This window comes from Pongo pygmaeus, chromosome 18 (genome assembly GCF_028885625.2).
Source record: "Pongo pygmaeus isolate AG05252 chromosome 18, NHGRI_mPonPyg2-v2.0_pri, whole genome shotgun sequence".
NCBI classification, from domain to species: Eukaryota; Metazoa; Chordata; class Mammalia; order Primates; family Hominidae; genus Pongo; species Pongo pygmaeus.
This window is the reverse complement of record NC_072391.2, coordinates 86,550,811-86,795,309: the sequence shown is the minus strand read 5'-3', so window position 1 is coordinate 86,795,309 and position 244,499 is coordinate 86,550,811. Positions and strand designations below refer to the sequence as shown.

General features: G+C 50.9%; 2 protein-coding genes and 1 non-coding gene across 12 annotated transcripts; 1 reads left to right on the top strand and 2 right to left on the bottom strand.

Moving 5' to 3' along the window:
• Positions 1-2,952: 2,952 nt before the first annotated feature.
• On the top strand, positions 2,953-218,369 carry ANKRD11 (ankyrin repeat domain containing 11). Of its 10 annotated transcripts, none has more exons than XM_054455429.2 (14): positions 3,036-3,085; positions 69,680-69,764; positions 128,907-129,032; positions 168,956-169,098; positions 180,325-180,463; positions 194,290-194,460; positions 194,645-194,848; positions 196,826-196,968; positions 199,290-199,437; positions 199,827-206,410; positions 210,316-210,414; positions 210,551-210,694; positions 214,481-214,573; positions 217,338-218,369. In XM_054455429.2, the coding sequence occupies exons 4-14, from the start codon at positions 169,012-169,014 to the stop codon at positions 217,521-217,523; spliced, it is 7,998 nt and encodes a 2,665-aa protein (XP_054311404.1). In that variant the 5' UTR covers positions 3,036-3,085; positions 69,680-69,764; positions 128,907-129,032; positions 168,956-169,011; the 3' UTR covers positions 217,524-218,369. The 10 variants fall into 10 exon arrangements, with proteins under 10 accessions (XP_063510654.1, XP_054311406.1, XP_063510657.1 ...); XM_063654586.1 differs by lacking the exon at positions 3,036-3,085 and adding an exon at positions 45,522-45,557; XM_054455430.2 differs by lacking the exon at positions 3,036-3,085 and adding an exon at positions 130,363-130,712 and having other exon boundaries at positions 69,674-69,764.
• Positions 46,670-46,776, bottom strand: LOC129016468 (U6 spliceosomal RNA). Its single transcript, XR_008494855.1, has one exon. It is a non-coding gene; the product is annotated as a U6 spliceosomal RNA (small nuclear RNA).
• Positions 218,370-235,813: 17,444 nt separating the features above from the next.
• Positions 235,814-238,667, bottom strand: LOC134738538 (laforin). Its single transcript, XM_063654296.1, has 3 exons — positions 238,655-238,667; positions 238,185-238,467; positions 235,814-238,062 (listed from the first exon to the last, which is right to left on the bottom strand). The coding sequence occupies exons 1-3, from the start codon at positions 238,665-238,667 to the stop codon at positions 237,528-237,530; spliced, it is 831 nt and encodes a 276-aa protein (XP_063510366.1). The 3' UTR covers positions 235,814-237,527.
• Positions 238,668-244,499: the final 5,832 nt, after the last annotated feature.

Genomic DNA, 244,499 nt, shown 5'->3' with positions numbered 1-244,499 from the left:
AAGTGATTCTCCTGCCTCAGCCTCCCGGGTAGCTGGGATTATAGGTGCACACCACCACGCCCGGCTAATTTTTGTATTTTTAGTAGAGACGGGGTTTCACCACGTTGGCCAGGCTGGTCTCAAACTCCTGACCTCAAGTGATCTGCCCGCCTTGGCTTCCCAAAGTGCTGGGATTACAGGCGTGAGCCACTGTACCCCGCCTCAAAGATTTTCTCTTTTTCTTGAGACGAAGTCTCATTCTGTTGCCCAGGCTGGAGTGCAGTCACACGATCTCGGCTCACTGCAACCTCCGCCTCCCGAGTTCAAGAGATTCTCCTGCCTCAGCCTCCTGAGCAGCTGGGACTACAGGCACCTGCCACCACCACACCCAGCTAATTTTTGCGTATTTTTAGTAGAGACGGGGTTTCACCATATTGGCCAGACTGGTCTCGAACTCCTGACCTCATGATTCACCCGCCTCGGCCTCCCAAAGTGCTGAGATTACAGGCGTGAGCCACCGCGCCCGGCCAAGATTTTCTAATTAGTGCATTTCCTGGCTTCTTTCCCTTTACTCGGCATTTCTTTTCTCTACCGCACAGGTTCTACTTCTGTCGAAATTCAGTTTGCTTTTACCTTAGTGTATTTTCACATTCTGTTTCCAAGGCCAACTGCCTGCTTACTCATATTAATATTTCGCACTTTAAATTCCCCTGATAGATGAGCACGGTGGTGCAGGCCTGTAATCTCAGCTCCTCAGGCAGGAGGATCACTTGATCCCCGGGAGTTTGAAGCTGGACTGCGCTGACTGCACCTGTGAATACCACTGCTCATCAGCCTAGGGGAAACATTCTCGAGTGCGAGCTTGACGGCTTAGGTTGATGTTTTTCAAATTTTCCCAATGATGAGTATTGTAAGGGACCAAAATAAAAAAAAATGCCAATGCCTAGTCCCCTCTCATCTAGAATAATTCCACAGGTGATGATGGGGTCCAGGACCCTGAATTTCGTCAATTTTACCAAATACTTCTTCCAGTGAGGCAAATATGGAAACCCTTGGATCGCTTCTTCGTGAACGCAGATCAGCGCATACACCGGCTGTTTTTATCAGGCGCTCACCCCTCATCCAATGGCGTGACTAGTTGTGGGTGGAGCCCGAAATCTGGCTGCCTAGAGAAGGCTGAAGGTCCAGTTACAGCATAACTAATATTTCCACAGAGCTCCATACGTGCCAAGCACCGTGCTACAGCCTCCACAGCCCCTTCATTTAATCTTCCCGATGGGCCTATGAAATAGGTGCTCCTGGCCGGCACCGTGGCTCATGCCTCTAATCCCAGCACTTTGGGAAGCTGAGGAGGGAGGGTCGCTTGAGTCCAGGATTTCAAGACCAGCCTGGGAAACACAGAGAGAGCCTGTCTCTACGAAAATTTAAAAAATTAGCCGGGTGTGGTGATGCCTGACTGTGGTCCCACCTACTTAGTAGGCTGAGGTGGGAGGATCCTCTGAGCCCGGGAAGCTGAGGCTGCAGTTAGCACTGCACTCCAGCATGGGCGACAGAGGGAGACCCTGACTCAAAAAAAAAAAAAAAAAAAAAGAATAGGTGATACTTTTAGTTCCCATTTTACTCATCAAGAAACTGAAGATCTGAGAGACAAAGCCTACAAGGTGACCGCTAGTCACTGGTAGGGCTGGGATTTGAACAGGGGCGGTTTAACAACTGATCTCTCGACCATACTGCGTGTTGCCCAAGTAAAAAGGCCGTCGTCACGGTCCTATCCACTCCGGACTTTGCAATTCCGTTATTTCGTAAATTGAGGCCTGTAAATAGTTTGCTCACCCGTTGTCGTAGTCCCCAGTAACATACAGAATTAAAAAAGAAACTGAAGGAGCACCGATTTTGTTCACCTTGCTTTTTTGGTTTAGTTCTGGAGGAGAACACAGGTGCACTTAGAACAGGATCCACACTTACCCGAGGCTTGATTAATTTTAGCTGCAAAGAAAACCAGTCCTCATCTACCTTTTTCGCGTGTTGGAGAACTAACTAGCAAGGCAGGGGATGCGGCTCGTGGGCGCTTGGCCTCCTCACGCGGCTCAGGCTCTCAGAGCGCGAGGCCCAGGGGCTCGGGAGCCGCGGCCGCGACGCGCCCGAGGGCCGTTCTCTTCGACGGCAGAGCAAGAGTCACCGCGCGGGAGCCCCGAGCGACCGCCGCGATGCTCCGGTCCCCTCCCCTCGCAGCCGCCCAGGGCTCTTCATGCCCCGTGACGCCCGCTAGGGCAGCGCGGCCGGAGGGGGGCCGGACGTGGCCCGAGATGCCCGGGCGCAGGCAAAAGACCACAGGTACGCGACAGGCAACCGCCGCTCCCGCTCTCGAGGCGGACGTTTTGTCTCCCAGCGTTTCAATACCAGATTTTGTTTCCAGACCACATCCCTGTTGCTTCCGGCACTTGGAAAGACCAATCGTCAGGCCCGAGAATGCAAGACCCACCCTCCTTTGCGACGGAGGCAGCCAATCCAGTTGCTCGCTACTTCCAGAGTCGCGTGCGCCCTTACGCAGGACCCTGCCCAATCGTTATCGGGACGTCCTTCTAGTCCCGCCTCCGGGCCGCCACAGAGGCTGTCAATCCCGCCTCTCCCCTTCACTCCATTAGCGCACTAACTCCCGACGCTGTGACGTGCGCAGCCCCTGCGGCCGGCCGGGGCGGGCCAATGGCGGTGGCGGATACGGCGGGCCAATGGGCGGGAGCGTTTCATGCAGCCGGCGCCCGCCGCAGCCGCCGCTGGGTCCTGGAGCCAGAGGCCGCCCTGAGACGGTGCGCGATGGACCGAGGGCCCCAGCCGGGGAGGCGCCGCCGCCGAGCCCGCGGCCAGACGCCCCTTCAGTAGCGTCCGCACCGGGAGCCGCGGCGCTCGCCCGAGTCGTGGGCGCGCCCGAGGGGCGGGCTTGTCTCCCGCCGTCCCTCGCAGCTCTGCCGGGCCCGAGCCCGCGCCGCCGCCGCCGCCGCCTTGCCGCTCGGGCCGCGCGGCCCGGGAAACGCGGCCGCGGGCTGCATGGGCAGCGCCCGCGCTCCGCCGCCGAGCCGTCGCGGAGCCGCGCAGCCCTCGGAGCACGGTGAGAGGCGCCGCTGGCCTGGGGGCGGTGGTCGGAGCGGGCACGGGGTATTCGCGCGGCCTTGCGGCCTGCAGGCCTTACCCGGCGGCGGAGCTGCGCCGCGGGCCTCCGGGCGGGCCTGGGGGGCGGGGGTCGGGTGGGCAGGAGTCTTTAGGGGCCCGGGGCGGTCGTGAGGGGCCAATAATGGGTCCCGGAGTGGGCCTGCGGGTCCGGGTTCGGGGCAGCTGGGGGTCTTTGGGGGCCCGGGGTGGCCGTGAGGGGCCCATAGGGGGCTCCGGGGCGGGCCTGGGAGGTCGGGGGAGCTCAGGTCGGCCGTGAGGGGCGGACGGGGGCTCCAGGCGGGCCTGGGTGGCCGGGGGCCCGCGGCGGCTGTGAGGGGCCGATTGGGGGCTCCGGGTCAGGCCTGGGGGCCGTGGGGGCCCGGGGCGGCCGTGAGAGGCGGACAGGGTGCTCCGGGGCGGGTCTCTGGGGCTCGCAGCGGCCGTGAGGGGCGGACGGGGGTCTCCGGGGCGGACCTGGAGGTCTTGGGGACCTGAGGCTTCCAGGAGGGGCTGCCAGGGTGCGCCGGGTGCTGCGGAGCTGGGGCGCCGACCTCTGACCTGCGAGAGGGGCGCCTTCGCGGTGCTGGTCGTAGTTGTTATTCTCAGCGTCCCTATTATTATCGCTGTTTTGAAATGAGAGCAGGCGGCTCTCGGGCTCCGAGCCGGAGGGGGCGGGCGAACTGGGGACCTGGGGGCGTCGGGGTTGCAGGAGGCGCGCGTAGGCCGAGGAGGGGCAGGAATGCGGGCAGCCGTGTGGGGGGTGTTAGGGGGAGGGTAGGCGGGCGGGTGTGGGGGGTGGCTGGGAGGAAAGCGGTGGCGGTGGCGGCTGCAACAGCAGCCCTTGGCCTCAAGGAACAATGTGAGACGTTGCCTGAAATGTTAATTTCCGTTCCTCATTTCATCATCCCCTGGCAGGGCGGTAGCTGTGTGTGTGTGCTGTATGTGTGTGTGTGCGCGCGCGCGCGCGCGCGTGTGTGTGTGTGTGTAGGGTTGGCCCTGCCACATTGATTCAGTCCCCTCTCAAAGAGGGATTGTACTGTTAATTCTTGTATTTGTGTCATTTGGGAAGGTAGGTCGGGGGGAGTCTTGATTTTTCTCGAGGCTTGCTCTTTTCCTGATACCCCATTAAGATTTTCTGCTTCTGTTGTGTTTTTGGAAGGTTAGTGTTGTATACCAGCTTCCAAGAAGTTTTGGAGGAGGCTTGGGAAGATGAAGCTGGTCTAACAGCTCCCTATGCTTTAAAACTATTTTCCTTCTATGTAACATGCTTAGGATTCATGGTTTTTGTAGGTTATGAGTAGTTTTGTATCCTTTTGCAAGAACAGGGTTTTATGGTAGAGAAATTAGATTTCAGGCTTTCTTATATGAGAGAGTTTTATGCAGTCATTAGAGCAATATCCTTAACACTTGAAATGAGAAATAAAAGTGTGCACAGTTGTTGAACTGCAAAACTTAGAGAATCTTTTGATCCTTTTTGGGATATTGAGACTTAGCCAAACATATAAGATGATATTACTTGTGGAAAAAGTGCCATCGAGACAGTTACTGTTTTTGTTGTGTGCAGACCTAGTCTATGGCATAACGTTCAAAATCGGAGACCCTGAGGCTGTTTCTTTGGTTTCTCTGAGACCTTGATTTCTCTTAGTAAGTATTGGCTGCCCTGGAAGACTTCGAGTTCTGTTAGAGAATGATTACAGAAGTCCTCTGATTTTACTCTGCAACTGTAGTTAAACTAGAAAAAAAAAGGGGGGGGGGCGGATATCTTGCTCAGCCTTCATTGTGACCCTTGCATTGGATCTCGTATAGTTGGTGTGGCCTCCCCCACCCTCCATTCAGCTGTTGTTCTCCTCTTTCTGTAGTTTCTCCCCGAAGAGCAGGATCTCATTCGATAGGCTGGCCATCTGAATGGAACGGGATGGGAGGAAACAAAGACCAAGTTGCTGTGACGTTTTCTCTGTTCTTTGTGATGCCTCTTAAGTTTGTTGAAAAGTTCCCCACAAGATATTGCTAAATTTGACCCAAACTTGAAACTTTCAGCAGTTTTTTTCTTCTGTTCTATTTTTGCTGTGGTAAATTATACATAACACAATTTACCAGAATTTTGTTTTTAAAGGTGTCACCTTTAAAACCTGAGTTCCTCTTTTGCAGCTCTAATTTGTGTCAGCCTTCTAACTTGCATTGCCACCGCCAGATGCTTTTCTCTGGACTGGCCATGCTGGTCACCCCATACCAGCAGTGCCTTTCATCACACCCACCCAGATGGGCTGCTGCTGACGAGCGGCTGCCATGTTAGCTGTAATTACAGTGTTGATACGGTGACAAGTAGAACTCCCTACAAATAGAGTTAAGGAAACTATGCTATTTGTGTTGGAGAATATTTTTCCAAGAAGTTTTTGTGCCCCTTTTTATTTTATTTTATTTTATTTGTTTTGGAATCTCGCTCTGTCGCCCAGGCTGGAGTGCAGTGGCGCATCTTGGCTCATTGCAACCTCCGTCTCCCGGGGTTCAAGTAATTCCCTGCCTCAGCCTCCCGAGTAGCTGGGATTACAGGCGCCCGCCGCCACGCCTGGCTAATTTTTGTATTTTTAGTAGAGATGGGGTTTCACCATGTTGGCCACCCTGGTCTTGAACTCCTGACCTTGTGATCCGCCTGCCTTGGCCTCCCAAAGTGCTGGGATTACAGGCGTGAGCCACCGCGCCCGGCCTCTTTTTGTGCCTTTTTAAGTAGATTTGAGATAGAAAGGTTATGCTTCATCAAATGTAAGAGGAGACTTATTTTGCATATGGGCAGAGAGCCCATCATCAATTAAATAACGTAATTAGAGAGTATCAATAAATGCTGGCTCAGAAAATAATCTGCATTTTGTTGCCAAAATAAGTGTTTTGATCTGTCCATTACCCTGTGTAACTCCCTTCATCCTCAAATGGTAAGTGTAATGGGTGAGTGTCTCTTAATAGCAAGGTATTTGTAGTTAATCGGTGAAAATGATGGTGCATCCCTTGTCTGGTGGCTGCGTCAGTTTGTGACTGCTGTGTAGTCAGTGCTCTGTGGGAATTCAGTGTGGCCCGTTTGATAAACTTTATAGAAAAATGGAATGAATTCAAATAAAAGTTATTGTCTTGAAATTTTGAAATGTTTTCAGTATGTGTTCTCTTAATTTGAAATTGTTTTTTTCCTGAGATGGAGTCTCGCTTTGTTGCCCAGGCTGGAGTGCAGTGGCATGCTCTCGACTCACTGCAACCTCCACCTCCTGGGTTTAAGCAATTCTCCTGCCTCAGCCTCCCACGTAGCTGGGATTACAGGCACCTCCTACCAAACACAGCTAATTTTTTTGTATTGTTACTAGAGACTGGAGTTTCACCATGTTGGCCAGGCTGGTTTCAAACTCCTGACCTCAAGTGATCCACCTGCCTCGGCCTCCCAAAGTGCTTGGATTATAGGCGTGAGCCACCATGCCTGGCCTCAAATGTTATTTTTATGATAACGTCCCAAATGGTGATTGTGGCCTAACTCTGATACCATGCCCCATTGTTGACCCAGCCCGAAGCTTCCAGTCATTCTGGCTGCATTGGCCTTGCCTTTCCTCAGTTGGGCCATGTGCCATAGTTTGTGGCATGGCCTCGACATACCTCGCTGCCATCTCATGCAGATCCCCCCAAACTCCAAGATAACTCCTACTCAGCCTTTGCGTCTTAGTGTAATATCGTTTCCTTTAGTAAGTCTTCTTTTTTTTTTTTTTTTTTGAAGCAGGGTCTCGGTGTGTTGCTCAGGCTGGAGTGCAGCGGCCAGTTGCGTGAACATGGCTCCCTTCAGTCTCGACTCCCTGAGCTGAAGCGATCCTCCCACCTCAGACTCCTGAGTAGCTGGGACCACAGGCATGTGCCACTGTGCCCAGCTAGTTTATTTTACTTTTTGTAGAAACGGGGTCTTCCTGTGTTGTGTAGGCCTCAGCCTTCTGGGCTTGGCTTACTCAGCCTCCTAAAGTGTTGGGATTATAGGCATGAGCCACTGTGCTCGGCCCCCATTTGTTTTCATTACAAGTTTGCGTTTATAACTTAGATAAAGGTGGGAAGACAGTTTTCACAATTAAGGCAGAACAAGAGATAAAGAAACATAAAGGGAGAGTTGTCTTTGTGGGAAGAAAGTGCTTTCTTTGAAAGTGCATTTCTGTGAAAGCACTTTTAGCAGGACTGCTGTTTTCGGGCCAGAAGCAGTTTTTATTCAGATTTCCTCATCGTTTCCATCAAGGTTTCAGTGACTGTAAAGGATGGGTTGAAATCAGTCTGGACTGAGTGTAGTTTGCTGCTGCTGCTTATGAGAATTAAGTGTTTCATTTGTCCAGAGTCCTCTCTGGTCACATGTAGCTGAACAGGTGGAGTCATATGAAAGTTTTAGCATTTTAATGAAGAAAAAATAATCTCTTTGGAGGGAAATACAACGAAATGGAGGTGTGCCCTGTTGATTTTTTTCCGTATGTTTAGGTTTTCAAAGTTTTTTTTTAAATGAAACTGTTATGTAATTGCCAAAAGTTTGCTTTTTAAGGACTAATTATGGGTATATTTGGGAGATTGAGACTTGTTTTAGATTTTTGGGTTTACAGTAAGGGGCGAGGGTATTTGGTGGAGGGGAACTGGTTGGTTGTGGTTGAAAACATTCAGACACTATTCTAGCTCAAAGAAACCCCACAGTTTTGTTTTGTTTTGAGACAGAGTCTCTGTCACCTAGGCTGGAGTGCAGTGGCACGATCTTGGCTCACAGCAACCTCTGCCTCCTGGATTCAAGTAATTCTCCTGCCTCAGCCTCCCGAGTAGCTGGGACTACAGGCCCATACCACCACACCCGGTTAGTTTTTGTATTTTTTTTTTTTTTTTAAGTAGAGACGGGGTTTTGCCATGTTGGTCAGGCTGGTCTCGAACCCCTGACCTCAGGTGATCCGCCTGTCTTGGCCTCCCAAAGTGCTGGGATTACAGGTGTGAGCTACCGTGCCTAGCCAGAAAACCCACAGTTCTAAAGCTGGCTCTGTGAATAAAGGGTTAAGAGGTTTTTCAGTGTGAAGATAGAAGTAAGCCGTCCTGTCTGTATGGCTGAGATTTTTCAGGGGCCTAGAGGACTGAATCCTGTTGAGCGAAAATCCAGTCTTCTGGACTTTGCCACACCCGCTTTCTCTCTTCCTCTTGGAGGTCAAGGTTGAGGCAGCTGTCAGGGTGCTGCTGTCTCAGTTACAGCGTCCTTGTGGCTGGCGGAGGGTGAGACCTGTTTCCAGGCCTGTCCTTCGCATCTGTGCAGTGAATTATTTATTATCCTGGAAATCTGTAGGGCTCTTTTTCCCACGTGTAAAGCAACCAATGCGTACCTGTTCATTATTTGAAAATGTTGGCTTTTTCTCAACAAAACATTTTTATAACATATGAACATTTCTTTTGTCACGGTAAAATTCATAAAACTTTCCCCTTTCTTACTTAACTCTAAAAAATGTGACTTTTAAGAATGGCTGAAATTGAAATGTTATTTATGAATGCCTAATAACTTTATGATATCAGAGGTTTTTTTTTTATGTAAAATTAGCAAATAAACGTCTTTTCTTGGCGCATTGATAGGAAGTTGCCCTTCCTCGACTCCCTGTAGCTCTTTTCAGACTTGGGATGCTAATGTCTTAGAATGAGGAACGCAGTATTTCCAAGTAAAGGGAAGATTGCGTAGGCTGCTTGGTTCCTGAGGTTTTACTAGAGTTAGGATTAGCTTACCGCTGCATTCATATCTGGCACAATCAAAGAAGACTTTGGTTTAATTCTGGATGATGATGTAAACTTGAAATCATTATGGCTGTACTATTTAAACTTATCTAAAATAGAGAAGGTAAGACGCAGTGAAGGACCTTATTTTTCTCTTAAGAAATCGAGCTTTGTTAGTATCCACCATGTTTCTAGATGTGGTTTTACATCTTGCAAAACAGGAAATAAAAGTAAAAAACCAAAAAAACCCCAGAGCACCACTCTTGAAGGGATTAAGTTTTTAAAAATGATTTCGACTAAGATGTCTGGCTGATTAAAGGGTGTGCAGAGCACTAAATAACCTTTGCCTTTTCCAATGGTGACAAAGAAGAAATCCAGCTTTCAGGCGGCCGAAGAGCGTCTCGAGAGCTTGTAGTGTTAGTATTCCACAGCCCCACATTTGATTCGGATTTCAAGGAATTTTTAGACTTTGTGGATTTTTTCTTCACTAGAATTGTATGTTTGGCTCCTAATTTATTTAAATTACATACATAGATATTTTTGTTACTTTGAGAATAGTCTATCTGAAATTTGAAGTTCTTTAGAGCTTAATATATTAAATATGCTAACACTCAAAACATTTTCTTTTTCTTTTTCTTTTTTTTTTTTTGAGACGGAGTTTCCCTCTTCTTGCCCAGGCGTGATCTTGGCTCACCGCAACCTCTGCCTCCCGGGTTCAGGCGATTCTCCTACCTCATCTTCCCGAGTAGCTGGGATTACAGGCACGCGCCACCACTCCTAGCTAATTTTGTATTTTTAGTAGAGACGGGGTTTCTCCGTGTTGGTCAGGCTAGTCTCAAACTCCCGACCTCAGGTGATCTGCCTGCCTCGGCCTCCCAAAGTGCTGGGATTACAGGCGTCAGCCACCATGCCCAGCCTAAACATTTTCTCACAGGCATTTTTCCCCTGACACATGCCAGAGGTATCTTTGAATTGTATCCGTTATCTTTTAGTGTGAAACTCAGAAGAGTGATACACGCTTGCACTTACAGTTCAGGTAAAATGTTAAGCATATTCAATGAGATTTACATTCATACTTGATTTTTCTTTGGCAAGGTGATTAGATCTGATTCTGCTAAACTTGGGTTCTCACTGGATGACTGGCTTTTAAAAGAAGATGATGTTGAAACTGACTCTTGTAAAAAAGGACATTTAATAGAAGCTAATGGTACGGTGAAGTTTTAGAGAGTTGAGGAGAAAATCTGTCTTAGAACTTAATCTGTGCCTTTTCCTTAATAGCTTTCTTCTAAGCCCATAAATACATTGGTTCAGGGGGATGAGCGAAGGCAAATGGAGGGTGTGGAAGGGAGAAGGAGAACAGCTCTCGGGCGTTGGAGAAGTGCCGGGACTTGTGTCAGTGCTGCCCCTGTTGGTTTTCCAGCGCTGCCGTAACTAACCACCCTACCCTTAGATTTATTGTTTTATAGTTCTGTTGATTAGAAGCCTAACATGATCTGCCTGGGTTAAAATCTGGGTAGGTAGGGCTGGTTCCTTCTGGAGGCTCCAGGGGAGAATCTGTGTTCTTGTCTTTTCTGTGTTCCAGAAGCTGCCTGCATTCGGCATGTAGTGCTCTCCTCAGTCTTCAAAGCCAGCCTCATGGCATCTCTCTGACTCCTGCTGCCCACCCACTTTTTTGGAGAGTCTCGGCTCTGTTGCCCAGGCTGGAGTGCAGTGGCACAATCAAGGCTCACTGCAGCGTCGACCTCCTGGGCTCAATCAATCGTCCCGCCTCAGCCCCCCACAGTGCTGGAATTACAGGCATGGAGCCACTGTGCCTGGCCCCTCTTTCACTTCTGGATCCTTGTGGTTACATTGGGCCCACCCAAACACTGCAGGGTCATCTCCCTCTCTGCTGATTAGTAACCTCAATTCCCTTTTCCATGTAACCTAAGGCATTCATAGGTTCCAGGGGTGAGCAAGCTGGAGGTTTTTCCAATAATGTTCCCTTGCTGTCCCCAGATGCCATCCAGGATCCCACATTGCATTTAGTTGTCATGTCTCCCTAATCTCATCTGTAACCGTTTCTCAGCGTTTCCCTGTTTTTCGTGACCTTGGCAGTTTTGATGAGGGCAGTCTTAGTTTCTTTTTGTCTTTGTGACTGACCATTCACACATTTGGCATGTTTGTAAAGCACGGTGTGGCTGACATGTGGCTCACCTGACTGCTTTTCCTAATGGGGTGCGGTCTGCTCTACAGTGGGAGAACAGCTTTGTGTCTTCTTTTAGCTGGAAGGAGCTACATGTTTTATGGAAGGGACCTCTGAAACTAGACAAACTCTGCTTTTTCTGACGTTTCACTGATTTCCTCCACAGATGTTCATTGGCTGCTCACTGGGTGCAGTGCTGTGGCCTCCTGCTCTGAGATCTGGGAGAAAGATGCATTTAGTTGACTAAAGCTTGCATTAAATATTAGTTCTTATGAAAAGAGAGATCATAGATGAGAGGAGAGAAAGGCTCTGTGACCTGGGAGATTTAATAGAAGAAGTGCTATTTTTTTTTTAAACTGTAAGCTATGTTTCTGTCTTAAAAAAAGAAATCAGTGGAATGTCACTGCAGAAATCAGAGTAAGGGCATCTTCGACTGCGGGAAGGCTGTGGACAAAGGCTGCATGTCACGTGAGAATGTCAGGCAGACCTGTCTGAACACGAAAGCCCATCCAGGAAGATGGAAGACGGCAGCAGATTAACCTGGAAGCATGACTGGAGTTGGATTGTGTAGAGTTTGCAATGATAGACCTGAATTTCGTTTGCTGGCTTATTCTGAGGCAGAAGATGATGTGTCAGAGTTTGCAGGTGGTGGATGCCTAGATGAAAGCACTGGCTTTGCAGCACCATGATGCGTAAACGGTTCTTTTTTTGAGACAAGGTCTTGCTCTGTCACTCAGGGTGGAGTGCAGTGGCGTGACCATAGCTCACTGCAGCTTTGAGCTTCTGGGCTCAAGTGATCCTCCTGCCTCAGCTTCATGAGTGGCTAGAACTACAGGCATGCGCTAATTTTAAAAAATTCTTTGTAGAAATGGGGTTTCGCTATGTTTCTTAGGCTGATCTTGAACTCCTGGCCTCAAGTAGTCCTCCTGCCTCAGCCTCCCAAAGTGCTGGAATTACAGGCACAAGACATCACGTGCAGCCTTAAGAAGATCCTTAGAAGAGAACCTGGAGAAACTTGAAACAGGGAGGGGACTTGAAAGCACACTGTGTAGGCGAATTGTGAAGACTTCATGGTGTTTGTTAACTGATATTCATTAAAAAGACTTGGAAAAAGAGAAGATGAATTGATTCCCAGTGGAGGGAATGGGGCAAACATTAGTTAGGAGAGTGGCTTTGTGAAAGGAGAGAGCAAAGGAGACAGAAAAGAAAGCAGGAATGGGGAACGGGGTGGTGGGGCAGAAGCTGGGTGCTGTTTATTTTGTGCCTACTGTATGTCACTCTCCATTCTCTGCCCTGGGGACATTTGACAGATGTGGACGTCACTGGTGTCATTTGCCCACATTCTGGAGGGAGAAGTGGGCATCTCAGTTGAGGAAAGGAAATGGCTATCTGGGGAAGTCTTGAGGGGCAAAGCCCAGGATGGAGCCTTGTGTTAGATGGGTACCTGCTGGCTCTGCTCAGCTCAGCAGATGCGTTGCCTAAATAACTTTAATGTCCAAGACAGACTGGTATTTGTCCTCAGATATTTTGTCAGGACAGTGTAAAGTATGGGCCAAGATAGTAGTTTTGGGTCCAAACAGAAGGGGGTTAGAGATTTTGGAGGTTGAAGCCTGCTGCTAGAAGCAGTATAGAAAGAAGAACGGAGATTCTGTTTGCCCAGATACATGGTTAGGCTCATCTTGGACTTGTTTTATATCTTCTATTACTTCTACGCACATATTAATAGATACCTGATTAATATTTGGTTGGAAATCTTAAAAGTTAGGATTTTTTTTTTCTTTTTTTTTGAGATGGAGTCTTGCTCTGTCGCCCAGGCTCCAGTGCAGTGGCATGATCTCGGCTCACTGCAACCTCCGCCTCCTGGGTTCACGTGATTCTCCTGCCTCAGCCTCCCGAGTAGCTGGGACTACAGGCATCCACCACCATGCCCGGCTAATTTTTTTGTATTTTTAATAGAGTCAGGGTTTTGCCATGTTAGCCAGAATGGTCTCAATCTCCTGACCTTGTGATCCACCCGCCTTGGCCTCTCAAAGTGCTGGGATTACAGGCGTCAGCCATCACGCCTGGCCTAAAAGTTAGGATTTTTAAAAAGGCTTGTGGTCTGAGAAGGAAGGCAGTAATACCTGGCAGGAAAGACTTAATTTTTTTTTTTTTTTGAGACTGAGTCTTGCTCTGTTGCCCAGGCTAGAGTGCAATGACACGATCTCAGCTCACTGCAACCTCTGCCTCTCGGGTTCAAGCAATTCTCCTGCCTCAGCCTCCCGAGTAGCTGGAATTAGAGGTGTGTGCCACTACGCCCGGCTAATTTTTTGTATTTTTAGTAGAGACAGGGTTTTGCCGTGTTGGACAGGCTGGTGATCCGCCCACCTCAGCCTCCCAAAGTGCTGGGATTATGGGCGTGAGCCTGGCCTGCCACCTTACTTTTTTTTTTTTTTTTTTTGAGACGGAGTCTCGCTCTGTTGCCCAGGCTGGAGTGGAGTGGCGCCATCTCGGCTCACTGCAACCGCTGCCTTACCAGTTCAAGCCATTCTCCTGCCTCAGCCTCCTGAGTAGGTGGGACTACAGGTGCCTGGCACCACGCCCAGCTAATTTTTTTTTTTTTTTTTTTTTTGAGATGGAGTCTTGCTCTGTCACCCAGGCTGGAGTGCAGTGGCACAATCTCGGCTCACTGCAAGCTCCGCCTCCCGGGTTCATGCCATTCTCCTGCCTCAGCCTCCCGAGTAGCTGGGACTACAGGCACCCACCACCATGCCCGGCTAATTTTTTGTATTTTTAGTGGAGATGGGATTTCACCGTGTTAGCCAGGACGGTCTCAATCTCCTGAACTCGTGATCCGCCCCCTCGGCCTCCCAAAGTGCTGGGATTACAGGTGTGAGCCACCGCGTCTGGCCTTTTTTAATTTAATTTAATTTTTTTTTTTTGAGATGGAGTTTCGCTCTTGTTGTCCAGGCTGGAGTGCAGTGGCGTGATCTCAGCTCACTGCGACCTCCACCTCCTGGTTTCAAGTGATTCTCTTGCCTCAGCCTCCTGAATAGCTGGGATCACAGGCATGTGCCACCATGCCCAACTAATTTTTTTGTATTTTTAGTAGACATGGGGTTTCTCCGTGTTGGTCAGGCTGGTCTCAAACTCCCGACCTCAGATGATCCGCCTGCCTCGGCCTCCCAAAGTGCTGGGATTGCAGGTGTGAGCCACTGCACCAGGCCTAGATATTTTTTATATCAGGTCACATGTGTTTTATCTAGGAGGCAAACTTTCCTTGTAATTAGTGTTTTTTTTTCCTTTTTTTGTTTTTGTTTGAGAGGAGTCTCGCCACTGCGTCCGGCCGTCATTAATGTTTTTCTAGTGATGTTGCACTCTCTTGATGTCAGTTAACTGTCACCTGAATCTTCAGGGACTGGGTTGGGTTGTGGGGTAGGTGGTGGCGTGATTTGCTGTTGATGGGACTGCTGCCCATAGGAACAGGAGGACCCACTACTTACACAGCTGCCAAAGGTGTGGGTCTTGAGGCCCGAAGGTTGAGGTTGCAGTGAGCTGAGATCATGCCACTGCACTCTAGCCCTGGTGACAGAGTGAGAGCATCTCAAAAAAGAAAAGAAAAAGTGTTGGGTCATTATTTACACACCCAACAAGTGAAAGGTCTGGAGGGTCCAAGTGAGGACAGCTCAGTTCAGGCATGTTTAACCTCCAGATTACCTCGTCCTTGAGAAATTTAGGAATAATCCCAGTGTCAGTCTGTGGTTCTTTGATGTTAGTCATGGGAATAAGGAATTTGCATTAAGCCTCAAGAATTGTGGAAAGTCCTAATGAGAAATGTCATGGGCAGAAGCTGCCGCCCGCTTTAGTGGTGCAGGTGATGGCTGTGCCGGAGAGCTGCGCGTAGCCGGCTGCTGGAGGAGAGGACGTGGCCTCCACAGGCAGCTTCGCGCTGGGGGATGACTGTTGGGGGGCAGCGGGGACGAAAGGGACACTTTTGTATGATGCTCAGTTGTCAGCAGGATGTCCAGGTTGCTCTTTTGGAGAGCAGTGGGTCCTTGAGACCTTGAGACCCATTCTCTTTGGAAAGTAATGAGTTACCAGGTGGGCTGCAGGAGGATGTTCAGTTGTGGTGTGGAGGCGTCGGGTTGCTTAACCTCAGAGGGATCTTTTTTTCCTATGAGTTGTGTAGAAGAGGATGTCTTACATAGATTTGAAGGACATTAAAAAAAAACAACCAACCCCAATGTGGCTTTCCTTCTTTCTCACTAGGGTGATAGTCCTACGTGCATGTCTGTTTCCTGGACCCTGGATGTGAAAATGGGGGTCATTGAAGGCACTGGGAGTGTTTCTCTGCTGGCCCCAGAGGCCTGTGTGTGCTGCTGACGAGGCAGCTGGGCCACTGTCACTGTGCCCTGACAACAATCTTGGGAACTGTTCCTGAAAGTGTTCAACAAAATTTCAGTTTATAAAGCCCTCCTCTCATTAAGCCATTGTTTTATTTTTCTTTTTTGATTTTTTGGGCTTCTTTTGAAGCCATAATAAATTGGAATAGAAAGAATACATACCAAGAAACAAATATTAGGTCTGTTTTTTTTATTTTTTGTTATTATTTTTGAGATGGAGTCTTGCTCTGTCCCCAGGCTGGAGTGCAGTGGCGTGATCTTGGCTCACTGCAACCTTCACCTCCTGCATTCAAGCAGTTCTTCTGCCTGCCACCACACCTGGCTGATTTTTGTATTTTTAGTAGAGATGGGGTTTCACCATGTTGGCCAGGCTGGTCTTGAACTCCCGACCTCAGGTGATGTACCTGCTCAGCCTCCCAAAGTGCTGGGATTACAGGCATGAGCCACCACGCCCGGCCTCTCCAATATTTTTATTATTAAAATGTTAAATACTGCCAGGCGCAGTGGCTCACACCTGTAATCCCAGCACTTTGGGAGGCTGAAGCGGGTGGATCACCTGAGGTCAGGGGTTCGTGACCAGCCTGGGCCACATGATGAAACCCCATCTCTTCTAAAAATACAAAAAATTAGCTGGGCGTGGTGGCGGGCGCCTGTATAATATCAGCTACTCAGGAGGCTGAGGCAGGAGAATCGGTTGAACCCAGGAGGCAGAGGTTGCAGTGAGCCAAGATCGCGCCACTGCACTCCAGCCTGGGTGACAGAGTGAGACTCCATCTCAGAAAGGAAAAAGGAAATTAGGCGTGGTGGCCAATGCCTGTCATCCCAGCTACTGAGGAGGCTGAGGCAGGAGAATCGCTTGAACGTGGGAGGTGGAGGTTGCAGTGAGCCGAGATGGCACCACTGCACTCCAGCCTGGGCACCAGAGCGAGACTCTGTCTCCAAAAAAGAAAAAAAAAAAAAAAGGGAAATGACTTAAAGGTGATGCTTTTATACCTCTATTGTGCCTGTTTTCTGAGATATAAATTTAACTAGCTAATTCTCTCGTGTGTTAAATACCAGACAAAGAAAAGACCAAAGAAGAACCTTTTCCTCCGTGTTTCTTACTCTGTCTGCTGTTATTAATAGATGCTCATGGTGTGGTCTTCCACTCACTTCCCCTTTCATCTCTGAGCTTAACGAGCTCCTCGTATTATAGATTGTTACCATATCATGTGTTCCAGTCTGTGCCCGTGTATAAACGTGTGTTGTGTGTTACGCGATACTGTGAGATGAGTCTGCCCAGAGGGACTCTGAAGTCAGGACTGTGTCTTTTCGACACCTCTCCACCCCAGCTCTCATCATGCCTCTGAGAGAACCAGATTCAGAGTGTGGTGAGGGGAGGATGAGGTGGTTTGGGGTGGGCTGTGGGCCCCCATCTCTTTGCTGGAAGTGTAGTATACCTCTAGGGTATGTTTCCAAACTGTTGGTTGTGAGACCAAGGAGGAGAAGTCTTTTTTGGCAGGCTAGTCCCTTCGGCTTGAGGTCTCAGTGTCTGTAACTGCCAGGCTGCAGAGCCCCACCTGGCTGAGTCAGGAGTGTGTTGTAACCTGCCCACCTGCCCAGGCTGGTTAGAGGCAAGCGTAGGCGTTGGGTCTGCCTGTCCTGGTCCAGGCACCTCTCCTGGTTTGGCCAGGTTTTGGTTTGTATCTATTCCTGATGTTGACGTGTAAATGATACTGTTACAAAGCAGGTAGTTTGCTTTGCTATTCTACGAATAACCCAAGAACCTGAGGGTAATAGGACACGTTAACAGTCTCCTAGTTAAGAGTTCTGATTCTGTGACTTCAGGGGACATATGACCATCCTGATTGTGGTGGGTTATTAAGGCTGTGACAAGTCACAGGTAGCTTTAGGGATGTCAAAGATAGGTTCATTTGAATTTGATTTCATCTTTTGAGAATGGGTTGGTGTACCTGAAATTGGGTTTGTAGTTTTGGTATTTTGATTTGAGAAGGCATTGGCTGAAATTTTTTTGTTCTCGTAATTTGCATATTTTCTGTGTTTTCTCCATTGTTTGGCTCAGTTGTTTTTCTTTTTTTTGAGACAGAGTCTCGCTCTATCACTCAGGCTGGAGTGCAGTGGCGCAATCTCGGTTCCCTGCAACCTCCGCCTCCTGGTTTCAAGCGCTTCTCCTGCCTCAGCCTCCCGAGTAGCTGGGACTACGGGTGCCCACCACCACGCCTGGCTAATTTTAAAATTTTTTTAGTAGAGACAGGGTTTCATCTTGTTGGCCAGGCTGGTCTTGAACTCCTCACCTCAATTGATCCGCCCACCTCGGCCTCCCAAAGTGCTGGGATTACAGGTGTGAGCCACCGTGCCCGGCCTCCCAAAGTGCTGGGATTACAGGTGTGAGCTGCTGCACCTGGCTGGGGTCAGTTGTTTTCGTGTTCCTTATCCCTCTTTAAACTTGGGAGGGCATTTCGTGTTTCGTGGAGATATCACAGCAAAGAACAGAATTTTGATTGTAATTGTTTGTTGTTGACTTGCTGTAGCTACTGTTTTCAGACTTCCAGTGTGAACGATAAAAGATTGTCTTAAAATTTTAGGAAAAATTATCTTTTGTGTGGGTAGTGAATAAATAATTAGCATTAATGTTACTGATGTCTCCTACCTAGTTCTTTATCAAGATTCTTTTCCTGACTGCAGTATTTCATTTTAATAGAGAATAATTTTCATGTGAAACTGGTTGCTTTATATTTTCTTTCTGGTTGCTATAGAAACAGTGCAGCGTGGTGGGTTACGGGGCTTTTCTGAGGGAGCTCTCTGGGAGGCAGCAGCCGCCTGGTGATGAGGGAGGGGCACGGAATTGTCTTCTTTCACATCCCAGCTTGGCCACGGAGCCTCAGGAGCTGCATCATCAGAATGATTGGATTTTCTTGTCCCTCCAGCTTAAATGCTGTGGGCTTTGTTCTCCAGTGGAGTGGTCATTGCCTTTTTTCCTACCTGTGAGTTAGTCCATCTCTCCAACCCACTGACGACCCAAGAGCTCCCCAGCCTTTCTCTGCCCGTCACAGTCAAGAGGGTCTGTTGGAAAATTACTGACTGAACAACAAATGCCAGAGATTGCCCTGAATTGTGGAAGTCCCGGCTGCCACCCCCTTACTTGAGGTCCTCATCTCACTGCACCAGCAGGGGTGAGGAGAGGACAGGGGCGGCCCTGCACAATGCTGGGGAAGAAAGGAGGCAGCTCCCGGCCAGGCAGGGCCCAGCTTTCCTTGCTAGATCATCAGCACAAATTTGCGTTTGAAGATTTAACTTACATTTTATTTTTTTATTTGGATGATAAATCCGTAAGTTTTGGGTTGTTATGCAGTGTTCTGAGGATTGACGGTGGCATATGTTAACCTTGAAAACAGCATTTTGTTAATTATAAAAACTTGGAATATAGTAATTGAGTGTGAAATAATTGAAGCTGTGAGGTCAGTTATGAAGAACTTGGTCTCGGGGTCTCTCTGAGCTTGGGAGGCTGCCTTGGTCTCAGTGGGGTTGGCATCATGTGTGTTGGTGGTAGGTTGGAAAGAGCATTTGGAGTTCTGAAGAATGACCTGTGCTCCCTTTCTGGCAACCAGTCATTATTTGTGCATGGAAGGAAGTAGCATGGACGAAAGCTTTTCTTTCAAATAGGATGATGTGTGGGGGTGTATTTCTGGTCTTAATTTTTTTTTTTTTAAATAAGGTAGAGACAGGGTCTCACCATGTCGCCCGGGCTGGTCTCAAGCTCCTGGGCTCGGTCATTCCTTCACCTTGGCCTCCCATGGTGCTGGGATTACAGGCGTGAGGCGCCAGGCCAGGCCAGTGTATTTATTTTCTATTGTTACTACTGTTAACAAATTGACACACAACACATTTATTATCTCACAGTTTCTGTGGGTTGGAAGTCTGGGCACAGCTTAGTGGGATCCTCTGCTCAGGGTTTCATCTGGTTGCAATCTAGGCGTTGGGTGGGACTGTGATCTCATCAGAGGCTCGAGTGGGGGATGGTGTGCTTCTGAGCTCTTTCAGGTTGTGGCAGAAGTTATCGCTTTCTGATTGTGGGACGGAAGTCTTTGTTTTCTTGTTGACTGTCCCCTGAGGTCTCCTCTTGACTCTTAGAGGCCCCCTGTACTTGCTTGGCACATGGCCCCTTGCAGCATGGCAGCTCACTTCAAAACAGCAAAGAGTCTTCTGCTTCAGTAGGCTAAGTCTTACATGACATAATGTAGTCATAGGAGTGACAGCGCAGCAACTTTGCCACCTAATGCAACCCAGTCAAGGGAAAGCAATTCCATTGTTTTCACCACATTCTGTGGGTTAGAAGCACATCACAGGTCCCACCCGCCTTGCACTCCAGGCAAGGTGGCTACAAGGAGGCATGGACACTGGGTGGAGAGATTGCCAGGCTCACCTAGGGTCTGTCTGCTGGCCTGGGGTGTTCTTCAGAACCCTCATTCCCTGCATACTGGCATGTCAGTCTCTGGGAATTGGTTGCATCTCTCTCTCCTCCATGACGTATCAGTCTCTGGGAGAGCGGTGTGTCTCTTCTCTCTCCTCATTTGCATGCACTCCCCGACCCACTTGTAGAATGGAAGTAGGATCAGGACTCCTGGCCACAGTTTGGGTGGACGGGACACCTGGGCTTGCCCTGGTACCATCAGGCTGTTTGCCCTGTGCCTTGTATTTCCCGCTGTCCTGCCTGCCTCTCAGGCTTATGGTGAGGATGAGATGAGATGAGATGAGATGATGGATGTGGTCAGTGAAGCAGCTGGTCAGAGCCTGGTGGAATTCTACTCTAGTCCAGTCTGCCTTTCTCCACCTCTATTCTCTAGGCAGAGATTGGTTATTTTCAGGAGTAAGTATGGACTCATCAGAGTTCTTGAGGTCTTTGCTTTCTTCCTCAAATTCCCTTCTCTCCTTTCCCTGACTGATGCCTACTCATCCTTCAGGCCTCCACCTTCCCGGTTATCCTTTTTTTTTTTTTTTTTTTTTTTTCGAGGCAGGGTCTTGCTTTCTTGCCTCGGCTGGAGGGCAGTGGTGTGATCTTGACTTATTGCAGCCTTGACCTCCTGGGCTCAAGCCAAGCCATCATCCTGCCTCAGCCTCCTGGGTAGCTGGGACCACAGGTGTGCGCCGCCACACCTGGCTAATGTTTGTATTTTTTGTAGAGTCGGGGTCTCACTGTGTTAGCCAGATAGTATCTAGTTTGGAGGGTCAGTAGTGCTTTATTTTTATTTTTATTTTTTTAACTTTTAAAATAGAGGTGGGGTCTCACTCTGCTGTCAGGCTGATCTCCAGCTTCTGAGCTCAAATGATCCTCCTGCCTTGGCCTCCCAGAGTGCTGGGATTACAGGAGTGAGCCACTGCACCCAGCCGCAGTCATGCTTTTAAATTGAGAACGTAGGAAGGAAGGCTTTGGCTCCCATGCTTTCATGAGATTTCTTTTTTTTCTGAGACGGAGTCTCGCTCTGTCGCCCAGGCTGGAGTGCAGCGGCGCGATCTCAGCTCACTGCAAGCTCCGCCTCCCAGGTTCACGCCACTCTCCTGCCTCAGCCTCCCGAGTAGCTGCGACTACAAGCACCCGCCACCGTGCCTGGCTAATTTTTTTTTGTATTTTTTAGTAGAGACGGTGTTTCACCGTGTTAGCCAGGATAGTCTCGATCTCCTGACCTTGTCATCCACCTGCCTGGTACTACCAAAGTGCTGGGATTACAGGCGTGAGCCACGGCGCCTGGCCACGCCCAGCTAATTTTTTTCTGTACACAAAACACCCATGGCTGCCTCTCTTCAGACTGACCTGCGTTGACCTGGACTTGGATAAGCTCCTCACTGTTATCTGAGGGGTGTGTTTCCCCTTGTGTGCCTGTCATAATAGTGCATCCCATTTCAGCGCTTTTTCTACAGGGCAGGATTTGTAGAAAGGGTTTGAATCTTAGTGATAAGCTATGACCGTGAGTAAGTTACTTCACTTTTCCTCGCTTTTGGTTTTCTTGTAAGAATTGGGATTATAGGCCGGGCATGGTGACTCACGCCTGTAATCCCAGCACTTTGGGAGGCCGGGGCAGGCGGATCATGAGTTCAGGACACGGAGACCAACCTGGCTAACAGGGTGAAACCTCGTCTCTACTGAAAATACAAAAAAATTAGCCGGGCGTCGTGGCAGGTGCCTGTAGTCCCAGCTACTCGAGAGGCTGATGCAGGAGAGTGGGGTGAACCCGGGAGGCGGAGGTTGCAATGAGCCAAGATCGCACCACTGCTCTCCAGCCTGGGCGACAGAGCGAGACTCCATCAAAAAAAAAGAAAAGGAAAAAGTATAACTGACTTTTTTTTTCTGAGACGGAGTCTCACTCTGTCTCCAGACGCAATCTCGGCTCACTGCAAGCTCCGCCTCCCGGGTTCACGTCATTTTCCTGCCTCAGCCTCCCAAGTAGCTGGGACTACAGGCGCCCGCCACCACGCCCGGCTAATTTTTTTGTATTTTTAGTAAAGACGCGGTTTCACCATGTTAGCCAGGATGGTCTCCATCTCCTGACCTCGTGATCCGCCCGCCTCAGCCTCCCAAAGTGCTGGGATTACAGGCGTGAGCCAGCGCGCCTGGCCTACTTTTTCCTTTCTTACTTGCATACCTTTTATCTCCTTTCTCTTGGACTAGAATCTCCAGTACAGTGTTCAAAAGAAGTGATGAGTGAAGATCAACCAGGTGCGGTGGCTCACGCCTGTAATTCTAGCACTTCGGGAGGCCAAGGTGGGTGGATCACCTGAGGTTAGGAGTTTGAGATCATCCTGGGCAACACAGTGAAACCCTATCTTTACTGAAATGCAAAAAAATTAGCTGGATGTGGCAGTGTTTGCCTCTATTCCCAGCTGCTCAGGAGGCGGAGGCTGGAGAATTACTTGAACCTGGGAGGCAGAGGTTGCAGTGAGCCAAGATTGCGCTACAGCACTCTAGCCTGGGCGACAGAGTGAGACTCCATCTCAAAAGAAAAAAAAGAGTGGATATCACAGGCTTATTTCTTTTTTTTCCTTTTTTTTTTGAAACAGCCTTGCTCTGTGGCCCAAGCTGAAGTGCCGTGCAGTGTTGGCTCACTGCAAGCTCTGACACAGGCTTATTTGTGATGGTAATTGAAAAGAGTCCACTTTTTCACCATTAACCATGATGTTTGCTGTGAGGTTTCATAAAGGTACTTTATGAGGTTGAGGAAGTTCCCTTCTATTACGAGTTTGCTAAGTATCAGGAATGGACATTGAATTTTATAGTTTTCTTTTACATTTATTTATCATTTGGTTTTGTTTTTTGAACGTTTAACCAATCATGTATTCCTGGGTTAAATCCACTTGGTGACAGTGTATCATTCTTCCTGTAGGATACATTGGCTGGCAGGGTGTCAGCTGAGCCCTGTACGTTTCAACATCCAGCAGGCTGGCCATTGGGGCTGCCAAGAACAGTAGGGCAGCAGAAGCAGGGGCCAGATGGCTTCACTTTTGCTTCATCCTTCTTTTTTTTTGACATAGAGTCTCACTCTGTTGCCCAGGCTGGAGTGCAGTGGCGCGATCTTGGCTCACTGCAACCTCTGCCTCCCAGGTTCCCAAGCAATTCTCCAGCCTCAGCCTCCTGAGTAGCTAACATTACAGGCTTGTACCACCGTGCCCGGCTAATTTTTGCATTTTTAGTAGAGACAGGATTTCGACATGTTGGCCAGGCCAGTCTTAAACTTCTGGCCTCAAGTGATCCACCCGTCTCGGCCTCCCAAAGTCCTGGGATTACAAGTGTGAGCCATTGCACCTGGCCAACTTTTGCTTCATTCTGTTGGTAACAGCAAATCGGTGAGTGAGACCGGATTCAAGGGGTGCAAAATAGACTTTCCCCCCGACCTCATGATTGGAGGAGCTGCACTCACATTGCAGGTGTGGGTGAGAAGGTGAGAGAGTCTGTGCCATGTGGCATAGCCACTACAACAACTTAAACCCAAATCCTCTTAGTTTTGCTGTAGTCATCCTAATAATTGTTTAGATTTCTGCTTTGGTTTTCCTTTTCAAGTTAACACTAAGTTAATAGACCCTTCTTTCCAAGTTCATGATTACAGTGTCATAAAGTGATAAAGACTACAGTCTGGGCATGGTGGCTCACACCTGTAATCCTAGCACTTTGGGAGGCCAAGGTGGGCAGATCACTTGAGGCCAGGAGTTCAAGACCAGCCTGGCCAACATAACGAAACCTCATCTTTACTAAAAATCCAAAAAAGTTAGCTGGGTATGGTGGTGCGCATCTGTAGTCCTAGCTACTTGGGAGGCTGAGGCAAGAGAAACACTTGAACCTGGGAGGCAGAGGTTGCAGTGAGCCGAGATCACGCCACTGTACTTCAGCCCGGGCAACAGAGCGAGACATTGTCTCAAAAAACAAAACAAAACAAAACACTGTGGGTAGCAGGTCACCCAGTTGTCTTATCTGATTTTTAAAAACATATGCAGTATGTCTTATGGTATCTTGATTGGATTCACAACAGCATTTGGGATCAGCTGTGCAGCGCATCCTGAGTGTTGAAGAGTGATACAGGGCCAGATGCAATGCCTGTAGTCTCAGCACTTTGAGAGGCCAAGGCGGGGGATCACTTGAGACCAGGAGCTCAAGACTAGTCTGTGCAGCATAGCAAGACCCCGTCTCTACAAAAATAAAAATAAAACTTAGCTCGGTGTGATAGCGTGTGCCTGTAGTCCCAGCTACTTGGGAGGCTGAGGCTGGATGGCCACTTGAGCCCAGGGTTTCTTTTTAGAGACAAGGTCTTACTCTGTGGTCCAGGCTGGAGTGCAGTGTTGCCATCACAGCTCACTGCAGCCTCAACTTCCTGGGCTCAGGCAGTTTTCCCACCTCAGCCTCTCAAATAGCTGAGACTACAGGTGCGTGCCACCATACCCAGCTAGCTAATCTTTCTATTTTTTTTTTTTTTTTTTTTTTTTGTAGAGATGGGGTTTAGCCATGTTGCCCTGGCTCATCTCAAACTCCTGGGCTCAAGCGATCCACCTGCTGTGGCCTCCCCAGGTTCTGGGATTATAGACGTGAGCCACTGCTCCTGGCCTGATTGCAGCTTGTGGGTTTGGCAACTTTGGTCAATAAAAGTTTATGTGGTCATTTTCTCCCCGCGCCTTCTCCCTCCTGGCACAGAGTTCCTGCAACCATTGGAATTTCTTATGTGATAGGATGGCATTTGCTGTTCATAACTAGCTCCTTCCAGATCACATCAGAGTTGAAGCTGATGAGCTGACAGGGTAGGGCTGGCCACCAGGAAGGCCAGGTGATTATTAGAGGGTTAGAGCTTTCATCTGCAGCCACTGGCCTCCAGGGAGAGGAGCAGGCGCTGACCATGGTGCTCTAAAAACTCTCGAGCATGCCTGAGTTGTGGGAGGGCCCCTGCCGCCCACACTTTGCTCTTTGCGTCTTTTGTTTGCTGCTACCGAGTTGTCTTTTTTATGTTTTCTATGTCTAACATGTGGAATACAGTTCAACAGCTTTTAATGTCTTTGTCTACTAATTTTAACACCTGTTTCAGTTCTGTGTGGGTTTATTTCTTTTTCCCTCATTATGGTTTGTATTTGTGTTTTTTGAGCACTAATCATCGTTCTCTGAGGCTTGTATTTTTTTCCTTCTTTGCGTGCCTAGTGATTTTGTTGGATGCCAGGCATTAGGAATTTTACCCTGTTGGGTGATGACTTTCTTTTGAAAAATGAATGAGATGTAGTTCACAGAATAAAAAATCTACCATTTACAGCTCACAGTTCAGTGATTTTTAGCATATTCATTATATTGTGCACCCATCACCACTGTCATATTTCAGCAGGTTTCCATCCTCATGCGGTCCCCTGTGTCATCAGTCCCTGTCCCCATTCCCCCTTTCCCTGACAACTGGTACTCTACTTTCTGTCTCTCTGGATTTGCCTATTGTAAATGTTGCCCATAAATGGGAATTAAGTCTTTTGGGTTTTAGATAAATAAGATCATTATTTCCTCTTCAGAGAATTGAACTGTCAGCAGATGGGGGCTCGTTACTGAGGGGGCTGCATGCGCTCTGGTGTTTACCTGGTGTGCCTGAGCCCACGGCCAGTGCAGCAGGTTCTGCCAGCATCTTTTTCTGGGCAGCTTGTTGAGTTTATGACACAATCTCCTTTTACTGGTCCCTGTTGTGATTGGCACCCTGACCTTTTAGAAAGTGTGATGGTGGCCAGGTGCGGCGGCTCACGCCTGTAATTCCAGCACTTTGGGAGGCCAAGGCGAGCAGATCATGAGGTCAGGAGATCAAGACCATCTTGGCTAACACGGTGAAACCCCATCTCTACTAAAAATACCAAAAATTAGCCGGGCATGGTGGCGGGCGCCTGCAGTCCCAGCTACTCTGGAGGCTGAGGCAGGAGAATGGCGTGAACCTGGGAGGCAGAGCTTGCAGTTAGCTGAGATCGTTGTCACTGCACTCCATCCTGGGCGACAGAGCGAGACTTCGACTCCGTCTCAAAAAATAACAAAAAAAAACAAGAAAGTGTGATGGTGGCTGTGGAGCAGAGGAGTCTTCTTTCGCTAGTACACATGATGTGCCAGGAGTACATGGGAGTCGTGTGCCGGTGGACACACAGAAGCGACTTTTTCCTTTGTCTCATGGTGGAATGCTGGAGGAGCAAGTGTTCCCACCTGCTGAGCAGCTGAAAGCAGGCTTTCCGCAGATGTGTGCGGGTGGGCGGTGTGGCACAGAAAGGCCTCGACGGACTGTCTGCTCTTACGGCAAGAGTGTGCTGCCCCTTTTCTCTGTCGTGGCCTCTGCTGTAAAGATGAGAGAAGTCCGATGCCAGTCTAATTCATGATTCTTTCTTAGTTAAGCTTTTTAGGATTTTGTGGAAACTTGCAGGATTTTCTGTTGATATGTGGGAGTCTGACATTTTGCTATTTTTAGGGTTTAGATTGTGACTTTTTTATATTGGTTAGCATCTTGAAGCTCTTTTAATATGCAGACTTGTCTTTTTAACTCCATCTCAGTTTTTCTGTCAAGGGCCAGTTAGACCTTGTGGGCACATGTTCTCTGACAGCTCTTCAGCTCTGCTGTTGTATCATGGGAGGAACCGGGGCCACACTTAAAACGAGCCTGGCTGTTTTCCAATTAAAACTATTACTAACCCTGAAATTAGAATTTCATATAATTTTCACTTACCACAAAATGTTATTTTCTTTTTCAACCAGGTATAAATATAAACCTCATTCTTAGCCTGTGGACCGTCTAAAAAAGACATTGGGCCAGATTTGTCCCCTGACCCCCAGGTGGTTTCCCCATCATAGTAATCATAGTAGATGAACTTGGAACTGTGTAGCTTTATTGGTTTTCATCCTTGAAGCTTGCTTTTCCTCTGCAGCGGTCCTGACTTTCTGTAGAGTTTGATCTCTGCGGCTTCTTCCTTCTGTAGAGTTTGATCTCTGTTTTCTCTAGACTTAAGTTATTTGTCTGATCTCATTTACTTTCTGTTAATTTAGGTGCTTAATTCTGGTCAACTATTGACATATCATTCTTCTGTTTTCCAGCGCTGTTACAGATTTATTCTTTTCTTTTTTTCTTTTTCTTTTCTTTTCTTTTTTTTTTTTTAAGATGGAGTCTCACTCTGTCGCCCAGGCTGGAGTGCAGTGTTGTGATCTTGGCTCACTACAGCCTCCACCTCACAGGTTCAAGCAATTCTCGTGCCTCAGCCTCCTGAGTAGCTGGAATTACAGGTGCCTGACTGCACACCTGGCTAATTTTTTGTATTTTTAGTAGAGACGAGGTTTCACCATGTTGGCCAGGCTGGTCTTGAACTCCTGACCTCATGATCTGCCTGCCTCGGCCTCCCAAAGTGCTGGGATTACAGGCGTGAGCCACCACACTCTGCCAGATTTATTCTTTTCAAAATGTTTGTTACTTTAAGAAATTTTAGATGAGAGGATTAGATTCCACCATTGTGATCTTTTTTTTCTTTTGAGATGGAGTCTCGTTCTGTCACCCAGGCTGGAGTGCAGTGGTGCGATCTTCGCTCGCTACAGCCTCCACCTCCCAGGTTCAAGTGATTCTCGTGCCTCAGCCTCCCGAGTAGCTGGGACTACAGGCGCCCACCACCACGCCTGATTGATTTTTGTATTTTTAGTAGAGACAGGGTTTCACCATGTTGGCCAGGCTGGTCTTTAACTCCTGACCTCAAGTGATTCGCCCACCTCACCCTCCCAGAATGTTGGGATTACAGGTGTGAACCACTGGGCCTGGTGTTAGCGTTGTGATTTGATAGTACTACAGTGCTATTATATTTTGTAAATAGGATTGCAGTCTGAACAGGAGGAACTCCCACCATAGGTGTTTTGCATAAGTAGAAAGCCATGGGAGCACTAAACTTAATAACAGTCTATTGCTTGTGTGGTAACGTAGGGAATTAATTTTGAATTCAATGTGAACTAGACAATTTGCCGTGGAATACTACGTTGAAATTATTGAAAAACACTTATCCAATATGAGGCTTTTTTTAAATGAAGCTCGTGACAGACAGAAGTATACCAGTGATTAAGAAGATGCTGGGATGGGGCTTTTTCAATAGATGCTCTGCAGGTCTCCAAAATGAGTGCCAGAGGAGGGGAGAGGGCAGTGTCAGAGTCTTCTGAACATTCTGAGAGCTGAGCTGCTGGGAGACAGGCTTAAATGAGAACCCTAGTTTTCAAAACTTAATGTTTTAATGGAAATGACCATAGTTATTAGTGTTAAAAGATACATTTCTTCTTATTTATTTAGAAGATGAAGTTCAGAGAATTTAGGTAGCCTAAATAAGATAGCATAGTTAATAATTCTATGAACTTTCCCTTGTTTAGTAAATCGGTATTAAAATGGAATTATTAAGTGGGGTGTGGTGGCTCACGCCTGTAGTCTCAGCACTTTGGGAGGCCGAGGGAGGCAGATAATGTGAGCACAGGAGTTTGAGACCAGCCTGGGCAACATGATGATACCCTGTTTCTACAAAAAATACAAAAATTAGCCAGGTGTGGTGGCAGGTGCCTGTGGTCCCAGCTCCTCAGGAGGCTGAGGGGAAGGATTGCCTGAGCCCAGCAGTATAAAATTGACCATTTGTACCATTTTTGAGTGTGCAGTTCTCTGGTATTAGATTCACATGGTATGAAGTCATCACCACCATCCCTCTCCAGAACTTGGTCTTCCCGGACGACACCGGCTACCCATTAACACTAACTCTTCATCCCTCTCCCCATAACCTCGACTCTCCCCATAACTCCTGACCACCAATCTGCTTTCTGTTATGAATGTCACCACTCAAGGCACCTCTCCTATAAGGGGGGGGGCCATACGATATTTGTCCTTTCTTCTGAGTGTCACCACTCAAGGCACCTGTCCTATAAGGGGGGGGATCATACGATATTTGTCCTTTCTTCTCTTATGAGTGTCACCACTCAAGGCACCTCTCCTATAAGGGGGGGTCATACGATATTTGTCCTTTCTTCTCTTATGAGTGTCACTGCCCAAGGCACCTCTCCTGTAAGCGGGGTGGGGGGGGGTCATACAATATTTGTCCTTTCGTGACTGGCATATTTCCCTTTTGGATCAGTTTGTTCCTTTGGGTCAGAATCTTCAGTTGAACGATTTGCCCCACAGCTCAGATTCCTCACTTGTGACTACCCCCTGCAGGTCAAATTCAATTTTTGTTTACTTACTTATTTTTGAGACAGAGTCTTGCTGTCTTGCTTGGGCTGGAGGGCAGTGGTGTGATTGTGGATCACTATAGCCTCGACCTCCTGGGTTCAAACAACCCACCTGCTTCAGCCTCCCATAGTGCTGGGATTACATGCGTGAGCTGCTGTGCCCAGTGTCAAATTTAATTTTTGTTCTGTTTTGTTTTTGAGACAGAGTCTTGCTCTGTCACCCAGGCTGGAGTGCAATGGCACTATCTTGGCTCACTGCATCCCCCACCTCCCAAGTTCAAGTAATTTTCCTGCTTCAGCCTCCCGAGTAGCTGGGATTACAGGCACCTGCCACCACGCCCGGCTAATTTTTTGTATTTTTAGTAGAGACGGGGTTTTGCCATATTGGCCAGTCTGGTCTCGAACTCCTGACCTCAGGACATTTATAGGATACATTTATTATTTTTATGACCAAAGCATGTGATTTTTATTTTTTAATTTTAATTTTATTTTTAATGTTTATTTTTTTGTTTTGTTTTTGAGACGGAGTCTTACTCTGTTGCCCAGGCTGGAGTGCAGTGGCGCAATCTCAGCTCACTGCAATCTTGGCCTCCCAGGTTCAAATGATTCTCCTGTCTCAGCCTCCCGAGTAGCTGGGATTACAGCCGCACACCACCAAGCCCAGCTAATTCTTTTGTATTTTTAGTAGAGACAGAGTTTCACCATGTTGGGCAGGCTGATCTCAAACTCCTGACCTCAAATGATCCACCTACCTCAGCCTCTCAAAGTGCTGGGATTACAGGTGTGATCCAGCGCGCCTGGTGAGATTGCTTCTTTTAATTTATTCTAACTCTATATTTAATCTAGAAAACAAACCTTTGAGGGGTTACTACAAAGCTAACTGAACATCGTAATGTGTGTCTAGCACATGCATTTCAGGGCTCCACTGCAAGGAGCTGTGTTGAGATCACCTGAATCATGATTAATAATGGAGTATAAGGAACACAGGTCTCTAGATGTGACTCTTGCCATACCCTCAGATTACATCAGGGCAGAGCTGACAATCTGCCTGGCCCTGAACTCACGCTGCCCCAGCCACCCAACACCTTGGAGGCAAAGAATACTCCCTTTCGTACCATGCTGTACAAGGTGTAGTAAAACAAAACCTGTTTTTTTTTTTGAGACGGAGTCTCGCTCTGTTGCCCAGGCTGGAGTGCAGTGGCGCGATCTCGACTCACTGCAACCTCCGCCTCCCGGGTTCATGCCATTCTCCTGCCTCAACCACCCAAGTAGCTGGGACTACAGGCAACTGCCACCACGCCCAGCTAATTTTTTGTATTTTTAGTAGAGACAGGGTTTCACCGTGTTAGCCAGGATGGTCTCAATCTCCTGACCTCATGATCTGCCCGCCTCGGCCTCTCAAAATGCTGGGATTACAGGCGCGAGCCACCGCGCCTGGCCTTTTTTTTTTTTTTTTTTGGTTACAGGGTCTTGGTTGGTCGCCCAGGATGGAGTGCAGTGACATGAAATTGGCTCACTGCAATCTCGACTTCCTGGGCTCAAGCGATCCTCCAGGCTCAGCCTCCTGAGTAGCTGGGACTGCAGGCATGACCACCATGCCCAGCTACATTTTTATTGTTTGTAGATGTGGGGCCTTGCTGTGTTGCCCAAGCTGGTCTCAGACACCTCAAGAAATCCTCTTGCCTAGGCTTCCCAGTGTGCTGGGATTACAAGCATGAGCCACTGTTCCTGACTTTTATTATTTTAAACCTTTTTATAGAACATGATCAGTTGTTTGATAAATACTGAAACAGTACTAGGAATCAGTTTTTTAGTTGTTTACCAAACATATTATGCGGGAACTGAATTCACAAAAAGTTGTTTTGAAATTTGGTCCACAAATTCACTTAAGGTTGGAAATATAAAACTTGTAAGAGGCCGGGTGTCGTGGCTCAAAAAGAAAGGAAAAGATACTTTCAGGCTTAGAGTTAGTCTTTTTTGTTGGAAATTTTCACAACTTCAGAAAAACTTCATCAACAGGTTTAGAAGCATCTGCTTTATTGACTTTCCCGATTTCTTCGTATGAGTCAGTAATTGTTTTTGTTAACTTGAAGATGGGTCTGAATTCTCTTTCCCAAGCTCTCTCTGCTGGCTTCACTGTTACCACTGTTCCCTCCTCTCAAGACATCCTTTGATGCAGATCTCGTTATTATGGTCAGAAAACAGAACCAGATGCACATCTGCCTTTCCCATCCATGCTCTTGGCCCAATCTTGGAGGTTGTCTTGATTTCTTAGAAATTCATCAATTAAGAATTTATTCTTAGCATTGGCAGCCATTGTCTGATCCATTTCCCATGTGAATAAATGCATGTATGGTTATTTCATCTAGCACAGTCTTCCCTTGTTTAGTATAGTTTTCGAAGAGTTCACCACTGTGAATCTGGGTTCTTTCATCACAGAGAAGTTTTCCCGAAGACAGGTGTATGTGACCAGGGTCATGACGGTGTGGGTTTGCTGCATCCCCTTGCCAGTGCCAGGACCCCTGAGGAACCACAGGACCAGTGGGCAGCTTCATGAGGCTGGGGCCGCAGAGGAGATGCAGGCAGCCAGTCAGCAGCAGGAAGCTGAGGCCCAGGGCACGCAGTGGCCAGCAGCAGGCTGGCTCCCTCTTTGGGAGGTTAAATCAAGTTTTGGTTACCTAAGGCAAAGCAGGCTTGGATTTTGTTTAAGGAGATACTGTTGAATGAAACAGCTTCTTTGTAGCCAGCAGCCTTGGAGATGATTAATGGAACACGTCTGAACTTGCCAGAGTGATGTTCAGCCTTCCAATGGAACTGCAAAATCATGAGTGAAAGCGTGGCAAAGTATTTTCTTTAATGTAAAATGTTATTCCTAAGAAATGAAATTACGTGGCCGGGCGCGGTGGCTCACGCCTGTAATCCCAGCACTTTGGGAGGCTGAGACGGGCGGATCACGAGGTCAGGAGATCGAGACCATCTTGGCTAACACAGTGAAATCCTGTTTCTACTAAAAATACAAAAAATTAACAGGACTTGTTGGCAGGCGCCTGTAGTCCCAGCTACTCGGGAGGCTGAGGCAGGAGAATGGCGTGAACCCAGGAGGCGGAGCTTGCAGTGAGCTGAGATCGCGCCACTGCACTCCAACCTGGGCGACACAGCGAGACTCCGTCTCAAAAAAAAAAAAAAAAAAAAAAGAAATTACGTAAAGCAAGTGCTAAAGTACAACAAGAACAGGAGTTTATGTTTTGAAGAAAATTGGTTGAATTTTATTTTGATTAAACCTCTAAAACACCATTTCAGAAAGCTTTTTTTTTTTTTTCTTTTTGTATCACTGCTTTTCTGGGGCCACCCCACAGCAGTGGTGTCTGAGAACAGAGCTGCAGGTGGATGGCTGCGGTCTCCAGTCCTCAGGTGTGGGGTCTCCAGGGCTCTGGCCAGGACATCTTTCTTTGGGAGCAAGTCATTGCGAGGTGCCGTCTCAGCTGGGATCTGGGTCTGAATCTGACGATTGTGTATTGGTTCACGTGGCTCCATTCAGCTCCGCACTTGTGCGTTTCACATGTACCTGGATTTTTTCAGGGATGTTTATACCAGTGTACTTTATATAATAAAAGCAGCCATTTTAGAAGGTCCAGTAGGATGAGTTTGACAGTTTTGATACCCCAGGTATTAAGCACCAGCTTGACACAGACGTTTCCATCACCGCAGAAGGCCCATTTGTAACCAGGACCCTCCACTGCCCCAAGCACTGCCAGCCCACTTTCTGTTATTATGGATTCGTTTTGCTTATTTTAGAATTTCATATGAATGGAATTTGTAGTCTTTTTTTTTTTTTTGAGACGGAGCCTTGCTCTGTCACCCAGGCTGGAGTGCAGTGGCATGATCTCAGCTCACTGCAGCCTCCGCCTCCCGGGTTCAAGTGATTCTTCTGTCCCAGTCTCCCGAGTAGCTGGGATTACGGGTGCCCGCCACCACGCCTGGCTAATTTTTGTATTTTTAAGTAGAGACAGGGTTTTACCATATTGACTGGGCTGGTCTTGAACTCCTGACCTTGTGATGTGCCCACCTCATCCTCCCAAAGTGCTGAGATTACAGGCGTGAGCCACTGCGCCTGGCCTGGAATTTGTAGTCTTTTGAGTCTGACATACTACTTTAATTTTATTGAGGTAAGACTCACATAACGAACACCCCACCACTCTGACCGTTTGAATGTGTACAATTCCATGGCTTGTAGCACATTTACAACTTTGTGCAACTAGCACCATTATCTCTATTCCAGGATATTTCCGTTCCCCCTGAAGGAAGCGCTCCACTTCTCCGCAGGTCTTCAGCCACTGTTGACTCTGTGTCACTGTGGATCTGTCTGTTCTGGAGACTTCCTAGGAATGAGTTCATATAACATATGGCCTTTAGTGTCCGGCTTCTTTCACGTAACGTGTTTTTGGAGTCCATCTGTGTTGTATGTCTTGGAACTTTATTCCTGTTTACTTGTGAATAATGCTGCATTGTCTGGGTGGAGGCATGGTGTTTACCCATCACGTCTTGATTGACACTTGGCTTGTTTCCATCTTTTTTTTTTTTTGAGATGGAGTCTTGCTCTGTCACCCAGTCTGGAGTGGCGTGATCTCGGCTTGCTGCAACCTCTGCCTCCCGGGTTCAAGTGATTCTCCTGCCTCAGCCTCCCGAGTAGCTGGGATTACTGGCACACGCCACCACGCTCGGCTAATTTTGTATTTTTAGTAGAGACAGGGTTTCTCCATGTTGGTCAGGCTGGTCTCGAACTCCCGACCTCAGGTGATCTGCTTGTCTTGCCCTCCCAAAGTGCTGGAATTACAGGCGTGAACCAGTGAGCCACCTTGCCTGGCCCCCGTTTCCACCCCCCACTTTTTTTTTTTTTGAGACCGAGTCTTGTTCTGTTGCCCAGGCTGGAGTATAGTGGCGCAATCTCGGTTCACTGTAACATCCGCCTCCTGAGTTCAAATGATTCTCCTGCCTCAGCCTCCCGGGTAGCTGGGACTACAGGTGCACGCCACCACACCAGACTAATTTTTGTATTTTTCAGTAGAGACAGGATTTCAGCACGTTGGCCAGGCTGGTCTCGAACTCCTGACCTCAGGTGACTGGCCAGCCTCAGCCTCTCAAAAGTGCTGGGATTAGAGGTGTGAGCCACCACGCCTGACCTGTTTCCACCTTTCTGACTGTTTTCAATAGTGCTGTGAGCATGTGTGCACAGGTTACCATTTGAACACTTTTTGGGTGTATACCAAGGAATGGAATTGCTGTGTCATATCATAGTTCTGTGTTTACCTTTTGAGGAATTGCCAAAGTATTTCAACAACAGCTGCACCATTTTACATTCCTACCAGAGAGGTCAAAATGTACAGCCCCAATTCTTTGAGAATCGAGTCTGCGGCACTCTCTTTTGTACCAGCATTGGGGGCTGCTGTCTCCAAGGATGAGGTGTGTGAGCAGGTAAGTTCATCACCACAGCTCTCTCCTGCCCAAATCGAGCAGCTTTTTCATTAGGCATTCTCTGCTTGTTAGAAGTTTTTTATTAGACTCCACAGTTCTGAAGAGTTGATTCTGACAGTTTTTGCAGCTTACTCATGCAGTGTTGGAAGGAGTGAGTTTTGGGGCTGTTTTCAGTGACATCCGCACCTGGTGTGTTTTGAGGTTTGTCCATGATGGGGCGCCTGTAGCTCCTGTGTGGTTTTTCTTACTGAGTAGCTTATATAGCTATGTGGGCTCTGCACTGTTGCCACAGCACTTAAGGGGAGATAGCATGAGGAACCCTAACAGCACCCATGGGAGCAGCTTGCAGAACCCTAACAGCACCCAGGGGAGCAGCTTGCAGAACCCTAACAGCACCCGGGGAGCAGCTTGCAGAACCCTAACAGCACCCAGGGGAGCAGCTTGCAGAACCCTAACAGCACCCAAGGGAGCAGCTTGAGGAACCCTAACAGCACCCGGGGAGCAGCTTGAGGAACCCTAGAAACACCCAGGGAAGCAGCTTGAGGAACCCTAGAAGCACCCAGGGGAGCAGCTTGAGGAACCCTAGAAGCACCCAGGGGAGCAGCTTGCAGAACCCTAACAGCACCCAGGGGAGCAGCTTGCAGAACCCTAACAGCACCCAGGGGAGCAGCTTGAGGAACCCTAACAGCACCCAGGGGAGCAGCTTGAGGAACCCTAACAGCACCCAGGGGAGCAGCTTGAGGAACCCTAACAGCACCCAGGGGAGCAGCTTGAGGAACCCTAACAGCACCCAGGGGAGCAGCTTGAGGAACCCTAACAGCACCCAGGGGAGCAGCTTGAGGAACCCTAACAGCACCCAGGGGAGCAGCTTGAGGAACCCTAACAGCACCCAGGGGAGCAGCTTGCGGAACCCTAACAGCACCCAGGGAAGCAGCTTGAGGAACCGTAGCAGTGGCAGCTGCTGAGATTCTGGCCTAGAGCTGCTTTCATAGTGGCTTGGTTTAAGACAGATTTATAATTTGTGAAGGAGAAAATTAGCATTAATATATGAGCAGTGCTTATTAAAAATTAATTGCTTGTATGAGTGTAGTATGATTGTTTTAGAAACTTGCCTTTTCTTAGGAGTTTTTTACCCACTAGGTCAAGGATGTAAGATTTGCAACCTGCAGTAGAGGCCTTCTGTGCCCTTGTGGGTCGGATCCTTGCTGTGGGACTCAGCGTAGGCCTCAAGTGCTCTCCTTATCTGCCCCTGTGTCCCAGGCAAGTCTGCAGAAGTTGTGGTCTGTGGCCTTAGTCTGTAAGCTACAGCCGCCCACACTTGCTGGGCAGTGACTGAGAGCAGCTCTTCAGGCTCTCTTGCTTGTGGTGCGGCTGTCGTTGCTTTGGCTGTGGTTGTGTTGGCTGTGGTGTGCCAGGGGGTGTTGTGAAGCACTCCCCCATGATGAGTTTAGCGTGCGTGTCATTTGCATTGTGGAAGGATTGTTGTGAAACACGTACTACCTGCCAGGTGCTCTTCTGTGTGCTCCATGTAGATCCACTCAGACAGTCTTGGGAACTCCTGAGGTGCGGGTGCTCCTCTGCCCCTTGTGGCAGAGATAAGTCAGTTGAGGCACAGGGAAGTTGGGCAGCTTGCCCAGGGCCCCACAAGCTGGAGGTGGACGCCAGCACTGGACCCTGGGCAGGCTGGCCCCAGAGTCCTGCCTCGGATTCACAAGTTCTGTCTCCAGTCATGTTTTGTAATACTTCCTGTTCTCCTTCTTGTACAGGTCAATGGCATACGGTCTCTTTTGTTTGCCGCTGTGTCTTCAGCACATCACATTATCCTGAGTGTGCTGTGCTTGTATTTTCCCATATATTTTCTCGTGCTTGAACAGGTGCTTTGTGCTTTTATTTAAATAACATCTCTCTTGCCTCCTTCCTGTCCTTCCTGTTAGCCACATTTTTGAAGTGTGCAATACAAGTGATGGCCAGCTGGCAAGCGGCTTTGTCCTAGGGGACACCTTGGCAGGCAGGACATGTTCCTGTGAAAGGTGGTTTGGCTTGTAATAGTGTGTCTGTGAAAGGTGGTTTGGCTTGTAATAGTGTCTGGGAAGGAAGAGAATTCTGTCTTGTGCTACTTAAATTAGTACTTTAACTTAGTTGAAATTCCTATTAGAAATTTTGAGGAAACTTCCATAAGGAAATATGTGTTCTCCAAGGGATTCGTCTTCCATTTTGAGTTGGAAGTTGTTATAAACGTGGTTATTTACCTCGAGCAATAATTTTCTTAATTCTGGGTTTTGAAACATTGATGTAAGCAAGCTGAAACAAAATTTAATGTCAGAGAAATAGTTCTTGAGAGTATAAGAAATGCACTTAATCCCTGAAGGGCAGGGCAATAAAAACAAAAAGGAGCCAAGATATTTATCTTGTTAAATACTATTATTAAAACAACAACAACAACAACAAAAAAGAAATGTGCTTAAGATGTTATGTGCAGCCAGGCGTGGTGGCTTACATCTGTAATCCCAGCACTTTGGGAGGCCGAGTCAGGCGGATTGTTTGAGCCCAGGAGTTTGAGACCAGCCTGAGCAACATAAGGAGGCCCTGTCTCTATTTAGAAAATAAAATAAAAGATGATACGTGTTTATCCACGCATGTGTGATTGTGTGAAAAAGCAGGCGTGTGCAGTTTCTTTCAAGAAGACCATGTGAAAACAAGAATCTAAAAGTAGTGAGGGGAATAGGACCTCTTAATTTTCAAAGATACCATCAAAGTATTCCTTTTTTTTTTTTTTTTTTTTTTTTTTGAGATAGAGTCTCTCTCTCTGTTGCCCAGGCTGGAGTGCAGTGGCGTGATCTCTGCTCATTGCAACCTCTACCTCCCAGGTTCTGGAGATTTTCCTGCCTCCTGCCTCCTGCCTCAGCCTCCCGAGCTGAGATTACAGGCTCCTGCCACCACACTCAGCTAATTTTTGTATTTTTAGTAGAGATGAGGTTTCGCCATGTTGGCCAGGCTGGTCTCAATCTCTTGACCTCAGGTGATCCACCTGCCTCAGCCTCCCAGAGTGCTGAGATTAGCATTCTTGATTAAAAAAAAGTAAACGGCTGTGTCCTCACCCTCTGTGGGTTCTAACAGAAAGGTGTTACTAGTTTTAATCACACCCAGGGTGTGGGAGAGAACTTGGGGTTCCTGGAGCCATTGGTGGCAGGACACCAGGCATGGTTGGTCCTCCCTACCTTGCCCTCTCGGCTTGTGGCTCCAGGGGAGCGGGGTAATGGGTGCACTTGGCTGTAATTCCTGTCTCTAAATTGCAAATGAGTTTTTTTGTTTGTTTTGAGACAGAGTCTCACTCTGTTGCCCAGACTGGAGTGCAGTGGTGTGATCTCGGCTTACTGCAACCTCCACCTCCCAGGTTCAAGTGATTCTCCTGCCGCAGCCTCCCGAGTAGCTGGGATTATAGGTGTGCACCACCATGCTTGGTTAATTTTTGTATTTTAGTAGAGATGGGGTTTCACCGTGTTGTCCACGCTGGTCTTGAACTCCTGACGTCAGGTGATCCACCTACCTCGGCCTCCCAAAGTTCTGGGATTATAGACGTGAGACACTGCACCCAGCGCAAATGAGCTATTTGATACCAGAGGTTAAATTTTGAACGTCTGGACACATGTTCTAAAGATTTTTTAGGATTTTATTGCAGCTTGTACCCTAAACTTTAGGTCTTAGATTACAAAAGTACAATTATACAGATAGTTGACTTTTCTTTTTCAATTTTTAAGATTCACTGAAATACTTTTTCCGTCATAAATTGATGCATTTTAAGTATACTGTTCAGTGACTTTTAGTTAGGTTTGCTTACTAAAAGTAATTTGTGAAATGGGCCAGGTGCGGTGGCTCTAGCCTGTAATCCCAGCACTTTGGGAGGCCGAGGCATGCAGATCACCTGAGGTCAGGAGTTTGAGACCAGCCTGGTCAACACTGCGAAATTCTGTCTCTACTGAAAATACAAAAATTAACCAGTCTTGATGGCATGTGCCTTTAGTAATCTTAGCTACTTGGGAGGCTGAGGTGTGAGGATTGCTTGAAAACTCAGGAGGCGGAGTCTGCAGTGAGCTGAGATCACACAGCTGCACTCCTGCCTGGGCGTCAGAGTGAGGCTTCGTCTCAAAAAAAAAAAAAAGTAATTTGTGAAATCATCACCATAATCCAATTTTAGAAAATTTTTGTCACTTCAGTAAGATCGCTCCTGTCAATTTACAGTTAATCTGTTCACACCCCAGGCAACCACTAATCTACTATCTGTCTCCATTGATTTGTCTTTACAGATAATTAACTTTTAAAACAAAAACCCGAAACACCCTTAAAACTATTAGCACTTGACCCACTTGTTAGGCTAGTCTGTAGAGATGTAGTTAGGATTCTGACATAGGCCAGGCATTGGCAAACTTTTTCTACAGAGAACCAAGTGGTGAAGAACTTTGCCAGCCATAGGTCTCTCTGTTGAAACTACTTAACTTTGCCATTGAAGCATAAGCATGGCTGTGTGTGGTTGTGTTCCAATAAAACTAAAACTTTACAGAAGCAGTGCTTTGCTCACCTCTGATCACCCCAATCACCTCTGATTTAGGCCATAACTCTTAGCTGGGTGGTGAGCCAGCTGGTCTTCCCATGGAAACCAGAATTGGGCCACGTGGTCATTTACATTTTCATTAGTCATTTTTATGGCTCATGGAAGGCATATTTAGTTTCTGTGTGATATTAAATTGAACAAAATAGAATTTAGAATGTCTTGACAGGCCAGGCATGGTGGCTCACGCCTGTAATCCCGCCAGTTTTGGAGGCTGGGGTAGGAGGATTGCTTGAGGCCAGGAGTTAGAGACCAGGCTGGACACCATAGTGAGACCCTGTCTCTGTAAAATAGAATGTTTTGAGAATTTGGAGAAAGTAGGAGTTTAGGAATGTATGCATAGCGAAAGAGAGTTTGGGAATGATAATCACAAGAAAGGCTTAGAGCTGGGGATTGTCAGCCCTCGTCTGCAATCAGTACTAAAACAAAGCGGGTCTAGAAGTTAAAACGAACTTTATACTTGCAAGTATTTGTTGAGGGTCACAGGGAAGTCCTAACTCCTTGTACACATTCAGAGGGAGGCACAAGTTTGTCCTGAGGGCCCATTAGGGTGTTGCTGTCACTGTAAAAGCTGTTCTTCCAGCCAGGTATACTTCGTTGTATTCTTACATTCTGTCTCTGAGTCTTATGTTTTTGTTTGCTTTTTTACAAAATGGGGGTGAATGTCTTAGGTACTTGAATTTTAAGTGAGTAAAAGAATTGATGGCATATTTTCAGGCAGCAGCCGGCTCCCCGGTCTGAGCCAGCTCCATGCACAGGTCTTGTTTGGGTATGGAGGTTAAGAGGAAGTAAGGGTCAGAGTCAGAATCATGTACTCTCATCACTCAGGTTCTTCCCTGCAGCTGGAGCAGAGTGTGACACATTCAGTAACACAATTGTTTGCAAATCCTGAAGTCACTGGGTCTCTGAGAAACTGAGGGGAAAGAATGCCTTTTCCTGTTGTGAGATAAAGTACTCCCCAGTGCTTAGGCAGGGCTCCCCTTGCTTAGGAAGGGCTCCCTCAGGCTGCTCAGTGAAGCAGGAGGAGCTGGGACTTGTAGCCAGGACTGCATTCTTCAGTGTGGCTCTGCCTGTCTATGTGACTTTGATCATGTCACCTGCTTTCTGTTGCCAGTATGTGAGCACCTACCTAGCTCACCAGGTTGGTATGCACACTTTTCTTTTTTTTGAGACGGAGTTTCGCTTTTGTTGCCCAGGCTGGAGTGCAGTGACACGATCTCGGCTCACTGCAACCTCCGCCTCCCAGGTTCAAGTGATTCTCCTGCCTCAGCCTCCTGAGTAGCTGGGATTACAGGCACGCACCACTACACCCGGGTAATTTTGTATTTTTAGTAGAGACGGGGTTTCTCCATGTTAGTCAGGCTGGTCTCGAACTCTCGACCTCAGGTAATCTGCCTGCCTCGGCCTCCCAAAGTGCTTGGATTACAGGCATGAGCCACCATGCCTGGCCTGCACACTCCCTTTCTAAGTATAGAAGAATGTGGAAGGGGTGTGTAGGTATAATTTTTTAAAAAGATAACGTATTTTCAGAGATCCTTGTTTAAAATTGCCCCATTATAGCTGCCTTTTCTCTCCACGTCTGTGTTTCTTTTTTTCTGAGACAGGTTCTCATTCTGTCACCCAGGATGGAATGCAGTGGTGGGATCACGGCTCACTGTAGCCTCGACCACCCCACCTCGAGTGATCCTCCCACCTCAGCCTCCAAGTAGTTGGGACTACAGGCATGTACCACCATTCCTCATGCCTGCAAATTTTTTTTTTTTTGTAGAGACTGGGTTTCACTGTGTTGGTTAGGCAGGTCTTAAATTCCTGGGCTCAAGCAGTCCTCCAGCCTCAGCCTCCCAACATGCTGGGATTACAGGTGTGAGCCACCACACCTGTCCCATTTCTGTGTTTCTATTCTTGCATTTTCTTTTTCATTTGTGATCTGAAGTAGCAAAGAATAAAAGAAGCTGCTTTATGACGGTTGATAGCTGCTACCACAAGAACTAAATAGAATGGTGATATGGGCAAGTAAAACATGAACAGATGGCATGTTAGGTCTGGGGTGTGCCGTTTTGCTTGTACTCACAGAGTGAGCCAGAGGTGGGTGGGGATAGAAAGAGCTCCCCTGCCCTGCCCTCATGCTGGGACTCACGTGCGCTGTCGTTGACGGGGCGGTGCTGGTGAGGGTTTTTCTAGGACTGCTAGTCCAGCACAGTCTCGTCTTGGACTTTGAAAATGATTTTAGGGTACTGTAAGGCCTCAGAAGCAGTTTAACTTTACTTTTAAATGTTAAATTCATTAAATTTGTGCAATTAAATGCCTACTTTTAATTAGGCATATTTGAAGATTATTTGGAAGGTATTTTTGTGCTTATGTCATTTATAAAATACTTCAGTTTTTAGTTTCAACTTTTGGTTTGAGAGTTTTAATAATATAGTAGTAAGGCTAATTTAAGAAAAAAGAAAATGGAGATTTGTGTTTAGATGCTGTAGTAGGTTTGCTTTGGCCAAGACTTTGAGTACTTTGGTGTGATTTGGAACTCATGGTGTGAATTCTGACAGATCAGGGAGAAGTTTTTCTTGAGCACTAATATAACTTGTCCTTTCAATTCAGATTTTCAAGAAAAGTTTTCATCATTGGATTGTTTATGCTCATTTTACAGTTGAGACTTTTTTTTTTATATTACATGGGAATAATTTGCACATATATTTTCCCTAACTAAAAACATCACCTATCCGGCTTACTGAATTCCTGTGCCCAGTGTCTGCAAGGTGCCCAGTGTCTGCAAGGGCGCATGTGACAAAGTCATCCCTGCTTCAGTGAGCCCTAGGCTCAGTAAGAGAATAGATGGCCCAACTCTCCATGCCTGTAATCCCAGCACTTTGGGAGGCCAAGGTGGGCGGATCACCTGAGGTCAGGAGTTGGAGACCAGCCTGACCAATATGGTGAAACCCTGTCTCTACTAAAAATACAAAAATGAGCCAGGCGTGGTGGTGGGCTCCTGTAGTCCTAGCTACTTGGGAGGCTGAGACAGGAGAATTACTTGAACCTGGGAGGTGGAGGTTGCAGTGAGCTGAGATTGTGCCAGTGCACTCCAGCTTGGGTGACAGAGCGAGACTTTGTCTCCAAAAAAAAAAAAGAAAGAGAAAGTTATTGTATTTTAGAAAAATATTAGATAAATGCTGGTACATGTAATAAATACATAATGATGGGCCAGGCGCGGTGGCTCACGCCTATAATCCCAGCGCTTTGGGAAGCCGAGGGCCTGCGTGTCTGGATGCAGTGTTCTTAGGGCCAAAGGTGGCTGCGTAGGAGGAGTGAGAACAGGTGGAGTGTGGGCACTTAGGGAATGAGGCCAAGAGTGGAGCATTGTTGTGGGATTGTGGACCACAGCAGGGAGTGAGTGCACGGATGGGGATCACGAGGACCCTCTGATTCGTAGGATTGTGGACGACAGCCAGGTTGTGGGTGCATGGATGGGATCACGAGGACCCTCTGATTTGGGTGTTAGCTTTGTGGTTGTTACACTCTAGATCGTGCTATATGATGTTTCTTTGGCACCTCAGGCCCCCTTGTTTGAGGTTCAGTGATATCTGATGCAGAGAAAAGGGTGTGGGGGTGTTTGTGATAAGTCGCTGGATAGGGAAGAGAGGGAGGCATCTAGGGACCACTGTCTTTAGGAGTTTAATGAGGGCAAGGAATGGGGTAGTAGGAGACAGGGCAGCAATAGTGATTAAACTTTTGGCACTAATGGGTTGCCAATATGCATTGGAGGTGAGGAGGCCACTGGTGTTGGACGTGGAGCTTTGTGGTTGGAACAATGGATGTGCCCTTTGTGTGGGGGTCATGCAGGCAGGTGCTCGGTGGCTTTCATGCAGTGTCTTCGTAGGGTGGGGAGGGATGGCAGACATTCAGTTGGTGGCAGGTTGTGTTGGGTCCTTTCCAAGCTTTGCTTCATTCAGGCTTTAAGCAGGACCTGGCTCCTGAGGCACTTGGTGCAGAGTGAGAACACCTTGGCTGTCCCTGGAACTGCAGGGACAGAGAGTGTGTGGCAGGGTGACAAGCGGAGAAGCAGCTGTGGGGGGCTGGCGAGAGCCTCTGTGCCCCAGAGTGGAGGAGGAGAGAAGCGGATGCTCGAGGTGTGAGTGGGAGGCTGTGTGTGAGAAGGGCCTCTTGGTGCTCACTGGACAGGAAGCTGCTTGCTGGGCGTGGCTGTGGTCAGTGCCACTATCATTGTGTGTCCAGGGTCCTGCCACAAGCATCTCAGGGCTTCACCTCACAGCCCTTGATGGCCTGGCAGCCAGAATTGAGTCTGTGGGGTTTTTTTGGTTTTTGTTTTTGTTTGAGACAGGGGCTCGCTCTGTCACCCAGACTGGAGTGCAGTGGCATGATCACAGCTCACTGCAGCCTCTGCCTGTTGAGCTTAAGTGATCTTTCCTTCTTAGCCTCCCTATTAGCTGGGAGTACAGATGTGTGCCACCACACCCGGATAATTTTTGTATTTTTTGTAGAGATGGGGTTTTGCCATATTGCCCAGACTGGTCTCAACTCCAGGGCTCAAGCGATCTGCCTGTCTGGGCCTCCCAAAGTGCTGGGATTACAGGCGTGAGCCACTGCACCTAGCCACCTTAGTGTGAAACTGTTTAGATGCAGCTATCACAGAAGCTTTAGGAGAACCTCACCTGTTTTCATATTAGAAGCTTTTTTCTTGTTCTCGACACTCTGCATCCCAATAGCTCATTCATTGAAAACACACCTAATTAGGGACTGATCAAGGATTTTCTACCCACTGCCTTCATGAAATGCAATTAGAATTCCTTTTTAAACAGTTTTTTTTTTTAAAAGACGGTGGTTCTAAATGTGGATCCATCTGAAGAACAAAACAAAGCTTCATATTCTCTTAGGCAGGAACATATACTAGGCTGGTTTTTTTTTTTTTTTTTTTAAACAAAATCTGTTTTAAAAAAAATTTTTTTTTTTTGAGACGGAGTTTTGCTCTTGTTGCCCAGGCCAGAGTGCAATGGCACGATCTCCGCTCACCACAATGTCTGCCTCTTGGGTTCAGGCGATTCTCCTGCCTCAGCCTCCCGAGTAACTGGGATTACAGGCATGCACCACCACACCTGGCTAATTTTGTATTTTTAGTAGAGACGGGGTTTCTCCATGTGGGTCAGGCTGGTCTTGAATTTCTGACCTCAGGTGATCTGCCTGCCTCGGCCTCCCAAAGTACTGGGACTATAGGCGCGAGCCACAGTGCCTGGCCTCAAAATCATTTTTTTAAAAAAATACAGTTATTTCCTGACTTTATTGAAGAGGATGTTGAGATATCAGAGTAAGAATTCAGGTGTCAGGCAGGGCATTGTCCCTGTGCTTGTGATGATTGCTGTCTTTGTTTCCCGCTTCGGAGTAGCTTGGGATCATCCTCAGCCTCTGTGGCTCCTTGGGGCTGGGGCACTGGTCCTAGGTATGTTTGCAGGTTAGGGTGGAGCATGATAGTGACGTCTATGAGAGGTGTGATGTTGCTTCAGGGGTAGCATCTTACGCCCCAAGGACATGACCTCTTAGTTTACCTGAACCTCAGAGGCTGAATTTGCTCAGCCAGTGGTTCGAACCGGCTGAGCAGTGGTTGAACTAGGGTTGGACCTATATATATTAGTTAAAGAAAACAGCTTGCCTCCCTTCCCTTACTAATACATTGGTTAATGCCATGTCCAAACAGCCTGTTTTACTTTTGTAAACAAGCCACATGGATAAGGGCTTAGCTTTCTGGGAAGAAATCAGCCATTAACATTTGCCTCCTCTGAGCTGGGCCTGCCGTGGAGAGATGGGGAGTTCAGTTGGTGAGTGCCTGGGCACCCTCACCCAAGGGGCCAGCACACCTGGACGCTGAGCCTCCGGGTGGGTTGTGCAGGGCAGGTGCTGAATGGGTCTGTGTGGTAGATCTGCAAGGGTGGCAGTGTGCCACTGTCTGGGTGGCAGCGTGCCTGCTCCTGTGGTGATGTCCTCTGAGGTCTCTGCTTGTTTCTTTAGGTGGTGGTTCCCTGAGCTTAAGCCCCTCATGCATTTCTCACACTGTAGGGTTACTTGGTTGTTGCATCGTAGTTGATCTTTATTTGGTAGAATTTCTCTTTTTTTTACATTTTATTTATTGATTTATAACAGTTATCCAGCCTGGTCTCGAACTCATGGGCTCAAGCCATCCTCCTTCCTGTTTTCCAGGTGCTGGGACCACTAGCCGGAGCCAGCGCGCCTGGAGTAGAATTTCTGAAAGCCGGTTGACCCTGAAGGGCTCACGATGGCTTTTCTTTTCCTTGCTTTTGGAGAAGAAACAGTGGGCAAAGTTCGATGATTGGATTTCAGGTGAAATCGAAGTCCAGGGCTGGACTAGCTCCAGGGTAACGCCGATGGCAAACCCTACACGACCCCCCCACTCCACCCCCCCCCCCCCCCAGGCAAAAGTAGGCCGTTGGCACTTTCGGGAGCCCAAAGAAAATGTTTAATACTCACCTGCTCTTCCCAGCAAGTCTGTCATGCGCAAGGAGTTGCAGTGAGTGGCAGCCTGTTCAGAGTTGTAGTTCAGGGAGGACGCATTGCTAGAGCGGGCTTTGGGCAGGAGCATTTATCTCGCGGAGACAGTCTTCTGCTCACTGCATTTCCACCTGGAAGGACATACAGAGTGTTGTTTCTTCTGCTTGTGATTTTAAAACTTGCATATCAGTATCTACCTGTTTTGAGTCTTACTAGTATTTTATGCAGGAACACACACAAAAAACTTAACTACCTTTTTTGTAAAATACCGAAGTGAGTTGTTACTTATTTCAGATTTGAACTTTTCTTTAACCTTTGTCCCAGCCTTGGTGAGTTACAAGGTACTATGGAAACTATTCTTGGCCTGCGGAGTTTTTGCCTCCCTGTCCAGCCCGACAGGCCGCTTTGTCTCTGCACACCTCTCCTTCGGTGCTGACGCCGGCCCGGCACGGCAGCTGTAGTTGGCACAGGCTTTGTTGGCACTGTCCTCCAAGACAAGCCCCTGCCCTCCCAGCAGGCTTGCTCTGCACTCACGGGCCTTGCTCCACCTTCCTGTGCAGATCTGTTTCTTAATGCATCTTGGTCATAGGTCATCACTTTTCACCCCTATTCAATTCATCCAGCTTGTGTATCTTTACATGTAAAAAAGGGGTGTTCCCGCTCTTAAGAATTGCATTTCTCTTGCTTGCAAAAACTGGTTGAAAAGGCTTAACAGGTCTGGTAGCCTTCTGGGTGCGGAGGGTATTGCCTAAAGAATTTTCCATGCGTGGCAGGCAGCTAGTAGGTATGTGTCTGGCACCATTCCATGCGGGTGGTGCTAACACTAGGGGTGCAGGGTGGTGCTTGATGTGGGAATGGGAGCACCCCGTGTATCTCTTGTCTCTTACTCAATGGAAGGCATCTGATGCCTTGCAGTGCAGGTCCCAATTTGTGTGTATTTTTTTTAAAGTATGGAATGCTTCACAAATTTGCACGTCGTCATTGCACAGGGGCTATGCTAATCGTCTCTGTGTTGTTCGAATTTTTAGTACATGTGCTGGCCAAAGCGAGCATGCCATGCTTGCCTTGACTATGAACAAGTTCGATTTGAAATACTTCACATTTGAGGCCGGGTGCGGTGGCTCACACCTGTAATCCCAGCGCTTTGGAGGCCAGGGCGGGCAGATCACGTGAGGTCAGGGTGAAACCCTGTCTCTACTGAAAATATAAAAATTAGCTGGGCGTGATGACGCATGCCTGTAATCCGAGCTACGCGGGGGCTGAGGTAGGAGAATTACTTGGGCCTGGGAGGCAGAGGTCGCAGTGAGCCAAGATTGCACCATTGCACTCCAGTCTGGATGACAGAGCGAGATTCTGTTTCAAAAAAATAAGAAGAAAAATGAAATACTTCACATTTGAAAAACTTCCTGGCTAGAGGAAATATCCTTGCTTATGTCTAATGAAAGAGGCAGAGCCTGGGTGCTGTGGTGAGGTATTGAGTGACAGTGTCAGGGCCCGTGGGAAGTGGTGGCTGGCTTGTGCTGTAAGGGGCAGGAGCGCTGGAGGCTCGCCAGGCCGTGACGGGGTTGGAGTGAGAATGGGGCACACACCTTCCTGCCACTGGGGAGCAGGGTAAACAGCAGAACCTTGCTGTGAGTGTCTGGGTTCCAGCAACATTCCTGGTAGGTGGTGGGGAGGAAAGGACTAACCGTGTCAGCACCTGGGCTTTGTGGGTCACAGGCCTCCTCCCTGGAGCTTCAGCTTCATCTGGAAATGAGTCTTTGATGTGTAAAACCATTCCTGAATGATACTGTCCAGCTGGTGGAAACATAGGTTTGTTTTGACCTAAAGTCTAGGGGTATTGAGAGAGATAGAAACAGAGACAAACAGCGTGTGGGGGAAGCTGTGCATAAAGGGGCATTTGTGGGATTGTCTTTACTCAGGATCCAGCTTGAGCCAAAATGGAGGAAGAGCCTTGGTCTCTACAAAACAGGTGGTTTTCTGAGACAGATTCAAAAGCATTTTCTAGAGAAGCTCTACTGATCCCTCCATCGCATTCAAAACATTGTTTCTAATTATGTTTTGAGAGTGTGGAGTTAGAGTGTAGAATATTGAAATTAAATCCTTAGTGAGGAAAGCGTAGACATGACCCAGCATGTTTTCCAAAGCATTGGCACCAGTGGGTGTGTGTTGTCAGCTGGGGTGTCCTCCCTCTGCTGAGCCTCCTCCCCCTGCGGCCCTCGCCTTGGCGGTCAGTGCATCGGTGTGCCATGTGCTCACTGTGCACAGACCTTTTTCATACTGATGAATTCATGGTTATTACTTTCTAAAAAATTTATTTCTTGGATCTTAGTCACAGCTAACCTTGATTTTGCTTTCACTACAAGGATTTTTAATTTCTAGACCGGATTTGAGTTGTTTGAACGGAGGTCTGGTGACTTTGGGAAAGGTCTTTGCATGGATGATGGGGGAAGGTGCCTTTTTGGTGAGTGCCATAGTCGGCTGCCACCTTGCCATCCAGAGAGATTCCTGCTTGTGGACACTGTTCAGTTATGCAGGGTACGTTTAATTTTTTAAGAATCAGGTTTGCGTATTTTTTTTTTTTTGTAGGCAGAGTCTCGCTTTGTTGCCCAGGCTGGAATGCAGTGGCGCGATCTCGGCTCACTGCATACTCTGCCTCCCGGGTTCATGCCATTCTCCTGCCTCAGCCTCCCGAGTAGCTGGGACTACAGGTGCCCACCACCACGCCCGGCTAATTTTTTGTATTTTTAGTAGAGGTGGGGTTTTACCGTGTTAGCCAGGATGGTCTCGATCTCCTGACCTCGTGGTCCGCCTGCCTTGGCCTCCCAAAGTGCTGGGATTATAGGCATGAGCCACTGCGCCCGGCCAGGTTTGTGTATTTTTTAATAATTCTTTTTCTGAAGTTTTTTTCCTGACTGCTTTTGTTGCTGGGTGATGAAATATATTCTGACATTGGATGTGCAAGATCTTAAAAAAGTCTTGTGTTGAGAAGTTCTGTAGCCTCTTCAGAATGAAAATTCGTTTAAATATTTTAGGACTTTACTCCAGAGGGTTTTAGCACATGCATAGCGAGGAAACTTTTTTTTTTTTTTTGAGACAGAGTCTCGCTCTGTGGCCCAGGCTGGAATGCAGTGGCTCGATCCCGGCTCACTGCAATCTCTGCCTCCCAGGTTCACGCCATTTTCCTGCCTCAGCCTCCCGAGTAGCTGAGACTATAGGTGCCCACCACCATGCCCGGCTAATTTTTGTATTTTTAGTAGAGACAGGGTTTCACTGTGTTAGCCTGGATGGTCTTGATCTCCTGACCTCGTGATCTGCCCGCCTCGGCCTCCCAAAGTGCTGGGATTACAGGCGTGAGCCACCGTGTCTGGCCGCAAGGAAACTTTATTTTTTATAAATCACGATGCGCGCTCTCTTTCCATTTTGACTGTGACACACACAGTCACACCAGGATTCGTGCACACTCACATGCATTGCCACACAGCCACAGATGTGCCTGTTGATGCCACATGGATTTATTTTCTGTCCTGGCAGGCTTGGAGGCAGGCGGCCCCCTTTCTGTAGCCCCTTGCTGGGTGGTGCCTGGGTGTCCTCTGGCTTCTCCAGGGCTCTGCCCACATTGCTGTGAGTTGGATTTTTTGGGGCCCTTAGTTTGTGCTTGATATTTTCTTCTGCTTTCTTCCTTTCCCTCTTTCCTCCTCCTCCCCCTACTTTTGAGACAGAGTTTTGTCGTGTCATCCAGGTTGGAGTGCATTGGTACTCGCAGCTCACTGCAGTGTTGAACTCCTGGTCTCAAGCAATTCCCCCACCTCAGCCTCCTGAGTACCTGGGACTACAAGTGCATACCACCATGCCCAGCTAAGTTTTTATTCTGTTTTTATTGTTACAAAGTTGAGGTTTCAGTGTGTTGCTCAGGCTGGTCTGAACTTCTAGCCTCAAGTGATCCTCCTCCCTCAGCCTTCCAGAGTTCTGGGATTACAGGCCTGAGCCACCACGCTGGCCCTAGACATTTTCTGGTGGTCTGCTTTTCCCACTTCCACTGCTATTTATCCCTCCCCCCCAGGGAACATGTACATTTTACATGAATATATTGATAAAATGTTCATTTTTAATTACAGCACACTGAATTCTTTCGGAGGAAGCCTCCTGATGTGAACCCTGCCATTCTCCCCTTGAGGACTGGAGAAGTAGGAAGAGGCAGGGAGATGGTTGTGGGTGAGCACTGGGCTAGAGGTTCTGTGTTTTAGACCTCAGTCCTGAAAGGCTGTGATTTCCTCTGAGTCTCTGATTCTTTGTCAGATTCCTCATAAGAGCCAAGTCACAGATTACGGAGTTAAAGTAGTGGGCTGCGGCTCGGACCCCACACCTGTGAGAGACGCAGGCCTCCTGCTGTGGGTGTGTGCAGTACAGCTGGAGTCCTTGACTTCTCCGGAGGCCACCCATCAGTCTAGGTCAGCTGCACTGTGGGTAGTGTTAGAGTTGAGCTTACAGCTGGCTCTGTTGGTGATCATTGGGAATGAAAACGTTCCACAGAGTTCTGAGGTGGATGGAGTTGTGTTGAGAACACCTTTGGTGTTGTGTGTGAGTGGTGTAGATGAAGAATAGATCTGAGGTGGACGGAGTTGTGCTGAGAACACCTTTGGTGGTGTGTGTGTGGTGTAGATGAAGAATAGAACAAGCTTTTCTTTGCTGATTGTGTGGTTGTATTCACAACCTCAATTGCTGAGGCGCTGTGGTGTGTTTCAGCTTCATCCTAAATATCACGTTGCATTTAAATGGGTTTTCTCATCCATATCCCTGGATCACTGTTTTACATGGAGAACTTTGACACTTGTTTTTTCTTTGGTGTAGTTTTTAGCACTAAAAGTGTATACAGATAGTCCCTGACTTAATGATGGTTCGACTTAGGATTTTTGACTTTACACTGGGTTTACTGGGAGGTAACCCCGTTGCAAGTCAAGGAACATTTTATCTCCTTAAAAGTAAAATCATTAATTTAGTGTTGTCTGCTTTTAAATTTTTATATATTCAGAGGTCCCATATATTTGTGCTTAGGATTCAGTTGTCTATACTGGAAAGCAGCATTTTCCAAAAAAGTTTTCTGTTTACTGAAAACAGTGGGACTTCCTTGAACCTTCAGTGCTACGGGTAGGAAAGAAGACTCTGACTGGGACTGTGCATGCATGTGCGTTTGAACAACATGCCACACAGAGGGAGTTTCCCGTTGTGATGTTTATCTTCTATATGAATGGAAGAATACAGTTCTTTTTTTTTGGTTTTGTTTTTCTTAAGAGAAAGGTTAAAATTTTTGTTTGTTTTTGTTTCTGTTTTTGTTTGAGGCAGGGTCTTGCTCTGTCGTTCAGGCTGGAGTGCAGTGGTGTGATCACGAACTCATTGGCTCAAGCAGTCTCCCATCTCAGCCTCTCCAGTAGCTGGGATCACAGGCATGCACCCCCACACCTGGCTAGTTTATTTTAAAATTTTTTATAGAGATGCGGTCTCACATGTTGCCCAGGTTGGCCTTGAACTCCTGGGATCAAGCAGTCCTCCCACCTCGGCCTCCTAAATGCAGTAACATTTGATGACTTGAGATTTGAATACTTAAGCTTCGAAGGGACTGTGCTTGGTTCTTGGGGGCAATGCCTTCCAAACTGTCGATCATGACCCAGTATGTCTTTTTTTAGAAAATTTTCTTGGATGGGCACGTTGGCTCATGCCTGTAATCCCAGCACTTTGGGAGGCCTGAGTGGGTGGATCACCTGAAGTCATAAGTTCAAGACCAGCCCGGCCAACACAGTGAAACCATGTATCTACTAAAAATACACACACACACACACACACACACACACAAATTAGCTGGATGTGGTAGCACACGCCAAGCTCTCTCCGGAGAGAGCTACTCGGGAGTGTGAGGCAGGAGAATTGTTTGAACCCAGGAGGTGGAGGCTGCAGTGAGCCGAGATCGCACCACTGTACTCCAGCCTGGGCAACAGAGTGAGACTGTCTTGAAAAAAAAAAAAACGTTCCCTATCCCAAGGCCATAAAGATAGCTTCCTATGCCTTCTGCACATTTTGTACTTTTGCCCTTTGCATTTACACCTTTAATGTATCCTAAATTGATTTGCGTGTATGGTGTGAGATAAGAAGCCAGCTGTTCCTAGTCTTCATGCAGACACCAGTTGTGCCAGCCTCCTGGGCTGTTGTTCCAGCCTCCTAGGCTGCGCACGCAGTTTGTGGACCCATCTCCAGTGCCCCTGCTGTGTCCAAGCTTGCGGTGCCCTCCTGGCCAGCGGGCTCTCCTCGGGACACTGCCACCTGCCTCCATGGTGGACTCTGCCTGGGGTTGGTGTCTAGAAATATAATGGACTTGTGTATATTCATCTTATATTTTGTATCCAGGCATTTTTCTTTCTACAGATGAGGAAACTAAGAATGATTTTAACCATGGCTGCCCGACTCCACAGCCCCTGGGCCTCGTTTGCATCAGGCACTGCCCCGCACTGACCCATAGGAGATTGAACTGGGCACAGCGTCCAGGTGCCCTGGAGGGTGGGTTGCTGGAGCCGGGAGTGGCATTAGGAGCAGTGGAGAGGCGCGGCGGAGGAGCGGATGCGTGGGAGGTGCAGAGCCAGAGAGAAGTGAGAGTGGCGAGGGCCCCACAGCCTCCCTAGCAGAGAGGAAGAGCCAGAGAGAGCTGGTCTGAGGGACAGCGTCTCTAGCCTTGAGTCCACGGCTTTCATGAACCCCCTGGACATTTGGTGAGTGGGCTCTCGGGAGAGCTGTCAGGTTGGAGAGAGCTCTGGAGGACTGTTTCTGGGGGACTGTTTGCCCAGGGGAGATGGTGGCGTGCTGGAAAGTGAGGGGCTGCTCAGTGAGAGAGTGGGAGGCACAGAAGAGCAGAAGGAAGAAGAGGTGAATGAGGAGAGAGGAAATAGGGGTGTGGAGGAGTCAGTGGGAGGCGGGAGGAGCCAGCCCGTTTGCTGCACTGGTTTGGGAACATTAGAGTGAAGAAAACAGATGTTGGGGCAAACAATACAGTCTTTCACTTTTTGGTATTTTTTTGGTGGTTTTTTAAAAATTCTCTGTCATATTAGCATATTAGCATCATGCTTGGTTCATGGAGTGAGAGTCCACTGTTGTTGGCCTTCTTCATAAGTGGACATTCCTTCTCCGTTTCTAGGTTAGAAGGTGTGTGCTGCCCTTTCAGTGATGTATCTGTTCGCTTCGTTCCTTTCCGTGTTGTGAAAATGGTCGCACACAGGCTGATGCCGTTTGGGTGTGTGTCGTCATTTTCTTCTGTGACGTCTCCTTCCTCGTATGTCACTTTTTAGGAGATTGGGGACAAATGTTCTAAATTCATCAACTGTGACCATCTTTTGTTTAAAGGAAACTACTTTGAGTTTCCTCCTTTTCTCTCTTTTTAAAAGGTGTGGTTGATAAATGTATATTAAATTTTATTCATTTAGTTTAAGAAAGTAGATAAGTTGATTGAAGAGCAAAACACAAAGCTTCGGCAATACCATTGTCTAACCTTCAGGGGTCTCTGACAGTTCTCTAGTTATTAATTCCCTCACAGTTACCTCAGGGGATTAGAATAATTTTATTAAAACAAAAATATAGTAAAAGTTTTTTGGTTTTTCAAGTATCCTCCGTTGACTTGTCAGTGTTGAGAGTTACTTTTTATTTTGTATCTGAAGGAGCAGCTTAGAGGAATAGTTATTCCAAGAAGAAGAGCTCTGATGGCCGATGCCCCTGCATCTTCATTTCCTCCTGCTTCAGTCCTGCTCCTGCGGAACAGCCATCCTGTTTGCTATGTCCCGACACCCAAGGCAGACGTCGCTTGAGGCTCTTGTGTAATACTTGCTGTTAGAGACAGTGGTCTTTTCTGCTTGAATCTCTTGTTGATGAATGTCATCTGTCAGGAGAAATTTTGATTATCATTTTTTTTTTTTTTTGAGACCGAGTCTCACTCTATTGCCCAGGCTGGAGTGCAGTGGCACGATCTCGGCTCACTGTAACCTCCACCTCCTGAGTTCAAGCAATTCTCATGCCTCAGCCTCCCATGTAGCTGGGACTACAGGTTCTGAGCCGTCATGCCCAGCTCATTTTTGTATTGTTAGTACAGATAGGTTTCACCAAAGTTGGCCAGGCTGGTCTCGAACTCCTGACCTCAGGTGATCCACCCGCCTCGGCCTCCTAAAATGCTGGGATTACAGGCATGGGCCACTGTGCCCGGCCAAATTATCATGTTTTAATAGAAGAAAATTTTAGTCCACTTTCCCAAATGGGGAATCTTTCCTTTTGCTGGGGGGTCTGCAGTCATATTGTTGGAAGAATGTGTGACCCTGCAAAAGCCTCTGCTCTCAGCAGCACCTGCTGGGCTGGTGGGCGTGCTCGGCACAGCTCCAGGACACAACTGGCTGTCCTTGAAACTTGTGGTGATTTAGAGGTGATGGATGGCACCAGCACGTTGAACTGAATGCAGAAGTTGAAGTGAAAAAGGCTTCCTATTCCTTGAGCGGACAGACTGAAAGCGTGTGTGTGTGTGTGTGTGTGTGTGTGTGTGTGTGAAGAGCTGGTGGCTGTGGGTGCGTCGGTTGGTCTGTTCCTTGAGTGGACAGTCAGTTGGCCTTGGGCTCCCAGTAGGACAGAACGAAAGCACGTCTGTGTGTGAATGTGTCTGGAATTGGTTCCTTCCGGTGGGTTCTTGGTCTCGCTGACTTCAAGAATGAAGCCGTGGACCCTCGTGGTGAGTGTCACAGTTCTTAAAGATGGTGTGTCTGGAGTTTGTTCCTTCAGATGTTCAGATGTGTCTGGAGTGTTTTCCCTCTGGTGGGTTCGTGGTCTTGCTGACTTCAGGAGTGAAGCTGCAGACCTTTGCACTGAGGGTTACAGCTCATAAAGGTAGTACAGACCCAAAGAGTGAGCAGCAGCAAGATATATTGTGAAGAGCGAAGGAACAAAGCTTCCACAGCATGGAAGGGGACCTAAGTGGGTTGCTGCTGCTGGCTCATGTGGCCAGCTTTTATTCCCTTATTTGGCCCTGCCCACGTACTGCTCATTGGTCCATTTACAGAGCACTGATTGGTCCATTTTTACAGAATGCTGATTGGTGAGTTTATAAACCTTTAGCTAGACACAGAGTGCTGATTGGTGCGTTTACAAGCGTTTAGACAGAGCGCTGATTGGTGCATTTTTACAGGTGCTGATTGGTGAGTTTACAAACCTTTAGCTAGACAGAGAGCGCTGATTGGTGCATTTTCACAGAGTGCTGATTGGTGTGTTTACAAACCTTTAGCTAGACAGAAAAGGTTTCCAAGTCCCCACCTGATCCAGAAGCCCAGCCGGCTTCACCTCTCATGAAGAGCTGGTGGCTGTGGGTGTATCGGTTGGTCTTGGCCTCCCGGCAGGTGAGTGTTCACACCTGGGCCCGTGCCCTGCTTCACCCAGGTGTCTGCATGGACACTTCAGTTTGTCACGGGTTTTCTTATGCCTTGGTGCAGTCTCACCAGTTAGAGCATAACTTCCTCAGGGCGAGGCTGCCCCAGACACCGGGTGTGCTTGCCGTGTCTCCATCCAATGCTTTCCTGTCTTAGTTATTAGATGCTCATCAAACATGAGGCCACTAGAAAATAGAAGACCTTGGCTAGAGTCCTGAGACCTCGTGTGTGTGGTGTGGCTGTGTGAGTCTGTGCCCATCGCACACACCACTCTTTAATAAGAGCAGATTTTGGACCTCAGGAGACATCTGTTGTGGAATTTATAGGCACGGATTGTCGGGCTAGCTTTCCTTCTGCTGATTAGCCGCTGACCAGCCGCATGCTTCTGCAGCCTCACCGTGACAGGTGGGGCTCAGGTGGCCTGGGCAGGGGTGAGGTACAGGACTGAGCGGTGCTGCTCCTCCTGGCTGCAGTGACTTTGCTGGATTCTCTCATTTTTATGGCTTTCGTTCTCAAACTAGGTCTTTCCAACTTGCGTGGAGTAGAAGAGTGTGAGAATTCTCAAGTTAGAGAAGAATTGCTTTATGGTCGTTATTTCGACAACTGTATGATTGGGAGTTTGGGTGAGGAAGGGCTAGATCAGTGATTTTTTTTTTTTGTTAGATTTACTTGGAAAACATTTGAAAGATTGCAGCCTTCACCCCAAGACACACAGAATCCATAGTGTCTTGAGGAGGTGAGTGTGTGTAGGGCGCACCATGGGTGAGTGGCGTCTTGGAGGCACTGGGGTGCTGCTGCCGTGTGGCCCTTCTCTTGGTCCTGTTTGCATTTGGGGCCTGTTGTTTATTTCTAATGGGTGGTGCAGGCCAGGTAGGGTAGGTAGGCATCCTCCCTTCTCTGTAGGTGACACACTAGGGGCATCTTCTCAGAGTAACCAGCTGGGAGCTGGAGACTTCTGTATTTAGAGGCCAGTGTCCTGTCCATGTCCCCTTCCCTCTTATAGTGTGGTTAAACAATCAAATGTTACTAATACCAGATGTCGATGTAGCTGTTTTCTCAGGAGTTCTTGGATTCTGAGGCAGAGAGCAGCCCCTCTTCTCTCCACATTGGGGCTCTGGGGCTGGAGAAGGTGGTGTGCCCAGTCCCTGTGTCCAAGCCCGTTCCTTCTCTCTTACTCTCGTGAAGGTGGCGTGCCCAGCCCCCGCGTCCAAGCCCGTTCCTTCTCTGTTGCGCTCCTGCTGCTCCTTTAGGGAGGCCTTTTAGTGTTGCTGGAGCTGGGACTGGTGGCCAACGCTGTGTCTCTGTTCTGAATAGTATGTTTGAAAGCCTGTCGGTGGTAGTGAGGTGCAAAGAAAAAGGAGTCTGAACTTGGCATGCTGTTAGGTTCCTGTGCTGTCAGGAAGTGGAAAATCTGCAGAGGAGATAACGGACACTTTCTTCCTAGAAATCGACTAATTAACTTGTAGGTTAGCAGACTGAAAGAGCCTGGAGGGATCCATATGTTAGGGCCAAAGGATCCGGCCAGTCATGGCCACTCAGTTGGGCCTTGTCATGAAACCCTCTTGAAGAGGAGGCCTCCTTACTGTCTTCCTTTTTCATTTCTGAATTACTCTTGTCCATAAGCTGCATCTTATGGTGAACGTCCATCTGTTCCAAAGAAGCTGAATGAATCAAAAGGGTAAAATGCTCAGAGGCCAAGGGAGAGCTGTTTTTATTATGGCAATGCTTGTATATAATGTGGCCTGTGTCCATATATTTTGTGTGTGTGTGTGTGTGTGTGTGTGTGTGTGTGTGTGTGTGTGTGAGATAAGGTCTCTGTCACCCATGGCTGGAGTGTGGGGCCGTGATAAAGCCCCTTGCAGCCTCAACCTCACAGGCTCAAGTGATTCTCCTGAGTAGAGACTCAAGTGATACTCCTGAGTAGCTGGGACCACAGGCGTGTACGACCGTGCCTAATTTTTTTATTTTTTGTAGGGATGGGGTCCCATTATGTTGCCCAGGCTGGTCTTGAACTCCTGGGCTCAAGACCATACTGTGATACAGTATGAATGGGGGTGAGTGTGTGATTGGTAAGGCCTCGGGTATGGTGGTGACATAGTATAAAAATATAAAAGCAATACATGTCTCTCTAGAGAATTTGAAGAATATTGAGAAGTATGAGGAAGAAAGTCAAGACCTGAGCTTGACTTTGAAGAATGAATAGGAGTTTGCCAGGTGGACACAGTAGAAAAGGGCTTTCTAGGAAGATGGAGAGGGACCCCCCTAAACTGGAAGGTGTTTGCGGTTGCTCAGAGGCTGGGGAGGCAGCCAGACAGCAGCCCTCAACACAGTGCATGCCACGGGCTCTGGGAGGCGGCTGCCACGGTGATGGGTCCTGAGGTCACAAACAGCGGCTGCCAGCCTGGGGAAACACTGGAGTGTGTCCCATGTAGGAGTGGGAGCTTTTGTCCTGTGAAGCTTTTATTTTCCAGGTGTGTGTGTGTGTGTGTGTGTGTGTGCGTGCGTGTGTGTGTGTACTGCATCATGATGTACAACATGAATATATTCCTTGTTAGCCCAGTGACTTCTGCACACCAGACTGAGGTGTAAATAAGAAGTGAATCAGATGTGGCAAATTCTCCCCTTAGCACTGTGGGGAATAAGTTGATGGTGTGTGTGGCTGGAGGTGGAGATAATTAAGTTGTTACGATGATGTAGGTAAAGAAATACTGAGACACTCTTGAACTAGAAATCAGGGCGGTGGCAGTAGGGAGGAGTGACAGTGATGGGGAGAAGCTGGAAATGGACAGGATTTATAAGTGGGCTTTTGATAGGGAGGAGGAGGCAGCTGGTTTCTGGCTTGGAGGGTTAGACAGTGGTGCCCTGCAGCAGGGCAGGGGATACCGGAAGGAGTGGGGTGATGGCTCTGTATGTGCACAGCCTGTGTGAGGAGAGCTGAGCTCAGTGGGAACATTGTCTTTGATTGACAGTGTCTCTAGTTGGACATTGTTGCAGTGGGTTCAGTGGGTTCAGCTCTGATTGGCAGAGCTGGGATTCGGCAGCACGTCGTTAAAGCCAGAGGCAGGTGAGAGTGCTGGGGCAGTGGCTGAAGACAACATTGAGGGAGGAGGTGGAGGAAGGAGATGTAGCAAGTGAAACAAAATGGAAACAAAGTTCACAAGAGAAACCTGGACTGGTGGGGTGGAAGCCTGGGAAGAGAGAGTGGTTTGTAGGTTCAGTGCTACTGCCAGACCATGCTAGATGAGTGCCAGAGTGGTTTGTAGGTTCAATGCTACTGCCAGACCATGCTAGATGAGTGCCAGTTATGTTCCGTGTTTCTCACAAGAAACACGGAGGTGGCATCTGTTAAAGGCTGTCGTGGGGGTTGAATGAGGCGATGTGTGGAGAGCACAGAGTGGCGTGCCTGGGTGTGTGATCACCATGGTGTGGCCAGTGGTGGTGATGGGAGGGGCAGCCACTCACCAGCTTGCGCTCTCTCCAGCCCATGCAGCCTGCCAGGACTCTTCCGGACACGGGATGTGTCGCTGAACAACGCAGAGCTGATGCAGACATGTGGGTAAAGATGTTGTCCCTCCAGTCACACGCACCGGCCAGCTTGCTCGTATTTATCTTCTGTACTTTGCCTTTGCTGCTTGAGAGTTCTGTAAACAATTCTTAATAAACAAAGAGGCAGGTTTTATGTGGAAACTCCTGGGAGAGGAGAGGATTTCACTGAATGCAAACAGGAGGAAGGAGCAGATGTAAACCCTAGGCGCCCGGAAGCAGGGTTGAGTCAGCGGCGCCTTGGTCTTAGGAAGAGGCTGGGATGGATAGGTTGAGCCCAGAGTGGCCGTTTCTGTTTCTCCGCCTACGCACCCACTTCCAAGGCTCACAGGGGCTTCCTTTGTGATGCAGGAGGAAGCACAGTGGGAAGAGGAGAGCACAGGCAGCGCTGACAAACATGATGATTCTCAGACAGAAACTGCGTAAGGTCATATGTGAGGAGCAAACTCCCTTTTGTGTTAAGGAAGAAACGGAATTCATTTTGGTGATGTTTCTTTTGTTACAGTGGCCGGCCATCAGGTTGCATTAATGAAATGGAAAAGTAGTGTTTCAAGATAGGGGACAAGTCTGCTGGGCGGGGACAGAGCCTGCAGTGTGGAATGCTTGCCAATCAGCCATTCATCCAAGGGGCGTTTGTTGGCCTTTGTCCTTGTTAAAGGACAACGCACCTGCTGTGTACTAGAACGTCTGAGCATGAGAGTTGAGAATACCTGCTGTGTACTAGAACGTCTGAGCGTGAGAGTTGAGAATACCTGCTGTGTACTAGAACGTCTGAGCTTGAGAGTTGAGAATACCTGCTGTGTACTAGAACGTCTGAGCGTGAGAGTTGAGAATCCCACGCTGCAGGGACGTTGCTGTTCTCTCAGAAGCTGTGTAGTCCCTTCCCTCCCCCTAACCCCAATTTACATTCTGTTCATTGCATCTTAGATGTTGAGCTGTACAGATCATTGTGGGCTCACATTCTAAATTAAAAGAACAGTACACATTCAGGGACAGTGGTGTATTCTTATTTTTTTATTTTTATTTTTTGAGATGGAGTCTTGCTCTGTCGCCCAGGCTATAATGCATTGGCACAATCTTGGCTCACTGCAAGTTCTGCCTCCTGGGTTCAAGTGATTCTCCTGCCTTAGCCTCTGGAGTAGCTGGGACTACAGGCGCCTGCCACCATGCCTGGCCAATTTTTGTATTTTTAGTAGAGACGGGGTTTCAGTATGTTGGCCAGGCTGGTCTTGAACTCCTGACTTCGTGATCCATCCACCTCGGCCTCCCAAAGTGCTGGGATTACAGGCATGGGCCACCATGCCTGGCCTATGACAGTGATGTATTTTTAAAGGAAAGAATGTTATGTTGGTTATTGAAGAATTTTATTTATTCATTCATTCATCATTCATTCTTTCATTTTGAGATGGAGTCTCGCTCTGTCACCCAGGCTGGAGTGTAGGGCACAGTCTCGGCTCACTGCAAGCTCCGCCTCCCGGGTTCACAACATTTTCCTGCCTCAGCTTCCCCAGCAGCTGGGACTACAGGCGCCTGCCACCACGCCTGGCTAATTTTTTTGTATTTTTAGTAGAGACGGGGTTTCACCGTGTTAGCCAGGATGGTCTCGATCTCCTGACCTTCTGATCTGCCCACCTCGGCCTCTCAAAGTGCTGGGATTATAGGCGTGAACCACCGTGCCTGGCCAAAGAATTTTATTTTAATTAATTAATCTATTTTTTTGAGATGGAGTCTTGCTCTGCTGCCCAGGCTGTAGTGCAGTGGCACGATCTTGGCTCACTGCAACCTCTGCCTCCTGGGTTCAAGTGATTCTCCCACCTCAGCCTCCCGAGTAGCTGGGATTACAGGCGCACGCCACCATGCCTGGCTAATTTTTGTATTTTTATTAGAGATGGGGTTTCACCATGTTGGCCAGGCTGGTCTCAAACTGCTGACCTCAAGTGATCCATCTGCCTTGGCCTCCCAAAGTGCTGGGATTAGAGGCACTAGATTATTGAAGAATTTTAGATCTTTCAAACTAAAGAGTTTAAAAAAACTGTCAAAACAGTGCGCTTGTTTTATTTTGCCCCCTTAATAATTAAAAAATCATTTTAGAAAAACCTGGCATCATACGATTACTAGACTTTTTTTTTTTTTTTTTGAGGCATACTCTGTCTCCCAGGCTGGAATGCAGTGGCACGATCTCAGCTCACTGCAACCTCTGCCTCCTGGGTTCAGGCAATTCTCCTGCCTCAGCCTCCCAAGTAGCTGGGATTACAGGCATGTGCCACCACACCCAGCTAATTTTTTTGTATTTATTGTAGAGATGGGGTTTCGCCATGTTGGCCAGGCTGGTCTCAAACTCCTGACCTCAAGTGATCCTCCTGCCTCGTACTCCTAAAGTGCTGTGATTACAGGCGTGAGCCACCACCCCGGCCCCTAGACATTTTAATTATGTCTTTTCTACTCTCAAAAAAGTTTTAAGAAAAACTTGTATAGTTCTGTAAGTTGTAGTATGTGAGAGGTTTACAATTCCATGTAGATTTTTGGATCACTTTTGAAAAAAGGCTGTTGGAATTCTGATAGTTACTGCACTGAATCATCAGGTCACCTTGGGGGGTGTTGCTGTCGTAAAGACACTGTGTCTTTTGATCCATGAATATGGGATTTTTTCCCTCCATTTATTTAGGTCTTCGGTTTCTTTCAACAGTGTTTTGTGGTTACAGGGTACAAGTTTTACACTTCTTTGGTTAAATTTGTTGCTAAATATTCTTTTTGATGCTGTTTTAAATGGAAATGTTTCCTTAATCTTTTTCAGATGGTTCATTGCTTGTGTATGATGATGATATAGCTGACTTTTGTATATTGATCTTATATCGTGCAGCTCTGCTGAATTGATTGACTGACTGACTGAAGACCTTGTTGCATAGCAAGAGATGGTTCTTCATGGAGTTGTATCTCATTCTGAGGTTCCTACTTGGCAAAAGACAGGCTGGTAACAGGTGTCCTGATGTCTACCGCTGTTTGGATTGTTCATTTTGTAGGAACAGAACAGATGAGTGTTGTGAGAGGTCACAAATAACTAAGCGATTGTTGAGTAGGAGCTTCACACTGAAGTGAAACAGCCGCTTCCCAGATTTCTCCGTCTTCTCTGTTTCCCAGTGTCCATGACGCTGATCATGAAATGCTGAGGCCAACAGTGAGCTCCAGAGACAAGTAGATCACAATATATTCATGTTTCCTTTTGAGTTTTGCCATTAGAGTGTGATGCTGATTTGGATTTCTGTGGGTTTACTAAGAGTTAGAAATAAATTGGTCATCTATATGCCTGATTTAGGCTTTCTGAAAGGTTGGTCTTATGTCTTCATTGGTCAGGATTTCAGATTTGTGTGTGTGTGTGTGTGTGATGTTTAAGTGACCATCAGAGCCTCTTGTTCCCTGTCAAGGCTGTTTTAGTGAAGCCAAGCAGGGAGTTGGTGTTTGTTGCTCAGGGAGCTTGTGAACTCGGCCGGCGCTGGTTGGGGTCTTGTGGAGCCGGGCCTCCTGCGAGGGAGGCAGGTATTGCACAGTCCAGCACTGTCCTTCCTCCACCTTCTCCTGTGTGTTATTGAGGCTTTTCTCACTGTTGGCTTTTGCGTCACTTTCTCTAGTTTGATTTCATGCCTTTGTCCTCCTCTAATTTTCAGGTATTTCCCAGTTTCTGATCTACAGCTTCCTTTGTTTTTTCATTATAGCTGTGTATCTGTTTACTTTCAAACATGAATTGTTTTTGCCATTCCCCTGGATCCGGTGAGGAAGGGAAGGTTCTGGCAGGAGTCGGATGCCTTCTCTGAGGACTGAAGGTTCTCCTGCCTTCCATATTTGGCTTTTGTTCTTTAGCAAAGGAGTTTGATTCCTATCAGGGCAGGCATTATGGAAAGGGAAGAACGGTTGTGTGAAATCATTCCCTCTTGTTCTCATTCTGCATTCATCCACTTTGCACCTTCTTCTGCTAAATGGTATAAAGAGAATTGTTTAGGAACATTAACTTTGTTTCCTGTTTCATTTTTTCCTGTAGTAAAAAGAAACATTTGCACTGAAGAAGGAAGCCTGGTTTTCCTTCTAGCTCCTCCTCACGCTCACCTCAGTTCTGAAGTTTGCTTAGTTGCCTTTATTCCCTGGAGCCTTCTCTTTCACTTTAAATCAGAGAAAACGAAACAAATAGCACCCCACCCTTAAAAAAGAAACACCAAAAACAGGAAACAAATAACTGCACCTTGTCTGCCCCCAGCCCGAAAAAACAAAATAACTGCACGCCTTCTTCGCCCCCAGCCCGAAAAAAACGAAATAACCGTGCACCTTCTCCGCCCCAGCCCGAAAAAAACGAAATAACCGCGCACCTTCTCCGCCTCCAGCCCGAAAAAACGAAGGAGACCAAGGTCAGGAGAATGGCTTGATCAGAGCGGATAGGTGACCTGTCCGCACCAGCTGGCCTTGGGATTGTGGGGCTCCTGGCACCATTGTGGGAGTGGAATCCAATTGGCTGTGTCTTTTTTTGACCGAGAACTAAAATGAGATGAGGCTGGATCGTAGGTCTTTAGTGTTCCCTTTAAGTCCTCTAAAGTTACATTGTAAGATTTTTAAGCCATAGTAATAGCAGATGCATGTTCATGTTTTCCATTTCCAGTTTCGAGACTGATCGTGGTGAAGAGTGTAGGCTCTGGCGCCAGCCAGCCTGGTTTCAAGTCCTGGCCCCACCATTTAAAATGTGACCTTGACTAAATTTCTCACACTTCTAGGGCCTCAGTTTTCTCATCTGCAAAGGGGAGATAATAATGATACCTACTTTGTGGTATTATTGTGAGGATAAAGTGAGTTGATGCTAGATAAAACCATATGAAATTGTCAATATTGGACTCTTTCTTTTTTGGACTTTTTTTTTTTTTTTTTAAATAATTTGAGCTTGTGTTTTCACTTACAGTTGTAAGAGATCCTTGAGAGCCCCTTGTACACTTCAGCCAGTCTCCTTCTCTCTTCGAATGGTAACACATTGGAGAACTGTGGCCTTAATAGAACGTCACAGCCAGGATGTGGACACGGTATCGCTGACCAGTCTTACTCAGGTTGCCTGAGGTTTACTTGTACATGTGTGTTAGAGAGATTGAGTTCTGTGCGTGTTCACCACTAGGGGCTCCCGTCCCTGCCATGTTGTGGTACTGAATAGTTCCACAGTCGCAAGGATCTGCCCTTTGCCCTTTTCTAGCCACATTTGCCCCTTCCAGCCCATCTCCCCACCCTGGTCCCTAACCCTTGAGAACCACTAATTTGTCCTCCATTTGTGTCATAAGAGTGTCATATAAATGGAATCGTAGAAATGTAACCTTTTCGATTGGCCTTTTTGCTCAGCGTAATGTTTGCTCTGTTTTGTTGCTGAGTGGTCTCCATGGTGTGGGTGGACTCAGCTTATTTATCCATGGTGAGAAACACACATTCACCCATCCACACCCAAAGACTGGGCTTGGGGAGACACAGAACAGTGGAAACAAGACTTTTTTCTTTCTCTCTCTCTTTTTTTTTTTTGAGACAGTTTTGCTCTTGTCACCCAGCCTGGAGTGCAGAGGTGCGATCTTGGCTCGCTGCAACCTCCGCCTCCTGGGTTCAAGTGATTCTCCTGCTTCAGTCTCCTGAATAGCTGGGATTACAGGCGTGCGCCACCACGCTTGGCTAATTTTGTATTTTTAGTAGAGACGGGGTTTCTCCACGTTGGCCAGGCTGGTCTTGAACTCCCAACCTCAGGTGATCCGCCTGACTCAAAGTGCTGGGATTATAGGCGTGAGCCACTGTGCCCAGCCAGGAAGCAAGATTTTTAATGGCAGTCTTGCAAGATCAGGTGCCTGGTAGGCAGGCATACCCGGGGCAGTCACAGCAGGTAGTTTATCTCTTCGCACGCAAGTCCCTCTCCCAGTTCCTCGTTGGTCGAGTACTATGGGGTTACAATCTTCCCGGAGGTCGCCTGAGTTTCATTATCCCCCTTACAAGGTTGTACCCTGTCCCCTTACCCACTTAAGTTTTGATTTCCCAGTACCGAAACTTTCTTCCCATTTATGGGCTGACCCCTCCTCTACATTTTGTTGGTTTATTGTGACCTTCTAGGTGCATGAGCCATGCGGTTTGTTACATCCGCAGGCTGGCTGCCATTGCGTAGATTTATCATGCATGGAAAATGGACCATTTAAAACGTTTTCTTACACCATCGAAGCACATCTGGGCTGATTCCAGTTTCTGGTGCTTGTGAATAAAACAGCTATGAACAACTGAGTGGGGGTTATTGGATGGACCATTTTTGACCTCTAGTAATGGTGGGCTCACATGTTTGAGTCGAGTTGGGTCAGGTGCTGAGTGCCTGCTGCTGCAGGCACCACCTTGTGCTTTCAGGTTAACTCTGACCACACATCTCATTCCTTCTCTGTGCATGTATTTGAAGTTACTGAAAAAGTATTTATCAGGAAAGCCACAGCTCTGCACTACTCTCTTAAAACCCATCCGTATGGGTTTTCATACTCATGAAAGGAATGCACTGCGGGCCGTTCTGTGGGAAGTGGGGAAAAGACAGACCTGGCCCTGAGACAGGCTGGTGTGACTGCCTTTTGGAGCCCAGGGTTAATGGTGCTGGTTAGTCAGCCAGTGTCGGGGGCAGATGCCCATTGTCAGTGGCTCCCCTGTGGACCCTCCCACTCAGCCTAACACGAATGAAAATCATTGTTTGCATAAGGTCATGATTGAAAAAGTGCTCTGGCTAACAGCATTTTGAGACCAAGGCCAGTGTAGGGACCTGTCTTTGCTGACATGGACTCCTGGGCTCTGAGGGTGTTGGGAAGGTGGCTCACAGGAGGGAGCTGAGGGGCCTGAGCTCACAGCTGTGAAACCAGCGTGGCCCTTGGTTGTCTGAAGGAGCAGCGGTGTGGGGCAGCCACAGGCCTCGTGGTTTTTCTTTGCTGTCAGTTGGAGTTAGTCAGTGTGGATAGAAAGAATTGCTCATCTTAGCGGATTGAAGACTATGATTAGCAGTTGTAGATCTTCTGATTGAAAAAAGTGATTATTGATGTGCTTTGATATAAAGAAAGAAAAAAGAAAAAAGTGATTAAAGTGGGAGTGAATTAAACATTAATACAGTTGTGTCAGTCACAGTCTCCTAAAACTTGTGATTCTCTTAGGGGAGAAAAGATAGACTGTAATAAAAACATTAGCAATCTTGAACTTCCGTTCCTTTCCAAAAATAAGCATCAGGTCTGCCCAGCTTCCTTCCCAGGGAGGTTGTGATTCTGTTTCGGACGATGCTCGTGGCTGTGACTGTTTGTCGAGAGCAGTGAGTAAAGCAGCTCTCATGCAGCAAAGCGAGGAGAGAGCCCAGGACACTGGAAGAAGTGGGGTGCGATTGGGTCAGCGCGAATATCGTGTTATTACTTGACATTTTGAAAAGTGTGTTTATTACTGACCCATAGTTGCACCTGTTAGTGGAGTCCGGTAGGATGCCTCAGTCCATGGATGCCTTGTTTACCGACGAGACCAGGGTGATTACTGTGTCCATCGCCTCAAATACCACTTCTTTTTGGTGATAACATCCAAGATCCTTTTTTTTTTAATTGCTTTTTTTAAAAGAAAAATTCTGTAAAAAAATTATTTTAATGGTTTGGATATTCTTAGGTCTCAGTCGCTCGCCCAGGTGGAGTGCAGTGGTGCCACCCTAACTCACTGCAGCCTTGAGCTTCTGCGCTGAAGTGATCCTTCCACCTCAGCCTCTTAAAGTTCTGGGATTATAGGTTTGGCCTAGAGCTCTTTCTTCTTATGTAACTTTAACTTTTTACCCGTTGATTGTATTAAATAATTTTCTTTCCCTATCCCTAATGTGGCAGCTAACCCACTAAAGGGGTTGATGAGAGTAAGGGGTCCAGAGTAGTAAGAGAACTTTAAAACCTTGCATTGCTCCGCCATTCAGAGAGAACTGCCATTAGTATTGAAACTACCTCCTGGGTTTTCTAACACAGAATGCGTGTAGCTGACTCCTCAGCACCTGGATTATCATCTTGTCCTGTTGCTATTTCCATAGGTAGAAGCAACTCCCTGTTGTTTTAACTGGATTCTGGTTTTGGTTACCCCCACCCCTGCCCCAAGACATGGATGGGCAGTGGTCCCGTCATCACACACTGACCCTTCGTGTCTCACCCCCACCCCCAGACATGGCCAGGTGATGGTCCCATCCCTGACTCCCTGACTCTGTCATCACACACTGACCCTTCATGTCTCACCCCACCCCCAGACATGGACGGGTGATGGTCCCATCCCTGACTCCCTGACTCCGTCATCACACACTGACCCTTCGTGTCTCCGTGGTCTCGGCCTCCACAGACCTGTTGATTCCTGAGTTGCTGTAGGCAGGAGCTGACAGTAAGAAGTGTAGCCTGGTGCTTTTCTGTTTGACAACATAGCTTGTTTATAGTCGTGGTGGTGGTTTTGATGTGAACATGTATTCTAAATGAAGCTTTTTTTCATACCTTAGAAGATGTCTTTACTTGGGAGGCTGAGGTGGGAGGACCCCTTGGGCCCAGGAGGTTGAGGCCGCAGTGAGCTGTGTTTGCACCACTCCATTCCCAGCCTGGGCAACACAGTGAGACCCTGTCTCTTAAAAAAAAATCTGTAATGTTTATTCCAAATATTTTAGAGGCTCTGGATTGGTATTGTCTTCCAGAAATAATGGGATCAGTTACTGAGATTGTCTCTCATTCAGAAAGAAAAGACCTTCAGACCAGAATTTTCTCTTCCCAACTTGCTTTTCATACCCTGTGGGACCCTAAGACAACAGAAAACTGAGTTTTGTTTCACTTTTAACTGATTTTTTCACTTTCACCTGATTTGGGCCCAGTTTCTTCATACGTGGGAAACAGCAGCTGCATTAAAGCAGCAGTTCTCACCGGCGTGTTTTGCCCTTTAGCGGACATCGTCTGGAGACATTTTTGGTTGCCAGGATTTGCTGGGTGGCCTTACTGGCATCTAGAAGACCGACACTGCTCAACCCTGTTGCGCACTGAACCCAAATGCCATTGGCACTGAGCTTGCAAATTGTTGGACTCATGACGCTTTGAGTGCTCTCAGGACTCTGGAGGTCGATGCTGGGGTTCCTCGCTGGCTTCCTGCTGCTGATGCTCTTCCCCTCTCTGAGCTCTTTTATGGAAAGCTTCGTGGCACACTTGCTGCTTTTCACTGAAACCAGGCTGTGTGGTGACTAGAAGCTGCGTATTCACATTTATTTTTATTGATTGATGGATTGAGGCTGCTGTGCAGTGGTGTGAGTAGCTCTGGCTACAGGCACACACCACCATGCCCAGCTAATTTTTTTAAATTTTTTGTAGAGATGGGGACTCACTGTGTTGCCCAGGCTGGTCTCCAACTTCTGGGCTCAAGCATTCCGCCTGCCTCAGCCTCCTGAAGTGCTGGGATTACAGGCGTGAGCCAGCGCACCCATCACACACTTATTTTTAATGATCCTTGAGGTTAATGGCAGCTTTGAACGATCCCGTCCAGGAGTGTAAGGAGGAAAAACCTCACTCCATCTTTGCAAAATGCATGTGCCATGAGTGTTGCTCAGGAAACACGCGATTCTCTCGGATGCGAAGTGCGGAGCCGGGGAACCCTGCACCAGCAAGCCCTGTCCTGGGAGCTGCCTTCAATCCTGTCTGTGCTTCCCTCCCTGGTTCTGCACACGGAAGTGTTTGGAATTGGAGGAGAGCCTGATGTTTGGATGGGACTGAAGTAACATGGGTATAGATTTTTTTTCCCCCATTTAGACTGGTTTGTTTTATTCTTGGGGTCCCCAGAGCTCTTCAGGGAAATTATATAGGTTTATTCAGCTGCCTTTTTTTTTTTTTAAGACGAGTTTCGCTCTGTCACCCAGGCTGGAATGCAGTGGCACAGTCTCGGCTCACTGCAACCTTCGCCTCCCAGATTCAAGTGATTCACCTGCCCCAGCCTCCCAAGTAGTTGGGGTTACAGGCACAAGCCACCACACCTGGTTAATTTTTTGTATTTTCAGTAGAGATGGGGTTTTGCCCTGTTGGCCAGGCTGGTCTTGAACTCATGACCTCAAGTGATCTGCCCACCTCGGCCTCCCAAAGTGCTGGGATTACAGGCGTGAGCCACCGTGCATGGCCTTATTCAGCTTTTTAAAAAATGGTACTGCAGTATAATCTTTTCCTCTTAAAATACTCAGTGGAAATGAAAACCACCTTATCTTTTTTTGTACCTTTTATGTAGTTTAAAACTTAATATGCTTCTTAAACTTAAAATTAGCCTTTTAAGGCTGGGCATGGTGGCTCACGCCTGTAATCCCAACACTTTGGAAGGCCGAGGTGGGTGGAACACCTGAGGTCAGGAGTTCCAGACCAGCCGGGGTGGGTGGCGAGCGCCTGTAATCCCAGCTACTCGGGAGGCTGAGGTAGGAGAATCGCTTGAACCCAGGAGGGGTGGTGGAGGTTGCAGTGAGCTGAGATCACGCCACTGCACTCCAGCCTGGGGGACAAGAGTGAAACTCTGTCTCAAAAAAAAAAAAAAAAAAAAAAAAAAAAGCCTTTTAAAAGCTTAGCTTACTGGTAATGTTTTGTTTCTGTGGCGAGATTGCCCACTTGGGTTATTTGGTTTCTTACGTATAAAAAGCCCCAGAGCCTGTAAAATCTGGTTTTATGGTGATTTCACAAGATTGTATCAGTGTCATTTACTCTTTTTTGTGCTGGACTTTGGATTTACTTTTAAGTTGTTGCAATTGCTGCATTTTGACGTAAAAGTATGTGATGAATGAAGGAAGTTTTGGCCTTGGCACAGCGAACCAGGAGCTGAGCAGTGGGTCATAGGAGAGGAGGGGTGATGGACTAAACCGTGTGGACCAAATGGAGGGAGACGAGAGCTATGAAAGAACTGAGGTTGCATTTACTGTTGACATGAGCTCATCTCACTCTCTCGTTTCAGAATATATACAGCCCTGCTCTGGGACACACCTCCATTGGATTTAAAAGACAGTCCTCATCAGCACTGACTTTCAGCTATGGAATCGGTAAATATTCACTGCATTCTCTATCAATTTATGTTTTTGTCATTGATTTGTAAAAATAAGTTATCAAAATAATGCGTGAGCATCCAGGTTGATTTTCTTGGACTTGATAGAGTTTTGTCGAAATGTTTTGAATTTTGTTCTGGATTTCACTTAGAGTGTTTTCAGAGTGGTAACAGGTAAGCTTTTTTGGATTAATGAATGGGATCCTTGGTGTCACAGTGAGAAGAAATCTGCTGAAAAATTAAATAGGTTGTTAATAACCTATAAAAGAAGTTTATTTCCTCTCGTCCTCCTTTAATTTTCTTCATCCTCAGTCGGTCTGATGATGACTGAGATCCCCACCCCGTGCTGTGTGTTGTGTGCTCTGAGCATGTTGTGTTAACAGTTTGCATGAGGATTCTGTATCCTGGGAGCTGTTCTGCTCTTGTTAGGATCCTGGCGGTCTTGCTGGGTTGTCCTTGGATGAGGGTTCTGTATCCTGGGAGCTGTTCTGCTCTTGTTAGGTTCCTGGTGGTCTCACCGGGTTGTCCTGTGCTTCTGGGCATAGTGCTGCTGCTGAACCCTCTAGATGGCTATTCTGGCTTTTCTTAGGAGCTGGAGACCAGTGTGTATGGTTGGCAGATAAGGAGTGGGAGCCTGGTTCGCCAGCCCTGACTCCTTGCCTCCTCCTGGGAGTGACTGGCATGTTTTTGAGAGGAGCGGCAGCAGTCTCCATAAAGACTTTGGCCTTGGCTCTGACCAAGCACGTGTCGCTGTAGGGCAGAGTCCTCCCTCCTTCCAGAGACGCATGGTGACTGGCAGGTTATTTTCTCTGTTATGTGGATAGATAGCAGTTGAAGAGAAAACTTGGCTAATTTAAATTTTCATATTTTGGCCAGGTGTGAGTCATGGTTTTAAAGTGAACAGTCCAAAAATACATAATCTGTTTTGTGTTGTTACTCCTAGCAAACATGAAAGAACCTTTCCTGCAACTTCTTTCCGGAGCGTCTTAGTTTGGTGTATCTGTCCTTTACTCAGTCACCTGGAGTCAGGCCACTTTAAAATACACCTGACTGCTTTCTTTCATATGACTGAATTCTTTCCTTGGAAATAGAGGTGAGGTTTGAAGGAAAGGGAATCTGAGATATCCTTGAAAATAGGTCTAGAATTGTCTTCTCTTAATCTGCGGGATGGTTCGTCGTTAGAACGAAGCCAGCCTGGGTAGTGGGCATGTTTGTGATCAGGTGATATGTTTTTCAAGATCTGGAGGTAGACTGAGCCTAGTTGTGATAAAAGGGGTGCCATGGAGGGGCCAGGTACATGGGAAAAGGGGGGCAGCGATGAGGGAGCACCCCACACCCCAGGGTCTGAGCTGTGCCTCTTTGTGAAAAGGATACTGCTGACCTTAATGTATGAGAAGGAAAAGCAAAATGCTGCATTTTCTTTTCTTAAGTTTTTTTTTTTTTTTTTTTGTAGAAACAGAGTCTTGTTACGTACATTGTCCAGGCCTGTCTTGAACCCCTGCTCTCAAGCATTCCCCCTGCCTCAGCCTCCCAAAGTGCTGGGATTACAGGTGAGAGCCACCACACCTGGCCAAAATGCTGCTTACTAGTGTGAAAAATAAAATTATTAATCAGCAATTAGTGGCCAGGCACAGTGGCTCACACCTGTAATCCCAGCACTTTGAGATGTCAAGGTGGGTGGATCACTTGAGGCCAGGAGTTCCAGACCAGCCTGGCCAACATGGTGAAACCCCATCTCTATTAAAAATGTAAATATTAGCTGGACATGGTGGCAAATGCCTGTGATCCCAGCTAGTTGGGAGGCTGAGGCAGGAGCGTTGCTTGAACTGGGAGGCGGAGGTTTCAGGGAGCCAACATCACAGCACTGCACTCCAGCCTGGGCGACAGAGCAAGACTCTGTCTCCGGAAAAAAAAAATATATATTGATGGATTCAAAGTACAGGCTTCTCTGATTAAAGGGGAACAAGCTATCAACAACTCTGCTGATAGGACCCGGAATTGGCCTAAATGTCTAGCACTCTAGTGGATTGAGAACAATAGATGTACTGATACTTAGGTTTGATGACATAGGAAATGTTGGCATTTTTGACCATGCCACAGTAATAATCTAAGGTGTTTAATGCCATTTGTCACTTTTGTGAACTATAGATCCTCAGTATTGATTTTGTCTTTTGTTTGTTTGTGGTGGTTAGATTGAATACGAGGAAGGCCCTTAGTTAGCATAAGGTCTGTTGTGGCCTCCCACCAGGGATACTGCAGTGTTGCTACAGAGAGGCCCTCCTGAGCAGAGGTTGAGTGCAGTGACCCACATGGGCATGTGAGGGCCTCCTGAGGACATCGCTGAGGCTGGTTCTCCATTGCTTTTTTTTTGGAGACAGTCTAGCTCTGTTGTGCAGGGCCTGGAGTGTAGTGGTGCGATCTCAGCTCACTGCAACCTCCGCCTCCCAGATTCAAGAGATTCTCCTGCCTCAGCCTCCCGAGTAGCTGGGATTACAGGTACCCACCACCACGCCCAGCTGATTTTTGTGTTTTTAGTAGAGATAGGGTTTCACTGTGTTGGCCAGGCTGGTCTTGAATACCTGTTCTCCATTGTTTTATCTGGCATTAAAATGCAGGGTTTAAAAAGAGAATAGCTGGCCGGGTGCAGTGGCTCCCGCCTGTAATCCCAGCACTTTGGGAGGAAGGGAGGGGTAGATCACTTGAGCTCAGGAGTGCGAGACCAGCCTGAGTAACATGATGAGACCCCATCTCTACAAAAAATAAAAAAATTAGCCAGACATGGTGGCATGCGCCTGTGGTCTCAGCTACTTGGGAAGGCTGAGCGGGGAGGAAGGATCACTTGAGCCCAGGAGGTTGAGGCTGCAGTGAGCTATGATCACATCACTGCACTCCAGCCTGGGCCACAGGGTGAGACCCTGTCCCAAATAAAGAAGAAGAAGAATTTTACAGGTTCTCTAATATTTTTCATGTTGGTATTTGTGTCATTCCTGTGTTTCACTTTGATTCCTTGGGGTGGAATGTGAGCAGTTTAGATGAGATCCACAGTCGCTTCTTCAGTACACGCTGCTGCCCTCTTTTCTCCCATCTGGGCATGACTTAGGTGCCCAGCTTGGATGGATTCTAGGCTGGTCCTGCCCTGAGGTGGGGCCAGGTGTGGCCGCAGTGACACAGGGTCCCCGACAGCCTGTGTGTGATGGGCTCACTGGTGCTAGCTCTGTGGCCCTGGCCCCTCCCTTCCACTCTCCAAGCCTCAGCTGCACCCTAGGGCGTTGTGGGGGTGCAGAGTCTCCCTGGCACCCTCACCCCCTGGGGTGCTTGTCGGCTGTGAGATGCCGTTCCTGGTACACTCTTGGGGCTGTTTCTGTGTCTTGCCGTAGAATGCTCCAGGGGTTCCTGGGGGCTGCTGACAGCCACAGGACTAGATTGGTTTGCAGGCCTGTAAGGGATTTGTAGGTGCCAATGTGAGTTCACTTCCATTTTCTTTCTTTTTTTTTTTTTTTTTTTGAGACGGAGTCTGGCTGTCGCCCAGGCTGGAGTGCAGTAGCGTGACCTCGGCTCACTGCAAGCTCCGCCTTCCAGGTTCACGCCATTCTCCTGCCTCAGCCTCCCGAGTAGCTGGGACTAAGGCGCCCACCACCACGCCCGGATAATTTTTTGTATTTTTAGTAGAGACGGGGTTTCACCATGTTAGCCAGGATGGTCTCTATCTCCTGACCTCATGATCCGCCCGCCTCAGCCTCCCAAAGTGCTGGGATTACAGGCGTGAGCCACCGCGCCCGGCCCACTTCCATTTTCAACATAGATTTAGAAACAGGTAACACCATGCTTCCATTATTATCAAAGAAATATGCGTAGTAATTATGCTGAGATAAATAACTGCATTGTTTAGTAGAATCAGTTTTTATTTTAGAGTTCTGAGGAATTATCTGTGGCTAGGCCTCTTTAAACTGCAATAACTTATAGAAGATACTTTGTCATTTAAGTTAGACTTGTTCATGTGAAAATGGGCACTTGTGACTGAGCGGCGCCCCCTCCTACTCCCTCCCCCTCCAGGCTCTGGTTGATGGGCAGAGAGTCCCAGGGCCTGGGGGAGGGTTTGGAACATTGGAGCTCCCCATTGGGAGCTCTGGCTGTCAGCTGTTTTCCCGCATGTGTGCTTTTAGCCGGAATGCATCTCTGGGTGCTGGGACCTCTGCTGACCTGTGACCTCTGCTGTCCTCTGTCCTCTTGCTGACCTGGGAGGCATGGAGAGGTCTTGCTGGGGGACTGAGAATGGCTTTTTGTTTGTTGGTTATATTATTGCGGTTATTTTATTTCTTTTGTTAACTACAGTGATTCTCATGGGGCCAGTGTTTTTTTTTTTAATACCATTTTTTACAGCTGGCTTAAGGGAATTTTTTCCTCTATGTTTTTGTATCTGAGGGTGAAAAACATTTTGCCTGGATCTAGCATAAGAGTACTCAGTAAGTTATGTTTAAATTGAAGTGAACTTTATGGATGCAAAAACACCAGTGTACCTTTTTCCTGTCCCGCTTGTTTCTTCCCAGATGTAATTGGGTTCCTGTAGCAAATGGGGTAAGGGCTCTGCGTGTCTTAACACATCATTGCCACCAGAAGGCCCATTTACAACTTGCTTAGATTTTGGTGGGAAGAAGAGGAAGGTAGGAGGAAGGAGATGGAGGGTCCAGTGTGGCCTGAGCACCCCAGTGCCTGGCTGTGGGGAGGGATGGGGCACGGTCAGGAGACTCTGGGAGGAGTCTTCGTTACTGGCCATTGGATTCCTCAAGTTCTGCTGAGAATTCTAGTCTCTTTTTTCCCCACTCTAGAATAAGGATCTTAATTATTTATTTGTGTTGTCCATTGGGAAAAATGATTTGGGATGTGCTTACTGTCAACAAGGGGATAGTGGTGGGTTCCAAATGTAAACTGGCCGGGCACCATGAGATGGTGTCTGTAATCCCAGCACTCTGGGAGGCTGAGGTGGGAGGATTGCCTGAGGTCAGGAGTTCGAGACCAGCCTGGGCAACATGGCAAGACCCCATCTCTCCAAAAAATACAAAAATTAGCCAGGCGTGGTTGTGTGTGCCTGTCGTCATGGCTACTCAGGAGGTTGAGGTGGGAGGATCTCTTGAGCTCTGGAGGCAGAGATTGTAGTGAGCTATGATCACACCACTGCACTCCAGCTCTAGGTGACAGAAGGATTAGAAGAAAAAGAAAAAAGGAAGAAATGTAGACCATCTTGACAGCAAGACGTGTAGCATCTGGCCCAGCCAGGGCAGCTTGCTCCTCTTCCGGTGCAGTTGAGGTTTCCCACCGCTTGTGTGCAGGGATTCTGAAGGCAGTGCTGGCTGCTGGCACAGGGCTGCAAGTTTGAAAGAGAAGTAGAGCAAAAAGGTCCCTGGGCCCCCGTGATGGCACCAGCACACACGAGAGGGGATGTGGTGGAGGGCACCGTCATGGAGGCGTGGCCCTGGGTGTGGACGGCCAGTGTGGGCCCGAGCCCCTGTGCTGCTGCCTCCTGCCCTGGCCGCCCCTTCTCTGTAGGCAGCTTTCAGGAAAGTGCCTGTGGAGGCCGGGCAGCCTGAACATGTTGACTTTGGCAGCAGGAGCTGCCTGGCTCTGCTTACTCTGTGGCCCCGTACATAAGGCTCTGTGTAGAACACGTGCTCACGCACACGTGGTGTCTGTCTCGCCCTGGCCACGGTTGGCCACTCCCCACCCCCTTCTGTGAAGCTTCCCGTGGGCTCAGGGCTCTCTGCCTGGGCATGGGAAAATAAGGGAAATGAGAAGCGAGGGTTCTTTGTAAATCCGAGGATGCTTTTATAGCTTTTGGTATCGTTGATGTTTTGCTAAATGGGTGATTTGTTTATTAGGAAAAATAAAACTGGGATTCTTGTTCATATCTGATGGTGTCAGCACATCAGCAGGATAACAGCTGCTTTAGGGACCTGCATGTGTCTGGAGGGCAGAACCAGAGCAGTAAGCAGAGGGCAGAGGGCAGAGGGTGGCCTTTGTAGCCCGGGGGGCAGGTGTTTCCCTTCCGTAGCTCTGTGTGGTTCCTGACGGCCTCAGCTCTGCAGGGTGTCTTAGTCTGGTCTGAGGGTGGAGACCATCACTCCCAACACCAGTGTCCATGAGTCTTTTTCTGTTTTTCTCTCCATTTCCTGGGTACAGTCAGCCTTTGTTTAAAATTTATTCTTGCTTGTTTTTTGTTAGTGGGAAAAGTTTCTAAATATCAAATCCTGGTGGCTTACTAACTACAGCTTTTGGGGATGGGCTTGGTGATGATTTTATGAGGCTTTAGGTGACGCTCAAAGGGCCGTATCCACCGGGTTGGCGTCTGTGAGGCACCTGTTCCATGTAAAATTCTGCCCTGTAGCTGAACAGCAAACTGTGTTTTAAATTTAGATTGAGGCTGGACGTGGTGGCTCACGCCTGTAATCCCAGTACTTTGGGAGGCCGAGGTAGGCAGATCACGAGGTCAGGAGATCGAGACCATCCTGGCTAACATGGTGAAACCCCATCTCTACTAAAAATACAAAAAATTAGCTGGTCGTGGTGGCGGGCGCCTGTAGTCCCAGCTACTCGGGAAGCTGAGGCAGGAGAATGGCATCAACCCGGGAGGCAGAGCTTGCAGTGAGCTGAGATCGCGCCACTGCACTCCAGCCTGGGCGACAGAGTGAGACTCTGTCTCAAATAAATAAATAAATAAATTTATATTGAAATTGAGAAGTGAGCAGAAAGATGCCAGTTTAGATGTGATCAGATTTGGTTAAAGAAATCCTATAAAATGCCAGGTTATTTTGGTCTAGTAATACTGTATTCTAAACTTCAGTGTTATGATGGAAACTTCTAGTAACACAACAACCAGTTTTCGTGTGTGTGTGTGTGTGTTTTGGTACAGACAGGATCTTGCTATGTTGCTCAGACTGGCCTGGAACTCCTGGCCTTAAGCAGTCCTTCCTCCTCTGCCTCCCAAAGCTGTGTGATCATAGGCGTGAGCCATGGCGCCCAGCCTTTCCTGCTCTTGTGAAAAGCTGGCTGTCTTGCTCATCTCCCTCACCCCTGTATGTTTTTATGCTGTGGCAGGCCCGTGACGTGCGCAAGACGACCCACGGGAAACCCTGGCTGCAACCCACAGAGAGAGAATGGCCTAAGGATGGGGACCGCCTTCCCACCCCACCCCTGTTGATAGGTGGATCTCGAACAGAGTTGTGTTGGTGGCTAGGGGTGCTAGAACCTGTGGGGGTTTGAGCTTTTTTGTAGCCTAGTGATGTACTCTAACACCAGGACTTGGTCTGAGTCCTGTGGAGGCGGGTGGAATTGCTGAGGGAAGCTGTCGTCAGGTGTGTGAGCTCATCTCGTTTCCTCAGACCGTTGGCTTCACCTAAAAAATCTGTTTTCTGCTCTTTAAGGGGCTTGATACCTGGCCCCAGGGCTCACTGGCCTGGGCCCCCAGCTTCCCTTGGCTGCTCTGGCCTTTGTGCAGGTGGCTTTTCTGGATTCTCTGCCGTGGCTGTGGCTCTTTTTAGTTTTGCTCCCGGAGGCAGGGTTGGGGCCGCCTTCTCTGTATTCCTCCTGCTTTTAGAAACTGCACTCCACAGCGGCCTGTTCACTTGTATTTCCCAGTAACTCCTAAGGTCTATGAGAGGCACGTGCTCTGCTAGATATCTTCACTTATGTTCTTTTTTTTTCCTACAAAATCCCAGAAAATTGCATTTTCCTTATTTTTATTACAAGACGAATGTAGGCCTCAAAAGATGTTTAGGAAGTAGGGTTTGAATTCAGGATTCCACAGCTGATCAGTGAAGTGAGTGAGTGAGTCCCGGGGATGCTCAGGCCAGAGGCGGTTGTATTAGCGCTGGACTCTAGGGAGGGTGGTGGGGGGTGCCATGCTGAGGCCAGAGGCGGTTGCATTAGCACTGGACTCTAGGGAGGGTGGCGTGGGGGTGCCATGCTGAGGCCAGAGGCAGTTGCATTAGCACTGGACTCTAGGGAGGGTGGTGGGGGGTGCCATGCTGAGGCCAGAGGCCGTTGTATTAGCGCTGGACTCTAGGGAGGGTGGTGGGAGATGCCATACTGAGGCCAGAGGTGGTTGTATTGGCCCTGGACTCTAGGGAGGGTGCTGGGGGGTGCCATGCTGAGGCCAGAGGCAGTTATATTAGCACTGAACTCTAGGGAGGGTGGCAGGGGGTGCGAGGAGGGGTTGCTGTAGCTGTGGGCACGGCTGGGGCGTCTTTCATGCTCATCCCGAGGGTCTGAGTGTGCGTGGGGCAGTGCTCACGCTGGTCAGCCTGGGCACCGGCTGTTACACTCCTGCCAGATGCAGAGGGCCTATGGTGTGCGAGAGCGGGGTGAGGGAATCTGGGACGGCCACTTGGCACCACACTCAGGGTCAAGGTGAGGCCGTTTCTAACAGACTGTGTATGTGCCATCCTCTTCCTCCTCTGCCCAGGCAACTGGGTGCTGATGCTGGCCTTTCTGTGCATCAAACCTGGTGGTTTTGCCAGCTTCACGCCTCTTTGTCCTGGCCACCATGTCTGTGGTAGCCTAAGGCTAAAGTGAATGTGGAAGGGCTGCCACTTCTCTAGGGTGGAGAATTGGGCTTCGGAGGGAACAGCGCTGGTGTGAGCTCTCTCAGGGAGTTTCTTGGCCGAGTATCTATGTGCATCCAGTGCTTGCCACATAGTGCAGCCTTCTGGGGCCATGTGCAAGTCCTTCAAGCTGTCTTGGCCTCTCTTTCCCTGGCCAGTGGTCACACGTGTGCAGCGGCTTCCTGTTTGAGTCTGGGACCAGCTTGAGGGCAGGGGCAGTACCACTGCGTGGCAACTGTAGTTGGGGAGTGATCGCAGTGATTTTCCATGCTTTGCTATAGGTGTGTTTTTTCTTTACTTAAAAACTTACCAGTTTGGCTTTTTGAAGTTAATGGAAGACTGAGTTTTACTGTGTGGACAAAGGAGTTAATATTTCTTCTTCTTCTTCTTCTTTTTTTTTTTTTTTTTGGAGGGAGACAGGATCTGACTCTCACTCAGGTGGGAGTGCAGTGGCCCGATCATGGCTCATTGCAGCCTCTGCCTCCTGGGCTCAAGCGATCCTCCCGCTTCAGCCTCTCAGCCTCTCAAATAGCTGGGACTGCAGGGGCACACCACAACGCCTGGCTAATTCTGTGTGTGTCTATGTGTGTGTGTGTATGTGTGTTTGATAGAGACGGCGTCTCGCCGTGTTACTCAGGCTGGTCTTGAACTCCTGAACTCAAGCAATCCGCCTGCCTCGGCCTCCCAAAGTGCTTGGATTGCAGGTGTGAGCCATGTTGCCTGACCCAGAAGGAGTTTGTTTCTTAGGTGTGTGGGGCTGTCGTGCAACAGCCCTGACGAGGTGAACGTGGTTCCTTTTTGGCTTGGGGCAAGGGGCCCTGCTGGCAGGAAATGCTGGGAAGGGCCTGGGGAGGCAGCCCACTGTTGCTGGGGCTTCCTGCTTTCATCTCGTTGTCTTTCTTTAAATCTCTGGCCATATCATCTATTAATCTTTTACTTTTAATTATTTTTCTTTTTCCCCCGTGTTCCTTATATAAAAATATGAGTCTTTTTCTGTCAGTCCTTTTCAGTCCTTTCCTTAAGATTCTGATGTTCCTTGTGTGCCTTCTTAGGTCGTTCTTTTCTGTCTGTGTGTTCTTTTTTTTTTTTTTTTTTTTATCTTTTTGAGATGGGGTTTCACTCTTGTTGCCCAGGCTGGAGTGCAGTGGTGCATCTCAATTCACTGCATCCTCCGCCTCCTGGGTTCAAGGGATTCTCCAGCCTCAGCCTCCCGAGTACCTGGGATTATAGACGCCTGCCACCGTGTCCGGCTAATTTTTTGTGTTTTTAGTAGAGACAGGGTTTCACCATATTGTCCAGGCTGGTCTCTAACTCCTGACCTCAAGCGATCTGCTCCCCCTTCCCCTGGCCTCCCAAAGTGCTGGGATTATGGGCATGAGCCACCACATCCGTCCTGATGTTCTTAATGTTGCTGATTTGTCTCCTGTTCCCTTTTCCTTTTCCCCTTCCATATTCCACAGCTGGGATTATGGGTGTGAGCCACCATGCCCGGCCTGATGTTCTTAATGTTGCTGATTTGTCTCCTGTTCCCTTTTCCTTATCCCCTTCCATATTCCACAGCTGTCCTTTCTGCTGCCTCCGGGAGAGCACCCTGTCCTGGACACAAGGCTTTGTCCTGTGCTGTGGGTCATACTTGGTGGGATCGCTTATCAGCGTGAAGGAGGCACTGAGGTCCATCTTCTTCTTCAGAAGTCTGTCCTTCCTTCCTCCAGGCAGATGCCGGCATCAGAGTCCTGGTTAACTAAAACCCTGTGTCTGATCTCCTGCCCTGTGCCTTCCTTGTCTCTTTTCTGTCCCCACCCAGACCATAAGCACTGGGGAAGCACATCTGTCTTCCTCGCTGCAGCCTCTGGTGCCTGCGTGTCTGCGTGCTGACACCGGGCATGGCCGGCGAACATGTTGTCTTGTCACGGTGCATGGTGGCTCCTTTGCCCGTGCGGCCTTCTCAGCAGCTGCTGCTTCTCCTCTAGGACTGACCGCAAGTCTCAGAGCGCGCCGGTTGGTGTTTTGTTGCCCTCAGGAGTGTGGCCGAGGCCGTGGTGTGGGTTTCCCGTGCCCGTTGTGACTTGGCGGTGAGGGTCTGTGCTTCTTTCAGTGTCGTTGGCCTGAGACATGTCTGTCCTGGAGACCAGTGTGTGTGGGCACCAACTCTCAGAGAGCCCCTTGCTCACAGCACCAAACCCCTTGCTGTGTTTTTATCATTAAGAAATAGAAAACAAAGGGCATAACCAGACTTAGGACTTTGGTGATTTTCTGGCTGAAGGTTTTTTTTGTTTTGTTTTGTTTTTTGAGATGGAGTCTCCCTCTGTCACCCAGGCTGGAGTGCAGTTATGCGATCTTGGCTCACTGCAGCCTCTGCCTTTGGGGTTCAGGTGATTCTCCCGCCTCAGCCTCCCGAGTAGCCAAGATTACAGGCGCGTGTCACCATGCCCGGTAAGTTTTTGTCTTTTTAGTAGAGATGGGGCTTTACCATGTTGGCCAGACTGTTCTCGAACTCCTGTCCTCAGGTGATCTGCCGGCGTTGGCTCCCAAAGTGCTGGGATTATTCTTGCTGGAGCTAAGTTGGGATTGACTGCAGTGCATCCTTTGTGAGCAGTGCTGGGGGAAGTTGTGAGGGATTTGACCCCTAAGCACCAGGGTCTGGCTGGAAGGAGGAGCTTCGTGGACAGGCCTTGAGGAGACTTCGGTGCATTTCCTGAATTGTCCCTGTGAGGACATGCCTTACCTGCAGCAGTCAGGAAGGCTGATAGGAATGTTACCTGGAAAGCCGGGCATGGCGGCTCAGGCCTGTAATCCCAGCACTTTGGGAGGCTGAGGTGGGAGGATTGCTGCAACTCAGGAGTTCGAGACCAGCCTGGACAACATAGTGAGAACCCTGTCTCTACCAAAAAAAATAAATGAGCCAGGTGTGGTGGCAGGTGCCTGTAGTCACAGCTACTTGGGGAAGCCGAGGTGGGAGGATCACCTGAGCCCAGGAGGTCGAGGCTACAGTGAGCTAAGATCACACCACTGCACTCCAGCCTGCGTGACAGAGCCAGAACTTGTCTCAAAAACAGTTACCTGTGTGACTAGAGGAGCTGTTTTGCAAATGTGCCCTACAGAATACAGTCATGCCCCACGTAACGGCATTTTGTTCCACAACAGACCGCATACGTGGTACCTCCTTCCATAAGATTTTTTATTTATTTACTTTTTTGAGATGGAGTCTTGCTCTGTCGCCCAGGCTGGAGTGCAATGGCGCGATCTCCACTCACCGCAACCTTGGCTGCACCGTGACACCAGGTTAACTGGTGTGGGCAGTTGTCCTGTGAGAGCGTGTGACGGGGTGTCGGGCTGTGTTGTGGGCCATGGCCCTGGTGGGATGGGAGAGGAGAAGTTATTAGATGCTTCTTTTTGGAAGTCTGATTTCAGTTTTATTTAAAACAACAAACTACATTTATGGTGGTCTGTGGACACGATGTTTGTCCACAAATTCACTTGACTGTAAAGGAAAGAACAACCAAGAGTCAACAGTGTGATTTACAATGGTTCTTTTATTGTGTAGTACATTCAGCCTCAAGGTGGCATTTGGATCCATGATGCCTCTCATCCTCAGAATGACCTTGCCAGGTAGGCGTGGCTGAGCACATGGCCACTTGTGCCTGTCCCTGCCCGTTCTCCAGGCTTCACCTCTGTGTGCTTGTAGGAAGGTTGAACATGCCACTTCGTGGCGTCCAGAGTTTCTCTCCCTCAGGATCATAGTAGTGACTGCGTCTGTCTTCTCCTGACCCAGGCATTAGCCTGATAGAGTGCTGGTGACTTTGCCAGTCAACAGCGTTTTCAAAAGCAGCTTTTCCTTCTCTTCTCTTTACCCCATACCCTTCAAACTGTTGGCTCGTTTTCTGGAGGACACCAGAATAACAAAATAATATTTTGTGGCTATTAATCCTTTAAAAGCAGAGGAAAATTTTTCCTAGCAGGAGACATAATAGGGTTGCACCTTTTCAGTGTTTTCAGTGAAGGCAATTTTTTTCATGCCCTTTGATTACAAAAATGTGCTCCTTCCTGCACTTCCATTTCCTTAGTCACACAGATGTTGATGTTCTGAGTCTTTGCTGGTGGTTTCGTGCCTTGGTGAGGGTGGATAGGAGACTAGAACAGGGCCCAAACTGGGCTTCCCCTCTCAGCCCCATGCTGCCTGAGGCTGGTGGGTCGAGCCACCTGTGGGCTGTCCCCATGACTGTCTGTTGGTGCTGAGAGGACTCCTGGTTCTTCACAAAGATGTGCTGGGCTAGCGGCTTATGTGGTGCAGCGTTTGCTCTGAGAGTTTCTTGTAGTTTGGAATTTTAGTTATAAGTTTGCCATGTTCTGAGTCTCTTGCATTCTTTCACCCTATTTTAGTTTTATAATCTTGCTACTTTCTGTTCCCTGTAATATAAAGATGTGTTGTTTTGCTTTTTTAAGAGACAAGTCTTGCTCTGTTGACCAGGCTGGAGTGCAGTCATGGCTTACTGTAGCCTCAACTCTTGGACTGAAATGATGCCCCTTCCTCAGCCTTCCGAGTAACTGGGACTCCAGACACACGTCACCACACCCGCCTAATTTTTTTATTTTTATTTTTTTAGAGGTGGGCTTGCTCTGTTGCCCAGGTTGGCCTCAAACTTCTGGCCTCAAGTCATCTTCCTGCCTTAGCCTTTTGAGTAGCTGTGATTAAAGGCATGTGCTGTCGTGCTCACCTAAAGAAGTGTTTTGAAACCCCTTCCCTGGGAGGCAGCAGGGCTTTTATGTAAGTGGTCTCTGGTCTTTGTCAGTTTGGTGGTGTACCTTTTTTTTTTTAAGCCGCTGTCATTTCCCAGTCGTAGTTGAGCATGTGTCCAGTTGCTTTCCAGGTGCTTTATGTGTGGGCTTCCTGGGGGTGCCCTCCCAGAGCGCGGGGCCTCGCTTATTGAGAAACTTCCTTGGGACTTGGGTTCCCCATTCTGCCCTCACCTGCCTGTGCTCTGCTGCTCCCTATCCTCAGACGGATGAGCTTCTCCATGTTCTTCCACACAGTGCTGGGGCCAGTCAGGAGCGGGGAGCAGGCCACACAGAATTGCTCACAACATCTGCGTGGCTGGTGTGAGTGAGTGCGCATCAGATACTTCCTGTCAGTGCCCATAAAGCAGAAGAGAGGGAGCGGATCAGGCCCCAGGAAGTGCGGGGTCCACCTGCCAACAGGAAGTTTGTCTGTAGTGTTTTACCTGAAAGCACGAGGGCACGTCACGCTGAGTGGTTGATGATGTGTCCATGCGCAGTGATGACAGCAGCGTTCCAGGCCACCCACCACCACGCAGTTGAGTGACGTTGGTGGTGTTGGGCACCTCCTAGGGCAGTGCCTACGTGGAGCCTGGTGTTTGATGGTGGGGTTGAGGTGACTGGCCTTGCTCTAGAGCTGGAGCCCAGGCGGAAAGGAGGTCTCCACTGGAAGGCTGGGGTGCCTGCTTTGTCGGGAGCGGTGCAGTGCTGGCCCTGATTGGGCTCCTTCCCCCGGGACAGCCTGGAGGGTCTGCAGGCCCCACCCCGCCCACCTCCTCCCGCAGTGCCCCCCACCCCACCTCCTCCCACAGTGCCGCCCCCCAACCTCATTCCGCAGAACCCCCACCTCACCTCATCCCACAGAGCTGTCCCTTCACCTCACCCCGCAGAGACCCCCTATCTCACCCCGCAGAACCCCCTCCCCCTCTCCTAACCGCGCAGAGCCACCTCCTCACCTCCTCCCGCAGAACCACCCCCTTCACCTCACCCCGCAGTGCTGCCCTCCCACCCACAGCTCACTCAAGGCTTGAACTCCCAGGCTCAACCAATCCTCCCACCTCAGCCTCCCGAGTAGCTGGGACTCCACTGGTGTGCGCCACCATACCCAGCCAATTTTTGAATGTTTTTCTACAGGCGGAGTCTCCCTGTCATTCCCAGGATGCTCTTGAACTCTTGCAGTCAAGCGATCTTCCTGCCTTGGCTTCCTCATGTGTTAGGTACAGGCTGAGCTACTACCTAAATTTAAATTGATGTGCCTACCAATTTAAATAAGTGCTCAATCCCAGATACCTTATTGTGGCTTGCTAAGGTTAGGAGTTCATGTGAACTGTACATCAGTATCACTGAGACAAGCCTCATTCTTTCTACAAAGAACTGGCATAAGTCAAGTGTAGGCACCCAGATATAATTGGCTTCACATTTCGCCTGCCTTTGTTGGAAGGGCTGTGCTTTCATGCAGTGAACTGTAGGTCGTCATCCTTACTCTAAAAGTAACACAGATTCAGTGCCTTATGGAAAAATCAGGGTTTCCATTAAAGAGATCCATGGACAGAGAGTGAAACTTGGTGTGGGAGTCTCCTGGGGCTGCCATGAGAAATCACCACAGACCAGGAGCTTCCACAGCAAGGATTTGTTCTCCCACGGCGCTGAGACCACGCTGTCTGCAGTTCCTTCTGCAGTGCTGGAGGGGTGGGGGATGGGCGTCTGCTCCAGGCCTCTCTCCAGGTTCTGGGGGATGGGGGCAGTCTCTGGTGTGCCCGGGCTTGTGGGCGTATCACCACGATCTCTGCCTCCATCTTCACCCAGCGTTCTCCCTGCGTGCACATCTCAGTGTCCGCACCTGCCCTTTCTAGAAGGAAACTAGTTCTGTGGGGTGAGGGCCCACCCTAGCGATCTCACCTTGATCATCTGCAAAGACCCTGTTTCCCAGGAAGGCCATCGTCTGTGGTGTTGGGGGGCTAGGACTTCAACATACCATTCTTGGGGGACCCATTTCAACTCATAACACCAGTAAATAAAGCATAGAGAAGAAAGTAAAAATCGCCTGTAATCCTACCACCCAAGATAAAACATGTAAATCTAAAATGTTGAATATATCATGTACTTTTTACAAAATAAGGATTACTCTGGATATAAGGCTTCACATTCTGCATTTTAAAGCTTAGCATTAATTTCCCATTATCCCAGCATGATATTTAGTGGCTGCATAATCAAGAGAGAAATTTAATGCCAGACGCAGTGGCTCATGCTGTAATCCCAGCACTTTGGGAGGCCAAGGTGGGTGGATCACGAGGTCAGGAGTTCGAGACCAGCCTGGCTAACATGGTGAAACCCGGTCTCTACTAAAAATCCAAATGTTAGCCGGGCGTGGTGGCGGCCATCTTGGAAGGCTGAGGCAGGAGAATTGCTTGAACTTGGGAGGCGGAGGTTGCACTGAGTCGAGATCGCACCATTGCACTCCAGCTTGAGCAGCAGAACAAGACTCCCTCTGGGGAGGGGAAGGCCGGCGGGGCGGGGGAAGAGAGAAATATATAACATTACTGAGAAAACTTGAGGGCCAGTGTGTTGTGGATTTGTCCACCCATATGCGGGGCCTCCCTCTCCATCTTGGTCTTGGGTGCCATGCCAGGCAGCACTCGGGCAGACGGGGGATGTGTTTGTGAACCTGAGGAGGGCGGAGCCTGTGAGAGGGTGTCCGTAGAGGGTAGAGGGCGTCAGGCGTCAAAGGTGTGTGCAGCTGGTCCAGGTGGCTGCAGGGGTTCCCATCAGATGACCAGCCTCCAGCGCAGGGAAGCCTGGGGCAGCAGATGACCGGCCCCCAGCGCAGGGAAGCCTGGGGCAGCAGATGACCGGCCCCCAGCGCAGGGAAGCCTGGGGCAGCAGATGACCGGCCCCCAGCGCAGGGAAGCCTGGGGCAGCAGATGACCGGCCCCCCGCGCAGGGAAGCCTGGGGCAGCAGATGACCGGCCCCCAGCGCAGGGAAGCCTGGGGCAGCAGATGACCGGCCCCCAGCGCAGGGAAGCCTGGGGCAGCAGATGACCGGCCCCCAGCGCAGGGAAGTCTGGGGCAGCAGATGACCGTCCCCTAGCATAGGAAGCCTGGGGCAGCAGATGACCGGCCCCCAGCATAGGAAGCCTGGGGCAGCAGATGACCGGCCCCCAGCATAGGAAGCCTGGGGCAGCAGATGACCGGCCCCCAGCGCAGGGAAGCCTGGGGCAGCAGATGACCGGCCTCCAGCACAGGGAAGCCTGGGGCAGAGGCTGCCCTCTCTTGTGTCACTCGGCTTACTCTGCTTCTTGGTCCTGGTGCCCTGGACCTCCCTGTGCTCTGGGAGCCGACTCTGTGCTGTGTGAATCCAAGCCCTGTGCTCTGAGACCATTTTGTTTTTCTGACAGGATGGTCACTTTAAAAAAGTAGACTTTATTTTTTATATTAGCTTTAGGTTCACAGCAAAATAGAATATAAAGTACAGAGGGTTCCCCTGCACCCCCAGGCTCAGCATCCCCACAAGAGCGGCCGTTTGTTATAGTCGCGACCGCCCTAGACACAGCATCATCACCCACAGGCCACACGACCTCAGGGTCCACCGGGTGCTGTGCAGTCTATGGTTGGACGAACATATTCTGATGTGGACCCACCGTTGTGGTATCATATAGAGTAGTTTCACTGCCCCAGGTCCCCCGTGCTCCTGCTACACATCCCTCCGTCCTTCCCTCTCCCCAGCCCCTGGCATCGCTGATCTTTGTGCTGTCTGCACAGTTTTGCCCTTTCCTGGATGTCAGAGTCAGAACCCTACAGTGTGTAGTCCTTGGAGACGGGCTGCTTTCACTCAGCAGCATGCATTTATGGTCTTTTCAGGGCCTGGTAATATTCTTTTGTCTGGATGGATGCCGGGTGGTTGATCCACTCACTTATGAGAGTGTCTTGGGTCACTTGTAGTTGTCTCTCTGGGCTTCTCTTACGGAGAAATGAACAATAAACAAAGCCAGCCACTGGCCCCTGAACTCGGTTCTGCCTCTGACTTGTCTTGATGAGGAGGTGTCCCTGCGTGGACTTGTGCTGTGTCATCATGGTCCTGCTCCATGTTCGGAGCCACCTGGGCTGTGACAGGAGGACAGTGTTCAGGGATGATGCAGTTTCTGTTGAGGCAACGCTGAAAATGCCTTGCTTGGAAACTGCATCTCACAGAGCATGGAGCTTGTTAACAATTTTAAAACACTGATGATGCTGATGGGAGAGAGGGATGATGGGAGTCTCTCTGAGGTCTTTGAGGCCTTGTCCAGAGACTGCCCCAGGATCCTGGGTGGCGGTGCACTGCCAGCTGAGCCATGTGCCTGCCACTGCATCTGCACTCCTGGGCTAGAAAGCACCTTTGCTTAGCTCACCTGATTATTCTGTCAGAGACTAGACGAGTAATTTCTAACCTGGGCTTGAGACACTTAACAGTGTATTGGGATTTTTTTTTCTGGACACACAGTCTCTTTCTGTCACTCAGGCTAGAGTGCAGTGGCACAGTCATATAGCTCACTGCAGCCTCAACCTCCTGGGCTCAAACCTTCCTCCTGCCTCAGCCCCCTGAGTATCTGAAACCACAGGCACGTGCCAACACACCTGGCTATTTTTTTTTTTTATTGTTTTGTTATAAAAAAATTTTTTTTAAGAGATGGGGTCTCCCTGTGTTGCCCAAGCTGGTCTCACACTCCTGGGCTCAAGCAGTCCTCATGTCAGCCTCCCAGAGTGCTGAGGTCACAGGTAATCTTCATCTGTTTCACAGTGTCCCTCATGTCAGCCTCCCAGAGTGCTGAGGTCACAGGTAATCTTCATCTGTTTCACAGTGTCCCTCATGTCAGCCTCCCAGAGTGCTGAGGTCACAGGTAATCTTCATCTGTTTCACAGTGTCCCTCATGTCAGCCTCCCAGAGTGCTGAGGTCACAGGTAATCTTCATCTGTTTCACAGTGTCCCTCATGTCAGCCTCCCAGAGTGCTGAGGTCACAGGTAATCTTCATCTGTTTCACAGTGTCCCTCATGTCAGCCTCCCAGAGTGCTGAGGTCACAGGTAATCTTCATCTGTTTCACAGTGTCCCTCATGTCAGCCTCCCAGAGTGCTGAGGTCACAGGTAATCTTCATCTGTTTCACAGTGTCACTCATGTCAGCCTCCCGGAGTGCTGAGGTCACAGGTAATCTTCATCTGTTTCACAGTGTCCCTCATGTCAGCCTCCCGGAGTGCTGAGGTCACAGGTAATCTTCATCTGTTTCACAGTGTCCCTCATGTCAGCCTCCCAGAGTGCTGAGATCACAGGTAATCTTCAGCTGTTTCACAGTGTCCCTCATGTCAGCCTCCCAGAGTGCTGAGATCACAGGTAATCTTCAGCTGTTTCACAGTGTCCCTCATGTCAGCCTCCCAGAGTGCTGAGGTTACAGGTAATCTTCAGCTGTTTCACAGCGTCACCAGATTCTCCAAACACAATTTAATTTTATTCACATAGACAGTGCTTGGTGGCACTGTCACTGGTGACAGGCGCTTTGTGGTCGTTTTTGGTGGGTGAATGTTGCACCGATTCAACAACAGGTGATCAGTGTCTAAGGGTCCTGTGTTGCCACCCGAGGCACCTGCTTTGACCAGGGATGGAGAGTCCCATGCCCAGGACGAAGGCTTGTGTGCTGGTGCTGAGCTAGCTGGGAGACGTGGCATGGGCCGCTTGTCCCTGGCCACCGCCTGCTGCCAAGGGCTCCACTCCAGTCCCTTGCCTGTCAATCAGAAGATGCTCAGAGGAGAGCCTTCTGGATCATCTTCATCTTGACATTCCAAGAGCAATACTGGGTCAGCATCCACAAAAGCACACTGTAAAACTGGGAACTGTGTCTTACTCTTCCTGAGTGAAAAGGGAAAGTTTATGCCTCAGCCTGAGGCAGGTGGGCCCCTTGCCATCCACACCTTTGTCCTGCAGCCAGGGATCCACTCTGCTGGCCTCCACCCTTTCCCATCGGGGGCGACTGCACAGAAAGCAGCGTGGATAGCAGCAAGGCCTGCCACGGGGAAGGCCTGATTCCTGTGGGTCCCCCTGTGTGGCTGGCAGGGAGTGGTACAGCGCTGGGAATCCAGAATCACTCTGAGGACACAGAAAGCTTCAGCTTCTTTGAGAAAACTCAGATTTTGTAAATGCACATCCAGTTGACAGCGCTTACGGTGGAATACGTGGAGTTGGACTCGTGAGAGGCCTTGCTGTGAGGGGGTTCTTGGCTGGTGTCTATCCTGGAGGTGGATGCCTTGATGGCTGTCTCTCCTGTGCTCCCCTTGCCCAGGTCCTCATTCTCAGGACTATGAGACGCCCTTGGATGTGGAGGAACCTGAAGAGCTCTGGCTCTGTAGGTATATCTGCTGATATTTGCCAGTTGAAACCTGAAGGATTGTAAAATGTCTGTATACCAATTCCAATTAACAATGGGAATAATAAGCCCACTGCATGTAAGTAGCACATTCTTTAAAAAAAAAAAATCCTGTATTTTCCAGTATAAAAAATTAGTGATCTGGTCAAGTTCCCTGGCTCATGCCTATAATCCCACCAGTGCTCCGGGAGACCGAGGCAGCAGGATCACCTGAGGTCAGGAGTTCGAGACCAGCCTGACCAACATGGTGAAACCCCATCTTTACTAAAAATATAAAAATTAGCCGGGTGTGGTGGTGGACACCTGTAGTCCCAGCTACTCGGGAGGCTGAGGCAGGAGAATCGCGTGAACCTGGGAGGCGGAGGTTGCAGTGAGCCGAGATGGCGCCATTGCACTCCAGCCTGGGCGACAGAGCAATACTCCGTCCCAAAAACAACAGCAACAACAACAGATAGCGATTAGAGGAGCATTTCCTTAAAATTTTACAAACCCCATTTATGTGTGGCTTAATAGAAGACAGCAAGGTTTTCCTAGCTGTTTCTGCATCAGTCTGTTGTAAATATGTTGTTCTAGTTGAAGTATACCAAAAAAAAATCTAGTGGGAAAATGGAAGCATATTTTTAATAAATAGCTTTTTGATATAATTATGGAGATTTTCATTGATACGACACCAAAACCCAGCAGGTGTTCGTGTTGTGAGCGTTTGCAGCAGCGGGGGAGTCTCAGGGGCTTCCCTTTGGTTTCTCTTGCAGCGAGTGTGGCTCTGTCGCCTGTGTGTGGGAGTGCGCCTCTGTGTGTCCACATCTGGAGGTGACCCAGGTCAGCACACAGTGTGCACCCAAGGGCCGATTGGGTGCCCTGGACTTGTGTGCATCTCCCAATGTGGATCCACTACATCAGAAAGCACCACCTGTCTCATCAAGGGAGACTTTTAGTTCTTCAGAAGCTGTCTGCTCTTGGAGTTTTCCAAAATTCTTATCTTTGAAAGCTTGAATTTTCACATTGACAACAAGTTGTTGAGGTGTTCTAGCTGAACTTGCAGCCGTCTTTCGTTCATTTTTCAGAAATGATCTGCCAGTACTCATGTCTGAACAACCAGAGTTTGCATGTCGGTCGGTCATTCTTTGACTGAAGATTGGTGCTTCCTGTCCAGAGGCCGCTGTGTCTGGTGTGCGGCAGCAGTGCTTTGTGCATACTTGTTTTGTCATGAAGGATATGCACAAGATGAATGCTGCGGGCTCGGGACGTAGTGTGTTGAAACAGTCTTGCCGCACCACCCCAGCAGTCCTGGCTCATCAGTGCGGTGTCACCCAGCTGAGAAGGCATTGTTATTAAGCAGGTAGTTTTACACCTGGGAAGCAACTGTACCAAGCTATTCAGTCTGTGTGCTGGGTGAGAAAATGTTGTTGAATGAATCAGGTCAGCCTGTGTGCTTATTGACTTTTCAAACATTTTACACCCTTAGAAGAGTCTGTATCAGTTACCTCCCCTGATACCTATGCTTGCAAATGTGTGTGCAGTTTCAGAGGGTTCCAGTGTGATGGCCCATGGGTCCCCCCTGCTGGGATTCTCATGGACAAGTAAGATTTGGTTCCCCATTCAGGTGGGTCTGTGCGTCTGTTCCTGGGTGCATGCTCACAGATGCAGCACGTGTCCCAGCCGTGGGCTGGCATCACAGCGCTGTCTCCTTTCTTTGATCTTTGCATGCCAGTAGCAAGCAGACCATGTCCCCGCAGTGCAGGACTGGGCTCTTATGTAACAGCTTGCCGTCAGGGTTCCTTCCACACCGACGCTGCTCCCAGGATTACAGAGCTGGAAAGAGTCCAGCCCATTCCTCTGGCAGTACGCAGTCCTTCCCTGGGGCTCAGCCAGTTTACTTTGCTTGCATAATTCTTCCTGTTAAGACGCTGCCTTAAAATTGACCAAGCCTCTCACTTTTTAGACCAGGAGTCTCTTGGATCGTTTGAGTGGTGGTGTTGCCTGTTCTTGGCCCTCTTTAATCTTGTCCTGTGCTTCAGCCTGGTCACTTGGTTTAATAATTTGTCTTTGTTTTTCCATATCCTGCAGAACTTTTAAGATGATCTGGATTGCAGTGACTTAAAAATGTACCGTGATGTATTTGCTGGTTTGGAGATCTTTATAACAGTTAGGGAGTTCTCTCATCAGCTCTAAGTAGCCTTGGAAAAATTGTCGCCTCTGAATTGGCTGCAAACAAACCTTGAGGCTTTCCAGCAATGCTACAGCGGCCCTGCCTTAATTGGAAATGAGGACTCTGGACATTTGAAAAATAACTCAATAACCTCTTGTGTTTAACTCTTGAGGCCATTTATTATGGAAATGGCTATGTATAATTTTACAGCATCCCTAATGAAGCTCTTTATCATAAAATATGACTCCTGTATATGAAAGTAGTCTTTGCAGGTTTTATTGAGATGAGGAGTAGAAAATACACTCATTTTTCCACAAAAGGTTGTTTTTTTTTTGGAGACAGAGTTTTGCTTTTGTCGCCCAGGCTAGAGTGCAGTGGTGCGATACTGGCTCACTGCAACCTCCGCCTCCTGGGTTCAAGCAATTCTCCTGCCTCAGCCTCCCGAGTAGCTGGGATTACAGGTGCCCGCCACCATGCACAGCTAATTTTTGTATTTTTATAGAGACGAGGTTTCACCATGTTGGCCAGTCTGGTCTTGAACTCCTGACCTCAGGTGATCTGCCCGCCTTGGCTTCCCAAAGTGCTGGGATTACGGGCGGGAGCCACTGTGCCTGGCCCACGAGCTATTTTTCTGATGAGAAGTTTCCTGATGACTGAGAGCAGTGTGGCAGGTGTGGAGGAGAGGCGGACGTCTGCTTTCCAGGGACATGGAGACCACTGTGGAACTGCAGTCCCAGAATGTGCCCGTGTCGTGGAGGGAAGCCGGTCAGAGGCTCCTGCCACCTGCCCGTTGACCTCAGGAGGACATTGTGCTCGCAGCAGCCGAGTGGCCTGGGAAGCCTGCCTGGAACCTGGGACTGTGATGGGTGGAGTCTCCAGGAGGGTTAGGGAGGTGGGGAGGAGCACCCTGTGAGTTCCAGTCAGCAAACACTGGGGTCTAGGAACCCACTTTCATTTTTGGCACATAGTGGTTTGAGCTTCACTTATTCATAGCCCTCACAGGTAAATTAGTCTTTATTGCAAGCACTTTCTTCGTGACTTTTTGGCTTTTGTTTTTTGATACATTTTCCTCATGCAGATCAGCATGATTATTTCCACTGTCTGACATGTCTCCTCCTGTTCATTAAATATTTAGAGCCTGCTTCATGCGAGATGCCATGCAGAGCTCTGCCGGATTCCAGAATGAAGGGCAGTAGGCCCAGCTGGGATAGTTCCTGCATGTTTCCATCAGCCCGGCTGCTTCCCCTTTTAACCCTTACAGATCTTCTGAGGTGGACGTTATTACTCCACCTAAGAGGAAACTAGGCCGGGCGCGGTGGCTTCCTCCTGTAATGCCAGCACTTTGGGAGGCCGAGGCGGGCAGATCACTCTGAGGTCGGGAGTTCGAGACCAGCCTGGACAACGTGGTGAAACCCCGTCTCTATTAAAAATACAAAAAAAAAAAAAAGAAAAAAAAGCAGCTGGGTATGGTGGCGCACACCTGTAATCCCAGCTACTCGGGAGACTGAGGTGGGAGAATTGCTTGAACTCAGGAGGCGGAGGTTGCAGTGAGCCAATATTGCGCTGCTGTACTCTACCAGCCTGAGTGACAGAGCGAGACTCCGTCTCAAAAAATAAAAAAAATAAAAAAAGTAAAAAAAAGAGGAAACTAAAGTTTAATATGTACGGTGGACCTGTTCATCTGTGAGAACAGGTGAATGAGGCTGGCATTGTGCCCTCAAGGTATTTATGATGTAGCAAGAAGGTGCCAGGTCCTGAGGGAGACTTCCAGAGGCTTCTGTGAGAGAAGGTGTGCAGGTGAAGAAGAGGGAGGGAGACTGTGTTTCCCGGGGGCTGGGCTTGGTGGAGGCTCCACTGAGGGTTAGCATTTGCATAGGCTTTGAATAAGAAGTGGAATGTGAAGAAATGGGCTGGAGTTTAGAAAAGGAATTTTTGGGGAAACAAACAGAAAGGGCCTTGGTGACTGTAGATCACTCACTCATTTCAGATGCAGGCAGGTCCCAAGGTGGTGATTAGACACAAGTTCACTCTCAAAGATGCTTTCTTATGTAGTTGGAGTTGGTTAAATGTATTCCCAGTTTTCTTTTTTCCTAACCTAGTGTTTAAAGAAAAGCAGCCTTGGGGGACTTCCTATCCAGGAGTTTGGTTAAGTGCAGGTTCTGGGTGTGCCGGACATCCTAGACACCATTGTCTGTGAACTCAACCGTGTTGATTGGGTGTGCTCTTGGAGGCTGACATCCGAAGTACATTATAGATGCTGAGTTGAGCATTAACTTCTGTAGCTGGGCTCTGAGGGACAACCAAGACAGGTCTGCTTCAACACATCAGGACCATGTTCTTGAACTGGATGGACCCTGGAGCATCTCAGCGTGGCATCACAGTGCTGCTCATGGAAAACATGAACTGGCAGACCCACTGAGACATTTTCAGAACATAAACATTGTTTTTCTTATTTCCATTGTTTACCCATTGTAGAAAATGTAAGAAAACATGAAAAGGGTGAAAATCTAACTTAAACTCCCTTATACAGGTAATGAATTTTAGCTTCTTGTGATCCTTCAGGAATGGGCCATCAGTGTGTTTGAAATGCTTGTTACCTGGAGCCGTAAAGAAATAGCACTTGAATGTAAATGTGATTTCCTCAGCAAGGCCATTTTTATACTTTCTGCAGAAAGGGTACACTCACCAGCAGTTTTGCCATGAGAGTACACCAAACAAAGGAGACCAGGGTCATTTACAACCTGATGCTGTGTCCGGTTTTTTTTATACCTACTGCTGTGTCCGGTTTCCATTGGCTGGAACCGGACTTCACATTCTGTATTTGTCCCGATTGGCTAGCAACTTAGAACTTTTTCAAAGAGGCAAAGGCAGAGGAGAACAAAGGAAGGAGGAAGTAATTTGTAGAATGCTGAGAAAGGTAAAAACACCTTCAAATAAGGAAGAGGAACAGGCTGTGACCTAATGCTTGCTTGGACCAGTATAAGCATGCCAGGGCAGATATTTAGGCTAAATTGTGGGAGCTAAGAACATAAAGTACATTGATTTTTTTATTATGGCTAGCAGATATTTAAGAATGTTAGTACGAGTCTTTGAATAAATTTTGCTTTTAAGAGAAGTTACTATTTATTTTTAATTAGGTGGGGAGGAAAGTCTTTGAAGAGGAACCTCTACTTTACTTTTTACAAATGTCCTTACTGATTTTCTGTCAACTTGTCCTCTCAGTGATTGAGAACAGGTATTAAAATCATTACTAAGTTTGTGGTTTTGTGTATCTGTCTGTGTAGCTTTACTTCAGGTATTTCTAAGCTCAGTTAGTAGGGGTTCTGAGGGGGAAAACTCAGATTTTTCCTCTGCTCTCATGCCACAGCGACAGTCAACACAGAAAACACAAAAGACTTCTGTGACCAGTTGTGTGGGCTTTCTCCCCAACAGCAGGGAGGCAATCAGTTCTGTAGCGGACACCAGCTGGGTGTCCTCCAATCCGGTGCAGCCTGGACACTGTCTACCTGGAGACGGCACGGGATCCCCCAGGGAGAGGACTGAGTCCCACAAGACTGCCAGCACTTCCAGCACCCACCGCAAGCTGGAGTGCAGTGGCGTGATCTCGGCTTACTGCAAGCTCTGCCTCCCGGGTTCAAGCCATTCTCCTGCCTCAGCCTCCCGAGTAGCTGGGACTACAGGTGCCCACCACCACGCCTGGCTAATTTTTTGTATTTTTAGTAGAGACGGGGTTTCACTGTGTTAGCCAGGATGGTCTCCATCTCCTGTCCTCGTGATCCGCCCGCGTCGGCCTCCCAAAATGCTGGGATTACAGGCGTGAGCCACCGCGCCCGGCCAGGTTCAATAATTTCATGAGAGTGGCTCACACAAATCAGGGTGACACTTACATGGTCACCAGTGTCGTGGAAAGGATTTTGCAAAGGATATGCACAGTCAGATGCGGAGGGCAGGGCATGTGGGGAGCAGCGCAGAGCTCCAGGAACCTCCTTCCCAGAGTTAGACAACCATTACCAGCAGCATTGTTTTTGAAAGATTTTCACAGGTGTTTTTCTGCAGGACTTACGGGTGCTGGCCCCTGGCTGTGTGCTCACTCTTTCCCTGAGAACCTGTCGTCTGCTTTACCTGTTCTTCTTTACCTAATTTCTCACCTTTGACCGCCTTTAAGATTTTCTTTTCACCTCTGTGATGTGCCTTGGTCTGGTTCTCCATGTTTTGTGATTGAGATTTGTTGAGCTTCTTGGATCACTAGAGTTTACAGTTTTCATCAAAATGTGGAAATGTTCAGGCTTGCTTTATTCCTTCACGTATTTTTTTCTGCCCTCCACCTCCTTTGGGAGCACCCCTTACTGTAGGTTAGGCTCCTGCACCTCACCCGTGCCACACTCGGTGTTTGCCCCAGTGATCTTCTCTGTCTCAATGCTCCATGCCACACTCAGTGTTTGCCCTAGTGATCTTCTCTCTCAGTGCTCCATGCCACACTCGGTGTTTTTGCTCATGTTTGAGTTGTTGACATGCCGTTTCTCTGAGTTCACAGATCTTCTGAATGCCTGTTCTGTGAACCCCACCCAGTGTGATTTTCATCTCACACAGCGTCGTCTTCGTCTCTAGAGGTTCATTCCATGTTTTTCGTTTTTGACTGTGGGGAGGAACTGAGTTACACGGTTTCATGTCTGCATCTACTAATTTTGCCTTCTGTGTCAATTCTGGGTTGCTTTTGATTGACCTTTTTTTCTCCTATGTAATCGTATTTTCTTATTTACATGCCCAGGAATTTTTTTCAATATACTTTTTATTTTTGAAAAATTTTAGGTTTACAGCAAAGTTGTAGGTCGGGTGTGGTGGCTCACGCCTGTAATCCCAGCACTATAGGAAGCCAAGGTGGGAAGATTGCTTGAGCCCAGGAGTTTGAGACCAGACTGGGCAACGTAACAAGACCTCATCTCTACTAAAAATAAAAAAAAATTAGCCAGACGGAGTGGCGTGTTTCTGTCATCCCAGCCACTCAGAAGGCTGAGGTGGGAGGATCGCCTGAGCCCTGGAGGCTGTCGTACCACTGCACTCCAGCACTGTGATCCACTGCTGTCCTATTTATTTTTTGCTCAAATTGTTCCACCTTCCATGCCTGAGAATATTTGATTGGATGCTGGACATTGTGAATTTTACCTCATTATGTGCTGGATAATTGTGTATTCCTGTAAGTCATCTTGGGCTTTGTTCTGGGATCCAGATAATTCTTGGAACCTTTTTGCCCCTTTCAGCTGTTGCTTTTAGGATTTGTGAGACAGGCTGGAGCTTGGTTCAGTTTTGGGTTCATCATTCCCCGGGCTGTGGCAGGGCCTTCCAGAACGTTCTTCCCAGGGCTGTGGACGGGGATCTGGCTGGGCAGTGGCACCATTCCAGACCTGTGTGAGCCCAGGACCTGCTGGCTCTTCATTGTGTGGATGACGTCCTGTCCGCTAAACCTCCAAGGGGGTCCCCGGCTTATCGCAGGGCTCCTGCTCTGTGCAGCCTCCTAAAGCCCCATCTTCTCAGGTACAAATATTTTCCAGTGATCCTTATTCCCAGTCAGAGACACACATGCAGCATTCAGGCTTTTTCGTCATCTCGTGGGCTTTTTTGTGACCTGTGTGTGTTCGACAGCACCATAGGGAAACGCAGATCTGGCTTATTTTCTATTCCATGTCGATTTTCAAGACATTAAAAATCAACCGCATGGAGGCTGGGCGTGGTGGCTCACCCCTATAATCCCAGTACTTTGGGAGGCCGAGGCAGGTGGATCACGAGGTCAGGAATTCAAGACCAGCCTGACCAACAGAGCAAGACTCCGTCTCAAAAAAAAAAATCAACCTCATGGAGAGAAGAGAGCACCCAGCACCACCCGCGTGGGCCCTGGAGCAGGGTGACTGCATCGGAGTCAGGTCTTTGTGGTGGTGAATAGTCTGGTGTTAGTGCTGATTTTGGAATTAGGTAATTTTACTGTGGTTATGTATGATGTTAGCATTAGGGAAGCTGGGTAAGGCCGTACAGGGACTCTAAACTATTTTTGCAACTTTTTTGTAAGTCTGAAGTTTAAAAAAGGAACCTAACAGCCCTTTTTTTTTTTTGAGATGGAGTCTCGCTCTGTTGCCCAGGCTGGAGTGCGGTGGCACGGTCTCGGCTCACTGCAGCCTCCGCCTCCCGGATTCAAGAAGCGATTCTCCTGCCTCAGTCTCCCCAGTAGCTGGGATTACAGGCACCCACCACCACGCCTGGCTAATTTTTTTGAATTTTTAGTAGAGACGGGGTTTCACCATGTTGGCCAGGCTGGTCTTGAACCCCTGACCTCAAATGATTCACCTGCCTCAGCCTCCCAAAGTGTTGGGATTACAGGCGCGAGCTACCGTGCCCGGCCAAGCACAGTCTTTTTTTTTTTTTTTTTTCTTTTTTCTTTTTTTTTTGAGACTGAGTCTCGCTCTGTCACCCAGGCTGGAGTGCAGTGGCGTGATCTCGGCTCACTGCAAGCTCTGCCTCCCGGGTTCAAGCCATTCTCCTGCCTCAGCCTCCCGAGTAGCTGGGACTACAGGCGCCCGCCACCATGCCCGGCTAATTTTTTGTATTTTTAGTAGAGACGGGGTTTCACTGTGTTAGCCAGGTTGGTCTCCATCTCCTGACCTCGTGATCCGCCCGCCTCGGCCTCCCAAAGTGCTGGGATTACAGGTGTGAGCCACCGCGCCTGGCCCAAGCACAGTCTTAATAGAAACTTGACAGACCTGCGGTGCAGAATGGGAGGCCTGAGTATCCCTCTGCTGTCCCCTCGCCACAGACGCAGCCCCTTCCTTCTGTTGGAGGGGCGCTCCCACCATCCAGGCCTCTCTCTTGAGAGATGCTTTTTTTTTTTTTTTTTAAACTTGGCACTCCAGATCTTCCTGTGTGTTTCCTTGCTGAGCAGTGTCCTTAGTGGGCCTTCTTCACCATTGTTTGGTGGTGGCCGCGTGACCTACCTCTCCCACCCTCCCTGCTCTTGGCAGGGCAGACACCTCCTCCATGTCACTGGGGCCTTCTGTGGCTCCTGCACCTTCCAGGATGTCTGAAAGCAGCCCTGGCCTGTCACCACAGGCAGCCTCCAGAGCACCCAGTGGACACAGGGCTCCCAGGGTGGGGCCACCCTCTTGCCCTCACTGCCAAGCCCTTCATGCCCTTGACTCAGTGGTCGAGGCGCGGGGAGCTGGGGAGGGGTGTCTTGCTGGCACACTTCACAGGGCCTGTCCGTTCGCACGCAGCTCTGGCTGTGATAGGACGGAGTCTTCAGGCTTCTGCTTTATGGAGATGCTGTTGACAAGTCATTGTGCCGTCTGGAAGGATTCTACAGTGCTATTTTGGATTGATGGAATCCAACAGTCAATGGTTTTCTTTAATAAAAAACTTCGGTAGCTTATAAGCGTGTCTGCTTTTCCACCTAGCAGAAGGTAAAGGAGTCAGTTTCCTGGATGAGACGAGATTTGTGATTCTGTCTTGACTCGTGTCCTGTAGGCTGCTTTTGGAAACACTCCTCCCCGAGGGCATCTTTCAGGATGCAAGGTCATTGCAGGCCACTGCCATCCTTCCAGGGAAGAGCCCCCTGTCCCCCCACATCCTCATGCTGTGTGCCAGGCTCTCTATCCTCCGCTGTCCCTGGTGAGAAAAGAGGGCCCCTTGCTAGGGAGCAAGTGGCTGGGTTTCTAGCATCTCCTTGGGTAAAGGGTGGGGCAGCAGGGCAGTGTGGACGGTCCCTGGACACACGAGTAATGTTGGGAATTGGTCGTGCTGCCCTCAGAAGGGAGAATTAGTGCATTGTCTGTCTTAATAATCAAGCTTTAAAAAAAAAAGTGACTGATTTTTAACATGGAGTCATTTTTTATTCGGTCATTATGTTAATGGAAAACTTGCAGTGTGGATTTCCATTTTGTTTTAAACTTACATTAAAAGATAAATTGTTCATTGGAAGCCGGTATTGTATTTTCTTAATCTGTAATGACTTTACTTAAAAACAAAAATCTGAGGAATAGGAGAAACCCTGGCAACCCCTTTGCTTCTCTTGCATACAAATTTGACCCAGTTTGCGGGCATGGCGGTGCACACCTGTGGTCCCAGCTACCTGGGAGGCTGAGCGGGAGGCCGGCTTGAGCCAGGGAGTTCTGGACTGCTGTCCGCTGTGTGCTAAGTTTGGCATCCGTGTGGTGACCTCCTGGGAGTGGGACCACCGGGTTGCCTAAGGAGGGAATGGTCACAAATGGAGCTCTTGGCGAGCTGCTGGCGTCTGGCCTGATCCCTGGCCTCCCCGCCTCTGGCTGCGCAGCGGCAGGGGTGAGGCAGGCAGGCTCTGGCACGGTCTCACTGCCACTCACATTAGCTTTCTATCGTCAGACGTGAAAGTGGTGCTGAGTGGGGTTTTCTTTGCAAACTGTACATGATGGATTGTACCTAAAGTGAATTCGTAGTTTTGAAATCTTTAAAGCATTTGAGTGAAATGTGAAAGTGCAGCATTGGGAGTGTGTTGTGTTGGGAATATGGTGACTGTCTTCTTGGTCACTCAGTAGAGCTGGGGAATTGGTAGGGAGCAGCTTGAGGCTCTGACGCAGGGATACCCACCGGGTTTCGGTGTCTCTGGTGCCCTTCCCTCTGTCCGGTGCTGGCTTGTGGATGGGCTCAGTCTGCTCCGCAAGGTGGGGTGGAGGTGTGCTCCGTTAGCAGGTGGTCCTGGCAGGAGGTTCTGGTGGTGCTTCAGGCTCCCTTTGAGTTCTCTCTTCTCTCTTACATACTCTGCCATAGAAAACCATTTCTGTCTGCTGGGTCCGGTGGCTCACGCCTGTAATCCCAGCACTTTGGGAGGCTGAAGCGGGTGGATCACCTGAGGTCGGGAGTTCGAGACCAGCCCGGCCAACATGGCAAAACAGTGTCTCTACTAAAAACACACAAATTAGTTGGGCATGGTGGCAGACACCTGTGCAGTGAGCTGAGACGGGCCATTGCACTCCAGCCTGGGTGACAGAGCGAGACTCCATCTCAAACAAACAAACACACAAACAACCAAGAAAATACCATTTCTCAAGCGTGGGCGCAGTGGCTCCCACCTGTAATCCTAGAACTTTGGGAGGTGGAGGTGGGTGGATCACCTGAGGTCAAGAGTTCAAGACCAGCCTGGCCAACATGGTGAAATATCGTCTCTACTAAAAATATAAAAATTAGCCTGGCATGGTGGTGTGTGCCTGTAGTTCCAGCTACTTGGGAGGCTGAGGCAGGAGAATCACTTGAACCCAGGAGTCAGAGGTTGCAGTGAGCTGAGATTGTGCCACTGCACTCCAGCCTGGGCAACAGAAACTCAGTCTCTAAAAAAAAAAAAAAAAAAAAAAGAAAAAAACTATTTCTCATCGTGTGCTCCTACACACATGTTCTTACAACATGTATGTTCTCACCTTCAGCGGTTCTGTCGTTGGGCTGTCTAGTGGGCCTGCTTTTTCTGTAGGTGTTAAATATAGGTTGCCAAAAATGCAGTAAGACCAAAAGGCCACCTGATTGAGGTAAAAGGAGGGAAGAATTGAGTTCTGTTCTTGTAGTTTGTGTCTTCGCAGCTCCTTTGAAGCCGTCATTGCCACTGCCAGTGCAGAGGCTCCTTCCTGCAGAAGCTGCCCTGCCCCATCCTGCCCTGTCCTGCCCCATGCTGCCCTGTCCTGCCCCATCCTGCCCCGTCCCCATCCCGTCCGGTCCCTTCCCATCCCATCCTGTCTCATTCCCATCCCATCCCATCCCATCCCAGTCCCATTCCCATCCCATCCTGTTCCATGTCGTCCCATCCTGTCCCATTCCCATCCCGTCGCATTCCCATCTCGTCCTGTCCCATTTCATCCCATCCCGTTTTGGTCCGCCTCAGCCCCCCAAGTAGCTGGGATTACAGCCATGCACCACCACGCCCAGCTAATTTTTGTATTTTTCATAGAGATGGGGTTTTGCCATGTTGGCCAGGCTGGTCTTGAACTCCTGAGCTCAGGTGATCCACCCAACTCGGTCTCCCAAAGTGCTGGGATTACAGGCGTGAGTCACCGCGCCCGGTCTGTTTGTTTGTTTTTGAGCTGGAGTCTTGCTCTGTCACCCAGGCTGGAGTGCAGGAGCACATCTCAGCTCACTGCAACCTCCACCTTCTGGGTTCAAGCAACTCTCCCTGCCTCAGCCTCCCGAGTAGCTGGGATTACAAGTGCCTGCCACCACGCCTGGCTAATTTTTGTGTTTTTAATAGAGACGGGGTTTTGCCATGTTGGCCAGGCTGGTCTTGAACTCCTGAGCTCAGGTGACCTGCCTGCCTCAGTCTCCCAGTTTCAGATTATCTTGCTAGATGCTTTTGTGAAGTGCCTTCGTCAGTGGGAGCTGAGTTTGACAGGGCCCTAGCGGGTGTTTGTGAGACAGAGGTATGACTTGAGCTTGGAGGTGGTGTTCGGGAAAGGTGGGAGTGAGGGAGGAGTCTGCACCTTTGCCCTCTGGGTGCCATCATGATTGGGCTCTTGGCATTGGGCCTTCCTGGCTTTCCATCTGCTGCGTTGCTGGTCCGAGGGCAGGGGCTTTCCATCTGCTGCGTTGCTGGTCCGAGGGCAGGGGCTCGACGTCTGCTGCGTTGCTGGTCCGAGGGCAGGGGCTCGACGTCTCCTGCGTTGCTGGTCTGAGGGCAGGGGCTCGACGTCTGCTGCGTTGCTGGTCCGAGGGCAGGGGCTCGACGTCTCCTGCGTTGCTGGTCCGAGGGCAGGGGCTCGACGTCTGCTGCGTTGCTGGTCCGAGGGCAGGGGCTCGACGTCTCCTGTGTTGCTGGTCCGAGGGCAGGGGCTCGATGTCTGCTGTGTTGCTGGTCCGAGGGCAGGGGCTCGATGTCTGCTGCGTTGCTGGTCCGAGGGCAGGGGCTCGACGTCTGCTGCGTTGCTGGTCCAAGGGCAGGGGCTGGACGTGACACCATGGGAGGCTCTTGGGCTTTGGCCATTCCTGGCCGCGCTTTGTTCCGTGCGGACTTCATGGCTCTTCCTTCTTGCAGACACAGGAGGCAGCAGCGTCCACTGGACGTGGCCCCAAGGTTTTGAATGAGACAGAAATCAGCCCATCAGGGAGGGTTAGATACAGCACCTTTCTGAACTCACATTCTCCCAGAGTTGTGGGGACAGCCATGGCAGAGATCTCCTCGTCTTGTTCTCTCAGGAGGTCAGTGTTGGTATGGGGCTGCTGCCGCCCCTCCAGAGCGGCCAGGCAGGCATGGCTAGGAGGGGTTCCCTGGAAATCCTAATGGCAGTGCTTCTGGTGGAGCCTGTTATCTTGAGCTTTCACCCAGCTGAACACTTTGCTCTTGTGTCTCCTCCCTCTTCCTCCCTGAGGTGACCCCACACCTCTCCCTTTACTCAGCATCACAGGTGTCTGTTTGGCCTTAGGCTGTGGGTCCGCATGAGCCACCACACCCAGCTTTTAAAACCTGTATTACAGTGGTGTGAAAGTTGAATCCAGACTAGAGAGAGGTATATGACATGGCATAATTGAATAACTACCTTTATTAAAAGTTATGCTTTTTAGGCCGGGCGCGGTGGCTCAGGCCTGTAATCCCAGCTCCTCAGGAGGCTGAGGCAGGAGAATTGCTTGAACCTGGGAGGCGGAGGTTGCCGTGAGCCAAGATCATGCCACTGCACTCCAGCCTGGGCAACAAGAGTGAAACTGTCTCAAAAAACAAACAAACAAAACCTGTACTTTTGTTTCTTGGATACGATGTCAAGATGGTGGTTAAATGTTTATCTCCACTGAACACAGCGACTCAGCCTGTAATCTCAGCACTCTGGGAGGCCGAAGTGGATGGGTCAAGGTGGATCACTTGAGGTCAGGAGTTCGAGACCAGCCTGGCCAACATGGCGAAATCCTGTCTCTATTAAAAATACAAAAAGTTAGCCAGGCCTGGTGGCACGCACCTGTGATCCCAGCTATTCAGGAGGCTGAGGCGGGAGAATTGCTTGAACCTGGGAGGCGGAGGTTGCAGTGAGCCGAGATTGCACCATTGCCCTCCAGCCTGGGTGACAGAACGAGACTCTGTCTTTAAAAAAAAAAAAAAAAAAATATATATATATATATATATATATATATATATATATATCTCTAGACTTTGGGTGCCCGGCTCTCTAGTTTAAGATGCAGTTAGAGGCTCAAGGAATTTCTAGATACCTTTTAACTTTGCTTGGGTCACTCCCTGCCCTGGTCAGTGGCCTTAAACTTTGCTTGGGTCACTCCCTGCCCTGGTCAGTGGCCTTAAATACATTTGATGGGTTCAAGGGCTCCAGGGGAAAGAGGAGATGGGTGGGAGCAGACTGCCTGTTCCCTGGGTATGCCCTGCTGCTGGGAGGCCGCGTCCCCCTCACCCGTTCTGGTGGCGCCTGCCTGGGCCCCACTCACTGGCTCCTTCCCATCACCTTCCCTGGGCCTGGACAGTCGTGCTGGCTGGTTGCACGGTTTGTAAAGCACTTTTAATTAAACGATCTCAGACACACTATATTGAAGATAGAACTAGATACGGTCTGAGCCCCGTGAAGAGGTCACAGCCTGAGAGTGCAGTCGGCTGGACTGTGGTCACCACGTGAGTGGCCTGTGACAGAGACTGTTAAGTTATGCCCTCCTGGGTCTCATCTGACCTCTACCTCTTCCCCCCATTCGTGTAGGGTCAGAGTGCTCAGGGAACACTTGTTCACAAAGTGTATAAATTTGGTAAGGAGGGGTGTATATGCTGACAGGTATTCTCCATTCTGAATGTGAGTAGCAGAGGGCATCTGTTTCCTGATGAGAGTTCTGAAGGTGGGTTTCTGTGATGTGCATTGTCTGACAGGCATGTTGGGGGATGTTGACACCTTTCATCATTCTCCTCTTGTTGGAAAGCGTATCATCCCATGTAAGTTACTTGTTTGAATAATTAGGAAATCATAGCGCATGTTTTATAAACTAGAATGCTTACCCTCATTTGGCTTTTTATTGATGATTTAATGTTGGGGCTGTTACAGTGTGAAAAGCTCTTGCTCCTTATACAATAACCCTAAACTGGTAGGTGGTGGTGGTGTCTGGGAGTTTCTTGGTGTCTTGCTTCTAATAGTCTGAACTCTTGCTTGCCTTTCTCACCCTTTTTTGTTTTTTGTTTGTTTTTCTTTTGAGGCAGAGTCTCGCTCTGTTGCCCAGGCTGGAGTGCAGTGGCACATTCTCGCCTCACTGCAACTTCCGCCTCCCGGGTTCAAGCAGTTCTTCTGCCTCAGCCTCCCCAGTGGCTGGGATTACCGGTGCACACCACCATGCCCAGCTTATTATTATTATTTTTTAATTTTCAGTAGAAATAGGGTTTCGCCATGTTGGCCAGGCTGGTCTCAAACTCCTGATCTCAGATGATCTACCCGCGTCAGCCTCCCAAAGTGCTGGGATTACAGGCGTGAGCCACCTCGCCCAACCGCCCTTCTCACCCCTTTTTGGATCGATTGTTTACCGTGTGCTCAGGGGCTTCACTCGGAGCCCCTTAGAACCTTGCGCAGCAGAGGGGGCCCACACTGGGAAGCAGGGACGCATGCTCCATCTACCTGCCTCAGCTGGCCTGTGCCCACGACCTCTGAGATGCATTGCCCTGTGTAGGCCTGGTCACCTTTGGGGCCAGAACTGCACACGCTCCTTCCTCCCATAAGCCCCAGTGCTAGTGGTGGTTATGCGGCCCTGCTGCCCGTGCAGGAGACGCCCCACGAGGCCTCCACCTTCTCCTCTGCTTTTGCTCACTTCTCTTCCCTGGAAAGCAGGCAGGTACTCATCAGGCTTTCCTTCATTTATTTCTAGAGTTTCTGCAGATCTAGAAACCTGTCTCCTATTGGTTATTGTCTTTTAACAAAGACCTGTTTGGCATTACACAAAAAAATGCTTTCACAAGTCCCAAGGCAGCAGGCAGGATCCTGGGGCTGCTCTTTGTGCCCTGTGTCCTGTTTCTTATGCAGATGGAGACTGCTGGTCGTTCTCTGGAGTAGCCCCAAGGAAGCTATCTGAAGGCTCAGGGAGCTCTAATCCACTTAGGAGAAAAGGAGTTAAAATGGCATCATTGGGCTGGGCGCAGTGGCTCACGCCTGTAATCCCAGCACTTTGGGAGGCCGAGGTGGGCGGATCACCTGAGGTCAGGAGTTTGAGACCAGCCTGGCCAACACGGAGAAACCCCGTCTCTACTAAAAATAAAAAATTAGCCGGGCATCGTGGCACATGCCTGTAATCCCAACTACTCGGGAGGCTGAGACAGGAGAATTGCTTGAACCTGGGAGGTGGGCGTTGAAGTGAGCCGAGATCACGCCATCGCTCTCCAGCCTGGGCGACAGAATGAGACTCCGTCTCAGAAAGAAAAAAAAAGGCATCATTGTTTTGCAACTGCGGTACCAGAAATAACATTTTTCCATAGTGAATTTCTGGTTGCAGAGGAGCTTTATATATACCCATTGATACTTGGACCTGGATTGAAGCTTGAGGGGTTTGGAAATGCAGAAAATAGTGTTTGGTAAATAGAGATGAAAGTGTGTTTTGAGAAATGATGATTGGAAAACTGAAAAGGTCAGTGTCTGCAACCATGTATTTCTTTCTAAATTTTTTATTTTTCTGCATTTTCAAAAATCTTATATTTTTTTGGGAAATTATTATATATATTCTTCTTGCTGAACAGAATGTTAAAAATACAGCTGACATCTTCTTTGCCCGTTGTACTCAATCCAAGTTCTTTGTGAATCACAAGAACCAACACGTTCTTTGCAAATCCGTGCACTGCACGGAGCTGTTCCATGCTGCTTGGGGCGCTCACGTCCCAGTCACCTGGAGGTGGGAGGCAGAGAGCAGTGGTGGAGCAGAAAACTGTAAGCTCAAGTTGGAGCTGGGAGGCTGAGGCAGAAGTGTCACTTGAGCCCAGGAGGTTGAGGCTGCAGTGAGCCGTGATTGAGCTCTGTCTGGGCGACAGAGCAAGACTCTGTCTCTTAAAAAAATGTTCAAGTTGGACTCCTCGAAAGCAGAGTTACATGAGCTGGTTTTGGATGCCTTGACAGGGTGTGGAGCAGGAGGCCCCTGTGGGCCTGTTCCCCATGGTCAGCTTTCGATGTATAATGAAAGCCCCGTTCACTGGTAACACTTGATTCGAGCCATTTAAAATTATTTTATAAAATTGTTGTTCCACTTAGGAACTGGCACAAGGTCTTTGTCAGAAAGCCCTAGGTTTTCAAGACACGATTAAAAAAGCATGAGCCTGTGACGCACATACAGACGGTGTGCACCCCTTCTACAGCCTGCCGGCTGCCAGCAGCTCCCAGAATGGCCGTGTGCCGAGGCAGGCATAGGGGCCGGCCCCACCTTCTAGAAGCCAGTGAGAAAGGCCTTCCTGGGGCTGGTCCGCACGGCTGACGTTTTGGGCATGGACGACGCTAAGTTTTCAGTTCTAAGTGACAGTGAATGCCTCAGCCGGGCTTGTCTGCGACTGCAGGAGGCGTCTTGATGCTCCCCAGTGTGCCATCAGAACCTTGACCCAAAAAGGTCTTCAGCCTTGGAAAGCCCTTCCCCACCTTGCCCCACCCACCAACCCCTTAAAACATGGATAAAAGAGTTTTAAACAACAGTGCCTGAAGTTTGAGACCAGCCTGGCCAACATGATGAAACCCCATCTCTACTAAAAATACACAGACAAAAAATTAGCCAGGCATGGTGGCACACACCTGTAATCCCAGCTACCCGGGAGGCTGAGACAGGAGAATTGCTTGAACCTAGGAGGCAGAAATCTTTGTGTATACCAGTGTCTTCAAACAAGAGAAGCTACTTGAGCACTTGCTGGTCATGCTGGCCAGTTGTGTGTTCTCAGCCAGACTATTTCCAGCCTGCTGTATCTGTAGCGTTATAGCACATACATTTAGCTTAATATCCTTAAAGCTCTATGTTTTTGCTATTTTCTGAGGAGGTTTTTGTGGTTAGGTTTCAATGCCATGATTTGAAATTATTATCAAGAATTACAAATCAGTATTGACCTAATCAATATGGTTGACCTACATGTTGATGAAATCATTATATATGTTTGATCCTTGAACAACTTGGGGATTAGTGGCACTGACCCCGGTACAGTCAAGTCCACATATAACCTTTGATACCCCGAGTATTTAATTCTGTTGACCAGAGCCTTCCTGATCACATAAACAGTCAACACACATTTTAACCCAACACTGACATATACAAAGCACTTTTTTTCCCCGCTTCTTAAAGAGACACAGTCTCGCTTGCCGTGTTGCCCAGGCTGGTCTCAAACTGCTGGGCTCAAGTGATTCTTCCGCCTCGGCCTCCCAGTGCACTGGGATTATAAGTGTGAGTCACCGTGCCCTTCATATTTTATATGTCGTATGTATTGTGTACTGTATTCTTACAGTAAAGTAAGCTAGAGAAAAGAAGGTGTTGTTAAGAAAATCATAAAGAAGAGAAAATATGTTTACTATTCATTAAGTGGAAGTGGGTCATCATGAAGGTCTTCATCCTCATCATTTCATTGAGTAGAAGGAGGAGGGGTGGTCATGCTGTTTTCGTGGGGTGCGGGTGGAGGAGGTAGAAGGGGAGGCAGGAGAGGCAGGCGCATTTGGTGTAACTTAGAAGTGCTTCGTCATTTCTCTAGAAATGTTCCTGTATGGTCACAGTCCTCCCTCACTGTTGGCTTTAGTTTCAGTGCCCATGTCACAGACAGGTGTGTGTTGTACAAGAAGTTAAAAGCAGGTGGGAGTCGTGGGAACCCCTCCCCTCTGCAGGAGTGTCTGATGTCACTTTGTTTTCTGGCACTGCTGCTACCTCCTCCTCGTCACCTGGTGTGGGTCAGAAGCACTCATCACCACCAGGTTGTCTTCTAATTTCTCTGGTGTGGTATCTCTTAGCTCTTGAGTTTTGAAATGAAACCCTTCATCCCTACCCGCCCCCCTGTCCTGGCCCACATGTCCGCAGTCTCTTCATGATCTCCTTGATTGGCTGTTGTAAACCCTGTGGAATCAGACACAGCCTCCAGATACGGTTTTCTCCAGCAGGAGTTCATTGTTTTGGGTTTGACAGCTTTCATGGCTTTTTCTATAACAATAATGGCATCTTTCATGGTGTCATCTTCCAGACACTCATGATGCTCTCTCTTTCTCCCGTGTTGACAACCCTTTCCATAGCATGCTGTGTGTAATGAGCCTTACAGGTCCTTATGACCCCTGATCTAGAGGCTGAATTAGAGACGCTGTGTTTGGGGACAGGAAGACCACGTTGACGCCTCTGCTGTTGAACTCACGGGGTTCTGGGGACCAAGGGCATTGTTCATTGTCAAAAGAACATTAAAGGCAGTTCCTTACTGGCAAGGCAAAGTACTTCCTGACTTCATGGACAAAGCATCAATGGAAGCGGTCCAGAAAAAGGGGTTCTTTCCAGCCTTCTTGTTGCAAAACCAAATACCTGGCAGCTGGTGTTTATCTTCAAGGTTCTGGGGTAGGCAGCTTTATAGATAAGGGCAGTCCTGATCATAAACCCTACTGCATTTGCACAAAACAGTAGCATTAGCTTATCCCTTCTTGCCTTCTATCCCAGTGCTCGCTTCTCTTTCTTACTAACAGATGTTCTTACAGGATTTTTTCGCCAGAATAGGGGAGTTTCACCTGCGTTCAAAACCTGTTTAGGCCTGGCCGGGCGGTGGCGCACGCCTAGAATCCCAGCACTTAGGCCTGGCCGGGCGGTGGCGCACGCCTGCAATCCCAGCACTTAGGCCGGGCCGGGCGGTGGCGCACCTGCAATCCCAGCACTAGGCCGGGATGGGCGGTGGCGCACCTGCAATCCCAGCACTTAGGGAGGCTGAGGTGGGTGGATCGCTTGAGGCCAGAAGTTTGAGACCAGCCTGGCCAACATGGTGAAACCCCCATCTCTGCTAAACATAGAAAAATTAGCTGGGCATGGTGGTGGGCGCCTGTGGTCCCAGCTACTTGGGAGGCTGAGGCCGGAGAAATGTTTGAACCCAGGAGGTGGAAGTTGCAGTGAGCTGAGATCACGCCACTGCACTCCAGCCTGGGTGAGGGAGTGAGAGTCTGACTCAAAAAAACAAAAACAAAACCCTGTTCAGGCACATGTCCTTTTTCCTCGATGATATTCCTCATGGTGTCTGGGACTTCATCTGCTACCTCTTGGTTGGCAGAAGCTGCTTCTCCTGTTATCTTGACCATTGTTAAAGCCAAACCTTTTCTAAAACTATCAAACCATCCTTTGCTGGCATCCACTTCTCCAGCTCCTTCCCATTCCTTTTACTTTCAGTTGTTGTATAATGGCTTCACTTTTCTGGAATCAGACTAGAGTCTATTGATATTTGCCTTTCTTACAGCAATCCTGCACCCACACATTTTCATATATCCGTGCTGTTTGGGAATTAATTTTAAAGCTGTGTTTTCAGTGAGATAAAAAGGTATTTCACAAAAAAACTTTCATGCCTGTTGCTGTAGCTGTGGTGATGGCTTCAAGGATGTCCTGTTCTTTTTCTGTGTTGGCTTCTGCTGGGTTTATCCATTTTGAAAAGCATCCACAGCAGCAGAGCACAGGCTGCGGTGCGCCACGCAAGTTTAGCTTTTCCTAAAGTCACAACTCCTGGGAGCTCTGCTTCTTGGGAGCACTGCCAGCATCACTAGTGGCACTTTATGTGGGTCTGTGGTGTCATTTAGGGTTTATGGTATTGAGTAAACACAATGAAAAAGACTTGAGAGCTGCAAGAGGCTTTTTTTTTTTTTTTTTTTTAAAGAGACGGAGTCGGCTGGGTGCAGTGGCTCATGCCTGTAATCTCAGCACTTTGGGAGGCCGAGGCTGGGCGGATCACTTGAGGTCGGGAGTTTGAGACCAGCCTGGCCAACATGGTGAAACCCCTGTCTCTACTAAAAATTCAAAAATTAACTGAGCGTGGTGGCGGGCGCCTGTAATCCCAGCTACTCGGGAGGCTGAGACAGGAGAATTGCTTGGGCCTGGGAGGCAGAGGTTGCAGTGAGCCAAGATTGTGCCACTGCACTCCAGCCCGGGCGACAAGGGCGAAACTCCATCTCCAAAAAGAAAGAGATGGAGTCTTGCTGTGTTGCCTGGGCGGGAGTGCAGCAGCTTGTCACAGGCGTGACCATAGTGCCCTGCAGTCTTGGGCTCCCGGGCTCAAATGATCCATTTATCTCAGCCTTATGAGTAGCTGGGACTCCAGACCCATGCTACCGCAACTAGCTTAAGACTTGAGATAATTTGTTTACTGCGATACACAATTTCTGGAGAGACCAGCTGCTCACGCGGAGATGATTAGTGTCACACGGTGTTTTAAGCGGATACCGAAACACTTGAGCTCACCGCGGTAGCACAGGCTGTGGCTGTGAGATCATTACAGCGTGCAGTGTGGTATGTACCGCACTGAGTCGTATACAGTTCTGCTTGAGCAACTTTACGTTTGTTTACATTTCCCTCTACTGAATGATGCCATGTACAGTCTGTAAGTTTTTATAAATTTTTAATTTTTTATAATTTGTGTATAGTTTATGGTGGTAAATGTTAGACTAATATCTGCATATATTTTGTACATTCATGACATACTTTTTCTGACTTTTTTCTGTATTCCTGGGCTGTATGGTTTGTAATTCTTTCCAAATTGTCACAAATCTCTAATAAGTTTTTCAGTGTATTTGTTGAAAACAAATCGATGGGTGACTGGCCGTGTGCAGCCAAGCCGTGGTGTTCGGGGTTAGCTCTGTGCACACGTGTGTGTCCATGTTCATCATGGAATTCTTCAGCTGGCATGTGTTAGTTCCTGTTTTTTTCTGGTCCTTACCTGAGCAGAGTTGAAGTGCTTTTCCCGATGCTCTCTGGAGGAGCTTTTCTCCTCTGATCGTAGCACGCGGGAGATGGCCTGAGCAGCTGTTCCCACAGCTCTCCTGAGGTTGCTCTGTAGATGGCGCATCCTGAAAGCATAGGACAGAGTGTAGCTCACACACACAGTGGCCGGCAGAGGCCATCGGCTCTGAATTCTCTCACAGAGCAGGGCTTGACAGGCTTTTTCTGTACTGGGCCGATTAGTAATATTTTAGGCTTTTCTGGATGTACAGTTCCTGTTGTATTATTCAGCTCTGTCCATGTAGAACAAAAGTAGTCATAGATTATATGTAAACAAGTGAGTGTGATTATGTTTCAGTTTTTTTTTTTTTTTTAACAAAAACACATGGTGAGCCATATCTCGCTGACCTCGGCTCTCTAGGAATATTTTTTTAAGTGAAGAGAATTACTAGGTTCAATAAGCATAAAATCTCATTGATTTCTATGAAAATACTATAAATCTTTAAAGTCTGATATTAATGTTTTTAAAAAGAATTGCCATGAATAAAGGATCTCTTTAAGGGATGTCATGGGGAGAAGGGAAGGTGAAGAAAATCACCAGTAAAATTATTTATCATTTTTGTCTCGGGTAACACCCCCTCTCTGCGGGCCCTCACACTTGCGTGTCGTCTCCACTCTGGCTTTGCAGAAGTGTGGAGCTCCTGTCCTGCAGGTATTGTGGTCGTCAGACCCTTCTGGATATGTCGAGTGGTCCAGGGCCCCAGCCCGCTTGGTGGTCACTCCTGATGATCCTGTCCCGTGTGGGCTGCCTGCCAAGACTCAGGCCCCACTTCTGTGTCAAGTGCAATTAATAGCAGCTCTAACTAAAAGTAAGAATAAGGTTCTCCCAATCTCGTAACCATACACAGGCGTTTGTCAGGTGTCCCTGGGTGCTGGGTTCCTGGGGAGTCCCAGGTAGGTGTGGGAGGGGTGTCGTGTGCATGCCTCCCACGTGGGTTTGTGTCTGCACAGCATTCCTGCAGGTCTTCCTTATGCATCAGCGAGAGTTACATAATGTTTTGATTTTGTAAAGTAAAGCAGCTCGTGGGAATGTGAACTTCCGATGTCAGCCTCAGTCACATGCTGATGTTTTCTCTCGAATCGCTGGTGTCTGGTACTGCTATGAGCCATATTTAGTCTCCCCTTGCAGCCGTCCACTCAGCAGAACTGGGCTTTTCCTGTGACTCAGGCAGTGCACGGCTCGAAGGAGCAGCTGGGTGGACTGCGGTGCTGGCGTGGCTGGAGAGGGTGGCCTGGCTCACTGTTGGGGTTGCCCCCGGTTGAAGGCGTGTGTTTTGGAATTGAGCTTCCTGCGCATCCGTATCACTGTGTGGGTTATTCTAGCCCGGGGTCCAGTGTTGCTGTGTTGGACGCTGCCGCTTACCACAGCCTTACCACTTATTTGGGGATAATTTTGGAAATAGGTGTTTTTGTTGAAGTTCAGCTATTAAATTGCTTCACAATCTTGGGTAAATGTCTTAATTTTCCGGTTGCATTGGACGATCTGTGACGGCCTTTTCCATTGCTTCTGTCATTCCCATAGGGCATCCCTCAGAAGGGCTTTATTTGAATCCCGGTGATATGCAGTGGTAGAAGAGTTCTTTATGAAAGCGATAATGGGGACAGAGGAACGGTGACTTGAAGATTCTTTCCTTGCAGTCAACACATGTACTGTGGGTGCTGTGCCTTCCTCGGGGTGTGTGTACGTAGGCACATACCAGTCAGCTTGCACTCTGTGGGTGATATTCTCTGAGGTGGACTGGGTCACCTGGGAGCTTCCGGGGTCCGTGAACGGGGACCACTGATGAACGGGTGGTGCAGGAGCTGTAGGAAGTAACTTTCAGTGAGTCCCTGCCACAGAAAGTTAGTATTAATATCTTAATGTTAGTATTTTAGTAAATCTCCAACATCATCTTGTTTTACCAGCTCATGTTTCAATGGCGTCTCTGTCAGCTGGAAACCTTCACAAGCCTTGGCCTTCGCTCCTCTTGCAGTGACTCAGTGGGCAGCTGGTGCCCCGAGCTGTCTCTGACTCCGTCTCCCACTGCCTTGCTGACCCCGTCCGTGCTGTGAGGGGCAGCATGGGGGTCCGTGACTCAGGCTCTCCACACCGGCGGCAGGCCCTGCAGTGGTGGTCGCATCCACCACTCTTAATCTCAGCGAGAGGCTCAGGCTGCAGGAGGATGCGTGGCTCTTTCCCCAGCTCTGAGTGTCAGGATCCATCTTGCCTTGCGCTGCTGCTGCTTTTCCTCCTGGGAGTGGGCGCCTGTCCTTCTTCCCAGGCCAGGTTGTAAAGCTGCCCGTGTGTGCACATGAGAGCCGGGTGCCCGCCGTGGTGGTCCTTGTGGTTCCTCAGTCCACCTGGGGACCCACTGGTTTCAGTGTGAGTGCTTAGTCCTGGTTTTACCATGTTCTTGGCCTGCGACAAACCAATCCCATCTTTAGAGCCTCTGTGGGTTCTTTCTTCCAGCTGATTTCTGTGGAGCAGCCTCGTGTTCTGTAACAGGCCAGTCAGTAGAGTTCCTCTTGATGTCAGTGGCGTCACACAGTCACCAGGTATGCCTCCCTTTCCTCCTGTGGAAGAGCTCGGTTTGCTCAGGAACATGATGGACATTGCTGGCCTGGGCAGAGGGCGTGACCTTGATGGAGACCACCTCTCCTCTCCATCTAGTCATCCTGAGGGGGTGCAGGGAAAGTCTGCATCGCCCTCCACACCCGAGACCACCTCTTCTCTCCGTCTCGTCATCCTGAGGGGGTGCAGGGGGGAGTCCGCATCGCCCTCCACACCCGAGACCACCTCTTCTCTCCGTCTCGTCATCCTGAGGGGGTGCAGGGGGGAGTCCGCATCGCCCTCCACACCCGAGACCACCTCTTCTCTCCGTCTCGTCATCCTGAGGGGGTGCAGGGGGGAGTCCGCATCGCCCTCCACACCCGAGACCACCTCTTCTCTCCGTCTCGTCATCCTGAGGGGTGCAGGAGGGAGTCCGCATCGCCCTCCACACCCCTCCTCGGGTGTCGTCATGTGAGCAGAGAGTGCACAGCATCCTTGAATGTGGGGAGCGGCGCCTGCTTGGACCTTCCTGCAGCGTGGTGGAATCTGAGTTGGCCTGGTCCTTGAGAGAACTCCTCTGTGGGTGGTACACAGACTACGGACCACATAGCCTGGGCACCAGAGAGAAGTTGCTGGCGTCAGCAGCCCCTTCTGTGGCTGCGGCCTCCGTGCGCCGAGCACCTGGACACCTGTCTGTGCCGGGAACGACTCGATTTAAATGACAGAAAGCGACACCAAATGGGAGAATGGACACTGGCGGTGCTTGTCTGTCATCTGTTTCTTATTTGTTTCTGTTCTGTGAGAATTGCCCAGTGGTGTCATGCTGAACCTGCCTCTCTGTGTAGGTGGCCTTTCTTCAGTGAGTATTTGTGAAAGAGCGTTGGGAGGTAGTGAGAGTCGTTGCATCTTTTTCTGGCACTTCCTTGGTGGGACCAGCCACTTACATGCACCCTGAAAGTCAAGATGCTCGTCCCGTGTTCCCCCTCGGCGGTTTTCAGTAAGCGAGCACGTAGTTGAACATTTCTCACCTGAACAAGTCTCCTGTGTCATGAGATGGGGCAGTTATAACATTGCCAAACACATTTTTCTCTACTAGGAGATCTCAAGCAAGGGATGGAGCCTGGCGGTTGTCTCGTGGTGTCCGCAGGGCTTGGTTCTTGGGTGTCTCGTGGTGCCTGCAGGGTTCTGTTCTTGGGTGTGTTGAGTGCCGTGGGGTGAATGGAGGGGAGGCTTGGCCTTTTGAGAGGCTTCTGTATTGAGCACTCGGGAGCCGGTGTGGGGGTCGTCTGGGGCTGACATCGGCAGGGAGGTTGCTGCCACCGACCAGCATCATGGAAACCTTTCCCAGCACAGCAGTCGCCGTGATGAAAGCTCCCTTTTGCTCTTGGGTCCTGCCGTGGAGGAGCCAGGCCAGGTGGGTGCAGGTCAGGGGAGGGTGCTGAGCTCACCTGGGCGTCCTGGGCTTCAGTCGGTCATTTGTCAAATGTGTGCGGTGACTCTGAGCTGCCTGGAAGGCCCTGTGGTCGCTGCTGGGCTGTTTCCATCAGCAGGAGGTGTGTGGAGTGTGCTCCAGGCCTCTGGTCTTCTCTTTGCTCGGTTGGGGGAATTTGCCTCAAGGCCCCGGGTGTCATCTTGCAGGAGCCGTTTGCCATCTTTGCCCTGGATAACGGCAGGAGGGCTCAGGATCCTGTAGGACCCTAACTGGGCCCAGGGTGTGGCTGGGGAAGGTACCGGGCACGCCTCTCTCCCCTTCTGGACTGCACTGTGGCTCACAGCTCCTTCCAGAAACATCTCCTCATCTCAGAGCTGCCACATAGTTGGGCACAGGCCCACACTAAAGTGCACGCTGGCCACCCCTGGACACGGGTTTCCCTCGCCTGAATCCTGAAAAGAAGCAGCTCCACCCCAGATCCAGGGCATGGAGGGGCGTGGGGAAGAATGAAAAGAGCATTTTACTGAGTCTGATCCTTTTCCAGTTGAACAGCAGCGTGTCTTCTTCCTGCCATCCCTGAGATTCTTCCTCAGTGAGAGCTCTGAAGCCGGACGGTTTGCGTTCTCGTTACTGGATGGTCTTGGCCTGGCTCTTCCTGAAGGGGCCAGGCCCCCAGCCTCTCTGAGCTTCCATCCTGCAGCTGGGGTTTGAGGTGGGCTGGGCCCCCCGTGTTTGGTTTTTGTTTTCTTCTGAGATAACCATAGATGACATGAGATGTAAGAAAGAACACGGAGCAGTCCCTTGTACACATTGCCAAGCTTCCCCAGTGGTGGCACTTTGCACACTGAAAAGTATCACCCCTAGGGTGTATATCGGCATTGATGAAACCCTCTGGTCTTAGACACCTGTTTCACCCTTACTTGGAAGGGGTATTGAGTTCTGTACAGTTGATCACAGATGCAGAGTCCTGTGTCCCACAGTCGGGACCTTAAAACCCTTGCGTCACCACAGGGATTCCCCTGGTTGTCATTCTGTGACCACACCCCTCCCTTCCCAGGATCCTCTTTCCACCCTGGCAGCCACTAGTCTTGTTTTCTGTCTGTGGATTTATCTGCCCGTTCCAGACGTTCACGTGAAGGACAGTCTGTGGTCCTTTGTGTCTGATACGGCAGAGCTTGGTGCCGTGGAGGCGCACCCTTGCTGCGGCAGAGCTTGGTGCCGTGGAGGCGCACCCTTGCTGCGGCAGGCATGAGAGCACAGCCCTCCCTGTGGCAGGGTCGTGCGGGTCGTGTACCCATCAGCTGATGGACACCTGAGTGGTCTCTGTTTGGCCCTTTGCAGCACTGCTGTGAACACGGACCTGCGAGTGTCGTGGAGACGTGTGGGCATTTCTCGGGCGTAACTAGGTGTAGGTCGCTGCACTGCCTTTTGTTTGGAGACCAGCCCTTTGAAGATTATTGTTTCATATTCTCTCTTGGGAAAACTTCTTGGGGTTGGGGTGCTTATGCTGTGATCTGGTGTGGTTGGTCCTTTCTAGGGTAGATTGTCAGGCCAGAGCTTGGTAGTGATGTGATAATTGTGGGGGCAGCTGTGGGCTTGCTGGGGAGGAATGGGTGCCAGTGGAGAGTCTCCCAATCTGCTGTTCACATCTTGGTTGACTCCCAAGTCCCTATGCAACCCTTGTTCCCTCCAGGCGAGCACGAAGACCTCCTCTTACAGTCCCACTGCCTCTTTGTTCTGTGTGCCCTTTTTTTTAATTTTTGGAAACAGGGTCTTTCTCCTCCCCCAGAGTTGAGTGCAGTGGCTTGGTCAGGACTCACTGCGGCCTCAACCTCCTGGCTCAAGCGATCCTGCCTGCCTCTGGAGTAGCTGAAACCACAGGCATGCACCACCACACCTGACTAATTTTTGTATTTTTTATAGAAACGGGTCTCATTGTGTTGCCTAGGCTGTTCTCGAGCTCCTGGGCTGAAGTGATTGTACCACTTCAGCCTCCCAAAATGTTGGGATTACAGATGTGAGCCATGGCACCCAGCCTTTTTTTTTTTTTTTTTTTTTTTTTAAGAGCTGTGTGTTTTTATTGCTGTCTTTTCCCTTAGAGCAAGAAATTAAATTGAGAGTAAGAGAAAATGCTGCACAAAAGAAGCTCTGGGCCGGGCACAGTGGCTCACGCCTGTAATCCCAGCACTTTGGAGGCCGAGGCAGGTGGATCATGAGGTCAGGAGTTCGAGACCAGCCTGGCCAAGATGGTGAAACCCCATTTCTACTAAAAAAACAGAAACAAACAAACAAAAAAATACAAAAATTAGCTAGGCACGGCGGCGGGCACCTGTAATCCCAGCTACTCAGGAGGCCATGGCAGGAGAATCGCTTGTAACCTGGGAGACGGAGGTTGCAGTGAGCCGAGATTGTGCCACTGCACTCTAGCCTGGGCGACAGAGCAAGAATCTGTATCAAAAAAATAAAAAAAGCTCGAAAACATGTTAAGAGTGGACGGAGTATGTTGGAATTGTTGGAATCTGGTTTGATGTAGGACTTATTTTTTAAACCAATGAGTAGTGTAGTGAGCACCGTGAACAGAACTAGAAATCAGATAAACAGGGTTTTCAGATAAACGGAGCACAGCAGTTGGTTGCAAGGACAATTTCTTTTTTTGTTTTTTGTTTTGAGAGAGAGAGTCTTGTTCTGTCACCCACACTGGAGTGCAGCGGTGCAATCATGGCTCACTGCAGACTTGACCTGCTGGGCTCAAGTGATCCTCCCACCTCAGCCTCCGGAGTAGCCGTACCACAAGCACACCACCGTGCCTGACTGATTTTTGTTTTCTGTAGAGACAGGGTTTCGCCATGTTGTCCAGGCTCCCCACCTGCTTTTGAACAAGTTGTAGTTTGCAAGAAGCAGCAGCAGGTGGACATGCAGCCGCTGGGGGTAGCCAGGATGGGATGCATGGAGCTGTACTCACCAGTCTGCAAAAACCCTGCAGCTGTTGCTGCTTGGAGCCTTTGGGAGCTTTCATGGTCGAGGGAGGATTTGTGCCATGGAGGATTTATAGAGGCCCCCAGGCAATGTGGACTTGTCAGGCTGAGGAGGGATGAGTCAGGAACAGGGTAGAGGGGAGTAGGCAGCAGGGACTGGTGTGTGCCATGGCCTGAGAGGGAGCGTGGATGACCATGGCAGCTGCACACTCCAGGTTGTTTGAGAGCATCGCTCCCCTGAGTTGCCGGCTAAGGTTGCGTTGAGCATCCCCGGCCTTTCCCCAGTGTAAGCAGTGGTGTGAGGTCTGCTGCTCTGGGCGCCGCCACTGTGCTCAGAAGGAGGGGCTCCCGGTACTGCTGGGCCAGCGCTGGCCCCTGTGGCAGGAAATCCGCTGGCCCCTGCGGCAGGAATCTGGAGCGGCGCTCCACCCACCCCTGAGAGAACGCTGAACTCCCACGTGGAGCAGACACTTGTGTTTCAATGGGAGACACGAAGGGGGACATATGGACTGTCCCCCTGAGGTGTCTGCTCTTCCTCACCGATGGGTGCAGGGTGGAGAGTTGAGGCTGTGAGTATCTGGTGAGTCTCGGGGTGGCATCTTGGAGTCTCTCATAGAGGAGAGGGCATCCTAGCAGAAGGAGCCATGGCTGGGCATCCAGCCTGCACACTGGCAAAGCTCCAGGCCAGGGGCTGGCAAACCTAATCCAGCCTGTGGTCTATCTTTGTACAACCAGATTGCGAAGGATGGTCTTCACATTGTTAAAGGGTTGTTCACAGCAGCAACAGGATGATGTGACAGAGGCCGTAAGTGGCTTGCAAAGCCTAAAGTGTGTGTCATCTGGACCCTTCCAGAAAGCCTTTGCTGACCCCTGCCCTGGGTGCCCCTGGAAGTGGGACTTGGTGTACCCATAGCACACATTCAAGAGAGCTGCTTTGTTAGGGCCAAGTCATGGATGGTGTCCAGTTGACTGTGCTGCACCTCTGTCTAGACATGTCTCAGCACCCTCATGACAGATACAGGAAACAGCTCGGGTTAGCAAGGCAAGATGGCAGCCTTTTCAACAAGAGTCTGCTGATTGCAGCGAGTGGAAACCAGCTGATCATGAAAACTGGGTTTCTCACAGCGAGACACCACCTCACACCAGTCAGCAGGGCTGTTACGAAAAGGTTAAAAAATAACAGATGCTGGCGAGTCTGTGGATTAAAGGGAGCCCTTATACACTGTTGGTGGGAGTGTAAATTAGTTCAACCCTGTGGAAAGCAATATGGCGATTCCTCAAAGAGCTAAAACCAGAACTACCATTTGACCCAGGAGTCTCATTACTGGGTATATACCCAGAGGAATAGAAACCATTCTACCATAAAGACACATGTGGGCGAATGTCCATTGCAGCACCATTCACAGAAGAAGGCATGGAATCCACATGAGTATCGATTAGTGACAGATTGGATGAAGAAAATGTGGTGCATATACACCATGGAATACTATGCAGCCATGAAAAAGAATGAGATCATGTCTTTTTTTTTTTTTTTTTTTTGAGATGGAGTCTCACTTTGTCACACAGGCTGGAGTGCAGTGGCACCGTTTTAGCTCACTGCAACCTCCACCTCCCAGGTTCAAGTGATCAGATCATGTCTTTTGTGGAACATGGATAGAGCCTGGAGGCCATTATCCTTAACAAACTAATACAGGGACAGAAAACCAAATACTGCATGTTGTCACTTATGAGTGGGAACTAAATGATGAGAACACATGGACACAGAAAGGGACCAACAGACACTGGGGTCTGCTTGAGGGTGGGGGATGGGAGGAGGGAGAGGAACAGAAAAAATAACTATTGGGTACTGGGCTTAACACCTGGGTGATGAAATAGTCTGTTCAACAAACCCTGATGACACAAGTTTACCTACGTAACAAACCTGCACCCCGAACCTAAAACAAAGTTAAAAAAAACGTTAGGTTTCTGCGGAGAGACCACCTGCGCCTGTTTCTTGTTTCCACGGACACTGCCCAGGAAGAATTGTGGTGAAAGGCCCCCTACTGGGCTTACTGCTCTTCCCTTTCTTGAGTGAACATACCTACTTTTCAATTATTAAGGCATACACAAGACATAAGAGCTTGGAAATATTTTGAAAGCGAGTTTCAGAAAATCTTGGAGCCATTTCTTGTGCAGAGTGTCTCAGCAGCACGGTAAGGCTACGCCCTGTGGGACCAAGCACAGGCCTCTCATCTGGGAGGCTCCCCTGCACCCTGGTTGGGCTCAGTAGCTCTCACTCTTGTGTGGCCAAGGATGTCTGTGTTCTGTGCTTTGCAGCCAGTGACTTGGCCTCATGCTCTTTAACGTGAGAGCTCTGCCTCTGCTGATGGAAACGTCAGGAGGTGATGACACAAGGGTTTAGACTACGTGATAAGATGGCCTGGGATTGAAAGTATGTGTCTTGTCAAACAGAATCTGAGGTTTTCTACAAAAACCAGCTCTGGAACTTCCCCTTTCTCCAGGCTTTTCAGCCATTTTAAGAATTCAGCTTTCTGACCAGCCAACAAAATAGTCATCACTGGACAGGGTTGTTGAAAGAATTGAGTTAATCATCTAGTAAAAAGGAAAGCAAACATGGTCTGTCATAAGGGAAGGAGAGTCTTGTCACTTTTGAGGCCATTTTATTAAATCTTGATTATTTTGGCTTCCAGACTTGTTACCTATAAAACAGAATTCATAGCATCCTCCAGAAAGCTTGGGAAGCATCTTAGAATGTGATTTCCACGCCAAAATTTGAAAATTAACATAGTGTTGTTCATTTGGCGTCGTAAGAAATGATCTCACAGGTATTCAGCATTCGATGAGGCTTTTCCCTGGCCCGTCTGCGTGCCAGGCTGTTGGAACATCTGCAGTGGGATCAGGTTGGCCGTGGTGCTGAGCAAGCTTCCACTTGGAGCTGAGATGAGATTGTGTGATTCTGAGTAGTGTTTACAGTCTGACAGGGAACAGTGTGTGATAGGGCAAGCTTGTCCAGCCCGTGGCCCACAGCGGCTTTGAATGTGGCCCAACACAAATTTGTAAATGTTATGAGATTTTTTCTAAGCTTATCAGCTGTTGTTAGCATTGGTGTATTTTGTGTGTGGCCCAAGCCACCACTTCTTCCAGTGTGGCCCAGGGAGGTCAAAAGATTGGACACCCCTGCTTTAGGGTCTGACTGCTGTGCTCAGTGCTGTTTTGAGGGTGAATAGGTTAAGAAAAATACATGGAAAGGCTCCACTCCGTTTGGAGTTAAATCTGTGTTTAAGTAGCATCTCATACAACTTTCCATATTTCAGCTTGTTCTTAATGTGAGTAGGATGCGTTTCAGTTACCTATTGCGGTGTAAGACAACCGTCCCAATACATGGTGTCTTAAGATTCTTGTGTTGCCTGGTGGTTTTCTGCTGGTCATACCTGGGATCACTCATGAGGCTGCAGCAGGCTGATGGGGCTGAATCCATCCTGGGATCACTCATGAGGCTGCAGTAGGCTGATGGGGCTGAATCCATCCTGGGATCACTCATGAGGCTACAGCAGGCTGATGGGGCTGAATCCATCCTGGGATCACTCATGAGGCTGTAGTAGGCTGATGGGGCTGAATCCATCTCATACTTTAGTCTGTGTGGGTCCCACGTGTTGCCTGAGGGCACAGGTGGAAGCGGCAGGGTCCTCCTGGGCCCAGCAAGTCTGGGGTACACCCAGGCTCCAGGGCTGGAAAGAAAGGCTCCATGTCTTTTTTTTCTTCCTTTTCTTTTGCGTGGCCTTCCATTGAATGAGTGTGTGTGTGTGTGTGCTTTAAATCAGTGTGTCACTTGGTCGGCTGGGCAGGAATGCAGTGGCACAATGATAGCTCACCACACCCTCCAACTCCTGGGCTCAAGCTGTCCTCCTGCCTCAGGCTCCTGAGTTGCTGGGACTACAGGCATGTATGCCATCATACCTGGGTAATTTTTTATTTTTTTTCGTAGAGACAGGGTTTTGCCATGATGGCCAGGCTGGTCTCGAACTTTTTGCCTCAGTCAGCCCTCCTCGCTGCAGCCTCCTGAGGTGCTGGGCTCCAGGCATGAGCCACCGCGTAGGGCCAGCGCTCCCTTCCTGACTGGATCCACAGAGAGTGTGTGTGTTTCACAGGGGCCTGGGCCACATACACGGAAAGCAGCATGTGGTGCTTGGTGGACATCAAGTGAGTGAGGCTTGGCACACAGAGTGCATTTGAATTTGACAGAATGCAAAGAAAGTTTTGGTGGTTTCTCCTAGATTCTGGACTCAGAATTGTGAACTAAGTAAGTTTTTTTTCCCCCTTTAGAGGTTTCAAAACTTTGCAAGACGGAATCTTTTTTTTTTTTAAGTTTATTATTATTATACTTTTAGGGTACATGTGCACAACGTGCAGGTTTGTTACATATGTATACATGTGCCATGTTGGTGTGTTGCACCCATTAACTCGTCATTTAGCATTAGGTATATCTCCTAATGCAAGACTGAATCTTAATCCTTGGCTGGCATTTAAGCATAAATAACAAATTCGCATGCACCGTCAAATACAGGGTGAATTTAGAGACTGCTTCAGAAGGTAGAGTGAAAGAAAAAACTTGAAAACTTACCTATTTCTGATCAGAATTCTTTTATCTGGAAACATCGTATATTTTTTATAAACAGGGATAGGCGTGTTCCCAGCTGTTTGAAATGCTTGTTCCCTGGTGCCGTAAAGAAATAGCACTTGAACGTAAATTTAATTTCCTCAGCAAGGCCATTTTTATACTTTCTGCAGAAAGGGTACACTCACCAGCAGTTTTGCCATGAGAGTACACCGAACAAAGGAGACCAGGGTCATTTACAACCTGACGCTGTGTCCGGTTTTTTAATACCTACTGCTGTGTCCGGTTTCCATTGGCTGGAATGGATCCTCACATTCTGTATGTCCCGACTGGCTAGCAACTTAGAACTTTTTCAGAGAGGCAAAGGCAGAGGAGAACAAAGGAAGGAGGAAGTAATTTGTGGAATGCTGAGAAAGGTAAAAACACCTTCAAATAAGGAAGAGGAACAGGCTGTGACCTAATGCTTGCTTGGACCAGTATAAGCATGCCAGGGCAGATATTTAGGCTAAATTGTGGGAGCTAAGAACATAAAGTACATTGATTTCTTTATTATGGCTAGCAGATATTTAAGAATGTTAGTACGGGTCTTTGAATAAATTTTGCTTTTAAGAGAAGTTACTATTTATTTTTAATTAGGTGGGGAGGAAAGTCTTTGAAGAGGAACCTCTACTTTTTACACAGCTGAGATGTGTGCTCCGCCCAGTATCTCTGGTGCTGGACACATGGGTTCAGTCATGTGGGATTGAGTATTGTCCCTTCCAGCTTCAGTGCTGTTCACTTCATTCTGTAGCTGTGCAATTTAGGTTTGAGTCTAAATGGAACTTTCGTACACTCTCTCCAGCTCAGATTTTGGTTCTGCTTCCAGTCAGCAAGGACTGCTGGCTGTGCGAGGTGTCGTGAGGTTTCACTCAGGCAGACAGAAGAGCACTCTTCATCCCTCGCAGTGGGAGCTGCTTACGCTGGGATCCCGAAAAGCATATGTGCCGTTCAGTTTGTCCAGTGGTTGTTTCAGAAGGGGAAGAAGAAGGGAGTTGGTATTTCAAAAGAATAAAACAAAAATTCCCTAATCCACTCACATTTGTTAACCCACATGTCAGATTGGGCAAATAATTGTATCTCGTGTTGAAACTTGCATCTTTTACAAAACTTTCAGTGCACTTAATGAAACGTATCTGAGGAGCACTTGAGGGTTAGTCTTGCCCCTTCCCATAAATTCAGGGTCCTCCTGCCTGGAGCCACTCTCACAAGCCCCTGGCCGCCCATCCAGGGTGTTGCAAGGCTGTGCCAGCTCACACCCCATTGCTGCCCCGTCTGACCTTTACTGTCCCTCTGACAGGCATGCCGTTTTGAAGGTCTTATCTAGAGTGAGGATTTTTTTTGTTTGTTTTGTTTTTAAATGTTTAGGGTTAATTTTCCCAAGCTTAAATCTTTTTACGTTGTACTTCTCCCTGAGTCCTTAGAGACATTTATCTTTGTAACTTGTGATCCTTGAGCTTGAAAGTGATATTTCTGGGTGCTGATCTTCTACTGATTGGTGTTTCAGCAGGAGTGGAAGGTCTGCCTGAGCCTGTGTCCTTTGCCGGCAGTCCTGCTGCCCTCAGAGCGGTGTTCTCCCAGCAGGGTGGGCCTCAGTGCTGCCTGCAGAGCCTTCTGGTGATGCGGATGTTTCTCCGCTGATTCTGTAGCATCATAACCAAAGAAGAAAACACTTGTTAATGGCTTGGGATATGTAAGTATGGAACATAAACAGGTGAACTGGCACAAACCCTAAGTTTCAAAGTTGAATGATGATGAAGACAGTCACCTGGCCTGAATGAGGCGGCTCATGCTCAGTGGTCCGTGCTGGCCCCCAGAGAAGTGCACAGCTGGAATGTCTCCCTGCAGCCCCCCGGCGCTGTGATGGTTCTGTGTGTGCTGAGGCCAAGGAAGGCCTGTCACCCCGTTTCCTGCTGCTTGGGGCAGGCCCTCTGCAGGAGGAAGAAGGGGGATGTGCTGCTGGGGTTTCCTAAGGGGAGCGCAGAGGTGGTGGTTTAGGGTAACTGAGCAGGGTTTCAGACTTACAGGAAGAAGTGGGGGCCTAGCCAGGGTGTCTGTAATTGGGTTAACAGGTTTCCACAATGAGAGTAGGAGGTGCCATTGCAGCAGGGGCGGGGGTGGGCTGATCCTGGAGCCCAGGGCTGCCCAGGTTTGGAGTCATTCACTGTGTGAGTTGGATCGGATCCATCTGGATGTGAGAGATGAGGAGCCTCTCACCCGATGCGGAGCAGCGGCCGAGTCCCTACACAGGCTCGGTGCAGGGGCAAGAGACCGTGGATTCTGTTGAGGTTTGCAGGTCTTAACCACAGGCAGAGAGGCTTCATGCAGAGAAGCTGTGACTGACCCGGTATTTTACTACTTGGATCTTGGAGGCTTAACAGGAGTTTTTAGTGAATCGAAATCTTTTCTTCTCCTCCTCCTCTCCATAGCCCCATGACAGACACACACACCTGGAGTTTTGAAAGGGAGTCCACTTATGACAGATGAAGCTGCCTAGTGTTGACCGTTGACATGCTAGGTTCCGAACATACCATGAATTTCATCTCAGGTGCACCGGCTTCTAGAATGCTGTCATTCCCGACTTCATGCTTTGGTGCCGTTTTAGTGGTGAAGTTGAATATTGAAACCACTGACATTGGCTAATGCACATAACAATAATAGATCCATGGTTTTTTAATCTTTTAAATTTTGTAGGATTTGTGGTATATAGTTTCTCAGAATTTTGCTATGTGTAATTTAATGTCATTCGTTATAAATGTTTATCAAGTGATGAAGATGGATAAGTTGGGCATGGTGATGTTCACCTGTAGTCCCAGCTACTTGGGAGACCAATTCGAGAGGATTGCCTGAACCCAGGAGTTTCAGGCCAGCCTTGGCAACATAGTGAAGCCCCATCCCTAATAAAAAATAAGATAACATAGCCATAAAAATGAACGAGATCATGTCTTTGTGGGAACGTGGATGGAGCTGGAGGCTATTAGCCTTGGCAAACTAACTCAGGAATAGAAAACCAAATACTACATGTTCTGACTTAGAAGTGGGATCTAAATGATAAGAACTTAAAAACACAGGGAAGGAAACACCAGACACGGGGGTCTACTTGAGGGGAGAGGGTGGGAGGAGGGAGAGGAGCAGAAAAGATAACTGTTGGGTACTGGGCTTAGTACCTGGGTGATAGAATAACACATAGAACCCCCTCCCCCCGACATGTGTTTACTTATGTAGCAAACCCTCACATGTGCCCCCGAACCTAAAAGTTAAAAAACATATAAACTATGTGATGCTGATTTTGGCATCCATGGCACTCTCTGTTCTTAGGGTTTTGTAGCTTTTACACAAGAATTGAATAAAAACTATCTTATCTTTCTGCATCACATAGAATGTAGCGTGGACTAAAATGCAAACATCTTCTGCTGGCTGTTGAGACTTAGATATGAAGACCGTTGAAAGTGCCTCTTGTACAGTTACCCAGTTCCTGCTTCAGTGTGGAGAGGCAGAGAGGCTGACAGCCGGCTACCTTCATGGTAAAAGAGGCTGAAACGAGAAGCTCTGTGCCATTAATAACAGTTTTGGCCAGCAGCCAAGGCTCGGAGTGCAGGATTAGCCTGAACAATCAAGACTGCAGGGCCAGAACAAGGAGGTGGGTACGGTGAGGTCACAGTGCCGCCATCTGCGTCCCGAAGCAGTGGGGGCCGAGGGGCTGCAGCAGACGTGTGCGCTGCTCCTTGGCGCAGGCTGGAAGGTCTTCCTGCTCCTCTGCTGGGGCTGGCTCCAGGAGCTGGCCGCAGTTCCCTGGGAGTCTGCTTTTAAAGGGCTGTACGTGCGATTGAGTTGTATGGGAAATGGCTGCTCTGGGATTTTCTGGAGTCTTTACTAAAAATAAAGAAGCATACTCAAGCAGTTTGCGTCTAGCATTTGTTCTTTGGAGGCACCATTCATGTTAAAGATGGTGTGTGTGGGACAGATCGCACTTCCGTGATCTTGTTTCAGATTGATTTTTTTTTTTTCCAGAATCAGTCTTTTAGATGAGGACAGTGACAATGATGTTTTACATATTTTGGAATATTAAAATTTGAAGCAGAGAAAGGCTTTGCTCTGTCAATGTTTAATACTGACGATTTAGACATATATAAGAAATGTATAGCCTTGTCTTTACAAAAAATAGAAAATTAGCCAGGTGTGGTGGTGCATGCCTGTGGTCCCAGCTGCTCTGGAGGCTGAAGTGGGAGGATCACTTGAGCCCAGGAGGTCGAGGCTGCAGTGAGCCATGATCGCACCACTGTGCTCCAGCCTGGGCAGCACAGGGAGACCCTATTCTAAAAAAAAAAAAAAAAAAAAAAAACCCTATAGGCAAAAAACAAACTAACTAAAATGTAAGTGAGACGTGGGTTTTAGCGGCACAGGGGAAGTGGTTTGCATGTGGGGTTATCTAGGGCTGGGTGCGGATGTCCCGTCCTCAGCACACAGGGCCAGCGAGGGGGAGCTTTTGGGTTGTCACTGAAATGAGCTGCAGGCAGCATCCTGGGTACACAGTTGAAATCTTAGTCATTTTATTTATTTATTAAGTATTATTTTTAAAATTCTTGTGAGTACATGGATGAATGTATTTGTGGGGTCCATGAGATGTTTTCATATAGGCATGCAATGCATAGTGATGATATCATGGAAAACGGGGTATCCATCTTCTCAACTAGTTATTCTTTGTGTTGTAAACAATCCAGTTACTAACCCAACCTGAAAATTGAGTACCAGTAACATAGGCAGTTATCCACGTGGCTCTTTGAGACGTGGTCGCTAAGCTGTGCATGTTTACAAACGTGGAACCTGTTGTGTAGATGACGTTCACTCCCGTGAACGTGCAGTTGTGATGTGGCCGACAGTAGGGAAGGAACACGCCTGTGTGCTCTACGTCTTCTGCAAGCCGGCACAGCTCCATGCGGGACCAGTGCTGATGCCAGAGTGAGGTGTGGGGGCTGTGGCCTGTGTCTGCCCGCTCGTGATGGCGTTCTGGCAAAGCCACATGGGTGGGTGCAGCATCTCCAGCAACCCTGGTTGTTAACTGTCACAGCTTGACCTGTGTCCTTGGGTCAAAAGTTGCATCTGGTGCCTCACTCAGTTCCTCCGTTGTTCAAAGCAGTGAGAGGGTTCAGTCTTTGGAAAGGAAACATTTACCAGCTATTTGAAAAGATTGATTTCAGAAATTGAGCATCATAACTAAATCTGCTTGTTTTGAAAGGATTTACTACTTTTCATTACTTTCATCCCAGTGTTCGATAAAAATAGGAAAAGAAAGGAAAGGTGTCCCCAGAAAGGGGCTTCCAGTACCTTCAGCAGCGTTGTCCTGTGGCCATGGATTGGCTTGCCGAGGAGCAGTGGTTCTTCCCAGACTCCTCCCTCAGGGCCCTTCCTCATGGGCAGCTGCTGTTTGTCCCTGGACCATGTGAGTGGAGTCCGAAGCGTTGGCTGTGACAGGTTGCAGCATGTGGCCTTCCTCGTTAGGGCTGAGTCGCGTTATGCTGTGTGTAGACGCATTCTGCTTCTCTGTCGTCTGCCAGGGGACACTTGGGTTCGCTGTTGGGAACCATGCTGTGTGAACTGTGAACGTCGAAGTATAACTGTCTTCTGGGGGCCCTGCTTTCAGTTCTTTTGTGTATCTACCCAGAAGTGGAGCTGCTGGATCATATGCTTAGTCCTTTTGTAATTTGTTGAGGCATCATCACACTGTTTTTTTTTTGGCAGTTGCACCATTATACGTTCCCACCAGCAGTGCACAAGGATTCCTGTTTCTCCACAAGCTCACCTGCCCCCTGGTTCCCTGTGAGGTGCTGGAGACTGGCAGCAAGTGTCCTGTACCCTGGACACGTGGTGAGCACAGTCCCCGACTGCCCTTCCTTCATGGTGTGACCTTTATCAGCAGATTTGACAGATGAGAGGTGAATCCTGGGTGTGTTGAAAGGAAGCTGACTCACCCCACCCCCAACCCCACTCGTCTTTGAAGGTGTGTTGTAGCTCTGGCCGAGCCCACCTCTGAGCAGTGCCCCTAGATGGCTCCACCTTCCTTACACTGTCCCTCCTACAGACTCATCCTCATCCCCACCACTCCCCTTTGGCTATTCTGTGGTAGATTTTTAGGATAAAAGATGTCAAGCCTGGCTGTAATAGCATTGGGACCTGCCGTGTTGACAAGGCAGCCACCAACCCCTCCAAGATGGTCACAGGTCACTTGGGAGCTGGCCCTTCCCAGCAGCAGGATGCCTGGGACTCAGAGATTACAGCCACAGGGCCTGGGAGAAGCCTCAGGCTTTTGTTATTATGCGCATTATCCTTTTGGGGTCCCCAAAATTGTACCATTACATTCTTTAGAAGCCTCAGGCTTTTGTTGTTTATTATGCGCATTATCCTTTTGGGGTCCCCAAAATTGTACCATTACATCCTTTTTTTTTTTTTTTTTTTTTTTTTTGAGATGGAGTCTTGCTGTGTCGCCCAGGCTGGAGTGCAGTGGTGCGATCTTGGCTCACTGCAAGCTCGGCCTCCTGGGTTCATATCATTCTCCTGCCTCAGCCTCCCAAGTAGCTGGGACTACAGGCGCCCGCCACTGCGCCTGGCTAATTTTTTTTTTTTTTTTTTTTTGTATTTTTAGTAGGGATGGGGTTTTACCGTGTTAGCCAGGATGGTCTTGATCTCCTGACCTCGTGATCTGCCTGCCTCGGCCTCCCAAAGCCCTGGGATTATAGGCGTGAGCCACCGCGCCTGGCCCCATTACATTCTTTATAGAGCTGACATTGGAACAAGCTGTGTCTGCCTGAAAGCACTGTTCTGAATGTGTCCAGTTGCTCCATCTGGCTTCCGGAGCCTGTGTCATTATCTAAGCGGGGTTGGCTGGCGGGTCACATCCTTCTCACCTCAGTGGATGGCTTGCCACCGAGAACTCTGCGTGTCTCTGGAACTCTCCACTTTACTCCCTTGACAGAGATGTCTCCTTTGGACTTCCCGAGAGTCTGTAATCAATTTTTAAAAACCCACAATAGTTCATTGTTTGTAACCTATAATAAATTTTATAAACAAAGATGATCAGAAATGTGAGAATTAAAAAATACTTGTGTTTTGTTAGTGAAAAGCACTAGTTCATAGTAACTAAGGTTTTCCAGATTCTTTCTTGTATTTGTTTTGAGACAAGTCTCACTCCAATGCCCAGGCTGGAGTGCAGTGGCGCTATCTCGGCTCACTGTAGCCTCAACCTCCAGGGCGGGGCTCATGTGATCCTCCCGCCTCAGCCTCCCAACGCATTTCTTGTGGTCTTGGGCGAGTCACTTAGTGTTCCTGAGCCCTGGTCTCCCGAGCTGTGCTGGGAGGAGCATCCTGTTCCTGTGGTGTTCATCTCATCGGTCACTCTGCCTTTCCATTTCGCTGAGCACAAGAGAGCACACAGACCCTTGCTGTGAACCGCCGTGGCAGGGCCTCGGCGCAGGTGCGACTGTCACGCTGCGCTCAGTAACACAAGACCTGCCCTCGACGGACGGGTGCTCATTACAAGATGAAGTTCACGTGAGCATCTTTGGCTTTTTCTTGTTTCACTTATTAATGGAAGAAACCCTTTATTTTTAAGAGACCTTCTTTTGATACTGGCAATACTGTGACATTTCAGTCTGTTTTTGAGTTGGTTGTGATACTCAGTGTCTGGGGCAGTCCCTGCTGGAAGAGAGAGCGTTCAGAGCAGAGCATGTGCTGGACACGAGGCCACGTTCACCCCTGAGGAGCACTTTGAAACGGCTTTGAGTTCTTGTCAGCCTTGATTAGGTCTTTCAGGCAAACAGTCTGGCTGATGAAAAGTTTATGGTACAAGCAGCAGAAACTCAAATCAGCTCTTGTATTTTGCCATCGTCCTCCATTTGTGTTGGAGTCGTGCACGTTCCTCTTTGGTCCTTGTGGGTCTGTGTGAGCCCTCTGCCCTCCTTCTGAGCCTCAGGGTGTGAGCCCTCCGCCCTCCCTCCGTGAGCCCTCTGCCCGCCTCCCGAGCCTCACCAGCATAGGTTCGCCTGGGCTGGGAGTGTGTTGGGAGCAACTGGGTTGAGGCTCCTTGGCCAGACTGGAGACCACAGGGCAGCTGGGCAGGAAATGTCAGCAACATTTAGACTTTTTCTGATGCTTTTAGATGAAAGCAAACATGTTCTGGTGTTTCCTTCCTGCATCTGGTGGGTCTTCAGCATGTCAATCTGTGCATTTCCTGGGACTTGGAAAGTCTGTTGCCCTCACTCCTTTGGGGGCATTTTCTTTGCCAAAGGAGCTAGAAGAACGAGCTTCCAGGCCACTCACAGCCTTTGTTTGTTTGTTTGAGACAGTGTCTCACTCTGTGTCCCAGGCTGGAGTGCAGAGGCACGATCTTGGCTCACTGCAACCTCCGCCTCCTGGGTTCAAGCGATTTATCCTGCCTCAGCCTCCCTTGTGAGTAGCTGGGATTACAGGTGCTCGCCACCTTGCCCAGCTAATTTCTGTATTTTTAGTAGAGACGTGGTTTCACCGTGTTGGCCAGGCTGGTCTTGAACTCCTGACCTCAGGTGATTCACCTGCCTTGGCCTCCCAAAGTGCTGGGATTACAAGAGTGAGCCACCGTGCCTGGCCAGCTTTTGTATTTAAAGCATGCTTTGATGACACACATCAAATCTCTTGAGTATTCCAGCCTAAAACTGCCCTCCCTGTCAAGAGCAGGTGCTGGGCATGCTGCCCTCTGCCCTCTGTGACACTTCCGCTGGTGCAGGGAGGTGGGTTGGCTCTTCACTGTGCTGGCTCTGCACTGCGCTGCCATAGTGGACCTCACTGCTGCAGTGTTGACTGTGTCAAGCACTTTTTATATTTGGAAATTTGTCTAATGTTGGTAAAATCATTTTTGAGACTTCAAAAAAGATTGACAGTGAGAAGGAAAAGGAGGCTTTTCAGATTCTAGGGTGAGATACTGTGTTTCAACATGAAGTTTTCTCTTTTTTTGGCTGAATGCAAAATTTAGTTATATATATGTAAAATTTGTGAAAATGCATGCCTTGGAATATTTGAATGGGTAAAGGTATACTTTCCGCCATCTGTGCAATGCACTATTTAGAAGCAGTGGAGAGACCTTACAGGTGGCACCTGAGGGAGTGCCAGGCATGGGGCTGTTGGGCGGGCAGCTGCCGAGAGCCCTGCAGGGCTGGGTGCTCCGGCTCCCATCAATTATTTACAGACTTGGGGCACTCAGCCAGGCTGGTTCACAAGGCTGGAATCCAGCTCCACCTTTATGTCTCCAGCTCTGCCTGCCGCCCGTCACCCTGTGGCAGACATAGCCCACGCTCCCTGTATGAGAGGCTGCAGAGCTGCCCGCTGCCCGTCACCCTGTGGCAGACATGGCCCACGCTCCCTGTATGAGAGGCTGTAGAGGCTGCTGTGTCTTGTTTCGGGTGTCTCAGGGCTGATGTGTGTTGTGTTCCCATAGTGGCCGTTGATCATGAAAAACATCATGTTCCATAAAATATGTGACCAGTTTGGGCATAGTGGCTCACGCCTGTAATCCCACCACTTTGGGAGGCCCAGGCAGGCGGATCAGCTGAGGTCAGGAGTTCAAAACCAGCCTGGCCAACATGATGAAACCCCATCTCTACTAAAAATACAAAGAAATTAGGCAAGCATGGTTGTGCATGCCTGTAATCCCAGCTACTAGGGAGGCTGAGGCAGGAGAATTGCTTGAACCCGGAAGGCGGAGGTTGCAGTGAGCCGAGATCGTACCACTGTACTCCAGCCTGGATGACACAGTGAGACTGTCTCAAAAAAAAAAAAAAAAAGTGACGAGTTCCTTCTAGTTGCCTTGGACTGGTATTCCTCTTACTGCTAGCATTTCCAGCTCTACTTTTGAGATCCTCTGGAGAAATAAATAGAAACTTTGTTTACTTTCTCTCTCTCTTTTTTTTTTTTTTGGAGTTGGAGTTGCACTCTGTCACCCAGGCTGGAGTGCAATGGCGCCATCTCGGCTCACTGCAACCTCCGCCTCCTGGGTTCAAGCAATTCTCTTGCCTCAGCCTCCTGAGTAGCTGGGATTACAGGCGTCCGCCACCATGCATGGCTAATTTTTGTATTTTTAGTAGAGACGGGGTTTCACCATATTGGCCAGGCTGGTCTTGAACTCCTGACCTCCTGATCCGCCTGCCCCGGCCTCTCAAAGTGCTGGGATTAATTACAGGCGTGAGCCACCACACCCAGCCCTACTTTCTCTTGTTATAATTTTAACTCAGTGTTAGGGTGAAGTAAATGGATCCTGTAAAGTTAATATATAAATATTCAAGGTTTAATGTTTTCCATAAACTTTTCTGAAGTATGTTTGTTTTAAAATAATTTTGTTGTAGTGACCCTCTTTGCTTAAACATGCTGTGAAGTAGAACAAGCCGTGAGAGAAAAGAGGGAAAGGACAAGATGCTGACAAAGCAGGTAGGGGCCCGGCTTGAGGGCCCATGTGGTCATCTTGAAGGAGGGCAGCAGCACATAGGAAACCCACTCAGGAATTTGCCTGGCTGAGCACAGACATTTTCAGAGGCAAGCGAGACTCGCCCAGCTGAGGCTTCAATAAACTGGTGAATTGGGTGGACAAGGGCCAGGCACAGAACACTTTGGTGCTGATGAGTGGAGCAGACAGAGCTTTTAGTCACAGTGTGTGTGAGATTTGGGTGGGCCAGGGTGAGAGGAAGTGGCCCTGACGAGGGCCTCACTCTTGGGGGCAGGGCTCGCTCACTGTGCTGAGCTTGCCAGAAGCTCTGAAGGGTATGAGCCCTGAAGATCTGCCCCGACATTCCTCTGTGCCCAGCGTCAGCAAGTGCCCTCCTGCCGCTGACCTGAGAGCAGGAGGGCATCACTGTGGCCTTCTGCTTGGTTTTATTGGGGGGCTGCCTTGAGACATTGCAGTGCCTAGACCCCTGGCTTCTTGACTCGCCTTCCCCCAGGGCTCTGCACCGCGTGGCGTGACACATACCTGGCCACTGTGAGATCCAGTCCTTAGGACAAGTCTTGTCTCGTGTCCAGCATTCCATCCCTAGGGAAACGTGTCTCATGCTTTTCAAAGAAGATAATCGGCCAGGTGCAGTGGCTCACGCCTGTGATCCCAGCGTTTGGGAGGCTGAGGCAGGCGGATCACTTGAGGTCAGGCGTTCGAGACCAGTCTGACCAACATGTTGAAACCCCCACCTCTACACAAATTACCTGGGCGTGGTGGATTGTGCCTGTCATTTCAGCTGAGGCGTGAGAATTGCTTGAACCCGGGAGGCGGAGATTGCAGTGAGCCACGATCGCACCACTGCACTCCATCCTGGGCGACAGAGTGAGACTGTCTCCAAAAAAGAGATAATATCAGCTTGATTGAGAGGATTGATAGACCGTAGGCTTACCCAGATAAAGCGCACAGTTCAAAGGTTGTTAGTGTATTCACAGGTCTGTTCAACCACCAGGACTGTCAGTTCTAGAACATTTCTGTCACCTCAGAAAGAAACTTGGACCTTTAATCATCACTCCTTGTCCCCCTCCAGCCTCTGCGTCCTCTCTGGCTCTGCAGTTCTGGTCATTTTGTGTCCATGGAATTGCATGCTGTGTGGCATGACAGGAGCCTGTGCCCAGGTCACAGGGCCTATGTCTGCAGTGCCCACAGCAGCATTGCCTCAATGCCAAACACAAAGAGAAGCTTCATCTCCTTGCCTTAACTTACAGACATGCCGGAGAGTCTGTATCCAGTGTTTTCTTGAAAAAGTTCGCTAGGTTCCTCTTTGAATACGTATATTTATGAAATGAGAATCAGTTATTTGGTGTAGTGGGTAATGAATGCCTGGAGTGATTTGAAGAGATAGCGGAGGGTGTGTGGTAAAGTCAGCCACCTGCGCACCTCCATCCCCCCAGGCCCTGGAGACCATCCTGGAAGTGCTGCCTGCTCAGTATCAAGGACAGCCTCATCCTGCTCCTGTTGGGATCTGGTCTTCCTTCCCTAGGGCCATGGATGCCATCCCCTTCAGGAATGTATTCTGCTTTTCCAGATGTGTTTGGTGGCCTGTGGGCGTGGGGTGATGGGCATTCAATTTCATTCTTTGCCGTGGAACCCCTCGCCCATGCCCACCATCAGCTGCCGCCGCCGCCTCTCTGCTCTTCTTCGCAACAGTGCTCTTGACGAGCTCCTGTGCCCACCATCGTCCACTCCCGTGCATTCTCTCTTAGAGTTTCTTTGAGGTACAGTTTAAATGCTGTGGAATGCACCGATTTTAATGGTGGTCGGGGGATGATGCATCCTGAGAAACGCGTCGTTAGATGATCTTGTCCTCTGAGCATTACAGAGTGTGCATACCCAGATCCAGAAGGCAGAGCCTCCCACACACCTAAGCTACGTGGTAGAGCCTGTTGCTGAGTCACCATGCTGAATCGTGTAAAGAAATCGTAACACAGTGGTAGGTGTTTATGCCATGGGACCCGTTCCGCTCCATTAGCATCTTGTGGTAGCAGGTACCAGCATCATGAGTGTGGCCTGTTGACCGAAGCATCGTGTTGCTCATGACTACAGATGTGAGAGTTTTAAGGAATCAGTTGGAACTGTCTTGTTCCCACCATCACAGTCATGATACAGAGTAGTATTTCCATCACCCCAAAAAGTTCCCCCTTTCCTCTTTGCGACAGCACATCCTCCTATTTCCTGGACCCAGGATGCTGATGTGCTTTCGGTCACTGTAGCTTTTGCTTTTCTAGAATTTAATATGAATGGAATAATTGAGTGTGGAGTCTTGTGTCTGGTGTGTTTCATATCCTTTTGAGATTGATCTGGGTTCTGTGGTGTATGTCAGTAGTTTACTGAGTAGCTTTTTAGGGGGTAAATATGTCGCATGTTCATCCAATAAGCAGTTATAGACATGTGCATTGTTTCCTAGTTTTAGCTGTTGGGAGTCAAGCTGATATGAGTAGTTGCATGCAAAGCATCAGATGGCTGGATGTGGTACCTTTTCTGAGACTGGGTTTCTCGGTCACATGTTATATGAATGTTTAACTTGTTGAGAACCTGCCAGACTCTTTTCCAAAGTGACCACTCAGTTTTGTGTTCCCGCCAGCATTGAATGGGAATTCCATCTGCTCTGTCCTTGCCGTTATGTGGTGTAGTCCGTCTTTTCCATTTTAGCCATTCTAGTGAATTGTGGTTTTAATTTCCAGTGCCCCAATGACAAATGATGTTGCTTGTCTTTTCATGTGGCTTTTTTGGTGGGGGGGAGGGACTATCCATGTATTTGCTTTGGTGAAGCATCTGTCTTCACTTTCATATCTGCCATTTGCTCATTTCTAAAAATTGGGTTGTCTGCTGATTTTTGAGAGTTCTTTATGGATTCTAGACACAGGTCCTTTACCAGCTATTTGTTGTTTGAATGTGTGTGTGTGTGTGTGTGTGTGTGTGTGTTTAACAAGTATTTGGCCTGTATTTTTATTTTCTTAATAGTGTCTTTCGAGCAGCTAAAGTTTTTAGTTTGATGAAGTCCAACTTCATAGTTTTGTCTAGGGTACTTTGTGCTTTTTGTGCTCTCCAAGCCAGCATCATAGAGCAAGTTTTCTTCTAGAAGATACATAGTTTTCACTCCTATTTACTTCAATTATGAAATAATTTTTGTGTATGGGATAAGGTAAGGTTAGAGGTTTTTGTTTTTTGCATGAGGATATTCAATTATTTCCAGCATCATTTGTTGAAAAGATTATTTTCCCATTCAATTTCTTTACATTTGTTAAGAAATTAGTTGACTATATATTTGCGTGGGTCTATTTTTGGTCTTTTTTGAGTCTCGCTCTGTCACCCAGGCTGGAGTACAGTGGCGCGATCTCGGCTCACTGCAAGCTCCGCCTCCCGGGTTCACACCATTCTCCTGCCTCAGCCTCCCGAGTAGCTGGGACTACAGGCACCCACCGCCACGCCCGGCTAATTTTTTGTATTTTTAGTAGAGACGGGGTTTCACTGTGTTAGCCAGGATGGTCTCAATCTCCTGATCTTGTGATCAGTCCGCCTTGGCGTCCCAAAGTGCTGGGATTACAGGCGTGAGCCACTGCGCCCGGCCTGTTTTTGGTCTTTTCTGTTCCATCATTCTATTTATCGATTCTTTTGCTAACACCACACTGTCTTGATTACTATAATTATTATTCTTTTTTTGTTGTTGTTGTTTTTTTTTTTTTTTTACTTTTTGAGACAGTGTTTTACTCTGTCCCCCAGGCTAGAGTGCAGTGGTGCCATCTAGACTCACTGTAACCTCCGCCTCCCAGGTTCAAGCGATTATCCTGCCTCAGCCTCCTGAGTAGCTGGGATTACAGGTGCGCTCCGCTACGCCCAGCTAGTTTTTGTATTTTTAGTAGAAATGAGGCTTCACCATGTTGACCAGGCTGGTCTTGAACTCGTGATTTCAGGTGATATGCCCGGCTGGGTTTTTTTTTTTTTTTTTTTTTTTTAAAGACAATAAAACTGGTAGCCCCTTGGCCAAATGGATCAGGAGAAAAAGAAGCAACAAATTTTTAGTATGGACGTGAGAAAAGGGACATTGCTGTGATCCTATAGCCATTCAAAGTATAATAAGGGAATTTTGTTAACAACTTTATGCCAATAAATTAGACAGCTTAGATGAAATAGACAAATTCTTCAAAAGACTCAAACTACTTCAGCTTACTGAAGAGGAAACAGATAGCTTAAATAGTCCTATATCTATTAAAGAAATTGAAATTTTAGTTAACACCCTTCCCACAAAGAAACCTTCAGTCCTAGATGACTGACTTGGGCATTTGTACTATACGTTTAAAGAATAAGGAAAGTCAGTTATATAGAAGCCCTTCCACAACAGAGGAGGGTACACATCCAGTCTTTCTATGAGTCAGGGACACCTTGATACCAAAATTAGAGAAACACCCACATTAATACAGATGTAAATTAAGTTATAGGAGATAGAAGGGATAGCTATAGCTCATGAGCAAGTGGGGTTTATCTCAGAAGTTCAAATTTGGTTTACCATTTAAAAATCAATGTAGCGTACCATATTGACATAAGGAAAACGAAATGCCATAAGATCATCTAAGATTTTTTTAAAAAATGGTATTTGAGGCCAGATATGGTGGCTCACGCCTGTAATCCCAACATTTTGGGAGGCTGAGATGGGAGGACTGTTTGAGTCCAGGAGTTGCAGAGCAGCCTGGGCAACAAGGTGTGAAACCCTGTCTCTACAAAAATGAGCTGGGCATGGTGGCGCGCCTGTAGTCCCAGCTACTCTGGAGGCTGAGGTGGGAGGATCCATTGAGCCCAGGAGGTAGAGGCTGCAGTGAGCCGAGATCATGCCATTTCACTCCAGCCTGGGTGACAGAGTCAGATGCTGTCAAAAAAAAAAAAAAAGACAAAACTCCATACCCATTCATAAGGAAAGTGCTCTGCAAGGTAAGAACAGAAGGGAATTTCCTCAGTCTGATGGAGGACGTTCTGAGAAACACCTACAGCTGACTGACACCATTCTTACTGGTGAAAAACTGAATACGTTTTTCCTAATGTTGGAGATGTTTGTGGTCACCTCTTTGTATTCTCCTTTTTAAAAAGTAACCTTTATTACTGAAGCAATACTCAACATTTTAGAAAATTAGGAAAAACCGATAAGGAGAAATAGAATGTAAAATAATCACATTTTCACAACCTGGAGAACAGAACTTTTTTTTTTTTGATGCTCGCTCTGTCGCCCAGGCTGGAGTGCAGTGGCGTGATCTTGGCTCACTGCAACCTCCATCTCCCGGGTTCACGCCATTCTCCTGCCTTAGCCTCCCTAGTAGCTGGGACTACCGGCGCCTGCCACCACGCCTGGCTAATTTTTTTGTATTTTTTAGTAGAGACGGGGTTTCACTGTGCTAGCCAGGATGGTCTTGATCTCCTGACCTCGTGATCCGCCTATCTTGGCCTCTCAAAGTGCTGGGATTACAGGCATGAGCCAGCGTGCCTGGCCAAACAGAACTCTTTATGTGTACATGTTCACATACACACATACATGTACACACGTGCGACAGTCAGGCTTATGTGTCAGCTTGTCAAGGCTACACTGCCAGAGATTGAAAGAAGCCCCTCACCCAGGTGTTGCTGTGGCAGTGTTTGCATTCACATTTCCATTTCAGCAAGCTGACTGCTGCTTCCTCTGACGCCCGGACCAGCGAGAGACACCTCCACGGGCCTAGGAGCCCAGCCCATGTGCTCAGCCACCCCCTGTATCTGGCCTTTCACCCAGCAGAGCCTTCTCTGCCTGCTACTGACCAACCGTGGGGATTGGGCCATTCGCTCCGCAGGCAGTTCGCGCCTTCCTATTTTGTCTTGTTGCTTTCCTATTGTGTCGTTTAGCTTGTTCTCTATTTTATAGGTCATTTAAAATAAAACTCACCTTTGACTTTGTTTAATCTCTGTTAAATGTTTGCTTTTTGTTTCGTTTATGTTCGTACATTTCTCATGTTTTTCTTCTATTGGTTGTATTCTAACTTTTAGAGCCTCTTTTTTGGGATGCCTTCTAGCAATAAATATAAATACATTTCTCTCTAACAAACACTTTACCTGGATCTCCCACTTTGCTGTATAGCATCTCTGTCATTTCCAATTTTGAATATTCTAAATTCCTACTCTGGTTTCCCTCCTCCCTCGTCCTTAGAAATGCATTTCTTAATTCCCAGATTGAAGGCCGTGTTTTCTGGTCACCGTCCTCCCGTCTGAACTGTACTGTCACTTCAGAAGGTGACTCTTTCACAGTTTTTAGGCGTGCGGTGTAGTTGTCTGTGTGATCAAGTTTTTATATGTGCTTGTTAGCTCCAGCTTGGTCTTGCTTTCAGATCTTCTGTCTTGTAGTCTGGGTTAGGGTTGTCTCCCTGTCTGTTCTTTACTGAAAAGCACTTTAATATCTGCTCCGTGGCTGAGGCGCATTTTCTCTGTTGTGTTGATTCTTTTTTTTTTTTTTTTTTCTGAGACGGGGTCTCCCTCTGTCGCCCAGGCTGGAGTGCCGTGGTGTGATCTTGGCTCATTACAACCTCACCTCCTGGATTCAAGGGATTTTCCTTGCCTCAGCCTCCCGAGTAGCTGGGATTACAAGCACCCGGCCCCACTCCCGGCTAATTTTTTTTTGTATTGTTAGTAGAGACAGGGTCATACCATGTTGGCCAGCCTGGTCTCGAACTCTTGACCTCAAGTGATCTGCCTGCTTTGGCCTCCCAAAGTGCTGGGATTACAGGCATGAGCCTGTGTCTGGCCTGTTCTGTTGATTCTTGTTCTTTACTCAGAGGCTTTTATTTGCATAAATGTTGGACTGTGTTAGCTCTCTTGTGAAAGGAACTTTTTGCCATATTATAGTGGCTCACCTTGTCTCCTGGAATGCATTCTGGCCTCAAGTCTGTACCTAGCATTGATAGAGGAAGCCCAGCCTGGTGTGCACAATATGTACCTGGTGTGCACAGCATGTACCTGGTGTGCACAGCATGTACCTGGTGTGTCTTTTCTGAAATGTTTGTCCATGGATTAAACATCACTCAGCTCGTGCTGAGCCAGCTGGATTACTTTTTCCATTCCAATCTGACAAACTTGGTCTTGTATTTCTTAGTCCATTTACTTTTTTCCGTTAGCCTGTTTATGCTGCTGTAACAAAATGCCTGAGACTGGTTCATTTATAAAGAACAGAAATTTATTTTTCACAGTTCTGGAAGCTGGAAGTCGGAGAGCCTGGGGCTGCTGGAGGGCCTGGTCTCTGCCTCCGTGCTTGGGGCTGCGTGCCTCCCAGTGCTAGCCCTTAATAGCACCCAGCGTTCGTCCACCCACGAGGGCAGTGCCTCCCCGAATGGGGCACCAGGTGCCGGGGGGGTGTTGGCACTGAGTTCTGTGGTGTCGAGTGCTTTCCATCCATTTGTCGTGATGCGTCTTCTCTCTCTCCTTTTGCCGGGGGGCGGGGCAGGGGGGCTTATATATATGTTTTTTTCCTGTTGCATTTTGTTTTTCATCTTTACAGTTTGGAGATTGTACGGTGTCTTTTTGTGGTTATGTTGGGAGTTTGCCTTTTCCATTTCTGGTGGATGCTCCCAGATTTTAGTGCGCTTTCAGGTCGTGAAGCAGTTTTTAAGCAGGGAGTGGTTGAGAAACCATCCGAGCTGGGCTTCCCTGGAGCACCTCTTGGCCTTGCCATTCCTCCTGCCTCACCTGCGCCTGCTTCTGTTGTGTGGTGTGTTTGTGCTTTTTCCTGTGATTTTTCAGTTCTGCCAACCATTGTTTTTCACTGGTATTTTCTACAAGGAGCCTGGTAATGAAACTAAGGAAAATATAGTTTGAGGTTCTCTTGAAGATGAAGAGAAAACTTGGAAGGTGGTTGAGAGTCTCACGCCTCGTCTGCTGTTGGGTGGGAGCTGCTGCTCCAGCCGCCTCTGGCCTCACGTCTGGCCCTCCACTGTGCTCCCGTGCCCTCATGCTTGGGAGCTCTTTGTTCTTCCCAGTCTGAAGGTGTCGGCAGCTCCCAGCATGCGTGAGGGTGCCCTCATTTCTGGCCCTCTTTCTTCCTGGGCCCCTCGGCCTGGAGTGTCCTCCCGGACGCTTGCACTGTGGGCTTATCCCTCAGACGCTGAGGCAGCGTTCAGACAAGGAGGAGCCTTTATTTGTGGGTCATTTTGGCAGATGGGATTATTTTATCCTCAAGAGAGTGAAATCTGTGTCACTCAGTTCAGACAGATGAATATTTTCCAGGAGTGTGTGGACAGCAGTGGCCCGTGTTGTCCCTGATGGGGTCTGGAGTTGCTGGTCCTGCCTGGAGGCCTGGCCAGGCATTCACAGCAAGGGCGTGTCTTTGGATGGTTGCAGCCCCCGTGTCTTTGTTTGCCATGTGGAGATAATACCGTCTGTTAGCTGAGGCTCGTTAGAGGCTCCAAATAAAGTAACATACGAAAGTAAAGCACCGTGCAGATGTAATTTGAAATGGGTCGTTAAGCCCTAGTCATGACTTAGGGGCTGGGAAGCTGTCCTGAGCCAGGGTTGCCCGTGTGTGCTCCTCGCAGAGCACAGACTCCAGGGTTTGTTCCCAGCCTATAGATGAGGAGATTGAAGTCCTGCACCGAAAGCCTCCGCTGGGAGCAGGAGGTACGGGGCCAGGCTTGAGGAGTGGCTGGCCGCCTGCACCAACATTTATGTCTGTAACGTGCCCCTGGGTTCAGACGGTCAGAGCTGGCCATGAGTGTGGTGGGTGGGTGGATTTCCCACACCCAAAACAGCCTGTGATCCATAGTTTCCAAGGTGCCTTCGTCTTCCCTACTCTGTTGGTCCATGGGAGTGAGGAGCGGAGCCTAACAGCCTGCGAAGCATAAACTGTGTCAGACATGGGCGACACGGGGACCGCTGGAGGGAGGCGTGCCCTGACGCAGGCTGCACTGGTGACTGCTCAGTTGGAGGCCCTTCCTTGAAAACATGAGCTGTGACTCATCTGTAATAAACCTGTTAGTCGTGGTCTGTGAAGGTAATTGGTGGTTTATGGATGTGACTGACCAAGTTCCGGCCAGTTGCTGCCTTGTGTTTTCTGACTGGGATGAGGTTCTGAACGAGGTGAATTCTGGCAACTCCAAGAGGAGGCACTGTGTTTCGCGTGCACCCTCACATCCCTGCAGCCCACCTCGAGCTCTGTCTCATTTGCTCACTTACTCACACATCCATTATGTGTTAGGAATACCTGTGTACCCTGGCTTTTAAGAGATTACACATAAAAACACAAATCTGAGCTGATTTTTACTTTGAAATAATTTGCCACAAATTCATTTTAAGCAATTAAAGTGTTGGAGCTTATAACTAAATGTTAATTTTTCTCTTTTTGGGAACACAGGTATTGCTTTTTAAAAAATGCGCTCAGGCCCAGCGCGGTGGCTCACACCTGTAATCCCAGCCCTTTGGGAGGCTGAGGTGGGTGGATCACTCTTGAGGTCAGCAGTTCGAGACCAGCCTGGCCAACATGGTGAAACCCCGTCTCTACTAAAAATACAAAAACATGAGCGAGGTGTGGTGGCACACACCTGTAATCCCAGCTACTCAGGAGGCTGAGGCTGCAGTGAGCCAAGATTGCACCACTGCACTCCAGCCTGGGTGACAAAAGCAAGACTTCGTCTCAAATAAAAATTTAAAAAGCGCTTATATTTGCAAACAGACATGAGTACATAGTCTTTATTGGTTTGTGCATCCCGAATTCGGAATTATGAAGCATGTAAATGATGCCTGTTTTGGGCTCTGGGATATGAGCCTTCTTTTCATTCACCTCCGTCCGTTCCCCACTCCTTTGCCAGTTGGGCATAAATGATCACAGAAAGGCACTCTGAGGGAACAAAAGTTTGGTTATTCTGTAATAATGTTTTTCATGTTTTAACATGCAATTGTGTGTTTCCTTAGAGTATTTAGTATTTAATTTTAATGAGGACTATAATGAGAAGTAATTCTGTAGGGCCCATAAATAGATTTTTACACCATGAAGTATCAAGTTTGTTTTTTTCTCTTAAGAATGTCAGCTCATACTTGGGGCTTTATTCACCCAGTTTTCCATGTAATGCCTCAGAAAGATGATAGAGGGGAAATAAGGAAAAGGCATATCCTGCTCAGGCACGTGGTGTGCTAGGAGGGCCACGCAGGCCGTAGCAAGTTCACGCTGGCCTCTCCCTGCCCGTTCCTCCTCACCCTTTGCCTTGTTCCTGTTGGGCCAGCTCTTTGCAAACCTGGTCCAGAGTATTGCTGGTTTATCCTGGACTGAATGCTGTCTTCCCAAGGCTTCAACATCTCTGGGGAGTTCCATGTTTTCCGACTCTCAGGTGAAATGGGCTGCATTCTTCAAAGATAGAAACTGGTTCTGAGGTCTGAGCCTGGGTTGCCGCTCTCCTTCACCAGCAGCTCTTGATGTTCCACCCGGAACCTTTGCCCAGGCAGTTGACCTCATCTTTTTCTGTCTTATGGTGGAGACCTACCTGTCAGTACCTGTGTTGTGCTTTGAGGCCCAGACGCCAAGATCTGGAAGGGCCCTGAGAGAAGGGACCAAGTGCCCATGGTGGTGTGAGGTGGAGGGTGGGAAGCAGAGCTGTGGGTGGTGGAGGTGCAGCACTCCCGCCGTGGGCCGTGGCCGCTGTGGACGGCGGAGGTGCAGCACTCCCGCCGTGGGCCGTGGCTGCTGTGGGAGGTGGAGGTGCAGCACTCCCGCAGTGGGCTGTGGCTGCTGTGGGTGGAGGAGGTGCAGTACTCCCACCGTGGGCTGTGGCTGCTGTGGGTGGAGGTGCAGCACTCCCGCAGTGGGCCGTGGCTGCTGTGGGCTGGTCCATCCATGCCAGACTCTGCCACCTCTTGGCCACTTTTTGTTTGTGCACGTTTGTGCAGAGAGAGTTAACCCAAGGACCTTATTTTGCTTTTGTAGGTATATCATTATGCAGATGAATAGGTGTGTGAGGGGATTAAAGCCACGTTTGTGTACGTGGCATTGCTCCCAGTGTTAACGGTGGGATTTATGGGCTGGATGGGGTGGGAGAGGAGGCAGTGGGTGGTCCTTTAATCTGGAATTTTTTTTATGCCATTATCCTCTATTTACAGCTTTCAGAAATCAGCTGGTGTCACTGCACATATGTTTAGAGCCGTTGCTAAGGTGACGAGCCCAGCAGCCCACACAGGCCTTCTGGAACCTTCTGGAAGGCAGGGAAGCTGCTTGGTGGGGTCTGTTCACGTTGGGGCCTTATCCCTCCAACCTGTGGGAATCTGCAGATTGCCCTGTTACAACTTAAATTGTCTGCTTCCTTTTGGTTTGATTGCCTGATTAATAATTTAAAACGAAAAACCCTGTGGTGTATTTAATGCAGAGAGAAATGGACCCACAGCATTGTTTCCAAACCGGGTCTCCTTGCCATGATGGCAGCAGAACTCCAGTCTTCTCCGCGGGTCTCACGCATCTCATTCACCTTAGAAACAGAGCTGTGGGCTTCAGGCTTTTCGCAGTGGAAACCTTGATTTCTTTTCTCATATTGCATATAAACAGTCCACATGACTTGGGTTATGACTTATTAATTTTTTTCCTGGGCATATGTAAAGGATTCTGAAGCCATTTATATTTTAAAAATGTTCTTTCCAGGTGTGTTGGTGAGTCTGGTCTGCTTTGGAAGGTAGAATGTCCGTCCAGGACTCTGTTGGCTGATGTTCACTCCCACATCACTGCCCACGTTTGGACATTGAAAAGGTGCCTAAACGTTTTTCAGGTCTGGACTTTCTGAGAATTGGGCAAAAGCTGTGCATCCTCTCCCCAGGACTGTCCACATACCTATACATTTTCTGTGTGATTTCTGAGGTTTCAGAGCTCTCTGGGCCCTTGTGCCTCTTCCAAGATTTTGTTTTGCCAATGAACAGCCTCCTGTTAGCACTTGAGTTTATAGTTTTTATTTAAATGAAATTTGTTAATTATATTGTCTCTTTTTGTAGAATGTACTCGTGTTAGAAAAAAAGATGATGTGCAAAGTATTGTTTCCCCTTTTCTAACCAAGATCTCTTGATAAAAAATTTACAACAGGGCTGGGCGCTGTGGCTCATGCCTGTAATCCCAGCACTTTGGGAGGCCGAGGCGGGTGGATTGCCTGAGGTCAGGAGTTCAAGACCAGCCTGGACAACATTGTGAAACACCATCTCTACTAAAAATACAAAAACTAGCTGGGCGTGGTGGTGCATGCCTGTAATCTCAGCTACTCAGGGGGTGCAGGAGAACCTCTTGAACCCGGGAGGTGGAGGTTGCAGTGAGCCGAGATGGTGCCACTGCACTTCAGCCTGGGCGACAGAGCGAGACTCTGTCTCAAAAACAACAACAAAAATTACAACAGAAGACATCTGCCCTAATCAAAAGTGAAAGACGACATGTTTGTGAATGACTATACAGTGTGACACTTCATCAGATATTTTACAAAGCATTTTACAGTTTCTTGCTAGAAATTCCATTTCTAGTTATAAACCTTAGATATGTAAAGAAACAGACAAATACTCATTTTAGTGTTGTTTGTATTCGCAAAAACTTGGAAAAAACAAATGTCAGTCAACAGGAGGATGGATTATTCAGACAACGAGGAGCGCACACTGCAGTTGTCATAAGAACAGTAGAGCTGCCTGTATCCACACAGATAAACCCCAAAGCACAACCTGAAGGGAAAAGGTACGGCAGGAACCGTCCAATGCGTTACCTGCAAAGACAGCAGCCGGCTTTGGTGTAGGCTTGTGTGTAGCGTGATCAAAGCACCAAGAGGAATGATTAGCCTCAAAATCAGATCGACGCTGAGGAGGAACCAGAGCAGGGTGGGGCTTATATAAGGGGCTTCAACCATTATGTAATTTTTAAATGTTAAAATTCTAAAGCAAATATGGCAAAATGAACAGATGGTGGATGTGTGTTTGTATTCTCCTTCGTACTTTTCTGTGTGCTTGAAAAATTTTAAAGGAAACATTAGCTATTGCTAATTTGTTATAAAATGATATGGTTAGAAAATATTTTCTATGTAGAAATTATAAAATACGATAACCCATTCTAAATAAATTGAGGGTCCGTCTAAATTTCTGAAATGGTTTGTAAAAGAGCCACCTTTATATTTGACCCTTCACGGGCGCTGCGTGCGCTCAGGGCAGGATGGGCTCCTCGGACCCTGGGGCTTTCAGATCTGACCTGTGTGGTGCTACCGACCGGCTTTCCCAGTTCTTGGTTTCTGTTTGGTTGGTTGGTTGGTTTGTTTGCTAGTGTAAGCCTTCAAGCAAACCTGGGCCGCTCTTACTCCTTTGGTTGTACTGAGGGGGATTCAGACATCTGTAGGTCGTTTTATTGCCTAATGCATGATTTTGACCTAAATAGCAAAAATTCACCTTCAGGGTGATAATGGACTGAAAAATGGACCTTTTGGCAGGCATCACAGGAAGAAGTTTCTAGATGGGATATGGGTTCTAGTCTTGGTGTCCTTGAGAACCTATAGTTATAGGGATGCTGGGGGTGCAACGCTTACCCATCAGCGGTTACCCAGGACGTCTGTCCTCCTGGTTTAGAGACTCAGGTCACGAGCAGATGGGCTCATCATTCCTTCCTGGGTCCTAAGTCCAGTGAGGCCCTGGGTGGTAACTTTGAGGGAAAGGAGGTTCTCATGTGCTTTCATTATGGGTTTTCATTATGCGTTTATATCTCGGTGATTTGGTTGTTACTAATTAGGCTTGTTCTGCTCCAAGTATTCACTTGGCAAACCTTTTAGCTAAGAAAGGGAAATTATTGTTTTGCCTGGCTGATTTTCTAAATGCTGAGAAGAGCAGAGATGATTTTTTCTTTTAAAACTGTTTCTGCAAAAGCTCGCTCTTTTTTTTTTTTTTTTTTTTTTTGAGACGGAGTGTTGCTCTTTGCTGCCCACGCTGGAGGGCAGTGGCGTGATCTTGGCTCACTGCAACCTCCGCTTCCCAGGTTCAAGCAATTCTCCTGTCTCAGCCTCCCAAGTAGCTGGGATTACAAGTGCCCGCCACCACGCCCAGCTAATTTTTGTATTTTTAGTAGAGACAGTCACCATGTTGGCCAGGCTGGTCTTGAACTCCTGACCTCAGGTGATTGCCCGCCTCAGCCTCCCAAAGTGCTGGGATTACACAGGTGTGAGCCACAGCGCCTGGTCCTTTTTTTTTTTTTTAAACAGAGTATATGTTAAGTACAAGATTTCCACTCAGGCCCTTTTCAAACCCATGTTTTAATTTTGCAGGTAGTCAGTATTTGTCAACACCCCTGTAAGCAGGTGGCTGTCCTGGCTTGGTAGGGGAGGGACTAACAGAGACCCACATCCTGGAGGATACAGTGTGACGCTCATGGCAGCACATGGACACTGAGTGGACGTGCTGGGCTGCAGAGGTCCCACCCCCCGGCACAGTGAGGGTGCATCTCGGGCGGCACACCCCCTGAAGCTGGGTGCTTGGGGCAGTGTCCTGGGAGCCTGACGGGCCAGCGTCCTGGGATGGCCATAGTGGGGGCCCCTGGAGCCCCTGAGTGGCAGAGCGACACAGTGGTCCTGGTGTGTAGGGAGTCACCGTGATAGTGGCACCAGCTGATGTGGGAGGCAGGTCACTGTGTTGCTTGTCACCCATGGGATAGTGAGCTTGGAAGCTGGACTCTCATGCTCAGCAAGTGCTTGCAGCCCAGGAGCTGTGGTCCCAATAGAGGGGGATTCCACACACAGTAGACTGAAGGCCACATCATTAGAGAACACAGGGAGAGGAACAGGCATTGCTGACTCCAGCCTCGCTCGTGCGACTTGGGCAAGCTCACTTTCCACCTAGGAAAGACCTGCACGTTGTCTGCCTGGTTAGAATTGCTTAGAGCAGGCCAGGCGCGGTGGCTCACGCCTGGAATCCCAGCACTCTGGGAGGCCGAGGTGGGTGGATCCCGAGGTCAGGAGATCGAGACCATCCTGGCTAACACGTTGAAACCCCGTCTTTACTATGAAAAATACAAAAAAGTTATCTGGGCGTGGTGGCGGGCGCCTGTAGTCCCAGCTACTGGGAAGGCTGAGGCAGGAGAATGGCGTGAACCCGGGAGGCGGAGCTTGTAGTGAGCTGAGATCGCGCCACTGCACTCCAGCCTGGGCGACAGAGGGAGACTGTCTCAAAAAAAAAGAATTGCTTAGACGATGTTCATGTATTGCGCAGTAGGGTTAACAGTGACGAAAACTGTGAGTGTCTGATGGGAAATCCAATAAGACCCAGTGCTCAGCTGTGCTTGGTCACGTGGCGCTGAGGACTCCGAGCAACCTGAAGTCCTCTCCTTTCTGACATTTCCTTGGGAGCATTTGGGCATGGGGCTTCATCCATTAATCTGTGTGTTTGGCATTTTAATTTAATTCGCAGTTTTTTTGTTTCTTTTTTTTTTTTTTTTTTTTTTTGAGACAGGGTCTCACTCTGTTGCCTAGGCTGGAGTAGAGTGGTGTGATCTCAACTCACTGCAGCCCGTGCCTGCCAGGTTCAAGCGATCCTCCCACCTCAGCCTCCCGAATAGCTGGGACTACAGGGGTGCACCACCACACTTGGCTAATTTTTTTTTTTTTTTTTTGCAGAGCCAGGGTTTCACCATGTTGCCCAGGCTGGTTTCCACCTCCTGAGCTCAAGCAATCCACCTGTCTCAGCCTCCCAAAGTGCTAGGATTACAGGCATGAGCCACCGCACCTGGCCTCCCAGAGTGCTGGGATTACAGGCATGAGCCACCGCGCCCAGCCTGCAGTTGTTTTCTAATGGAAAGACATTCCTTTATATTTAAAATGTTACACTTGTATTGAAACCCTGCTATCATCTCTCATGTAGTCAGAACATTAGAAGCAGATGGGTAGAGAGTGGGGACTCCTTGTAGGGCGTGCTTTTAGGACATGCCGGTCTCCTAGTGCCTGTGCTCCCTGTCGTGGCCCAGCCGGGGACAGGCCGGGCTTCTAGTGCCTGTGCTCCCTATCCTGGCCCAGCCAGGGACAGGCTGGGTCTCCTAGTGCCTATGCTCCCCGTCGTGGCCCAGCCGGGGGGAGTGGTGCCCACAGGTGGCTTTCCGTCCTTACATAGCGTCACCTTAACCTCGTGTCTCATTGAAGTGTTGGGTTCCCACCAGTGCAGAAGAAACAGCGATTGTGTGCTTAACTTTAGAGGAAATTGTGAGAAATCTGGGCAATGTCCTGCTACAGGACTCCTCCTGGACCCCGTCTGGCCCCTCCTTCAGTGTTTACCTGGCCCCCAGCACCACAGAAGCCCACAGCAAACACACTCCTTCCTTTCTGGGTCTTTGAATCCAGTGTGCTGTCTGTGGATGCACACCCCCCTCTAGGTCTGATGACGATCTTGGAGGTGCGGGTAGTTGCGTGCCCTGGCGTGTGTGCATTTGACGGCTGCTCCCCAGCACCTGCTCCCAGCCAGGTACCAGCTCCAGCTCTGTTGATGTGGCTCTTGCCTCAACCCCTCAAGTCTTGAGTAGCCCACAAGGACAGTGGCTCTGAGCTCCAGAGGTATCCTGGACAAGTGGCCAGAGGCCTGGGTTCTGTGGATTACATGGCAGAAAACCGTGTGGCTGAAAACTGGATCAGCAAATTAACAGTTAAAGCTTTTTCAAACCAACTGGCAGGAATAGTATCTAAGGTTTCCTGTGATGTTGGCCATAACTTCTTTATTTAGAAACTCTAATAAAAGACCCATCTGAGAGAGTCACAGGCATCCTGAAGCATGTTGCACAGTCATGTTTGCGGCGGATGCCTCAGCACAGGCAGGAGTCTGGCCAGCCAGCTGCTGGCGTGTGGGGAACCTGCCCTGCGTTTCTCCTAGCCCTTTAGAAGCACCGGCTGTAGGGGAAACTCACAGGTACTCTCTGGGTCAAACCATAAAACAAGCTTGTGAGAACCCACACTGGGGCCTCTCACGGTCAGTGATGCCTTGGTCCTTGCTGTTTGCAGGACCCTGGGCACCCATGTGCTATGTCCCAGGGCCTCAGCTGAGGTGCAGAGACACAGACTTGTCATCTTACCTCAGCTTGTGTGTGTGACGGGGCTTTGCAAACCAAAGGTTCCCTGCCAACGTGACGTCACTCGCTGTTCTGCTACAGGGTCCTGAGGCAGGGCAGGTTCCACGCACAGGCTTACATCCTGCCAGCGTGATGTCACTCGCTGTTCTGCTACAGGGTCCTGAGGCAGGGCAGGTTCCACGCACAGGCTTACATCCTGCCAGCGCGATGTCACTCGCTGTTCTGCTACAGGGTCCTGAGGCAGGGCAGGTTCCATGCACAGGCTTACATCCTGCCAGCGTGATGTCACTCGCTGTTCTGAGGCAGGGCAGGTTCCACGCACAGGCTTACATCCTGCCAGCGCGATGTCACTCGCTGTTCTGCTACAGGGTCCTGAGGCAGCACGCACAGGCTTTCATGGCAGTGGTATAGCGTTCATAGGGAGAGGAGGGAGAGCACCTGCCCTAACCCACTGCGCACTGCGTGCTAGGTGGGAACCCACTCATCCTGAAGCTCAGGATGGCAGAGACCCCTGAAGGCAGAGGCCTCAAGCTGCTCCCATGCTTCTGGGACCTGTGGGACTCACGGATGCCCCGGTGTGGATTTGTTCCTGTGCTGGAAGGAACTGGAGCCCTCTGTGCAGCCCTGTTGCAGCCCCTGCTTGGGGGTGCACTGGCCTCTTCTGGGAACAGGGGTGGTGTGAGGCTGTCACCTGCGTCTCCCAGCCTGCATGGAACGCCAGGACGATGGGGAAGGCACACACCGAGCTCACTTCCTGTGCTTTCCACAGTGCCCCCACAGGCCGGACACGGGGCATCAGGGTGTGTCCTGGTTAGTTATTTGGGGAGGTGGTCAGCAATCAGCTTTAGTCGTTTTTTATTGTTCTTTGAGGTATAACGTCCGTGCAGGAAATGGCACACATCTTAGGTGCACATAGGATAGAGCTCATGTCACATGTACCTGTGGGATCTCCTCCTGGACCTCCCCTCCACCCCGCTTCTTGACTGCCTGCCTGGCCCCTAACACCATGGGGCCCTCATGCATGCAGAAGGCCACAGCAAACACACTCGTGTCTGGCTCTTTGAATCCAGTGTGCTGTCTGTGGACTCGTGTGCCCCATATGTTGTGGGCCACCTGGACTCATTTGCTCTTCTGCTGGTGGACATTTGGGCTTTTTGCAGTTTGAGGGTGTTTTGCACAAGTGAGTGTGGTATGAAGTGGTTGGCGGCCTGTGCTGCTCATCCCTGGGGCGTGCCTGGGATGTTGCTCCTGGGCTGTGGCCCCTCATGGAGTGTGGCTGAGCCTGTGCTGGGCTCTGCTTGCTCTGGGTCAGGGTCTGGCCTACCCACCTGGCTGCTTCTCATGGCCCCACAGCATGCCGCATGCCGGCTGCCCACATGGGTGGGGTGTTTTCTCGTCACTTTGCCAGCCTGGGGTTGGATGTGGTGGGACACTCCTGCTTTGTGAGAGGAAGCAGAGCAGTGGAGGAAGAGAGGACTCCTCAGAGAATGGCAGCCTTGGAGGGGTAAGAAGAGGTGGACCCACTCAGACCCTGAGAGGAGGTTGTTTCTGTTCAGTCTTGGGGTACCCTCACATGTCACCAACTTCAGAAACTTGGCCATATTGGCAGTACACTCACTGGGGGTTGACTCCCAGTCAGCAGGGATTGTGAAGGCCATTGATGAGGGCTAGGCCAGGCATCAGACATTGTCCTGAGCCCACAGCTTGGGAACAGTGTTTTTTCTTTTCTCTTTTCTTTTTTTTTCTTTCTTTCTTTCTCTCTCTCTCTCTCTTTTTTTTTTTTTTTTAAGAGACAGGGTTTCATCATGTTACCCAGGCTGGTCTTGAACTGGGCTCAAGCGATCCACCCACCTCAGCCTCCCAAAGTGCTTGTTTTACAGGCGTGAGCCACTGCACCTGGCCATATTTCTGTATTTTATAGACTGAGAAACTTAGATACATCTGACCACAGATTGAAGGCCCTTAACCAGTTAGGCCAGCATGTGAATTGTCCTGACTGCTTCCAGTGGTGAGAAAGTAGTTTACCTCTCTGTTCACAACACACGCCCACATACTGGGAACATACTCACAGAATAATACCGTCTCTTTCCGTGATGGTGTGCAGTGCCCCCTAATGTTTCCTGTTCTGTATTATTTCACTTTCACAAAATGGCTTTATTCATAATTGCCAGAACTTGGAAGCAGCCAAGATGTCCTGCAGGGGGTGAATGGATCAGTCAACCAAGGTCCATCCAGACGACAGACTATTACAAGGCCCTAAAAACAGATGAGCTGCCAGGCCTGAGTGAAAGCAGCCCGTCTCCAAGGACTACACGCTGTAGGGTTCCGACTCTGACATCCAGGAAAGGGCAAAACTGTGCAGACAGCACAAAGATCAGCGACGCCAGGGGCTGGGGAGACAGAGGGACGGAGGGATGTGCAGCAGGAACACGGGGGACCTGGGGCAGTGAAACCACTCTGTATGATACCACAACGGTGGGTCCACATCAGGATACGTTCATCCAACCACAGACTGCACAGCACCCAGTGGACCCTGAATTCATGTGGCCTGTGGGTGATGATGCTGTGTCTGGGGGAGTCTCAGCTGTAACAAACGGCTGCTCTTGTGGGGATGCTGAGCCTGGGGGTGCAGGGGAACCCTCTGTACTTTATGCTCAATTTTGCTGTGAACCTAAAGCTGCTTTAAAAAATAAAATATTTTTTATTTTCAGTGTCTGTTTAATATGCTAAAATGATTCTGGAATTGACCTTAGGCGTGACCCACAAGTTGTGATGCAGTACTGTATCTTTGACTAGAGTTCCCAGAGCATTGTTGAGCTTGGACATTGAGTCCGTGACCTCAGACCAGGGGCAGGTGTTTTTCTGCATGCCCCACGGGGGCCCTTGTTCCCTGGGGGTTCCCTGTCACTCTGGGGGACCACCTGTGAGATTCCCCGGGTGCACTGGATGGGAAAGTGGCTGAGAAGCGTGGGGCAGCCCCTCTGTTCTGTTGCAGCTCGTTTCTTGAGTTTGTAATTACGTTCTCAAATGTGGACCCTTGCATTAAAAAACAAAGCAGCCCCAAGGAGTAATAAAAAATATGAGCATAAAGGAAAGAAATGGACATTTCTAAGTGAATTGCTTTCTTTCTCAGTTGTACCAGGATAACCTCCTTAGAGCTGTGGAGGGTGAAACTAGGGAGGTCAGGGCAGCGGGGCGCTTCCTCAAAGAGGGCAGTGCAGACCAGGCCCCGCGCGGAGAGAGCCCTGCCTGGTCTCAGCGCCTCTCTCGTTGTGTTTGTCGTCTGCTTTTTTCTAAAGCCATTACAGTGATGATAACTTGGATTTAGGTAGTGCTTTTTCATTTAATCCCCACAAAATCCTTTAGGAGAATGGGTTCTTGTCCTCATTTTATAGAGGAAGTTGGTGAGAATCAGTGAGCAGACGAGGCCGTTTTCTTGCATTTGTCTTGGCCTTCAGGTGTCATTTCTCCCCAGAGCTGCGGGTGCAGGTGGTGCCAGTGTGGAGGGACGTGTGGAGCTGTAAGGCATCTCTGTCCTCTGGGACTTGGGGGGCTCGGTGTTTCCTTCTGAATAGGTACAGCCCACCAGAGGTGCTTGGGCCATCCCAGGACTTCATGAAGCTGAAGAGCGTTCACCAGGTGTTTCTCATGAGTGGGGTTTTTAGTTTTTTGTCTGTTTCAATGTTTATAGTCTGCTTGTAAAATGATCCTTTATTATGAGGATTCTTTAATACATAAGGTAGTCATTTCTTTGACACATTCTGCAGCTTCTGGCATTGTGTCTTTTAAGATTATTATCTTTTTTTTTTAATATGGAGATGGGATCTTGCCACGTTGCCCAGTCTGGTCTCAAACTCCTGGGCTCGAATGATCCCTTCCACCTCAGCCTCCCAAAGTTCTGGGATTAGAGGCATCAGCCACCGCACACTACTGAGTTTTTAAATTTTTATTGAATGTTTTGTGTGCCCTTCTTAAGAGAGAGTGTGGTGAACACAGTGGTGATGACGGTTCCCAGCATGTGGGGCCCAAGTGCAGGAGCCACTCCAGCCCGTTCCCGGGAACCAAACCCGAGACCACACCATTGCATCTGCCAAAAACATTCAAAACCATCACCATATCTTAGACTAAATGAAAATAAAAATAGCACACAGGCTAGGTATGGTGGTTCACGCCTGTAGCCCCAATATTTTGGGAGGCTGAGGCAGGAGGATCCCTTGAACCCAGGAGTTCGAGGCTATAGGGAGCTTTGATTGTTTAATTACACTCCAGCCTGGGCGACAGAGGAGACCCTGTATCTAAATATATATCTATAAATATCTCTATCTCGCTGAATCGTTGGCTGCCTTGAACTTCCTCAGTGTCACCACACACCCAGTGGTATCAAAAGGCTCTGTCCTAAATGTGCCATTTTCTTCAACAGTTCTTTGTTTGAACTGGTTTCCAAACAGGGTCTACACACTAAGATTCTTTGATGTCTTTTAAGTCTTTGATCTGTAAATTCTCCCTTTGTTCTTTTCTCTGGGGTTTTTGCCTGTTTGTCGGAGATCGGGGTCTTGTGTCCCATAGAGTCGTTCTGTCCATGAGGTATATGATGTGAACTGTGCATCTAATTTTAAATTTTCTGTTAGCCTCATTATAGAGTAAAAAGAAACAAATGAAGTTAATATTAAGAATGTATTTCATCAGGCCGGGCGCAGTGGCTCATGCCTGTAATCCTAGCACTTAGGGAAGCCAAAGCAGGCAGATCACCTGAGGTCAGGAGTTCGAGACCAGCCTGGCCAACATGGAGAAACCCCGTCTCTCCTCAAAATAGATAAATTAGCCGGGCATGGTGGCATGCACCTGTAATCCCAGCTACTCTGGAGGCTGAGGCAGGAGAATCGCTTGAACCCAGGAGGCAGAGGTTGCAGTGAGCCAAGATGGCACCATTGCACTGCAGCCTGGGCGACAGACTGAGACTCTGTCTCAAGGAAAAGGAAGGTTTGTTGCTTATAATATTTTTCAAAATTTTAATTTTTGTCCTCAGGGCATATGGCACTAACTAGAACTGTACAGTCACATTACCAGGTTTGATCTGCCTCCCTTCAGAAGTGGAGCACTGTTCTCTGCTCTCGAGTGTGGGCTAGACGTTGTAACTCGCCGAGGTGGAGCAGGATGAGGTGGAAGTGAAGCTGTGGGACTTCCGATACAAGAGGTGCCGCAGCTTCCTCCGCGCCACCCCACCAATCATTGTACTGGGGAAACCCACTGTCGTGTCACGAGGACCCTCACGCAGCCCCTTGCTTCCGATACTAGGTCACAGAGGTGCCGTGGCTTCCCCCACACCACCCCGTCAGTGACTGCACTGTGGAAACCCGCTGCCACGTCACGAGGACCCTCACGCAGCCCCACGGACGTGTCCACACATCTGCAGCCGTGTCTGTGCACCAAGGAATTTAGGCATTCTGCCAGAGCCAGCAGCAGCCCTCCCTCTCCACTGGCTCCACTAGCACCTGACTCACATCCTGAGCCAGGTCCCCCGAGCCTGCCCCCCCACCCAGAAGCTGCGTGGTGTCAGGAATGCTTTCTGGTGTGGTGTTGGCTACATGGTCATTGTTGACAAATGCTTTCTGTGTCCTGCCCCTGACTGGACACACAGCTAAGTGTATTGCTTCCTCTTCCTTTTTGAAGTTTTAGAGATTGCTTTTTGTATTTTTATATTGAATGCTTTAAATCCTTTAAATGTTTAATGTCATTCAAATATATTTAAATCATTTTAAACATTATTAAATGTTTATATTTAATGTGAATACGTAAACAAAATTTTATGTTTTTACATTTTATTTTATTTTATTATTTTATTTTTTATTTTTTATTTTATTTTATTTTATTTTTGAGACAAGATCTCACTCTTGTCTGTCGCCCAGGCTGGAGTGCAGTGGTGTGATCTCGGCTCATGGCAGCCTCTGCCTCCCAGTGCCTCAGCCTCCCAAGTAGCTGGGATTACAGGCACGCACCACCATGCCTGGCTAATTTTTTGTATTTTTAGGACAGAGAGAGTTTCACCATGTTGGCCAGGCTGGTTTCGAACTCCTGACCTCAAGTGATCTGCCTGCCTCAGCCTCCCAGACTGCTGGGATTCACTGCACCCAGTCTCATTTTTATATTTAATATTTTAAATGATGTAAAATGCATGATTCCAAAGCCAAATACACAGAACAAGGTTTATGAAAGGAAGCTTACCTCCTACTGCATACTGTTTTTTACTTTATTCCTTCTGTCTTTCTGTGGGAATTAAAATTTTTTTCTGTTACTAGTTAATTTTTTAACAGCTTTATTGAATTACAATTGACATAAAATTCACTCATTTTAAATGTACAGCTCAGTGGGTTTTGGGAAATGTATACCGTTGGGGAAACACCATCACCTAAAAGTATAGAATATTCATCACCCATGGGAGTCTCCTTACACCCCTTGTTTGTGTTTTTTCTCCCTTTTTTTTCCTTTTTTCTGTGAAGTCATTATAGACTCACAGGAAGTTGCAAAAATAGCAGCATCCCTTGTGCCCTTCCCCACCTTCGCCCAGTGGCCAGGAACATGACATTGGAAGACAGGGTGACCGCCCTGCAGACTTGATTCAGATCCCCCCGTCTTATCCTGGATACCTGGTCCTAGAGCCTCCTCGACAGCCACCGACAGACATGAGCCCTCCTCACGGGGTCCCCACCTGTTTCCCCCAGTTAGTGGTTTTGTCCTGGAGGAAGCCGTGGGAGTGGAGTCCACAGGGAGTGACCTAAGAGATGGGCTTTGTGCACTCACTCAGCAGGGGCCTCCGCCGATTCGCCCGTGCGCCTGGGTGTGTCCACTCACTCAGCAGGGGCCTCCGCCGATTCGCCCGTGCGCCTGGGTGTGTCCACTCACTCAGCAGGGGCCTCCGCCGATTCGCGCTTGCGCCTGGGTGTGTCCACTCACTCAGCAGGGGCCTCCGCCGATTCGCCCTTGCGCCTGGGTGTGTCCATAGCCATCCCTTTTACTGCTGAGGGGATGCCCTGATGTGAACGAAACCCAGTTTCGAGGACACCGTTGGGACACCTGTTGAAGGGTTTTCCCTATTGTCTATTATCAATAAAAGTTCTATGAACATTCGCAGACAGGTCTTTGTGTTCACATGAGGTTCCATTTTCTCAGATAAGTGTCCTGGGTGCGGTTGTTGAGTGAGGTAGCAAGTGCACACTTAGGTTCGTAAGGCCGCCTTGCTGTTCTCCAGAGCGTCAACACTACTTCACATTCCCACAGCAAGCAAGAGAGTTCCAGCTTTTCTACATCCTCTCCGGCATCCTTGAGTATTTTGTATTTTAGGTGTTGCGATAGGTGTGCAGTAATACCTCATTGCAGCTTTAAGTTGCGTTTCCCTAACGGCTTAGGATGTCGAGTGTCTTCGTGGCTTGTTCACCATGTGCGCCTCTTCTGAATGTCTGTGTCTTTTCTGTTATTTTCTGATTAATGTTTGTTGTTTGATACTTCTTTCTTCTACATACAAGCCTACTATCTGACTTGTGATTTGCAGATATTTTTCCCTGGTTGCAGTTTGTCTTTTCACTCTTTAAACTCGGTCTTTCAAAGGGCAAAAGTTTTTAATTTTGTCGAGGTCGTTTATCAGTTTTTTTCTTTTTTGGATTGTGCTTTTGGTGCCGTGTCTGATAACTCTTGGCCCTAGGTCCTAAAGATTTTCTCCTGTTTTTTCCTAAAATGTGTATAGGTTTTTCTGGTTTTGTTCCATATGAAGCTAAGCATTTATTTTTATTTGGAGCACCTATAAATGGTACTGTGTCTTTATTTCTTGTTTTCATATGATTATTGCTAGCATGCAGAAATAGGATGGTACTGTCTTTATTTCTTGTTTTCATAGGATTATTGCTAGCATGTAGAAATAGGATGGTACTGTGTCTTTATTTCTTGTTTCCATAGGACTGTTGCAGAAATAGGGTGGTACTGTGTCTTTATTTCTTGTTTTCATGTGATTATTGCAGAAATAGGATGGGTGTTTGTGTGTTGATCTTGGATTCTGTGTCCTTGCTGAACTCTATTAAATAAAGTTTCTTGGAATTTTTGATAGATTCCTTGTATTTTTCGACATGGGCACTTACGCCATCTTCAGAGAGAGACAGTTTTATTCCATTTCTTCCTTTCCGCCCTGTATGCCGTTCCGTCTGCAACCCTCAGCACGTCACTCTTGATCATGTCAGCCTTGAGTTCTTGGTAGTTGGCCTTTATCGTGTTGAGGATGTTTCTCCACACTCCTGTTTTGCTAGGAATTTTTATCATGAGTTTTGAATTTTAGCAAATGATTTTCTGCACCAGTTGTGATTATGTGATGTTTCTTCTTTAGCTTGTTGGCATGGTGGGTGACATTGATTGATTGCTGGTCGAGCCAGCCTTACATATTTTGTTGTTATCGGAAGTGTAGGTGTTCCTCTGCATTTCTAAGTAGACTTCTTGCTGCACCCGCTTTTCTCTGCATCTCCACCCGGTCGTGTGTCTGTGGAACCTCGTTTGTCCTGTCAGCCCCACGTGCAGATGTGCCCAGTTGCCACCAGCAGCCCCTGGTGGGCGGGCTTTGTGTTCAGCCCCTTTCTTAGGAGATGCTGTAGGGCACTGCTCTGGGCCAAGCACTTTTTCATGCCCTGGTTGTGTTTTTTTGGTTTGGGGTTTGGGTTTTTTTCACACAGGGTCTTGCTCTGTCACCCAGGTTGGAGTGCAGTGGTGCGATCTTAGCTCACTGCAGCCTCGACCTCCTGGGCCCAAGGGGTCTTCCCGCCTCAGGCTCCCAAGGAGCTGGGATTACAGGTGCGTGCCACCTCGACTGATTAATTTTTTGATATTTTTGTAAAGATGAGGTTTCCCTACATTGCCCGGGTCTCGAATTCGTGGGCCCAAATGACCCCCCTGCCTTGGCCTCCTGAGTAGCTGGGACCACAGGGGTGAGCCACCGTGCCTGGCCCTATTTGTGTAATTTGGGGGTAGATTGAGCAGTGGGTGGCTGCTTGCTGGGTGGTGTGCACCTTGTGCTGCGGGGTCGGGGGGCGGTGGCTGCATCACCTTCTGCAGACTGTCCTCCTCTGCATTCCCAGCAGCGGTGCGTGACACCCCTGACCTTTCTAACCTTCCTCTTCCCTGCGTGTTTCTCTCTGCTGGTCACTTCCGTGTGTTTATTTCCACCCTCGCAAGCCTTGGAGGAAATCTGCTGAGTCACCCTCCATCTGCCGTCCCTGCCTTATGGCCATGATTATTTTTAGCTGTGCAATTGTACCTTTAACACACACGTCTGCTTTTCTTTGTCTTCATCATGTTTAGTTTGTATCTTGGCGCCTTCTGTGTAAAAGAAGCGTTTTCCTTGCTCCTCCTCCCCTTCGTCTTCACAGAGCTGTGTGTCTCCTTGTCAGGCTCCGAGCTCTTGCAGTGGGTGCCCTGCAGCGTGTATTGGGCATGGCTAGGCCTGCCTGACGTGCTGGGAAGCCTGAAGCTGCTCCCTCGTCATGCTCGTGCCCCTGAGGGTCCCAGTAGGGCCTAGCAGGGCGATGGGGCCCTCCTTCCTCTAGGAGGCCAAGACCCCTGAGAAGAGAACAGGTCCTGCAGCAAAAGGTCAGTGACACCTCTGAGGCCTTGCAAGGACATAGTGTGGCCTTTATCTCTGTCACCTTCTGAAAGACTGCTTCAGCTGAAAACGCAAATGTCTGCCCAGTAAAAACGTACAACTCAGCAGACCACAAAGCAAACGCCTCTGCAGCCTTCACTTAGAACCCATTTCACCGTCCCTTCCAATTCCATCCGCCAGGCAGCCATTTTCCACGCTTCGATGATGTCTTGTCAACTAAGTATGCATCCCTAAGTACTGTAGTTGCTATTTTCAGAAATTTATGTAAATGTATCATGTATTTTGTCCCCGACATTATTATTGTGTGTGTGTGTGTGAGAGAGAGAGAGAGAGAGGAGAGGGGCGAGGGGAGAGGGTCTGGCTCTGATGCCCGGGCTGGAGTACAGTGGCATGATTTTGGCTCACCGCAGCCTCGACCTCCTGGGCTCAAGTATCCTCCTGCCTCAGCCTCCCTGGTAGCTGAGACCGCCGGCGTGCACCACAGTGCCCGGCTAATTTTTAAATTTTTTGTAGAGACAGGGTTCCTCAATATTATTTGTGAGATTGACTTATGTTGTGATGTGTTTGCTTCCTCTGCTGTGTAGCGTTCCATCCTCACATCCTAGTGATATGCTGCAAACCCCACTGCTGTGAAGCATTTCACGCGTGTGTCTTGTGTCTGTGCACCTGCCTTTCTTTTGGACGTGAATGTCCCGAATGGCATTGCTGTGCTATAGGGCATACTTGTGTTCAGTATGAGATTGCCAGATGTGTGAGTTGGCCGTGATGAGAGTGGACTAGTTTCCTTTGCTCCACCTCTTCACCACTAGTTGTGTGTATGAGTCAGGGTTCTCTAGAGGGACAGCACTAATAGGATAGATGTGTATATGGAGGGGAGTTTATTGGGAGTATTGACTCACACAATCATGAGGTGAAGTCCCACAATAGGCCGTTGGCAAGCTGAGGAGCCAGGAAGCCAGTCCGAGTCCCAAAACCTGAAAAGTCGGGAAGCCAACAGTGCAGCTTTCAGTCTGTGGCCGAAGGCCCAAGAACCCCTGGCAAACCACTGGTGTAGGTCCAAGAACCCAAAAGCTGAAGCACTTGGAGTCTGATGTTCGAGGGCAGGAAGTATCCAGCATGGGAGAAAGATGGAGGCTGGAAGACTCAGCCAGTCCAGTGCTTCTGCGTTCCTCTGCCGTGCTGGCAGCTGATGAGATGATGCCCCCCTCCCCCCCTCAGATGGAGGGTGGGTCGGCCTCTCCCCGTCCACTGACTCAATGTGAATCTCCTTTGGCAGCTTCCTCAAGATGCTCCCAGGAACAGTTACACATCCTTTAGTCCAGTCAAGTTGAAACTCAATAGTAACCCTCACACTTACCCTGGTTTTAGTTTGCGTTTTCTTGATGACTAACGAAGCTGAGAACTTTGCGCCCACGTGCCGTCCTCCTGGCTTTTTCCCTCTTCTGTGAGGCACCCACGTCGCCCCGACTCCTGTGTCCGTGCTCCTGTCGGATGGTCCGTGTTCCGGAGCAAGGGGCCTCTGTATGTTCCACAGCCCAGTGACCAAGCATGTGTCTTGAGGGGCAAAGCAGAGGCCAGCAATGCTGAACGCGCTCTCGATGCTGCCGCCCCCCGCCCCCCGTGATAACAGAAAATGTAAGTGGAAACAGGGCTGTAGTAGAGAGCCTTGTGCCTTGGAGCACAGAGGGTGGGGAGCACTTTGGGAGGCCTAGGCGGGCAGATCATGAGGTCAAGAGATGGAGACTACCCTGGCCAACATGGTGAAACCCTGTCTCTACCAAAAATACAAAAATTAGCTGGGCGCATTGGGGGTTTGGTTTGAATCTGTGAATTTTGGGGTGTGGGGGAGGGGCCGACACAGACATTCAAACCGTAGCAAAGAGATTCTACCTTGTGATGTGTGGTGCCTGCCTGGCCTTGGCCAGTGTGGCTTATGGGGTGAGACGGAGGACACCCATGTTAGGAGTCCTTTGCACAAAGTGATAGCTGGAACCCCACAGTTGGTGTGGCCCTGAGGAGGGGAAGGAGAGAGAGTTGATGCGGCCCTGAGGAGGAAGGAGAGAGAGTTGGACTCTTGGGGAGGGCTCTTCAGAACGTGCAGGGGTGTGTGGAGGCTGGACAGAGACGCTGATGTGGATTCTGTCAGGCGGTGCGCAGGAGGGCCTGGACCTGTGAGGGCCTCTGTCCCTCGGCTCTTCCCCTGCCCTGGGCTCAGCCCCCCTGCCCTGGACTGCTTGCTCTCCCCTTGCCCACTGAGATGGTGAGAGGTGAGAGGCCAGTGGTGCTTCTCTTCCATACCTGGGATCGCCACAGTGCTGTGGGTCATAGGGTGTGTCTGTCACTCAAGGGCTTTGCACACAGTAGGCCTGCCAGGTATGCAGCTCTTTTTCCTTTTCTCGTTTTTTCTTTTTTCCTCTGCTCAGTCCATTGGAGACTTCTCTCCTTCTGAGGTGTGCACAAGGCACCACTCCTGACGCAGCCGCTGTAGAGTGCGCTTCTCCCTTTCCACAGAGTGCACGACAGCCCGCGGGGCTCAGCCGGAAAAGGCAGTTGCTGTAAAGCATCCTTCAGACGCCAGCCTGGGAAGCATGGCGAAACCCAACTCCACAGAAAATACAAAAATTAGCCGGGCATGGTGCCATGGGCCTGTACTCCCAGCTACTTGGGAGGCTCAAGTGAGCAGATAGCTTGAGCCCAGGAGGCCGAGGCTGCAGTGAGCTGTGATCACACCGCTGCACTCCAGCCTTGGCAACACAGCTGTCTCAGACAAACAAACAAACAAAAGAACTCTTCAGATAAAGCTAAGGTATCTGGAGCATGGCCGTGTGCTGCAGGCAGGCCAGGCCTCGTCACCATGTGGGGCCGTGCCCAGGCGCGAGGTGGGAGCAAGCCCCTGGTGCCACACAGGACTGCTGCTTCCAGCTCTTCTCACTCCCCCTTCCCCACCCTCCCCGGTGTCCCCCTCAAGGCAAACAGGCCTCTGGTGTTTGGTCTTGTCAGTCAGGAGTGTGTTCCTGTCTTTGGAATTGGAGCTGGGATTGAAGGTTCTTGGAGAGCTTCCCCTTGAAGGGCTTCCCTCCCCTTTTCCACCCTGCCCCTGACTTCCCGTCTTCCTCCTCCTGGGCCTCTGAGGCCACGTGCCTGTATGAGGGGAGGGGCTGAAGCACATCCCTTCTCAGGGGCCTTGGGCACCATTCGATATTTAAACGGTCATTACACGAACTAGTGGTTGGTGGAGTTGTTAACTTACATAAGGAGAGGAGCATTTGCCCAGGACATACGTAAAGCCCTGTTCTGTCAACATACTATGGGAGACAAATCTGAATTTGAAGTGTTCTCTTTCTCTCTGGGAGTCTTCGGAGGGTAATGTTGTCACATCTGTTCAGGGAGAGAGACTCACCCAGGTGGAAGGGGGCTTGGTGTTTTAATACAAATTAGAACAAACCCTTGAACAACACAGGGGTTGGGGGCGCCAGCCTCCTGTGCAGTTGAAAATTTGTGTAGAACTTTTAACTTTCCCCAAACTTAACTAACAGCCTCCTGTTGACCAGAGCCTTCTGACCACATAAAGCCAGTCACACACATTTTGTATGTTATGTGTGTGCTCCTCTTACTGTTAGGGTAGAGCAAACTAGAGACGTGAAAATACTGAGATCATGAGGAGAAAACAGACTTAAGCCTTGCGCAGCAACAGCGGGCCTCCATGAATGGCTTTCGTCCTCCTGGTTTTCACGTTGAGGAGTCTGAAGAGGAAGAGGAGAGATGGGTCTTGCTGTCTCAGGAGTGGCAGAGGCGGAAGAAAATCTGCGTGTAAGTGAACCCACGCAGTGCAAACCCAGACCCAGGTTGTTCATGGTCAGCTCTGCTGACATTCCATCCCTTTATTGAAGGTGAATTTCAACCCCGAAGAAGTCTGTTTTTTTCTGTGAGTTTTAAGATTAATTGTGTCATTACAAGTTTTTTCTTGTACAGTCTTTCTTAGATGTTAGTGTGCAGAACAGAACATGCTTAAAATGCAGGTTTGGGTTCAGAAGGCCCGAGGGGACCTGCGAGTCTCCATGGTCCACAGACTCCCTGGTGATGCCAAGGCCTCTGGCAAGGAGTGCTCCTGGGCAGCCCCTGCCCCGCAGCTCCGGCTCCCCACCCCGCCCCACAGCTTCCGCCCCGCAGCTCCAGTCCTGCCCCGCCCCACAGTCCCCACCCCACAGCTCCCGCCCTGCAACCCCAGTCCTGCCCCGCCCTACAGGTGTCTCAGGGTTGTCCTGGCCCAGCTCAGATCCTAGAAGCCCGGGAGAGGCAGCTCCGGATTCCCCACCAGTGCTTGCTCTTCACTTGTCAGCTGAAGAGACCAGATAGGCTGAAATTCCTGGAGTTTTTGCTAAACTGACCTTGCCGTAGTCAGTGTGGCCACTTCTGCATCAGGCTTGATCCTGGAGGAAGGCCCTTTGGTGCTCGCTGCATCTCCTGTGGAGCAGAGGGAATCGCAGCTGGGCTCCTGTGTGTGCGGAGGGGGAGGGCGCGGTGCCTGGATGGTTTAGGCGGAGCCTCTGTGCTTGCTGGCGCGTGGTGGGTGCCGGGAAACCTTCCCTGTGCCTTCCCTGGGCCGGTCTTGACAGCATCTGTCACCTCCTGAGTGCTCTTAAAGCCACCTTCCAGGAGGAGCAGGGCATCGTTGTTCCTGTCACGTCTGTCCTGCCAGCCCCGTAGAAGGATTGTCTTTTGAGCCCCATTGCAGGGGAGGTGGAGCCCCTCTGGGCTGCAGGGCCTCTCGCAGTGTGGAGAGGCACAGGGCAAGGACGGCTGTTCCCAGCATCAGCTGGCCCTGGATCCCAGAGCTGGCCGCAGACACTGTCCACTCCGCTGGGCTGAGTTGTGTCTTATTTTGGCACAGATGTGGGGCTGCCAGGTAATGGGCAAGTTCCCTGAGCCCACAGCCTTGGCGCCGTGGCTTCTGCCTCAGGGAGTGTACCAGTGGCTCGTGTGGGGGACTCCCGCCACCCTGGACTCTCGGTGACCCTGACAGTCCTTGAAGCTGGGACGGTTGCCATCCGCCAGGAGGTGAAGTAACAAGGAATGCGTGGCCTGGGGGTGGTCAGGGCCAGGGGCTGGCCGGCCCCTCGGCTCTGCGTTTCCCTTCCCACTGCTGTGCCTTGCCGCTTAGCACAGGGCGTGAGTCAGCCCCAGTGGCCTGAGGCGTGTTTCAGTCTCCTGCTGACTCAAGGGTCATGAGTTTAAAATAGACTTTGCCTGATAACTTGGAAATGAGGGCGATTTAGGCTGCACTTAAAATGAGTTTAGGCAGGGACAGCCAAGTCACCTTCCAGGGAAGAGTCTCCCCCGGGAGTGAGACCCGGCGGCTTCTGTTGTGTGGTCGGCTGTGCAGCATCGTGATGAGAAGGCACAGGGGCCAGGCCGCGGAACTGTCTAAAGAGGGGACTCCCAGCTTCAAGGACTTTTTTATGTGACAGCTCTGCCAGGGAGGCCTGGGGACATCACCACAGCCCCCACCCTCAGACAACACCCATGAGTCAGCAGAGCCTGTTGGCCTGACTCCTGAGTGCCGTGCGGCCCCTGGGAGAAGTCACTGACACGGCTGAGTAACGGCGCCTCGGCCCTCAGCTGGCTCTGCTGTTTCACAGCAAGGGGTGAGGCTGACCAGCCCTGAGCCCGGTGGAGGGAACACGGACAGTGTGGGGGCCAAAGGTGCCAGAGGCATCACCAGGGCAGCTTCTGGGAGGACTGATGGCAAGTCTTGGAACAGAACAAAAGCAACTGGAGCCTCTGTCCTCATCTGGTCTCTCATTGAAAAAGACTCTAGAGTGGGCCTCGTGCTGCATGCCTGGTGCCTGCAGGCGGGTCCTGGGAGGTGTGGGCCACGTGCTGCAGGCGGGTCCTGGGAGGTGTAGCCTGGGCTAAATGGCAGCTACATCCAAACCAGCTTCATCCACATCCACCAGATGCTTCAGCAGCACATCTCAGCTGTCACCATCTTGATGACTGTGATGAGGGTGATGGTTCATGGAGAGGCGGGAGCTGGGGTTGCAGGGCCTCAGGCACATCGCTGCCATCGGTAACATCGCCATCGGTAACATGTTGTAGCCAAGGCCAGGCGGACATGAGGGTCCTGGAAGGGCCACGACCTGGATGGTCTTAGCTGTCGTCATGCAGGTGGCTGGAGAAACGTCTCCAGAAAACACAGTGTACACCTGGGACAACACTCCTGAGCCCCCGGAGTGTTCGCTGTGATGCAGGCCGTGCAAAGTATTCTGCCTGGTGGGTGCGACCCACTTCCTTCACCTACTGAGTGGACTCCCAGATGCCTGGTCCGTTGGGGAAGGTGCCTGGGCACAGCGCCAAGCTAGGGACACGGAGAGAATCAGGTGTTTCAGGAGTGAAGTGATAAGCCCCACACTGTCGGGGCCCAGACACCGTCCGGAGGCCGTGGGGTCTGCACCCTGACCACGCCAGAGCTGTTGAGTGTGTCCATGGGCCACAGACTCACATCTGGGATCAGGACGGTGGACTCTACGTGGTGAAGGCCCCATTTTTCCATCCTGAGAGCAGGCAGTCTGGATTTTTTAAAATGTTAATTCCTGATAATCCTTAAACTTGTAAACATTACCACTGAGTTTCTAGACAGCCATGAGTTTGAACAGCCTTCCCTGAGTCAGGTGCTGAGATGCCCTTTCTCCATGCTGAGACATTCCAGTTTTGTGGTAGAAAATTGGAAAGAGAATGTAAAATTCATTGGTTCAGGTAGAGAGAGAAAATATCTCTGGCCTCAGCCATCAGGGATGGTGGATGGAAACACCTGCTCACCTGCACCGCGGGTGGAGGCGTCAGGCAGTGAATATGTCGACCCGACCTGTCCCTCTCTCCAGAATAACTTCACATGTGTTCTTGTGCCAGTTAAATACCAAGACAGCACTTTGTGGGATTTTACCATTTATTTTGGAAAGACAAAGCAGGTGGTGAGACGGTGTTGGAGGAGAAGCATCTTGTGGTCTCACCCAAGCCTGCGTCCAGGGGCAGGCGGCATGGAACGTAACCTTTAGCTGACGGGGTGGAGGTGGGAGAGGCTCAGAGTGGAGCTGCCACTCACAGATGGGTCTGCACGTCGCGTTTCAGAAGCCACACTTTGTGCCTGAGAGAGATGGGCGAATGCAGGGGAGCGAGTTGCAGAAGCTGCTTCTCCCGGCATGGTCGTGCACAGAGGTGCTGCTGTGGCGAAAAGAGCGGAGACATGTACACAGTTCAGATTGTATGAAATGTTTTCTAACTGACGGTGTGGTGAGGACATGATGGGGGGACAGTGGCTTTGGATGTGGGGGTGTAGGTGTGTCCCCCATTCCTCTCGTGAGTGCACCCGGGAGGCCTGGCTGTGATGGTGAACAAACCTAGAAGGCCCACAGGCAGGGAGGAGGCCCGTGCTCTGAGAGTGTCCGTGCCAGGCGTGGCGTGGTGAGGTTGGCACCACCACAGAAGAGACCAAGACGAGGCTGGGAAGGAAGAAGTGCGCTCGCACCGCCCGCGTGTTGCAGAGGGGCTGCCTAACACCACGGGCGGGATTCGGAAGCAGGGGCTCGGGGAAGGCCTCCCCCAACTGCCTGTTGGGTTTTCTGCAGGGAGACAGGGACGGGGCAGAGCAAAGTGGCTGCTTTGGAAAGTTCTTGCAGGCTTTGTGCTGTAGGGACACTTTCTAGTTTCCTTTACCTGGCTCTGCACTGGTTTCAGGCAGGGATTGGCCTGGGTGTGGACTTGGGTAAGAAGGTGGTTGGGTTGCATGGGAGCCCGTGGCTATCTAGGAATTTGCTAGCCCTGAGAGAGTGGCAGTCTCTCCCTGGCCAGAAACTTCTTAAGATGGCAAAATTTCCTAAAATAAAACATGATTAATAAATAAAAATAATACACAATTAATACAGTATGTGTCCTCAGATTTCCTGGGAAACCCAGGAGCTAGAGCCTGAGGCCCGGGGGGGCGTCTGCTTCCATGGGTGTGGAGTTGGGACCTCGGAGCTGCTGGGACTCCCTCAGAGACACCCCTTGCCCCCCAAGTTAGGGAACTGGGTGTGCAGAAAGCACAGGCCTGGTGGGGACAGGAGCTCCTTCCCAGGTGGTGAGTGGGGCGTGAGGCTGGGGCTGTGGACGTGACCTGCCAGACCTGAGGGCTGGGGTACTGCGCTGAGTGTTGTGACCATGTGCTGCGTGTTGTGACCTTGCCTGTGCTGCGGGGAAGGGACTGCCTTGTGGCGCCTGACCATTTTGGGTGCAGCCTGTACCAGGTGGGACCCAGGATCCAGGTGCTGCTCACTGCCACCCAGAACACAGCCACACCGTAGGCCATGCGTCCCTTTCTGCCACTACGAAGTGCTTGACCCTTCTCTGTTCTCCTTCCTGCTCAAAGCTGCCATTCCTGTTGCTGGTGACCCCCTTATGGGAGGCGTATCCTGAGAAGTCCCTTCCTGGGCCTGGCCCTGGCCCCAGCCCCAGCCCCAGCCCTGATCAGAACAGCTGCCTGCCTTGACCAGTTACTGAGTCTGTTGAGTGCGGTGTGAGAGTGGATGAGTTTTTAGCTGCCTCTGAATTCAGTGAATTGTGTGTCTTCTCTTTTGAAGCAGACGGTTGATGATGAAGCGCCGGCCGTGTAAATGAAGATCGGGTGAGGAGCAGGACGATGCCCAAGGGTGGGTGCCCTAAAGCACCACAGCAGGAAGAGCTTCCCCTCAGCAGCGACATGGTGGAGAAGCAGACTGGGAAAAAGGTAATGCTGCCCCCTCCCAGCCCTGCGTGCTCACCGCACCCAGATGGGGATGAGATGGGAATGGGGTGCTGCCCGCCCGTGGCCGTTCTCCGCCCTCCGGCCCTTTCCTCGCACCTCTGTCTGCAGCCAGGAGTGGAGAGGGTGGTGAGGAGTGATCTTTCCAAAAGTGGCCTTGCTTTTTTTGTATTTGTTATTTGGGGACCAAAGTCAAGCGTTAAATAATAGCTTTATGTACAGAAGTTGGCCTGAGCTTCAATGTGGCTGCACATTTCTACCCCAGAAGTCCAGGATTTCTGTCCTGACTCCTGTGAGGCCCGCCAGGCATTCGGATATCCAGACTGCAAGCAGTGCTGAGCCACGTTACTTCCAACTGTGGTTTATTCTAAATGCGAATAGGAAAATGGGATGTCAATCGCAACCACTGCATTTTTATTAATGTGCGGTTAACGCTGATTCCTGGGGTGCAGGCTTCCTGCCTTGCAGTGTGGGGGGTGATGCAGTTTCCTGGGGTGCAGGCTTCCTGCCTTGCAGTGTGAGGGGAGACGCCGAGTTCTGGGGTATGCCCAGCGAATATGAACTTGGACAGATCCAGGTTCAAGTTCAGGCTTCGCCATGTGTTATCTTTGTGACCGTCAGCAAGTCAGGTGTCTCCTGAGTCGGCTTCCTGTCTCTGCAGCAGGCACAGTATAGTGTCTGGTGGAGTGAATGGTGAGGCAGGGCCTTGCTGTGCAGGATGTGTGTCAGCTCCTGCCATCCTGTCGCTGTCGTCCTTTGATCCTCGTGCCTCCTTGCTCCTCCTAACTGCTTGGCCTGTGTGGCAGGCCGTTCATCTGTGACCTGTCTGACCCTCGGTGGTCCCTGGTGGGCAGGGTCCCCTCACTGTGTTCCTGGTTGCTGGTTGCTCTGGGCCACCTTCTGGTCCCCAGGTCACTACCTGTGAGGCCTCTTGCTGCTTCCTGTGCTGCTGTGCTGCTGTGCTGCACCCTCTCTCCTCATGTTGTGGGTTTGGTGTGGTGTGAGCTCAGCAGGGGTTCCACATGCGAACATAACCAGCAAGACGACCTTGCTCTCAGCAGCAACATGAGGGCGACTCAGTTCACTTCTTTTTGGTGAATCTTGAAGCATTTTGTGAATACGGACATGTGCAGGTGCTAAACGACAGCAGCTCTGAGACCCTTGATGTCTGGGCAGTGTCCGAGTGTCTGCTCCCACTTGCTCCTCGCGCCGTGTGCAGGGCCGGGTGGGTACCATGGCTTGCAGCCACCAGGAGAGGATGAGCTGAAGCCAGTGGTTGGTCAGCACCACACTGCCGAGCTCACACGCGGGGACGCACGTGTCTGTGAAGCCTACGGAGAGTCTGGGTTTGGCGGTTGGGATGGGCATGTCCTGCTGAGCTCCTGAGGAGGTGGGTGGTCAGGGTGCTGATGTGCGGCCTTCAGCAGTGAGGCAGAAAGGCACAAGGGCAGGTCACGCTTCCTGGTGGTTCCTGCTCTTCTGTAGCTAAGCGCTCAGAGTGCTGGGATAGCTTCATGTTGCCGCCCAGGCCTCATCTTCCTCATCTCACGGGGTTGGGTCCTGGGACTCAGCATTCACGGGGAGCAGCCCAGCTCTGCAAGGGTGCAGAATACTTTGCATACAGCTCAGGCCTCGCCCCCATCCTCTTGAGCTCCTGCCACTGCCACCAAGCTTCGGCTTCAGCATGCTCCGTGCCTCCACTGAGCACTGGCTCCCAAAGAGGTCGTGTATGGTGTGGTTGCACCCCGAGAGCGTGGAGGCGTGAGCCGTGTGTTTGGATCAGAAACCCGTCATGTTCACACGGGTGATGTGGGTGGGGGTCCCAGGACCTCAGAACGTCTGTGAAAGGGCTGCTTGGCTTCTGTACCTGGGTTGTGCTCTAGGAACAAAGAGGTTTGGGTTGTGCCCTTGAGGGTCTGATGCTGGAGTTCTGGAGCGGCTGTGTGAACAGACTGCTGAGTGAACCTGGCCTCCGTGCCCGCAGGTTTTAGCGTAAGGGCGGCAGTGGTGGCCTGGATAGGATGCAGAAGGTATGTGGGCAAAGGAGATCCTGGCCCTGGCTTCGATGGCGAGGTGGCACCTGTCACTCCTGTTCTCTGTGCCTGGTCTGATGAAGGTCAGTAAGCAGTGGAGGGAAGAGGGAGCTCTCCTGGCTCAGGTCTCAGATATGCTTATTGAGGAGGTAGTTCTCTGAGCCGCTTGACACACCAGCAGGCTGGGCGTGGTGGAGCCCTTTGTCAGTGGACCTGCAGGGAAGGCAGTCTCGGCAGGGTAGCACGAGACGAGAAAGGCCAGGAGAGCCACAGAGAGCAGGTCGTGTTGGTGCAGGAGGCAGGGTGTCCTGATGTGCTGGCAGCCCCAGCACTGACGTGTGCACTCAGCTGCTTTGAGTTGTTCTCTTGTTTAAGGAGAAGAGAGACTTGATGAACTGGCCTGATATTGTCAATGCGAGCTCTGTTCACACGTGTGCTGTGAGGGCTGTGTGGATTTCACTCTGGGCTTTTCCAGTAAGGTAGCTGTGTTCTGGGTTGGGTTGTATGTGTGGTTGGTTGGTTGGTTTTTGAGACAGGGTCTGGCTCTGTCACCCAGGGTGGAGTGCGGTGGTAGAGTCTCAGCTCACTGCAACTTCTGCACCCCTCCATAACCCCCCACCCTGCCCCACCGCCCCAGGCTCAAGCAATCCTCCTACTTCAGCCTCCCTTATAGCTGGGACCACAGGAGCATACCACCACACCCGGCTAATTTTTGTATCTTTTGTAGAGACGAGATCTTACCATGTTGCCCAGGCTGGTCTCAAGCTTCTGAGCTCAAGTGATACTTCAGCTTCGGCATCACAGGCATGAACTACCACACCCAGCCTGTCCTGTTTTGTTTGTTTGTTTGTTTTTCCAACTGCTCACAGTAAAGCCAGACATTTTCCTCATGGAGGCAGACAAATTTTAAATGCATTACAGGGAGTAGGGAGCTCACAGGCCTGGTGGAGCTTTCTTAGCTTGAACAGTAGCTTGAAATAGAAGCCTGGGAAGACGCACTCCTGGTTGCAGCTGCTGTTAGAAGAGGCTGTATTCCTTAGGGAGGAAGTGAGCCCAAAGTGCCAGAACTCAGGTGCACACATCTGACCTGCCTTCTCCTGGTACAGGCTGAAATGGTTGCTGCTCAGTCTTCTACCATAAACTCCCTTTTCTCCAGATATAGCTTTATGTTATCAAAAACAATATGTTTTTAGATTTTTCCAAAAGAATCGTGATCTCAGTGACATATACGTGGAAGATAGAGATGGAGCCCACGACTCTGCAGTGCATCCTGACGCCGCGCTGACCTGACGGCTTGTGCATGTCCCTTTGGCTGCACCAGTGAGCACAGCGGCAGGCGTGTCAGAGAAAGGGCCCCTTCTGCAGACGGTCTCTCACCATTGCCAACCACGGAATCCCAGAACCGCTGAGCTGCCTCAGGAAGAACCAGCAGGTGTCTGCATCGTTGAGTGTGTTCTGATCCAAAGGTGTGCAGGGCCACAGAGAACAGTGTCGTCCCCACCCCATGGCACAGTCACCCTGTCTCATTGTGCTCCATGCATGCCACTCAGAGCACAGGCAGCCTCACAGCCCCCTGAGCTCCACTTGATGGTTCTCAAAGTGTGTCCTCCAACCAGCAGTCACCTGAGCGGCTGGAGCTTGTTAGGAACCCACATTCACAGCCCCACTGAAACCTGGCGAGCTGTATGGAGGCCGAGAAGCTGGAGATGGCGCCCATGGGCATGGAGGCTGCAGTTGAGAACTGAGCATGTGAGCCCTCCAGCGAGTCTCAGCAGAAACCCCCCCAGTCTCTGCCAGTTACAGACTCACATCTGGTCTGAGGCCCCTCCCCGAAGATAGCTTTGTCAGTGCTGCAAGTGGGGAGCCGGGAGCTACGTCCCCCAAGATAAGTATTCCAGAGTGACCTTAGCTGAGAAGCCGGGAGGCGCGTGGCTGGGTTCGGTGTGTCCCACCTCAGGCTGTGGTTTCACAAGCCGGTCTGGGCTGGGGTCTGTACTCAGAACAGAGCCCAGAACTCACCCTCATGCTTCAGGAGGAGCAGGAGGCCGTGTCTGATGGCGAGAGCACAGGAGGGCGAAGCTGGGCTCAGACAGCCCTGAGACCGCTGTGGGCCCACATGGGCTCCTGGAGAGGGTGGTTTCTGTCCATCTTTTCACTAAGGCAGAAAAGGACATAGAGCAGCATCACAGAGGAAGCCGGACTTGCTGGGCTTGCTGGACTTGGGTCCGCTTCTCTTCCCAGTCCTAGGGCTCAGAGCACACGGCCTGTGGCCCGCCAGCTCCTACCATTTCTGCTTACCTGACAGTTGGGCTTCCCCCACCACCCAGTTCACATGCCTGCATGCTGCCTACGCCCCGCCCCTCCCCTGCGTGATTCCTCTCTGTAGAACACACTGTCCTCATCTCCTCCCACTGGAGGTTTAGCTCTGAAGCAGCGAATTTGCATTCTCTGCATTCTCAGCTCTGCCACGTGCCGTCTGCACTGAGGCTTACCTGATGCTGTGAACGCCGAGCTCCTCAGGTTCTTACATCACGCTTAAGAAGTGGAAGTTCCTGGCCGGGCGCGGTGGCTCACACCTGTCATCCCAGCACTTTGGGAGGCTGAGGCACAAGGATCACCTGAGGTCGGGAGTTCGAGACCAGCCTGGCCAACATGGCGAAACCCCATCTCTACTAAAAATACAAAAATTATCTGGGCATGGTGTTGCATGCCTGTAATCCCAGCTACTCAGGAGTCTGAGGCAGGAGAATTGCTTGAACCCGGGAGGCATGGGCTGCAGTGAGCTGAGATCGCATCACCACACTCCAGCCTGGGTGACGGAGTGAGAATCTGTGTCGGGGAAGAAAAAAGAAGTGGAAGTCCTTCCCTGTGTTCCTGATTTTCATTGTTAGAATAAAGCAAGAACTTCCCACTTTAAGAAAGAAAAAGCCAAGAAAATCCCCTTGGCTCTGGGTCCTTAGTGTTGCATAGGGTGCTCTGAGCAGCCCCTGTGTCTTCACTCTTGCCCAACTCCCAAGATAGAGGTCCACTCTATTTAATTTTTTCTTCTAGAACTCATGCTGTCTTTTAAAATCCTATCTTTGGTAAATGAAGGTCACAGAAGTTTTTCCTGTGTTCTGTAAGTTTGATAGTTTTAGTTCTTAGATATAGGTCTATGATCCATTTCTAGTTAACTTTTGTATGTGGTGTGAGGTAAGCATAGAGGTTCATGTTTTGTATGTGGTGTGAGGTAAGCATAGAGGTTCTTGTTTTGTATCTAGATAGACAGTTGTTGTGTCAGCACTATACTGATACCAAAGCCAGACAAAGGTACTACAGGATAAGAAAACCACAGACCAATGGCCCTCATGAACACAAACATACAAATTTTAAAAAGAATTCTAGCAAATTGAATTCATCAGTTTATAAAATAAAATGAATAATGTACCATGACCAACCAAGTAGGGTTGATTCCAAGAATTCAAGGTTGAACCTCCAATATCCATCAGTTCAAGTTGTTATAAGACTGAAAAAAACCATGTGATCATACCAACTAATGCAGCAAAAACATTTGACAAAAGTCAACACACATTCATTATTTTAAAAAAAAATTCTGCAAACTAGGAATAGAGAGGAATTTCCTCAACCTGACACAGAGCATCTGTGAAAACCTGCAACTGACATCATATTTAACGTCAAAGACTGAATTCTTTCCACCTAAAATTGAGAACAGACAAAGAAACACTGGCCATCTCCACTGTAATCGCATCGTCCTGCAGGCTGCAGGCAGCACGAAAGTCAGACTGAAGAGGAAGGAGGAACACTGTCTTTATTCACAGACATCGATGGAGGAAATCCCAAGACATCTGTACAAAAGCTACAAGAATCAGTGAGCATAGCATGGTGTTCCAGTGCAAACCCAGTATGCAGAAGTTTATTTCTAAGTACTCGTAAATAATAGAGGGCTGAAATTGTAAAAATGTTTCCAGTAGTATCAAAAATACGGATTATTTTGGGGTAAATTTGACCAAAGATGTGCTGCAAAACCTGTACCCTGAAAGCTGCAAAATATTCCTGAGAACTGAGAGAAATTCAGAAACACCTAAATGTGGAGTTATACAATATTCATAGATCAGGAAACCCTCACGATTGGATGCCATCTCTCTCCACATTGATGTATAGATTCAGTGTAATGCCAGCCAAAATCCCTGTGGGCTTTTTTGGGTAGAAATTCATAAGATGATTCCAAAGTTAATAGGGAAATTGAAAGACCTAGAATAACCAAAGCCACCTTGAGAAAGAACAGAATTGGAGGACGCAGACAGTGTAGTTTCATTTCTTCCTCTAAAGCTACAGGCATGAGGTAGTGTGCTTCCTCTTGGTAGCAGGACAGACCCATGGGTGAGTGGAACAGAAGAGAGCTAACAGGCAGACGCACACACAGGCTGACCCCTCACCCCACACACAGGCAGACCCCACACACCACACACACTTAGGCCACACACAGGCAGACCCCACACCCCATGCACAGGCAGGCCACACACAGGCAGACCCTGCACACCACACACAGGCAGGCCACACACAGGCAGACCCCACACCCCACACACAGGCAGGCCACACACAGGCAGACCCTGCACACCACACACAGGCAGGCCACACACAGGCAGACCCCACACCCCACACACAGGCAGACCCCACACAGGCAGACCCCTCACACAGGCAGTTCAGATACCAAGGCAGCTGAGCTGGGAGTGGAACTGGAAGGACTGGATGGCACCTCTGTGCTGCAGTCAGTGGACAACACGACTCTCATTCTTACCAGAAAGATTGAGCTCCAGGGGGAGGGTGTCAACTGGACATGGCCATTTTTCAGTTACTACAACTATCTCTTTCCTCTGTGTGTGCTTCCCATGAGTGGAAGTCGTGGTGTGATAGGGAATCTGCATGTGACATGTGGAGAGCTACCTCGTGTCATCAGGAGAAGCCAGGTGGCTGGCAGGCTGTGGGGCCTGGCAGGGTCTTTGTGCCATGGCTGTCACTATCTGGTGGTTCTTGGGGCATAGTGGGGCTTTACAGGGGGTGCCTGATAAGGATTGGATTTAATGTTCGAGATATTTGCATTTAGGAAATGAGAACATTGTGTAGCACGTGGTTCCCGCTGACAGTCCTCTTGTGCTGGTGAGGAAAGCTCAGAGGGGCCGAAACAGGGCCTGTCCCACCCCAGCTGCCCAGCAGGCTCTGAGCCCAGGTTGATGGGAGCCACCTTCCTGGTGGCTGTGCCGTGCTCCCCGTTGTAGGCAGCTCGGGGCGAGCCTCGTGTCAAACAGGTGCCTTGCCCGTGTGTGCTTTTCCTTGCGCAGCTCGTTGAGGTGTAAGGAGCTGGGAGGTGAAAAAGAAATTTGTGAACTTTTAAAGTGAACTATAGATAGACATTATAGCTAGTATTTCATCTGTAAAACCAGGGATAATCACCACCCAGATGAGAATACCCAACATTCCAGAGTCCTAGGGGCCTTCAGTAACGTTCCCCATTCGAAAAGTCACCTCTGCCCTGACTTCTGTCTCCACTGGTATGTTTTGGCTGTTGAGATTTCTGTGGGAGACATCGGTTGCTCCACAGTGTCTGACTTGTGGGATTTTTCTCCTGTGGGCATTCTCTCCCTTCGTGGCTGTGGCCATGCCCAGCATTTGTGGGCTCTTCTGTCGATGAGCCAGTGGGCCCCAAGAACCACCAGGGAATCCACATCCCTTCCAGGGCTCAGTGTGTGGGCCTGACGTCTGTGTGGTCGGGTGCGTGGTGGTGTCACATGGTGGTGTGGTGTGTGTTCTCTTGTCTTCTGGTGAACATGTTCCTCCTGTGCTGTCTTCTAGAAGCTTCCATGTGTGAAGAAAGGGATTGAGCCCAGTCTGATACCAGGGGAGGGCTGATCTTTGGGGTACAGATGTTCCCACCTTGGTTGCCGGATGCATCTGCCACTGTATGCATGGGGCTTCTCCACGAGGCTGCGCGCACCTCCTGTGTTTATTGTGCGCACCCCCGGTGTTTACCGTGCACACCACGTTTACCGCGTGCACCCCATTTTCATGGCGCTCACCCTCGGTGTTGATGCCGCGCACCCCGTGTTCATGGCGCACACCCCCCGTGTTCACGGCGGGCACGCCCTGCGGTATTCCATTTGTATTCTAGAATTGTTCATTTGCCTTTGGACGGGCAGTTTAGTTGTGTCATTTTTTGTATTACGAACAAAACTGCCTTGAACATCCTTGTGCTTGTTTGTGAACACGTCATGGGAAACGCACCTGCAGCTCTCCCTCAAAGCCTCCCTGGCGTTTGCTGGGGTCTGCAGAGCCTGTTTTCTCCCAACTGTCCTGGTGGGGGTGCTGGTGTGCATCTCCTCGTGGCTGTCATTTGCATTTTCCTGATGAGAAACACCTTTTCAGGTGTTCGTTGTCTTATTTGGATATTTTCTTTTGTGAAGTGCCTGTCGGGCGGTGCCTGTAGGCAGTCTTCCCTTGACCATGGCCCTGGGGACAGTGTTCCTTCTGTCCAGGCTCCCTGGAGACCTTGATCCACGTCACAAACAGTGTGGAATTTTATCCCAGGCCTTTTCTGTAGCTGTTGACGTGAGCACATGGTTTTCTTTTCTTTATTTTCCTAATGTGGTGAAATACATTGCTTTTTAAATTTCTTGCATTCTCGAATCTATTCTTATTCCTATCATTTGTGTTATCTTTTTTTATATATCCTGTCTATGTTCATAAGGTATATTGGTTTATCATTTTCTTTTCATAGAATGCCCTCATCAGGTTCTGAGATTAGGGTTATGGTGGCCTCTTCACATGCTTGGTAGAAACTTCCCCTCATCAGGTTCTGAGATTAGGGTGATGGTGGCCTCTCTTCAGATGTCTGGTGGAACCCACCCCCTGGGCCAAGAGTGTTCTTGGAGGAAGGAGTTTAAGATTGGAGCTTCTTGCTGGTGTGTGCCATTCTTTCCTGGCATTCCCTGGCCCCAAGGAAGATGCCTCTCTCATTCCAGGTGGGGACTGCACTCCGAGGGGGCCATAGAAAAGCTCAGTGGCGCTGCAGCCAGGCGGCGGGGGAGCTGCATCTGGGCACCCAGGCCGAGGGCCGGGAGGACCTGCACTGCTGGGGTGGGTGTTAACACTCCCAATGGCTGGGAGGGACCTGCACTGCTGGGGTGGGTGTTAACACTCCTGAGGCCCGGGAGGGACCTGCACTGCTGGGGTGGGTGTTAACACTCCTGAGGCCCGGGAGGGACCTGCACTGCTGGGGTGGGTGTTATGTTCCTGAGGCCCCATCTCCCAAGAGACCCGTCTGGCACCCTCCTCCTGTCCCCGTATCTCACTGGAGAGGTGGGCTCCGGTGTGCTTGGCAGCTTCTCTTTGACTCCAGTTGCACTCTGAGCTTGCAGCATGTTTTGGAAAGCTCTCTGATGGTCACTCAGGGATGTCTCGGATTAAATGCCAGGTTTGGTGGATGCAGGCTGGGTGGATGCACGTTTGGTGGATGCAGAGCAACTGAGCTGGAAGATGTATCAGGGTCCCAGGAGGCAGGACCGTGGCTGGGGATGCTTGGGCTTCTCCCAGGAACAGTTGGGCATCTCAGCCCTGGAGCCGCTGAGGCCTCCGGTGCTCTGAAGGCACCGCTGACCACTGCATGGTATTTGCCAGCAGCTTACCTAGGGAAAGTTCCAGAAAGAAGGCTTACTGATGGGGAAAGGCAGTGTGTGTGTCGCACCGTCCCCCTCCCCACGTCCTGAGCGCTGTGTGTGTCACACCGTCCCCCTCCCCATGTCCCGAACGCTGTGTGTGTAGCACCGTCTCCCTCCTGGGAGGTAGCGCGCGTGTCTGCGGAGTGGGAGGTAGCGCGTGTCTGCGGAGTGGGAGGTAGCGCGTGTCTGCGGAGTGGGAGGTAGCGCGCGTGTCTGCGGAGTGGGAGGTAGCGCGCGTCTGCGGAGTGGGAGGTAGCGCGCGTCTGCGGAGTGGGAGGTAGGTAGCGCGCGTCTGCGGAGTGGGAGGTAGGTAGCGCGCGTCTGCGGAGTGGGAGGTAGCGCGCGTGTCTGCGGAGTGGGAGGTAGCGCGCGTGTCTGCGGAGTGGGAGGTAGGTAGCGCGCGTCTGCGGAGTGGGAGGTAGGTAGCGCGCGTCTGCGGAGTGGGAGGTAGGTAGCGCGCGTCTGCGGAGTGGGAGGTAGGTAGCGCGCGTCTGCGGAGTGGGAGGTAGGTAGCGCGCGTCTGCGGAGTGGGAGGTAGGTAGCGCGCGTCTGCGGAGTGGGAGGTAGGTAGCGCGCGTCTGCGGAGTGGGAGGTAGGTAGCGCGCGCGTCTGCGGAGTGGGAGGTAGCGCGCGCGTCTGCGGAGTGGGAGGTAGGTAGCGCGCGCGTCTGCGGAGTGGGAGGTAGGTAGCGCGCGTCTGCGGAGTGGGAGGTAGGTAGCGCGCGTCTGCGGAGTGGGAGGTAGCGCGCGCGTCTGCGGAGTGGGAGGTAGCGCGCGCGTCTGCGGAGTGGGAGGTAGCGCGCGCGTCTGCGGAGTGGGAGGTAGCGCGCGCGTCTGCGGAGTGGGAGGTAGCGCGCGCGTCTGCGGAGTGGGAGGTAGCGCGCGCGTCTGCGGAGTGGGAGGTAGCGCGCGCGTCTGCGGAGTGGGAGGTAGCGCGCGCGTCTGCGGAGTGGGAGGTAGCGCGCGCGTCTGCGGAGTGGGAGGTAGCGCGCGTGTCTGCGGAGTGGGAGGTAGCGCGCGTGTCTGCGGAGTGGGAGGTAGCGCGTGTCTGCGATGTGGGAGGTAGCGGTGTCTGCGGAGTGGGAGGTAGGTAGCGCGTGTCTGCGGAGTGGGTGGTAGCGCGTGTCTGCGGAGTGGGAGGTAGGTAGCGCGTGTCTGCGGAGTGGGAGGTAGCGTGTGTCTGTCTCCTCTGCTTTCTCCACACACACACCAGCGATTTCCTGAGCATCCCTCCGGTGCGTAGGATGCGAAATGGGCCAGAGTCAGGGCTGAGCCACAGCCTGGCCCCGGGCTTCTGGGAGAAGGTTCTGCAGTCCGTGACCAGCCTCACAGCCACGCCCTGGGGTGCAGGGAGGGTGTTCGTTGCCCAAATAAGAGATTTGCTTCTCCTGGCGCATGAAACAAAATCTCGAGAGCTTGAGAATGTAATTTGGGCATCACGACTGAAAGCATCCCTTTCTTTTCTAGGATAAAGATAAAGTTTCTCTAACCAAGACCCCAAAACTGGAGCGTGGCGATGGCGGGAAGGAGGTGAGGGAGCGAGCCAGCAAGCGGAAGCTGCCCTTCACCGCGGGCGCCAATGGGGAGCAGAAGGACTCGGACACAGGTACCAGCCCGCGGCCCCTCCCGCAGTCAGCCCTCCACAGGCAGCCCGGAGCAGCCCAGGCAGGGCGTCCCCGGCCCCCGCACCTCCGACTTTGCACTGGGACCCACTCTAGCACCCTGCACGCCGTCCAGGCAAGGGGCAGCAGGGGCGGAGCACAGGCCCCCACATGCCACCTCCTCTTCACCCGAGGCTCAGGCCCATGGGGCTGATTGGAGAGCTTCACTCTTGGGTCCCACACACGTGGAGATGCACCCAGTGCATGTCCAGCCCTGGGTGAGGTATGGGGCTGCTCACCTGCGGGTCTTCTGACAGCTGGACACAGGAGGGAGACAGTGGTTCCCCTCAGGGCCACAAAGGCACAGGAAGAAACTCCATTGCTTCTAGTAAAAACCAAAGGGAGCCCTAAAAGTGAGCAGGAGGCAGGGAAGTCTTCCCAAGCACAGGCGGGGTTTGAGGCTGCAGAGCAGGAATGTGTGTGCTGTGTGCCCAAGTGTGTATGCCCGTATGTGTGCCATGTGTGTGCCCGTGTGTGCCTGTGTATGTATGTGCTTGTGCGTGCCCATGTATATGGGTGCATGTGTGTGCCCGTGTGGGTATGTGTGTGTACCCATGTATGTGTGTGCATGTGTGCCCGTGTATGTATGTGCTTGTGTGTACCCATGTGTGTGCCTGTATGTGTGCCCGTGTGTATGCCTGTGTATGTGTGCCCATGTGTGCCTGAGTATGTGTATGCTTCTGTGTGCCCATGTTTGTCCATGTATATATGTGCGCTCATGTGTATGCCCATGTGCCCATGTGTGCGTGTGCGTGCCTGTGTGTGCGTCCATGTGTGCCTGTGTGCGTGTGTGCCCATGTGTGCGTGTGTGCCTGTGCCCATGTGTGCACGCGTGCCTGTGTGCCCATGTGCAAGCCCATGTGTGTTCATGTGCACACACTCCTGGTGGGATCAGCACCTCCTGCAGTGCCACCTTCCCAGTGGATTCTGTCTTGAGCTGCTCACAGGGAGCCGAGAGGCCTCTGCGCTGGCCGTGCTTGCTCTTTGGTGATTCTTGTGTCCAGAGGCCTCCTTGTCCTCCTGGTCGTCCAGCTTCTCTACAACCCTGCTGGGGAAGGTTGGAGGCAGTAGAGCACTAAGCTGGCCACAAAGCCTGGAGTGAACCGGGAGAGTGCTGAGTCAGGCCCTGGGCTCTGTCCCTGGCTTCCTAAGACTCCTTGAATGCAGCCATAGCACAAGGCGTAGAGGCTGTGCCAGGATGCGGGTTTGAGAGCAGATGGGGGAAGTGGTCCAGGTGAGAGGAGCTCATGATACTAAGGAGATTGTTGAAGAGGAACGGCAGCAGGCACAGCCAGTAAAGAGGATCCACGCCCCGGCTTTTGTCAGCACAGCTCAGCAAGCTTCAGCCTTTATGATTGTGTGGCTGCCGCAGGCCTGTGGCCCCTCCTGTCCTATGTGGGGTGCTCCAGGGATGTGCTCACGGTAGCCAGGTGGAGACTCTGCTGAGTGAAAGGCCAGCAGAGAGGGCTGGTTTTCCCAGATGGGAAGTGAGGGGCAGGTGCAGTGCCAGGCACATGGCTCCTGTCTCTGGGCCAGCACATCTGGAGACAGGAAGGCTGCAGGGACACCAGCACAGGCCCAGGAGGACTCCTCTTCCCAGCAGCGGACAGCTCCGAGGAAGAACATTGGGAGGCACAGGGAAGTGAGTGGACAGAATGTGTGGACGGGTTGTGTGAGGGACCTCAGCCCCCAGAAGGGAGAGCCTGGGTGACTCCCTGGAGCTCCCAGCGGTGCTGTGTACTCTCGGGCTTTAGGCCTAGAGAAAGTCAGTCCAGGCCTGAAACCCTGTGTTTGCCGTCTTTGGTCCCCATGCTGGTTGTAGAAGGCTGTCATGTTGATACGTAGCTGTTAGCTCTTTGCACAGTGGCCATGTGGGAGTTGGCCTCAGACCTTTGAGGTGTTTCTGTGATGTCTCTGGAGGTGTTGCTGAAAGGGTTAATGAGACAAGCATCTGCTTCTGCTTCCTGTGAGAACGATCCCACTTGGTAAGGTGGTGTTCCCAGGGCTACCTAGTGCCCACCCCGTCTGGCTGCTCAGGTCTCTTTGTGGTGGCCGTTTCGTCATGGTGGAGAGAAGCTCTCACCCAGGGCCCTGTTGTGTTGTCAGAGCTTCCGGGGTCTCTCTGTTGATGGTTAGCACCTGCATGGTGCCAGCTGTGCTGGCCCACTGAGGCCATTCTCGCTCTCTGTGGGTCTCCGGGATGTTTTCTGCCACAGCCCTGGGCGCTCCTGGAACTGTGTGTTGAACACCACGTCCTTTCTCTGAGGGGCAGGCCTAGGTGAGGACAGGGTAGGCGAGAATCCCTGTGAGGTGGGAAAACAGTAAAGAACATTTTGAAAATAGAATTTTCCAGGCAAGGACTGTAACAAAAAGACCTAAGAAACGTAGTATTTGTCCTTGTGTGTTTATCACAATTCGGGGCCAATTTTAATAACTTCTTGTTTAATGTTGCAAAACTAGATTTCCTAGGAAGATTGTTCTGATGTATGAGTGTGGAGCGTTGCTTATCCTAGAAGCTTGCATTTTAACCAGGACCCTCTTAAAGTAGCGAGTCCACAGCCAGGCGCAGTGGCTCACGCCTGTAATCCCAGTACTTTGGGAGGCCGAGGCGGGCAGATCACAAGGTCAGGGGTTCGAGACCAGCCTGACCAACATGAAGAAACCCTGTCTCTACTAAAAATACAAAAATTAGCCAGGTGTGGCAGCAGGTGCCTGTAATCCCAGCTACTCGGGAGGCTGAGGCAGGAGAATTGCTTGAACCCAATAGGTGGAGGTTGCAGTGAGCCAAGATTGCGCCATTGCACTCCAGCCTGGCGACAGAGCAAGACTCCGTCTCCAAATAAATAAATAGTAGCGAGTCCAACTCCAGTGCGTTCAGCCCCACCCTGGGCCAGGAGGCAGGCTGCTGGGCACTGTGGCTCTCACACACGCTGCGTCCCCCTCCTTCCCCCGGAGGAGCAGTTCTTGCTCAGAAATGAGTGGGGTGGAGGGAGAGGCGCACACCAGCAGGGATGAGAAGAGAAACATTGGTGCAGGGTTAACTGACACGTGACGGACAAGAGACTCTTTTCTGGTCCCCAGGAGTCAGGCCTCTCTGGAGGGGTGTGGGTGCCCCCAGCATCCCTGCCAGGCCCTCCTCCTGCAGCGCCCCTGCAGCGCCCTCTGCTGAGCAGGCGCAGTCAGTGCCGCTTGCCGTGGTGGGAGGGATGCAGGGTCACCACCGTGCCGGATACCTGGGCTGGTCCGAGTGAGAGAGGCTGGCACGCCTCCCTCAGAGACCTCCGTGTTGCTGTGGGGATGGCTTCCCGCCTCCCAGATGCAGGGTCGAGTTGGCCCTGCCCGTGGTCCAGTCCCATGGAGATGTGGCCTCTGCAGTGCTTAGTCAGGGCTAGGGGCGGCCTGCCAAGAACAAAGTGATTCTGTCTGTTGTGAATCAGCCCAGTTTAAAGCAGTCCCCGAGGTTGTGCATCCACGTGGTCCCTGCACAGCAGCCTGGAGGCTGTCCAGGCAGACACGAGCGTGTGACAGAATCACCTCTGCGCGTTCCAGAGCGCTGGGCAAGAGCCCGTCCCAGGACCAGGCCTCTGTAAGGGCTGTGGGTGCAGCAAGGAGTGGGAAGCCACCTGCCATGACCCGGCCCCAAGACAGCTCTGCCCACCGAGCCCTCTCAGACCAGCTTGCCCTGGGACTTTTATCCCGTCCTGCCTGCCCTGCTCTGCCTGCCCTGTCTGCCCAGGGCCTCTTGTATCTGCTTTTGAAGTCTGTCCTCTGCCACCTCAATGGTGGTCTCAGTTTAAAAAGCCTTATCACTGAAAGCATTCATATTAAATTATATGATATCTGGGATTTGCTTCAAATTATACTACTTTGTCTACTTTTTTATATGTCTAAGTTTTCCCAAAACTTAAAAAATCTAAAAGTAGCCAGGCACAGTGGCTCACACCCTTCACCCTTCCAGCACTTTGGCGGGAGGATCCCTTGAGGCCAGGAGGCCAAGGCTACGGTGAGCCGTGATTGCGCCACTGCCCTCCAGCCTGGGCGACAGTGTGAGACCCTGTCCATAAAAAATAAAATAAATAAATAATCAGTCAACCAGCAAATGTTTTTGAGGTTGCTGTGCATCATTGCCTGGCCTCCCTGGGGTTCTGGGGAGCCTCCTGCCCTGCTGTGTCTCCTGCGCCTTCGTCTGTGACCCTGAGTCTCGCTTCTCCCTGCCTAGGACCGCCGGGGTCCTGCTTGTCCTGGGGCAGCCACGAGGGAGCCCTCGTCAGGAGCGCCGTGGGCCGAAGCTGCCTGCCCTCTGCACGTGGATGTTTCTTTGGAACAAGGGGAAAAATTATGATTTTCTTATTTTGCTTTGACCTGTGAATAACACCCTGGTCTCTGGTGCCTGGGGTGTGCTCTCTGCAGTGCTGCCGGGCACATGCTGGTTCCTTCAGCGTTAGGTGCTTGGCACCTTCAGTCTTTTCCTGACGTCATGTTTGTTCCTGGTGCCTCAGATAGGAGACGGCTCCACTGACGGCTCCTGCTTCCCCATTCCTGGAGGGAAGACAGACTTAGCCACTGGTATCTGTGGGACTTCTTGGAACTCTGAATGCCAGACCTTGCCCAGTGCTAGAGGCGACAAGTGTGTGAAGTTGAAGAGGCTTCTCCCACCCGCTCAGCTGCAGTGGACCCGAGCGGGCAGAGAGAGCAGAGTGCAGCAGGGGCCAGGCTGTGCTTGCAGGCAGGGCAGGTGCCTGGAGAGCATGGCGCCCCTGGGAGCCTCTGGCCAGGAAGGGCATGTGCACTGCAGTGTGCCCTGGACCAGTGGCCTCAGTTCAGTGTCTTGACGAGGGTCCCAAGGCACTCACGTGTGTAGGGATGTTAGCAACACACGGCGGGAAGCCCTGATGCAGTTTCTCACCGAGCACGTAGCAGACCCCACGCACCCCACACAGGGCAGGCACCCCACACAGGGCAGGCACCCCACACAGGGCACAGACCCTACGTACCCCACACAGGGCACAGACCCCACACAGGGCACAGACCCCACGTACACCACACAGGGCAGGCACCCCACGCAGGGCACAGACCCCACGCACCCCACACAGGGCAGGCACCCCACACAGGGCACAGACCCCACGCACCCCACACAGGGCACAGACCCCACACAGGGCACAGACCCCACGCACCCCACACAGGGCAGGCACCCCACACAGGGCACAGACCCCATGCAGGGCAGGGCCAGCCCAAGCCCAGGCCCCTCCCCTGTAGATCTCCTCCCAGGCAGTACCAGAGCCACGGTCACTTCCACACCATCTCCTTCCCTAGAAACCTCGGCAGACTCTTCCTCCTCTCCTGGCTACACAGGGGCCCCTGCCGCAGCCTGACCCTCCGCCACCTCCTGAGTCTCCGGAAAGCAGGGTCGGCCTCTGAATACAGAGGACTTGGGTCCTGCTGGAGGATGCTTGGCCAGTGGGTGCTGGCACGCGAGCAGCCCGCGGGGAGTCAGAGTGGGGCTGCAGCGAAGGCTGTGGTGGTTGAGGTGAGGGTGGTGGCCAGGTTTTGTTGCCGTAGTGAGGATTCTGGGGTTACCCTAAGAGCCACCACATTCAGGCACTCATGAAAAAGCACATCAAAATAAAATATTTTCACATGATTAAGAACTCCGCGTGATTGGTCTCTGGTCCTCCTATTTCTCAACCATTTTTCCTCTCTAGACGTAAGCAGTTTCTCATACAAAGGGAAGCTTGGACTAGCAAAGGGAAGGTTCTTCCTGTTTAAAATTCCGTATTCCCCAAGCTGTAGCAAAGGCTTCCCTGACGCCCCTCAGAGTGCACTTGGGCCGGTAGCCAGGCCCATGTTGTCAACACAACACAGACAAGCTGGGGACACAGACACGCTGGGGTCCACAAGACCACCCCAGGCTCAGCAATTTGATGGAGGACCCCAGGACTCAGGATAAAGGTGGTGGCTGCCGTGGGAGCAGTCAGCCGAGTGAGGGGGGCAGGCAGGGGCTGTCTGCTACCTCCTGGCTCCATGCTGTGGGACTTTGGGCCCATTTCTCAACCTTTCTGTGCCTCTCAGCCCTTTCATCCATAAAGCTCTGCTGTGTGAGAAGCTGTGGCCCCTAGACAGAGGGTCCCCCCAGCCCTGTGCTCTCACTGCCCACGCATTCGGCCAGGCAGGCCTGTGCCCTGCAGGAGTGACGGACACAACTCAGGCCTCAGCGCAGGTTTGGACATTGATCTTGTTTATTTTAAAATACCCACGATGCTGTGTGTGTGGAAAGGAGGCCCAGGGTGGGAAACCGTTCTGTTTGGTTGTCACCTGAGCCCTTTTGCTGACATTGCTTCCTTCCTTCCTGGCCTCTTGTTCACCGTGGTGACCGCTGGATGCTGGTGAAACCACCATGGGGCTCAGGTCCTGCTCCTTCCCACCCTTGCCACATAACCCTGTTTGCCTCCACAAGCTTCCTATGGAACTGGTCCTTCCGCCCCACCCCGCCCCAACCCCACCCCAGCCTGGAGATGGGGAAAGCATGGAGGTCGTGCAGGCAAGGGCTGGACGCACAGCCTTACCTCTGTGTGACCCCTTCACATACACTGCAGAAGAAGCTGAAGCTGAAAGGCATAAGAGATGACCCTAGCTCCCATCAGCAGGCGGGAGGGTTGAGGTCACGAAGCAGACAGGGGTAGGCCCTGTCTTTCTTTAAGTGATCGGTGACGGTAACTGACAGAAAGAAGGCAGAAACGGAGAGAAACCTGGAGATTGGAAGGAGAAGCCAGTCTCACCACAAGATGGCTTACAGTGCTCAGCAGGCGCCCTGCCAGCTTCTCTTGTTGGCCCAGGACAGGCTGTTCGGAGCTTGTCTTGCGCCCTGAGGAGGATGTCAGTGGGAATATGGCTGCGCCCTCGTTTGGAGTTGTGCGAGTGTTGAGCTCAGTGCTTGGGTAGGAACTTGGCGTTGTGGACCATCCGCCTCGTGTAGATCGGCTGTGATTTAGACTTCTTGGCCAGAAGTGCTGTATTTCATGGCTTTGAACATCCGGATGAGGCCAGATGTTTGGTGTGGACAGCATGGTTTTTAGTCAAGTGGAACAGAATCTGTGAGCAGCAGCCGTGCTACAAAGCTGCACCCGGCCCTGCCCATCAGTTCCATGAGCTGTAACCGCCTTCGGCCGTGAACTCTCTGTTGTTTGAAAATATCGCCATGGAAACATCCCTTTGTGGAGCAGAATCAAGAATGTATTTTGACATCTTCGAGTTTTACGGTGGGACGCAGGAGTTGCACATTTTCCTGTGTTGACAGTATCGTGGCCTGTGTCTCCTAAAAGACTCTTGCTAGAAAAGCCTAGAAATTAGAGGTGCTAAATGACTGATACAAAAGGCATTTGTTCAGATGAGTAGCTGAGGCCACACAGCTCCACATCCCTGGGGCCCAACCTCAGGATCTCTGCACTGGAGCCCAGCTTCAGACCTCCCATGGAGGTAGAGGAAGGGGCTCTGGGCCCAGACCCCACGGAAAGCTTGTCCCCTCGAGAGGGCCACACTTCGTGGACACCGGGCTATCAGGGCAGACACTGTCCCCCCAGCTAAGAGGGACGGGTGCTGAGGAGGGATGAGGGGCTTTGAGAGGTCACTACAGAGACTTCTGACCCAATCCTGCCCTCTGGTGGGGCCCCCACCACAGCAAAAGCAAACCCTCCCTGGAGAGACACACCTTCCTCATCCCGGCCTCCCGGCTCCCAGAGTGCAGATAGACGAAGAGCCTGGTTGGAATTACAGACGTTGAGGAAGAAAGCTGTCCTGAGAGAGTCAGCAGGGGTCAGCCCCAGGGACCTCACGTGCTGGGATGGTTAAATGCGCATATTCATCAGGGGATTTAAAACCATGGAGTATCATGCAGATGTTTCTAAAGCGTATGGAATATCTGGAAATGAAAACTATAATCACTGAAATAAAAAACCCAGTGGGCAGATGGTATAGCTTATTAGACACAACATAAGAAAGTATTGGTGAACTGGAAGTTCTAACAAAAGAAATTGCCTAGACTCTGGAGCACAGAAAGAAAGTGAGACAGGAAGCCTGCAGGAAGCGGGGAGCTGTGGAGGAGAGAATGCAGCTTAACAGGCACCTCGGCAGAGGAGAGAGCAGGGCAGGGAGACGGTGGCAACAGAGGGCTTTTCAAGGTTCGTAAAAACACAAGCCTCAAATTTAAGAAGTATAATGAACTATAAGCAGGAGAAAGAACAATAACTAGACATTTAAATATGACTCTGACGTGAAGTTTTCAGAACAGCAAAGGGAGGATGTTAAAAGCAGCCAGAGGCACACCCACCCGTGGTCCCAGCTACTCCTGAGGCTGAAGTGGGAGGGTCACTTGAGCCTGGGAGGTGGAGGCTGCGGTGAGCTGAGATTGCGCCACTGCGCTCCGTCCTTGGCTACAGAGCGAGACTTTGTCTCAAAAAAAAAAAAAAAGGCAGCCAGATAGAGAAGACACTCCCTGCAGAGCACCCCCAGGTGGGTCACGGCCCCTGCATCCCTCCTGCACAGAGCACCCCCGGGAAGGTCACAGCCCCCCCTCTGATCCCATCTGCACAGAGCACCCCCAGGAAGGTCACAGCCCCCCATCCCACCTGCACAGAGCACCCCCAGGAAGGTCACAGCCCCCACATTCCACCTGCACAGAGCACCCCCGGGAAGGTCACAACCCCCCATCCCACCTGCACAGAGCACCCCCGGGAAGGTCACAGCCCCCCCTCCCATCCCACCTGCACAGAGCACCCCCGGGAAGGTCACAGCCCCCCCTCCCATTCCACCTGCACAGAGCACCCCCGGGAAGGTCACAGCCCCCCCATTCCACCTGCACAGAGCACCCCCAGGAAGGTCATAGCCCCCCCATTCCACCTGCACAGAGCACCCCCGGGAAGGTCACAGCCCCCCCTCCCATTCCACCTGCACAGAGCACCCCCGGGAAGGTCATAGCCCCCCCATTCCACCTGCACAGAGCACCCCCGGGAAGCTCACAGCCCCCCCCCTCAGATCCCACCTGCACAGAGCACCCCCAGGAAGGTCACAGCCCCCCCATTCCACCTGCACAGAGCACCCCCGGGAAGGTCACAGCCCCCTTCCCATCCCACCTGCACAGAGCACCCCCGGGAAGGTCACAGCCCCCCCTCCCACCCCACCTGCACAGAGCACCCCCGGGAAGGTCACAGCCCTCCCTCCCACCCCACCTGCACAGAGCACCCCCGGGAAGGTCACAGCCCCCCCTCCCATCCCACCTGCACAGAGCACCCCCGGGAAGGTCACAGCCCCCCCTCCCATCCCACCTGCACAGAGCACCCCCGGGAAGGTCACAGCCCCCCCCTCCCATTCCACCTGCACAGAGCACCCCCGGGAAGGTCACAGCCCCCCCTTCCATCCCACCTGCACAGAGCACCCCCAGGAAGGTCACAGCCCCCACATTCCACCTGCACAGAGCACCCCCGGGAAGGTCACAGCCCCCCCTCCCATTCCACCTGCACAGAGCACCCCCGGGAAGGTCACAGCCCCCCCTCGGATCCCACCTGCACAGAGCCAGGTGCTGCCGCCGTTTGCTTGGGAAGCTCACCTCCAGTCTTTGCTGCCTCAGAAAGGCCTTGGCTGGATGCAGGGGCAGAAAGTGGGCTCCAGCTCCCAAAAGCATCGTCCACTTAGCCCCTGCTGCCCCAGGCCAAGGCCATGCTCCAGCAGCACCAGCACCAGGAAGGGGCATGGGGCTCATGGAGGGGTCTCAGCTCCGTGCTGAGGAGGAGAGGGTCCCGTGGAATCTTCCACTGGCCAGCTGGATAGTGAGGTGTGCTGCCAACCTCAGAGGGCTGGCGAGGTGGATGTGGTTTGAAGAAAGGCCCTGCAGGCCTTGTTTCTGAAAGATGAGGTGGGTGGCCGCCCAGGCTCAGGTCAGCGGACAGAGGTGCCACCGCCAACACGCTTGACTTGGGAAGACTCAGCCTCTCCTGGCGCCTTCCACCGCTCTCCCTGGACCTCTGCCCTCAGCCCCAGGCTGCCTGAGCCCACAAAGCCCTCAGAGCCTGCAGGCCGTGTTCCGACTGCAGAGCAGGGGTGGAAGGGGGCTTCTGAGTCCCATGGAGTTGCTCCCACCCCCCGCCCCGGGGTCAGAGGCACCCAGGGCCACGTCTGCCTGTGGTGCTGTAGCCGGGACTCAGTCCCTAGACCTGCCAGTTTTCCACTTTGCAACTTGGTGAATACCATTTGGAATTCATAGAAATTGTATTTGACTTCCATTTGGACGGTAGAAACAGGAAATTTGCAGAATGCTACAGGAACTTGCTGGTCGTCCTAGGGGTAGCTCCAGATGCTCTCACCCTTTTCTTACCTGCAGACAACACCCCGCGCCCCTTGTGCTCTGCACTGTGTGGAGGGCAGGGAGCAGGTTTTGCAGCCTCTCCTCTCAGAGGAGCGTTTCTCAGGGGCACACGGCTCCAGGTCAGTGCAGGCCTGGGGTAGGAAGGGCAGGCAGGCAGGCAGTGCGGGACCCACTTGTGTGGCGCCTGACAGTGCAGATACCTGCGCTGTGTGTGCACGTCAAGGACCCGTTCAGCTGCTCTCAGACCATGGTGTCACTGGGCTGGAATGGAGAGCAGGCATTGTTGAGCCACGGGCTGTGGCACACGGGGGTCTCTCTCCGTGGGTGGGGCTTTCCCTCTACCCCAGAAGCCACTGGAGTGGCCAGTGTCTCCGACCTGACAGACGTGCAGGTTTGCTGGGCTCCGGAGCTTGGGTGGTGTCTGGCGCGTGTTGTGGGCCTTGTAGATGCTTGTAGCTGCAGGTGCTTGTTTCACAGTGGAGAAATTGGCATCCTGGGAGATCTGGTTTCATATTGGATTTTTTTGGTGTCAGGACAAGTCAAAAGTCCTGTTTCAGGACCGGGAGAGCTGGGTGAAAAGTTGCTGCTTCCTGGGAGCAAGCTCTTCCTGAGTGTGGGGCAGAGCAAGGTCCCTGTGGTGGCTGCAGGCACCAGAATTCACCAGGAGGTTGGCAGCACCTTCCATGCGAATTGCTGGGAGCCCTGTAAAGCTGTCCTGGCCGCGTAAGGGAAGCCAACTCAGGCTTTCTTGGGAGGGCCTGGTGGGGAGCGGGCCCTGAGGCTCAGGCCCTGGAGCCCACCCAGGAAGTCACTGGGGGCACTGAGTCCTGCCCAGTCTGCACATGTTGGGTGTGAGCTGCACCTGAGATGGCCGCCCTGCAGGAGTGGGACATGTTCTTTTTGCCACAAAGCAGCTCTTTGCTGCCCCTCAGAGCGGGGATGCAGCATGGGCTCCTGGCCTGCCAGCCTAAAGACTGACTACTAAGGAACGCCTTTGCCTCTGCCTGTTGCTCTGACACACGCCTCCTAGGGTCCTTTGATAACTTAAGAGCATGGTAACATCTGCACTTTGCGATCTAAACATACTGCAGCCCCAACTCTGCCCCAGCTCCTCCCTCCGCAGCCCCAACCCTGCCCCACCTCCTCCCTCCGCAGCCCCAACCCTGCCCCAGCTCCTCCCTGTGTCCACCCCTAGTGGCCACATGCAGCACAGAAGTGGGGCCCACTAGCTTTTCACTTCTGATGGTCAGTGGAATAAGGAGATGCCGTCTGCTCCCAGGAGTCTCCTGTGCTGTGTGCAGCTTTGCAAAGTCTGTGTATCTCAGGGATTCTGCTTTCCTCGTGTTCTCAGGGGGCTTCATGTCTCCAAAACATTAATTCCCCTGCTCTGGGTGACAGAGGGAGCAGGCCTCTGTGCATGGCTAGGTCGTGGGGGTCGGGGCCCTGCAGAGGTTCTCAGCTGCTTCTCCAGGCGACTGTGGGCAGACCCACAGTCTCTGAGTCACCGAGACCCCAGGCGACTGCTCGGTGAGTGTGGGCCCCTCCTGGAGAGAGGAGGACTTGAGGGCTATTGGTGGGGGAGCTCGGGTTTCTCCGGCAGCTTCGTCGCCTCTTTCCTAGAGGGAGGCAGTCGCAGGCCTGCTTCTGTTGTTGTTTAGAGGTGGCTATGAGAAGCAGGCCTGGGGAGGGCCGGCCCCCGGGCGGCATGGAGGGTGCAGGGAAAGCATGGGGCGCGCGCACAGAGACCCACAGCCAAGTGCCTGTGACGCAAGCTCACTGCTAAGGTGTGGCTACGCCAATGATGGCTATAGGCTGGGGCTCATTGGCCGGTGGCGAGGCTGCTTCCCCAGCCACTGTGTTTGCCAGGTTCTATGAGGGGCTGGTGCCAAAGCTCAAGTGCTTTCTCATATCTGTGCATTGAGGACTGTTTACAGGCTAGCTGGTGGTGGCGATGGCAGCCTGCAGTACTTGGGGTTTTGTCCATGAGTGTGACGCAGGTCATTGTGGCCAGGTGTGTGCCTTCCTGCAGGCTTGTCCCATAGGACATACGAATCCACATTCTCAGCATGCCCCAGACATAATTCCTAAGAAATCAGCCTCAGACACCTTGGAAAGAACTAGAGTGGGTGGGCAGCGTCCTCTTAGGAAAACGATGGGCACATTCACGGGGACTGTGGTGGTGAGCAGCAAGGGAGTCGCGCCCTGGGAGCTGAGCTGAGAGACCAGTTAAGACCCTTCTGTGTTCCAGTGACCAGGCAGGTGTGGGATCCAGTTAGTCCATTGTCACAGATGTCACCCACCTCTCTAGGATCAAACACCAGCCGAGGGAGAAGTTAAGTCCTGAAGAGAAGCTTCTTGGCTGTGCTGAATGGAAGGGAAGGGAGGTGCTTCAGAGGAGAGCTTCAGAGGCCCATATCTCCCTGGTTGGTCCTTCTTCCCCGAGTCAGGCCTCGGCAGAGCCTTGCCTCTGCGCTGCACCTCTGTAGTTTCACCCCATGACCTAGAAAACCCCAGAACCCGCAGGGCAGCTGGAGGAGGATTCAGAGGTGTCTGGCCCCTGATTTCCATCCACAGGAGGGCACTGGTCAGGCAGAGGAGGAGGCAGCTTCTGTGCCCCCGACTCTTGGTGTTTGGGGTCTTCTCTTCCCTGCCCCTGCCTCCTGCCTCTTTTAAAAGACACAGCACGTGAGTTGTGTTAGACGCCAGCCGAGTGTTCTGTAACGGGTCAGATGAGTGCAGGGTGTGCTTGTTACGAGGAGGCTGAGGTGGAAACAGCCGAGCTCTCACACCGTGTCTTGTTAGTGCTCTGTGTTGATGCCTTTAGATGCCTCCAGCCCAGTCCCTGTTGTGGTGCTGCAAGGCTGGTACGCTCCTCGAAGCACCATGGCATGAGATGGAGGTTCCTAGAAGCAAGAAGAAAGGTACAGTACTGACCAGTTGGCCTTGATTTACTGATGTGTTTTAAACTGTGTCTGCCATTTTATATCTGCACTGTCGGAGGAGGGACGGGGAAGGTGGAATTGAATTACAGACACGTGTATTTAACAGAGACCTGTCCTGTGTGAGCCAGGTCACCGGTGCTAAGCTGTCCCACCGCATTCATGTGTGGTACGAGGTCTGGGGAGGCCCAGGAGAGGTGCCTGGAGTGAGTGGATGCTCGGTGGAGGCCCAGGCTTAGCAGACTTGAGGGGCTGGTAATGAGGTGTTTAAATGGTCTCACAGTCACTGCTGAGAGGTGAGGTGGGCGGCACCAATGCTCCCAGCACCGCTGTGCTTTCCCCACACACAGACCTTCCTTTCTGCTCTGTCAGCTGTCAGGTGGACGCAGGGGGCTCCGTAACATTAGGTAAGGACCTAACTTTGGAGGACACCATGGCATGAAATCTCTCCTCCCTCTCTCCCTTGCCTGCCTCACAGAGAAGCAGGGCCCTGAGCGGAAGAGGATTAAGAAGGAGCCTGTCACCCGGAAGGCCGGGCTGCTGTTTGGCATGGGGCTGTCTGGAATCCGAGCCGGCTACCCCCTCTCCGAGCGCCAGCAGGTGGCCCTTCTCATGCAGATGACAGCCGAGGAGTCTGCCAACAGCCCAGGTGAGCCCGGCCTGTGGGTGGTCCCTGGCGCAGGGAAGGGGCTCTGCCTGGTTGCAGCCTTATGGCTGTGCTGAGGACAAGCCCTGTGCGAAGGGACCTCGTGATGGTGGCCTGGGCTCTTGAGGATTGGACAAAGCAGGACCACCCCACAGTAATGCCCACCTGTCCCCTCCTTGGCCTGCAGTGGACACAACACCAAAGCACCCCTCCCAGTCTACAGTGTGTCAGAAGGGAACGCCCAACTCTGCCTCAAAAACCAAAGATAAAGTGAACAAGAGAAACGAGCGTGGAGAGACCCGCCTGCACCGAGCCGCCATCCGCGGGGACGCCCGCCGCATCAAAGAGCTCATCAGCGAGGGGGCGGACGTCAACGTCAAGGACTTCGCAGGTGGGCACCCTGTGCCTGGCAGGGGCTAGAGGGCCCCATTGGAGCCCTGAGTCTCCCCCACTGGAGCCCTGAGCCTCCCCCCATTGGAGCCCTGAGCCTCCCCCACTGGAGCCCTGAGCCTCCCCCACTGGAGCCCTGAGCCTCCCCCACTGGAGCCCTGAGCCTCCCCCCATTGGAGCCCTGAGCCTCCCCCGCTGGAGCCCTGAGCCTCCCCCCATTGGAGCCCTGAGCCTCCCCCACTGGAGCCCTGAGCCTCCCCGGCTGGAGCCCTGAGCCTCCCCCCTCTGGAGTCCTGAGCCTCCCCCACTGGAGCCCTGAGCCTCCCCCGCTGGAGCCCTGAGCCTCCCCCCTCTGGAGTCCTGAGCCTCCCCCACTGGAGCCCTGAGCCTCCCCCGTTGGAGCCCTGAGCCTCCCCCGCTGGAGCCCTGAGCCTCCCATCGGGTTGGATGGGCTGTGGCCTCGTAGGGTGCACATCTGCTCTGCAGGGCTCGGGGTGTTCACAGCTACACTCAACTCCAGTGGGGTTCCCTGTTGCTGAGAAGAAATCAGTGTTTCTTGGAAAGTATTTCAAAGTAAACTTGTTTGCAGGGTTTATTGTTATTTTTATTTTTAGACAGGGTCTCGCTCTGTTGCTCAGGCTGGAGTGCAGTGGTGTGATCACGACTCACTGAAGCTTTGAACTCCTGGGCTCAAGCGATGTTCCCAACTCAGCGTTCTGAGTGCAGGTGCACGCCACCACGCCCGGCTAATTTTTTTATTTTTTGTAGAGATGGGGTCTTACCAAGTTGCCCAGACCGGTTTGAACTCATGGCCTCAAGCAGTCCTCACGCCTTGGCTTCCCAAAGTGCTGGGATTATAGCTGTGAGCCCCCATGCCTGGCCTATCTGTAAGAGAACTGAGGAATTTTAAATTTTACTCTGCTGTGTTCCATAAACCTCACTTCCAGGCCCCTGGAGGGGCCTGTCCCTGATGTGTCTAGCCCGTGGCTGCATTCTCCAGCAGAGGGCGCCTCTGAGCCGGGAGCCCGGCCGGGTCCACAGCCTGGACTGGACTCCCTCACTTCACAGGGCTGGGTCCTGGGGCTTGCCTGGGACCCGGACAGAACTGAGCGAGCCTCCCCAGACCTGATACGGCCCAGGGGCTTACGAGCTCCACGATTAGAGTTTAATATTCCCTTTCTTTACATAAAATACCCCCATCAAACCATGAGTGGTCCATATATCCCAGGACTGTCTGTTCACAGTGTAAGGGGAACAGATGAGCGAAATTGTGTGTGTAGAGTCCTTCTAGATTTCCCCCACTGCCCTGGTTTATAGCTGTCTGACCCAAACCTAATTTAGCACCTTTTTTTTTTTTTTTAAGCATTTTTCTAAAAGAAACTTCTCCAGAGCAGTGCTGTGTGCTTCCGTGGGGCTGAGCTCTGTTTCCACGGATGCGTGTGGCCACACCATCCGCGGTGGGCTCCAAGCTCCCCAGGCAGGAGCTGCCTGCCCGGGGTGGCCTTCATCGTGCAGCCTGAGGCTGGGCGCCCCTGGAGCTCCTGCTGTAGCAGCTCTTCAGCCTTCAGGAGGCTCTCAGCCTTGGTTTCCCTGTTTCCGACACGGGAGGTTTCCCCTCCGTGTTTTGCAAAGGCACATACGCCTCCAGATCGGTGAGGATGAGGCTGCTGTTGACTACACTGTGTGTTCACTGATTTCCTACCCTTTTAGGGTGATTGCTGCAGATTAGCCCTGCAGTTTGTTAGTCTGTAGGGTTAACAAGCTAGATATGGATTGTGCTAACAAGAGGTGCCACAGTAAAGAGAATTTAGGGGTTCTCTGGGCCAGCACCTGCTTCCCTAAACTGCAGCCCTCACTAGAGGGCAGCTCCCCACCTGACTTGTCCCCGCCCTTTAGCACATCCTCAGGGTGCTGCCTCCAGAGACAGGAGGGAAGTTGCAAGGATTAAATAACGTACGTCCTGAGTGTCTGTTTCCAGGCTGGACGGCGCTGCACGAGGCCTGTAACCGGGGCTACTACGACGTCGCAAAGCAGCTGCTGGCTGCAGGTGCGGAGGTGAACACCAAGGGCCTAGATGACGACACGCCTTTGCACGACGCTGCCAACAACGGGCACTACAAGGTTGGCATCCCCCTATCCTTCACACATCCGGCCTGTCCTGGCATCTGGGTGGTTCTGTAGCTTTGTGTCCCCGTAGCTAGCCGGTTCCATGGTGTGGGGCACAGGAAAGCGAGTTTTCGCCTTGTCCACCCTGAAGGCCGAGCTGTGCCCTCTGTTTGCCCCTAGCTTTCCCCTCCTGGGTCAGCCTGGACGGCCTCTCACAGGTTTCCCAGCAAGTGCCGTCTATGAAAGGCTCGTATCCGCTAGCCGTGTAGGTCTGGTTGGATTTGAGCAGGTGAAGGATTACACCAAGTGGAAGGAGGCCTGCAGGAGTTGCTGCCAGTCCCCGTCACCACTGTGGGACTGTTAGACCTGCAAGGCAGACCCACCCTCGTCTGGAATGAGGTAACACCAAGAGGTGTGGCCAGTGCACAGGACCATAGACTCAAGATTTAGAAAGTGGCCATTGTGGCCGACCCAGGAGCAGTGGGCACTGAGAGGTCTCAGCCTCTGTGGGGGCCGAGAGAGGTCGTGGTGTGCCTGACAGCCCCATCCTGCCGGAAAGCAGGGGTGCTGCCTGGAGATTGGGCGGGTCTCACCAATGTCTTCACCAGAGCTCCGTGGAGAGCCCCTGGTTGCAGGCAGGACAGCAAGGCTGGGGGGTCACACGGGGCCACATCTGCCGGTGACCGTCGTGCTCCTCTGCAGCAAGCCCTGCCTGGCTATTGCCGGAGGTCCTGGAGCCCACAACACTTGAGAAATGGCTTGTTCCTGTGGGGTGGGGGGTGGATTGAAGACTGAGACGAGCAGGGAACTCAGAACACCGAGTCCATATTTGATGTTAAAATATGACCGTTAAACTTCTGGGTAAGATAATGAATGGCATTATGGTTTATACTGTTTCTTTTTTATGGGCTCTTCCAGAGACGTGAACTGGAAAAGGCTCTGCAGTGTCTGGGATTCACTCAGAGCTGCAGGGGGAGGGCAGGTGTGAGGGGAATGGCACTGGAGGGTGATGGGGCTGGGGCATCCGATGCAGCTTTATACTTCTGTAATTACCACTTTTAAACTTTTTATTATGAAAAATGTCAAGGACCCTGGAATTACGGCAAGGTAGGCAGGATAATGGCCCCCAAGATGCCCGTGTTGTGACCCCCAGACCTTGTGAGTGCCTCACATGGGGAGATTTTCCTAGGTCATCTTGCAGGCCCAGGGCAGCCCCGTGGGCCCTTAAAGCTTGAGAGCCTTTCCTGCTGAGTCCAAGAGATGCCAGAAGCAGGAGAGCTTAGAACCCGAGGAGGGCCGCACCTGTGCCGCTGGCCTTAGAGGAGGGCCGAGGAGTGTGGTGGCCCCTAGCAGCTGGGACTGGGGACCTCCGTCCCAGCCCTGCAAGAAACTGAATTCTGCCAGCAGCCCCCATGATGGAGGAAAGGAAGGACCCTGCCCTGCCAGCACCTTGACCTCTGACCTCCACAATTGTAAGCCTGAGGTTTCTATGTAGTAACCATAGAAAACACACACATAAGAACTCTGTGCTGATTCAACAATAGAACACGTCACACACGAACTGGCAACTGATTCTGTGGGCGACGAGTCTATAGTAAACGTTATGACAGATTCTTTGAATGCTCTAATCTCAGACTGGACTAAAGTTGGGATTAAATTTAATTTGTACTTGAGTTCAGTGCATTGCTGTTCTGGGCATAGGAAATCCAGGTTGCTGGTGATGAACAGCTGGACAGAGCTGTGCAAGTGTCACCATGGTTGTCTCTTGTCATTTATGTGACCCCCCTTACCCTTGTAAAATCAAGCAAGGGAGAGATTATTTTCTAATGTAAATGAAAATAAAAAATAAAGCAGCTTGCAGAAACTTGGTCTTTGTTTCCTCTATTCTGTCCCCCCCACCCCTTCCATAACACTTCTCCCTAACCTCTTGCCTGAGCCCTCCACGACCACTCCGGCACCACTCTGCTGAGGAGTTCACTGTTGGCGGGAGGGGAGAGCCTTCGTGAGAAGATTCCTGGGAAGTCGTCTACTCGCAGCAACGGAGAAATGGTGGAAAAAAATCCAAAGGAGGCAGAGCCCTTCTGAAGGAGAGCACAGGAGGGGTGCGGGAGCCCCCGTGGCTGCAGCCCTTCCCACAGAGGAGCCACGGCCTCGCCCGCCGCACCGAGAGTCTCACCAGGCAGTCCCTGTGCGCTCAGCTCCCCCACCCTCAGACCGTGAGGGGCTGCTCTCGGGTCGAACCCCAGGGTTCTCTGAAGGGGCTGCCGTGTTATGCGGAACGGTAGAGGAGTTGTGCTTCTCCAGCAGTCCCTGACGCGGGTGTTACTGTCTTGTAGGTGGTGAAGCTGCTGCTGCGGTACGGAGGGAACCCGCAGCAGAGCAACAGGAAAGGCGAGACGCCGCTGAAAGTGGCCAACTCCCCCACGATGGTGAACCTCCTGTTAGGCAAAGGCACTTACACTTCCAGCGAGGAGAGCTCGACGGGTAAGTCACGGCCACCTGAGCTGCCTGTTCTTTTATGCAGGGATGGTAGGAGCTGCCCTGTGGTGTTTGCACAGTGTTGCTCCTCTGATCAGCTCCTCCTCGGATGCTGGGGGCTTACGGGAGCTTCTGGACTGCGGGAGACCCCGCCCAGGTGTGTCACTGCCGAGAAGCCTGCAATCTTACTTCTAAGATGCCAGCCCTGTGTATGAGCTGAGCTCTGTCTGGTTTCCTCCTGCCTGTGGCTGGTTTCCATGAGTCGAGCAAAGTGTCTCTGCAGAGGCAGGGTGGGAGCCTTGCCACAGGGCACATCTGCAGAGCCCCCCTCTCTGCCATTCTGGGGAGAGCTGTTTTGAGCCTGCCTGTGACCTCTCGCTTCCTGCCTCCAACAGAGAGCTCAGAAGAGGAAGACGCACCATCCTTCGCACCTTCCAGTTCAGTCGACGGCAACAACACGGACTCCGAGTTCGAAAAAGGCCTCAAGCACAAGGCCAAGAACCCAGAGCCACAGAAGGCCACAGCTCCCGTCAAGGACGAGTATGAGTTTGACGAGGACGACGAGCAGGACAGGGTTCCTCCGGTGGACGACAAGCACCTGTTGAAAAAGGACTACAGAAAAGAAACGAAATCCAATAGTTTTATCTCTATACCCAAAATGGAGGTTAAAAGTTACACTAAAAATAACACGATTGCACCAAAGAAAGCGTCCCATCGTATCCTGTCAGACACGTCGGACGAGGAGGACGCGAGTGTCACCGTGGGGACAGGAGAGAAGCTGAGACTCTCGGCACATACGATATTGCCTGGTAGTAAGACACGAGAGCCTTCTAATGCCAAGCAGCAGAAGGAAAAAAATAAAGTGAAAAAGAAGCGAAAGAAAGAAACAAAAGGCAGAGAGGTTCGCTTCGGAAAGCGGAGCGACAAGTTCTGCTCCTCGGAGTCGGAGAGCGAGTCCTCGGAGAGTGGGGAGGACGACGGGGACTCTCTGGGGAGCTCCGGCTGCCTCAAGGGGTCCCCGCTGGTGCTGAAGGACCCCTCCCTGTTCAGCTCCCTCTCCGCCTCCTCCACCTCGTCTCACGGGAGCTCTGCCGCCCAGAAGCAGAACCCCAGCCACACAGACCAGCACACCAAGCACTGGCGGACAGACAATTGGAAAACCATTTCTTCCCCGGCTTGGTCAGAGGTCAGTTCTTTATCAGACTCCACAAGGACGAGACTGACAAGCGAGTCTGACTACTCCTCTGAGGGCTCCAGTGTGGAATCGCTGAAGCCAGTGAGGAAGAGGCAGGAGCCCAGGAAGCGAGCCTCCCTGTCGGAGAAGAAGAGCCCCTTCCTGTCCGGCACGGAGGGCGCTGTCCCCAAACTGGACAAGGAGGGGAAAGTTGTCAAAAAACATAAAACAAAACACAAACACAAAAACAAGGAGAAGGGACAGTGTTCCATCAGCCAAGAGCTGAAGTTGAAAAGTTTTACTTATGAATATGACGACTCCAAGCAGAAGTCAGATAAGGCTATACTTTTAGAGAATGATCTTTCCGCTGAAAACAAGCTGAAAGTGTTAAAGCATGATCGCGACCACTTTAAAAAAGAAGAGAAACTTAGCAAAATGAAATTAGAAGAAAAAGAATGGCTCTTTAAAGATGAAAAATCACTGAAGAGAATCAAAGACACGAACAAAGACATCAGCAGGTCTTTCCGAGAAGAGAAAGACCGTTCGAATAAAGCAGAAAAGGAGAAATCGCTGAAGGAAAAGTCTCCGAAAGAAGAAAAACTGAGACTGTACAAAGAGGAGAGAAAGAAGAAGTCAAAAGACCGGCCCTCAAAATTAGAGAAGAAGAATGATTTAAAAGAGGACAAAATTTCAAAAGAGAAGGAGAAGATTTTTAAAGAAGATAAAGAAAAACTCAAAAAAGAAAAGGTTTATAGGGAAGATTCTGCTTTTGACGAATATTGTAACAAAAATCAGTTTCTGGAGAATGAAGACACCAAATTTAGCCTTTCTGACGATCAGCGAGATCGGTGGTTTTCTGACTTGTCCGACTCATCCTTTGATTTTAAAGGGGAGGACAGCTGGGACTCGCCAGTGACAGACTACAGGGACATGAAGAGCGACTCTGTGGCCAAGCTCATCTTGGAGACGGTGAAGGAGGACAGCAAGGAGAGGAGGCGGGACAGTCGGGCCCGGGAGAAGCGAGACTACAGAGAGCCCTTCTTCCGAAAGAAGGACAGGGACTATTTGGATAAAAACTCCGAGAAGAGGAAAGAGCAGACTGAAAAGCATAAAAGTGTCCCTGGCTACCTTTTGGAAAAGGACAAGAAAAGGAGAGAGTCCGCAGAGGCCGGGCGGGACAGAAAGGACGCCCTGGAGAGCTGCAAGGAGCGCAGGGACGGCAGGGCCAAGCCCGAGGAGGTGCACCGGGAGGAGCTGAAGGAGTGTGGCTGCGAGAGCGGCTTCAAGGACAAGTCCGACTGCGACTTTGGGAAGGGCCTGGAGCCGTGGGAACGGCATCACCTAGCACGGGAGAAGGAGAAGAAGGACGGCCCTGATAAGGAAAGGAAGGAGAAGACAAAACCAGAAAGATACAAAGAGAAGTCCAGTGACAAGGACAAAAGTGAGAAATCGATCCTGGAAAAATGTCAGAAGGACAAAGAATTTGATAAATGTTTTAAAGAGAAAAAAGATACCAAGGAAAAACATAAAGACACACATGGCAAAGACAAAGAAAGGAAAGCATCTCTCGACCAAGGGAAAGAGAAGAAGGAGAAGGCTTTCCCTGGGATCATCTCGGAAGACTTCTCTGAAAAAAAAGATGACAAGAAAGGCAAAGAGAAAAGCTGGTACATCGCAGACATCTTCACAGATGAGAGTGAGGACGACAGAGACAGCTGCATGGGGAGCGGGTTCAAGATGGGAGAGGCCAGCGACTTGCCAAGGACAGACGGCCTCCAGGAGAAGGAGGAAGGGCGGGAGGCCTATGCCTCCGACAGACACAGGAAGTCTTCTGACAAGCAGCACCCTGAGAGGCAGAAGGACAAGGAGCCCAGAGACAGGAGAAAGGACCGAGGGGCTGCCGACGGGGGGAGAGACAAAAAAGAGAAAGTCTTTGAAAAGCACAAGGAGAAGAAGGATAAAGAGTCCACAGAAAAGTACAAGGACAGGAAGGACAGAGCCTCAGTGGACTCCACGCAAGACAAGAAAAATAAACAGAAGCTCCCTGAGAAGGCTGAAAAGAAGCACGCTGCTGAAGACAAGGCTAAAGGCAAACACAAAGAGAAGTCGGACAAAGAACATTCCAAGGAGAGGAAGTCCTCGAGAAGTGCCGACACGGAAAAAAGCCTGCTTGAAAAGTTGGAAGAAGAGGCTCTCCATGAGTACAGAGAAGACTCCAATGATAAAATCAGCGAGGTCTCCTCTGACAGCTTCACGGACCGAGGGCAGGAGCCGGGGCTGACTGCCTTCCTGGAGGTCTCTTTCACGGAGCCACCTGGAGACGACAAGCCGAGGGAGAGCGCCTGCCTCCCTGAGAAGCTGAAAGAGAAGGAGAGGCACAGACACTCCTCATCTTCATCCAAGAAGAGCCACGACCGAGAGCGAGCCAAGAAAGAGAAGGCCGAGAAGAAAGAGAAGGGTGAAGATTACAAGGAGGGTGGTAGCAGGAAGGACTCCGGCCAGTACGAAAAGGACTTCCTGGAGGCGGATGCTTACGGAGTTTCTTACAACATGAAAGCTGACATAGAAGATGAGCTAGATAAAACCATTGAATTGTTTTCTACCGAAAAGAAAGATAAAAATGATTCCGAGAGAGAACCTTCCAAGAAAATAGAAAAGGAACTAAAGCCTTATGGATCTAGTGCCATCAACATCCTAAAAGAGAAGAAGAAGAGAGAGAAACACAGGGAGAAATGGAGAGACGAGAAGGAGAGGCACCGGGACAGGCATGCGGATGGGCTGCTGCGGCATCACAGGGACGAGCTCCTGCGGCATCACAGGGACGAGCAGAAGCCCGCCACCAGGGACAAGGACAGCCCGCCCCGCGCGCTCAAAGACAAGTCCAGGGACGAGGGCCCGAGGCTCAGCGACGCCAAACTGAAGGAGAAATTCAAGGACAGTGCAGAGAAAGAAAAGGGCGACCCAGTGAAGATGAGCAACGGGAATGATAAGGTAGCGCCGTCCAAAGACCCAGGCAAGAAAGACGCCAGGCCCAGGGAGAAGCTCCTGGGGGACGGCGACCTGATGATGACCAGCTTCGAGAGGATGCTCTCTCAGAAGGACCTGGAGATCGAGGAGCGCCACAAGCGGCACAAGGAGAGGATGAAGCAAATGGAGAAGCTGAGGCACCGGTCCGGAGACCCCAAGCTCAAGGAGAAGGCGAAGCCGGCAGACGACGGGCGGAAGAAGGGTCTGGACGTTCCTGCTAAGAAACCGCCGGGGCTGGACCCTCCGTTTAAAGACAAAAAGCTCAAAGAGTCGACTCCTATTCCACCTGCCGCAGAAAATAAGCTACACCCAGGATCAGGTGCAGACTCCAAAGACTGGCTGGCAGGCCCTCACATGAAAGAGGTCCTGCCTGCGTCTCCCAGGCCTGACCAGAGCCGGCCCACTGGCGTGCCCACCCCTACGTCGGTGCTATCCTGCCCCAGCTACGAGGAGGTGATGCACACGCCCAGGACCCCGTCCTGCAGCACCGATGACTACGCGGACCTCGTGTTCGACTGCGCGGACTCCCAGCACTCCACGCCTGTGCCCACAGCTCCCACCAGCGCCTGCTCCCCCTCCTTTTTCGACAGGTTCTCCGTGGCTTCAAGTGGGCTTTCGGAAAACGCCAGCCAGGCTCCTGCCAGGCCTCTCTCCACAAACCTTTACCGCTCGGTCTCTGTCGACATTAGGAGGACCCCCGAGGAAGAGTTCAGCGTCGGAGACAAGCTCTTCAGGCAGCAGAGCGTTCCTGCTGCCTCCAGCTACGACTCTCCTGTGCCACACTCGATGGAAGACAGGGCGCCCCTGCCCCCGGTGCCCGCGGAGAAGTTTGCCTGCTTGTCCCCAGGGTACTACTCCCCAGACTATGGCCTCCCATCGCCCAAAGTTGACACTTTGCGCTGCCCGCCGGCTGCCGTCGTCACTGTCACCCCGTCTCCAGAGGGCGTCTTCTCAAGTTTACAAGCAAAACCTCCCCCTTCCCCCAGAGCTGAGCTGCTGGTTCCTTCCCTCGAAGGGGCCCTTCCCCCGGACCTGGACACCTCCGAGGACCAGCAGGCGACGGCCGCCATCATCCCCCCGGAGCCCAGCTACCTGGAGCCGCTGGACGAGGGTCCGTTCAGCGCCGTCATCACCGAGGAGCCTGTTGAGTGGGCCCACCCCTCCGAGCAGGCCCTTGCCTCTAGCCTGATCGGGAGCACCTCTGAAAACCCTGTCAGCTGGCCTGTGGGCTCAGACCTCCTGCTGAAGTCTCCACAGAGATTCCCCGAGTCCCCAAAGCATTTCTGCCCCCCGGACCCCCTCCACTCTGCCACCCCAGGGCCCTTCGGCGCCTCAGAGGCGCCGTACCCCGCCCCTCCCGCCTCTCCTGCGCCGTACACTCTGCCCGTCGCTGAGCCAGGACTGGAGGACGTCAAAGACGGAGTGGAAGCTGTCCCCGCCGCCATCTCCGCCTCAGAGGCGGCTCCCTACGCCCCTCCCTCCGGGCTGGAGTCCTTCTTCAGCAACTGCAAGTCACTTCCGGAAGCTCCGCTGGACGTGGCCCCTGAGCCCGCCTGCGTAGCGGCTGTGGCTCAGGTGGAGGCTCTGGGGCCCCTGGAAAATAGCTTCCTGGACAGCAGCCACAGCCTGTCTAACCTCGGCCAGGTGGAGCCGGTGCCCTGGGCAGACGCCTTCGCGGGCCCCGAGGACGACCTGGACCTGGGGCCCTTCTCCCTCCCGGAGCTTCCCCTGCAGACTAAAGATGCCGCAGATGTTGAAACAGAACCCGTAGAAGAAAGTCTTGCTCCTCCAGAAAAGATCCCTCCGGGGGCCCCTGTGGTCATAAACGGTGGGGATGTTTCCACCGTAGTGGCTGAGGAGCAGCCGGCACTGCCTCCTGACCAGGCCTCCACCCGGCTCCCTGCAGAGCTGGAGCCTGAGCCCTCAGAGGAGCCAAAGCTGGACGTGGCTCTAGAAGCTACGGTGGAGGCAGAGACGGTGCCAGAAGAGAGGGCCCATGGGGATCTGGACTCCAGTGTGGAGCCCACGCCCGTTCCCCCTGAACAGCGCCCACTGGGGAGCGGAGACCAGGGGGCTGAGGCTGAAGGCCCCCCCGCCGCGTCCCTCTGTGTCCCCGACGGCCCCCCCGTGGACACTGTGGCACAAGCTCAGGCTGCGGACAGTGCTGGCCCCGAGGACAACACTGAGGCTTCCCGTGCTGCCGCCCCAGCTGAAGGCCCTCCCGGCGGCATCCAGCCAGAAGCCACAGAACCGGAACCAAAACCCACGGCCGAAGCCCCGAAGGCCCCCAGAGTGGAGGAGATCCCTCAGCGCATGACCAGGAACCGGGCGCAGATGCTCGCGAACCAGAGCAAGCAGGGACCGCCCCCCTCCGAGAAGGAGTGCGCCCCCACCCCTGCCCCCGTCACCAGGGCCAAGGCCCGCGGCTCCGAGGAGGACGACGCCCAGGCCCAGCATCCGCGCAAACGCCGCTTTCAGCGCTCCACCCAACAGCTGCAGCAGCAGCTGAACACGTCCACGCAGCAGACGCGGGAGGTGATCCAGCAGACGCTGGCCGCCATCGTGGACGCCATCAAGCTGGACGCCATCGAGCCCTACCACAGCGACAGGGCCAACCCCTACTTCGAATACCTGCAGATCAGGAAGAAGATCGAGGAGAAACGCAAGATCCTGTGCTGCATCACGCCGCAGGCGCCCCAGTGCTACGCCGAGTACGTCACCTACACGGGCTCCTACCTCCTGGACGGCAAGCCGCTCAGCAAGCTCCACATCCCCGTGGTGAGTGCAGGGCCCAGGAGCCACTGCCTTCTCTCCCTGGGATGCGTCCGGGGCCTCTAGTCACGGCTTCCTGCAGCCCATCTTGTCCCATTCCTGGCCCTTGACCTCTCTCGACTTTCTCCCACCTGAGTAGACACAGCCCCATTTCTGCTGTGAAGGCAAAAGCCGGAAGCTGCCCAGCTGTTCTGCAGACCCAAGGTCCTTCCTCCAGCTGGTCCGTGCCCGGCCTTGGTCTCCTGACCTCCCCCTCACCCTGGGTGCACCCCAGTCCCACTCGTGTGGGGCTCCCCCTTCACGCCGCTCACTCTCCCCTCTCCATTCCCCGTCCACCGGGACGGCCTCAGGAGAGCCATCCCCAGGAGAGCCACCCCCTCTGTCTCCTGCCCCTGCCCCGCCCCCTTGGACTCGCGTGGGTTACCCGAGCCTCCATACCCGCAGGATGAGTCCCTTCCCCCACCTCCTCCCTTGGGCTTCTGAGACAGCAGAGCTGCAGCTCCCTTGGGGAAGGTTGGTCTTCGGCCCCCAGCCTCACCTTGTTCCACCTGACCCTGTCAGCCCAGTTCCCCAGGCATCATCCCTACCTCTGCAGGCTCAGGTGAAACATCTTGGAATCACCCCCACTCCCCCAGCTCCTTGCGCTACGTCTGGGCCCCAAGTAGATCCCTCCAAATGGGGCCCTGCTCTGAGCACATTCCTGAGGGCTGTCTGCCCTGTGCACCCTCTGCCCTAGGCCGCAGGGCCTGACTGGGTTCCCACCTCCTCCTACCCACTGGGGTCTTTCCCAGCAGGCACAGGGATTCCTCTTGGTGGAGCCAGAGCCCACCCGTCTGTCCTCGGTGACAGCCTGAGCTGTGCATGGCCTCCCCTGCCCTCCTGTTCTCAGGCTCCCCAGGGTCCATCCAGCCCCAGCGTGTGGCGTTCTGGCCCTTCCCTGGAGTCTCCTCCCAGACCACGCGACTCCACTCACGCTGTGCCTAGTGGACGGTGTGGTTGATGCAGCCGTCTCGCTTGAGTGTGTTGTGTTATGCCCAGAACGGGCTCGCCGTCACCAATGGCCGTTTCCTTCTGGGGATTCCTGGGCACTGAAACTCGCAGGTGGGCGAGGTACAGCCAGGGGCCCTCCACACGCGTTGGCTCTGTGGGCCCAGGCCGCCTGAGAGCCCCTCGCTGTGCTGGCCCTGACCTGGCTCAGCTACCCAGCACTGCCCTGATGAGGATGATGAGGTCTGCTGAGCTTGCCCTGAGGGTGAGGCTGGGTCTGTGCTGCTGGCCGACATGTCAGGGACGTTGTGCAGGATCCAGGAGTGGGCGCCCTTGGGCCCCACCCTGCCGAGCTCTGAGCTCTGTTCCCAGGGAGCACGAGGGGCTCTGCACCCACGGTGACCTCGGCAGTCTTTCCCTTCTCTTCGAGCCTGACCCCAGCCTGACCCCAGCCGTCCCCGGGGAGGCTCATCCACAGGAGACAGACAGCAGTTGGGTCATGACATTCAGAAAAACCTGCCCCAGGATCTCTCCTCAGTAAGACCTTCTGACCTTCTGTACTTTTGTTGTTTTCTCGTTTTAATTGATCGTAACACTAGTCTGACTCCTGTAGAAAATTTGGAAAATACAGGGAAAAAAGCCACTAGAATCCTGCCAATCTGAGTAATTCTGGGAATGTGCTGTGCACCTCCCGCCTGGTCTTTTGAGTACCCCCCAGACCTAGACCCAGGCAGGCAGAGGCGCCAGGTGCTCCAGGTGCAGCCTGAGGCCCAAGGCACAGCTCCTGCTGTAGCTGCCGGCCCTGGGGCTGAGCCGGAGGAAGGGGTGGTGCCCGGTCCTGGGCTGTGCATTCGTTTGAGCTCGCCTCAGTCCCACCTTGAGTCCCACCTTGGAGGTGGCCCACAGAATCCCTGCCACCGACGGGCCCCATCTCAGCAGAAACCCCACATGCAGAACCCTCACTGGGGGGCTGAGCTTGTTGGGGCAGGGTGGATGTGGTGCTGAACAGGGTAAGGTCTGTGGACTAGAGAGACTTAGCTAAATTTTTTAATCAAATTTTTTTTTTTTAAAGACAGAGTCTCGCTCTGTTGCCCAGGCTGGAGTGCAGTGACATGATCTCGGCTCACTGCAAGCTCCGCCTCCCCGGTTCAAGCAATTCTCCTGCCTCAGCCTCCTGAGTAGCTGGGATTATAGGCGCCCCCCACCACGCCCGGCTACTTTTTGTATTTTGTGTGGAGACGGGGGTTTCACCATGTTGGTCAGGCTGGTCTCAAACTCCTGACCTTGTGATCCGCCCGCCTCAGCCTCCCAAAGTGCTGGGATTACAGGTGTGAGCCACTGCGCTCGGCCTAAATCATTAATTTTGAACTGATTTTAGATGGGCAGAAAAGTTCAAAAACAGCAGAGATAGGTTTATGCACCTGCTGCACGCCCAGCCTCTAAGAATGTGTCTTAGGAGCCGTGGAGGTGACGAGACCCTGCCGTGCGTCCAGGCTGTGGCAGGCCCTCCCATGCCCTGTCTCCTGGCTGGGAGCTTCTGGGCAGTGTCGGTCAGCAGTGTGGTCAGAGGCCCCAGGCCTGGCCTGCAATGATGGTTCTTAGGCAGGAGCCTATAGGCGTGAGGCGGGGCCTTCTGCTCCTGGTGTCATAGGTGACGTGACCTGGAGGCCTGGTCAGGCCCGTCCACTGTGAGTTGAAGTCTCTCCCTCTGTGGTGTGTGTGTCTTGGAGAAGACGTGGAGACTGTGTGAGCCTGTTTCTCCCAGCCCATTGTCCATGCGCATCACTGTCCACGGCTCTCGTCTGCAGCAGTCACTCCTGTGCGCTGGGCCTGCCTCCTCCTCCTGTATTTGCTAACTGGAGCTCTGCTGTCAGGAGGAGCTGCCCCTTCGGCCTGCAGGTGCCCAGCGTCGCCAGCGTTGGTCTCGTGCCATGAGTCGCTCCAGCCTTGGCTGTCGGGAGCTCTTCCTGGTCTCCTTCTTGTGCGTCCACCTGTCCATCTGCCCCGTGCGCTGCTGTTGCTGACTGGCCCCTCGATGTTCCAGCTGGTCTTGGCCACCCCGCTCCGCCTTGCCATTACCGTGTGGGTCTACCTGTGGGGAATGGTGGCCCTGGCACGACTGCTGTGGCCCCCTGAGCACACGGCCATGCTTTCTGGGTCTGCTTTGGAAACCTGACTCCCTGTGGGCCCGAGGTCTCCACTGCACGGCGGGGCTCAGCCTGGCTCCCCGCTCCTGTGTGGCCCTTGTTTCTCCAAGAGTGTGAGGCCTTGTCCTGATGGTCTCTGCTGTCTTTACTTCCTCGTTCACTTCCAGCGTGCGTGTAGTTTCAGAATGGCCAACCCACCTCTGTGAGAACCCTTCCGCTGGTGGGAGTGCAGTGCCTGCGCTTCCGGCCCACAGCCCACAAGCCCCCTACGGGGACCTCGGCCAGCGCACGCTTCCCTTCCCCAAGCCACTGCAAGACCACCGGCTCGGCTGTCAGCCTTCATATTCCAATGTGCACGTTACACCCTGGTTGAAAGACTGATCCGGGGTGCATGGGCCCTCCCTGTGAACATAGGAAGCTCAGCCTACCCCCGGCCCCCTCCTGCTATCTTGCTGTATCGCCTCTGCACAGTAGGGTGCTCATGCCTGTGTTTCAGGCCCTCCTTGGCACACGATGGCCCATAGATACTGTCCCGCGCCTCTCCCTGCACTGCCTCCTCACTGCATGGTGCTGTGCGGGGAGGTGTCCGCTCTCCTGTGTCCAGCACGTAGGGGTTCCTAGAAGCTTCCTGGTGTGTCTGTGTTGCTGGGACTGGAGGAGGCCTCCAGGGCAGGCTCCTAGGAGTGGGGAGGCTGAGTCGGGACCCCCGTGAACTCCAGACTATCCTTCATGCAGTTCCACAGCCCCAGCTAACCCCCACTCACCTTTTGCCTGCAGATCGCACCCCCTCCCTCCCTGGCGGAGCCCCTGAAGGAGCTGTTCAGGCAGCAGGAGGCGGTCCGGGGAAAGCTGCGTCTACAGCACAGCATCGAGCGGGTAAGTGGGCTGGCACAGGCAGGGGGGCGGCACGTCCAGGGCTTTCACGGCGCAGGCCCCAGGGGCTGTCGTGTTGAGACAGCGGGGCCTGGAGTGTGGCTGTGTCCCAGCTCACTCCACTCCTCTCCTCCTCCAGGAGAAGCTGATCGTGTCCTGTGAGCAGGAGATTCTGCGGGTTCACTGCCGGGCGGCCAGGACCATCGCCAACCAGGCAGTGCCATTCAGCGCCTGCACGATGCTGCTGGACTCCGAAGTCTACAACATGCCCCTGGAGAGCCAGGTAGGGCCCATCTGCATGCCCGGCCCATGAGTCCAAGTGCCCGCACCCCGCCCCCTTCCTCTCCCCTTTATAGATTCTGCACTTTGACCAGGAGCTTCCCAGGTGCTCAGCGCCTTGCAGGGGCTACAGAGTCCTCTGCATGCCTCTAGCCTTGGGCAAGCCTCAGAAAGGAGCCAAGAAGGCTACAGCAGAGAGCAGACAGCTCCCCTCACGGGCAAGGCCCTTGGGCCACTGGGCTGGGCCTCAGCACCTCAGTCCGTCCGTAACACTTGTCCATGCAGTTGGAGCACCTGCCCCTACCTACCTTTCACGGGTGTCAGGGCTGGCATTATTTTCTGTTTAAACTGCTGGGCTCGACCTGCTGCTCTCAGGCCCCCCAGGGCTGCCACATCGAGGGCTTTCACAGCACAGGCCTCAGGGGCTGTCGTACGGGGACAGCAGGGACACTGGGTGGCTAAGGGGACACGCGCACCCAGGTGTGCTGCTCATCTGGGCCAGGGCGGGCCGGACTCAGGGTCCCAGAACTACAGTCACTGTCCTGCGCATCTGCTGTGGGGCTCCCGCCCGCCCCTGCAGATCCCGTGCCTTTGTCCTGCTCTGTCCACTGGGACATAGGATGTGAGCGGCCAGGGCCCCGTGGCTCTCCCCAAGGCAGCTCTTCCTGTCTGCCTTCAAGCAGCCCATGTGCCAGGGACTCCTGCCTCAGAAATCATCCTCCAGCCACCACTGACCTGTCCATGTGGGCCCCGTGGACCCCTGGCTCTCACATTGCCTCGCCTGCATCAGCCCCTCCCTCCTCCTCGGAGCCCACTGTGCTCAGGCTGTGGGCTCCCTGGGCCCCAGGCCCCACATCCTGGGCAGTGGGACGTGCCTGGAACACATTCGCGCCTCGGTGTCCAGACCTCGCACCAAGAGCCCTCAATACGTGCCCCCCGTTCTGAGCAGCGCACTAGGCTTTGCTGTGTGGTGACAGCCAGGGGCTCCCAGATGTTTAGTTGAAAACATCTCTTTGTGCATTAAAGAGCTTCCTTTCTTTGGGGATGTATTTTATCAATGTCCCTCATATACACAATGACAAATTTTATTTTATTTTTTTTTGTGACAGAGTCTCGCTCTGTTGCCAGGCTGGAGTGCAGTGGCACAATCTTGGCTCACTGCAACCTCTGGTTCCCGGGTTCAAGCGATTCTCCTGCCTCAGCCTCCTGAGTAGCTGGGATTACAGGCATGTGCTACTGTGCCCAGCTGATTTTTTGTATTTTTAGTAGAGACGGGGTGTCACCATGTCCAGGATGGTCTCGATCTCTTGACCTTATGATCCACCCACCTCAGCCTCCCAAAGTGCGGGAGTTACAGGTGTGAGCCACTGCACCCAGCCGACAGATTTTCTTTAAAGAAAACATGGGTTGGACCAAATGATGCTCTGGGGGCTGGATGCTGATAAGTTTGCATTCTCGCACCACAGTTGAGAGGCTGTGACGGACAGGCAGTCAGGACAGCTCTGTACAGAGCAAAAATGAGGAGGACCAGCTCGTGCCTCTAACACCTTCCAAGGAAGCATTACTTCCCCCTTTATTTCTCTAATGGGTGTCCATCCCCTCAAGCATTTAGCCCTTGAGTTACAAACAATCCAGTGAACACTCTTTTAAGTTACTTTAAAATATACAATGCAGTTACTATTGACTACAGTTACCCTGTTGTGCTATCAAATAGTAGGTCTTATCTATTCTTTTTTTTTTTTTTTTTTTGGTACCCATTAACCATTTCTACCTCCCTGCCAGCCCCCCCCACAACCCTTCCCAGCCTCTGGTAACTGTCCTTCTACTCTGTGTCCATGAGCTCAATTGTTCTGATTTTTAGATCCCACAAGTGAGTGAGAACATGTGATGTTTGTCTTTCTATGCTTATTTCACTTAACATCATGACCTCCAGTTCCATCCATGTGTTTGTAAATGACAGGATCTCATTCTTTTTTGTGGCTGAATAGTACTCCGTTGTGTATGTAGCACATTTTCTTTATCCATTCATCTGTTGATGGACACAAGCCTTAGCTATAATAAACGGAGTTGCATTAAGTATGGGAGTGCGGACACCGTTTCAGTATACTGATTCCTTTCCTTTTTTTGATTCTGAGTCTTCCTCTGTCACCCAGGCTGGAGAGCAGTGGCACAGTCTCAGCTCACTGCAGCCACTGCCTCCGGGGTTCAAGTGATTCTCCTGCCTCAGCCTCCCGAGTAGCTGGGATTACAGGCGTGAGCCACCGTGCCTGGCCCCCGATTCCTTTCTTTTGGGTCTATACCCGGCAGTGGGATTGCTGGATCCTATGGTAGCTCAATTTTTAGTTTTTGAGGAACCGCCAAACTGTTCTCCATAGCGGCTGTATTAATTTACATTCCCACCAACGGGGTACGAGGGTTCCCTTTTCCTCACATCCTCGCGAGCATTTGTGATTGTCTGTCTTTTGGATTAAGGCCATTTTAACCGGGGTGAGATGATGTCTCATGGTAGTTTTGATTTGCATTTCTCTGATGAACCTTGATGTTGAGCTCCTTTTCAGATGCCTGTTGGCCATTTGTGTGTCTCCTTTGAGAAACGTCTATTCAGATCTTTTGCCCATTTTTTTGATGGGATTATTAGATTTTTTCGTATTGAGTTAATTGCATGCCTTATATGTTCTGGTTCTGAATCCATGTGAGATGAGCGGTTTGCAGGCATTTTCTCCCATTCTGTGGGTGTCTGTCTTTTCACATTGTTGACTGTGTCCTTTGCTGTGCAGAAGCTTTTTAGCTTGATGTGATCCCATTTTTGCTTTGGTTGCCTGTGCTTGGGGGTATTGCTTGAGAAATGTTTGCCCAGGCCAATGTCCTGGAGATTTTCCCCAGTGTTTTCTTGTAGTAGTTTCATCATTTGAGGTCTTGGATTCCAGACTTTGATCCATTTTGGTTGGATGTTTGTATGTGGCGAGAGCTAGGGTCTCGTTTCACTCTTCTGCGATGCTTAGCCAGTTTTCCCAGCACCGTTTACGGAAGAGACTGTCCTTTCCCTGTGATCGTTATTCTGTTCTTGGCACCTTTGTGGAAAGTGAGTTCCCTGCAGGTGTCGTTGGTGTTCCACATGTTCTGAGAAACAAACGGCATCGTCAGCTTCACCATGAACCCGTTAAAAAGGGGAGGAGCCTGGACATCTTATCCGTGTCCACCCTCCAGGACACAGGACAGTGACATACCTAGAAAGTCTCTCCCAGGAGAAACCCCGTCTCTACTAAAAATACAAAATTAGCTGGGCGTGGTGGCTGCCTGTAATCCCAGCTACTCAGGAAGGCTGAAGCAGGAGAATCGCTTGAAGCAGGAGAATCGCTTGGCGGAGGTTGCGGTGAGCCAAGATCGGCGCCATTGCACTCCAGCCTGGGCAACAAGCAAAACTGTCTCTAAAAAAAAAAAAAAAAAAAAGTATCTCCCAGAAGTTGGCAGTGGGCTGAGCTCTGACTGTCCCATGGGGGCAGGGCTGGGGACCAGCTCAGAGGTGGGGCCTGCGGCCACCCAGTGCCCAGGAGACAAAGGCCCAGCCGCCTCCACGTGCATTTTAGGGAAGCTGTTCAGGGAGATGGGCAGGGTGGCGCCTGCCATGCCTTGAACGTGATTCAGTGTGTGGGCAGTGGAATGAGGCTCCCCCTTTGGTTTTTCCTTTGAGAAAGGTCACTGCAGCATCACTCAGGCCTCAGGCTGGCATGCCTTCCCGTAGCGGTCTCTGGGGCTCCTGATGAAACTTCGGTGTTTGGTTTCCACACAGGGTGACGAGAACAAGTCAGTGCGTGACCGTTTCAACGCCCGCCAGTTCATCTCCTGGCTCCAGGACGTGGATGACAAGTATGACCGCATGAAGGTCGGTGTTGCGCGTCCCCCTCAGCTCCGCCTGGGCACTCCAGGTGCCTCTGTGGCCAAGGGAGGCCGCTGCCCAGTTCTGTGATGGGTGGTGACAATTTCAGATTCTCTTAAGCCGGCTGATGCTTTCAGGGAGGTGAGGTCCTGTCCCTGCGTGTGGCCTCCTCAGTCTTCCCTTCCGTCCCGGTGTGCAGGGAGTGGCCCCTGTCGCCAGCTGAACAGGACCCGAGGCTTGATGGTCAGAACTCCTGGGACTGCCCTGTGAGCCCCCTCTAAGTTCCCAGCATTCACCCTCCACTGCTCTGGAAGTGCTGGCCCGGGTGGCGGGCAGGGGCGGGGCAGGTGCTGGGAAGGGCAGCACACCCCCATCCCGGTCGCTAGGGCTGCTCACTGGGACACCCTGGAGGATCCATCAGGAAGCAACGGAAAGCAGAAACTTGCCAAGTTATAGAACTTTAAAGTTAGCATCACCTTGTACGGTCACCAGCCAGGCCTGGGAGCAGGCGGCCCTGGCTACCTGCAGTATCAGGCTCAGCACCACCCAGGTCCCTGAACCAAGCACCCGTGTGTCATACTGCAGCTCTCAGAAAGGTGCTGATGTGGGCACAGATGAGAACCACCAGCCCTACCTGGTGGGAGCCGTGGGTATTTGGGGGGCGTGGCCCCTGGGGGCTTGTGCTGAGGAACTCAGGTCTGAGGTGTAACTGGGTGTGCATTTCTGGCCAGCCCTAAGATGATGGTGCAGGAAGTCACTCACACCACACCCTCCCCAGGCCACTACACCCTTCCTAACCAAAGCCATGAGAAAAAACTGAAAGCTTTATAAAGACACACGGAAGACTTTCCTATAAGAAGATAAATGTTTGATTACATTAAAATGGAACTTTGGGCTGGGTGCAGTGGCTCACACCTGTAATCCCAGCACTTTGGGAGGCCGAGGCGGGTGGATCACCTGAGGTCAGGAGTTTGAGGCCAGCCTGGCCAACATGGTGAAACCCCATCTCTACGAAAAATACAAAATTAGCTGGGTGTGGTGGCACATGCCTGTAATCCCAGCTACTTGGGAGGCTGAGGCAGGAGAATCGCTTGAACCCGGGAGGCAGAGATTGCAGTGAGCTGAGATCATGCCATTGCACTCCAGCCTGGGCAACAAGAGCGAAACTCTGTCTTTAAAAAAAAAAAATTGGGACTTTGTACAATATATTAAAAATGCCACATAGGTTTAACACCATCAGTGTAGAAAGAACCCTTACAAACTAATAAGAAAAATGGTACACAGAAAAATAATTTATATAAAGAGACAATTCCACAAAGGAGATAAAATGACCAATCTTCATGAAAAGATACTGTATCAGAAGCACAAATTAAGCAAGATCTCATTTAAATGTAGTCTGCAGGGTTGGGGGGCAGTATCACTGCAGTGCTGCGAGAAGTGTCAACTAGTAGATTTTTATTAAGTAAACTGACAGTATCTATCAAATTTCAAAATTCTTTTACCACCTCACCTAGCTATTTCACTTTAGTCATTTAAAACTCAGGGATATGGCTGGGCGTGGTGGCTCACACCTGTAATCCCAGCCCTTCGGGAGGCCGAGGTGGGCGGTTCATCTGAGGTCAGGAGTTCAAGACCAGCCTGGCCAACATGGTGAAACGTCATCTCTACTAAAAATACAAAAATTAGCTGGGCATGGTGGTGCGTGCCTGTAATTCCGGGAGACTAAGGCATGAGAATCATTTGAACCCCGGAGACAGAGGTTGCAGTAAGCCAAGATTGCCCCACTGCACTCCAGCCTGGGTGACAAAATTTAAAAAAAAACCTTAGGGATATGTATAAAAATATTCACTGGAACAAAACTGGAAACTCAGAGGCCCATCAGTAATTCAATGACTCACCGGAGTTTGGAACATCCAAAGGGTATTATATGACTCCATGTAACGATTTACACTGGTGATGTCTGAGCTGCCGAGTAAAAGCTATAAGGCCCATTGAAGATTGTGAATCCATCCTGAGCTTCAAAAACAATTTAGTGTATATATATATATATATGTATGTTGAGAAAAATTTAGAGACAGACATTACCACACTGCAGCTCGCCAACATCGCAAAACCCCATCTCTACAAAAATCAGCTAGGCGTGGTAGCACTTATAGTCCCAGCTACTCGAGAGGTTGAGGAGGGAGGATCCCTTGAGCCCCAGAGGTCAAGGCTGCAGTGAGTGATGATAGCGCCACTGCACTCCAGCCTTGAGACCGTATCTTAAAAAAAGATTTTCTACACGGTTTCTTGTGACATACCAGTACTCCCTGGCCACGCTTCCATTTCTCCAGTAGTTCCCAAAATATGTGCTACCCCAGTCCAGTCCCCTTATGTGCACTTTTAAATGGCATAGTTTCTACTAGAAATACAAGTAAAACTACCACTGGCCATAAGTAACTGTAAAATGACAAAAGCAAAGCTGTTCGATTCTAATAAGCTGCCGTGGCTGCTGGAGGTGAGCCCCAGGCCGACCCAGAGCAGGGCAGGGCCCCCGGGCCAGGGTGGAGGTGGCACAGACAGCAGTCATGGGGACAGACATCTAGCACAGCTGGCACTACCGCCACGTGTAATAACTAGATGCCAGGAGCGGGTACAGCTGAGCCTGGCCCATACAGGGTAGGTTCACGGCCGTGGCACGCCCTTGGCCCTCCTGGCAGCTGAGGTCGGCAGAGTCTGGGGCTCTCCCTTCACTCCTCCTCCCCCCCTCTCTCCGCTGTGTGTCCCGCAGACTTGCCTCCTCATGCGGCAGCAGCACGAGGCCGCGGCCCTGAACGCCGTGCAGAGGATGGAGTGGCAGCTGAAGGTGCAGGAACTGGACCCCGCCGGGCACAAGTCCCTGTGCGTGAACGAGGTGCCCTCCTTCTATGTGCCCATGGTTGACGTCAACGACGACTTTGTATTGTTGCCGGCGTGACACCGCGGGACGGCCGCAGGACGCAGGCGAGGGCCGCACGGCTGCCCAGGGCTGCTGCTAAGCCCCAGGGGCGGAGGAGGGAGCGCCATGTCCGCCCGGGCGGGGAGAGACCCCGAGAGAGACTGCGCTCGGCCACAGCGTCTCCATCTCTTCCAGACTGGTCCAGACGTCGGGGAGGTGAAACACGTCTCTTCTACCAGCTGCCGCGGCGGGGGCAAAGCCCCCAGAGCCTCACCGGCCCCGGCGGGATGAGGAGACCACGCCGGGCGCGCACATATGGCAGCTTCTGTTTGAAAACGGTGACCTTCGGGCCCTTTTCTCCAGCAACTGCAGAGGCATTTCAGGAGTTGGAGAACGGAGTACATTTTTAAAATTTTTTGTTCCATTCTGATCAACTAAAGAAAATTAAGGTGTCCACCTCTCACAAACAGTGACCTCCAGGTCGGAGGGGCAGGAGCCCCATCCCAGCCGTGGCTCTATTGCTACAGAGCTGCGACGGCCTCAGACTGGGCTTCAGACCTGGTGCGGAGCCAGGCGGAGGGACACAGAGCCAGGACTCCCAGCCGTATTTTAATGGAGTCAAATCCGCGTGGTTTGTATCTTCTTTCCTTTAATCTTGGGCATTTTGTTTCTCTTTCTGAGAACGTAACTTGAAACACTACAGAGCCAATAATCATATAAAAAGTGTATCCGTAAACGCTGTACAGTTTTATATACATTCACAATGTACTTTTGCTGCCTTCTAGATAATTTATTTTGCAACACATTACTGCACAGTTGTAAATAACTTATGTACTGTAACATCACTTTCAGTTATGTGTAAAGAAATAAATAAATTAATTAAAATGCTCTTTGTACAGTGCGTCCCTCTCAGGAGAGGGGCTGTGTGTGGGCCTGAGACAGCGTCACCCCTCTCGACGACTTTCTTACTCCCAGGACAGACCTGGTGGCTCACGCCTGTAATCCCAGCACTGTGGGAGGCCGAGGCGGGAGTCTGAGACCAGCCTGCCCAACATGGCAAAATCCCATCTCTACTAAAAATACCAAAAATTAGCTGGGTGTGGTGGCGCGCACCTGTAGTTCCAGCTACTCCAGAGGCTGAGGCAGGAGAACCGTTTGAACCCAGGAGGTGGAGGCTGCTGTGAGCTGAGATCGCGCCACCTTACTCCACAGCAGACTCTGTCTGAAAAAAAGAAAACCTTTTTCCTACCAAATTGTTAGCTTTTAATTTTGAAACAAATTATATGTCCCCCTCCTCCTCTGCCTTTGCACAGACCGGGAATGCTGTGGAATTACTGCCTCCTGTAGGTGAAGGCAGCTCCTCGGGGACAGGACCCTGTTCCTCACCGCCGAACGCAGGTGCTTGTCCTGCACTTGGGGTGGGCGGGCTCAGGGGAGCCTTTATCTTGCTGAGGCCGTGCAGGAAAGTAGAAGGGGCCAGCCCTGGGCCGTCCGTCCCCCAGGGCCTGTGAGAAGCCGGAGAGAAACAGGAGCATCACTCCCCACAGATCTGAGCGCTGCAGCCGTGGACAGACCCCGTGGCCAGCTGCACACGCCCCTGAGAAGCTGGCTGGCTTGTGCCCACTGTTCCCTGGCAGCTGCAGCTGGCAAGGAGGGTCCCCGCTTTGAGAGCCCCGTCCTGGCTGGAAGGCAGCTCAGGGAAACATGGAGATGTGAGGCCTCTGCGCAGAGGGTGCTGCGCTCTGCTGGGTCTTGGCACAGAGGATGCCTGCCAGGGCCCTCCAGCCAGTGTGGCTCCAGGAGACTGTTGGCCCCGGCGTGACAGGAGGGTGAGTTGATGGAGGCGCCTCACCCTTTTCCTTCTGAGCTGTCTGTCCCCTGTACCTGGGGGCTGGGGAAGGAGTGGCAGCTACAGAAACAACCCCCACAGAAGAGCAGAGACTGCCCGTGCATCAGAATCAACAGGGTCCTGGTCACTGGGTCCCCTGCAGAGGAGCCTGACCTGGGAGGGTCCCTGAGCCCTGCCAGGCTGAGCCAGTGGCGGGGGCAGTGCCTTCATTCCCCTAAAGGCCGCTGTGAGCTCCCTCGCCGGCCGGGCCCCTGCGTGGGGTTGGGGGTAGGCGTGGGGCCATGCCCCCTCCTGTCTTCGATCTGTGCACAAAGCTTTTGTGGATTCCCTCCTGTTCCCTTCAGGGCTCAGCCTGGGCAAAGGCAGGGTGATCCACCTCATTTATGGGCTTGGGGTGGGGGTGTGGAGAAGCCAGAAGGTTCCAGTATATTTTTCTGGGTTCAGATTAGCTGTGGTTTGTTTTGGGGGGTTTTTTGGGTTTTTTTGTTTGTTTTTGAGATGGAGTCTTGCTCTGACCCCCAGGATGGATGGAGTACCATGGCGCAATCTCGGCTCACTGCAGCCTCCACTTCCTGGGTTCAATTCTCCTGCCTCAGCCTCCCGAGTAGCTGGGACTACCGGCGCCCGCCACCACACCCGGCTAGGTTTTGTATTTTCAGTAGAGACGGGGTTTCACCATCTTGGCCAGGCTTTTTGTTTTCTCCACACCCCCCTCAATCCCAGAACTTTGGTCACAGTAAAACCTCCTTTAAGCTTTAAAAGAAAAACCTGAGTCAGCCTGTGTCACAGAGCACGCTGCGGTTCCAGCCCACAGCGGTGACGACGTCCTGGCCACCATGCTGTGCCTCCCTGTCTCGGGTGCCCACAAGGGGTGTCAGGTGAGAGCAGCTCCCTTCCGGCCCCCACCTTGGTCTGCTGGAGTCTCGGCTCCCGTGCACCTGCCGGAGATGCCGCACGTGCGACTCCCATACAGCCTCCTGCCATAGGGAATGAGAGACAGCCTGCCGTCCCTCAGAGAGAAGATTTGTGAATAAACACTGAGAAACGTCGGAGTACCCAGAACTGCAGGAGCCTGTGTGCCAGCCTGGAGACCCTGCTGCCCGGGGCCACCCATGTGGGCATCAGACCACTCTTGGGAGTCTCTGACTGGAGCTGGAGGAAGATGGCGTAACCCCACTCAGTCACCTACATCCGTGGACCCCAGTGCTACCCAGCTCCTGCCTGGGAAACCCGGGCTCTGGAGCAGGCTGGCTCTGACATGAGAGGGTCCACGACCTGTAACTCAAGCCTTCCTGATCCCTTCCCTTCCGGAGGCTCTCAGGACTGCCATTAGCCAAAAAAAAAAAAAATCCCAAAGCACAGAGCAGGTGAGTGCTCGGACCCCAGGCGCTTCAGGGAAGCCAGCACGCCTCCCTGGCACAAGGTCCCCTCAGGGAAGCCAAGTCCCCCTCTCAGGAAGCCAACGCCCCTCCCCGGCCCAGGGTCCCCCTCTCAGGGAAGCCGGCGCCCCTCCCCGACACAGGGTCCCCCTCTTAGGGAAGCCGGCACCCGTCTCTGGCACAGGGTTCCCCTCTCAGGGAAGCCGACACCTTGCCAAAGGCTAGGGCGCCAGTCTTCAACAGAAAAAGGAAAGAAATATGGGGGCTTTTTCTGCTGCAGAAGAGAAGCTGGTGGCTTTTGTAAAACCTGGAAGGAGGTGAGAGGTTTTCACAGAAAGCCCGTGAGCCGTCAGCGCCCCACACAGAGAGCACCTGCTCTGCCCAGGAGACCGTGCAGCGTCTGGCAAGACAGGTCTCCATCCAGGGGTTGCCATTTCCAAGCGGCAGCTGGGCCTGGGCCTGAGCCTGGCAGGAGGGGAAGGGTCCCAGCAGGTGGAGCTGCACACAACCTCCACCCATCTCCCTCCACACCAGGGAGCTGCTTTCCTCCTTCCTTTTGGGGGACAGCGAAGACAGTCTCACAGGAGAGTAGAAGGAACTGGGCCCAGCTTGGATTTGTTGGAAAGCAGAATGAAATACTGAAGCTAGAGAGACGGACCCACAGGCAGTGAGAAGGCAGCCGTGGCATCAGCAAGAGCTCAGCCGTGGCATCAGCAAGAGCTCAGGGACGAGGTGCGAGTTGTACACTAGAGCTGGGGGAGTGCGGTGGTATAAACCCCAACAGCCCCATTACTGGGCGCAGAACATCACTCACATCTGACATTACCTGTGATAGATAAACTGGAAACATGGCTCACACCTGTGGTCCCAGCTGCTGGGGAGGCTGCAGCAGGAGGGTCACTTGAGTCCAGGAGCTCGAGGCCGTAGTGCACCGTGAGTGAGCCTGCGAACAGCCATTGCCCTCCCACCTGGGCAGCTCAGCAAGACCCTGTCTCTAAAACCAAAAATCAGGCTGAGTGTAGTATTTCACACCTATAATCACAACAGGAAGCCAAGGCAGCAGGATGCTTGAGCCCAGGAGTTCATGTCCAGCCTGGACAACATAATGAGACCCCATCTCAACAACAACAACGACAAAGAACAGGCCTGGTGGAGTGCGTCTGTGGTCCCAGGTACTCGGGAGGCTGAGGCTGCCGTGAGCTGTGATGGTGCCCCGGCACTCCAGCCTGGGGGACAGAGCAAGACTCTGTCTTCAAAAAAAAAAAAAGATACCGGCCAGGCGCGGTGGCTCACACCTGTAATCCCAGCACTTTGGGAGGCTGAGGCAGGTGGATCACGAGGTCAGAGGTCAGGAGTTCAAGACCAGCCTGGCCAACATGAAGAAACCCCATCTCTACTAAAAATACAAAATTAGCTGGGTGTGGTGGTGCATGTCTGTAATGCCAGCTACTCAGGAGGCTGAGGCAGGAGAATCGCTTGGACCCGAGAGGCAGGGAGGGAGGTTGCGGTGAGCCGAGATCGTGCCATTGGACTCCAGGCTGGGCCAGAAGAGCGAAACTCTGTCTCCAAAAAGAAAGAAAAAGGAAAGGTAGCAAGTTAAAATCGCAGCAGCCAGAGCCATTTACCCTGCAGTCAGGACCCCCACAATTAAGAAAAGGGGAAATAAATGACAATTTAAAGCAGCTATGTAGAGACTGATCACGTCCCAGGTCAGAGCCTCTGAGGAGGGGTGAGTTGATGTGACAGAAACGACTCAGGACTCCAGGGTAGCGAGTCCCTCTGAAAATCCCTCCTCGAGAAAAGCAATGACAACACTAGGGAAAAAATTGTCAAAATTAACTTTTTCAGAACTCTGGAAATTATTAACTAAGGCTTGTAATAATTTAATGAATGTTTATTTAAGAAAAACAGCTGAAGCTTGGCATGGTGGCTTATGCCTGTAATCCCAGCACTTTGGGAGGCAGAGGCAGGTGGATTACCTGAGGTCAGGAGTTCAAGACCAGCCTGGCCAACATGGTAAAACCCCGTCTCTACTACAAATACAAAAAGTAGCTGGGCATGATGGCACACGCCTGTAATCCCAACTACTTGGGAGGTTGAGGCAGGAGAATTGCTTGAACCTGGGAGGCAGAGGTTGCAGTGAGCCAAGATTGCACCAGTACACTCCAGCCTGGGTGACAGAGCAAGACTCTGTCTCCAAAAAGAAAAAGTAAAAAGAAAAACAGCTGAATCTTGGTACAGAGAGCTTTGTGTCATTTTAACTTGCCATGTTTCATTCTCCTTACTCCAACTCCCTGGTGCTTTGAAAACTAGCAGCCCAGAGAGGCAGGCTCAGTGTGAGCCCCCAAAAGTCCCACCCCAGAGAGAGCTGTTGCCACCTTGATGGGGACAGGAGGAAGAGAAATTCTAGGCAGACAGGGGCAGGTTCCTGGTGAAGCCCCACCCTCAAGCTGAAGAGCCTGCGACCACAGCCCACCTTGAGAACTCCATCCCTGCTTTCCTGCCCTCATGTTGCCTGTTCCTAAACCACCGTGGTCCTGCCCTGCCCGCCGCCACCCTGTGTCGATAAAGACCCCAGACTCAGCCGACAGAGAGAAGCAGCAGCTGGACGTTAAGTGACAGCTTGACAGTGTGACTTCAGAGAAGAATCCAGCTGCAGACACAGATGTGGCCAGACTTCAGAGGAAGATTACCTTCCCGCCCCATCCCCTTTCCAGCTCCCCTTCCTGCTGAATAAAATCCCCCACATTTACCATCCTTCCATTCGTTTGCACAACCTCATTTTTCCTGGATGCCAGACGAGAGCTCTGGAGCCACAGGTGGATACAAAAGGCAGTCACACTGGCCCGCTGCCTCTCACTGGCAACCTCACGCAAAAAGGCAGAGGGCCCACTGAGCTGTTAACACTTCAGCTGTCTGTGGACGGCAGAGCTAAAGGAGCCCCGTAACACGCCCTCTGGGGCTTTGGGGGGCACAGGCACCCCGGCCCTGGATGCTGCATGGGGCCTACAGAGAGTTCACTGCTGCCGGCACCCAAAAGCACTTGCTCCAGCTCCTGCACCCACTCACCCTCCTGCAAGGGGTGGAGCACAGAGGGTCCAAGTGAGTGGAGTTTGAACCCACCAGTGCCTAAACAGCCGGCCAGTTCCGCGCTCCTGCACTCCAGTCCCGCCTCATTGGCCCACACACTCCCTTCACGAGGGGTTGAGGGCAGCAGGCTGAGTAAACCAGGCACCCCGTCATGAGTCCGGTGAAATAGCCTGCTTCAATCTGACCTCTGGCAGCTCCCTAGAAAAGCATTCGTAGGCCTGTGATATCTGGCCTGCCCTGCAGTTCACTCAGTGAGAAAAGCCCCCTTCCCACAGCATTTGTCAGGAACAATCAGTGGCACTGTTTAACCACACAGCTGTCCAAGGCACTACCCACTGGGGCGACCGGCTCCTGCCCAGAAAGGAAGATGTGAGGAACGAGGCCCCTGTGGGGACCCGGGCAGCACTGACATTTTCCTGGGGACACGGAAAGCCGTGGGCACGTGTGGGTCTGTACGCACGGCCAGGAAGGGACAGAACATTCTCTGATCTTTCCTTGGCTGATTGAGGCCTTGTGCAAACAGTGAAAGCTACAGCAGAGCTGGAAATTGCTGGAGTACGGAAGAGCCTCCCAGCCAGGGACAAAAGACTCACTGAATCGAGGCATTTAAGGAAACTGTACAGTACAGAGCGTTCATTGGTCACACAGCAAAGGGAGTAGAGAATTAGTCCAGAAAAGTCACTAAACACACAGAAGCAGCAACCAAACCACAAAGTGACAAAACCTGGGGGATAAGAACAAGTTGTCTCATCATGTTGCTTTAAATGTCTACTTTTCAGCAAAAAATGCAGAGAAACAGAGTATCACCCATAAATGGGGCGAAAGCAATCAATAGATACCACCCTTGGGGAAGCCCAGATGCTGAACTTACTAAAGACTTCTTTTCCTTTTATTTTTTTGAGATGGAGTCTCGCTCTGTTGCCCAGGCTGGAGTGCAATGGCACGATCTCGGCTCACCACAACCTCCACCTCCCGGGTTCAGGCGATTCTCCTGCCTCAGCCTACAGGCACGTACCACCATGCCTGACTAATTTTTGTATTTTTAGTAGAGACATGGTTTCACTATGTTGGCCAGGCTGGTCTCGAACTCCTGACCTAGAGTGATCCACCCACCTCAGCCTCCCAAAGTGCTGGGATTACAGGTGTGAACCACTGTGCCTGGCCTTTTTTGCTTTTTTTTTTTTTTTTTTTTTGAGACAGAGTCTCACTCTGCCGCCTGGGCTGAAGTGCAGTGGCGCTATCTCAGCTCACTGCAACCTCTGCCTCCCGGGTTCGAGCAATTCTTCTGCCTCAGCCTCCCGAGTAGCTGGGATTACAAGTGCCCATCATCAGGCCTGGCTAATTTTGTTTGTATTTTTAGTAGAGACGGGGTTTCACCATGTTGGCCAGACTGGTCTCAAACTCCTGACCTCAGGTGATCCACCTGCCTCGGCCTCCCAGAGTGCTGGGATTACAGGCGGGAGCCACCGTGCCTGGCCCTTTTTTCCTTTTAATAAGGTCTTGCTCTGTCACCCAGGCTGGAGTGCAGTGACATGAACACAGCTCATTGAGGCCACGACCTCCCGGTATCAAGCAGTCCCCTCCAACCTCAGTCTCCTGAGTAGCTGGGACGACAGGCACGCATCACCACACCTGGTTTTATTTCCTTTTTCTTTTCTTTTTTTTTTTTTGAGACGGAATCTCGCTCTGTCACCCAGGCTGGAGTGCAGTGGCGCAATCTCGGTTCACTGCAAGTTCCGCCTCCCGGGTTCACGCCATTCTCCTGCCTCAGCCTCCTGAGTAGCTGGGACTACAGGCGCCCACCACCATGCCCGGCTAATTTCTTTTTTAAGTAGAGACAGGGTTTCACCATGTTATCCAGGATGGTCTCGATCTCCTGACTTCGTGATCCGCCCGCCTCAGCCTCCCAGTGTTGGGATTACAGACGTGAGCCACCGTGCCCAGCCAACTTTTTTATTTTTTGTAGAGATGAGGCCTCACTATGTTGCCCAGACTGGTCTTGAACTCCTGGGCTCAAGTGATCCGCCCACCTGCGCCTCCCAAAGAGCTGGGATTACAGGAGTGATCCACCACACTCAGCTTAAATAGAGACTTAAAGTCAGCTGTTACAAATTATGTTCAAAGTACTAAAGGAAATTATGTTTAAAGAACTAAAATGGTAGTATGAAAATTGTCATTGTCTCACCAAATAAAAAATACAATACAGAGATAAATTATTCAAAAAGAATTAAATGGAAATTCTGTAGTTGTAAAGTAACTGAATTTGAGTTGGTAGAAGCAAGAATCAGCAAACTTGAAGATCGGTCAATTGACATAATGAAACGTGGCCAGGCGCCGTGGCTCACGCCTGTAACCTCAACATTGCACGAGGCTGAGGCGGGCAGATCGCTCCAGCCCAGGGGTTTGAGACCAGCCTGGGCAACAGGGCAAAACCCCATCTCTACAAAAACAATTAGCTAGGTGTGGTGGCCTGCATCTATAGTCTCAGCCATTTGGAAGGCTAAAGCGGGAGGTTCATTTGAGACCAGGAGTTCGAGGCTGCAGTGAGCTGTGACTGCACCAATGCACTCCAGTCTAGGCAACAGAGTGAGACCATCCTGTCTCAATTTAAAAAAAAAAAAAAAAAAAAAACAACTGCTGATGGGTTTTGAATGTACGAGGATATAATTTACATATACTTTGCAGCACAGAGGAGGAGACAGTGTTGGAGCTTATGGTTTGTATCCTGTTGAAATTCACCTACTATCTGGCCAGGCGCGGTGGTTCACACCTGTAATCCCAGCACTTTGGGAGGCCGAGGCAGGCAGATCACAAGGTCAGGAGTTCAAGACCAGCCTGGCCAACATGGTAAAACCCCGTCTCTACTGAAAATACAAAAATTAGCTGGTTGCGCTGGCGGGCACCTGTAATCCCAGCTACCTGGGAGGCTGTGGCAGGAGAATCACTTGAACCCGGGAGACGGAGGTTGGAGGGAGCCGAGATTGCACCACCGCACTCCGGCCTGGGCAACACAGCCAGACTCCATCTCAAAAAAAAAAAAAAAAAAATCACCTACTGTCAATTGAAACTAGATTTTAGTTCATTATAATCCCAACAGCAATCCCCCCCTTTTTTTTTAACTCAGAAATGTAGTAAAAGAAACAAGGGAATTTAAATGGAATACTAGAAAATATTTAACACAAGAAGGCAGTAAGAAGAGACGAGAAAGAAGTCATACAACAGCCGGGCGTGGTGGCTCACGCCTGTAATCCCAACACTTTGGGAGGCCGAGGCGGGGGGATCACAAGGTCAGGAGATCGAGACCATCCTGGCTAACACGGTGAAACTCCGTCTCTACTAAAAAAATACAAAAAATAAAAAAAAATTAGCCGGGCGTGGTGGCAGGCGCCTGTAGTCCCAGCTACTTGGGAGGCTAAGGCAGGAGAATGGCGTGAACCCAGGAGGCGGAGCTTGCAGTGAGCCGAGATGGCGCCACTGCCCTCCAGCCTGGGCGACAGAGCGAGACTCTGTCTCAAAAAAAAAGAAAAAATAAATAAACAGCAAAATAGCAGAAGTCCTTAACAGCAATTAACTGCAAATGGATTACACCTTCCAATTAAAAGGCAGAGATTGGCAGAATGGATTATAAAAGGATAACTATTCAGGAAAGCCCAGACTCAATAAAAAAATAAAAATAAAGAGGATAACTAGACAGTTCAACAGTAATGGCTGGAGACTCCAGTGCCTTCACTTCCCATAGTGGATCGAACAGCAGGAAGAAAACACACCGGGAAACAGAAGACCTGAATAGCACTAACCGCGGCTGAGACGCCTCCAGACCACTCCACCTGGTGACGGAAAAACGGGCTTTCCTCCAAGTGCACAGGATTCTTCTCCAAAAAGACCCTATGTTAGGCCAGAGATCACACCTTGGAGAATTCAAACGGACGGCAATAATACAAAGCGTGTTCTCCAACCACAGTGAAATGAAATTAGGAATCAATAACAGGAGAGAATTTGGAAAATTCAAAAACATGAAAATCAAGCACCACACTCCTAAATAACCGATCAGTCAAGAAAGAGATCAGGAGGGGAGGGAGGCGGGCACCTTGGCCCACGCCTGTGATCCCAGCAGTCTGGGGGGCTGAGGCAGGAGGATCACTTGAGTCCAGGAGTTCGAGACCAGCCTGGGCAACACAGCAAGACTCTGTCTCTACAGAAAATACAAAAAATAGCCGGGGCGTGGTGGTGATAAGACGGGGGCAGGGAACTGCTGGGTGGAGAAAGGAGGGTCCCTGGCCTCGGTGAGGAAGGCACTCCTGCTCTGCTGCCCAAATGTTGCATTTTCCAAGACCACCCTGGCCCGCCATACCCCCATGCTGGTACCATAAAAACCCAAGACCCTAGCAGGCCGACACAGGCAGCCAGACGTGGAGAGCAGCACATCAGTGGAAGAAGGCACCAGCGGCAGGAAGACGGCGAGGGAGAGCCCACCCCAGCCACAGGACCAGGCGGGGTTTGGCCGGGGCAGTTGGAGGAGAGCCGGGGCCACCGAGCAGCCCACCTCCAGGGGAGAACCGTCTCCCTTCTGGCTCCGCCATCTGCTGAGAGCTCCTTCCACTCAATGAAACCTCGGGCTCCTTCTCCAGGCCACAGTGATCAGAGTCTTCCGTACACCAAGGCAAGAGCCCGGGATACAGAAGGCGTTGGTCCTTGCGACCAGGCAGGGGTCCGAGCGCAAACCCCCCTGAGACGGCAAACTAAACATGCAGCCTGGAACCCACGCCCACTGGGGCTTCGGGAGCTGTGAGCATTCACTGCAAGACACCGCTGCGGGGTGGGAGCCCGTCCCTGCGCCCCGCTGGAGGCGGCCACCCCCCATCACGGCCCCGCGAGGGGGACGAGGGAACTCTCTGGTTTCCTGCTGTGCACCTGTCATCCCAGCTACTTGGTGAGCCCGAGTGAGGAGGAAAGTCTGAGGCTGCAGCGAGTCATGATTGCACCACTGCACTCAGCCTGGGTGACCAGACCCTGTCCCAGCAACAACCAGAGGAAGGGGAGGGGTGTGAAGGGAGCCGAGGGGACCGCAGACCTCGTGGTGTATTTTGACGACGGAATGGGCTTTCAGAGGTGACAGTGGTGACAACACAGATGAGGTGACGTGCAGAGGAAGGGCCCTAAGCACCACCCTGGGCCCGCACACGACTAGGTTTTGCACAGAGGGCGCCTGTCCCTGCTGTTTGGCTTGGTGGACAACGAACCATTTGGTCAGGGCCTGGGTGACCTGTGTGGTCCTGGAGAGGGGGATGGAGACGGTGACAGGGTGTCTTCTCCACGCCTCCCTCCCTTCCCCCACTGCCACCCCCGGTTTCCTGGGCATGGGACGAAGGGCGGCATCCGAGTCACTGAAGCAGGAAGCACAGTTGGAAGAGGAGCCAGGATGGAGAGGACTGGACTGACGCCAGGTTTTGTTTTGTTGTTTTGTTTGTTTAGTTAGTTCGTTTTTTTTTTTGTTTTTTTTTTTTTTTTGAGATGGATTCTCGCTCTGTCGCCCAGGGAGTGCAGTGGCATGATCTCGGCTCACTGCAGCCTCCGTCTGCCGGGTTCACGGCATTCTCCTGCCTCAGCCTCCTGAGTAGCTGGGACTACAGGCACCCGCCACCACGCCCGGCTAATTTTTTGTATTTTTAGTACAGACGGGGTTTCACTGTGTTAGCCAGGCTGGTCTCGCTCTCCTGACCTTGTGATCCGCCCGCCTTGGCCTCCCAAAGTGCTGGGATTACAGGCGTGAGCCACCGCACCCGGCCCTAGTTAGTTCGTTTTTTGAGATGGAGTCTTGCTCTGTCGCCCAGGCTGGAGTGCAGTGGTGCAATCTCGGCTCACTGCGGCCTGCGCCTCCCGGGTTCACGTGATTCTCCTGCCTCAGCCTCCCGAGTGTCTGGGATGATAGGCGCCGCCACCACGCCTGGCTCATTTTTGTATTTTTAGTAGAGACGGGGTTTCACCATGTTGCCAGGCTTGTCTTAAACTCCTGACCTCAGGTGATCTGCCCGCCTCAGCCTCCCAAAATGTTGGGATTACAGGCGTGAGCCACCCCGCCTGGACTTGTTTTGTTTTTTAAATTTTATTTCTCTTGTCCCGCCAGTTTCATATTTTCAAATAAAGTGTTATTATGTCAGAAAAAAAAAAAAAAAAAAAAGACTAGACCCTCAGGTAGCTGGGGAACAACAAAAGGCCTGACATTCCTGTCTTTGGAATTTCAGGAGAGGAGAAAGACAATGGTGTTAAGGAAACGTGTGGACCCCAGGTCTCCGGCAAGCAGGAAGTTTGGAACTGGCCATATTCTATCCCAACAAGTAAAAGCCTAAACAGGCTGGAAAATATCGACGATCCCTCTTAGGTCTGTGAGAGAGGAGGGGCCACAGGGCAAACCGCTGCCCCAGATCAGGAGACAGACTCAGCAGACTGGGGCTGACGCCTCCACAGGATCCAGGGCTGGAAAACCTGAACCGGATGACGAAGTGCTGGGGATGGGTGTGTGTGATCTGGTGCGATGCCTGCATTGCTGAACTTCTACCCTGTGCCAACTGTGTTTAAGAAACAGGACACCCGGCCGGGCGCGGTGTCTCACGCCTGTAATCCCAGCACTTTGGGAGGCCGAAGCGGGCGGATCGCGAGGTCAGGAGATCGAGACCATCCTGGCTAACACGGTGAAACCCCATCTCTCCTAAAAATACAACAAATTAGCCAGACATGGTGGCGGGCGCCTGTAGTCCCAGCTACTCGGGAGACTGAGGCAGGAGAATGGCGTGAACCCAGGAGGCGGAGGTTGCAGTGAGCCGAGATCGCGCCGCTGCACTCCAGCCTGGGAGACAGAGCAAGACTCCGTCTCAAAAAAAAAAAAAAAAAGAAAGAAACAGGACACCTGTGATAAAATTTCCTCTTTTAACCAGAACAGTTGAGACTGGTTAGAGCCACGACAATTGACAAAAGCAGCCAAGGAAAGGAAGACAGCGGGAAGTTCACCGCCCATTTCCAGAAGACATGAATATTCTTCCCCTCGCTGTTCACGTCCAGCCCCTTCAGTACAGAAACCCTACATTTAACCCCTGAACGCTCACCTGTTGAGAAGTTGAACTGTGGGCCAAGCTCCTGCTTCTCAGTCCGTGGCCATTGAATAAAGTCGGCTTCGGTTTCATGTATCGGCTTCGTGACACCAAACAGGGAAGGACCCCATCTTTTGGGCAACCAGCTTTGTCAGTAGCATGTGGACAAGTCTGAGAGCTAAGGACTCCCGGGAGGACCCACTCACAGGAGGTCTCCATGCTTTTGTGAATTTTACTTCCTGGAATGCTGCCAGGTTCTCACAGCAAAAATCAGAGAAAACCCCCTCAGGACTCTAGCAGGGACAGGGGAGAAGGCACCATTTTGAAATACGCCAGAGCACTCTGCTCTCTTTAGAAAAAGAATGGGTTCCTGTCCTTTGCAGGGACAGGGATGAAGCTGGAAACCATCATTCTCAGCAAACTAACACAGGAACAGAAAACCAAACACTGCATTTTCTCTCATAAGTGGGAGTTGAACAATGAAAGCACATATGGACACAGGGAGGGGAACATCACACACCGGGGCCTGTCGGCAGGTGGGGGCAAGGGGAGGGCGAGCATGAGAACAAACACCTAATGCATGCGGGGCTTAAAACCTAGATGACGGGTTGAGAGGTGCAGCAAACCACCATGGCACATGTACACCTATGTAACAAACCTGCACGTTCTGCACATGTATCCCAGAACTTAAAAAAAGAAAAAAGAAATCCGCCCTCAGGACAAACAGTTTAACCAGGGTCTAAGCTATTAGGGTCTTGAGGGCCTAACTAACCTCGGGGAGGGAAATACAGCAAAGTCCATTGTAGCTATCGTGTGCCTCTAAGGGTGGTGGCAGGGGACAGCTGAGAGCTTGTGAAGGGCAAAGGCTCATCAAAGACGGAGGCCTGATCACAGGGCTACAGAACACCTCTCCTCCCCAGACCTCACCACTTTCTCATTATGGGAGACAGGGACTCGCTCTGTTGCCCAGGCTGGAGTACAGTGCTGCAATCATGGCTCATTGTAACCTCCAACTCCTAGGCATAAGCAATCCTCCTGCCTCAGCCTCCTGAGTAGCTAGGACTAGAGGTGCACATCACCACGCCTGGCTAATTTTGTTGTTTTTTGTAGAGACGCGGTCTCACTATTCAAGATGAGTTAGTCATGAACCCCTGGGCTCAAGCAATCGGCCCCCCAAAGTGCTAGGATTTTACAGGTGTGAGCCATCACACCCGGTCCAGCTGATTTTTAAATTTTTTCTAGAGACAGGGTCTTGCTATGTTGCCCAGTCTGGTCTCAAACTCAAACTCCTGGGCTCTAATGATCCTCACACTTTGGCCTCCCAAAGTGCTGAGATTACAGGCATGACCCACCGCACCCAGCCTCGCCACCTCCTTAAGTCCTGTTTACAACAGCTTTTTTTTTTTTTTTTTTTTTTTTTTGAGATGAGTCTGGCTCAGTCGCCCAGGCTGGAGTGCAGCGGCGCAATCATGGCTCACTGCAAGCTCCGCCTCCCAAACTCATGCCATTCTCCTGCCTCAGCCTCCCGAGTAGCTGGACTACAGGCACCCACCACCATGCCCGGCTAATTTCTTGTATTTTTAGTAGAGATGGGGTTTCACCGTGTTAGCTAGGATGGTCTCGATCTCCTGACCTCGTGATCCGCCCGCCTCGGCCTCCCAAAGTGCTGGGATCACAGGCGTGAGCCACCTCGCCTGGCCGAAATGAGGGAAATATTTAAAGTGCTTAGACAAGATAACCACCAGCCCAGGAATCTATACCCTGAAAAATTATCTGTCAAAACTAAAGGACAAATAAAGACTTTCTCAGACATAAATTTAAGAAATGTGTTACCAGTAGGCCTGTCTTGCATGACATGTTAGAAGAACTTGTTTAGCGAGAGAGAGAGCTGTAGGGAGAAACAGATGAATTCACTATTATATATAGTCGGCGTCTGTACCCCTCTATCAAAAATGGGTGGATCCAACAGGCAGAAATTCAGTAAGAACATGTTGAACTCAACAGGACCATCCATCAACTGGATATAATGGACACCTACAGACCACTTCAGCGACAGAATACGTGTTCTTCTTAAGCCCACCTGGAACAGTCACCCAAATAGGCCACATTCTGGGCTGTAAAAACCTTAACAAATTTAAAAGAATAGAAATCATGCAATGTCCATTCTCAGACCACAATGGAATTAAACTAGCAATCAATAAGAGAAAGATAGCTGGAGAATGCCAAAATACTTACAGATTAAATAACACACCTCTAAATAACACAAGGGTCAAATAAGAAATCTCAAGAGAACTTTAAAAATATTTTAAATGAGGCCGGGTGCAGTGGCTCACGCCTGTAATCCCAGCACTGGGAGGCAGAGGCGGGCGGATCACCTGAGGTCAGGAGTTCACAACAATCCTGACCAACATGGTGAAACCCCGTCTCTACTAAAAATACAAAAAATTAGCTGGGCGTGGTGGTGCATGCCTGTAATCCCAGCTACTTGGGAGGCTGAGGCAGGAGAATCACTTGAACCCAGGAGGTGGAGGTTGCAGTGAGCCGAGATCACACCCTTGCACTCCAGCCTGGGCAACAAGAGCGAAACTCTGTGTCAAAAAAAAAATACGTGTGTGTGTGTGTGTGTGTGTGTGTCTGTGTGTCTGTATGTATATAAATATATATATATATTTTTGGCCGGGTGCGGTGGCTCAAGCCTGTAATCCCAGCACTTTGGGAGGCCAAGGCAGGTGGATCACGAGATCAGGAGATCGAGACTATCCTGGCTAACACGGTGAAACCCCGTCTCCACTAAAAATACAAAAAAAATTAGCCGGGCATGGTGGTGGGTACCTGTAGTCCCAGCTATTCGGGAGGCTGAGACAGGAGAATGGCGTGAACCGGGGAAGCGGAGCTTGCAGTGAGCTGAGAATGCATCACTGCACTCCAGCCTGGGCGACAGAGCGAGATTCCATCTCAAAATAATAATAATAAATATATATATATATATATACATAAAAAATGAAAATAAAACACAACTTATCAAAACTTGTGGGATGCAGCAAAAACAATGCATAGTGGCCAAATGATAGCACTGAATGTATATATTAGAGAAGAGGCGAGATCTAAAATCAGTCATCCAAAGTTTCACCTTGGGAAGCAAGAAGAAGAGCAAATTAACCCAATGAAAGCAGGAAGAAGAAAAGATAAATAACTAAAAATTAGAAGAGAAATCAATGAAATTGAAAACAGGAAATCAATAGAGAAAAATCGGGTGGTGGCCGGGCACGGTGGCTCACGCCTGTAATCCCAACACTTTGGGAGGCTGAGGCGGGCAGATCATGAGGTCAAGAGATCAAGACCATCCTGGCCAACATGGTGAAACCCCGTCTCTACTAAAAATACAAAAATTAACTGTGTGTGGTGGTGGCTGCCTGTAATCCCAGCTACTCAGGAGGCTGAGGCAGGAGAGTCACTTGAACCCAGGAGGCGGAGGTTGCAGTGAGCTGAGATTGTGCCACTGCACTCCAACTTGGGAGACAGAGCGAGACTCCATCTCAAAAAAAAAAAAAAAAAAAAAAAGACAGACATTTAGAGACATATAGACCAGTGGAATAGCACAGAGAGCGCAGAGAGTAACAACGTTTGTGACGATGTGCAGACGCTGCGGGTGGGATGTAAAATGGTGCAGCTGCTGTCCAAAACCCTGTGGTGATTCCGAATTAAAAATGGAACTACTGCATGATCCAGCAATTTCATATACAAACTGAAAAGAACTCAAAGCAGGGTCTAAGACATATTTCTATACTCATGTTCGTAATAGGATCACTTGAGGTCAAGAGTTCGAGACCAGCCTGGACAACGTGGCGAAACCACGTCTCTACTAAAAATACAAAAATTAGCCAGGCATGGTGGCATGTTTCTGTAGTCCCAGCTACTTGGGAGGCTGAGGCAGGAGAATCGCTTGAACCCAGGAGGCGGAGGTTGCAGTGAGCCGAGATCATGCCCTTGTACTCCAGCCTGGGCAACAGAGGGAGACTCCGTCTCAAAAAATAAAAAAGGAAAAAAGGAGATGGGGTTGATAGTTGCACAAGATGACCTATTACGTATTTAATACCACTGAACTGCACTTAAAATCGCTTAGATAGTAAGTTTTATGTTACACATATTTTACTACAATAAAATGCGAAAAAATATTTTAAATGGTCCATTTTCTTCTTCTTTTTTTTTTGAGACGGAGTCTCACTCTGTCGCCCAGGCTGGAGTGCAGAGGCGCGATCTGGGCTCACTGCAAGCTCTGCTTCCCGGGTTCACGCCATTCTCCTGCCTCAGCCTCCTGGAGCGCAGAGGTGCGATCTCGGCTCACCGCGAGCTTCGCCTGTTCCTCAAGTCTCCAAGTTCATTCTTTGGGTTTGGACAGGTGAATGTGTGTTTCTCACACAAATCACTGAAAATGGGAGGTAAGCGACGGCAAGGCTGTGGGGAAACTGCACCCTCTGTACTGCTCACAGGAATGTAAAGAGCAGCCACCTCGGAAAACCATTTGGAGGTTCCTCTGACAGTTACACAGAGTCACCCCATGACCCAGTGATTCCACTTCCAGGTATACACCAAAGAGAAATTAAAACAAGTACTTGAACACATACTTGTGCACAAATCTGTGACTAAAACGCCGGGGTTCAGGCTGGGTCTTGCTGCTTGCTCTACAAACAGCCCATCACGGAGAGACCAAGTCCTGCCAGGAAAGAAGGCTCAACTCTGGCGCTGCTGCAGGGAGATGAGAGCTCAGCCTCAAATCTGCCTCCTCAACTGCCTAAAATTAGGGGTTTTTAGCAGGGAAGAAATGCATCTGTGTGTGAGAAAACAGGAATTAGGGAGGGTAAGGAAGAGCTGGTCAATGGGAGCAGGTGGCCAGCTGGGCAATCATGAGGGGTGAGGGGTCTTGCATCTCATTGTCCAGATGCTGTGATCTGGTGGATTTCAGCTTCTTGCGATCTGGAGGCCTAATGGTTGGTTTCCTTAGAAAGGAACTCAGATAGGACAAATGTAACTTTCTCAAGTTTTAAGACTGGGAGGGCCAATTTCTATGTTTATTTAAAAGAAACCATAAATATCAGTTCTATGGGACTATTGGGCCAGTTTCAATATCCATAAAATGGAACAAATTATGGAAAGAGGCTGCAACACAGATGAATGAACCTTGAGAACATGAGGCTAGGCAAAGGACAAATATTGCAATATTCCACTTACACAAGGTCCTCACAGGAGGCAAGTTCAGAGAAAGAAGAGAGGTTAACCAGGAGTGGGTGCATCGGGGGAATGGGGAGTTACTGCTTAAATGCATGCTTTTTTTTTTTTTTTTTTTTTTTTTGAGACAGAGTCTTGCTCTGTTGCCCAGACTGGAGTGCAGTGACGCAATCTTGGCTCACTGCAAGCTCCGCCTCCCAGGTTCACACCATTCTCCTGCCTCAGCCTCCCGAGTAGCTGGGACTACAGCTGCCCACCACCACACCCGGCTAATTTTTTGTATTTTTAGTAGAGACGGGGTTTCACCATGTTAGCCAGGATGGTCTCGATCTCCTGACCTCATGATCCACCCACCTCGGCCTTCCAAAGTGCTAGGATTACAGGAGTGAGCCACTGCACCCGGCCTTGTGCTTTCTTTTCGGGAAGAAAAAATTTGGAAATAGACCATCATGATGGTTACATAAGTTTAATGCCACTGAATTGTTCAGCTAAAAATGGTTTAAATGGTAGCTTTTATGTTATGTATATTTTGCCAACATTTAAAATATTAAAATTTAAAAGTACTTTAAAAGAAAAAGTAAAGGGTACAAAGGTCTAAACACAGAATTACCATAGGACCTCCCAATTTGAACCGTAGGTTTATACCCTAAAGAACTGAAAATAGGAGCTCAATGTTCCTCGTGGCACCGTCAGAGAAGGCAGAATGGAAACCACCCACGCGTCCATCCAGAGACAAAGGGACAAGTGAAATCAGTCTCCATGCTGTCACCGCTGCAGGTTCTTACCTTGCCACGCAACAGAAACTGACACAAGGCCAGACACACTTCTCCCAGATAAGGTCTATTAAGGCCGGCGTGGTGCTCATGCCTGTAATTCCAGCACTTTGGGAGGCCGAGGCGGGCGGATCACCTGAGGTCAGGAGTTCGAGACCAGCCTGGGCAACATGGTGAAACTCCATCTCTACCAAAAAAAAAAAAAAAAAAAAATTGCAGGGTGTGGTGGCGGGCACCTGTAGTCCCGGCTACTAGGGAGGCTGAAGCGGGAGAATCGCCTGAACCCGAGAGGCGGGGGTTGCAGTGAGCCGAGATCGTGCCATTGCACTCCAGCCTGGGCAAAAGAGCGAGGCTCCATCACTCACACACAAAGTTTAATTAAGACTGGCGCCCGGGAAGGAGGCTCTCGGGCTCCCGAAGGCGGGTCCTGCGCGGTTTCCAGGAGGGTCCTGCTGTCAGCGAGCGTCGGCGCAGGTGCAGGCGGTGCCGGCGGCGCAGGCGCACTAGAAAGGATGCCGACACGTGCGCGCCGCGCGCGGAAGACACCGGCGAGTTCCGCCCTGGGTGCAGATTTCCGCATCAGGAGACCCGGTAGGCTGCGGCCTGCACCTCCCGGCCCAGCGCATGCGTCCAGACTCTGCTCATCTCCACTTTCTCACGGCACCTGCGAGGTCTCCGTGGGGCTGGCGCCAGTGAGGGGGTGGGCGGGAAATAATCAGAGGGGGTGGCCCAGGTCCTGTCCCACCGCCGGCTTCATACCATGGGATATTATTCAGTAGTGAAAAGGAACGCGGGCCTGATCCCCGCTCCACCGCGGACGAACCTTGAAGACGCGATTCTAAGCGAAAGACGCCGCAACACAAAAGCCACAGCACGTAGGGCTCCACTGAACGGAGGTCACAACAGGCTGGTCCGCGGAGCAGGGCGGGGGCTGCAGGGCCCGGGAGGGGCGCAGAGAGCGGCTGCCGACGGGCCGGGCTCTGCTCGGGTCGAAGCTGTTCCGGAGCCCGGGAAGGTGCTGGTCCCGCAACACTGTGGGGGGGCCCCACTGAGCTCAGCCCTGCGGCCCGGTTTATGTGACGTGAGTTCCACCTCAATCTAAGTGTGAGGAAGCGAGCAGCGTTCTTAAACGCAGAAACGTGCCAATTCGAATTGTTAACGCGAGCGCAGAGCCCACTGACAAAGCAAAGTAAGACAAACCGGGAGTCAGAAAACTCAGCGACCCACAGGATCCACCGTGATGTTTCTCACAAATGTTACCGCGAAAACAATCGGACTTGAAAATAAACGCGACCTACCTGGTTCTCGGAAGGGGAGAAGGATCCGGGCGAAAGGCGTCAGTGCTCCCTCGCTCGCCCCGTAGACGCCGCGCAGGCCCCGAGCTCCCGAGCGGCGGTTTCAGAACCCGCGGGTCACCCGGGAGCTCCTCCCGCAGAACCAGCCGAAAGCTCCCAGCGCGGAGGAGGGCGGGCGGCTGCCCTCCCCGACCTCGCCCGCCCGCGCGGACGCCCCCGGCCCCACACGGGGACCACCCCGGGACGCCCGCCGGACCCCGCGCGCCCGCGGGCAACCTGTGTGCACCTGCGCCCCGCACGCACCTGAGCGCTCCCGGCCACGCCCCTGCCACGCCCCCGGCCCCCACGTGCCGCCCTCACGGGGCCCCGCCTCTCAGTGGCTCTAAGCCCCGCCCCCTCGCGGATCACCCGCAAGCTCCACCCCTCAAGGCCCCGACCCTGCAAGACCCGCCCCTTCACGACTCAGGCCCCGCCCACCACGGCCATCCCCGGTCTAGGCCCCGCCGCGACACGACTCAGGCCCCGCTCCCGGCCAACTTCGCTCCCCGCGCGCCCCGCTCAGCGATCCTCGCTGAACCCCGCGCGGTGCCCCCAGCGCTGCTCCACGCCGCAGTCCAGCGCCTGGAGTCCGCGCGCCCCGAGCCCCTGCCCGCTCCTGCGCAGCTGGGTCACCCGGGTGCGCCCGCTTCCTTGCTGTCCCGCCGCCCTCCCCGCCTCCAGCCCGCCTAGGCCCTGGTTGTCCCTTCTCCATCCTCCCTGGCGCCTCTGCCCCGGGCCGCCTGGCCGTCCTCCTGGGCTCCCCGCTCGGGGGCGGCCCCTGGTCCGACGGTGCCGCAGACGCGCGCGCACAGGCCAGGCCCGCGGAGAGGCTGCTCCCAGGGGCCAGGCGGGGGCTGAGTCAGAGCCCGGGGCCTCCCAGGCGCGGGGCGGCCTGGGGCGCAGCAGGATTGGAGCTGAAAGCGAGGGCGGCCCGCGCCGGTTGGGGAGCAGGGCCTAGAATTTGCTTCACGACTACCAGCGTGGAAACTGCAGAGGGGCTGCCGCATCTCTGCCAGGGCCTGCCCTGGGGCCTTGGAACCCGCCGGCTTCTCTCTCCACCCGCCTCTGTCCCACGTCTCCACCTGCCGTCCTGTTTGGTGCTTGGATCCACTAATGCCCCGTCAGCTTTCACGAAACGTCGGATTTGTTTTTTTTTTATTATCTGGGGTACACGTGCAGGATGTGCAGGCTTGTTGCATAGGTAAACGTGTGCCATGGTGGTTTGCTGCACCTATCAACCCATCACGTAGGTATGAAGCCAGACATGCATTAGCTATTTTTCTTAATGCCCTCCCGCCCCCGCCCTCCCCCAACAGGCCTGAGTGTGCCTTGTTCCCCTCCCTGTGTCCATGTGCTCATGTTGTTCAGCTCCCACTTATAAGTGAGAACATGCCGTGTTTAGTTTCCTGTTCCTGCGTTAGTTTGCTGAGGATAATGGCTTCCAGCTCCACCCATGTCCCTGCAAAGGACATGATCTCGCTTCTTTTTTATGGCTGCATAGTATTCCATGGTGTATATGTACATGTAACACATTTTCTTTATCCAGTCTATCATTGATGGACACTGGGGTCGATTCCATGTCTTTGCTATTGTGAATAGTGCTGCAATGATCAAATCACAAAAAGCAATTGCAACAAAAGCAAAAAATGACCAATAGGATCTAATTAAACTAAAGATCTAATTAAACTTTTGCACAGCAAAAGAAACTATCATCACAGCTAACCAGAGACCTACAGAATGGGAGAAAATTTGTGCAGTCTATACATCTGAAAAAGGTCTAATATCCAGAATCTACAAGGAACTTACAAATTTACAAAAAAAAAATTTTTTTAAGTGGGCAAAGGATATGAACAGACACTTCTCAAAAGAAGACATACATGCAGCCAACAAACATATGAAAAAAAGTTCAACATCACTGATCATTAGAGAAATGCAAATCAAAACCACAGTGAGACACCATCTCACACCAGTCAGAATGGCAATTATTAAAAAGCCAAGAAACAGGCCAGGCATGGTGGCTCATGCCTGTAATCCCAGCACTTTGGGACGCCAAGGTGGGTGGATCACCTGAGGTCAGGAGTTTGAGACCAGCCTGGCCAACATGGCGAAACCCCATCTCTACTAAAAATACAAAAGTTAGCCAGGCGTGGTGGAAGGTGCCTGGAATCCCAGCTACTCGGGACCCCACTGAAGCAGAATTGCTTGAACCTGGGAGGCGGAGGCTGCAGTGATCCAAGATGGCATCATGCACTCCAGCCTGGGCGACAGAGCAAGACTCCATCTCAAAAAAAAAAAGTCAAGAAACAACAGATGGGCCAGGCGCAGTGGCTCACGCCTGTAATCCCAGCACTTTGGGAGGCCGAGGAGGGCAGATCACTTGACGTCAGGGGCTCAAGACCAGCCTGGCCAACATGGTGAAACCCCGTCACTATTAAAAATACAAAAAAATTAGCTGGGCATGGTGGCACATGCCAGTAATCCCAGCTCCTTGGGAGGCTGAGGCAGGAGAATCGCTTGAACCCAGGAAGCGGAGGTTGCAGTGAGCCGAGATCGCACCACTGCACTCCTGCCTGGGCGACAGAGCGAGACTGTCTCAAAACAAAAGAAAAAAAAGAAAGAAGCAAAGTAACAACATATGCTGGCAAGGTTGTGGAGAAAAAGGAACACTTCTACACTGTTGGTGGGAGTGTAAATTAGTTCAACCATTGTGGCAGACAGTGTGGCGATTACTTAAAGATTTAGAATCAGAAGTGCCATTTGACCCAGCAATCCCATTACTGGGGATATACTCAAAGGAATGTAAATCATTCTATCATAAAGATACATACACAAATATGTTCAAAACGTTAGATTTTAAAGTAAAAACTCAGGGATAGCACGGCCCCCAGCAGTAGATTAAGCTGGATGAAAAGAGCTAGGAACTGGAAAGGGGATGGGGAGGCGCAGAGCTGAGGCCAAGGGTCAAGCACCTCACCGGGAAATGCCACTGAGCACAGTTCTCCAGCCGCTGCCCAAGTCCCTCTTGAAATGGGCAGGACAGGGAGGGTTCGGCTGCAGGTGCTGGGGTTCATTTCTTAGGCCTGCGTCATGGCTATGGCCCTTAGCTGGGAGGTGTGTGGGCTGTGTCTATGACGCCACCAAGGAAGTGGGTATCCCTGGGGTCCCTTAGAATAGGAGGTGGATCCTGTGGCACTTTGGTGAAGCCAGCGGTGGTCCCATCTGGCCCTTTGCTCCGACCCTCACGGGTGCCCGTACGTGTCTGCCAGCCGGGCGAAGCTACCTAAATCTTTTTTTTTTGAGACTGAGTCTCGCCCAGGCTGGAGTGCAATGGCGGGGCTCACTGCAACCTCTGTCTCCCAGGTTCAAGTAATTCTCCCGCCTTAGCTTCCCGAGTAGCTGGATTACAGGCGTGCACCATCACGCCCGGTCAATTTTTGTATTTTTAGTAGAGACAGGATTTCACCATGTTGGCCAGGCTGGTCTCCAACTTCTGACCTCGTGATCCGCCTGCCTCAGCCTCCCAAAGTGCTGAGGAGTGAGCTGCGGTGCCCAGCCTTGTTTGTTTAAAGAAGTCTTGCTCTGTCGCCTGGGCTGGAGTGCAATGGCCTGATCTCAGCTCACTGCAACCTTCGCCTCCCAGGTTCAAGATTCTCATGCCTCAGCCTCCCAAGTAGCTGGGATTATAGGCACGTGCCATCAGACCTGTCTAATTTTTTTTTTTCTGTATTTTTAGTAGAGATGGAGTTTCACCATGTTGCCCAGGCTGGTCTTGAACTCCTGTCCCTCAGGTGATCTACTCACCTCGACCTCTCAAAGTGCTGAAATTACAGGCATGAGCCACCGTGCCCAGACAAACATTCTTCTAAATCTAATAACCTGATTTGTCTCCTCTCGCCTTCAGGTCATCAAGCTCCAGGTGGTCCTCAGTAACAGCTAGGTCCTCTCAATATTCAAGAGCCACCCTTCTACAGGAGACCCCTGGACTGCTCATCAGGGGGACAGGACAGAGGCACAATCCTGCCCGTCTCCCTGGATACCGCACCCTGGCTGGCCACCACTTTCACTAACCCATGGAGCCAACCGTGCCCTGACAGCAAGAGGCCAAGACTCACAGAACCACCACCACTGCCCCTCTGTCAGCAAACAGCAGTTACAGAAGACTTAACTTTGTCCGTTTCCCCTCAAGAACTGGGGTCTTGGACTCCTGCGGGGGGAAATGTTAGTGTGGGTAGCTAGGGGGTATGAGCAGGGCAGGAGAGGGCTCCCCACCACCACACATGCAACAAGAGTGCTGGCCACCATGAGGTGATGGTCAGGTAGTTGTTAACTGTCTCTGTAAAGTAATAATTGGTCACAGCCAGCACCAGGGAAAGACAGCCTCCTAACAGATAGACAACAGCTGAAGCTGGTGATCAGCAGCTTCCCGATAAGATCTCAGGAGCTGGGTGGGTGGGGAGAAGTAATGCAAGACCCCGCATTATGTCACCGTATCAAACCCCAAGTCAGGTCAAACCACACACTGGTCCTTCAAGGTGCCCTCCTAGCCTTCTTCCAGGCGTACTTTCCTTCCTGATTTAAAGCTTTTTAATAAACTTCACTTCTGCTCTGAAGCGTGCCTCAGTCTCTCCCTCTGCCTTATGCCCCTCGGTTGAATTCTTTCTTCTAAGGAGGCAAGAACTGAGGTTGCTGCAGACCCAAACAGATTCATCACCAGTGACACTCCAGCATCCCCTTGTTCCCCGAGGCCCCCTGCCTGGAGCACCTTCTTTTCCACTGCTGCCTATGGGACTCCTTCTCATCCCTCAATGCCCAAGGTCAACGCTGCCCCCTCCTCCTGGAGCCTCCTTGCCACCTTGGCCAGAAGCCCTCCCTCCTGTTGACTATGGCACCTGCTCTCCCCTTCGAGACCCCGCCCCCTGGGAGGGCGTGGGTGTGGCTCAACACCTGCACAGGCCCAGCGCACTGTCAGTAAGGTCCTGGAGAGAGGGTGGAGGGGGCTGGAGGCAGGAGGACCCTTTCTTTTGAGCAGGCAGGGTGGGGAGTGGGGGTTGCTGACCAGCCCAGGGCCGGGCTGGGGAGCCCATTCCTCTCTGTGATGGGAGCAGACCCGGTGCCTCTGCTCTCCTGTCGACTGTGAGTGGCTGTGCAGGTGCAGGCAGCATCTATGCCAGTGGCCTGCTTGGAACTTTTGTTAAAGATTAGACGTTTGAGGCCGGGCACAGTGGCTCACGCCTGTAATCCCAGCACTTTGGGAAGCCGAGGCGGGCGGATCACGAGGTCAGGAGATCGAGACCATCCTGGCTAACACAGTGAAACCCCGTCTCTACTAAAAATACAAAAAAAATTAGCCGGGCATGGTGGCGGGCGCCTGTAGTCCCAGCTACTCGGGAGGCAGAGGCAGGAGAATGCTGTGAAGCCGGGAGACAGAGCTTGCAGTGAGCCGAGATCGCGCCACTGGACTCCAGCATAGGCGACAGAGCGAGACTCCATCTCAAAAAAAAAAAAAAAAAATTAGACGTTTAAATCTAATAATGTAACTCTGAAAGTCAGACTCTCCCCATTCCCCAGGGTTTGCTGGGTTTTGGTTTTGTTGACTGTTTTGGTTTTTGTTGTTGTGGGCTGTCTCTGTGCTGATGCTCAGCCTGAGGTGTAAACTGAAGACATTCTCACGTCTTTCCTGATCATCTATCTATATTTATATATATATAACATATATAAATATATATTGTATAGTATATATACATATACACGTGTGTGTGTGTATATATATACACATATTTTTTTTTTGAGACAGAGTCTTGCTGTGTCGCCCAGGTTGGAGTGCCGTGGTGTGATCTCAGCTCACTGCAACCTCCGCCTCCTGGGTTCACGCCATTCTCCTGCCTCAGCCTCCCGAGTAGTTGGGACTACAGGTGCCCGCCACCATGCCCAGCTAAGTTTTTGCATTTTTAGTAGAGACGGGGTTTCACTGTGTTAGCCAGAATGGTCTCGATCTCCTGACCTCGCGATCTGCCCGCCTCGGCCTCCCAAAGTGCTGGGATTACAGGCATGAGCCACCGTGCCAGGCCATATATATATTATTTATATATATATTATGTGTAATGTGTGTGTGTATATATATTATATATATATTTTTTTTTAGATGGAGTTTTGCTCGTTTCCCAGGCTGGAGTGCAGTGGCATGATCTCAGCTCACTGCAACCTCCGCCTCTCGGGTTGAAGCGATTCTCCTCCATCAGCCTCCCGAGTAGTTGGGATTATAGGCATGCGCCACCACGC

Coding starts and splice junctions, on each gene's coding strand:
- LOC134738538 (XM_063654296.1), bottom strand. Junction 238,063..238,184: donor TCTCCCCTTCCGAGAACCAG/GTAGGTCGCGTT, acceptor TTGCTTTGTCAG/TGGGCTCTGCGCTCGCGTTA.
- ANKRD11 (XM_063654584.1), top strand. CDS start 169,012: ATGCCCAAGGGTGGGTGCCCTAAAGCACCACAGCAGGAAGAGCTTCCC. Junction 194,849..196,825: donor CAACGTCAAGGACTTCGCAG/GTGGGCACCCTG, acceptor GTCTGTTTCCAG/GCTGGACGGCGCTGCACGAG. Junction 196,969..199,289: donor CCAACAACGGGCACTACAAG/GTTGGCATCCCC, acceptor ACTGTCTTGTAG/GTGGTGAAGCTGCTGCTGCG.